Source organism: Homo sapiens, chromosome 9, assembly GCF_000001405.40.
Source record: "Homo sapiens chromosome 9, GRCh38.p14 Primary Assembly".
NCBI classification, from domain to species: Eukaryota; Metazoa; Chordata; class Mammalia; order Primates; family Hominidae; genus Homo; species Homo sapiens.
The window spans coordinates 26,823,493-27,076,491 of record NC_000009.12 but is presented as its reverse complement, the minus strand read 5'-3'; the positions used below and the strand labels follow the sequence as shown (position 1 = coordinate 27,076,491).

At 38.1% G+C, this 252,999-nt stretch overlaps 4 protein-coding genes, 1 long non-coding RNA gene and 2 pseudogenes across 15 annotated transcripts, besides 18 other annotated features; 5 read left to right on the top strand and 2 right to left on the bottom strand.

The window, feature by feature from the left end:
• Positions 10,358-129,382, bottom strand: IFT74 (intraflagellar transport 74). 5 transcript variants are annotated; one of them, NM_001099223.3, is made up of 20 exons: positions 129,346-129,382; positions 114,405-114,543; positions 98,229-98,364; positions 95,873-95,921; positions 92,137-92,235; positions 91,933-91,993; positions 87,764-87,823; positions 86,297-86,358; positions 67,334-67,472; positions 64,524-64,586; positions 59,442-59,585; positions 57,805-57,845; positions 47,388-47,467; positions 31,697-31,750; positions 29,121-29,218; positions 28,218-28,344; positions 20,720-20,883; positions 20,033-20,158; positions 15,841-15,901; positions 10,358-13,874 (listed from the first exon to the last, which is right to left on the bottom strand). In NM_001099223.3, exons 2-20 carry the CDS (start codon positions 114,522-114,524, stop codon positions 13,756-13,758), a joined length of 1,803 nt encoding a protein of 600 aa, NP_001092693.1. In that variant the 5' UTR covers positions 114,525-114,543; positions 129,346-129,382; the 3' UTR covers positions 10,358-13,755. The 5 variants fall into 5 exon arrangements, with proteins under 5 accessions (NP_001092693.1, NP_001092692.1, NP_001336857.1 ...); NM_001099222.3 differs by lacking the exon at positions 129,346-129,382 and adding an exon at positions 129,029-129,192; NM_001349928.2 differs by lacking the exon at positions 129,346-129,382 and adding an exon at positions 119,976-120,080 and having other exon boundaries at positions 10,358-14,496.
• Positions 10,947-11,241: a silencer, noted in NCBI's record as "tiled region #6395; HepG2 Repressive DNase unmatched - State 9:DNaseU". NCBI's record gives its function as "represses a minimal TATA promoter and a strong SV40 promoter by Sharpr-MPRA in HepG2 cells {active_cell/tissue: HepG2}" and the evidence as "EXISTENCE:reporter gene assay evidence [ECO:0000049][PMID:27701403]".
• Positions 70,820-83,356, top strand: LRRC19 (leucine rich repeat containing 19). Its single transcript, NM_022901.3, has 5 exons — positions 70,820-70,900; positions 76,789-76,878; positions 78,251-78,764; positions 79,993-80,181; positions 80,643-83,356. The coding sequence occupies exons 2-5, from the start codon at positions 76,798-76,800 to the stop codon at positions 80,969-80,971; spliced, it is 1,113 nt and encodes a 370-aa protein (NP_075052.1). The 5' UTR covers positions 70,820-70,900; positions 76,789-76,797; the 3' UTR covers positions 80,972-83,356.
• Positions 100,294-100,864: an enhancer, noted in NCBI's record as "H3K27ac hESC enhancer chr9:26975626-26976196 (GRCh37/hg19 assembly coordinates)". NCBI's record gives its function as "activates a minimal SCP1, AML or CMV promoter by ChIP-STARR-seq in primed H9 embryonic stem cells {active_cell/tissue: H9 hESC(primed)}" and the evidence as "EXISTENCE:reporter gene assay evidence [ECO:0000049][PMID:30033119]".
• Positions 118,507-118,801: a silencer, noted in NCBI's record as "tiled region #4046; HepG2 Repressive non-DNase unmatched - State 3:PromF". NCBI's record gives its function as "represses a minimal TATA promoter and a strong SV40 promoter by Sharpr-MPRA in HepG2 cells {active_cell/tissue: HepG2}" and the evidence as "EXISTENCE:reporter gene assay evidence [ECO:0000049][PMID:27701403]".
• Positions 119,398-120,132: an enhancer, noted in NCBI's record as "NANOG-H3K27ac hESC enhancer chr9:26956358-26957092 (GRCh37/hg19 assembly coordinates)". NCBI's record gives its function as "activates a minimal SCP1, AML or CMV promoter by ChIP-STARR-seq in primed H9 embryonic stem cells {active_cell/tissue: H9 hESC(primed)}" and the evidence as "EXISTENCE:reporter gene assay evidence [ECO:0000049][PMID:30033119]".
• Positions 120,133-120,868: an enhancer, noted in NCBI's record as "NANOG-H3K27ac hESC enhancer chr9:26955622-26956357 (GRCh37/hg19 assembly coordinates)". NCBI's record gives its function as "activates a minimal SCP1, AML or CMV promoter by ChIP-STARR-seq in primed H9 embryonic stem cells {active_cell/tissue: H9 hESC(primed)}" and the evidence as "EXISTENCE:reporter gene assay evidence [ECO:0000049][PMID:30033119]".
• IFT74-AS1 (IFT74 antisense RNA 1) lies at positions 120,185-120,712 on the top strand. The gene is made up of 2 exons (NR_121605.1): positions 120,185-120,365; positions 120,477-120,712. It is a non-coding gene; the product is annotated as an IFT74 antisense RNA 1 (long non-coding RNA).
• Positions 128,826-129,499: an enhancer, noted in NCBI's record as "NANOG-H3K27ac-H3K4me1 hESC enhancer chr9:26946991-26947664 (GRCh37/hg19 assembly coordinates)". NCBI's record gives its function as "activates a minimal SCP1, AML or CMV promoter by ChIP-STARR-seq in naive H9 embryonic stem cells {active_cell/tissue: H9 hESC(naive)}" and the evidence as "EXISTENCE:reporter gene assay evidence [ECO:0000049][PMID:30033119]".
• Positions 128,927-129,236: an enhancer, noted in NCBI's record as "active region_28252". NCBI's record gives its function as "activates an Ori minimal core promoter by ATAC-STARR-seq in GM12878 lymphoblastoid cells {active_cell/tissue: GM12878}" and the evidence as "EXISTENCE:reporter gene assay evidence [ECO:0000049][PMID:35858748]".
• Positions 129,250-173,120, top strand: PLAA (phospholipase A2 activating protein). Of its 5 annotated transcripts, NM_001031689.3 has the most exons (14): positions 129,250-129,595; positions 141,286-141,479; positions 148,084-148,184; positions 148,272-148,392; positions 149,932-150,099; positions 150,532-150,667; positions 153,145-153,314; positions 156,108-156,265; positions 156,963-157,182; positions 159,327-159,395; positions 162,545-162,613; positions 166,053-166,154; positions 168,494-168,658; positions 170,416-173,120. In NM_001031689.3, the coding sequence occupies exons 1-14, from the start codon at positions 129,447-129,449 to the stop codon at positions 170,979-170,981; spliced, it is 2,388 nt and encodes a 795-aa protein (NP_001026859.1). In that variant the 5' UTR covers positions 129,250-129,446; the 3' UTR covers positions 170,982-173,120. The 5 variants fall into 5 exon arrangements, with proteins under 5 accessions (NP_001026859.1, NP_001308475.1, XP_047280039.1 ...); NM_001321546.2 differs by lacking the exon at positions 159,327-159,395; XM_047424083.1 differs by lacking the exons at positions 168,494-168,658; positions 170,416-173,120 and having other exon boundaries at positions 159,244-159,395.
• Positions 129,497-129,756: an enhancer, noted in NCBI's record as "active region_28251". NCBI's record gives its function as "activates an Ori minimal core promoter by ATAC-STARR-seq in GM12878 lymphoblastoid cells {active_cell/tissue: GM12878}" and the evidence as "EXISTENCE:reporter gene assay evidence [ECO:0000049][PMID:35858748]".
• Positions 129,497-130,175: a biological region, named in NCBI's record as "NANOG-H3K27ac-H3K4me1 hESC enhancer GRCh37_chr9:26946315-26946990".
• Positions 129,500-130,175: an enhancer, noted in NCBI's record as "NANOG-H3K27ac-H3K4me1 hESC enhancer chr9:26946315-26946990 (GRCh37/hg19 assembly coordinates)". NCBI's record gives its function as "activates a minimal SCP1, AML or CMV promoter by ChIP-STARR-seq in naive H9 embryonic stem cells {active_cell/tissue: H9 hESC(naive)}" and the evidence as "EXISTENCE:reporter gene assay evidence [ECO:0000049][PMID:30033119]".
• Positions 139,111-139,791: an enhancer, noted in NCBI's record as "OCT4-NANOG-H3K27ac-H3K4me1 hESC enhancer chr9:26936699-26937379 (GRCh37/hg19 assembly coordinates)". NCBI's record gives its function as "activates a minimal SCP1, AML or CMV promoter by ChIP-STARR-seq in primed H9 embryonic stem cells {active_cell/tissue: H9 hESC(primed)}" and the evidence as "EXISTENCE:reporter gene assay evidence [ECO:0000049][PMID:30033119]".
• Positions 140,354-140,554: a silencer, noted in NCBI's record as "peak7213 fragment used in MPRA reporter construct". NCBI's record gives its function as "represses an SCP1 promoter by STARR-seq MPRAs in K562 erythroleukemia cells {active_cell/tissue: K562}" and the evidence as "EXISTENCE:reporter gene assay evidence [ECO:0000049][PMID:32103011]".
• Positions 180,522-180,814, bottom strand: RN7SL100P (RNA, 7SL, cytoplasmic 100, pseudogene; annotated as a pseudogene).
• Positions 183,132-183,711: an enhancer, noted in NCBI's record as "NANOG-H3K27ac hESC enhancer chr9:26892779-26893358 (GRCh37/hg19 assembly coordinates)". NCBI's record gives its function as "activates a minimal SCP1, AML or CMV promoter by ChIP-STARR-seq in naive H9 embryonic stem cells {active_cell/tissue: H9 hESC(naive)}" and the evidence as "EXISTENCE:reporter gene assay evidence [ECO:0000049][PMID:30033119]".
• Positions 183,461-183,530: an enhancer, noted in NCBI's record as "active region_28250". NCBI's record gives its function as "activates an Ori minimal core promoter by ATAC-STARR-seq in GM12878 lymphoblastoid cells {active_cell/tissue: GM12878}" and the evidence as "EXISTENCE:reporter gene assay evidence [ECO:0000049][PMID:35858748]".
• Positions 183,661-183,880: an enhancer, noted in NCBI's record as "active region_28249". NCBI's record gives its function as "activates an Ori minimal core promoter by ATAC-STARR-seq in GM12878 lymphoblastoid cells {active_cell/tissue: GM12878}" and the evidence as "EXISTENCE:reporter gene assay evidence [ECO:0000049][PMID:35858748]".
• Positions 183,661-184,291: a biological region, named in NCBI's record as "H3K27ac hESC enhancer GRCh37_chr9:26892199-26892778".
• Positions 183,690-235,807, top strand: CAAP1 (caspase activity and apoptosis inhibitor 1). 3 transcript variants are annotated; one of them, NM_024828.4, is made up of 6 exons: positions 183,690-184,079; positions 188,979-189,179; positions 190,304-190,388; positions 191,607-191,682; positions 215,353-215,426; positions 233,845-235,807. In NM_024828.4, the coding sequence occupies exons 1-6, from the start codon at positions 183,777-183,779 to the stop codon at positions 234,189-234,191; spliced, it is 1,086 nt and encodes a 361-aa protein (NP_079104.3). In that variant the 5' UTR covers positions 183,690-183,776; the 3' UTR covers positions 234,192-235,807. The 3 variants fall into 3 exon arrangements, with proteins under 3 accessions (NP_079104.3, NP_001161047.1, XP_047279852.1); NM_001167575.2 differs by having other exon boundaries at positions 183,690-184,233; XM_047423896.1 differs by lacking the exon at positions 233,845-235,807 and adding an exon at positions 206,515-206,566 and having other exon boundaries at positions 215,353-215,427.
• Positions 183,712-184,291: an enhancer, noted in NCBI's record as "H3K27ac hESC enhancer chr9:26892199-26892778 (GRCh37/hg19 assembly coordinates)". NCBI's record gives its function as "activates a minimal SCP1, AML or CMV promoter by ChIP-STARR-seq in naive H9 embryonic stem cells {active_cell/tissue: H9 hESC(naive)}" and the evidence as "EXISTENCE:reporter gene assay evidence [ECO:0000049][PMID:30033119]".
• Positions 183,961-184,140: an enhancer, noted in NCBI's record as "active region_28248". NCBI's record gives its function as "activates an Ori minimal core promoter by ATAC-STARR-seq in GM12878 lymphoblastoid cells {active_cell/tissue: GM12878}" and the evidence as "EXISTENCE:reporter gene assay evidence [ECO:0000049][PMID:35858748]".
• On the top strand, positions 195,943-196,314 carry H3P31 (H3 histone pseudogene 31; annotated as a pseudogene).
• Positions 235,808-252,999: the final 17,192 nt, after the last annotated feature.

The window sequence follows — 252,999 nt, the reverse complement described above, 5'->3', positions numbered from 1 at the left end:
GAACAGAAAGGGCTAGTAAATACAACACCTTCAACTGAAACATCCAGGTACTCGTATTGGCATTAATCAGGGGAACAACTCAACCCACAGAGAATGAAGAAAAGCAAGACAGGATAATGGCCACCTGGGAGCAACATGAAGACAGGGTATCCTCTGTCCAGGGAAGTGGTAAGTGAATGAGCAACCCTGGGAGACCATGCTTCTCCCACAGATCTTTGCAACCCTTGGGTCAGTCAGATCTCCTTGTGAACCCACTCCACCAGGGCCTTCTGTCTTCAGTCTGACAGACAGAGCTACATGGAACCTTGGCAGAGCAGCCACTAAGGCACGTGTGGAGACCCTGGAGGCTTAGATACTTGAGCTTTCTGGCAAAAGTAGCTGCAGCTCTGGCAAAGAGGGAGGTTAGACTATTGTACATACCCCTAGGAAAGAGGCTGAATCCAGGGGGCTGAGCAGCGGCAGGCCGCAGGCCTCATTTTCATGGCACCTCACAAGATAAGACCTGTTGGCTTGGAATTGCAGCCAGCTGCCACTAGCAGCATTGCACCCCCCTAAGAAGGAGTTTCCAGGGGGAGGGGTGGGCCACCATCTTTGCTGTTCAGGCACTTTAGCTGTTCTAGCCTTCAGGCTTTGGAGTGTCTGAGCCAACCCGGGGCAGAAGGGGATCCCCCAGCACAGCACAGCTGCTCTACCAAAATACGGACAGACTGCTGCTTTAACTGGGTGGCCAATCCCGTTCCTCCCCGCTGGGCAGGACCTCCCAGCAGGGGCCTCTAGCTACCCCCGACCCAAGCTTTCTAGCTGACAGAGATCTGAATCCCCCTGGCACAGCACTCCCAGAGGGTGGGGCAAGTGTATTAGTCCATTTTCACACTGCTGATAAAGACATACCCAAGACTGAGCAATTTACAAAAGAAAGAGGTTAAATTGGACTTACAGTTCCATGTGGCTGGGGAAGCCTCACAGTCATGGTGGAAGGCAAGGAAGAGCAAGTCACATCTTACGTGGATAGCAGAAGGCAAAAAATGAGAGAGCTTGTGCAGGAGAAAGCCTCTTTTTAAAACCATCAGATCTTGTGAGACTTATTCACTATGACAAGAAAAGCACAGGAAAGATTTGCTCCTGTGATTCAATTACCTCCCACCAGGTCCTTCCCACAACACATGGGAATTCAAGATGAGATGTGGGTGGGGACACAACCAAACCACATCAGCAAGCCACCATCTTTGCTGTTTGGGCAACTTAGCCATTCCAGCCTTTGGGCTTTGAAGTGTCTGAGGTGACTGGGGGCTGCAATGAACCCCCAGGACAGCATGACTGCTCTACCAAAATGTGGCCAGACTGCTTTTTTAAGCAGGTCCTGATCCTGTTCCTCCTCCCTGGACAAGACCTCCCAATCAGGGTCTCCAGCCACTTCCTACAGGTGCCTTTGGGCTGACAGGAGGTCTGTATCTATCTGGGACAAAGCTCCCAGAGAGGACAGGCTGCCATCTTTGCTGTTTTGCAGGCTTCGCTGGTGAGACCCACAGGTTCTGGAAAATCTGAGGTGACTAGGGACTGGAGTAGGCCCCAAGCATACTGCAGAAGCCCTACAGAAAGTGGCCGGACTGTTATGTAGGTGCCCATTCCCATACGTCCTCATCAGGCAGGTCCACCAGGCCTGGGCCTCCAGCCATCCCCTGCCACAGCTATCAAACCAGTACCAACTCAGCAACTCCATGGACAGAGCCTCCAGGGCAACTGAAAGCCTCTCTGCCACTGCCTCTGCAGTGGAACTGCCCTTGCCACCGTTGGACTAATGAAGGAACAAAGACCCTAAGTGCCTTATCCACACCTCCAACAAGCTGCAGTTGACCCAAGGAGCAGAGACTAGTCTGCTCCCATGGGTCCCACACATGCCCCACAGCTCATCACCAGACAGGGAACACCTGGCTTGGGCCCTGTACAAACCCTCCATGTTGGGCTGATTGCACTGAATGATTGCTGACCTATATCCCTCTGGGGTGGAGCCCCCATGAGTCAAGCAAATGACCCCTGGCACAACCACTACTAAAATCTCTTCCTCTTCTGCCTCTAAGCTGGGGAAGGAACATAAACACTGAGATCACCCCAGACTGGCAGTGGGCAGCCCAGGAGTGCCAAGTTGTGAACTACAGCCAGCATTCAAGGGGGAGTGGAACTCACACTTTCAGAGCATTGAAAGGGAACACAGCTGCAACTGTGAGGAAACACAGGGAATCCACACAATTGGGCAAGCGTCAACCAACTGACCAATAAGCCTAAGTGTCACCTACTGGATCACACCCCAAAGTTTCAATACCAAAAATACCTTATTAACATATTTCCCTCTGAAACCAAAGATAAGAAGTCAGCTTCAAATAAAAAGCATAGCTACACAAAGCCTCAGCCCTGTGAAAACATCCAGAAAAGAAGTCTATTGGTTATACTCTATCTACACTGCAGTTAAAGTAACACCCACGCACAGAGGTGAGAAAGAACCAATACAAGAACTCCAGTGACTCAAATGGCCAGGGTGTCACATATTCTACTAATGACCAAACCAGTTCTCCAAGAGTTCTTAACCAGGCCGAACTGGCTGAAATGACAGAAATAGAATTCAGAATATGGACAGGAACAAAGATCACTGAGATTCAGGAGGATGGCAAAACCCAATCCAAGGAAAATAAGCATCACAATAAAGTGATACAGGAGCTGAAGGACAAAATAGTTGGTACAAAAAAGAACATAATGGGTCTGACAGAGCTTAATAACACAAGAATTTTGCAATGCAATCACAACTACAAACAGCAGAATACACCAAGCTAAGGAAAGAATCTCCAAACTTGAAGATCGGTTCTCTGAAATAAGACAGTCGGACAAAAACAAGGAAAAAAAAGAAAGAACAAAACCCCTGAGAGGTATGGGATTATGTAAATAGGCCAAATCTATGAATCACTGGCATCCCTGAAAGGCAGGGGGAGAAAGCAAACAACTTGGAAAATATATTTCAGGATATCATCCATGAAAACTTCCTCAACGTTGCTACAGAGGCCAACAGTCAAATTCAGGAAATACAGAGAACTCCTGCAAGATTCTACACAAGAAAATCATCCCCCAGGAAAATCTGACATAATTGTCAGATTTTCCATGGTCGAAATGAAAGAAAAAATATTAAAGGCAACTGGAGAGAAAGGGCCGGTCACCTACAAACTGATTCCCATCAGGCTAACAGCAGACCTCTCAGCTGAAACCCTACAAGCCAGAAGAGACAGGGAGACTATTTTCAACATTCTTAAAGAAAAAAAATTTCAACCAAGAATTTCATATCCAGCTGTACTAGTCCATTTTCATGCTGCTAATAAAGACATACCCGAGACTGAGCAATTTACAAAAAAAGAGGTTTAGGCCAGGCGTGGTGGCTCACGCCTGTAATCCCAGCACTTTGGGAGGCCAAGGTGGGCGGATCACGAGGTCAGGAGATCAAGACCATCCTGGCTAACATGGTGAAACCCCGTTTCTACTAAAAATACAAAAAATTAGCCAGGCGCAGTGGCAGGCGCCTGTAGTCCCAGCTACTCGGGAGACTGAGGCAGGAGAATGGCGCGAACCCAGGAGGCGGAGCTTGCAGTGAGCCGAGATAGAGCCACTCCAGTCCAGCCTGGGCGAAACAGCGAGACTCCGTCTCAAAAAAAAAAAAAAAAAAAAAAAAAAAAGAGGTGTAATGGACTCACAGTTCCACATGTCTGGGGAGGCCTCACAATCATGGTGGAAGGTGAAAGGCATCTCACATGGTGGCAGTCAAGAGAGAGGAAGAAGTGAAAGCAAAAACCCCTTAGAAAACCATCAGATCTGGTGAGACTTACTTACTACCATGAGAACAGTATGCGGGAAACTACCCCCACGATTCAATTTTACCTCCCACTGGGTCCCTCCCATAACTCATGGGAATTATGGGAGTATAATTCAAGACAAGATTTCGGTGGGGACACAGAGCCAAACCATATCATTCTGCCCCGGCCCCTCCCAAATCTCATGTCCTTATATTTCAAAACTAATCATGCCTTCGCAACAGTCCCCCAGAGTCTTAACTCATTTCAGCATTAACTGAAAAGTCCACAGTCCAAAGTTTAAAGTTTAAAATTTACAGATTTGGGCTGGACATGGTGGCTCACTCCTGTAATCCCAGCACTTTGGGAAGGCAAGGTGGGCAGATCACTTGAGGTCAGGAGCTCAAGTCTGGCCAACATGGCAAAACTCCATCTCTACTAAAAATACAAAAAATTACCTGGGCGTGGTGGCACTCACCTGTAATCCCAGCTACATGAGAGGCTGAGGCAGGAGAATCACTTGAACCTGGGAGGTGGAGGTTGCAGTGAGCCAAGATCGTGCCATTGCACTCCAGCCTGGGTGACAGAGTGAGACTCCATCTCGAAAAATAAAAATTACATATTTGGCTCACATTTGTAGCTCATATTGCACGCACTGTTCTAAATCATAAGGGCAATATTTTTTCCCGTACAATCAGATAGCTTCACTACCAAGTAGATTTGTTTAAATGAGTTGCAGTATACTTACACATTAAAATATCTTTAATTCAAAATATTTTAAAAGCATTATCTATTTAATCAGCATCTTATTCTATAAGAGTAGATCATTATGTCCCCCATGTTCCAAAGGCAGCACACAGAGATTTAAATGACTGACAACTATAGAAGTTGTACAGGTGCTCTAAGTCTATAGCTAGATTAAATTACAATGCCTTCAATTTTACTTTTTTTTTCTTTTTTGAGATGCAGTCTCGCTCTGTTGCCAGGCTGGAGTGCGGTGGCATGATCTCGGCTCAATGCAACCTCCGCCTCCCGGGTTCAAGCGATTGTCCTGCCTCAGGCTCCAGAGTAGCTGAGACTACAGGTGTGCACCACGACGCCCAGCTAATTTTTTTAATTTTTAGTAGAGATGGCGTTTCACCATGTTGGCCAGGATGGTTTTGATCTCTTGACCTCGTGATCCACCTGCCTTGGCCTCCCAAAGTGTTGGGATTACAGGCGCGAGCCACCGCACCCAGCCTCATTTTACTTTTCTTTGCATACTTCCTTTAGAGAAGCAATGGTCATTTTATCTAAAAAACAAAACAAAACAAAACGTTTGTCTAGAAAAAAGCAAATCATTGATCCTGGGAAAGAGGCTTAACATATGGGAGCTTAAATGATGAATCTCAACAGATTTTCCCTCGATGACAGTAAAAGACGAGAAAAACCTGAATCAATTGCTGCAGTTGGCAAAAGCGTTATAACAGAAAAGCTATCGAAATTCTCACCAATTCCGGTACTCCACAAATAACTCTTGCTGAATTATGTTTACAGAAGGGCAAGTTGGTTGGTTTTCACCAATAAATGTGGTCATCTCCCTCTTTTTCTCTCTCTCTCCATATATATATATATATGATATATATGATATATATATCATATATAGCCATCCATATATTCATATATATGTGTCTATATTTTATATATATCCATCCAACCATCCATCGCCAGAGAACCGAAACCTGGACTGTTTTTTAATAAGCTTCAAAAAGCTCCCTTTTCCCACAGCTAACGTTAAACTCAATGGTGAAAAGCTTTTCCTCTAAGAGATCAGGAACAAAACAAGGATGCTCACTCTCATCACTTCTGTTCAACACAGTACTGGAAGTCCTAGCCAGAGTAATTAGGCAAAATAAAAATAAAAATAAAAAGGCATCCATATAGAAAAAGAAGAAATTCAAGAAGTGTCTCTGTTTACTGATGACATGATTTATATATAGAAAACCCTAATTCTCTACAGCTAGTGACAAAATAGAAGCCTATGGAAAATAAGTAGTCTGATCAAATTTTCATTACATAGTTATCCCAATCACAAAGTCACTATCACAATTTGAGATTAGCCTGAGAAATAGGGATCTTTGAGATGATTCCAATAGCCATGGGGTCCCATCATAACCCTGGAAATAGACTCAGGGAAACTGAATGACTTGCTCAAAGTCCTCCAGCTAGCAGGCAAAAGAGGTGCTTCAGATTCAAACTCCTGTGCCCTTTCATATGCTACATTTCCTTGACAACAGTAGTCTCCCCTTAGCTTCGGTTTTGCTTTCCATGGTTTCAGTTACCCAAGGTCAACTGCAGTCCAAAAACATTACATGGAAAATCTCAGAAATAAATAATTCACAGGTTTTACTTTGTGCACCGTTCTGAGTAGTATAATGAAATCTCGCACCATCCTACTCCTTCCCACCCAGGACATGAATCATCCCTTTGTCCAGTGTACCCATGCTGTAGACCTGACCCTCTTGTTAGACACTTCAGTAGCCTCCTCAATTATCCAATTCACTGTCTTATGACAGTGCCTGTGTTCAAACTGCCTTTGTTTTACTTAATAATGGCCCCCAAACACAAGAGTAGTGATGCTGGCAATTCAGATATGTCAAAGAAAAGCCACAAAGTGTTTCCTTTAAGTGAAAAGGTGAAAGTTCTCAAAAAAAAAATTGTATGCTCACATCTACTGTAAGAATGAATCTTCTATGCATGAAATTGTGAAAAAGAAAAGAAATTCATGATAGTTTTGCTGTCACGCCTCATACTGCAAAAGTTATGGCCAGTGTGTAGTAAGTGCTTAGTTACGATGAAAGAGGCCGAAAATATCTAATAATCTGATTTTAAAATGGGCAAAAGATCTGAATAGACATTTTCTCAAAAGAAGACATACAAATAGCCGGCGAGTATATGAAAAAATGCTCAACATCAGAGAAATGCAAATCAAAGCTACAATGAGATACCATCTCACCCTAGTTAAAATTTATCCAAAATACAGGCAATAACAAATGCTGGAGAGGATGTGGAGAAAAGTGAACCCTCATGCACTGTTGGTGCGAATGTAAATTAGTACAGCCACTATGGAGAACAGTATGGAGGTCCCACAAAAAAACTAAAAATAGAAGTACCATATGATACAGCAATCCCATTGCTAGGTAATACCCCCCAAAAATGAAATCAGTGTTTCAAAGAGGTATCTGCATACCCATGTTTATTGCAGCACTATTAACAATAGCCAAGATTTGAAAGAAACCTAAGTGTCCATTAACAGATGAATGGATAAAGAAAATGTGGTACCTATATGCAATGGAGTACTATTCAGCCATAAAACAGAATGAAATCCTGTCATTTGAAACAACATGGATGGAACCAGAGGTCATTATATTAAGTGAAATAAGCAAGGCACAGAAAGATAAACTTTGCATATTCTCACTCATTTGTGGTAGCTAAAAATTAAAACAACTGAACTCATGAAAATAGAGTAGAATGATGGTTACCATAAGTTGGGAAGGGTAGTGAGGGGAGCACGGGTGGGAAATGGGGAGGGTTGATGGATACAAAATATGGTTAGAAAGAATGAATAAGACCTACTATTTGATAGCACAACAGGGTGACTATAGTCAATAATAACTTAATTTTACATTTATTTTTATTATTTATTTTTATTTTTGAGACAGAGTCTTGCTCTGTTGCTTGGGCTGGAGGGCAGTGGCGTGATCTTGGCTCACTGCAACCTCCTCCTCCCAGTTTCAAGCAATTCTCCTGCTTCAGCCTCCCAAGTAGCTGGGATTACAGGCGCCCGCCACCACACCTGGTTAATTTTTTCGTACTTTTAGTAGAGACAGGGTTTCACCGTGTTGGCCAGGCTGGTCTGCATCTCCTGACCTCGTGATCCGCCCACCTTGGCCTCCCAAAGTGCTGGGATTACAGGCGTGAGCCACTGCGCCCAGCCCTGATAAACTCTTTTTAACAATTCTTTTCATCAACAAGCTTAGCAGGTACTGATGCCGCCTGTCTTAATTCCTAAGACAATTAAGAGCTATGGCATCAATGCCTGCTATGCTTGTGATTATTGGAGATGTGGATGGCAGTGCACAGTGAGGTCATGAAGTATTGTTGGAATTAAATATTTGACAAATCAAAGTGTGTGGTTAGGCAAACCCATATTAGACATTCAACCTATGTTCAATGAAAAGGTTCCGGACAGAATTTTAAGGTAAATTTCTTAGAGCCTTTTTTGGTTTGGTTTCTGCTCAAGTGGAGCCCTTTAGACATAATACAGTGGCAAGTGATTTTGTAAGAGGCTTGCTTACCTTATTACCTGACACTCTTCAATTAACTGTTTCTTGAGGTCTTTTTATGAACACCTGTTACCTAACTGGCTACCTCAACTGTGCCATAGGAAAAGGAAACAAGGCAGCTGGACTTTTACAGCTTTTATCCCCTTCTCTGACTTTGATATTTCTGGCAGAAGAAGGAAGTGAGCCAAGGAATGACTTTAAGGGGAGAGGCTCCCAGGAAGATAGGACCAGTTTATAGTAAATGTGCATTTGGCCTTCCGATAAAGGCCATTATAAGGGTAAGAGCTCCAGTACACTGCAGGGATGCAGGCTTCATACATCTATCTATTGTTGGCACTTTTGTTATTTCCTCCCAAAGGGATTCTTGCTTTTCTCTATAGGCTACATAGGAAGTTGAAAAAGCTGGAAAAGCAATTTTCTTTTCCTCTCCTTCTTAACCATTTCCCCTGATCCTCAGACACAAGGTCCCTGCTTTGTCCTTGGCGGGGAGGGACAGGGTTGGGGCTGGCCAAACTCTAAGGCAGCCCTCTCCCCACCCAGTAAACTAAAGTGAGTTCATTTTAACAAGAAGCTAATTAAAGACCTAGAAATGCTTTTAACAATGAAGTATATTTTCCTTTGGTTTAAAAAAAAAATCAGATTGAGCTTATGGATTTTAACAAATATTTTCACCTTCATGTCAATCTGGACTTCCTCTATTAGAGGGAGTTTATCTACTGAAAATGATAACACAGAGAATGAGATAATATTTCAGTTTGGTTAGTTGGCTCAGCTATTGTCTTCTAATCTTAAATGGCCAATTTAATAATAGTTCTTTCTCCACCCTCTGCCAAAAGTAATTTTAATTGATTAAGTCTGCCTTTCTTACATGGTATTACCATATTGTTATCATGTTAAGAATATTGTTTTACAAAATATTTTGAAAGAAAACAGAATTTTGAAAACCTCATTTTATGTTTTTTTTTTTTTTCTCTTGTAGAAAGCTTTCTGTAGTGTGCCTGAGCCTTTTTTTAGGTAGTAGACAACTCAACTTCTGACTCATGCTTTCTCCAAACCCTCTTGTATACTGGACTCCCCAATAAATAAATGGGTATTTCTTTTCCATCCTGTGACATACTTTTTTTTTTAGACGGAGTCTCGCTCTGTCACCCAGGCTGGAGTGCAGTGGCATGATCGCAGCTCACTGCAAGCTCCGCCTCCTGGGTTCTCGCCATTCTCCTGCCTCAGCCTCCCGAGTAGCTGGGACTACAAGCGCCCACCACCACGCCCGGCTAATTTTTTGTATTTTTAGTAGAGACGGGGTTTCACCGTGTTAGTCAGGATGGTCTCGATCTCCTGACCTTGTGATCTGCCCGCCTCGGCCTCCCAAAGTGCTGGGATTACAGGCGTGAGCCACTGCACCCGGCCGACATACTTGTTCTTTATGTGCAACCACTTGACTTGCAGGAGGCTAGAGACAATGAACAAACAATACAGCCTTGGTTACTGAGTAGATTATTCTTACACAGGTTATTCCTATTTCTCTTAAAGTTATGCAGTCAGGTTTTCAGAGCAGCAATTCATTACGATACATTATGAGGAAAAATATTGAGGCAGTAAAGTATGATCTAATATATTCTAAAAATTTGCTTTCGATGTATATGACAAAGCTATAATGAATATTTTTAAAGAGATTTTTAAGAATCAGACTTTGTAATTTTTGATATGAAAACATCTTGCAAATTAAAATATAGCTTCTAATTGCAGTAATGCGGCAGTTTTTTTTAAGTAAAACAAATGAGGTAGTGCACTGTCAGCCTGGTTAACACCAGTGTTGGTGAGAGTGCAGGGAAACAATCAGTTTTGCATACTGCTAATAATGACACCTTTCCCAGGACGATTTGTGTCACACGTCTTGGGTTCTGCATACTCTTTGAACCAATCTTATGAGTTAAGCATTATTATTCCATTTGTAGACGAAGAAACTGAAATTGTGAGACCAGCTTTCCAAGGTCATATAACAAATCAGTGGTGAAGCTGGGATTCACATTTCCAGCTATCTGATCTAAAGCTTACATGTAACCTCTATATCATAAATCTCATTCGATAATGTAGGATTTGTTTTTGAAAGTTTTGCACAATGAAATAATATGCAACAATTTAACATGTTGTACAACAGTATATAATGACATACAAAAATGTGTGCTAAATTACAAATAGCAAATGTAAAATTAAAAACAATATAATTTTAATTTAATTAAAGGTGCATAAATACATAAATAAAACAGATATGTGTGACATAAATATAGATGCGTATCTAAAAAGACTGGTGAGATCACAAGTAACTTACTTTCTTCATTTTATTTATCTGTCTTCCTAAATTATCTACCTTTGTATTAAAAATTGCCTTTTTAAAAATGTTTTTCAGTTATCAAACTGTAAACTTACAATTTTAAGACATAATCTACTTTTATTTCAAAAGTTATACAAAAATGAGACACAATATCAATTTAAAAATAGATTACTACAATTCTCTAGTGGTCCATCTTTATTTCTTCTTACTTTGAGTCTAAACATTATAATTTCCCTAAGGTTGTTTACACTGCAATTGTATAGCAAAAGGAAAGAAGTCTAGAGAAACTGAGCAAGGGAACAGCAAAAACCCCTGGAACTACTACTAACTGGCCTTTCATCTCTGGTGTGAATATGATTACTCCATGCTGTAATCCTCTAAGCAGGCACTGAATTTTGTACCTTAAAATGAGACTATAGTATTGTCCAAACGAGGGGCTCCACAGGAAAAAGAATATCAAGAACTCATGTTTATTTACTGATAAAAGATAAGGATGGGAAAAACAAAGACTTGCTAACTTTCCCATGTTGATCTTCACTAGTAAAACTGCTCAGCATGTTTGTTCAGTCTGCAGCTTCTTTCCATGTGACTTACAAGGTGTTATTTTAGCATGAATGGAACCCCCTGAGTAATGTGACTGACTCAGGAAGAGCCAGTTCATGCAGCTATTAGCCTCCAGTTCTATCCCAGTAAAGAGAATATTCTTGTTGGATTTGTGGAAAGGCTCTCAGAGGAAGGAAGAGAGACATTAGTGAGAATTTCCCTCAGATAAAACATGTTTTAATTTAAAGAAATCCTGCTCAATTATTTGCCCCCCACCAATATTACATATGAATAAATTAGGATGGAAATTGAAAGCCTTGCTTTTTGTCAAGAAATTTTTTTCCTGCCAAATTTCCCATTGTTATAATGCAAACACATATATTTAATGGACAGGCCAATCTTCCTCCTACTTTCTTTCTGCGTAAAGATTGGTTCAGTTCTAGAGTCAAGGACTTAAGAGTTTTTACTACATCCTTTCTGTCAGTTAAAGTAGTAACTGCATATAGTACTTTATTTGAATTTTATTGCATTTCTAAGTATTAAATGTACATCACAGACAATTTTGAAAATACCAAAAAGCCCAAGGAAGATTACAATCACCCATAATCCCACCACTCAGAAAAAAACCCTTATTACTAATAGTAAAAATTACTAAGTTGGTTATTTAAAAGGGTGCAGTAAAATGTCAAGAACACTTAAGTAGAAATCATAAAAAAAAACCTAAGGAAAAAGTAAAGGCATTTAAATTTGCTTTCAAATGAGGAAAACAAAGATTACCTATCCACAAACATGTTTTCCAGATTCCCTTCCTCCTTGGAAGTATCCACGAAATAGAATCAATGTGATTAAGAGACCATAGTAGTCAGTTCTCTTGCCTAAACTCTATGCTCAATCATACCTCTGTTTGTTACTGTATAAAAGATGAATGTTTTTCAGCAGTCGGGTATATCCATAAAGGCTCCTAATCACCAAATTACAGTAATACTTTATGAATGAACGAAGGGCTGCAAACTGTCATCAAAATCTATTACCTGTTTTATCTACTGAATTTCAGATTTCATTCTCTTTAACTGCTAAAAGAGTTTTTTTCCCTTGTGAAATTTTATAAGCACTTTCTGCTACCAATTTCCAATAGAAAACCCCATACAATCACAGCATAAAACAGCTGAGGGTGGCTAAAAAGAGACATACTCAGGAGTCATCTGAAAAAGGCCATAGAGCCACCCAGAGGACTTGAGTAGATGAAATTATTTTAGTGTATGAAGTCTATTTGGTGTACAAAGTCTATTTCTTGGAATGACACATCTCATGTGACCTAGGCTCTGTGAAAGTTAGGGTTTTGTGGACAACTATCTCTGGGAAATGCTTTACAGTATATATTCTTCTTGAGCTTATTATACATTAGCATATTAAGGGTTATGAGCAGTCAAGAAAAAATAAAATAATTCACCTTTGTTTCAGACAACGTTTCCCAAACTTCTTTGACCATGAATCCTTTGGAGGCATAACACTATTAATAACTCAAGATGCTCAGGATTTATGGAACACATTTTATGAATGCTACCTTAATGAATGTCCAGGATCTTCAGCCATATTAGTAATCCAGAGTTCAGCAAACTCAACAATGCTCACTCCTTTATTTAAATGTATATAGACTGAATTTGAATAATTTACCATTATAAATATTTATTTTTAAAAATCAACATATATGAGTAAATTTTAAAGTATGTAAATAATATCTCAATAAAGCTATTTTGGTTTAAGAAATCAATGTGTTGTTTCAGAAATACTGAAAAGTAGAGTTACTTAGTGAACATGATATCAGAGCAAAAACAGGATAGTTTTAAGTAATATTTTATGCTGGCCAAGGTGACTCATTCCTGCACGATAAGAGAAGATACATCTACAGTTAATATAATGTCTTCCAGACTCTATGCCTCTCTCCCAATCCTACCTCTTCTAGCTTTTTTCCCCAAATATTCTGGCTAATGTTTATAAATTAATCTACTTAAGTTCTCCTAATAGTACAAGAGAGTAAATGCATACTGCAGGGTGGCAATGAACAGCAGTAGCCATAGTCCAAAACAGCCCACTATAAATGTAGTCTTTTACCTAATGTTCTTCCAGGTATATATATGTGAAAAAATATTTTAAGAATTGCAAAGATTAAAAGTTTCTAATTCCAAATCTTTAGGTATAACTGCTATATAAAGAATATATGTTATATATTTACCTGTGACATTATATGGTCTAATACACATCAAATATAACCTATTTGAGAAGTAACATTCAAAGCTAAAAATCTCCCTTCTAATCTTACTAATTTTTTCTAGAAGTAAAAATTGACAAGGTTGATCTAAGTGCTAAATCAGAATCATACTCCATGCATCCGTCCTAGAGTTGATACAAGAAAAGCTTATCTCATTTGTTGCCATAGATGGATTATACCAGCTAAATAAATTTCAACGGTCACTTTTAGTTTCTTTATCTCTTGGTTCAAATACAAGTAGCATAAAAAGAAAAGAAGATGGTACTTTTTAATATGCAAACCATTTATTGAACTATTTACTATTTTAAAATATCATTCTTAAAAGAGGCCACAAAAATTATAACATTCAGAAATTTTAGGTAAACTCCAAAAGTAAGCTTTTTTTTTTTTTGGTAGTCAACTTGTACCAAGTTTAGCAGCAAGAGGATACTTCCTTAGAGACTTTCAGTGGACTTAAACTCAGTTTCCGCTGGTGCTATGTAAAGCATCCACGATGGTTTTATTGTACTCTGCAATCTGCTTGGTCACATTTTTCTTAATTGGCTGGTAATCACTCTCTTGACTCTTGGTTGCTATGACTAATTACATGAGTTAAGGGGGAAAACAATGTCAATAAAAATCTAATTGTGCCTGAGAAAGGAACTAAATACTGACATTTTTCATACTGAAGATGGTACAAAAAAGCACAATTAGAATACTTTAAAATACAGTACATCATTTTAACAGATTAAGCATCAATTAAAACCTAAAATGCCAAGCTAAACTTACCGCAAAAAATTCATATACAATATAAACACTTTTTAATACTTAATATGTTATGCATTTTTAATCTAATTCTGGTCTTAGAACAATCTAACGTTCAATGAACTAGTTCCTATATTCAAACACACATACACACATACACATACCACGTTCTCTAGAGTACCACAAATAATTTAAGGCAAATTTCTAGACTTCGCTCTGCTCCAAAATCACCTACTTTATGTTGCACAAAACTCCAGTGTGAGACTTAGAGCATACTGTGAACAAGTCCTCTATTTTTAAACTAAGTTGCACTAACACTGGCAACAGAGTACCTAAAACACCTTATCTGGAGGTAAGATGGGGTCCAGGCTGCTTCTGAGCTGAAGTTCAGCACCACCCTGGGGGAGAACCTATGCTGCCACTGAGTCAGGATCTAGTTCTCCAGGCAGAGACATCCTTGAATGGGTCAAAGAAGGGAATAGGAAACAACTTTTAAGGAAATATCTGTTACAACTTCACAACACATGTTCTCAACAGCTGCTTGCTGCCTCCTGTAATCAAACTAAAAGTAAACAATAAGATGAGACATAAGTATCATCTTTGTAGACATATAATGGAGTTGAAATGGCTAAAACATGGATGAGCTTGGAAGTCAAACTTCTCAGGATCTTACTTAGTTTACCTCCCTTTGCTGCCCAGATATTCAAGGTAGAACCATATAAACAACAAACAACTATATATTATATATTATGTACATATATATATATATATATACTTGTGGATATATATAACTATATGGTTATATATAATTCTCCCAACACTATGAGAAGGTAATATTAACTATATTTTAGAGATTTTAGAGATGATACAATTCTGGGGCCGAGAGCAGTGGCTCATGTCTCTAATCCCAGCACTTGAGCAGGCCGAGGTGGGATTGAGCCTAGGAGTTTGAGACCAGCCTGGCTAAGTTGGCGAGACCCCTGTCTCTAAACAAAAGAGAAATTCTTGCCATGTTTATCAGAAGATTTACTGATAATGTTTAACTTTACCCAAGCCCTGTGATCCCGGAAAACTGAATCTTAAGAGATGATACAGTTCTAGCTTGAACAGATTAAATTGTCCAGTTTGTAACTTACAAGCAGTAGAGTTGACATTTAAAATTGGATCGCCCAACTCCAAAATCTGGGCACTTAATCACTATGCCACATTAAGTCTTTGTACTCCTTTTTTGGCAACTCCCAAAATCTGCTTTCTATTAGTTACTTGAGGGCACGTGCGTGCGCACACACACACACACACACACACACCTCTTAACTACTGTAGAATTGAAACAGTCATATTCATTTAATTTGGCCCAGGGTTTTGTACATATCTGGTATTTAATAAGTAGGTGTTGAACTAAATTTGAGTCTTTAAAAAAATTCCTAGAAAAAAATAACTCAGTCAATTTCATTTTCAGCTTTTTTTTTTTTTTTTTTTTTTTTTTTTTTGAGATGGAGTCTTGCTCTGTCGCCCAGGCTGGAGTGCAGTGGTGCCATCTCGGCTCACTGAGAGCTCCACCTCCCGGTTTCACGCCATTCTCCTGCCTCAGCCTCCCAAGTAGGTGGGATTGCAGGCACCCGCCACCACGCCCGGCTATGTTTTTTTTGTATTTTTTAGTAGAGATGGGGTTTCACCGTGTTAGCCAGGGTGGTCTCAATCTCCTGACCTTGTGGCCCACCTGCCTCGGCCTCCCAAAGTGTTGGGACTATAGGCATGAGCCACCGCACCCGGCCCCATTTTCAGCTTTTTAAAGGATACATTCTTTCATCGCAAAATTATTTTGCTCAAGGTGTTGCCACTTTCTCTCCAAATTTGTAAGCTAAAAACATAAAAGAAAAATATTAATTAGGACCCATATTTAAAACAATTAAATGCCTTTCTAAGAGGATAAGACAAAAAAAATCTCTCCAACTTTAAATCTTATCAACTTACATTTTATTGAGATAAAGCCACGGTAGAAAAAAAAAGATTAAATAATAGTAAATATATTAATACAGTGATGAATCCTATAACATGTTTTACTCTATATATTTATTTTAATTATATTTTAAATGTTTATTATACCAATGAACATGCCAACTGAAAGACAATTTATGATTTTCCTTTCCCTAAAAAAACTTTTAAAAGAAAAATGGGACATGATGGGAATCTCTTCTTAAAATCTGGAAGTCTAATGCCACAAATATAATACATATTCAAACACTGTCAAAGGTTCAGCCATATAGGAGAAACTTCCTTATTTCCAGGGCTAAATTTCCTGTGTAATTCCACAAGCTGTGATAAGAGCAGAGCTGCAGTGTGAAGATTATAAGAGAGCTGGTAAAAAGCTGGCACTGTTACAATAATTTCTGCATCAACAGGAAGCTAATGTGGATATTATATTGATGGTTGCTTCCTCAGAAGACAATTTTACTGTTATAGAATTATATTGTTTTTCTGATTTAATTAACCTTGTAACTCTGGTTATGGTCTTTCTTTTTTAAGATGCACATAGTTTTTTCCAAAGCAAAGGACCATTTGAAAATTGAAATGCTAAAATTATGTTCCACCTGGACATTTCAAAGAAGTAATGATTATTTTTAAAAATACAATAATTGAAGCAACAGTGGAAATGTTTCTATCCTCATGTTAAAATAATTTTCAGGGCGTAAATTCAGGCTTGATGTAGATCCATCTCATTGTTTCCTCCAAAGAGATAAATCTAGATATTAGAATGAATCATAGCTAATTAATTATGTGAACTGTATGTGCTGTGAGCTGGTATTACTAATCACATCAATCTCCCCCAGACAGGACCTTGAAGTTAAGATGGACTTAAGGAAGCAGTCAGCAGTTTCTGGCAGTAAATTTCTAATAACCTTCAGCAAAGTCAAGTACCAGACTTTTTTGTCATTGTTTCATACAAACAGGTGGCCTTCTTATAATGCATCAGACCTGTTAAGTGCTACAGGAATGGTATAAAAGCAATGCTGTGTCAGATGGTCAAATTCCTTTTACATTATACCTCTATATTATTGACTCCTTTAAACCTCCAAGGACATCATGAAGCAAAAATTCATTTTGAAAATCTGTTTTTCCCTAACTAGTTTAAATAATCTGTTACATAAAATTCTTTAGAGATGCCAAAAGCCAGTTTTCAAGAAGATAATTGTGAAAGATAGGAAGACCAGGATTTGACTTAATCAGTTGGGATTCACAAAAGATGACAAATAACACAGAGAAGGATTCGAAATTGTGGCTTATGTTATGATTTCCAGTTATCAATACATGGAGTTAAAATTAGCAATTAATGTGGGGATAAACAAGTTAACCACTCACTGGCTCTAAGAAATGGTGTTTTTCAAGTGCTTTCCACCTTAAATCATCTATTCAGTGAATGAGGAGGGCTAATATTCCATAAGAAGTATCAGTATTTTTTTCCAAGAATTGCTGAAGACAATGACCTCCCAAACTTTGTCTTGTTTCTTCCCCAGCACTCATCCTCACTCTAAACAACCTAAGAAAATTGTGTCAATTATAAGTCTATATCTAGGTTTCCATATGAAGTAGAACAGAATAACTGGTAAATTTGAATTATGTAAATTAGTGATTTCTAAGCTTTTAGTAGTTGTAGCAAGCTTTCATGAGATTCTACCCTTTTCAAAAAGAATGTAAGGTGTATGTTGTTTTCAAATGGTACATCCATACAATGAAATAGCTAATGCTATAGAAATGTCACCAAAGGCCGAGTGTGGTGGCTCACACCTGCAATCCCAGCACTTTGGGAGGCCGAGGCAGGTGGATGACCTAAGGTCAGGAGTTCGAGACCAGCCTGGCCAACAAGGTGAAACCCTGTCTCTACTAAAAACACAAAAAAATTAGACAGGCGTGGTGGCTGGCGCCTACAATCCCAGCTACTTGGGAGGCTGAGGCAGGAGAATTGCTTGAACCCAGGAGGTGGAGGTTGCAGTAAGCCAAGATCACACCACTGCACTCCAGCCTGGGTGACAAGAGCAAAACTTCGTCTCAAAAAGAAAAAAAAGGCTAAGCACAGTGGCTCATGCCTGTGATCCCAGCACTTTGGGAGGCTGAGGCAGGAGGACAGTTTGAGGCCAGGAGTTCAAGACTAGCCAGGGCAATACAGCAAGACCCTGTCTCTATAAAAAATAATAAAAATTGGCTGAGCATGGTGGTCTGTGCCTGTAGTCCTAGCTACTCAGTGGCTGAGGCAGGAGGATCGGTTGAGTCCAGGAGCTCCAGGTTGCAGTGAGCTACAATTATGTCACTACACTCTACCCTGGGCAACACAGTGAGACTCTGTTTGAAAAAAAAAAAAAGAAGGCTGAAAAAAGTTAAGAAAATGTTGAAAGACTGTATGAATAGCATGGTTTTATTTTTTGTAAAAACAATATGGATGTATGATTGCAAAGGATGAAAATACTACAAGGATATGGCACCAAAATGTTAACAACGGTTGTACCTATGTAGTGGAAAATCAAATGACATCATTTTTATTTTGCTCTATCATGATCACATAACCATATGAAGAAAAAGAGAGTTTTGTTTTTTTTTTGAGACAGAGTCTCGCTCTGTCACCCAGGCTGGAGTGCAGTGGCGCGATCTCAGCTTACTGCAAGCTCCGCCTCTCAGGTTCAAGCCATTCTCCTGCCTCAGCCTCCCGAGTAGCTGGGACTACAGGCACCCGCCACCACTCCTGGCTAATTTTTTGTATTTTTAGTAGAGACGGGGTTTCACCGTTGTTAGCCAGGATGGTCTTGATCTCCTGACCTCGTGATCCGCCCACCTCAGCCTCCCAAAGTGCTGGGATTACAGGCGTGAACCACCGTGCCTGGCCAAAAGAGGGAATTTTTAATGCATTTAGGGTTTTAAACCATGTGTGCAAATTTCTAATATAGACTAATTAGATATAAGAATGATCAATTTTTTTCAGACCGTAGTTATTGACTTTGTACATGACACATAATGCTTCATTCAATCATTCAACAAATAATTGCTGAGTACCTACTATGTGCCAACCAATACCACAGGGCAAGGAATAAAGTAAACGAGACAGACATTGTCTCTGTCCCGTCAGAGCTCTCAATCTAGACCTCACACACTGTTCAAGTAATTATCAGCAAGATGAGTGATATGAAAAGGGGGCTGCAGGTATATATATCTACGCATCCTATGTAAATAATTGGAGATATGAATTAAGAAGTTCAAGGATACCTGGATTGCTCTTTATAGCATTATTTCAATGGTTTTAAAACTAGAAATTACCTAAATATCCAACGAAAGGGAATTGGTTCAATATATTATGCGACATCCATGCACTAGAATATCATTAAGCTATTAATATTTTTTAAAAGTCAATATATATATTGACAAGGGAAAGTACTTATGATGTATAGTTAATCATGAAAAACAAGCTCCTAAATGATATGTACAATATGGCACAATTTCTATAAATGCATAGAAATAAATGTGTACCTAAGTATATGCATAAATATGTGTATACACATATCTATCTATCTATCTATCTATCTATCTATCTATCTATCTATCTATCCATTGACTAAAAGAACCCACACTAAAGCAACAATAAGCATTCTCTCTTCTGGGTGGTGGGGTACTAATCATTAGAATTTATTTTATTTGTGATTTTATGGATTTTTAGTTTCTGTATTAGTAATGTTTCACTTCCAAAATTTTTAAAATATACTACCCCATATATCTTAACAGTTGTGCCCAAGACAGTATCTAACAGAGTTGGCTTTCAATATAGGTTTATGGAAGGTAAGAAAGCAGGAGTCCATTCATTCTGAATGAAGACTGTACAGAATCTGGCTGTCTTAAAAGTCAGAAAATCTAGAAGGTATATAAAGCAAATTTTAAAATAAAAAATTGATTGTTTTGGGGTGAAAATATAGACTAAGACAATTTCAAAGTCATTTAAAACATTTTTTACCTGAGAATGTGTCTCATTTTCTTGCAATTGTGTTTTTAGTGCCTCATACTCTATGTTTTGCTTCTCCATTATTTTCTTAAAGGCATTTCTGTGGGTTGATAATATCATTCTCTCCTGATGTAATTTCTAGAAAGATCCAAATAGAAGTGACAGGTTATAGAAAATATGTAGTAAGCCAATATAAATCATATTTAACTTAATTTCAATAACTATATTCTGGTAAAATTATATCAAGGCTATAACTACTCTAAAACCCGTTTGTAAAAATATCCTTTGAACTATAAGCTATGTTAACATTATCTGTATTAATAACTCTATTAATGCTGCCATATCTCTCCCGACCCTACCAAATTAAGTCTAAATTAATGTAAATGGCAATGGAAAGCCACTGACAAGTTTCAGGTAGGATAGAGTCATAATCTAAACTGCATTTAACAAAGCTCACATCTGCTGAAATGCTCTGTATTAAGTAGCAGCTTATACCTTGCTTTTCAATTTTTGCTTTTCTTTAAAACTTTAAGTCACTCTAAATTCCAACTACATATGTAAACATTTTTATTTTTTCTCACTTATATATATAAAATAATCAACTTAAAATAATAAATCCTATAAACCACAAATATATTACATTTGATCAAGAAAAAAACAATCTGAATTGTAATTCTGTAAGACTTGGTTAACATTTACCTTTATCTTTTCTTCACCTGATGATTTTAAAGCTGGCAAATCATTATATATCTCCAGATCAGTTGTCATTTGCTTAATTTTGCTTTTTAGAGAATGCTGTTCTTCAGTCATCTTACTTTCTAGAAGCTCCATTTTCTGCAGATCCAACTGCAGACGTTGAATGTCTGAAACATAAGAATTTAAGGTGATAATTAATCAAAATTTTATTCCTTTCACATAAGGAAATGTAATGCAACTATTAAAAATCATGTTTTTTAAGAATATCTGTAAAAGAAATATATGTTCACTGTAACCAGTGAGATAATATAAACTAAGAAAAAAAAATACTCATCCCCTCAATAACCAATTTCAGGTAACCAATATATTAGGGAATCAAGGTAACCTGATGTCTATTAGCCACAGCTGTCTCCATGCTAACAAACATTTAAGTTTTTTTCTTGCTTAGTAATATAATCTATATTATGAGATAAAGACACATTATTTTTAACAGAAGCATGACACAGTTATGTAGGGAAAAAACCAAGTTATAAAACATTATATATATATTTGAGCACAATTTTATAATTGCACACATAATCAACTCTTACTATCTGTGGTAGTTATGTCCTATGAAGTTATTGTGAACAATGAGTTAGCAAATATTGAACTATTGCTCCCAAAGGAAATACAGAGTTAAGTTCCTGTGAGCCTTTAGTCACATTTTAGTCAATTAGCCAATACATAATCTTGCTTTATGTTTGTTTAAAGACATTTTATTTACTATAGGTTGTAGATTCACTAACATTGAACTCACAGCCAACAGCACTGTAACTTATGCCTGAATTAAGTTTACCTATCACACATTTTCTCCATAAGGCTATGATGTGCCTTAGGAACACTTAGCACATCAGCACTTTGCTTGGGGCCATTTTAAATGGCATGATCACCAACAGAAAGCACAAAAATGCAAAAAACATGCCACTAAATATACTGCAAAAAGGAAACCTCTTTATAGTATGAGAACTGACATAAGAAGGCAGAGTGTTGCCTTTTTCAACTTCTGTTGGCAATGTGCATGTCAGGCTGTTGAAATTTTTCACGAGTCTGCACATGCCCACAAATGATCATGAAAATGCTGCAAGGATTGATTTGGGGGGTACAAAGTAACTTTAGTGAGAGGGCAAATTCACAATATGAAATATATGAATAATGAGGATACCTGTGTGTGTCTCATTCTTCCATTCAAAAATATCAAGCATCTACTATGTGCCAGGTGCTGAGGATATAATAGCAATCAACAGAGACATGGTTTTCACTCAGGGAGCTGTATTTTAGAGGTAGAAGCAGGCAATTAAATAAGTATTTACAATAAACTGGATAAATATGAAAAGAGTAGCACAGGGTGCCATAAAAGCATGTAGCAGGGATGAAGAGAGCTCTCTAAAGATATGCCTTTCAATTAAAGGCTTAAGGTTTATGAATATCACACAAAGAGGAAGGTAAAAGTGTTCCAGCAAAAACAATCAGCATGTGCAAAGTCTAGAGGTAAGAAAGTCTAGTACCTTTGAGCCAGTAACAAGTTCAGCATACTGAATAGTAAATGAATATGAATGAATTTGAAGAGTAAAAAACAATGCTTCGAAAGTCACTGATTTGAGAAAACAGGCTGTTATCCAACCAAAATTTTTAAAGTTAGTATAATTAAGCCAGTATTTCTTGAATGTTTCCTTTTATCCCTTTAAGAGTTTTAAAAGTCAACCACAGCGACATACACTATTTAAAAATATATATGTGTATGTACACGTAAATACAAATATGTATATAGCAAAACTTAAATGTTGTTGCAAAGAGTTTTGTTTTGTTGGATTCTTATCTCTACCACGGTTAGAAATAGTTATGAGAATCAAAGAGCTGAACAAGTGACTAAGGCTTATGCTATTTTAATGCTCGAAATAGGAACTGTTTTTAGCCTGTAGATATTTTGACTATTTGGAGTAAACACTGATATAAATCTAACTGCAAGTTTAATTTGAATATATACTAGGGAAATACATTTAAGAACCATACAAATTGATTTTTCTTGATAAAAGGAGAAAATGGCTGGTATAGGGTAAAGTTTATCTTCCTTTAACAACAGGTCCGCAATGAAAAGCTAAATGCTACTCCAAGGGAAGAGACAGGAAGAGGATGCAGTCTAGTTCCTTCTGATATGCCGTGAAGTTGCAAAGTTTACCAAGCAGTGTGTACATAGGAGCAAAATCTCAGAAGGAACCACTTTGACCCGGGGAAGTGTTTCTAAGATAGTCTGTCATCAGCACATTTGTTTACTCTCTGGAGTTTCCTTTCCAAAAATATAAATAAAAAATATTGCTCATAAATCCCTTGCCTCTTTGCCCATGCAGTACACCAGTGTTTCTCAACCTTTTTCTTACATTATTGATTCCCTAAGAAGTCGATTACAGACTCTTTTTCCCCAATCACCTCCCTCCCCTGAAATTTTTACATCACCCATGTGGTGTGTAGCCATTTAGGTATGGTGACCTCTGGAGGGCCATTATAATATCTAAGTTTTCTTCACCCTTCCCCCAAGAAGTGATTGCTCCATTAAAAAAAAAAAAAAAAAAAAAAAAAAGGCCAGGCGCGGTGCTCACGCCTGTAATCCCAGCATTTTGGGAGGCCGAGGCGGGCGGATCACGAGGTCAGGAGATCGAGGCCATCCTGGCTAACACGGTGAAACCCCGTCTCTACTAAAAATACAAAAAATTAGCCGGGCGAGGTGGTGGGTGCCTGTAGTCCCAGCTACTCGGGAGGCTGAGGCAGGAGAATGGCGTGAACCCCTGGGGGCGGAGCCTGCAGTGAGCCAAAATCGCGCCACTGCACTCCAGCCTGGGCGACAGTGAGACTCCGTCTCAAACAACAACAACAACAACAACAACATGGAGTACACTAAATCCATTCTATCTGAAAGGCGAACAAGAATATTATAAACCTCTCATGGTGTTTTGAAGATACAAAAAAATTTCTTGAGGTGGGGGATGGTGTTAGGGAAGGAAAGAAAGAATAAATTATATGGTTGGTTGAAGTTAAAATGAAAACAATGTAGTAAATGAAATTAATTATAAGCATCAAAGAATTTAACCCTTACAAAGAAAAATTTCCAGCAAAATCCTTATCATACTATTAAACTGGATTTTTATCTCCATTGAAGCCAGTTTTCAATTTTTTTTCAAACTGTACATCTCAGGAGAACACATAATGACTACTTTTTTTTTTTTTTTTTTTTTTTGAGATAGATTTTCACTCTGTTGCCCAGGCTGGAGTGCAATGGCGCGATCTCGGCTCACTGCAACCTCCACCTCCCGGGTCCAAGTGATTCTTCGGCCTCAGCCTCCTGAGTAGCTAGGATTACAGGCTTGCACCACCACACAGGCTAATTTTGTATTTTTAGTAGAGATGGGGTTTTACCATGTTGGTCAGGCAGCTCTTGAACTCGTGACCTCAGATGATCCGCCCGCCTTGGCCTCCCAAAGTGGTGGGATTACAGGCGTGAGCCACCTCCCCTGGCCCATAATGACTAGTTGTTAAAAGGAATTATAAACACAAAGTATAAAGTACGGAATGAATACAAAGTCTTGATTATTGAATTTGTTTCCTGGTATTGATTTTTGCCTTTTAAAAAATGTACATTTCTTGACAGCTGTTACAGAAAGATAGCTTAAAGGGGGAAAAACTTGTTGAATTTACATTGACTTTAGATAAATGAAAAACTTAGGCATGAAGGTCTAAAATACGAAACAGAGGTTTTCTAAATGAAATAAAACTATAAAATTATTTAGTTTATAGAAAAGAGAAAATATTCTTAAATATTCATATATGTCCAAAAGAAATGAAAATAGGATCCTGAAGAAATACTTACACACCCATGTTCACTGCAGCATTATTCACAATAGCTAAAAGGTGGAAGCAATCTGTCTGTCTACAGATAGACTTTAAAATATGATATATACATGCAATAGAATGTTTCAACCTTAAAAAAGAAAATCCTTCTTTGCTACAACATGGATGAACCTTAAGGACATTACGCTAAGTGAACTAAGTCAGTCCCAAAAGGACAAATACTGTATGACTTCATTTATATGAGGTAATTTAAAGTAGTCAGACTCATAGAAACAGAAGTAGAACGGTGGTCTCCAGGGGTCAGGGGATAGGGAAATATGGAGTTGTTATTCAGGAGGTAAAGTGTTTTTGTTCTGCAAGATGAAAAAGTTCTAGAGATTCGTGGCACAACAATGTGCATATAGTTAACACTACTGTACTGTATACTTCAAAATGGTTAAGATGATAAATTTTGTTATGTGTTTTTTTACCACAATAAAAATATACTCACAGTCAAACCAACAGTAGTTATATATCAAGAATGTAACTCCTCCAGTTACTTGGCATATAGACATACAAAAAAAAACTACGGCAAACAAACTCTCAACAAATCTGGATATAAAATAGGCTTAAATATAGCAATTATATACCTATATCACCACTACTAATGCAATTAATAGCATTCAGTATGCATTTATAGGTCCATAATCCCTTATCTAAAACCCTTGGGCAGTTCTATTTCAGAATGCAGAATTCTTTGGATTTTAGAAAAGTAATACAGCACATATACTTATGATTACATAACTCCCATGGCAAAGTCTGAGGGAATACCTTGTCATCAAGTACACGAATATTTCTATAGCAAAAAGCATAAATAGTCACACTAGGTAGGATAATTAAAAACTATAAATAGCCTCACGTCAGTTCAGGTCAGGTCAGGTTTTGCTGCCAATATCTTTTTAGATTTTGGGAATCCAGATAAAGGTATTATGGATCATTATTTCATTTCAAAAATCTTTTATATATATATATTATTATACTTTAAGTTCTAGGGTACATGTGCACAACGTGCAGGTTTGTTACATATGTATACATGTGCCATGCTGGTGTGCTGCACCCATTAACTCGTCATTTACATTAGGTATACCTCCTAATGCTATCCCTCCTCCCTCCCCCCACCCCAAAACAGGCCCCGGTGTGTGATGTCCCCCTTCCTGTGTCCAAGTGTTCTCATTGTTCAATTCCCACCCAAAAATCTTTCAACATTCTTAAGTTAGCAAATATTAATTAGGTCTTCATTTCTCACTATCTCACTAACTGTAGTAATTCCAGGTAGACAAAAACATAGCTAATTCAAAGCTGCAACACACCAGCATAAAGAACACCCACAGAAGCCATTAGTTCATAAACCAAAGATCCCATACAAATTTTTACATGACCTTATCCTAGTCTCTTTAACCTCAACTTTGTTTATTTGTATCTAATCTCCACCTGCACCATCCCAATGGCAGCCATTAGCCACATGTGATTTTTGAGCCCTTTTAAGTATGTCTAGTCCAGGCCAGGTGCAGTGGCTTACGCCTGTATTCCCAACACTTTGGGAGGCCGAGGTGGGCAGATGGCTTTAGCCCAGGAGTTTGAGACAAGCCTGGAAAACATGGTGAAACCCCATCTCTATTAAAAATACGAAATATTAGCTAGGCGTGCTGGTGTGTGCCTGTAGTCCCAGCTAGTTGGGAGGCTGAGGTGAGAGAATCACCTGAGCCCAGGAAGTAAATGCTGCAGTGAGCTGTGATCACGCCACTGCACTCCAGCCTGGGCAATGAGAGTGAGACCCTGTCTCATAAATAAATAAATAAATAAATAAATAAGGCTAGTCCTAATTGAAATGTCGTGAAGATAAAATATCTCTTTGATCATTTTTATATAGCTTACATGTTGAAATAATAACTTGGCTATATCAGTTTAAATACAATATATTATTAAAATTAATCTGTCTCTTTTTACTTTGTCAACATGGCTACTCGAAAACTTTATATAAATATAATATATACTGTCATTAAATTTCTCTTGGACAGTGCTGCTCTAGTCTCATGATAGCAAGCATGACTGAAACTAATTAAAGTGAAACATCATCTCTTCTTAACTATCCAAGACTAGGCTGGATATGTGCCCTATGTACTTCCGTTGCTCCTTATGCTTACTTCTATCATAGCATTATTTCATTGTATCATAACTGTCACTCCACCAAGTTGAAAGTTTCTTGAGGAAACAGATTAGATTTTTTTAAGCCTCTTATACTGACAAAGATTCAATCCTTGACCAAACTAGCTAGGCTCCTCTGAGCTCTCTTCTCAACTAGGCCTCAACCTCTGCCTATAAAAATTCCACTCTCAGCACAAATGATTTCATGCACCACCTTCTACCCACATTAGAAGATTTAAACAAACAGTTTCTAACAGCTCAAGTCTGCATCCCTGGGATGACCCTATCCCCACTTAAAGTGCCTGCCAGACAAAGCTCAAGGCCGCCGAAAGAATGTACTATTTATTCTAGCCCGTACTGGTCAACAGGCCCCTGACTACCCTTTCTTAGGGTATCCAGTTGTGAATCTTTCCTCTGTACCTTTAAGATGTATATGTGTACTAGTCTATTTGCATTGCTATAAAGGCATACCTGAGACTGGGTAATTTATTTTTAAAAAATAAGTTTATTTGGCTAATGGTTCTACAGGCTGTACATGAAACATGGTGCCAGCAACTGCTTCTGGTGAGGGCCTCAGGAAGCTTACAATCATGACAGAAGGCAAAGGGGAGCCTGCATGTTACAAGGCAAGAGAGAGAAGGAGGAGGTACCAGGCTCTTTTAAACAACCAGATCTTGCGTGAACTCACAGAGAACATACTAATTACTGCAAGGATGACACTGAGCCATTCACGAGAGATCCGCCCCCATGACCCAAACATTTCCCACTAGGCCCACCTCCCACACTAGAGGTCACATTTCAACATAAAATTTGGAGGGGACAAAAAATCCAAACCATATCTGTATGTACCTCCCACAACTCAGGAGTATTTTCCTCAAGGACCTAAAAGCCATTCCATTAAAACGTGATTATCAGGAAAGTTAGGGCCTCTGTCTGCTAGTCTGTGTATAAACATAGACTCCTAACTTGATAATTGCCAGCTAACAGACACAGCTGGCCTAACCAGCATGTACATTGATGAACCCTGTAATTTTTCATTTCCCTTACTACTCCCTCATTCTCCCTTTAAAACACTCAATCACCTCTGTACAAATCAAAGTTGATTTCAATTCATGCTGGACCCTCCTGCCTTACTGCCACGCTGTATTACTGACTAAAATCTATCCTTAGCACTTTAACATGCATCCAGCTTTGTTTATCTTTAACAATATCCAGAATTATATAGCACAGGCTTGAAATAAGTATTCAATAAATGTTGTTAAATCAGTGACAATATACAACATAATACTAGCCAGCTGATGAAAAAAGCCACACATAATTCTGGGGCAATAGGCAATCATAAATTATAGCCTCTGTCAATGAGGCTTTAAAATAATCAGAGAATAACATTGATATATTTTAAAAAAAAAGAATATTAAAATCTAGGTTGTTTTCTCACCTGAAGTCAAATTCTGAGCTGTACTTTGTGATTTCTGCACTTCAGTAGATTTAAAATTGAGGTCATCCTGCATCATCTTTAGCTCTTGATTGGTGATAGAGGATATCTGTTCTATACGATTTATATTCTGCATTTGCAGAGAAATAAAAATAGAAAAAAATCCACTGATTTAGTTAGTTCTCAATAAAACTCTTGGAAAACACTGTCAAAGGATGAGATGTTTGGATCAGGTATTTTTTTTGAAATACACCATTCAAGTTATATATTGTATAGAAAATGAGATTCCAAATTGGGTTTTCTCAATAAAGACAGACTATAAATTCAAAATTGTGGGTTTTTTTTCATTTCCTTTATTTCACTGCAGAAAAAATTCAACTACACTATTTTAGAAACTGGTTGGAGTCTTAAAACACTAGAATATTGAAAGGGGGGCATGCATTTCATAATAGATGCCCAATAAACATTTTTTGATAATTTGAGATACTCATTACATATACATACAAGAATCTTTTTATTTACAATAAATTTACAGTATAAAAATACATTAACATTTTCTAACATGTCTAGATTTTGAAATTATCTGTGCAAATGTTACTTTCAAAAGTTCAGATAGATTAACAATGGAAGAAGATCATAATAATTACTCTGAATTAGTGCTTCATTTACTGCTGAATATTGATATTATACATGTCATCCTTTTTCTCTATTGCCCTAATTACCTGACATTTTGCTAGAGTGATAAAAAAGTTAATAGCTGAAATAAATAGTAACAAGTAAGGGAATTGAAAGGAAGCAGTTAAATGAGAAGATACAATAGTGAGCCGTTCTATTTTTTGAGTTGTATTTGGAAAGTTAATCACGGCAAAAATAAAGAGGACACCAAGACAGGCACATGGTACTCACTCGACTGCAGTGCTCCAAGAGTGCAACAATGTTGGCTTCTATCTGTGCCTTTCGTTTCAGTTCCTGATTCTTTGTTTCCTCAAAAGTCTCAATAAAAGCTGACAATTGGAAAACATAAGAGAGATTACTGCTGATAGAGTTAACACTATATAAACTCTGATTTGCAGTTCTTAAGAGTGCTTTTTAGAATTTTCTTTTTTTGAGACAGAGTCTCACTCTGTTGCCAGGCTGGAGTGCAGTGGCACGATCTCGGCTCACTGCAACCTCCACCTCTGGGTTCAAGGGATTCTCCTGCCTCAGCCTCCTGAGTAGCTGGGACTACAGGCATGCACCATCACGCCCAGCTAATTTTTGTATTTTTACCAGAGACAGGGTTTCACCATGTTGGCCAGGATGGTCTCGATCTCTTAACCACGTGATCCACCCGCCTCGGCCTCCCAAAGTGCTGGGATTATAAGCTTGAGCCACGGCACCTGGCCCAATTTTTAGAAATTTTAAGCTGCCACTGTTTAATTTGTTATTAACCCAAAGGTAATTATTATTCAATAAGAACTTTATATACTTTCAAACTGCCTAAATCCTGTGACCTTGATATAAGTAAATCAGAAAGTTATAAATATAAGCTCAAAAGAAATAGCTGATAAAATGACAATCAGAAGAAATTTGCTTTTATAAAGATCTCCTTTGATACATCAATAATTATTAACACCCTGACTACTAACTTTATTTCTATAATTTCCAATGCTGAATACCCATTTTATCTGAAAATAAGTATTTTATTTACAATGCTGGATTCATTTCAACTAAATGAATTTAATAATGTATTCAGATTGTAAATAAATATTCTAGGAAATTATCTTTTTACTTGTTTAATATAGAAACAGCTCTTATTTACATTTTCGAGTATTTCTATGGAGCATCTAAAAAATAGAAACTTTCAGTCAAAAATAATTTTACTGTTAGCATGAATAACATCAATAGCTTGCCTTCTGTAATGGATTCCCATTATACTTTTTTCTTATATTTAGCATATTTTTTAAAGTAAAACAGTCTTCAACAAAACATTTTTTATTTGAATATGGTGGTAGAGGACCACAATCAACATTTTTTATAAAACTGAATTTTCTTTAATGTCCTGCTTCAGCATTCACACAGGTCTTATGTGTGAATATCCTGCTTCTATAATCTGTTGATCACACATTAAGTGGACATATGAGATTTTTACATATACAAAGGCATAAATGAACATTGTCTTTCAGGGGTTATTTTTTAAGGAAAACAAACCATAATTAATATGTGGAAAGAAATCTGAGCTAGGTGACCTTCTATTTTAAGATTCTGTAGTATAGGAATTCTTTCCATTCATTCAGTAAACATTCATTAAATGAACACTTATTGACACCTAAGTGCCAGATACCACACTAGGTAGTATCTAGTAATTTCCAATACTGTGGTGTCATGACACATTGTTCCTTGATTTTACACCTTTCTCCTTTACCAAAAGACTTAAAAAAATATTTTTGAGATAATTTTTGGTATTTACTGACATTTTAAAGAAAACTTGGTACATTGTAAAATAAGAGGTGACAATTACTCTTTTATTGCATGCCTCCATGAAGGTAACTATTGACATCAGACCTAGATGAAATTCTAGCACTTCGCTAGAATTCAGATTCCAGCAAAATGATAACTTAAAAGGAAACCAGTAATTGAGAATACATGCCAATTTTTTAAAAAAATTATAAATGTATAGGTTTAAGTGAAAACCAATTTATAAAATCAGGCTGAGATTTTTTTTAAGTGAATCAAAACTAACAAAAGGCAACTAAAATTATAGCTGGTGATAGAAAAAAGTGACAATATCTGATGTGAGGGCTAATAAACAATGAGATAAGTATTATGGAAAGCTAAATATAAAAGTGAAAGATACTAAAGGTGAATATAGTGAAGCATGTAAAAGAGAACATTCAATCAATAAATGATCTATAGCAGCAGTCCCCAACCATTTTGGCACCAGGGACCATGGAAGACAATTTTTCTATGGACCAGGGCTGGGGGCAGATGCGGGTGATGGTTTTGGGATGAAACTGTTCTACCTGAGATCATCAGGGGTTAGATTCTCATAACAAGAGTACAACCTAGATCCCTCATACGCGATAGGGTTCACACTCATATGAGAATCTAATGCTGCTGCTGATCTAACAGGAGGCAGAGCTCAGACGGTAATGCTCGCTTGCCAGTGGCTCACCTCCTGGTGTGCGGCCTGGTTCCTACCGGTCTGCAGCCTGGGGATTGGGGACCCCTGGTCTATAGGTTTCCTCTGTACAGACTACGAATGTAAGTACTAGCTTTAGAATCTAGCCCCAACGTATAGACACTCATCACATATCTTTTTAGAATTTTCTACCCATCTCTAAATTATGCTAGAAACTATTCTTCAAGGCAAAATGCTTTGAATGTCCACACTTCTGCATTTATTAGCCATTATATCTGCCCAAAATGAGGTCTCTGATTTGGTATAAATGAACAGCAATCTGAAAATATTATATTTTTATATCTACAAGAATATCACTTACTGTCCATATGTTCCTCCCTTTTCTTTAGCTCCTTGTATTTCTGGTTCATTTCACCTATGAGAGATATAAAATACAACATGAATTTCAAAAATTGCACATACAGGGCTCTAAATTAAAAATCTCTCTTTGGTTCTCTCTATGCCATTAGTCATTGACTATTCGACGTGTTCGATTAGGTGAAATTCTTTTACAATGACTTATAGAGACTTTTCAAGTAGACATATGCATGTAACTTGAATATGTGGAACAAACAATATGATTGGAAAGGACTTAAAGGCTTTCCATTCCCAACCTGGGGCTATTCAACCTATACATGAACACTATGGGTGCTGAGAAACATAAGTTCCCAAGAAAGTCCATTCCATCTTTGAAAGATCACCAGCAAGACAGCAGAGTAACTTCACTCACAGAGTTTATACTCTAAAGATTGAACAATTAATTAAAATTAAAAGGTACTAACTGCTATCATAGGAAAAATAAAAGATGCTATAGGAGCACACAGCAAGGGCAACTAATCTAGGTTAGGGTTACAGAGAAAGTTTCCCTAAACAAGTAATATTTAAGTTGTATTATAAAGAATAGTAGGAGTTACCTGGTCAAAATACAGAAACTGCAAATGTCAAAGCATTACCAGTAAAAAGTTTCAAACTGAGGATGAATATGGTAGCATAAAGAACTGAGGGAGTGGTATGGCCGAGGCAGAGAATGAAGTGAAAAAGTAGCACAAAGATGAGGCAGCTTACGAAGCACCTTATAAGATCCATGTTAAAGAGTTTGGACTTTCTCCTAAGGACAATTACTAAAGAATTTTAACCAGGGAGATGAAATAATCCGTTTGCAATTTTGAAAAATATTTCCAGTCTGGAGAATAAAAGAGAAGTAAGATTGGAGGCAATAAAACCAGTTAGAAAGTTGTCAGGATAATCTGGGTGAAAGATGAAAGCTGCCTTGAGTAGAGCGGTGGTAATTGGGATGGAAAGTAGTGAATTATTATTTGTGACATTTAAGAGCCAGAGTGATTGGCTTGGTGAGGGTTAAACAGGGAGGAATCAAGTATGATTCCCAGGCTTCTGGCTTGGGCATCTGAGAAGATGGTAGTACAACTAACCTAAATGGGGAAAAAGGTGAGAAAGAGTTGCTTACAGCAGTTTTGGATATGTTGAGTTTAACAAACATGAAAAGCATGTCTAAAGAGACAAAAATCCAAGGCCTAGAAAAATGAATGAATTCTGCCATTTAGGCCTCACAGAGGGACCCATTAGTAGGAGTGGATCATGATTATTTTATGACAATAGGATTTCACTGTAAGAAAAACTGAGCTTTGAAGGAACATGGCAGCTGCCTTCTGTAGAGAAAGCAGACAGAGACATGAACCTCCATCTGTGCATATACTTGCTTGGCATTAAGTGAATTATGAGAACACAAGGGTGATGGCAAAGTCAGAGACGTGGATTAGCAAACAGCTTTTCTGCCTTCTGGTCTGAAGAGTTTTCTGAAATTCATTGACGACAACCCTGATGCTGAGAAAATCTTATGTTAAGGCTTCCAAAATATTACTGGTAGTAAAAAGCTGCAAGTGAAAGCTAATGTTTAAGGACAGTAAATACCTAATGGTCACAAATTCCTAGCCAGGCTACACCCAGCACCAATAGGAAACCCTGGATCCACTCAGATAAGGCTCTAGATGGATTAGCAACTTTACTCAACTACTACTCAGTTCAAATGATCAACCATGGTCTCAAAATACACTGACGCCCCCTGATTAACTGTGAAGAGGAGGCCAGAGGTACTCTGTTATTAAACAAACTTTGTCTGTATATGTGTGTGTGTTTATATATATACACACATTTGTAAAATATACTACAGACAGGTTTTTGAGTGGGAAACAGAAAGAGTTGGAGTTTGCAGCACACATGATCTGGGATACCCTTATAGGAGGAAGATGTGCATATAAATATCATTGCCCATGTGAAGTGGCAGAAAAGCTACTATCTCCTGAACCTGCCATGGCCCATGTTTCCAAGAAAGTCCTAGTTTCTTGTTCTGGCTATTTAAGTTCCACTCTTGGGAGACTGGTCAGGCATTAAGGGATTAGGAGGGAGGCCTGGATCCTAGACTTTACAAGGATTTAACTATCATCTTATCTTTTTTCTTTTAATCTTAAGAGAATTCCTACACATGATGTTTCCAGTTTCTCATCTTGCTTTTAAACCCCAAGACACTGCAATGAGGCTTTTCCTCCTCCTGTTCCAATGAAATTGTTCTCAGTGAGATTATACAACTGCTTAATGATCAAATTCAAACGGCAGTCAGTTATCTTACTCTGTAATATTTGACACTATTGGTACAACTTTTCAATTTTCTTTGTTTTCCTCTATGTTTTATTTTTGCTTTTTGCGGGGATGGGAGGGCTTCTCTGGCGTTTCTTACTCTCAGATCATTATTTTTCTGTCTTCTCTTCATGGGTCTGCTTCCTTCTTCATTTATATTCTAGAGTTCTGTTCTTAATGAACTTCTAACGCTATATCCATGGCAATTTCATACATTCTTGTGGTTTAAGAACTGTCAAATTTAATATATTCTCTGAGTTTTAGATTCTTTAATCTAAATGCTTACTATATATATTGATTTGGAAGCCCTTTCAGGACATCCTAACTCAGTATACTCATAATTAAACTCATAGTCTTCCCTCTCTTTATTCCCTATTACATTTGGCTGTCCTTACCATCCATTCATCATTCAAGTCAGAAACCTGAGAGGAGACTCCTCCCTCCTTCTCTCCTAAAAGTCATCCTCCTAGTTGCCAACAGATTGAGCTGGAAGATGTAACTGGTTAACATTTACAGCTGTACAGCTGGCCAGCTGGATTAGATGGGACAGAGCTCCTACACATCTCAGCAGATTCCCAAGCTTCATAAAACTTCCTCCAATATCACTATTGCTAAGAAGGAGAGTGGTCAGAGCATTAGTGAACTTCTCTATTTGGTGATTTCTCAGTGGAGGATTAGTATCTGAGTTGCTCATAAAGGCAGTGTAAATGTAGGCAGTCCTAAGGTAGGGTAAAACATAATGGTTTTTAGCAAATATATCCTTAGATTCAATATCACAGGACAGGATGAGATTGTAGATAGACGGAAGCAAATCAGTGTATCACAATGGAGGTACCAGCAAGTAAGCAGAAGGGTCTAATGTAGTAGAATCAACAATGAGGAGACCAAGGGAGAGGGAAAGGGACACAACGGTAAAAGGAAGGTAATTTTGGAGATATCCTTTAATTCGGAGCATTTGATGTGCGCATACTTCTATACTCATTTATTTATTTCCGATAAATTTACTGATTATCAGATACTAAGTGCCAGATACTGTAATAGGTTTTGGGATATCAAACTGAGTAAGACAGTTTCCACCCTATTCTCAAAGGGCTTACACTCCATTAGGTGTACAAAACCAAAAATTTATAATGCAACATAAGTGCTCTGACAGGAATGTATGAAGTGCTGTGGTAACCAGATGCGTGAAAAGACTTCAGGAGGATTTTACACAGGAATTATACCAGCAAGGTACTTTATCGGGTAACATGGGGATTAAAGAAAAAAGTAAAATATTTTCCTCTGAAGAATTTATACTCTAATAAGACAAGTATACAAAAATGTATACTATAAATTCAGGCTTTTTCATCCCTCAAGTAGGAAAGAAGAAATGCGTATGTGCTGTTAACAAAAGACTGGGGCTACTGTAGAAAGGACACCATTGCTTTTTTATAGTCTCTGCTATAGCCAGCAGTGCAGTAAGGGAGATATGCTCTTCTTGCACTGCCAATAGTCTGAGCACCACCAAAACTACCTCTGTCCTCACTGCAAGGGAAGTTCACCCCATACTTTTACTTCTCTGGCATCAAATGACGTTCTCCTGACTCAGGCTTTATAGGCTTTTATACTCTGAGAAGTAGTTCTGCCCCTAAGAAGGTCTGATTACCATTTTCCAAATAGGTGGCTATCCCAATCTTCTCTCCTGATCAATACACAACAAGGCATGTACTAGTAACTCTCCTGAACTCAAGGTCCCCAACTCAGCAAAGCCTACTGATTTTGGAGTTGAAAGGTCAACAGAAAACAAAATCAGGGAGACGGGGCAAGAAAAAACTCCACAGGACTTTTGCACAGCCAGACTGTTTCTTAGCACTTGGAATACTTCTGAAGCACGCAAAGTCTCCCAGTACCTTTCCTTCTTTTTTTTTTTTTTTTTTTTTTTGAGACAGTGTCTCGTTCTGTTGCCCAGGCTGGAGTGCAATGGTGCAATCTCAGCTGCAACCTCCGCCTCCCAGGTTCAAGCGATTCTCCTACCTCAGCCTCCCAGCTAGCTGAGGCTACAGGCACACGCCACCATGCCCAGCTAATTTTTGTTTTTAGCAGAGACAGGGTTTCACTATGTTGGCCAGGATGGTCTTGAACTTCTGACCTCAAGTGATCCCCCCACTTCAGCCTCCCAGAGTGCTGGGATTACAGGCGTGAGCCACTGCACCTGGCCTCAATATCTTCTATATGGCATGGTTTCTATCCCTATTACCATTCTGGTCACTCTGCTATGAACGAGCTCTAGTTTTTCTCTAACCCTTTTAACATATTATGCCAAGAAACTTAAGATTCCAAGAAGATGTCACTCTCCATAGTCTACATAACCATTTTTTGTTATGCAATCTAGGATTTCAGCCGTTTTCAAGGCTGTATCACATTAATTCATATTGAGTTATCTAAACCCCTTCTAACATTTTCACATATTTTAGTGAGCCAGAACACTTTCTCCTCCCTGACTCCTATTTCAATTTTAATTAGTTGTGGGGGCCTATAAAATTCCATCTTTTTGCATTCAGTCTATCTCTCCCATCTACTTTTCACATACCATTATTACAGTAAGCAGCAAGTTAGTATATAAAATAGTCATTCCTTGGTATCTGATGGGGACTGGTTTCAGTACCCCCACCCCTCTGTAGATAACAAAACCTGAGGATGTTCAAGTCTTTTACATAAAATGGCACAGTATTTGCATATAACCTACATATACCCTCCTGCTACATACTTTAAATCATCCCTAGATTACTTATGATACCTAATATATTGTAAATGGTTGTTACACTGTGTTGTCTAGGGAATAATGACAAGGAAAATAAGACTGTACATGTTCAGTACAGATGCAACCACTGTAGGGCAAACTACACAGTATACATCAGCAACAATGTAACACTTTTTGTTTTATTTTTATTTTAAAAATAGAAATGGGGTCTATGTTGTCCAGGCTGATTTCAAGCTCCTGACCTCAAGAAATCCTCCTGCCTCAGCCTCCCACAGTGTTGGAATTACAGGCATGAGCCACCACGCCCAGCCACATTTTCTATCAACACTTGCAGATGACTTTCATTTAATGACCTGAAAGAGTACATTAAGACGCATCAAAACTCTGGCTCTTCTGGCTGAGCACAGTGGCTCACACCTATGATCCCAATACTTTGGGAGGCCAAGATAAGAGGACTGCTTGAGGCTGCGAGTTCGAGACGAGCCTGGGCAAAATAGTGAATCCTGTCTTTACAAAAAATTTAAAAATTAAAAAAAAAGAAGCATAAACTGTCGCTTTTCTCTCTTGATAACCCTCATTTGACGATGATGACGATTATAATTTCTATTTGGTGCCCATGGTGCCCATATGGTGAGGTGGTGAGATGCGCAGCACTGTAGGTAAGTGGTGAAACACAAGGCTAACTTGAACCTTCTAACAGGACATCGGAAAGATCATTTATGCTGGAAGAATCTTCAAGCGTTTAAGGTCGAGGCTTCATAATACAGACGGCTTTAGTTGGGAACATTGTTCTAGGAAGCTGTTTCTCCTTTTTTCTTGAAGCATCAAACAACTCTTGCAGTGCTTGTAGGCATGTTGCTATCCCTCAGGTGACACGGAGGCTTTGTTCCACTGAAGGATCATACCCTTTAACACTTGCACCTGTTGAAAAACTGCTGCAAATTTTTCAAGTATCCAAATTGAGGACTCTGTTTCTGCTAAATCTGTTATCACTGTCATCATCTCCTGTAGAGAATTTCAGCAGAACCTTGAGTTCCTTGTTGGTAAGGGTTTCTCTATGCTCTTCTATGTGTTCCTCGAAGTCACCCTTGATCATGTCAGAGAAGCATTCCTCATCAACTTCCTTTGCAACATTCAAGATATTCCTGGGCCGGGCGCGGTGGGCTCACGCCTGTAATCCCAGCACTTTGGGAGGCCAAGACAGGCGGACCACGAGGTCAGGAGTTTGAGACCAGCCTGGCCAAGAGAGCAGCCTGGGCAATATGGTGAAACCCATCTCTACTAAAAATACAAAAATTAGCCAGGCGTGGTGGCATGTGCCTGTAATTCCAGCTACTCAGGAGGCTGAGGCGTGAGAACTGCTTGAACCCAGGAGGCAGAGGTTGCAGTGAGCTAAAATCGCGCCATTGCACTCCAGCCTGGGTGACAGAGTGAGACTCTAACTCAAAAAAAACAAAAACAAAAACAAAACCATATTCCTGACTTCTGCACCAATAATGGGGAAGCTCCTGAAATCACTGACTACCTCATTCCATAATGGCTTCCAACATGCACTGACTGTCTTGGGCTTTGGGGCATCTACAGCCTCTGTAAAAAGCACAACTACATTTGCAATTGTAAAGCTCTTCCATAAATCCATGACACTGTAGTCAAGGTTAGCATCAAGGACAGCACAAATCCTCCCAAAGGTGAGGTGGGTGTAAGTCATTTAATGCACTTGCTGATGCCTCGATCAAATGGCTAAAACAGTGAGGTAGTACTTGCCTTAGGCAAGAACATCACTGCAACATTGTCATTAGTGAAGTAGAGAGATCAGGGATGGCTGTGAGTAATGTCAATTATGAGGATGACCTTGAATGGCACCCTGTTCTCTTCCAGGTATTTCTTCATTTTAGGAATAAAACTGAATTCCAGGAACAAGATGGCCATCACCCAAGCCTTCCTATTGTGTTGCCAGAACACAGGTAGGCAATTTTTGATTTTGTTCTTAAGGACCCAGGGACTGTTTGCTTGGTACACAAGACCTGGCTTGACCATGTAACCTGCTGTGTTGCCACATAGCACCAGAGTAAAACGATCTTTCCAGGCTTTGAACCCCAAAGCCTGCTTGACACTCTTACGGATGTAGGTATTAGGCCTCTTCTTCTATAACAAGTTTCTTTCAACACAACTGAAGACTTGCTATGAAAGGTATCCTTTGTCTTCTGAGTTTCTTGAGCTCTTCTGGGAATGCTGATACTGCCTGGTCATCAGCTAATGCTGATTCTCCTGTGATCTTTAAGTTCGTGTGGCTGTACTACTTTCCACAGCTAGCTAGTCATCCCTTACTATCCTTAAATTCCTTCCTCTCACTCTCTTCAACTTCCTCATAGGAATGCTCACAAAGGCTAAATGCTTTTTCATACATAATTTTGCCATCAACAGGGACATGCTTCTGTGATATTTTGTCTACTCATACATTTGATGTTTTCTTAGTCTCTGCAAGCTTTTTTTTTTTTTTTTTTTGAGATGGGATTTCACTCTTGCTGCCCAGGCTGGAGTGCAATGGCACGATCTTGGCTCACTGCAACCTCTGCCTCCCAGGTTCAATCAATTCTCCTGTCTCAGCCTCCCTAGTAGCTGGGATTACAGGTGCCCACCACCACTACCGGCTAAGTTTTTGTATTTTTTAGTAGAGACGGGGTTTCACCATTTGGGCCAGGCTGGTCCTGAATCCTGACCTCAGGTAATTCACCCGCCTCAGCCTCCCAAAGTGCTGGGATTACAGGCGTGAGCCACTGTGCCCGACCAGTCTCTGCAAGCATTTTATCATGAATCACAGCAATAATTTTTTTTGCCATTGTAGGGGCAGCACTAAAACTTCCACAAATGTCAGCTTCAGCTTCCTTCTGTTTTATTGTGTCACTTTGGTAAATCACACGCCACTTTTCAAAAGATCTAAGAATTTTATTTTCTTGTTGAGAGACAGCACTTTACGCTCTCTCTTAGTCTGTAAGGGATTTCTTTCACCATATAATTGATTTTTAGGAGTCTTTTTTTTTTCACAGAAGCAAAGAGTGAACACAAGTAGCCAATGAATAAAATGCCAGATGAACACTGCTCAAACAGTGGGTGCTAGAGAGAGACTGAAGATCTGTGAAACAATGGGAGGCTATAGCAGGGTATTCTTCAGTTCAAATGGATTCAGCATAGTGCTTAGCACATGGCAGGTTCAAACTTGCTTTTTGAAACTTCCTGTATTTTTTTCAAGTATTTTCCATCCATAGTTGGTAGGATCTGCAGATGAAGAACCCGTGGGTACAAAGAATTGACTATATTACAAAATTGCTGTGGTAAAAAGAGTACATATAAGCTTAATGTTTTAAACTAACTTTGGCATTAGGTTTCACCCAATTTTCTAAATATACATTCTCTGGGAAATACAGTTGACCCTTGAAAAACAGAGGTTTGAACTTGGTGGGTCTACTTACATGCAGATTTTCTTCTGCCTCTGCTACCCCTGAGATAGCAAGACCAAACTCTTCCTCCTCTTCCTCAGTCTACTCAATGTGAAGACAATGAGGATGAAGACCTTTATAATGACCTACTTCCATTTCATTAGTAAGTGGAAAATAATAAAAATCTTTATAGTTCTCTTAATAACATTTTCTTTTCTCTAGCTTACTTTATTGTAAGAATACAGTATATAATACATACAAAATAGTGTTAACTGTTTATGTTATTGGTAAGGCTTCCAGCCAACAGTAGACCTTTGATAATTAAGTTTTTATGGAGTCAAAAGTTATACATGGATTTTTGACTGCATGGCACACTCAGTGCCCCTAATCCCAATGCTGTCTTGAAGGGTCAACTACATTTTAAATTTTAAATTACAGGTATGCAAACAAGATCAGATAATTCTATTTCTAAAGACAGGAGGCACTTTAAAAACTGTAATTATAATTTTTACATATTGTATAAATTGTATAATTTTTATTATCTAATTATGTAAAACAAAAGGACTATGTAGAAGTTTGTTCCAACAGAGTACTGTATATAAAATCATACAGTATAATTGGTAGTAAGCAGCATATACTAAACATATGGTCCTTAATCATTTTCGAAAGTAGTGGTTATAAAACTTTAACATGAATCAGAATCACCAGGAGGACTTACTGAAACACAAATTGCTGAGCCCTCTCCTTAGGGTTTCAAATTCAATAGGTCTGGGGTAGAGCCCAAGAATTTGCATTTCTAACAAGTTTCAGATGGTGGTGATGATCCTGGTGTAGATGTAATACCACCATTTTAATGAAAGATTCAATGTATAGTTTAAACAATTTCTAGATTGAACAATAATAATTCATTCTTCTTCAGCAGATATATGTTGGAAAACCACAGAATAGTAATGGATAGATGCCATTTGAAATCTCAGATACCAGAAGATAAACCACTTTGAAACTAAATAGGTTATTTTGTACATCCTGAAGGAAATACTGACGGGAAAATACTTTCTAATGTATGCTTTGGGAAAATAACTGCAGTAAAGTTATTCAATTTTGCTTTTATAAAGTAACAGCATTAACAATAAGTCACTAATTAATATTTATGAGCATATTTTAAATTGACTGCTATTATGAATGTGTTTTGTGTTTATATATGTTTACCATTTATGTTATTGGTAAGGCTTCCAGCCAACATTAGACTATTAATAATTAAGTTTATTTAATTATCTAATCTAATTCTCACAATAACCCTAAGAGGTAGGTACTGTAATTACCTCCATTTTAAAGAAAAAAAACTAAGATAAAGTAAGATTAAATAGCATAAATAGCATGTCCAAGATCAAACAGCACAGCCTGGATTTGAATCCAGGCATTCTAGTAACAGGACATGTGCTTAAAATAAAATGATTCTGGCCAGGCGTGGTGGCTCACGCCTGTAATCCCAACACTTTGGGAGGCCAAGGCAGGCAGATCACCTGAGGTCAGGAGTTTGAGACCAGCCTGACCAACATGGAGAAACCCCATCTCTACTAAAAATACAAAAAATTAGCCAGGTGTGGTGGCGCATGCCTGTAATCCCAGCTACTTGGGAGGCTGAGGTAGGAGAATTGTTTGAACCTGAGAGGTGGAGGTTGCGGTAAGTCAAGATCACACCATTTTACTCCAGCCTGGGCCACAAGAGAAAAACTCCGTCTCAAAATACATAAATAAATAAACAAATAAATAATAAATAAAAGTATTCTGTCTTTAACATTGTTTATTTTACCCTCCATAATTAAAGAAACAATGGTCCTAACCAAGGCTTTAGAACTCTGAGTATGAAAAAGTATACTATAGACAAACCAAAGTATTATATTTTGTTATTTTACTACTTTGAATGACACATATATATTATGCAGAAAGTTACAATGAATTCATTCAGAATTTAAGACAGTAATTCAATATTCCTATAGCACTTTGCATATATTTCTATTATGACATATTTACCACATTGTAGCAACTAGTTATTTATATGTATTATGGTATTTTAATAATCATATATTTGGTTTTACAATCAACTCCACATTTGGGAAAATACTTGAATCTGGAAAGTAATCATTTTTGGTGAGTAATAATGCCCAATAATCCCTCCTGGAGAGACATATGACAGTGACCGTACAACATTTGTTAACTCTATTTGTCAATCCTACTGTGTATATATTAATAGATGCTCAGAAAATTAGCCCCATCTTGTGGATCGCGGTGGTACTACAAATTCAGGCCTAACAGTCAAAACTTCGGAACTGTCAGTGATGTGTACCTTATCTTGACTGACAAAAACTAAAAAACTTATGGCTAGCATTGGTAAGGAACCACCTTCACATACTGCTTTTGGTTGTATAACATAATACAACCTTTTCTGGGAAGAAATTTGCAAACCAGTTGTAAATATAAATAATATTCCATTCAAAATTTCACTTCTAGAAATTTATTCTGTGGAAATAAACAGACAAGTTATAAACATGAATGTACTAGTGCAGCACTGTTCTTGGGAGTAAAAAATTAGAAACAGCCTAAATATCAATGTGGATACAATGAATCCTATGTAACAACAATCATAGGGGTAGCTAATGGTTGTCAGAAGCGCTTAATGTGCACCAGGCACCATTTTTTTTTTTTTTTTTTTTTGAGACAGGGTCTCACTTTGTTATCCAGGCTGAAGTGCAGTGGCATGATTTTGGTTGGAGTGATTTCGGCTTACTGCAGCCTCGACTTCCGAGGTTCAAGTAATCATCCTACCTTAGCAAATAGCTGGGACTACAAGTCAAACACACATCACCATGCCTGGCTAATTTTTGTATTTTTTTGTAGAGACAGGTTTTCGCCCTGTTGCCCAGGCTGGTCTCGAACTTCTGAGCTCAAGCAATCCACCCCCCTCAGCCTCCCAAAGTGCTAGGATTATAGGCATGAGCCACCACACCTGTACCAGGCACCATTCTTAAGTCTGACTTTAGAGCCCTAACATTGACCACTATGCTATACCATTTCTCAGAATGAAGTATACATCCTCATAGGGAAGAATGTATATTATACAGTTAAATGAAAAGACTCAAGCTCAGAAGAACTGTATATTAGTATTACTCCATTTAAAAATATGTTTATCAATGTATTAAAAGTCTAAAAGCCTAAACATTAAACTGTAAACCATGATTACCTCTGAAGACTTGGATGAGGAGAAAGGAGATGACATTTTACTTTATATACTTTTCTGCTTGCATTTTTCATGTTAAATACATGCCAGATTCATATTTAAAATTACAATTTTAAAAAATTAATCTGAATCTTTAAAATAATTTTAAGTAGTTTAAAAGACTTTTTTTTTTCTTTTTTTTCTTGAGATGGAGTCTTGCTCTGTCGCCCAAGGCTGGAGTGCAGTGGCGCGATCTTGGCTTACTGCAACCTCTGCCTCCCGAGTTCAAGCGATTCTCCTACTTCAGCCTCCTGAGTAGCTGGGATTACAGGTACACACCACCATGCCTAGCTAATTTTTGTATTTTTAATAGAGATGGGGTTTCACCATGTTGGTCAGGCTGGTCTCGAACTCCTGACCTCATGATCCGCCTGCCTCAGCCTCCCAAAGTGCTGGGATTACAGGCGTGAGCCACTGCACCCGGCCAGGACACTTTTTTTTTAAGCTGAAAAGGATGACCTCCTATAAGCTGAGGCTAATTGCCCAGTTAATGAAAGCATGAGGATGGTCATTTAAGGCAAAACACACAAAAAAAATCTTTTTAAAAATAAGTAAAATGATCTACCTTCAAGGTGCTTAAAGTTTCAGAAATTCTAGGTAATTAAGGCTTATAATTGTCATTTCCTGGTATGAATGGCACGTTGAACATGCACATCTAATTTTGATCCTCCCGCAAACCCCACTAAAACTATAGCAAAAAGAATTTTTAAAGGTAGAAACCCCCAGCATATAGAAATAGGAGACAACAGCAATAACATTTTGGAAGCTGAAAGGAGATGGAGAACTGGTAACTGACCTAGCAGACTTGAGAAAGTTGAAATCTAAGCCAGCATTGGGTGAAGCTGAGAACTACCCTGATTTCAAAAGGCTCAGTATTTTTGCATAGAAAACTGATCACTTTTTTTGTGATTTGTGTAAGGCTTTGACATGTCTTATAATAGTAATGCTGTTCTTTATAGAATTTATTCAATGTAAGGGAATACACTAGTAAAGAGTAAAACACCAGGCACAGTGGCTCACACCTGTAATCCCCACACTTTAGGAGGCCAAGGCAGAAAGACTGCTAGAGCCAAGCACGTTGAGATCAGCCTGGGCAACAGAGCAAAACCCTGTCCCTACAAAAAAAGTTTTCAACAATTAGCTGGGCATGGTGGTGTGCACCTGTAGTCCTAGCTACTCAGGAGTTTATTTTACATTTTATTTTATTTTATTTTACATTTTATTTTATTTATTTTATTTTATTTTATTTTATTTTATTTTATTTTATTTTATTTTATTTATTATTTTATTTAGCTAAGGCAAGAGGATCACTTGAGCCCAGGAGTTTGAGGCTGCAGTGAGCTATGTTGTCACACCACTGTACTCCAGCCTGGGTGACAGAAAGACCCTATCTCATTAAAAAAAAAAAAAAAAATGAGTAAAGTTAAGGGCCTGATTTCAGCTAAGTGGTCGAAGAAACTATTTACTCTGAAGGACTTCAATATAAGATATAAACTCTCAAGTATTAATCTGTAGTAAGAATAAAAGAATTTCTTTTTTTTTTTTAAGACGGAGTCTCGCTCTGTCACCCAGGCTGGAGCATAGAGGCGCGATCTTGGCTCACTGCAAGTTCCGCCTCCTGGGTTCACACCATTCTCCTGCCTCAGCCTCCTGAGTAGCTGGGACTACAGGCGCCCACCACCAGGCCCGGCTAATTTTTTGTATTTTTTAGTAGAGACAGGGTTTCACCGTGGTCTCGATCTCCTGACCTGGTGATCCGCCCACCTCGGCATCCCAAAGTGCTGGGACTACAGGCGTGAGCCACCGCACACGACCTAAAAGAATTTCTTAACAGATTCCTTAACAAAAACAAGCTGGGCACAGTAACATGGACCTGTAGTCCCGGCTACTTGGAAGGCTGAGGCAGTAGGACTGCTTGAGCCCAGGAGTTCAAGGCCACAGTAAGCTATGATCATGCCTGTAAATAGTCACTGCACTCTAGCCTGGCCAACACAGCAAGATTCATCTCCATTTAAAAACAAAAAAGTCACTTGGCTATATGTTAGAAGTAAGCCTTGAGGATAAAAACATCCTTATTAAAAATAGTATCCCATGTTGAGTGAAAATATAAGCTGCTATTGTCCACTTGGTGTGTTCTGCTTTACTTGGAAGAACAATACTTTTTCTATTACTTTCCCTTGCTTATACAGAGCCAATATTTTAAAAAGCAATAATTAAGCAAATATGCAATTGTTGGCATTTCAACTAAGAAAGGAGAAATCAGGATGGGTTCAGGCTTTTTGGAAAGTAGCATGACATCTGCCAATAATACTCCGCTTTACTAATGATGCAGAGCTTGTAGCCAAATTCTGACCATATAACTTTCATTAGAGCTATTTCTCATTGTTTCTAGTTAGCACACACATACACAAATTCCTTCCCTGCTAAAATATAGAACAGTGTACCCTTTTTTTTTTTTTTTTTTGAGACGGAGTCTTGCTCTGTCACCCAGGCTGGAGTGCAGTGGTGTGATCTTGGCTCACTGCAACCTCCGCCTCCTGGGTTCAAGCCATTCTCCTGCCTCAGCCTCCCAAGTAGCTGAGATTACAGGCATGCGCCACTACTAAAAATTTAAAACTTAGCTGGATGTAGTGGCAGACGTTATATATTCCCAGCTACTCAGGAGGCTGAGACAGGAGGATCACTTGAACCCAAGAGTCTGAGGTTGCAGTGAGCTGTGATTGAGCCACTGCACCGCTATGAATGTTTCCTTAGCCATAACAAGAATACATGTACATGTGCACACTGTTTATACCATACCTAACTCATAAGAATATACAATCAATTCTTGATAATCCAAGAGCATAGTAACTGGTTTGCAGTTAAACTATGATTAAAATGCTATGGAGAATCTACTTTTATCTTTCTTATTAGGGAGAAGCTTGTTAGGAAACTGATGCTCAACCTCCTCCTTTAACCATAAATAACAATGTAGCCCCCACACCCAAACCCCCACCACAGTATTTCTACATAGTCAAACCCCAAGCTCCCTCAGGTGTTCTGGTACCTGCATTAGTTCTTCAAATTCCACTCCTGGGGAAAGTTGGGGAGGATAAGGTTAATCAGTCTTTGCTACTTCATTACTAGACCTGGGTGGGGAATTAATTCTGTCTGGATTATTTGTGTGGTATTTGTGATTTGATTTTCATCCCCTCTAACGCTACCAGTTACTGCCATTAGTAGTTGACTATATTATTATTATTTAATTAATTTATTTATTTATTGAGACCGAGTTTCACTCTTGTGGCCCAGGATGGAGTGCAGTGGTGCGATCTTGACTCACCGCAACCTCTGCCTCCGAGTTCAAGTGATTCTCCTGCCTCAGCCTTTCCGAATAGCTGGGATTACAGGCCTGTGCCACCACGCCCGGCTAATTTTTGTATTTTTAGTAGAGATGTGGTTTCTCCATGTTGGTCAGGCTGGTCTCGAACTCCCGACCTCCGATGATCTGCCCGCCTCAGCTTCCCAAAATGCTGGGATTACAGGCGTGAGCCACCACACCCGGCCGACTATATTGTTTATAGTAAACTATTGACTATTACTAGGAAGGAAGTGTAACTTAGGAGGAAGTATAACTTAGGAATCTCTAACAACTTTAAACATTTTACTTCTGTTTTTGTAAAAAAAAAAACAAACTGCTTGGCAAAGCTAAATAAATTTTATGCAATCATTTTAACTCATAAGTGGTCAGTTTAAATCATTGCTTTAATATTACTCATACAGTATATATTTTAGTAAAGTTAGTAATATCATAGAGAATTAAATAATAAATCCCAGGTAGTTGAACAGTCTCTGAGACACCAGTTAACACTATATTAATACTGCTAAACATCTGTTAATCTACATTATAAAAATACCAGAAGCATACCTTGGTGTTCCTCTAAATCCATGTCAAGTTGTCTAATTTCTTCAATAAACTGATTTATCTTTTCTTTTGTATCTGTTAACCTGTTGAAAATATTTTTAATGAATTTATGAAGGAAATATAGACATTCAATAAAAACAATTGATGGGGAGGTTAGATATCTTTTCCAAGTTGCATAAACAATATCTAAAAATAATATGTCTTATTCTAAGGACAATACTATAACTGACGATGACATTAGGATATCTTTTACAAATTGCATAAATATCGAAAAATAGCATATCCTATTATGAGGACAATACTATAAATTTAGAGAGGAAGAATCTTGTCTAGATCTTTTTTTTTTTTTCTTTGAGACGGGGTCTCGCTCTGCCACCAGGCTGAAGTTCAGTGGTGCGATCTCGGCTCACTGCAATCTCTGCCTCCCGGGAAAAAGCGATTCTCCTGCCTCAGCCTCCCGAATAGCTGGGACTAGAGGCACGCGCCTCCATGCCCAGCTAATTTTTGTATTTTTAGTAGAGACGGGGTTTCACCATGTTGGCCATGATGGTCTCGATCTCTTGACCTCGAGATCCACCTGCCTCAGCCTCCCAAAGTGCTGGGATTACAGGCGCGAGCCACTGCGCCAAGCATAGATCTTTTTTACTGATTCATATTTGGAGCCCAGGTATATTCTGAGAACACTAGTTGCCTGAGTTAAACAGCACACCCCCTCCCAACTTTCCTTTGAGTTTGATTTGCAGTATTAAGAAAATGAAAAATATTTAACAATACTTTTTGTAGGTTTCTATAAGCCAAATTAAGTTGGAAAATTAGTCTCAAAAATGAGAAAATAAGGGAAAACCTACCACTGGCAGAAGATTATATAGGTTAATATTTTAACATAAAGCAGTTATACTTACTCTAAAGCTACCATAACAAAACAATGTAGTATAGGCATAGGGATAGACATATATATCAATGGACTAAAATTGTGAGTCCAGAAATATGACCATATATCTATAGCTAACCGATTTTTGATAAGGGTGCTAAGGTAATTAAATGGGGAAAGAAGAGTATTTTCAATAAATGGTGCTGGGAAAAGTGCATATGCAGAAGCTAAGGGACTCCTACCTCACATCATACACAGAATTAACTTGAAATGGATCAAAGATCTCAATGTAAGAACTAAATTACCAAACTCTTAGAAGAAAACATAGACATAGTCTTTATGACCTTGGATTAGGCATTGGTTTCTTAGATATGACACTAAAAGCAAGAGCAACAAAAGAAAAATAGAAAAACTGGACAAAATCAAAATTGGAAACTTTTATGCTTCCAAAGACACCAAGAAAATGAAAAGATAATTCATAGAATTCATAGAACAAGGGAAAATTTTTACAAATCATGTATCTGATGACACCTCTATCTAGCATATATAAGGAAATGTTACAACTCAGTAATCAAAAACAATCTAGTTTAAAAAATGAGCAAATGAACTAAGTAAACATTTCCCCCAAAGAATATGGCCAATAAGCATATGAAAGGAACCTCAACATCATTAGCCATCAAACAAATACAAATCAAAACCATAGTGAGACACCGCTTCATACCCATTAGGAATGGCTATAATAGAAAAAGAGATAATAACAAGTGAGGATGTGAAAAACTGGAACCCTCACATGCTGCTCATATGCTGCTCTTATTATATTACATAGAAATGTAAAACAGTACCAATTCTTTGAAAGTCTGATAGAATTCAGCTGTGGCTCCATCTGGTCCTGGACTTTTTGTTGGCAATTTTTTTTTTTTAACCATTTCAATCTCACTGCTCGTTAATGGTCTGTTCAGAGTTTCTATTTCTTCCTACTTTAATCTAGGATTGTATATTTCCAGGAATCTATCCGTCTCCTCTAAGTTTTCTAGTTTGTGCGTGTAAAGGTGCTCACTGTAAGCTTGGTCTTTTGTATTTCTGTGGTATTGGTTGTAGTATCTCCCATTTTGTTTCTAATTGAGCTTATTTGGATCTTTTCTCTTCTTTTCTTGATTAATCTTGCTATTGGTCTATCAATTTTGTTTATCTTTTCAAAGAACCAGCTTTTTGCTTCATTTATCTTTCAATTTTTTGTTTCAATTTAATTTAGTTCTGCTCTGATGTTTGTAATTTCCTTTTCTTTTGGTGGGTTTGGGTTTTGTTTGTGCTTGTTGCTCTAGTTCCTTGAGGTGTAACGTTAGATTGTCTATTTGTGTTCTTTCAGACTTTTTGATGTAGGCACTTAATGCTCTGAATGTTCCTCTAGGCACTGCTTTTGCTGTATCCCAGAGGTTTTAATAGGTTGTGTCATTATTATTGTTCAGTTCAAAGAATTTTTAAATTTCCATCTTGATTTCATTGTTGACCTAAAGATCATTCAGGAGCAAATTATTTAATTTCCATGTATCTGCATGGTTTTTAAGGTTCCTTTTGGAGTTGATTTCCAGTTTTATTCCACTGTGGTCTGAGAATACTTGATATAATTTTGATTTTCTTAAATTTATTGAGACTTGTTTTGTGGCCTATCATATGGTCTGTCTTGCAGGACGTCCCATGTGCTGATGAACAGAATGTATATTCTGCAGTTGTTGGGTAGAATGTTCTATAAATATCTGTTGAGTCCATTTGTTCTAGGGTATAATTTAAATCCATTGTTTCTTTGTTGACTTTCTGACCCGTCTAGTGCTGTCAATGGAGTATTGAAGTCCCCCACTATTAATTGTATTGCTGTCTATCTCATTTGTTAGGTCTAGTGGTAATTGTTTTTTACATTTGGGAGCTCTAGTGTTAGGTGCATATAGATTTAGTACTGTGATATTTTCCTGTTTGATTAGTCCTTTTATCATTACATAATGTCCTTCTTTGTCTTTTTCAATTGTTGTTAAAGTCTGTTTTGTCTAATATAAGAATAGCTACTCCTACTTGCTTTTGGGACCATTTGCATGGAATAACTTTTTCCACCCTTTTACCTTAAGTTTATGTGAGACCTTATGCATTAGGTGAGTCACTTGAAGATGGGAGATACTTGGTTGGTGAATTCTTATCCATTCCGTTATTCTGTATATTTAAGTGGAGCATTTGGGCTGTTTATATTCAATGTTAGTATTGAGATATGTGGTATTGTTCTATTCATTGTGCTAGTTATTGCCTGAATACCTTAGTTTTTCATTTCCATTGTGTTGTTTTATAGGCCCTGTGAGATTTATGATTTAAGGAGTTTCTACTTTGGTGTATTTTGAGGTTTTGTTTCAAGATTTAGAACTCCCTTTAACTGCTCTTGTAGTGCTGCCTTGGTAGTGGTGAATTCTCTCAGCATTTCTCTGAAAATGACTTTATCTTTGCTTCATTTATGAAGCTTAGTTTCAATGGATACAAAATTCTTGGCTGATAATTATTTTAAGGAGTCTAAAGGTAGGACTCCAATTCCTTCTAGCTTGTAGGGTTTCTGCTAAGAAATCTGCTATTGATCTGATAGGTTTTCCTTTATAGGTTACCTGATGCTTTTGCCTCATAGCTCTTAAGATTCTTTCCTCTGTCTTGACTTTAGATAATCTTATGACTATGCCTAAGTGATGATCTTTTTGTGATGCATTTCCCAGTTGTAATCTTTGACATTCTTTCTTTTCTTTTCTTTTTTTTTTTTTTTTTTTTGGAGATGGAGTCTCACTCTGTCACCCAGGATGGAATGCAGTGGCATGATCTTAGCTCACTGCAACCTCCACCTCCCAGGTTCAAGTGATTTTTCTGCCTTAGCCTCCCAAGTTGCTGGGACTACAGGTGCGTGCCACCATGCCCAGCGGATTTTTGTATTTTTAGTAGAGACAAGGTTTTACCTTATTGGCCAGGCTGCTCTTGAACTCCTGACCTCATGTTCCGCCCACCTCGGCCTCCCAAAGTGCTGGGATTACAGGTGTGAGCCACCGTGCTCAGCCATGACATTCTTATATTTGGATGTCTACATCTCTAGCAAGGCCAGGGAAGTTTTCCTTGATTATTCCCTCAAATACATTTTCCAAACTTACAGGTTTGTCTTCTTCCTCAGGAACACCCATTATTCTTAGGTTTGGCCATTTAACAGAATCTCAAACTGTTTGGAGCCTTTGTGCTTTTTTTTTTTTTTAATTCTTTTTTGGTCTTTGTTGGATTGGGTTATTCTGAAAGCCTTGTCTTAGAGCTCTGAAGTTCTTTCTTCTGCTTGTTTGATTCTATCGTTGAAACTTTCCAATGTATTTTGCATTTCTCAAAGTGTGTCTTTCATTTCCAGAAGTTGTGACTGTTTTTTTATTTATGCTACATATTTCTCTGGAGATTTTTTTCATCCATATCCTGTATTTTAAATTTCTTTAAGTTGGTTTTCACCTTTCTCTGCTGGCTCCTTCAGTAACTTAATAACTGACCTTCTGAATTCTTTTTCTGTCAATTCAGAGATTTCTTCTTGGTTTGGATCCACTGCTGGTACTAGTGTGATCTTCTGGGGATGTTACAGAACCTTGTCTTCTCATATTACCAGAATTGTTTTACTGGTTCCTTCTCATTTGGGTAGACTATGACAGAAGAAAGATCTGAGACTCAAGGACTGCTGTTCAGATTCGTTTGTCCCATGAGGTGATCCCTTGATGTGGTGCTCTCTCCCTTTCCCTAGAGATGGGGCTTCCTGAGAGCCAGACTGCAGTGATTGTTATTGCTGTTCTGGGTCTAGCCACCCACCAGAGCTACCGGGCTCTGGGCTTGTACTTGGGAGGGTCTGCGAAGAGTCCTGCGAAGTGATCTGTCTTTAGGGTCTCAGCTGTGGATACCAGCACCTGCTCTGGTGGAGGTAGCTGAAGAGTGAAGTGGATTCTGTGAGAGTTCTTGGTTGTAGTTTTGTTTCGTGCACTGGTTTTCTTGAATGCTGGTTATGCTGGCAGTGAAGCTGTCATGTGAACAGAGTCAGGGCCTCTGGTTAGTGTGGATGTTACAGGCAGTGGAATTAGCTGTTGTTTTCTCCTTCCCTTGGAGCAGGATTGTTCTGTTATGAATTGCTGTAATGGTTTGTGTTGGTTGGCCTCCAGCTAGGAGGTGGCACTTTCAAGAGGGCATCAGCTGCAGTAGTATGGGGGGATACAAGCTTGCCCTAAGGTCACCTGAATAAATATTTGGGTTTCTCAGGTGATTGGTGAGGCCATAGGCCTGCCACAAGTTTATGTCTTTTGTCTTTGGCTACGAGGCGGGTAGAGAAAGACCATCAGGTCGGGGCAGGGTTAGGCGTGTCTCAGCTCAGACTCCTCTTGTATGGGGCTGGCTATGGCCAATGTGGGTGATGGAAGGGGTGGTTTCAGGCCAAAGAAGTTATGTTCAATGGGGGAGATGGCAGCCTCTGCTGCTGATCTTACTGAAACTATTCCAAAAGATAGAGAAAGAGGGAATCTTCCTTAAATCATTCTATGAAGCCAGTATCACCCTAATACCAAAACCAGGAATGAACATAACAAAAAAAAGAAAACTATGGACCAACATCCCTAATGAACTTAGAGGCAAAAATCCTCAAAAAAAAATTAGCCAACCAAATCCAGCAGCATATCAAAAAGATCCTCCATGATCAAGTGGGTTTTATAGCAGAGATGCAGGGATGAGTGAACATACACAAGTCAATAAACGTGATACACCACATAAACGGAATTAAAAACAAAACTCATATGATCATCTCAATAGATGCAGAAAAAGCATTTGACAAAATCCAGCATCCTTTTATGATTAAAACCCTCAGCAAAATCAGCACAGAAGAGACATATCTTAAGGTAATAAAAGCTATCTATGACAAACCCACAGCCAACATTATACTGAACAGGGGAAAGTTGAAAGCATTCCCCCTAAGAACTGGAACAAGACAAGGATGCCCACTCTCACCACTTCTATTCAACACAGCACTAGAAGTCCTAGCTAGAGCAATCAGAAAAAAGAAATGAATAAAGGGCATCTACATCAGTAAAGAGGAAGTCAAACTGTCACTGTCTGCTCTTGATATGATCATATAACTAGGAAACCCTGAAGACTCAACCAGAAAACTCCTAGATCTTATAAATAAATTCAGTAGTTTCAGGACACAAAATCAATGTACACAAATCAGTAGCACCGCTATATACCAACAGCAACCAAGCTGAAAAGAAATCAAGAACTCGGTCGGGCGCGGTGGCTCATGCCTGTAATCCCAGCACTTTGGGAGGCCGAGGTAGGCAGATCACAAGGTCAGGTCAAGACCATCCTGGCTAACACAGTGAAACCCCGTCTCTACTAAAAATACAAAAAAGTAGCCGGTGTGGTGGCACGTGCCTTTAGTCCCAGCTACTCGGGAGGCTGAGGCAGAAGAATTGCTTGAACCCGGGAGGCGGAGGTTGCAGTGAGCCAAGATTGCGCCACTACACACCAGCCTGGGCGACAGAGCAAGACGCTGTCTCAAAAAAAAAAAAAAGAAATCAAGAACTCAACTCCTTTCACAACAGCTGTGAAAATAAAATAAAATAAAACAAAATATAATACAATACAATACTTGGGAATATGCCTAACCCAAAAGGTGAAAGACCTCTACAAGGAAAACTACAAAACACTGCCGAAAGAAATCATAGATGACAAAAACAAATGGAAACATATTCCATGCTCATGGATGGCTAGAATCAATATTGTGAAAATGACCATACTGCCAAAAGCAATCTACAAGTTCAATGCAATTCCCATTTCACCATCATCATTCTTCACAGAACTAGAAAAAAAAATCCAAAATTCATATGGAACCCAAAGCGAGCCTGCATAGCCAAAGCAAGACTAAGCAAAAAGAACAAAGCTGGAGACATCACATTAACCAACTTCAAACTACACTATAAGGACTATGAGGTCACCAAAACAGTATTGTATTGGCATAAAAACATGTACATGGACCAATGGCACAGAATAGAGAACCCAGAAATAAAACCAAATACTGACAGTCAGCTGATCTTCGAAAAAGCAAAAAAAACATAAGGTGGGGAAAGGACACCCTATTCAACAAATGGTGCTGGGATAATTGGCAAGCCACAAGTAGGAGAATGAAACTGGATCCTCATCTCTCATCTTATACAAAAATCAATTCAAGGTGAATCAGAGACTTAAATCTAAGACCTAAACCCATACAAATTCTAGAAGATAACATCAGAAAAACTCTTCTAGACATCGGCATAAGCAAAGACTTCATGAACTGAAAGAACCTAAAAGCAAATGCAACAAAAACAAAGATAAATAGATGGGACTTAATTAAACTAAAAAACTTCTGCACCACAAAAGAATCAGCAGAGTTAATAGACAACCCACAGAGTTGGAGAAAACTTTCCTAAACTGTGCATCTGACAAAGGGCTAATATCTAGAATCTACAACAAGTTCAAACAAATCAGCAAGAAAAAAAAATCCCATAAAAAAGTGAAAAGTGGGCTAAGGACATGAATAGATGACTCTCAAAAGAAGATATACAAATGGTCAACAATCATAGGAAATGATGCTCAACATCATTATCAGGGAAATGCAAATCAAAACCACAATGCAATACCACCTTACTCCTGCAAGAATGGCCATAATTAAAAAATTTTTAAAAATAGATGTTGGTGTGGATGTGGTGAAAAGGGAACACTTTTACACTGCTTGTGGAAATATAAAGTAGTACAACCACTATGGAAAACAGTATGGAGATTCCTTAAAGAACTAAAAGTAGGTCTACCATTTGATCTAGCGATCCCACTACGAGGTATCTATCCAGAGGAAATAGAAGTCATTATATGAAAAGACACTTGCACACGCATGTTGACAGCAGTACAATTTGCAACTGGAAAAATATGGAAACAGCCAAAAAGCCAACAATCAACAAGTGAATAAAGAAAATGTGGTATGTATGTGTGTGTGCGTATATATTTATACATATACATACATATATATTTATACATATACATACATATATATATGTTTATTCTACTCAGCCATAAAAAGGAACAAAATAATGGCATTCACAGCAACCTAGACAGAGTTGGAGACAGTTATTCTAAGTGAAGAAACTCAGGAATGGAAAACCAAACATTGTATGTTCTCATTTATAAGTGGGAGCTAAGCTATGAGGACGTAAAGGCATAAGAATGATACAATGGACTCCGGGGACTTGGTGGGAAGAGTGAGAGGTGGGTGAGGGATAAAACACTACACAGTGGGTAGAGTGGACACTGCTTGGTTGATGGATGCATCAAAATCTCAGAAATCACCACTCAAGAAATTATCCATGTAACCAAATACCACCTGTTCCCCAAAAACTACTGAAGTAAAAAAGATAGGCCAGGCGCGGTAGGTCACGCCTGTAAACCCAGCACTTTGGGAGGCCGAGGCGGGCAGATCACGAGGTCAGGAGATCGAGACCATCCTGGCTAACACAGTGAAACCCCGTCTCTACTAAAAATACAAAAAATTAGCCAGGCGCAGTGGCGGGCGCCTGTAGTCCCAGCTACTGGGGAGGCTGAGGCAGGAGAATGGCATGAACCTGGGAGGAGGAGCTTGCAGTGAGCCGAGATTGGGCTGCTGCACCCCAGCCTGGGCAACAGAGGGAGACTCTGTCTCAAAAAAAAAGAAAAAAAAAAAAAAGAAATAAAAAAGATAAAATAAAGCTGCTTTAAATGTTCCTAAAAGAAAAAAATATTCTCTTAGCCATAAGAATATAGAAATTTGCTTACAGTTACAAAAAACAGAAAAAAAAAATTAGTTTCTTAGTACCTTAGCCAGTATTGCAAAACACTTGACACGGGCTGCAATTCAGCTGATACTAGAGACTGTGATTCCAAAATTTAATTTCATAAGTTGTAATCAGCAACAAAAACATTACAATAGAATATGAGAGACATTAAAAGGCAATTTCGTCATTGTTGACTACTTATTAATTTACAACTTAGTTGATTAAAATTAAAACAATCTTAGCCGGGTATGGTGCTGTGTGCCTGTAGTCCCAGCTACTCGGGAGGCTGAGGCATGAGAATCCCTTGAACCCAGGATGTGGAGGTTGCAGTGAGCCAAGATTGCACCACTGCATTCCAGCCTGGGCGACAAACTGGGACTCTGTATCAGAAAAAAAAAAAAAAATTAAATTAAAACAATTGGTATGCTTTCTGGTGACTGGTAGTAAAATGATTGTTTTACAAATTTCAAATAAATGTATTCAAATACAAATAAATGAAATGTAAAATGGTAAAGCTGTTTTGGAAAACAGTCTGGTAGTTCTTCAAAAAGTTAAACATAGTCATGAGTCAGCAATTCCACTCCTAGGTATATATACAAGAGAAGTGAAAACATATGCCCACACAAAAACTTGTACATGGATGTTTATAGGAGCATGACTCATGATAATAAAAAAATGGTAACAGCCCATACATCCATTAATTGATAAATAAATAAAATATGGTATATCCATACAATGGAATACTATTTGGAAATAAAAATTAATAAAATACTAAGCATGTATTAGTATTAATAAAAACTAATACATGCTTAGTATTTTATTAATTTTTATTTCCAAATAATATTCCATTTGTCTTAGTTTTCAAGGCTCACCTATGAGCCTTGGAACAGAACAGAGAACCCAGAAATAAAGCCAAATACCAATAGTCAGCTGATCTTCGAGAAAGCAAGGCTCACTGTGCTAAGTGAAAGCATCCTGACACACAGAAGCACATATTGAATGATTCCATATATATGAAATGTCCAGAATGGGCATGGCTAGAGCTGGGAGAGGGATAAGGGAGGTGATGGTTAAAGGGTGCAGGGTTTTATTGGGCTGACTGAATAGTTCTAAAATTGACTGGGGGCATGGCATACTGGCTCACATCTTTAATCCCAGCTCTTTGGGAAGCTGAGATGGGAGGATCACTTGAGGCTAGGAGCTGGAGACTAGCCTGGGCCACATAGCAAGATCTCGACTCTACTAAAAATAAAAATAAATTAGCCAGATATGGTGGTGTGTGCCTGTAGTCCTGGCTACTTGGGAGGTTTGAGCCCAGGAGTTTGAGGTTACAGTGAGCTATATCATGCCACTTGCACTCCAGTCTGGGCAGCAGAATGAGACCTGGTCTCAAAAAGATAAAAATAAATAAAAATTGAAAAATAAAGGTGATCTAGGTGATGGCTGCACACTTCTGTGAATATACTAAAATGTTTTAAATTGTTTACATTAAATATGTCTATTATATGGTATAAAGTATATCTTAATAAAGATACTTATAAAAAAATTATACTATGCAATGGCTCTTAAACACTCAAAGAAATATTTAAAGCTATAAGTAAAATTGAAAGAATGAAAGCCACTCCTGTACCTTTAGAATGTAATTTTTAAAGTGAGAAATGGATGTAAAATGTCCTAGTATAAAGATACTTACTGTCTTTCCATGCTGGCTATTTCCTGATTATCATCTTTAATCTACAAAGGCATAAAAAGAAAGTAGTATTTAAAAAAATAACTCATTGTAAGGCTATCTTAAAGATAATTTCCTTCTAGAGTACAATTGTACTAAAGTGTCAAATCTACTCTCTTTCTTGAAATCTATTTTTTAGATTTCAACCTTTGAAGTTAAAGGGAACAGCACCAAGGAACCATTCACAGATTCCATCCTTTTTCCTCAAAGTAAGGGTAGTAACTGATATACTCACAGCTACCCTCCAGGCACCATGAGGATAGCTCATCTTCAGGCCTGGATAAGTTGATATAAACATCTAGGATTTCTGAGATTCCCCTCAGTTTCCCACAAGGTAGGGTTGCTAGATTGAGCAAGCCCAGTTAAATCTGAATTTCAGATAAATAGTGAATACCTTTGAGAGGATATATGTACCATGTAATATTTGGAATATCCATATCATTGACAAGCAATAAATAATTTTTCCATATACATATATATATCTGAAAGATTATTTATTGCTTATCTGAAATTCAAATTTAAGCAGCCATTCTATATTTTATGTGGTAGGCGTACCTCAAGATCACTCCTCCCCATCTTTCAATGATTTCTCTCCAAGGAACTACACAGGTTCTAGATTTAATACCTTTTTGAAATGATTCTAATAATTAAATAGTCCCTGAATTGATACCTACATTTCTTCTAAATGCACTGGGCTTGATCTAAGTCTAAGGGCAAAGGAGTCCCTGACTGGAGCTGTGCCCATATACATATGAAGTTCTCCTAAGGCCCTTATAGTTAGGATGTGTCAGGATAAACAACATGCTAATTATAATTTGGAGCTAAACTAAATCCACCCCTGGGGTAGTAAGAAAGCTACTAAATACATGTTACATGTGTCATGACTTTAGGACATACGATAATTTCACAGGACATTTTAATTCCATTCTCTTCATGGAGGCACTGATAATAACAACCACAAAAAGTCATTAGCCTTGGGATACTCCATTTTCTAAATACAAGGCCCAAAACAATAATGAAACATATCTTCAAAAAGATTATCTAAATATTTAATGACCAATAAAGAAGAGTTTCAAGTATTCCTAATAAGGAAAAGTTAGCTTCACCTAAGTTACTATGAAATACTTGATTAAGAAAATCTAGGCTGGGTGCCTATAGTCCCAACACTTGGAGAGGCTGAAATGGGAGGACTGCTTGAGGCCAGGAGCTGGAGACCAGCCCAGGCAACACAGTAAAACCCTATCTCTACAAAAAATAAAAATAAAAAATTGGTGTGTTGGCACATGCCTGCAGTCCCAGCTACTCGGGAGGCTGAGGTGGAGGATCACTTGAGGCCAGCAGCTCAGGGCTACAGTGAGCTATGATTGCACCACTGTGCTCCAGCCTGGGTTACAGAGCAAGATCCTACATCAAAAATAATAATAATAATAATAATAAAAGAGGAAGAAAATCTAGATTAAAAAGTCATTTCTTCACATAAACTATTTTTAGACAATACACTTACTAGCTTTACTACTTGCATTAATATCCCTTTAAAAAAAACAAATCAATACATGTACCAAAACCAGACATCTTAAAATAAGTATGTTTGTTTTGCCCACCTGCTTAAGTAATTTCTCTCTCTCTTCCATTGGAGATCCTATGCTTTTGTCTTCTGCAATCATTTGATCTCGATGGGACTCCAACTCATAAAGTTTTTCATGCAGCAATACCGCCTCCTGTTTCACCTGGGAGTGAGCTATTTCCTAAAGGAAAATAAGAAGGGAAAGTTTTAATTAGTATTTTATCAATAATTATTCTAAAATAGGTTTCAGTTTATAAGAATGGGGGTAAATTTAAACTACTAGCATCTTTAAATACAGACAGCAAATATCATTAGTACTCAATAATGCTACAAAGCACATTCCTAAATTGGAAGAATAAAAATAAATCCTGCTATTTTCAGTCTAAGATTCACAAGAAGTTGATAGCCTTAGTTTATTTTATTTTCTACATATAAGACCTGAATAAGTATAGGACAACTCTACCAATGGGAGGATAAAGACAATGTCAAAACATATGTACAACTTTAAACACAATGTCTGATTCAAAGTCCATAGAAGTGATCTTTGGAGAGAAGATATTTTTCCCTAAATAGGTCATAACATATATTTTCCCACAATTTTGTGGGTTGAATTGTGTCTGCTCAAAAAGGTAAGCTGGAGTCTTAACATCATAAACCTGTCAATTTGACCTTTATTTGGAAATAAGCTCTTTGCATATTTAGTCAAGTTAAGATATGGTCATTAGGGGTGGGCCCTAATCCAATATGATGGTGCCCTTTATAAGAAGAGTACAGACACAACAGAGACACACAGGGAGAATACCATGTTATGACTCAGGCAAAGACTGGAGTGATGCAGCTGCAAGTCAAGCAATATCAAGAGCTAATGGATACCACTAGAAGCTAGGAAGAAGCAGAGCAAGATTCTGTCTAGAGTCTCAGAGGAAGCATGGCTCTGCTGACACCGTGATTTCAGACTTCCAGGCTCTGGAACTGTGAGAAAATTTGTGTTTCTTTTAAGCCACCCAGTTTGTGATATTCTATTATAGCAGCACTAGGAAATGAACACATGAAATAACAGTTACTGTGTACTCACCACTATCCCACCTTTCACAAAGAAAAAAATAAGGATGTGACAAAAATGTTATTAGCTAACAACACCAAAAAAAAGGTAGGAATGGTGTTGGTGATGATTAAAATGACATTTGAGACTCTTGTTTACTGAGCATCTGTTCTGTGCCAGGCACTATACTACATGTTATTTATATGCTATCTCTACTATCCAAAGTGATACTCTACAAGATAGTACTATCATCTCTATTTTACAGATGAGAAAACTAAGGATCTGACATGTAAATAACTTTTCAAAGTTAACAAAGACATAAGAGTTAACAGTGACATTTGAAACCGGACCTACAACTTGAACAAAATAAAATTCTTAGAAGGGAAGACCTCATTTTTTTTTCTTTTTTGAGATGGAATTTCGCTCTTTCACCCAGGCTGGAGTGCAGTGGTGCGATCTTGGCTCACTGCAAACTCCGCCTCCCAGGTTCAAGCGATTCTCCTGCCTCAGCCTCCCAAGTAGCTGGGATTATAGGCGCCTGCCACCACGCCCAGCTAATTTTTGTATTTTTAGTAGAGATGGGGTTTCACCATGTTGGCCATGCTGGTCTCAAAACTCCTGACCTCGTGATCCGCCCATCTCAGCCTCCCAAAGTGCTGGGATTACAGGTGTGAGCCACTGTGCCTGGCCAACCTCTTCTCTTCTAAAAGTATGAAAGAAGGAACCTCCAAAAAAGGAACGAGTAGACGAGATAATTTTTCAAAGTCCATAAGCAATGGATTATATATACAGTTCAAGTAACAGATTAGGCATCAGATAAGATTAAAAAAAGCCATGCTAAAAAGACATAGAAGAAATGCAGATATTTTATGCTATCCTTTTTCATAGTATCGTCTCCTTTTTGCCTAACAATCCTATAGATTTGTTTGAATTTCATCTTGATAAAATTGTTCTGGAAGACTTAAGCTCATGTTAATCCTTCACCTGATTTTTTCCACTCTTGTGAACTGAATAAGCATGACCTAATACGTTGTACAGCAGTGAACATAAAGTATTCAAAAAATACTAGTTGATTGACCACTATCTGACAGGTATTTTCTTGAAGAACAAGTCCTAAACAAATAAATAAAAGAAATCTGGGCTGGGCGTGATAGCTCACGCCTGTAATCTCAGCACTTTGGGAGGCCAAGGCGGGTGGATCACAAGGTCAGGAGTTCAAGACCAGCCTGGCCAACACAGTGAAACCCTGTCTCTACTAAAAATACAAAAATTAGCCGGGCATGGTGATGCACGCTTGTAATCCCACTACTCGGGAGGCTGAGGCAGGAGAATTGCTTGAACTCAGAAGGCGGAGGTTGCAGTGAGCCAAGACTGTGCCACTGCACTTTAGCCTGGGCAACAGAGCAAGACTCTGTCTCAAAAAAATTTTTTTTTTTAAAAAGAAAGAAATCTGGCAAAAGTTAAATAGAATTAGTGACATGTTATCTTAATTTGCACATATTGTGTATTTTTAAAACTCTTGTTATTTTAGGCATAAATGTACTGACATCAGAGAAGAACGGCATCAGTACAAAAAGTAAATCTAAGGTTATAGCTTATGATTTTTCCTATGGAAACCAAATTCACCAAGTGAAGTAAGACTTGACTCTCTCAAACCCACTCCAAAAAAGAACCATGAGGAATTCTGCAAGCTGGTTGTATTAATACTAAATGTGGTCCTTCTTTCTTTAAGCGTATTTCCATCACCAGAGATCCAAGGAAATAAAAATTAAGTGTCTTTATAGATGGACAACCAGACACAGAAAACTACCTGCTTTTTTTTTACTTTTTTTAGACAGAATCTTGCTCCGTCGCCCAGGCTGGAGTGCAGTGGCGTGATCTTGGCTCACTGCAAGCTCTGCCTCCTGGGTTCATGCCATTCTTCTGCCTCAGCCTCCCGAGCAGCTGGGACTACAGGTGCTTGCCACCATGCCCGACTAATTTTTTGTATTTTTAGTAAAGACGGGTTTTCACCACGTTAGCAAGGATGGTCTCGATCTCCTGACCTTGTGATCTGCCTGCCTTGGCCTCCCAAAGTGCTGGGATTACAGGCGTGAGCCACCACGCCCAGCCAACTACCTTACTATTTTTAATTAAATAACTTTTTCAATAGCAAATTCTCAAAAGAATTAATTACAAAATACTCATTTCTTTTGCAAGCTAGGGTGTCAGCAATCTATCAGTCTACAACAGTTCCTAATACTGTCATCATGATGTCTACCTGAATCCACAGGAAATCAGGAAAGGGAGGCAAGATTTGAGATACAGACAGTATACTGAAACGCCAAAAATATGAAAAAGGAGTTCAAAGAAAAAGAAATTCATTGGCCAAAAATGATATAAATAGATACTCAACTTTATTCATAAATAAATGAAAATTCAAATAAGGTAGTAATTTTTACCTATCAAAATAGCTAAAACTGGAAAAGTCAGATAATATTTGCTGTCAGTGAATGCAGGGGAAATAAGCATTCACATACATTACATCTAGAAGTAAAAGTTGGAACAACCTTTTTGAAGGCAATTTGGCAATCTGACAACATTTTTAAACTGTATACCTTTTGACCCATTGTGAGAATTCAATCTTATGATATAACTTCGCATAAAATGTATGCTTTCACAGGAGTATTGTTTATAATCCCGGAAAACTATAAACAACCTGTTCATTTACAAGGCTGTGTTATAATTATACAACATAATACATTGTAGCAATTTAAAATAATGAGGAGGTTCTCTAGGAACTGATATAAATAGACACTGTAGATACAATGTTAGGGTGAAAAAAGAAAGCTGCAGCTAGCATAGCACGTAGGAACCCCACTTGAGGTTTTCCACAACTGTAAAACCAAGATGGGATTTAGGACTCTTGTGGGGATTACATGAAGATGATGCTGATATGTGTTTACAGCTCAAAAAAGCATACAGTAAGCACTTGATAAATGTCTTTCCAGTAGTTCTATCTGGAAAGAAGGACACAAAACAGACATTTTGGCTGGGCGCAGTGGCTCACGCCTATAATCCCAGCACTTTGGGAGGCCGAGGTGGGCGGATCACAAGGTCAGGAGATCGAGACCATCCTGGCTAATACAGTGAAATCCCATCTCTACTAAAAATACAAAAAAATTAGCTGGGTGTGGTGGCGGGTGCCTGTAGTCCCAGCTACTCTGGAGGCTGAGGCAGGAGAATGGCGTGAACCTGGGAGGCGGAGCTTGCAGTGAGCCGAGATCGCACCACTGCACTCCAGCCTGGGCAACAGAGCGATACTCTGTCTAAAAAAAAAAAAAAAAAAAAAAAAAAACAGACATTTTTACTTTCCTCTTGTTCAACTATTTTTAAACCATATGCACATTTTGTTTTGTGAAATAAAGCGTTTTAAATAAATGAATAAAAAAAGTAAGTTTTTACATCCTTAAAGAGATGAACTCATGTCTCTCCCTCTTTCTTTGTTTTTATAATCTCTTGTGTATGTGTCTTTAAATTGCCATTAGAGGCTGAGCACAATGCCTCATGCCTGTAATCCCAGCACATTGGGAAGCCAAGGCAGGAGCATTGCTTGAGGCCAGGAGCTGTACATCAGCCATAACGAGACCCTGTCTTTACAAAAAGTAAAAAAAAAATTAGCCAGGTGTGGTGGTTCCTGCCTGAAGTCCTAGCTACTTGGGAACCTGAGGAGGGAGGATCGCTTGAGCCCAGGAGCTTGAATTTACAGTGAGCTACGATCATGTCACCGCACTCTAGCCTGAGTGACAAAGAAAGACTCTGTCTCTAAAAAAATAATTTTTTTAATTGCTATTGGATTTTGCATGTCCTAGGTAGGGCGGAATGATTTGTTTTATACATAGTAGGTACTCAATAACTGAATCTAATTTCTTACCATACTAGGATCTTTGTGGGTCCAGAATAGGAAGAAAAAGTATTAAACTCCTATTAGTAAGCTGCCAGATCAATATGTAGTTGAATTAGTTATATTAATATACTTGGCTGAATTAACTTTTTTAGCTGAGTAGTATGAGAACCCTTATTTGATTTTATACTTACTGCTTCCAGGCTCTCTTTTTTCATGTTCTGTGAATCCAATTGTTGTTGAAGTGTATCTAATTCCTAAGTGGAAAAAAAAAAGCAAACATAAATCCAAATTACATTAAGAATAATTTGTTGTAGTGGGGGGAGGGAGCTGGGAAAAAAAATTTATTTCTCTGTTTCTCAACATTTCAAAGTGACTAAGTAAATTTTCTAAATATCTTCACTGGCATCTTACATTTTGACTAGAATTTATTAACACTTCATTATTTCTATTTTTCCCAACTTCTTTCATTATTCTTAAAAACTTGCTGTGTGCCTTCAAAAAAAAAAAAAAAAAACTTCATGAGTTTCTCAAAAGTAGCTAGACCTTAGACCTTTTCACACTGAATCATCACTATGTTCTGAGACATCAAATATCAGAAGCTTTCAAATTATGTCATTGTTTAAGATTATTATTTAAAATTTTGATTTGTAACCGTGTTTTCACATCTTTTGCCTAATTTCTCTATACTGTGTACACACACATATAACACATGCACACATACATACACATATATGTAAATATAAATATGGTTCACATGTACACATACATACACGTATATGTAAATATAAATATGGTTCACTCCTAAGATAAGATCCTTAAACTGTTTACTCATTCATTATCCCATACAAGATTAACTATATTTTGGTACTATTTTGGCATTTCTATCATACTCTTTCTTTTTTCTTTTTGAGACAGAGTCTCGCTCTGTTGCCCAGGCTGGAGTGCAGTGGCATGATCTCGGCTCACTGCAACCTCCGCCTCCCGGGATCAACCAAGTACCTGCCTCAGCCTCCCGAGTAGCTGGGATTACAGGGGCCTGCTACCATGCCTGGCTAATTTTTGTGTTTTTAGTAGAGACAGGGTTTCACCATCTTGGCCAGGCCATACTTTTTCTTCAACGCTTCACAGTATCTTAGAAATCTTCTCTAAAATAAAAAGGTTACTAAATTGTCAGCAAAGGAATGTCTAAGAAACTAAAACTATAATCATTATTGGCATTTATGGGGCCTAATTCTTTGCTTAATCTTTAGTTAAGGGCCATCTGGGCATGAAAGGGAACCACCATGACTGAGTATTGAGAGGATTCTCAATATGCCCTCAACAGGGACTTAAATTGCTTATTTAATATTGCATGTTCTCACTCATCTGTAGGAGCCTAAAAAAGTGGATCTCGGCCGGGCACAGTGGCTCACGCCTGTAATACCAGCACTTTGGGAAGCCGAGGGGGGCGGATCACCTGGCTAACACGGTGAAACACTGTCTCTACTAAAAACACATAAAAAATTGGCCAGGCGTGGTGGCGGGCACCTGTGGTCCCAGCTACTCAGGAGGCTGAGGCAGGAGCATGGCATGAACCTGGGAGGCGGAGCTTCCAGTGAGCCGAGATCGCGCCACTGCACTCCAGCCCGGGCGACAGAGCGAAACTCCGTCTCAAAAAAAACAAAAAAAAAAAAACAAAAAAAAGGGGGTAGTAGAATGATGGTTACCAGAGGCTGAGAAGGTGGTGCCCAGTTGGGGGCATGGGGTGGTGTGGGGGAGAGAAGGAATAAATTCTCATGTTTGATAGAACACTAGGGTGGCTATAGTTATCAGTAATTAATTGTATGTTTCAAAATAGCCAGAAAAGGAGATTCAAAATGTTTCTAGCATAAGGCCGGGCGCGGTGGCTCATGCCTGTAATACCAGCACTTTGGGAGGCCGAGGCAGGCGGATCACGAGGTCAGGCGATCAAGACCATCCTGACTAACACGGTGAAACCCCGTCCCTACTAAAAAAATACAAAAAATCAGCCGGGCGTGGTGGCGGGCGCCTGTAGTGCCAACTACTTGGGAGGCTGAGGCAGGAGAATGGCATGAACCCGGGAGGCGTAGCTTGCAGTGAGCCGAGATGGGCACTGCACTCCAGCCTGGGCGACAGAGCGAGACTCCGTCTCAAAAAAAAAATTTTTTTTAAATTAAAAAAAAAAAAATGTTTCCAGCACAAAAAAAATGCCAAATGTTTGAGGTGATGAATATCCTAATTATCCCGATTTGATCATTATACATTGCATACGTGCATGGAAATATCACATGTACCCCATAAATATGTACAATTGTGTATCAATAAAAAAATTAATTTTTAAAAATGGAAATTTAGGCAATATAATTACAGGACAATAGCCATTCAAATCATAATGCTAACAGGTAAAAAGGTTAGCTGTTTATTAAGCAGGAAGGAAAAGGAAAGTAAATATATATATGGATCTGGTCTATGAGGCCTTTTTTTTTTTGAGACAGAGTCTCGCTCTGTTGCCCAGGCTGGAATGCAGTGGTGCAATCTCAGCTCACTACTGCAACCTCCACCTATGAGGCCTTTTAATGTTTGCATTAAAAGTCTGTAACTGCAAGTATTTACAGACTTTTTAATTTACAGACAAGTATTTTTATCAATGCAAACATTTATAGAAAAGTACTTTTATAAATGCAAATATTTATAGACAAGTATTTTTATAAATGCGAGTATTTTCATGTCTTTATGAAATGCAAAATGAATAAATAGAAGTAAACCAAAAATAATAAGAGTAAAAGCTAGGTCATCAAACAGCAGATGAAAATGAAGTTTTCTAAATAAATTCTTCTGAAATGTGAATATACGTATGAATCAGATGGGGACCTTGTTAAAATGAAAACTGATCTCAAAGTATAGTCAAGTTCTCAGGGGATGCTGATGCTGCTGATATTCAAACTATACTTTTAGTAGCAAGAATGATACATGCTTGGCACACAGCAGTAATTTGTATTACCTGTAACAGTTTCTCATTTGTGGTTTTCATCTCTAGGTACTTGACTTGGTTTTCAAAAGACATATTTTTGATAATGTCATCTGTTGCTTGTTTTTCCTGTTCAATTTCTTCTTCGACACTTCTGATTTGTTTTTCTTTCCTAAAATCAGAAGCACGTAATATTCCTGATACTATATTGAGGAAAAAATATCCAATTATTTTATACAAGTCATGGTCCTAATTTAATAGGATACTTAAAGACATTCAACCACAGTGTGTGACTGAAAAGTCTTTATATTTGTACTAAAAAATGCTATTTGACCTATATAAAATTTGGCCCCATTAGCACAAACTTATTTTTACATCTTTCTCTTCTCCATCCCTAAATTCCTCTATTTCCTTACTCTCCATTTTATTTTACTAAGAAATCACAAAGATTACCAAAAAATCCTTAATGACTTATATATATGAGGATGCATTTATACTTTTTTAAAGTTATACCTTCAAAAGACAAATAAGAGGCTGCGCTCGGTGGCTCACGTCTGTAATCCCAGCACTTTGGAAGGCTGAGGCAGGTGGATCACCTGAGGTCTGGAGGTCGAGACCAGCCTGGGCAACACGACAAAACACCCATCTCTACTAAAAGTACAAAAATTAGCCACACGTGGTGGCGGGCACCTGTAATCCCAGCTACTTGGGAGGCTGAGGCAGGAGAATCGCTTGAACCCAGTGGGGAAGAGGTTGCAGTGGGCTGAGATCGCGCCACTTCACTCTAGCCTGGGCAAAAGAGCAAAACTCCATCTCAAAAAAAAAAAAGACAAATAAGTTTTAGAATTGTGGTTTTAAAGCATCCTTTAGCCATAAGTTTTTCTGACTAAATTAAATACTGTATAGAAGTTTCCCGTGTAAATCATCCAGTGTGGCTCTGACAGAACTAGGGAGTAGAGAGGCCTGCAGTGCAATTTGATTTTTTAGTTATGGCTTTAGATTAATAATATGCTTTGCTTAAGTTCTCTTTTACTTACTGCTTTAGTTAACATTGCTATTTCACAAATTTTTGCTATTTTTTAGCATTGTAAAATATTAAGCTCATTTCTCTAAAAACACAATAAACATTACAAACATAATCCTATAAAAGTAGTAATAGTGAAATTAATTAGAAGCAATAACCATTTTTATCACGTAATCAAAAGAAATACCAATGACATGTCACTTGTTGCCTAGGCAAGGTCAATTATTGATAGGGTAGAGAAAAACTCTGAAAAAAGAATAGGTAAGATGCCACTTATCTAAATACTTTCAAGATTTACATTTTATAAAAAGCTGGATTGAACACACATTTTCACTCCCAAGATCATTAATTTCTATTTTGAGTTTCAAAATCTGATTAACCTATCACTATTTACTCTCTTTCGCTCATAGATACCAACTTCTATAGTTTTCACAATCACCAGCTAAGCTTGTGGATCCACATATCCCCTACACACCTTCTACACATTCATATCCTACTACTAGAATAAACAACCTAAACTCAGAAATTTCCCTACCAAAAAAAATCTCAAAATAACCAAATAAAAGATGAACATAGTAAAGCAACCTGGAATTTCAATTTATTTTTGTTTCACTGTTGGAGAAGAAGTGGTATCTTCACTTGGAGCTTCAATTACAACAGTAAAACAAATGTGTTTCCTGCTGCTACAATTTGTATAGGTATATGAGCTCAAAGAAATTGAAAGGAAAGTATCTATTTTCATAAATTAAGGATACTGAAGCCCAGTGGAATTAATCTTTTGGAAGGAATTCATTCTAAATTTGATTACTGACTACCAACAGTGTTTCTTCTTTCAATGTAGGAAGATGAGAACTAATGTTATAAAGTATTCCATTTTACAGAGGAGAAATTACAGCATAAGAAAAGTAACTGACTTTCTAAAGGCCATATGATGTCCAGGTGTAAGGTCTTTTTGATGCTTTGAGTACTTTGCTCCTGTTATAACTTGGCAGTAAAACCACTGATGATGGTGTCATAAAAGTAAGTAAACAGGCTGGGCATGGTGGCTCATGCCTGTAATCCCAGCACTTTAGGAGGCCGAGGCGGGCAGATCACGAGGTCAGGAGATCGAGACCATCCTTGCTAACATGGTGAAACCCCGTCTCTACTAAAAATACAAAAAAATTAGCTGGGCGTGATGGTGGGCGCCTGTAGTCCCAGCTACTTGGGAGGCTGAGGCAGGAGAATGGCGTCAACCCGGGAGGCAGAGCTTGCAGTGAGCCGAGACTGCGCCACTACACTCCAGCCTGGGTGACAGAGCGAGACTCCATCTCAAAAAAAAAAAAAAAAAAAAAAACACACAATAATAAGTAAACAAAAACGTTGAAACTCAATAGAATACAAAACTTGGTGGTATCTTTACAATTTGAATCCCTCCCTACCTCCTTTCTTTTCTCTCTCTCTCCTTTCCTTCCTTCCTTTTCCTCCCTCCCTGCCTCCTTCCCTTCCTCCTCCTCCTCCTTCCCCTCCCCCTCCTCTCTCTTCTCTTCTCTCTCTCTCTCTCTTTCCCTCTCCCTCTTTCTGTCTTTCTTTCTTGACAGGTACCACTTGTCACCCAGACTAGACTGTGGTAGCACAATCATGGCTCACTGCATGCTCAAACTCAAGCCATCCCCCCACCTCAGCCACCCAGGTAACTGGGACTAAAGGCACACAACACCATGCCCTGCTAATGTTTTTACTTTTTATTTTGAGTAGAGACAAGGTCTTGCTAAGTTGGCCGGGCTGGTCTCAAATTCCTGAGTTCAAATTATTCTCTCATCTTAGCTTCTCAAAGTGCTGGGATTACAGGTGTCAGACTCTGCACCTGACCTCAGTTTGAATGCTTCTAAGCACAAAATACCATCAGGACAAACATAAATTAATTTAGCAACAGTATATCTTTCAAAAGTATGCATTTTCAATATTGTAAACTCTAAATCAGTAAGTAAAATTGTTAATACTTTAATAAAATTTTCAAAGAGTAATTAAGAAACACAAAGGTAGGCTGGGTGCAGTGGCTCACACTTGTAATCCCAGCACTTTGGGAGGCTGAGGCAGGGGTATCACCTGAGGTCAGGAGTTTGAGACCAGCCTGGCCAACATGGTGAAACCGCATCTCTACTAAAAATACAAAAATTAGCCAGGTGCAGTGCCGGGAGCCTGTAATCCCAGCTACTCAGGAGGCTGAGGCAGGGAGGAGAACTGCTTGAACCCAGGAGGTGGAGGTTGCATTGAGCCGAGATCATGCCACTGCACTCCAGCCTGAATGACAGAGCGAGACTTCATCTCAAAAAAAGAAAAAAAAGAAAGAAACACAAAGGTTAGGCAAACAGCCTTACTTGTTATACTAAAAAAGGAAAAGATGACTTTAAGAAATTATTCTTCTAGTCAATCTTTTGCTAAGGAAGTCTAGTTTTTTTTTTTAAATCACCTGTTCACTGGGTACAAAGGTTAAAACAAAGTGAAATGTAATCATACGATGTACTTTTTTTAATGCCGTTGAAACAGAGTTAATTTCCTTTAGCACACAAGTCTTAGAGACAAAAGAAAAAAAGGTAAGATATGTATATTTATAGCTTTGGTTATTGTTGTATTTTTTTTAATCATATTTAAGTTTGTTAAGTCTGTACAACCATCTTTGCCTTTAAGAAGTGATGAAAAATAAGAAAATATGATTATATTTTCACATGGTCTACCTCAAAAATACTATATACCTGAGACATGGCCAAAGGGTCTTTCCTAAATAAAGTTAGAATACAATACTAAGTAATTGTTTTGCGGGGGGCGGGGGGGGAAATGGTTTCATCTAGCCAATCAAATTTATAAGAATTTTTATTTTAAAATATGTTAATCACAGAGCATTCTGAAGTGACACTAATCTAAAAGCCAATTGGCAAGATAAAAAAAAGACTGGCCATGAGTTGATGATTATTGAAGCAGGCTGATAACTATTCTTCTTACTTAGGTTTTTTCCTTGAAATTTTCCATTACAAAAAGGTTTTAAATCTGAAAAAAATCTACACAATAGTTAAATAAGGAAACAAAGTTAATTGTGTATTATTAACATCATTCTCTAAATACATTGAATTCTGGCATAAATATCTAAAATACTTAATGGAAAAACTACATTTAGATTTTAACAAAACCAAAATAATTACAGCATCTCTTTATTTCATAGCATATAATAATCATATAAAGTAAATAACTTAAGAAACATGTACTTGAAACTTTATTAAGAACAATGCTTCTTTTTCAGTATCTACCATTTCCTTTGAGTAAAGCTCTTTTTTTTTCAGTAACGTAGATCATATGCTAGGTAAAAATGCACGTAATTTTGTGAAATAACAAAAGAAACTGATATTCCATCTTCTATTCCAGTTTTCTATTTTATATTAGCTCCTAAGTAATCACTATATGAAACTCAACTATCATTTCAAAAAAAATCCAAATTAGAAAATATTCCAAAAGGAGAAAGAAAGCAACAATGACTGACTTCCTTTTAAACCAACTGTTGAAACAGGCTAAACTGACTGATGGATAATTTCTGCATAATCTACTTGGCCAGCTATTCTGCGTATCTGATTTTCTTTTTTTAAAGACACCCAATAATGCTAGCAAATGCTTTGTCTGGGGACTTACTCAGTGTCATGATAATCGACATCACCCCCTCTTTCAATCTTTCTCCTCTGAAAAGGCACACAAATATGTGAAAACTCTCACAGATAGTATGGATCAATCAATGTATTTCACAGCTTCAGACCTAACGATGCTTTAGATTTGTTGAATGCTTTCTTGTACAGAATCTACCTTGAGCTGAGTATACACTGCTTCCAAGATCTATCCAATGGAAAGGAAAAAAAATCCTTTTCTAATCCTTATGATTTTTTTCTTTTAGCGCACTTGAGAAAACAATTATTAGCATTAAATAGCAGATACAGATAATAAATATAAAACCATACTCCGTCTCCATTTCCACATAAGCTCACAGTCCTGTCTTGCCTCCATTACTTTTTTCACCTGCTTCTATTTCATATCAACTTTTAACTTAAATCTAGTTCATTTTCTTTGTAGCCTATTTGCTTTCTTTCACTATCCCCATCCTATTTGTTTCTGGAAAAAAAACAGCACTTCCCTTACCCACCTCTCCTCAGTCACCTCTGCAGCCTACTAGAGACATCAGTAAGAATTTCACCACATCATTGAGAAATACTGAAACAAGCCATTGAAGGAGCTGAACACCTATTCCTATAAATCATTAAACATAGGTAAACTACCTTTTGTAAATGATTTAGGCATCCCTCTTCTATGGGCAATCATCTTGAATAAGTGATAGTTTAAATGCACTTCTGGCTCTAAAAGGGATTCTATTATGATCTACATCCAAATTTTATAAAATATAGGAGGCAGAGTAGCTTTTCCTAACAAATTTCATTTAACTATGGAAAGAGAAAAGGTAGAAGGGGAATGTGCATAAATGGATCAACAAATCAAAGGCAATGAGGAAGTTGACTAGAACAGACTAGCACTAAAATAGCAGTAAATTCCTTATTGCTAACGAGGCGAGAGACTTTAGTATGCTGCATGGATTCTTGCCTACTCTGATTAGTTTTTCTTTTTTTTTTCTGAGACAGAGTCTCACTCTGTCACCCAGGCTGGAGCACAGTGGCATGATCACGGCTCACTGCAACTTCTGCCTCCCAGGTTCAAACAATTCTGCTGCCTCAGCCTCCCAAGTAGCTGGGATTACAGGTGCCTGCCACTGCACCCGGCTAATTTTTGTAATTGTAGTAGAGATGAGGTTTCGCCATGTTGGCCAGGCTGGTCTCAAACTCCTGACCTCAGGTGATCTGCCCGCCTCGGCCTCCCAAAGTGCTGGGATTACAGGCGTGAGCCACTGCACCTGGCAGACATGATCTTACACTTAAAAAATTAAAAAAAAAACAAACCCTAAATACTCCACAAAAAATCTGTAAAAACTGACAACTGAATTCAGTAAAGTTGCAAGATATAAAATCATCATATAAAAATTGGTAGAATTTAGATATGCCAACAGTGAAGAATCTGAAAAAGAAATCAAGAAAGCAAGCCTGTTTACGATAGCTACAAAGAATATAAAATACCTTGGAATCAATTTAACCAATGAAGTGAAATATCTATATAACAAAAACTGTAAAACACTGATGAAAGAAACTGAAGAGGATACAAAAAAAAATGGAAATATAATCCATGTTCATGGAGTGGAAGAACATTGCTAAAATATCAATACTAACCAAAGCAATTTACTGATTCAATGCAATTCCTATCAAAATACAGTGACGCTCTTCATAGAAGTAGAAAAAAAAATCCTAAAATTCATATGGAACCATAAAAGATCCCAAATAGCTAAAACAACCCTCAGCAAAAAGGAACAAAGCTGGAGGCATCACACTACCTGACTTCAAAATTTTCTACAAAGCTATAGTAACCAAATCAGCATGGTACTGGCATCAAGACAGATCCATAGACCAATGGAATGGAATAGAGAACTCAGATATAAATACACACATTTACATCAACTCATCTTCAACAAAGGTGCCAAGAACATAAAATGGAGAAATAATAGTTGTTTCAATAAATGGTGCTAGAAAAACTGCATAACTATATATGGAAAAATGAAACCAGACCCCTATCTCTTGCCATATCCAGGAATAAAAATGGATTAAAGACTTTAATAAGACCTCAAACTATAAAACTGTTTCAAGAAAACACTGGAGGGCTGACTCTCTTTTCGGACTCAGCCCACCTTCACCCAGGTGAAATAAACAGCCATGTTGCTCACACAAAGCCTGTTTGGTGGTCTCTTCACATGGACCCGCATGAAAGTGGCACATGCCTGTAGTCCCAGCTACTCAGGAGGCTGAGGCATGAGAATCACTTGAACCCAGGAGGCAGAGGTTGCAGTGAGCCAAAATGGCATCACTGCACTCCAGCCTGGGCAACAGAGCCAGACTCTGTCTCAAAAGAAAAAAAGATCTGGTTGTTTAAAAGTGTGTAGCTCCTCCCTCTGCTCTTTCTTCCTCCTTCTCTAGCCATGTAAGACATGCCTGCTTCCCCTTCACCTTCCACCATGATTGTAAGTTTCCTGAGGACCCCCCAGACGTGCATCCTGTACAGCCTGTGGAACTGAGTCAATTAAACCTCTTTTCTTTATTTAAAAAAAAAAAAGAGAAAAAAAGAAAACGTTGGAGAATTGCTCTAGAACACTGGCCTGGACAAAGATTTTTTTGTGTCTCTAAGACCTCAAAAGCACAGGAAACCAAAGCAAAAATGTACAAATGGGGTTTCGCCAAGCAAAAAAGCTTGTGCACAGCAAAGAAAATGATCAAAAAAGTGAAGAGACAACCCACGGAATGAGAAAATATTTGCAAACTACCCATCTAAAAAGGGGTTAATAATCAGAAGATATAAAGAGCTCAAACAGCTCACTAGCCAAAAACAAACCGATAAAAAACAAATAATCCAAGTAAACATGGCAAAAGAACTGAATAGATATTTCTCAAAAAACACACAAAAGACAAACAAGTATGTGGAAAAAATGCTCAACATCAGTAATCACTCAGGGAAATGCAAATCAAAACTACAATGATATATAATCTCACCCCCATTAAAGTAGCTTCTATCAATATGACAGGCAATAACGGATGCTGGTGACGATGTGGAGAAAGGGGAACCCTCATACACTCTTGGGAATGTAAATTAGTATAGCCACTCTGGAGAGCAGTATGAAGGTTCCTTAAAAAACTAAAAATATAACACTTACATTTACATTTGATCCAGTAATTCCACTGGGTATACATTTAAAAAAAAGAGATGAATATATTAAAGAGATAGCTGCACTCCCATGTGTATTGGAGGACTATTCACAAGAGCAAAACTATGGAATCAACCTAAGTGCCCATCAACAGATGAATGGATTAAAAAAAAGTAGCATATATATACAATGGAATATTATTCAGCCATAAAAACAAATGAAATCCTGTCATTTGCGGCAACAAAAACGGAACCGGAGGTCATTATGTCAAGTGAAATAAGCCAAGCACAGAAAGACAAATATCACACATTCTCACCGGCATGTGGGAGCTAAAAAAGTGGACCTCATATAGATTAAGAGTAGACTAGTGGTTACCAGAGGCTGGAAAGGGTGGTAGGGAGGGAGGAATGCAGAAAAGTTTATTAATGCATACAAACATACAGTTTGCTTAAAAAAAGAAGGCCTAGTGTTAGATCAGTAGGGTAATTATAGTTTACAGTAATTTTTTTCCTTCAACTTTTATTTTTAAGTTCCGGGGTACATGTGCAGGTTATGCAGGTTTGTTACATAGGTAAACATGTGCCACGGTGGTTTGCTGCACAGATCAACCCGTCACCTAGGTATTAAGCCCAGCATCCATTAGCTATTTTCTGATGCTCTCCCTCTCGTCTAATTTACTGTACATTTAAAAACAGCTAGAAGAGAATTTGAATGTTTCCATTATAAAGAAAAGACAAATATTTAACGTGTTGGATATCCCAAGTACATTAATTTGATCTTTAAAAATTATATGAATGCACTACTTTATCACATGTACCCCAAAACTATGTATATCTACCACGCCTCAATAAAATTTTTAAAAGTTACCATGGGGGGAAAAAGAGTGCTAAAGATTCTCATCTCCCACAGTTTTAAGTCAAGAATAATAGATAGATAATGCCAATAGATAATGCCTAAAATTGAAAAAATCAAGACCATCAATATAAGCATATACTTAAACATGCATAAATATACGTTTTCCTGAATTTCTTTTGTGCACTTCTATATTAAATTTTTAAAATTTACAACCACTTAAATTGCTTTAAAGCTCCTTTCATGAGATCTAGAAACTAATGAGACACACTTAAAAATATTAATTTTCTCTAAAAAGAAAAAATAGAAATCAGTCTCATTCTTCAAAGGGGCTTTCTAGTTTATTAAGATCAGAGTGCAAGGATGGTGAATGGCCATGCACTTGTTTCACATTTTATGTATTTCAAGAAAAAGTAGATTTGAAAGGCCAGGGTAAGTGGCTCATATCTATAATCCCAGCACTTTTCAAGGCCACGCCAGTGGCTGGGGGGAAATGGCTCGCACCCAGGAGTTTGATACCAGGCTGAGTAACACATGGTGACCCCATCTCTACAAAAATTTTTAAAATTAGCCAGGCATGGTAGTGCATGCTTGTGTTTCAGCTACTTAGGAAGCTGAGTTGGGAGGACTGCTTAAGCCTGGGAGATCAAGGCTGCAGTGAGCTGTGACCATGCCACCAGGTCTGTGTGACAGAGTGAGACCCTGTCTCAGCCAAAAAAAAAAAAAAAAAAAAAGAATAAACAGATTCAAAAGAGGGAAAAATAAAAATGTCCTTAATGAAAATACTCTCTTTTCTATCAGGTCTGCAACATGAAAGTCACAGGCATCACAATCCTCTTTTGGCCCCTCTCCATGATATTATTATCAGACAAAATCCAGTCTTCTAAAAGAGTAAGTTTTTACAATCAAAATAGTAAAAATATTTTCAAAGGTACATTTTCTGTATATTTAGTAAAATATAAAAGGGCAATAAGAAAGCAAAGAAAATCTGACCTACTAAAATTAAGAGTTTATTTAGCTCTGTATATCCAAATTCCAATTTGACAAAAGCAGCCTTCATTTATAAAAACTGAGTTCTTTAAAAGTTGATTAAAGGGAGAGATCTGAAAATTTTCACTATAAAATCAGAAATTAGTTTTAAGAGTAAAATCTTGTTTAAAATGTAGGAAACTTTTTTTTAAAAAGCACATATTTATGAGAGAAACTGCTATTGAATTATTATTGGTGAAAAAATCTAACTGCAAAAACAGTAATAAACCAGAACTATTCTTAGTTCTATTTATTCTTAGTTTACTGTTCAGTAAAAACAAGAACTATTTCTTTCTTTCCATCTATATCCACATAAAGAATTTCAGATTGTGTGGCTCTTTAAATTCAATACCTGGCTCCATTTCTGATAAAAGATAAATATTTCCTTTTAAAACACCAAACTTTGAGCTGTTAAACCCAGAGAGTTTAAGAGAGTTAAACCAGAGAGTTTATTCAGACTGATTGATTGATTGCTTGCTTTTGAGACGGAATCTCGCTCTGTCGCCCAGGCTGGAGTGTAATGGCATGATCTCAGCTCACTGCAACCTCCGCCTCCTGGGTTGAAGCGATTATCCTGCCTCAGCCTCCCAAGTAGCTGGGATTACAGGTGCTTGCCACCATGCCCGGCTGACTTTTTTTTTTTTTTGTATTTTCAGTAGAGACAGGGTTTCACTGTGTTGGACAGGCTGGTCTTGAACTCCTGACCTCAGGTAACCCGCCTGCCTCAGCCTCCCAAAGTGCTGGGATTACAGGCGTGAGCCACCATGCCCAGCCCATTTATTAATTATTGAACAGCCCTAGGTATAATGTTGTTAGCTCTGCTGATTTTAAAAACACATATAGTTTAAAATAATTTCCTCACTATAAAGCAATTGTGCACACTGGAATATTAAATGTTAACAGAATTATTATTTACCATACATTTCCACATATATAAATGGGAATATTCCAGTAGCATTACTTTCTGTAATGATCATGTAATAACAGTTGGAAAATACCCGTATGACAAATTGGAATCTCTTTGTTCAATTGTATGTATCAGAATATCCTTAATTTTTAGTATTTCATCCCAATAAAGAAAAAGATTTGCTCTACTGTAACACCAAAATATTAGATAGTAGGTTTTTTTCCCAAAATAACGTCCTTCTAATGTCTAAGTGCTTAAATATGAAATTTGGTGAAATTCTATTAATTTTTTTTCTGATTAATGCCTTTCTTTTTTTTGTTTTTCTAGGAAGTCCAATGTAATTTTACTGAAAAAAATTATACCTTGATTCCAGCAGATATCAAGAAAGATGTTACTATACTTGATCTCAGTTATAACCAAATTACTCTTAATGGTACAGACACAAGAGTTCTACAGACATACTTTTTACTCACAGAGCTCTATTTGATTGAGAACAAGGTTACTATCTTACATAATAACGGTTTTGGTAACCTCTCCAGTCTAGAAATTTTAAATATCTGTAGAAACTCCATCTATGTAATTCAACAGGGTGCATTTTTAGGCTTAAATAAACTAAAACAGTTATATCTCTGCCAAAACAAAATAGAACAACTGAATGCTGATGTATTTGTGCCTCTAAGAAGCCTAAAACTTCTGAATCTGCAAGGCAATTTGATTAGCTATTTGGATGTACCACCACTATTTCATCTGGAATTAATAACTTTATATGGAAACCTATGGAACTGCTCTTGCAGTCTATTTAATTTGCAGAACTGGTTGAACACATCAAATGTGACATTAGGTAAGCTATCATAATTAAGCAAAACCAAAATGTGATTAACTCAATGTTCCACCACAGAAAAATCTCTCATATCACGTTTTAAAGAAAAGGAAGCAGCCAGGCGCAGTGGCTCATGCCTGTAATCCCATCACTATGGGAGGCCAAGGCAGGGGGATCACCTGAGGTCAGGAGTTTGAGACCAGCCTGGCCAACATGGTGAAACCCCATCTCTGCTAAAAATACAAAAATTAGCTGGGTATGGTGGCGCATGCCTGTAGTACCAGGTACTCAGGAGGCTGAGGTGGGAGAATTGCTTGAACCTGGGAGGCAGATGTTACAGTGAGCCGAGATCGTGCCACTGCACTCCAGCCTGGGCAACAGAGTGAGACTCTGTCTCAAAAAAAAAAAAAAAAAAAAAGGAAAGGAAACAATTTCTGTTTAAGCAAAACAGGAAGAAACACTAAAAAGTAACAGCTGCATAGATGCTCTCCTTCCCCATTACCAGGGGGAAAAATTAAGAAATTTTTTTTTTTTTTGAGACAGAGTTTTGTTATTATTACCCAGGCTGGAATGCATTGGCGTGATCTCAGCTCACCACAACCTCCGCCTCCCAGGTTCAAGTGATTCTCCTGCCTCAGCCTCCCCAGTAGCTGGGATTACAGTCATGAGCCACCACGCCTGGCTAATTTTTTGTATTTTTAGTAGAGATGGGCTTCCTCCATGTTTGTCAGGCTGGTCTCAAACTCCCGACCTCAGGTGATCCACCCGCCTCGGCCTCCCAAAGTGCTGGGATTACAGGCATGAGCCTCTGCGCCCGGCCAGAAATGTAAATGTTCTATACATGTGAGATGATAATGTCATTTCATGTATTGTTAGCAAAGTCAATATGTCAGACTAATTTTTTAAAAGTGCTTCCTAGACTAAGTGAAAACAAGTGACGTATTTTAACTGCAAACCATACTGTGCCTGAGATCCAGATTGTAACCATGTAACCACAATATTAATAATAAAATCTACACTAATACAGATAAACTAAATAACAAAGATACTGCATTTAAGCCATATTTATAAAATAATAAACAGAAATGTGCATCATTCTTTCATTATGTTGCTAGACAAATACAACAGGAATTTCTTATAATGCCTTTAAGAATGACAAATATGTCAAAAATTCTAGATAAAACAATTATAAAATGTTGTTAACTATTATTTTTCTCTATACTAAATCTTATTCTTTCTGATTTACTAGAAAATGAGAACATCACCATGTGTAGCTACCCCAACAGCCTGCAGAGCTACAATATCAAAACAGTACCTCATAAGGCTGAATGCCACTCAAAATTTCCTTCATCAGTAACTGAAGATCTTTATATTCATTTTCAGCCCATCAGCAATTCAATATTTAATAGCTCTTCGAACAACTTAACAAGAAATTCAGGTAATATACTGGTTCTATATATTAACACTGCTGAATGTATCATACTAAATAAACTGAGGTAGTTATCTTTATTTTAAATTTGTATAAAAAATGTAAAAGAAAGATTCCTCATCTCAACTAAAGATTTACAAAATATTGCTCTTCCAAACTAGGCTCTGCTAGTTACAAGCCAAATGCCATCGTGCAAATTATTTAACTTCTCTGAGCCTTTGTTTTAACTAGTCTAGTCACAAATCTTAACGAGTATAAATCAATAATGGTCTTAGGTAAAAGGGTAACAAAATTGCAAACACAGCTATTTTGAACAAAGAGAATTCATCCACCAAACAAAATCTAAAGAAAACTACAATGTATGTTTATTTTTAATACCAATATTGAGGAGAATTAGGATATATAATTATGATTATTTTGCCAACTTAACAAATTTTCTTTCTCTCTCCTCTCTTGGTATTCCATTAAAGAACATGAACCTCTTGGAAAAAGTTGGGCTTTTCTTGTTGGTGTTGTTGTCACTGTACTGACGACTTCACTTCTCATTTTTATTGCTATCAAATGCCCAATATGGTACAATATTCTGCTTAGTTATAATCATCATCGCCTGGAAGAGCATGAAGCAGAAACCTATGAAGATGGTTTTACTGGAAATCCAAGCTCTCTTTCACAGATACCAGAAACAAACTCTGAAGAAACTACAGTAATATTTGAACAATTACATTCATTTGTGGTAGATGATGATGGATTTATTGAAGACAAATATATAGATATCCATGAATTATGTGAAGAAAATTAATTTCTTTCAAAGTTTGCTTTTTAAAGCAAAGTTATCAGCTCACTCAGTTTAGATATGGAGATTTTGCTATGTGACATAACAAAATACAGCTGGCAGGCATTCATATTAATGACAACATACATGAATATCATAAAATTATGTTCTTTGCATTATATTGAGCAAGCAGGTTCAAATACAGTAACTGACACTCCTCGGTAGTTGACAGTTACATAGTCTACAATACTAGCACTACTATTCTTAGCAGTGCTTGGGTGACCATACGAACTAGTAAAAAGGTCTAAATTATTCATGAATTAAAATGAATGGATTCTCATATTAACACAGGTATTTGACATAATATGTATTAAGTTATACTAATGTTTCAATCAGTAAAGAAATAAAAGTTTAGGATTTATTAATATATGGAAGTCAAAGTGAGGAACAGAGATAGCTTAAATAATACACTAAGATTGATTTTATGCTCCCAGAATAAAATCATAGAGTTGGAAAATATTTTTTTGAAATGCTTCCTGAAATAGCACAATAAATTTCCTTAAAATTTCATAGCAATTTAAAGCACAAGCACAATGTTCAGGCATAATCCCTAATAAGTCACTATTGATTCTGGTTATAAAGAAAGGCTGTCACCATAATGCAGGATCACTACAGTTTAATGTCATACTGGCTTCCAAAGTGGGCATCACAATTATCTATAAATCTTGTTTTAAAAATACATATTTCCACCTCTCTCTGGGAGATTTTTATTCAAATTGGTCTGTGCTGACACTAAGGAATCTTCATGTGGTCCATGGACAGCTATTTCTATCTATTCAGTAGATAGAGCAATGTTTCCCAAATTGTTTTTCTAGAATACTAATTTCCAGAGAGACATTCACAAGTATTTACAGAAGAAGAAGGAGGTACATGGTCAAATTACTACAGGAAAAACTAGTAGTTTAAACAAGGTGAAACAAGATTCTTTTTCTTTTTTTTTTTTTTTTTTTTGAGACAAAGTCTCGCACTGTCTCCCAGGCTGGACTGCAGCAGCGCAGTCTCAGATCACTGCAACCTCCGCCTCCTGGGTTCAAGCAATTCTTCTGACTCAGCCTCCCGAGTAGCTGGGAGTACAGGTGCACACCACCATGCCTGGCTAATTTCTGTATTTTTAGTAGAGACAGGGTTTCACCATGTTGGCCAGGCTGGTCTCGAACGCCTGACCTCATGATCTACCCGCCTCGGCCTCCCAAAGTGCTGGGATTACAGGCATGGAGCACCGTGCCTGGCCAAGATTCTTTACAATAGGATTTATGTAAAACTTTACTAAGCTAAACTGCTCTCTGATTATTCAAGAGCAAAGTATTAAAAATTTCTCAAACTTACTTGACAACAAAACCCATTCTTTCAGTTACATCTACTAAGAGCTCGTAGTTCAATAACATTCCAAAGAACGTAGTTTGGAAAACACTGGCCTATCGGCTGTAATAGGAAGGGTCTAAAGAAAATTATTTGCTGAGTCCTCATAATCAATTGGCTATAATCACAATTTAATAATTTATCAATGCAAACAGTACATTAAAAACTGTAGCACAATCTATAATTTTTACCTTCATATGCAGAGAAATTAAGAATTTACATCTTTTACAAATATGTATATCTCTGAAATAATGAAATATATTGATGGGTGAAATAATATTTCTGGTATTTTCTTCATTATAACACGTGGAATGGAACAGTGGCTAGAGGTATGGATGGAGCAAGGTCAAATATGAGCTGATGGAGCTGGGAGCTAAATAAGGGTATAATATGCTACTTCTGTGTATGTTGTGTATGGTATAGTATGCTATTTCTGTGTATGTTCAAATTGTTTATGTATATAATAAAGTTTTAAAAATTTGTATGTACTTGACAATTCCTTAGAAAAAAGAGGCTAAAATAAAATAGATCTATGTCATAATCTATAGAATAGTCATTTTAAAAGTTACATAATTAGTAAATTCAATACAAATGTCTACTGAGAGAAAATAAAAACTAGGATGATATACCTGTAAAATAGAAGAACTTACTAATTTATAATACATATTTGCTTGTGTTTACAGACACATGTTTTCAACAAAGGATATAAGTATATTATGGCTAATGTTTCTTTATATATCAATTATACTTTGTTTTAAACCTTAATTATAAGAATGAGATGATTATAGGAACATAAAATATCTTTTTCTAAACAATGTATCATTCTGCTAAATTATTTCCTAATTATAAGATGCAAATATTAATATTTGAGAAATGTAGCAAAATGAAATATAATTGCAAATGAGCAAAGACTACACTTAAGCTTTTATATTCAAGGGCCTCTGTTGAATATGGGGTATTCAATAAATATCTGACTACACAAAGAAAAATAAATGGGTATAAAATTATAATTACATATATTTTTACAGGACAACTGATCTTGACTAATATTAACTAGAAAGTGCAGGATTAGAAGAGAATCATTAGTTCAAGCAAGACTGTGAAACTGAATTAATGCCAGGTGTCTTACATATTGTTGTTGTAATATATTGAGGCTGTTTATTATAACCAACTTTTTATAGATGAGTTTTCCATAATAAACCAGATGGTCAGACCACACTAAATGGTTGTATTGAAAGAGAAGAGAATGAAAACAGAAGCTTTTTACACCTGCCTTCTCGAGGTATGGCATTTCTTGGTCACTCTGTGTAGAGTCAAGATAGATCTTTGTGTTATTGAGACGTTGGCCATCTGGTTAACACAAGAAATAAATCTATTCTACTGCTGTATAGAAAAGTAACCTTCGTAACAATACTTTTTGTTATTTTTTTTTTTTTGAGACAAAGTCTCGCCCTGTCACCCAGGCTGGAGTGTAGTGGCGCAATCTCGGCTTACTGAACCCTCCGCCTCCTGGGTTCAAGTGATTCGCGTGCCTCAGCCTCCTGAGTAGCTGGGATTACAGGCACCTGCCACCTCACCCAGCTAATTTTTATATTTTTAGTAGAGACAGAGTTTCGCCACATTGCCCAGGCTGGTCTTGAACTCCTGACCTCAGGTGATCCACCCACTTCAGCCTCCAAAAGTGCTGGGATTACAGGCATGAGCCACTGCACCTGGCCAATTGTTGTTCTTAATTTCAATTTCTGCCTAAAACAGACAAGAGAACCAATTTCACTCAGCCTCAATTACAAATTACAGACAGAGTTTTTAAATGGTTTGGATGTATCTTCAGGACAAATTACCATATTTGAAGATTTTCCTAAATAAAAAAAACCAAATAGATGTAAAAATCTATGACATTCTTTAACTTTTATTCTTGAAATTATGTTTTCAGATGAAATATCTGTAAAATATGTAAATATAATATTTAAAACCTGACCTAGGTATTATATAACTTTGAGATAAATGATGAAATAAATGAGAACTTAAATGTTCTAAACTCTTTAAGGCCTTCAGGGGATTATAGCTTATATATTTCTCTATTTTTTTTTTTTGAGACGGAGTCTCGCTCTGTCACCAGGCTGGAGTGCAGTGGCACGATGGCGCGACCTCAGCTAACTGCAACCTCTGCCTCCCAGGTTCAAGTGATTCTCCTGCTTCAGTCTCCCGAGTAGCTGGGACTACAAGCCCGTGCCACCATGCCCAGCTAATTTTTGTATTTTTAGTAGAGATATGGTTTTACCGTGTTGGCCAGGATGGTCTTGATCTCCTGACCTCATGATCCACCCGCCTCGGCCTCCCAAAGTGCTGGGATTACATGTGTGAACCACCACACTGGCCTATAGCTTATATATTTCTTATTCTTTGAAGTACCTAAGAGAGTATCTTATATATAGTAAATGATAAATATTTGCTAAATGGATTAAAACCAGGATAACAAAAAAAAAAGGAACGTTTTCAAGTAAGAGCGTGGTTACCATGAACAAAATTTTCCTTGTAAAAGGAAAAAGACTGCTAGTATTTTGAGTTTATAAGATACCACTTTACAGCAGCAGCAAATGATAGATGGTGGCCGGGTATAATGGTTCACTCCTGTAATCCCAACACTTGAGGAGGCCAAGGTAGGAGGACTGCTTGAGACCAGGAGTTTGAGACTAGCCTGAGCAACGTAATAAGACCCTGTCTCCCCAAGAAACAAAAAATTAGCTGGGCATAGTGGCATGCACCTGTAGTCTCAGCTACTTGGAGGGCTGAGGCAACATCGCTTGAACCCAGGTGTTCAAGGCTGCAGTGAGCCATGAGCATGTCACTTCAATTCAGCAAGGGCAACAGAGCAAAACTCTACTTAAAGGCAGGGGAAAAGAGATTCTTGTTTTTAATCAATAGAAGAATTACATTTATCTTTCAAATGTTTTATCAGTATATTTTAACATCTATCCATCATCAAATATTTACTGTTTTATGCAGAGGTAACAAGAGAGTGTATTTGCTGTTACTGAATTTTGGTAATTGAATATGGTAATTTGGGTTTATTATTGTCTTTGCTCTCAAAGAGACTAATATTAACAAATTTCTGGGAGAGAATGTGCTTGTATGTGTGTTTACACAACATAGCTCATTGTGTTTGTGTTGCCTTAGAATAAATAATTCAGGAATAAAATTTGTGTTGGTTCTAAATTAATTATTCTTCATCAACTTTTTGACCTTAGAACCAACACAAGTTTTATTCTTGAATCATTCAGGATTTTATCTGAGTATCCCTAGTTAACTCAACCTGTGCATACCCAGCCTAGAATATGGACCCATCCCAAACAACTGACAAAACACAAATAAGTTAACTACATCACATCTATTATTATCTTTGTAGGCATTACTCCCACTGCCACAATTACGTTATTTCCAGCGTTAGTTGGTATTTAGTCTTTAGATAGGTTATATATAAAGACACACATACAATCTATATATGACGTAGATTGCTAATATAACTATTAAATATCAATGCTAATGAAATAATGTAAATAGCTTCCTAATGAATAATGTGTCTTTCACTAGATTGGGGATGAAACACCAAAATTCAAATTAGTTAAAAGCCCAGGTTAAAACCAAAAATAGTAGATATAAAGATGTTCTTATCCATCATAAGTGTTCAGCTGCTAGCAGCATAAATCCTATTTATATAAGCTATGTAGCAATAGTCTTTATACAGAATTTAGGTATTTAATGGTAAATGAAGATAACAAGTATAAGCAACAAAATTTGTGTTGTAAATATTTTTAAATGAAAAAGGCAATGGGGAAATTGTTAAGAAAATTTACAAGGAAATAACTGGATCACAACTTAAACTACCTAATAAAGCTTACTTATGAATCTAATTTTTAAATTAGCTATACTTACGCTTGTCTTTCAGTAAATATGACATCCAAACTTTGTGTTTCTCGATCATTTTGAGCTTTAAGCTGAATAAAGTTAACACATAAGTTAGTAAGAAATAAATATTAAACCAAATTTTTTCTTTGTAGGTTATTTTGGCTAGGAACTAAATGAGAAATTACTATAATTATCCTAGTGCCACATACAAAGTTTAAGAAGAAAAATAAAGTAATTGCCTCATTTAACAAACAATATCAGATTTTTAAAAAGTCTTTTTAAGAAGCATTGTAATCTTATACCAAAAATATTCATTGTTCTTCAGTGATCTGTCAAATAATTCAATGTAAATTCAATTTATGTAAACAGCATTCAAAGAATATATTGAGTGTTCAATAAATATTTGATTAGTAATATGTTAAATTTAGAACCACCACAAGTTTTATTCCTGAACCATTCAGGATATTATCTGAGTACACCTAATTAACTCTACCTGTGCACACCCAGCCTAGAAAACAGACCCCCCATCCCAAACAACTGACAAAACACATAAGGTTTTTACTTTTTATATCTGGCATTGAAATAAGATTCTTAATTAGTGAATTCTCTTGTGTTCTAAAGCTAAAAGTAACTAAATTATCATGGTTTGAGAACCCCAAATTTAGAAGAGTCATTTTATCAATCCTATGTCTTCATAGAACAGTCTTTACTCATGTAAATAAATTATAAACTATATAAATTATAAATTGTATGTTATTTTCATCCAAATGCTTATAATCAAAATAAGCTAGCTATTAACATATTTTATTGTTTTCTACCAAACAATTAATCTAAGAACATTGAATACAAATTTGTTTTTATTTTAGAATCAGAGGTACATGTGCAGGTTTGTTGCATGGATATATTGTATAACGGTAAGGTTTGGGCTTCTAGTGAACCCATCACCCAAATAATGAACACTGTACCTGCTAGGTAATTTTTCCACCCTTATTGCCCTCCTACCATCCCCCTTTTTGGAGTCCCCAGTGTTATGTCCATGTTAAACACAGATTCTCATTTACCAATCAAAAATTAATATTTTATGTCTGGAGTCATATCTATTCATTTTTCTCCACTGGTGACAAAAACTATGTAAAGTTATCATTTGTCACATTGAGTATTCATCAACATTTGTGCTTAAACTAAGCCAGAAATACTGTAAACTAATATATATAAGGAAATGGAGATGGCACTCCCTAACTAATGTTGCACGTGACACCAGTTCAAACACAGTAGACAGTCACTAAACACCCACTTAGGAAAGCCAATCAACAGGAAGAAAATTTAAAAGAGCAACTAAGGGAGCTCAAGGAATACCTAATAGTGGTATTTACAATCAGAGTAATATTCACCTCTATAGCACTTAAGGTTTTATCAAACTATTTCTAGATATAAATGCTTTGTTTTGTAGGATATGACTTACATAGATCAATTTGCTTTTATAAATTTTCTTACCATATTGTAATCATTCATTACTTCTTCCATTTCAGTGTTGGTATTAAGTTTATCTACCAACTAAAAACAAAAATACAAACAAACAAACACCATTTTGTTAGTCTTTACACATGTTCTCTATAATTAATAATATAGGTATTCAGTCTTACAAATAATGAGTAGTAACTTAAGTATTAATACTTTTGAATATTTTCTATTTTAAGATAAAAACAAATATTGAGCTACCTAAGTAAGCATATATTATGCACCTGGCCAATAAACAAATCACATTTTTAACATGGATAAATGAGCAGTAATAAACAACTCTTCCTGAATATTATATCTTGTGGAGCTTTGCCTGCTCTGAAAAGATGGCTGAGCTTATAAATAAGGGTTTGGAACAGACGAGAGTTTTGGAAAGATCTATCACCCTCTCTTCCCCTGCCAACATCCCCAAGGAGAGAGGAATGTTAGTAGATTTACAAATTTACACTAGTAAGCCGGGCTCGGTGGCTCAGGCCTGTAATCCCAGCACTTTGGGAGGCTGACGCGGGCGGATCACCTGAGGTCAGGAGTTCAAGAACAGCCTGACCAACATGGAGAAACCCTGTCTCTACTAAAAATACAAAATTAGCCGGGTGTGGTGGCACATGCCTGTAATCCCAGCTACTAGAGAGACTGAGGCAGGAGAATCGCTTGAACCCGGGAAGCAGAGGTTGCGGTGAGCCGAGATGGCACCACTGCACTCCAGCCTGGGCAACAAAAGTGAAATTCCGTCTCAAAAAACAACAACAACAACAACAACAAAAAACAAATTTACACTAGTAAAAACATAAAAAGATATTCTTTATCTTCTAATAATTAAAAAAAAATCAACAGGGCTTGCACAGATGGAACAGTAGTAAGTCTACTTCAAAAAGTTAGGCAAGGATATCAGTTGTCAACATAGGATATTTACCTAGTGTCAAACACTATTACATATGTGTTAACTCAATTTTTACAATTACTGTATGAAGTAGATATGATTGTACACATTTTACAGAAAAAGAAATTTAGCAAGCGATAGAGCCAGAATGTGAACAGAAGGTCTACTAAAAGCAAACTATTTGGGTGTAAGGTATATCACATTTTTCATTTATGATATAAATAATAAGTGCTAATAAGGCCTAACATTTATTGAGTGCTAACTATATGTCAGATACACAGCTAACTGCTCTGTATCAGATATTAGCTCATTAAATCTATAAATAGCATATTTTATATGGTAGTATTTTTATATGAATATGCCTAATTTGTTCCAGCATAACTAAAACTCCCTTTCATCTCATGTCATTTCATACCTTTAAAAACTACTTTTCTCGGCCGGGCGCGGTGGCTCATGCCTGCAATCCCCACACTTTGGGAGGCTGAGGCGGGTGGATCACGAGGTCAGGAGTTTGAGATCAGCCTGGCCAACATGGTGAAACCCCTTCTCTACTAAAAATACAAATATTACCCAGGCACCTGTAATCCCAGCTACTCAGGACCGCACCTGTAATCCCAGCTGGTGGCAAGCGCCTGTAATCCCAGCTACTCAGGAGGCTGAAGCAGGATAATCACTTGAACCCAAGAGGCGGAGGTTACAGTGAGCCAAGATCACGCCACTGCACTCCGGCCTGGATGACAGAGCGAGACTCCATCTCAAGAAGAACAAAAAAACAAAAAAAAACTATTTTGCTCACATTTAAAACAGAACATCATTTACTAAAGAAAATCCCAGTGAATAATGGGCTCTACAAAATGTTTGTGATGAATTGTGTAGTCCAGGAAATTTAAGAATTATAAGAGGGCTGGGTGCAATGGCTCATGCTTATAATCCCAGCACTTTGGGAAGCTGAAGCAGGAGGATCACTTGAGCCCAGGAGTTCAAGACCATTGTGGGCAACACAGCAAGTCCCCATCTCTCCAAAAAATTTAAAAATTAGCCAGGCATGCTGGCATGCACCTGTAGTCCCAGCTACTTGGGAGGCTGATGCAGGAAGACCACTTGTGCCCAGGAGTTTGAGGCTGCAGTGAACTACAATCATGCTACTGCACTTCAGCCAGAGCAACAGAGCAAGACCCTATCTCTAAAAAAATTAAAAAATAAAAATAGTCCAGGCACAATGACTCAAGCCTGTAATCCCAGCACTTTGGGAGACCAAGGTGGGCAGATCACTTGAGCCCATGAGTTTGAGACCAGTATGGGCAACAAGGCCAAATCTCATCTCAACAAAAAATACAAAAAATTAGCCTGGTGTGATGGCATGTGCCTGTAGTCCCAGCTGCTTGGGAGGCTTAGGTGGGAGGATCAATTGAGCTCAGAAAGTCTAGGCTGCAGCGAGCCATGATTGAGCCACTGCATTCCAGCTTGGGCAACAGAGCAAGACTGTCTTGAAAAAAAAAAACAACAAAAAAACAAAAAACAAAACCCACCACCACCACCAGTAACAACAACAAAAACAAAAATAAAAAGTTATACTATAATTAGCAAAATTTTTGATAAGCACAAGGTAACACTATCAAGTAGGTATATCATAACTTATCTTATCCTAACCATTATGATAGAATGTTTATTTCTTGTAACACTATTTCTTAATAAGGGTAGTGAGATAAAAATTTGACTTTTTCATTAAATCCAGACATCACTGCTCCTAAAGCAACTAAAGAGTTAGAAAAAAGAAAATTCTGACACTAGAAATTTTCATGGGGCCAATATCACCCAAGGACTGAGCAGTTATCAATATTGCCAGGGGGACTGTTTCTTCTGAAAGTCCACAGGTAGAAGCATCTTTAGTGGAACTATATCATGTTATATACTCTATTTTGACAATGTACACAATATTTCGAGTAAAACATCAAGATGGTGGAAATCTGTATGTTTAATAATTAAATTTCAAAATTTTCAAGATGACAACACTTGATAAAAAATGTGTTTTTAAAGCAATGATCACTGATAGGACCAATACATTTTAGCCACTTTTAAAATTATTTAAATTATTATTTTAACATATTTTAGGGAGAAAAGCATGTGTGCATTTGTGTATGTGTCAGTAAACGTATTTTACAAAAAACAATGGAAGAATATATATTAATCTGTTAAGCCAAGTTATTTCTGGGGAGGGAAATGAAGCAGAAAGTAAAGGGATACTTTATTTGTTGTAATTTTTATGGTTTCATCTTTCCCAATAAGTATGTATTCATGTACTATTTGGTATTTTAAATAATAAATTAATAAATATATTTTTTCATCAAATGTTTTATTGTTTTTGAAATTTTTGAAATTTTTATTTTAGGTTCAGGGGTACATGTGCAGGTTTGTTTTACAGATAAACTGTCATGGGGGTTTGTTGTGCAGATTATTTAATCACCTAGGTAACTAAGCTAATACCCATTAGTTATTTTTTCTGATCCTTTCCCTCCTTCCAGCCTCCAAACTCAAGTAGATCCCATTATCTGTTGTTCCCATCTATGTGTTATCATTTAGCTCCCACTGGTAAGAGAGAACATGCAGTATTTGGTTTTCTTTTCCTGTGTTAGTTTGCTAAGGATAATGACCTCCAGCTCCATCCATGTTCCTGCAAGGGACATGATCTTTTTCTTTTTTATGACTGCATAGTATTTCATGGTATAGGTACCACATTTTCTTTAACCAATCTGCCACTGATGGGCATTTAGGTTGATTCCATGTCTTTGCTACTGTAAACCGTGCTCCAATGAACACACATGTGCATGTGTCTTTATGGTAAAATGATTTATATTCCTTTGGGTATACATCCAGTAATGGGATTGACGGGCTGAATGGTAGTTCTGTTTTCAGCTTTTTGAGGAATCGCCACACTGCTTTCACAGTGGTTGAACTAATTTACACTCTCACCAACAGTGTATAAGCATTCCCTTTTCTCTGCAATTTCACCAGCATCTGTTATTTTTGACTTCTTAGTAACAGCCATTCTAACTGGTGTGAGATGGTATCTCATTATTCTTTTGATTTGCATTTCCCTAATCATCATCAGTGATGATGAGCTTCTTTTCATATGCTTGTTGGCTGCATGTTTGTCTTCTTTTGAAAAGTATCTGTGCATGTCCTTTGCCTACTAATGTATTTTTAAAGCAGTAGTAAAAACTAATGAAAATATTAACAGTAAATTCTCTTAGAAAAGATAAAATACCATGTTGTAGTCTGCTAGTTGTCCTTGAAGCTCTTTTATCTCAACAGCTAAAGTCTCAGCCCTGAAAGCATAAAATAAATACATTCATAAATATGTACATAAAAATATACATAAGAAAATGAACATTACAAACAATATGGATAGCTACAAAGTTAGTATTATAAGCACAAAATACTGAATGAATACTGAATACTTATTACTCACCTCTTTTCATATGACAAATATACTGAATTCTCTTGATTGTACATTTCTATTCCCTTCTGAAGTTTATTAACTTCAGTTGTAAGTTCACTTATTTTACTTCTATTAGAAAAGAAATAAGAATGTCAGCAATACTTTTAATCCAGAAAACTCTAGTTAAGCAAAATTTAAACTTTCCATTAATACGTAATAATAATATAAATAGTTTTGTGAAATTCACTAAAAGAATGCAGAAAGTTTAGGTGGCTTATTTCATTAAGAATGAGGTATATTCTGGCTGGGTGCGGTGGGTCAAGCCTGTAATCCCAACACTTTGGGAGGCCGAGGCAGGCGCATCACGTGAGGTCAGGAGCTCAAGACAAGCCTGGCCAACATGGTGAAACCCCATCTCTATTCAAAATACAAAAATTAGCTGGGCATGGTGGCACACGCCTGTAGTCCCAGCTACTAGGGAGGCTGAGGCAGGAGAATAGCTTAAATCTGGGAGGTGGAGACTGTAGTGAGCCAAGATCGTGCCACTACACTCCAGCCTGGGAGACAGAGGGAGACACCATCTCAGAAAAAAAAAAAAAAAAAAAAAAAGAATGAGGTATATCCCATCCTATTCTACTCAACTGATGAGAAACTGAGGAGAAACTGACATAGATTCATGAAGAAAGATGAAATAGAACCAGAATGAAAGCCTGGTCAAACTAGTACAAGCCACAGGCAGATGTAGGTGCTTAACTGTCATCATCACAGCTGCTACTACCCTCTAGAGCACAGTTTCTCAACAGTAGCACTAATGACATTTTGGGTCAGTGATTAGCACCTCGTGTTGAGCACTATCTTGTACACTGCAGGATGTTTACCAGCATCCTGGATCTGAGTATCAGTAGCACTTCCTCCAACCTCACTTGTGACAACCAGAAACATGTATAGAAATTGCCAAATGTTCCCTGGGGGCAAAATCACCACCAGTTGAGAACCACTGCTCTAGAGCCAGACAATTACACAAATAGCTAGAACTATTCTTTGATGTGGAAGCACAAATCCTGGGGGAGAAAGGCAATGCAATCATTAGGAATAACTATATTTCCTTTCCTTCTTTTGATTAAAAAGTGGCTGAATGTCAGAGATACTAAACAACTGATGGCCTTACTATCTTTCTTACTACTCTTAGCTTTGAGAACAGATGGGGGGAAACCATACTTTTCTTTATTGCCTTCTAGGAGTTTGAGACTCAATAGGATCCAGGTAACTGAGAAATAAAAGAAAACAGGGCTTTCAGGGCATGATGGGAGGGTGGATTAAACAAAAGCGAAATAAAAGAGAAAGAAGATACAAATAATGTGCCAAAAAGAAAATGAAGTAAAATGGGAAGATGGAGATAGGACAGTAGAACAAGTAAGTGGGAAAATAGTAAGAATAAGAAAAAGTCATTGATTTAGAGATGCATCCCCAGAGACATATAACAAAAGTTTATGAGGCCGAGTGCGGCAGCTCACGCCTGTAATCCCAGCACTTTGAAAGGCATAGGCAGGTGCATTACCTGAGGTCAGGAGTTCAAGACTAGCCTGGCCAAAATGGTGAAACCCCCATCTCTACTAAAAATACAAAAATTAGGCCAGGTGCAGTGGCTCACACCTGTAATCCCAGCACTCTAAGAGGCCAAGGTGGGCAGATCACCTGAGGTTGGGAGTTCGAGACCAGCCTGACCAACATTGAGAAACCTCGTCTGAACTAAAAATACAAAATTAGCTGGGCATGGTGGTGCACACCTGTAATCCCAGCTACTCGGGAGGCTGAGGCAGGAGAATCACTTGAACCCGGGAGGCGGAGGTTGCGGTGCCAGAGATCAGGCCATTGCACTCCAGCCTGGGCAACAAGAGCAAAACTCTGTCTCAAAAAAAAAAAAAAAAAAAAAATACAAAAATTAGCCAAGTGTGGTGGCAGGCACCCGTAATCCCAGCTACTTGCAGATTACAGGCACGAGGCTGAGGCAAGAGAATCACTTGAATCCAGGCGGTGGAAGTTGCAGTGACGTGAGATCCCATCATTGCACTCCAGCTTGGGTGACAAGCAAAACTCCGTCTCAAAAAAAAAAGAAAAAAAGCTTATGAATTAATTAAAATTAGGCCACATTGGTAGCAACTGACCAAATACATACTTATGTAAAACTTACTGATTAATATAACATAAATAAGTATACATATTTTCCCTTTCTTATTAGATGTAGCTGGTAACATTTTAATGATATGAGTAACACGTTTCAGATTAATTACTGAAAAAAAACATAGAAGATTATTCTTGGCCAGGTGCGGTGGCTCAGCCTATAATTTCAGCACTTTGGGAGGCTGAGGCAGGTGCATCACCTGAGGTCAGGAGTTTAAGACCAGCCTGGCCAATATGGTGAAAGCCCACCTCTACTAAAAAATACAAAAATTAGCCAGGCATGGTGGCGCATACCTGCAGTCCCAGCTACTCACGAGGCTGAGGCAGGAGAATAGCTTAAACCCGGAAGGCAGGGGTTGCAGTGAGCTGAGATCACACCACTGCACTCCAGCCTGGGCGACAGAGTGAGACTCTATCTCAAAAAAAAAAAAAAAAATTATTCTTATCATTAGATGAAAAAAGTGAACTTTTAAAATGCTACAAGGGGTTGGGCGCGGTGGCTCATGCCTGTAATCCCAGCACTTTGGAAGGCCGAGATGGGCAGATCATTTGAGGTCAGGAGTTCGAGACAAGCCTGGCTGACATGGTGAAATGCCACCTCTACTAAAAACACACACACAAAATTAGGTGGGTGTGGTGGCAAACGCCTGTAATCCCAGCTACTTGGGAAGCTGATGCAGGAGAATTGCTTAAACCTGGGAGACAGAGGTTGCAGTCAACCGAGATCATGCCACTGCACTCCAGCCTGAGCCACAGAACAAGACTCTGTCTCAAAAAAAAAATGCTATGAGGCCAGGTGTGGTGGTAGCTTATGCCTATAATCCCAGCACTTTGGGAAGCTGAGGCAGGAGGATCACTTCAACCCAGGAGTTCAAGGTTGCAGTGAGCTGTGATCATGCCACTGCACTCCAGCCTGGGCAACAGAGTGAGACTCTGTCTCTAAAATATAAATAAAATAAAATAAGTTTGCTATGGTTTGAATGTTTGAGTCCCTCTGAAATTCATATCAAAACTTAATCTCTAATGCAATAGTATTAAGAGGTAGGGACTTTAAGAAGTAATCAGGACATGACGACTCTGCCCTCATGGATGGGATTAGTGCCTTAGAAAAGGGTTGAAGGAAACTAGCTCAGCACCTTTTGCCCTTCCACTCTTCTGCCATGAGGACACCTTGACGGCACTATCTGTGAGAAACAGGTGCCCACCAGACACTGAAGCTGCTGGCACCTTGATCTTGGACTTCTGCGTCTCCGGAACAGTAAGAAATAAATTCCTATAAGTTACCCAATCTCAGGTATTTTATTATAGCAGCACAAACAAACTGAGGGAAAATATAGCTCATGTACATGCAAATTCATAAAACTATAAATCTCAGACTAATTATACTATCACATTTATTTTACAGCATAGCCAAATTAACCAGAAATTGTTAGAATACAAAATAATTTTTAGAAATCAATAGATACCTAATTATCCTAATAAGTGCCTAGCTAAAACTTCATATTAAAGTTATATACTCTATTTTGACAGAAGGTACACAATATTTCGAGTAAAACATACGGATGAAAAGATATGTTTAACATACCTAAGAAGCCCAAGATAGTAAGATTTGTCTAAAATTTGCCTCTGGGGACCTAAAAAAAAATGTTTTAAGTGTTAGTGTTCAGTTCGAAATGCCACCAGAATAGCAAATCCAAAGCACAATCAGAATTACACTCCACAATTCTCAAGACAGTCTTCATGAATGCCCCAATGAATCAAGAAGAATCACTGAAACTGAAAAGAGAACTAATACCTTAGAATCACAACATAAGGGAAGCTTCAATTAAAACTACGAAGATGGGACTAGAGGTGGGGCTGTTAAAAGACAGTAGACTCTACAGAACAGGACGATGGAATGAAAATTGAGTCTAAGGGAATCTGGAACAGAGCTGTCCAGAGTAACTTTCTGCAGTGACAGAAATATTCTAAATTAACACTGTCCAATAAAGTGGACAGAGGGACTACAGAAGCACTTAAAATTTGGCTGGTGCTACTGGGGAACTAATTTAAATTTCTGACTACTGGCTGTCATACTGGACACTGCAGACATTACTCAATGTGAGAAAGTGACTATGATTTTTTATCATTTGTCTCAGAGACTTTTTAAGAAATGGTCTTACATTTCAGTAGAACTAAGAAAGTATTCCTGGCCGGGCACGGTGGCTCACACCTGTAATCCCAGCACTTTGGGAGGCTGAGGTGGGAGGATCCCTTGAGGTCAGAAGTTCAAGACCAGCCTGGCCAATATGGTGAAACCCCATCTCTACTAAAAATACAAAAAAATTAGCTGGGCATTGTGGCATGTGCCTGTAAGCCCAGCTACTCAGGAGGCTGAGGCAGGAGAATTGCTTGAATCTGGGATGCGGAGGTTGCAGTGAGCCAAGATCACATCACTGCACTCCAGCCTGGGCGACAGAGAAAGACCCCATCTCAAAAAAAAAAAAAAAAAAAAAAAAAAAGAAAGTGTTCCTAGGTTAAATGTCTCAAACCTTGTAAGAGATGAAGTGCCCTGCAAAGTATGAGAGGTAAAACTAGGTGTATTAACTATAAGGTCTATGCTGAGAAGTAGAGGTAGTATCTTATTATACTGGGAAATGGGGCACTAGAGAAGGTAAGAATGAAAGTCACAGTAGACAGTTCTGTGTAGTGGTAATGTTCCGAATTCTCTCTTAAAAGGCTTTGAAGTATACTTGTAGAGACTAACAATCTTAAATTATATTGGTTCTGTTTTGAAGGATAAATTAATACAGAAATAAACATTTGATAAATTTACTATAGAATTTTAATATGTTTTTACCCTCGATGTTTTAAAATACTATTAAACATATAAATATTTCTGTGCATCCACTTTCAAAAGGCTAGTTAAATGACTATGTAATTTTGAAATATTTTTTCATGGTACTGATAATCATTAAGCAAACATTTCTAAATAATCAATTCATTTTTAATATTTAGTGATTTAGATGTTATTAGAATGTAGATGAAAAAATTTAAGTCTCAAAAAAAAAAAATTTAAGTCTCTTGAAAGGGATGATATACTGTATTATAGAAAGTAGCATGTATGATATAATTAATTTTGTACTAGCAGTATATCTTCATTCCTGATAGATCATCTGTCAAAAATACAGAAAACGAAAAACTCTGAAACAGCTCACCACAGGCTACTGACCACTGCCTATGATAAAAAGAAAAGAAAAAGGAGTTTACCATAGTTTGGTTTATATATACCACAGATCTAAATTTTAAACTCTAATATATAGTATATTCTTATGCTTCTCTAAATACATATGCAGAAGCATAATGAGAGATTTAATATAAATCTAGGAAATTAGATTAATATAAATGAGGAAATTAGCCTCATTTCCTTACATAAGTATTAGAACAGATGCTAATTATCAGAAAAAAAGTAACATTTCTTGACTCACTTCTCATAAATACACAAGTATTTTAAGTGTCATTTTAATATAGGAACTATCTAAACTATTTCAGAGTATTTCTATATAGTACCAAAAATCTAATTTTCAATCTTGAACTTTTCTCCAAGACTATTTCAAAGTTCTTCAAGTTGTACTACAGCTCCATGTCAGAAAAATGAAGACTGAAATAGCTCATATCTGTATATAGCTTTCTAATTCAAACTGTATTTTCATATTCACTCTGTTGTTTAACCATCACAATAATTTTGTGAATCAAAGAATAACGATTAGATGCCATAATTCTGATTACATGCCATAATTACATGTAATAATTCTTACATGCTATAATCCTGATTTAAAAAAATGGTACTGTAATACTTATTGTTCAAAATATACTCAACTTTTACTTTTTTAAATTGTTCACAGTTATTTATTTCTTACAAAACACAGGCCCAAGTGTCATACTTATCTTAAAATAGGTACCTTTCGTCCCAGTTTTCATTCCAGTCAAACCTTGTTGTGTTACAGGGCGATGGGCAACTTTGATTTGAGAAGACAGAACTCCACCAGTCCCTATGGGACAACCACGAGAACCTGGTCTTGCTGTCCCAGGTGGCATCTAAATGACAAACAAGATTTCATTTTTAGTAAACCAGAAAAAACACTGTACATCTTTTATTGTAAAACTGCAAAGACAATTTTTTAAAAAAACAAAATTCTACTTGATTTGTAAAAATTTCCTTATTTTTTAAATGTCTGAATTATTAAATACTGTTGTTCAATTTATTAACATATTTCTTTAACATTTAATGTTCTATGACTATTTAAAAATACATTTCAGGAAAATTTTAAATTCTATATGTAGACATTATTTATAATACCTCAAAACTGGAAAGGAGTTAAATGTCCACAGCAGAAAATGGTTAAATAAGCTGCAGTATATAAAAAGGGCAGTTTAAGTTGGGTGTGGTGGCTCACGCCTGTAATCCCAGCACTTTGTGAGGCCAAGGCAGGTGGATCATGTGAGGTCAGGAGTTCAAAACCAGCCTGGACAACATGGCAAAACCCCATCACTACTAAAAATACAAAAGTTATCCAGGCGTGGTGGCACACGTCTGTAATCCCGGCTACTTGAGAGGCTAAGCCATGAGAGTCGCTTGAATCTGGGAGGTCAAGGCCGCAGTGAGCCGAGATCATGCCACTGCACTCTAGCTTGGGCGATAGAGTGAGACTCAGTCTCAAAATAAGTAAATAAAATAAAAATTAAAAGGCAGTTTACAAGATGGTATTTATAATTCCGTTTTTGTTTGTTTTAGAGACAAGGGCTCACTATGTTATTCAGGCTGGTCTTGAACTACTGGCCTGAAGAGATCCTTCTGCCTCAGCTATCCAAGTAGCTGGGATTACAGGTGAGAATCACTGTGCCTGGTTCAAAACTCTACTTTTTTAAAACAAAAAAAGGCTGGAAGTTTGGGCATGGTGGCATGCACCAACAGGCCCAGCTACTTGGCAGTCTGAGATGAGAAGATTATTTAAAACCCAGGAGTTCGAGGCCAGCCTGGAGAACATAGAGAGACCGTCTTTTAAAAAAACAAAAAATATAGACAAAAATAAAAATTTTAAAAACTATGTGAAAAAATAGTAATGATGATCGATAATGATATTATAGTTGATTTTTATTTTCTCCTTTATACAATTTGGTATTTTCCGCCTTATTGCAATGAGTATCTATTACCCTTAAAAATCAGGAAAAAATAAGAAAACTTTAATCTTGTAAAAACAAATGGATATAAATCCATCCTAAGATGACCATGTAAGTACTAAAGGGCTTACATTGTTAAACAAGCATTCATATTATTACTCAACAAGATTCTCTACTTCAGGTATGCAAAATCCAACATAACACTATACGACCTCAGGAAAGGCCAAAAGACTCCCTTTATGTCAGTTCATATAATACATACAGGCATGAGAAGATATAAAAGATGTGAGATATGGCAAGGTTTCTCTTCAAATAGCCTGCTCAGCTACTTATTCTCTAATTCCAGGTACCCCCTGCCTTTCTTCTCCTTTTTTCTTCTTTCTGATTTTACTACATGCCCAGGCATGCCACAGCCCCAGCTCACATTCCTTTCCTTATTTAGGAAAAGACTGGCTCTCTAGTCCTCTGTAGATGACCCCTTCCTCCTCTCCCCTCTCTCCCATCATGCGCCCACCTTATCTAAGAAAGTTTAAATGTTTAGCCAATTGGGTCTAGTTTAGATTGTGCAGTCCGACCCCAGCCAATGGGGAAAGGGCACGAGGGCAGGAGTCACATTAGGAATAAAAGCTTCTACTCTACTTTCTTCAGTGTGCTCTCATGACAAGCAGCCCTGTAAGAAGCACCCTACTGCGCAAAAGTAAATTTGCTTTGCTGAGAAATCCTTTGTTTGAGTACTCGTCTTTCTTTACGACTTCAAGCTTTCTTTCTAACAATTCTGGGGGCTTGTCGGGGATTCCCATTCTCCTTCAAGAAGAGGTCTTCAGTCACCCCACCCAGGGGGAGACGTGTCCCACTGTCGCATTGCAGTGGCCTCAGGGATGGGAGACTGAGACCCACCCATTGTGACAAACAAATCCAAGCTCTCAGCAATGGGGAAAGGAGAGGCTTACAACACCGCGGCGACCAAGTAACTCTGTGCACAGACCAAGGTGAAAAACGGTACAAGAACAACAAAGTATTTCCTAGGTGGTCAGGGTATCTTGGAGGATAAAAGTGTATGTAGATGATGTTAACACTACTGCTGTGTGGATTGAGTGGGTCCTATCTGCACGGTCCCGTGGTCACCTCATGTGGCAGATCCTGCCATTTCCCACAAGGGAAGCAGCCAGAGTGGAAAAAGCGAAAGAAGGATGCAAGGAGCCTCCAACAGGTGGGGCTAAAGGATAGGCAAGAAATCTCTAATACGAGGGACTGAGCCTTAACAATGCCTATGGAAATCGATAGGCAAGAAATCTCTAATATGAGGGATTGAGCCTCAGAGCCTCAGTGAGCTTCTGAAAGGACGGAGGGCGAGAAATCTCTAGTAGGAGAGGTTGAGAAGCTCCAGGGAAAGGCCTATTTCAGTTAGACACCATCCCAAACCTCCAAGATGGGAAATGTTTCACGTAAGACAGGAAAAATAAACAGCCAAGCGCGTGATGAAATTCCTCCTGATAGTCCCTTGGGACTTATGTTAAAATATTGGAAAGATAATGAAAGAACTAAACATAAAAGAAAAGAGCAAATGATACAATATTGTTGTTTTATTTGGACTGAAGGCCCATCCTCAAACCCTCAGTTTTCCGGCCAAAATTTGGTTCCAATGAAGAGTGGATTTGTCAGCTCTTAATCGAACATGTTAATGACAAAAGCCCTGTCTCCCAAAAGGAAACAGACTATGCTCTTTTTTGGAGGCAAGAACCTGTCCTCCTTTACCCTTTAAAAACCAGAGGGAACAAGCCAGAAACCAACTCCTCTAAAAGAGAAAGAGTCCCTGTTCCTAAACAACCCACACCCACCAACACATGGGATCCTCTGGATCATCTTCCTCTGCTCAGTGCCCCTGACCCTCCCCCTCAGGCAGCTGCTGCCGCCTCAGGTCTCATTCCAGATCCTTTCCCTGCTCACGTTATTCCTCCTCCTTATAACCCTGACTTTGGGAATTATCATCCCATGAGCCTGTCCCCTCCCAGCCTATTAAGTACCCCTCCCTGAAAGGACTTCAACGTGAGATAGAACAATGTAAAAAGGATATCCAAAATTTCCCATTTCCCTCCACACCTAAGGAGTCAGCCCCGACTCTCTTCCCCTTAAAAGAGGTTCCACAAGGAGGGGGAGCCATTGGCTTTGTAAATATTCCCTTGACCAGTTCAGAGGTGCAAAGTTTGAAAAAAGAGCTTCAGCTCCTGTTGGATGACCCTTATGGGGTGGCTGATTAAGTTGATCAATTCTTAGGACCTCAATTATATACCTGGGTCGAGTTAATATCCATCCCAGGCATCCTCTTTTCGGAGGAGAAAAAAAGCATAACCGTAGGGCTGCTATGGCAATTTGGAAACGTGAATACTCTCCTGGTCAGAATGTCCCTACCGCGGACCAAAAATTTCCCGCTTAAGACCTCAGGTGGGACAATAATAATGCAGCTCACCAGGAAAACATGGAAGATCTAAGGGAAATGATAATAAAAGGAATTAAGGAATCAATACCCCAAACTCAAAACCTCTCTAAAGCATTTGATATACAACAACAAAAAAAGATGAGGGGCCTATAAAATTCTTAGACAGGCTAAAGGAGCAAATGAAACAGTATGCAGGCCTAAATTTGGAAGATCCCCTTGGGCCGGGTATGTTTAAGCTCCATTTTGTCACTAAGAATTGACTAGATATTTCAAAAAAGTTACAAAAATTGGAAAATTGGGAAGACCGACCGCTAAGTAAACTTCTCAGGAAAGCTCAAAAAGTGTATGTAAGGAGAGACGCAGAAAAGCAAAAACAAAGAGCAAAACTTATGCTATCCACCTTTCAACAGGTGGCTCCAAACCCATATGCTTCTCAACAAGACTTCCAGGGAGCCAAGAACTATAAAGGATCCAAAAAACCCCCGTTCAAAGGAACCAAGCCTCCAATTAGAGGATCTGGGCCTTCATTTCCTAGGCCCTCTAAAGAGTGTGGGGGAGCAAAGTCAAAGAATCCCAGAATTGAAAGGGAGGAAGGACAAGATAAATGTTACAAATGTGGAACAGGCCACTTCAAGAGACAATGTCCCAAATTAAAAAGGGAAAAAGAAGTCCTTCCACTCATGACTTTCAAGGAAGAATAGGGGAGTCAGGGTCTCTGTCTCTTTTAATTTGAGTCCCACCAGGAGCTCTTGATAAATTTGGAGGTGGGACCTAAATGTGAACTTATCACCTTTTTAATTGATTCAGGAGTGTCTCACTCCTCTGTTTGTCTCACTCCATCTAATCTTGCTGGCTCTTCAGAAGAACTGGGGTAAAAGGAGAAGGAGAAGGATTTAAGGCAAAAATCTTGGAAAATACAAAAGTCAAACATCAAGATCTATTAACTCACATTCAATTTTTGTTGATCCCTGAGGTGGGAACTAATCTATTAGAAAAAGACTTAATGCTAAAATTAGGAATAGGCCTTCAAGCTGGCCCTAAGGGATTCCTCACCTCATTAAATCTACTCACCACTGTGGACGAAAAATACATTCATCCTGATGTCTGGTCAAGAGAAGGGAATCGAGAAAAACTTCAAGTTCCCCCAATAGACATCAAACTAAAAACTCCTGGGGACATAGTAAGGAGAAAGCAATACCCCATTCCCTTCGAAGGCAGGATAGGGTTAAAGCCTGTAATTGAGAGTCTCATTAAAGATGGACTCCTTAAACCCTGTATGTCTCCCTATAATACCCCAATCCTGCCTGTCAAGAAATCAGATGGGTCATACTGATTAGTACAAGACTTCAGAGCTATTAACCAGATAGTCCAGACCACTCAACCTGTTGTCCCCAACCGTTACACCATTCTCAGCCAAATTCCTTATGATCATCAGTGGTTCACAGTAATAGATTTGAAGGATGCTTTCTGCGCATGCCCCTTGGCTGAGGATAGCCGAGACATATTTGTCTTTGAGTGAGAAGATCCCCATTCTGGGCAAAAACAACAATATTGATGGACAGTCTTACCCCAAGGGTTTACAGACTCCCCTAACGTCTTTGGTCAAATTCTAGAACGAGTATCAGAAAAAGTTCTTGTCCCAAAGCAAATATGCCTGCTTCAGTATGTGGATGATATTCTCATATCTGGTGAAGATATAAAAAAAGTGGGTGACTTCTCTATACATATTCTTAACCACCAACAGTTTGAGGGGTTATGGGTCTCAAAAGGAAAGCTTCAATATACAGAGCCCGAAGTTAAATATTTAAGCCACCTAATAAGTGCAGGCAAGCAAAGAATAAGGCCCGAATGGATTGAGTGAATTGTGTCCTTACCCCTGCCTCAAACTAAGCAAGAACCAAAAAAATTTTTAGGATTAATTGGATATTGCTGTGTATGGATTGACTCATACTCACTAAAAAGTAAATTTTTGTATGAAAAACTTACCCAGTGGAAGCCTGACCGTCTCTTGTGGACTTCGATAAAATTCATCAGATTGAAGAGCTGAAACAGATGTTCATAACTGCCCCTGTTCTAGCCCTATCTTCCCTAGAAAAGCCATTTCACGTTTTTGTTAATGTGAATGACAGGGTAGCTTTAGGAGTGCTTACCCAAAAGCATGGAGGCAACCGGCAGCCCGTGGCCTTCCTGTCAAAAGTTTTAGACCCAGTCACCTGTGGATGGCCTCAATGCATCCAGTCCATTGCAGCTAGAGCAGTGTTGGTTGAAGAAAGTAAAAAGTTAAACTTCGGAGGAAAATAGACAGTAAGCACGCCCCACCAAGTTAGAACTATCTTAAACCAAAAAATAGAGAGGTGAATCACTGACTCAAGAATTTTAAAGTATAAGACCATTCTGTTAAAAAAAAAGATGATTTAACATTAACTACTGATAATTCACTCAAACTAGCTAGTTTCTTAACAGGGGATCTAAACCTAAAAAGGGAGCACACATGTTTAGATCTAATTGATTACCATACAAAGGTCTGGCCAGACTTAAGAGAAACTCCCTTCAAGACAGGGTGACACTTATTTATAGATGGGTCCTCCTGGGTAATTGAAGAGAAAAGACATAATGGGTATTCAGTAACTGATGGAAAAACTCTTGAAGAAGTAGAGTCAGAAAGATTGCCCAATAATTGGTCTGCCCAAACTTGTAAACTGTTTGCACTCAGCCAAGCTTTGAAACATTTGCAGAACCAAGAAGGAACTATCTATACTGATTCTAAGTACACCTTTGGAGTGGCTCATACATTGAAAAAAAACTGGACGGAGAATGGTCATAATAGTAAAGGCCAAGACTTGGTCCAAAAAGAACTAATTGTCCATGTCTTAAACAATCTCCAGCTGCCAGAAGAGATAGCTATTGTACATGTCCCAGGGCATCAAAATGACTTTTCCTTCCCAAGTCAAGGAAATAACCTTGCAGATCAAATAGCCAAACAAGCCGCCATTTCTTCTGAAACACCTGTCTTTCACTTAACTCCTTGCCTTCCTTCCCCTACCACAGTCCCCATTTTCTCTTCCACTGAAAAAGAAAAATTAATAAAAATAGGAGCTAAAGAAAACACAGAAGGAAAATGGATATTACCAGATCAAAGAGAGATGTTATCCAAACCTCTCATGAGGGAGGTCTTGTCTCAAGTACATCAAGGAGCCCACTGGAGACCCCAAGCTATGTGCGATGTGGTTTTCAGAGTTTATGGGTGTATCAGAATTTACACCCTAGCCAAACAGGTCACAGAGAGTTGCTTAATATATAAAAAAAACTAATAAGCAAGCTCTAAGAAAATCACTCCTCAGGGGAAGAGATCCAGGGCTAAGACCATTCCAAAGTGTTAAAATTAACTACACTAAAATGCCCCCCATCGGTTGCCTGAAGTATTTATTGATAATAGTGAATCACTTTACTCACTGTGTAGAGACTATCTCCTTCTCAAGCGCAACTGCTAGTAATGCAGTTATAAAGGCATTAATTGAAAACATCATACCCAGGTTTAGACTAATAGAAAACATTGATTCAGACAATGAAACCCATTTCATGGCACATGTCATTAGAGAGTTAGCACAGGTGCTAGACATAAAATGGGAATACCATATCCCTTGGCATCCACCCTCTTCAGGAAGAGTAGAAAGAATGAACCAAACCCTAAAAAGTCAACTGACCAAATCAGTCCTAGAAACCCGGTTACCCTGGATTAAATGTCTCCCCATTGCCTTGTTAAGAATCACAACCACCCCTTGAAAAGATGTCAGTTTATCCCCTAATGAATTACTTGGGAATTATTTTGAGCATAGGGGCCAGGAATAGTACTAATTCTAGAGAATGTGTTGGACACAGGAAGACTGTCAACTACAAATTCAAATAAAATGAGTTAAGGGTTAACCCGAGTGATCTTTAGAAGACAATGTTATATCTCTTCCTGGTAAATGTTCTGAATAATTTCTTCTTTGGCTTTATGCAAGCATAACTGTGAGACCTACTCAACTAATTATGCTACTTTTTGTTTTCCATTCACCAGGTCAAAGTATAGAGAAGAACATATAAATTAAAACTGTACACATTAAAAATAATGAAGTGGATGTATATGTATTCACTTGGCCACATATTCATAATATATTGCTGAAAGAAATAGATGAGAAAAATAACAATGTATACAGTACTATCTTGATTTTGGAACAGTCCAAAGTCATACAAACTGTGTATGTATGTGTGTGTGTTTATAAATACATTAAAAAGTCTAGAAGATACAGTTGATAGTGGTTATACCTACAATAGGAAGGAACTCTGATACTTCTCCATTGTTTGTATGTTTTACTACAAGCACTACTATTTTCAAAAATGCAAATATTAAATAGGTGAAGTCACTGCAAAGAAAAAGTCATTTTTGCAATGCCCTCACCACAGCATATTATCAGAATGTCTGAAGTCAATGCGAAGGAAAGAATTTTAAAATTAATAAGAGAAAAGTATCTAGTCACCTACAAAGACAATCCTATCAGAATAAAAGCAGACCTTTCAGTGGAAATTAAAAAAAACAACAACAAATAAAAAAGAGAATAGGAAGTCATTTTCGAAGTGCTAAGGAAAAAACCAAAAAACAAAACAAAACAAAAAAATTGTCAGCCACGAATTTTATACCCTGACAGGATAAGATTCATAAATGAAGGAGAAATAAAGTATTTCCAGGACAAGCAAATGCTGAGGGAATGTGTCACCACTAGGCCATTCCTAAAGTAAATGTTCAAAGGGGTCTTCAACATAGAAATTAAAGGTGGATATACAGTATCACAAAAACGCATAAAAATATTAAACTCACAGTTCTTATAGAACAATCACAAAGGAAGAGGACAAAATAATCAAATACCAACATGAAAGAATTTCATCAAAACATAAAGATAAAAAGACAGAGAAAAAGAAAGAAACATAATTTATACAACTTAAAAACAACTAACAAAATGACAGGAACAAAGCTTCACATATCATTATTAACTGTGAATGTAATGTAAATGAATTGAAATATTCACTTAAAAGATACATATTAGCAGAAGATTTTAAAAAAACAACAACAACATAATCCAACTATATCCTGACTATGAGAAACGTATCAAGCCCTAAAAGACACACATAGGCTAAAAACAAAAGAGTGGGAAAAGGTATTCCACACTACCAAAAGCAAGCAGGAGTAGCTATACATACATCTTCAAATCAAAAACAGTTTAAAAAAAAAGACAAGAAGATAATTACATAATAATAAAGGAATCAATTAAGCAAGAGATACAACAATCCTAAATATATATGTATCTTCTCTGACCATAATGGAATAAAACCACAAATTGATAACAAGAGGAATTTTGGAAACTATACCAACAAATAGAAATATGTTCCTGAATGACCAGTGGGTCTAAGAAGAGATTAAAAAGGAAATTTTTTAAAACTCTTGAAACAAATTACAATGGAAACACAACATATCCAAAACCTATGTGATACAGCAAAAGGAGCACTAAGAGGAAAGTTTATACCTGTAAGTGCCTACATTAAAAAAGTAGAAAAACAAAATAAACAACCTAATAATGCATATGAAAGAATCAGATAAGCATGAGCAAACCAAACACAAAATTCATATTAGAAATTCATAAAGATCACAGTAGAAATAAATGAAACTGAAACAAAAAAAATATAAAAGATTAATGAAACACAAAGTTGGTGTTTTGAAAAGATAAACAAAATCAACAAACTTTTAGCCAGACTAACTAATGAAAAAAAGAGGGAAGACTCAAATAAATATAATCAGAAATGAAAAAAAGAAGATACTACAACTGATAACAGAAACTCAAAGGATCATTAGAGGCCACTATGAGCAACTCTATGCCAATAAGTTGGAAAATCTGGAAGAAATGAACAAATGACTAAACACATACAACCAACGGAGACTGAACCATAAAGAAATCCAAAACCTGAACAGACCAATAACAATAACGAGATCCAAGCCATAATAAAAAGTGTCCCGGCTGGGCGAGGTGGCTCACGCCTGTAATCCCAACACTTTGGGAGGCTGAGGTGGGCGGATCACGAGGTCAGGAGTTCAAGACTAGCCTGACCAACATGGTGAAACCCAGTCTCTACTAAAAATATAAAAATTAGCCAGACGTGGTAGCACATGCCTATAATCCCAGCTACTTGGGAGGCTGAGAAAGGAGAATCGCTTGAACCCGGGAGGCAGAGGTTGTAGTGAGCAGAGATTGCGTCACTGCACTCCAGCCTGGGCAACAGAGCGAGATTACATCTCAAAAAAAAAAAAAATTTTTTTTTAATTTAAAAAACGTCTCCCAGCAAAGAAAAGCTCAGGACCTGATGACTTCACTGCTGAGTTCCACCAAACATTTAAAAAAGAACTAATACTGATCCTACTAAAACTATTCTGAGAAATAGAAGAGGAGAAAATGCTTTCAAACTCATTCTACAAGACCAGTATTATCCTGATTAAAAAAAAAAAAAAAAAGACAAGACATATGAAGAAAACAGAAAACTATAGGCCAATATCCCTGATGAACATTGGTGCAAAAATCCTCAACAAAGTACCAGCAAACTGAATTAAACAACACATTAAAAAGATCATTTGTCATGACTCACTGGTATTTACCCCAGGTAACTAAAGATAGTTCAACATGTGCAAATCAATCAATGTGATAAATCATACCATCAGACTGAAGGACAAAAGCCTTCCGTTGATATTGTAAAAGCATTTGATGACATTTAACATCTCCTGATGATCAAAATCCTCAAAAAACCAGGTATAGAAGGAACATATCTAAATACAATAAAAGCTATATATGACAGATCCACAGCTAGTATCCTATGGAATGAGGAAAAACTGAAAGCCTTTCCTCTAAGATCTAGAACACAACAAGGATGCCCACTTTCACCACTGTTATTCAACACAGTACTGGAATTCCTGGCTAGAGCAATCAGACAACAAAAAGAAATAAAGGGCATCCAAACTGGAAAGGAAGAAGTCAAATTAACTCTGTTTGCAGATGATATGATCTTATATTTGGAAAAACCTAAAGACTCCACCAAAAAAACTATCTGAACTGATAAATAGTAAATTCAGTAAAACTCAGAAAAATTGCAGGATACAAAAATCAATAGCATTTCTATATGCTAACAGGGAACAACATGAAAAAAATCAAGAAAGTTATCCCATTTACAATAGCTACAAATAAAATAAAATACCTAGGAATTAACCCAAGAAGTGAAAGATCTCTACAATGAAAACTATAAAACACTGATGCAATGAACTGAAGAGAACAACAAAAAATAGAAAGATATTCCATGTTCATGGATTGGAAGAATCAACATTGTCAAAATATCCAGAATATCCAAATTAATCTACAAATTCAATGCAATCCTTGTCAAAATATCAATGACATTCTTCTCAAAAATAGAAAAAAAAATCCTAAAATTTATATAGAACCATAAAAGATCTAGGATAGCCAAACCCATCCTGAATTAAAAAAAAAAGGAAAAGAAAAAGAAAAGCATACTGGCATAAAAACAGAATAGAGAACCCAGAAATAAATCCATATATCTAGAGTGAACACATTTTTGACAAAGATGCAAGGAACATACACTGAGGAAATGCCAGTTTCTTCAATAAATGGTACTGGGAGAACTGGATATCCATAGACAAAAGAATGAAACTAGACCCATATCTCTCACCATATACAAGAATCAAATCAAAATGGATTAAAGACTTAAGACCTCAAACTATGAAACTACTAAAAGAAAACACAGGGGAAATTATCCAGAACATTGGTCTAAGCAAAGATTTCTTGAGTAATATCCCACAAGCAAAGGAAACCAAAGCAAAAATGAACAAATAGAATCACATCAAGTTAAAAAGCACCTGCACAGCAAACAATCAACAAAGTGAAGGGACAACCAACATAATAGGAGAAAATATATGAAAACTATTCATCTGACAAGAAATTAATAAACAGAATATATAAGGTGCTCCAACAACTCACTAGCAAAAAAATCTAATAATACAATAAAAAACGGGCAAAAGGTCTGAATAGACAACTTCTCAAAAGAAGATATACAAACGTCAAACAGGTATACGAAAAGGTGCTCAACATCACTGATCATCAGAGAAATGCAAATCAAAACTACAGTGAGATATCATCTCACTCCAGTTAAAACGACTTTTATCCAAAAGAAAGGCAATAGCAAATGCTGACAAATATATAAAGAAAAGGGAACCTTTGTACAGTGTTGGGGGGAATGTAAGTTAGTATAACTACTATGGAGAACAGTATGGAAGTTCCTCAAAAAACTAAAAATAGAACTATCATATGATCCAGCAATCCCACTGCAAAAGGAAAGAAATCATTATTTCAAAAAGATACCTGCATTCCTATGTTTATCACACTACTTGCCACAATAGCGAATATATGAAAAAAAAACCTGACTGTCCATCAATGGAGATGGAGGGCTACGTAAAGAAAATGTGGTATACATGTATATACATATATATACACACACACATATACACATATATATATATACACATACTATGAAACACTACTCTGCCATAATAAAGAAATCATGTCTTTTGCAGCAATATGGTTGGAACCAGAGGCCATGATCCTAAGTGAAACAATTCAGAAAGAGAAAGTCAAATACCGCATGTTCTCACTTATAAGTGGGAGCTAAACAATGGGTACATACGGACATACAGAGTGAGATAACAGACACTAAAGATTACAAAAGATGAGTGGGAGGAAGGTGAGGGTTGCTAAATTACATATTGGGTACAGTGTTCACTATTCAGGTGATGGGTACACTAAAAGCCCACACTTCATCATTACATAATATATGCATGTAAGACAACTGACCTACCCCATGAATACATACAAATTTTAAAATTTTACAAATAAACAGATAACGTGCCTGGCAAATAGTAGGTGGCCAATAAATGTCAGATTCTTTTTATAAATATTTAATTATCAATTTTTACTGGAATAAAAGAAAAAGATACCCTTACTATCCTATGTATGAAGACTTCAGAAAAATTATTTCAGTCTAAGTTGATGACGATGTCCTAATATTATTACCTGAAACTCTAGAAAAAAAATCTGAAAACTTTAGGAAAATCTGACTTTAACAAAATTATTCCCTCCAAAAAATGCTGCTCTTCTTATGAGTTAACCATAGGACCCAACATTATCTGTAGTTTGCACTTAGCCTACTGTAGGAGGTTGAGTATTGGCCCTCTGCACCTTCTCAGTTGAAATCACCTGTGTGAAAATCAGATAAATTTATGGACATTTTTGTCTATTCATTTATTTCCATTTCAATTCTATGTATTTATAAATTTATGTTTTCTATGTTAAATTGATATCACTTTTAAACTTTTGTTAAAGTATATTATTTTCTGAAATATCTTGAAAGTAGTTTGTAATGACTATCTAACAGCCTTTATAGGGATATACATATCATTATTTAAGATTCACCTGTTGTAAGTCTTCTAGGTTGTTTCCCAATTTTTACATTATAATGATAACGAAAATGTAATAATTATCTTTACAGGATATCCTTCTGCTTAGAATATCAACTCATAAACTTCATCTAACTTTTCCTCATATGATGTGTTTCTCTTATTCACTATTTATGACACACTCTCTTATATTAAGCTCTTTAACATTTACTAGAGTTTACCTCCAGGTGCCGTGGCAATCAGAATATTGTTTCACTCATTGTCTATAACATATTTTACATTAGAGTACTGTACTTTTTCTTATTTTTGTGGTATTGTTCTAGATGAGTTTTAGAATAGTTTTATAATATTACCCCTAGCATCAAAAGAAATGTCATGAAATTTTGATTGGACATAAGGCTTGTGGTCTTAATACAGAAAGAGCACTTAAAAATTAGTAAAGTTTACAACAAATGGAAGAACATTCCATGCTCACGGGTAGGAAGAATCAATATCATGAAAATGGCCATACTGCCCAAGGTAATTTATAGATTCAATGCCATCCCCATCAAGCTACCAATGACTTTCTTCACAGAATTGGAAAAAACTACTTTAAAGTTCATATGGAACCAAAAAAGAGCCCGCATCGCCAAGTCAATACTAAGCCAAAAGAACAAAGCTGGAGGCATCACACTACCTGACTTCAAACTATACTACAAGGCTACAGTAACCAAAACAGCATGGTACTGGTACCAAAACAGAGATATAGATCAATGGAACAGAACAGAGCCCTCAGAAATAACGCCGTATATCTACAACTATCTGATCTTTGACAAACCTGAGAAAAACAAGCAATGGGGAAAGGATTCCCTATTTAATAAATGGTGCTGGGAAAACTGGCTAGCCATATGTAGAAAGCTGAAACTGGATCCCTTCCTTACACCTTATACAAAAATCAATTCAAGATGGATTAAAGACTTAAACGTTAGACCTAAAACCATAAAAACCCTAGAAGAAAACCTAGGCATTACCATTCAGGACATAGGCATGGGCAAGGACTTCATGTCTAAAACACCAAAAGCAATGGCAACAAAAGCCAAAATTGACAAATGGGATCTCATTAAACTAAAGAGCTTCTGCACAGCAAAAGAAACTACCATCAGAGTGAACACGCAACCTACAAAATGGGAGAACATTTTCGCAACCTACTCATCTGACAAAGGGCTAATATCCAGAATCTATCTACAATGAACTCCAACAAATTTACAAGAAAAAAACAAACAACCCCATCAAAAAGTGGGCGAAAGACATCAACCGACACTTCCCAAAAGAAGACATTTATGCAGCCAAAAAACACATGAAACAATGCTCATCATCACTGGCCATCAGAGAAATGCAAGTCAAAACCACAATGAGACACCATCTCACACCAGTTAGAATGGCGATCATTAAAAAGTCAGGAAACAACAGGTGCTGGAGAGGATGTGGAGAAATAGGAACACTTTTACACTGTTGGTGGGACTGTAAACTAGTTCAACCATTGTGGAAGTCAGTGTGGCGATTCCTCAGGGATCTAGAACTGGAAATACCATTTGACCCAGCCATCCCATTACTGGGTATATACCCAAAGGACTATAAATCATGCTGCTATAAAGACACATGCACACGTATGTTTATTGCGGCATTATTCACAATAGCAAAGACTTGGAACCAACCCAAATGTCCAACAATGATAGACTGGATTAAGAAAATGTGGCACATATACACCATGGAATACCATGCAATCATAAAAAATGATGAGTTCATGTCCTTTGTAGGGACATGGATGAAATTGGAAATCATCATTCTCAGTAAACTACCGCAAGAACAAAAAACCAAACACCGCATATTCTCACTCATAGGTGGGAATTGAACAATGAGATCACATGGACACAGGAAGGGGAATATCACACTCTGGGGACTGTTGTGGGGTGCGGGGAGAGAGGAGGGATAGCATCGGGAGATACACCTAATGCTAGATGACGAGTTAGTGGGTGCAGCACACCAGCATGGCACATGTATACATATGTAACTAACCTGCACAATGTGCACATGTACCCTAAAACTTAAAGTATAACAAAAAAATAAAAATAAAAAAAAGAAAAAAAGAAAAAAAAAAAAATTAGTAAAGTTTACCTTTTAATTTTAAGATTCTGATCCTATATATGGTATATATATTATAAATGTTTTTACCAGTTGTCATTTCTAATTTTTTATGGTGTTTTATTTTTTGTAAATTCAGATATATAATAAAAATATTTTCCTTTTCAGTACTTGTTATTTCTGTCATGTTTAGAAAGCCTAGCCCATATCAAGTTTATACAGAATACTTGCCAACATTTTCCTCTACTACATTTATGGTTTCATTTTTGAAATACCAAGTTTCTAAGCTATGTAGAATTCTGATAAAAGGTATAAGAGAGGATTAAAAATACTTTTAAACAAATGGTTTAACAATTATTGGAATGTTCTATTGAATGCTCCATGTTTTGCCAACTAATTTGAAACACACATTAATCATTAACTAAATTCTTATATGCTTGATTCTATTTGAGGTCTATTCCATTTCATTTTATTCTGGCCCCAATACACTATTCAACTAAAATTATTGCAGCTTTAAATTGAGTATCTGCAGGAGCAGGCATCTTCTTCCCAGAGTGTCTTTCAAACACTCTTCCACATTTACATTTCCAGATGCTTTCCAAAAAACAAAACAAACATGTTTAATAATATGCTTATGAAATAAAGAAACAACAAAGTAGAATCTCTTATTACAGAGGGGATTTCCAACTTCTACCACAATATATGCACAAGCATTCAACAGATTTTTGAGACAGTCTCAAAAACTCAAAAACTGGGGTGCAGTGGCATGATCAGAGTTCACTGAAGCCCCAGTCTCCTGGACTCAAGTGGTCCTCCCACCTTGGCCTCCCAAAGTAAATAGATTTGTTTCAAACTTACTGCAGTTGCCACTCGAATATTTCCTGATAGGGGTCGTATCCCAGAAGGAGGCCTTCCTGTTAACCCAACTCCACCTCTTGAAACAGGGCGAGCTGCTGAAGATTTGTGATTGCTGGCCATTGTTTCTTCACTTTAATCGCTGTTTGGAAACAATAAATAGTTCAATCCTTTGATGTCTTCTCTAGCAAGACAATAATGACCCATCATACCCTTACATTTAATTCACAACAATTGTTCTTGCAAACTGCCGTTCTGTGTACCACTACAAGGCTAATTTTGTTCAAATATGACATCGTGCTCCATTTACAACTATGAGATTGTTTCTTGCAACATTCCTTCCTCATCTTTCTATTATCTTACCAAAATGCAAGCCCCTCTATTATCTATTTCTTTAGTATTCTCATCCCATACTCTGGTAAATTTTCTCTCCCATCATAGCCAACATCTTTCTTTGCCCCTAATCCTTTCTCTGCACTTTCTGGTCCATGATTAACTCTTATATTCTGAATCTTGTTACAAATACTTTCTATTTTCTTAACTTTAACAGAATCTTGATTTCCCCTGAGAGTAACACTTTCGGTAGTCCAAGTGTTTTAGCTTCCTGTCCCACAATTTTAAAGAAAAGGAGGTGGCACTTTTCTTGCTCCTCAGGGTCACTTTCAAAACATTCTTCCACACCTTTAAAAAAATTAACAAGAGGCCAGGCGCAGTGGCAAACGCGTGTAACCCCAGCACTTTGGGAGGCCAAGGCAGGTGGATCATGAGGTCAGCAGATGGAGACCATCCTGGCTAACACAGGGAAACCCCGTCTCTACTAAAAATACAAAAAATTAGCTGGGCGTGGTGGCGGGTGCCTGTAGTACCAGCTACTCAGGAGGCCGAGGCAGGAGAACGGCATGAACCTGGGAAGCAGAGTTTGCAGTGAGCCGAGATTGCGCTACTGCACTCCAGCCTGGGCGACACAGCGAGACTCCATCCCCCCACCCAAAAAAAAAAAAAAAAAACAAGATTCACTTCTTCTGAGGATCTGGGAATGCAACAATATTGCCTTGATCTTTCCTGGTTGCTGGTAATTAGTGACTTCCTAATCTCTCCTCTATCTTTACTAAAGTCTTTTGTACCTAGTTCACAGCTTCTCTATTCCAATCTCACCATCACCCTGGATGACTTCCATCTAGATACTAGATCCAATACCTAACACTCCAGCTTCACAGTTCCCTGACCTCAACTTTAGCAATGATCTTAACTCCATTTCAGTAATTTATAGCCATGGCGAGACATGGAGCTTGTCATCATCTGGAATTGCTTCACCTCAAACATCTTAATTGAAATACTCTATTCTCTGGTCTTCTCCTCTCCTACCCTTTTCTCATCTTCATTCTGCTACACCTGCCTTTAAACCATTTCCTTAATTCACTCATTCTCTCCCAGTTTATCAGCCCTCTCCTTTATTCATCAGAATATAACATTATTTAAAATTCTGTCTCATAATTTAGAGTAGTAGTTTTCAAATTGTTGGTCACATCCGTTAGTAAGTTCTGAAAACAATTTTGTAGGTTATGACCAAGATACTTAAACGTGAAATAAAATTTAAACAAAAAGAGCTCACTGAAAATATGAAGGGTAAACATTGTTTCAGTAAATTTTTGTTTCAGCTATATTTACATAAATTTACACATATGTGTTTACTGGGCTACAATATAAAAATGTATGTCCTATTGTAGGTCATATAAAATAGTTATGAAGATACTTATCTAGACAAAGAATATGGAGAAAAAGAGAATAGTGCCCAAGATTCTGTCCTGAGGAACATCAATACATACAGATTACACACAAGAGGAAAATCTAGTATGAGAGACTGAAAATTAAGGCCCAGAAAGCAAAGAAAAAAACCAGGAGTGTGTGTCAGAGACGCCAAGAGAAGGCAGGAATCTGAGCCATGCCATTTACGTTGGAAATTCAAGTAAGATGAAAACTGAAATGTCCAATGGAGTCCCCATTCAAGAAGTCACTAGTGATACCTTGACAAGGGTGTTTAAGAACTCTCCTCCTTCTCTCAAGAAATTAGTGTCTCATGAGCACTATCAACTAATTTGTATCCTTGAACTATTCTCCAGCCCATCTGGCAAAATCAGAAACCCTTCTCTACATCCAATCTGAAGTGCTGAACATTGCTGATGGAAATCATACAACTGTACAGACTGGGGTACTGCAAAGTGATAGTCACAAATCTTAGCTGGACCCTCATTTCAGAAATGATTTATCCTTGTTAAGATACTTCTCTACTTGATGATTCTCACCCTTAACTACTTTTCTATTTAACCTCTGTTCCTGCCACTCTCAGCAGATGACTCATTTAAAAAAATTACAACTTGAACTCCATCACCTTTGGGGCACATAAACTTCTCTACATCCATCCTGCCCTCCAGTCTCAACAGCCATTCCTTCTCTCATTCAAGATCAATCTTACTCTGATTTACCCTTGATCCCATCTTTTTTGTGGCATTAACCTCACTGCTACCAATTATCTTTAAACTTTCTCCTTTCCTTCAGTCTGTTACCATGTTCAATTCTTTCCTACCTTCAAAAACTTATTTCTTGATCCTGCAACCACCTCTATCTAACTGTCCCATACATCCTTCCCTTATGCAGCCAAATTCCTAAGAATAGCTTATATCCAGCCGGGCGCGGTGGCTCATGCCTGCAATCCCAGCACTTTGGGAGGCCGAGGCGGGCGGATCACGAAGTCAGGAGATCGAGACCATCCTGGCTAACACGGTGAAACCCTGTCTCTACTAAAAAATACAAAAAATTAGCCGGGTGTGGTGGCGAGTGTCTGTAGTCCCAGCCAATCGGGAGGCTGAGGCAGGAGAATGGCGTGAACCCGGAAGGCAGAGCTTGCAGTGAGCTGAGATCGTGCCACTGCACTCCAGCCTGGGCGACAGAGCGAGACTCCGTCTCAAAACAACAACAACAACAACAACAACAACAACAACAAAAAGAATAGCTTATATCCACTATTTTCTACTGCTTCATTTCCCAGTATCTCCTGGATTGCTACCGTTTGATTCAAATGACCCCTGCCAATATTGCCAGTGCTGTAAATGTCATCCTACTTTACTGGTGTCCACATTTATATGAAACATCTCCATGACACTTCCCTCTCTTCTGGTTCTTTTTTCTGTCTCCTTGATCTGTCCTTATATAGAGCATTTTCTAAGATACCATCCACCATCTTTTTCTTTTCTCTCTCTAAACTCCCCTTGGGCCCCCTTATCCACACTCAGGGTTTTAACAATTAATAAACTGATTCCACACAACTTCCTTATTTTAGCACTCAGCTTGCGGTGTTTATATCCAAATAATAACATCTCCACTTAGATGTCTAAATATTTCAAAATAAACATATGTAATCCAAACTCATTATCATCTGCTCAAAATTTGTCCTTCCTCTTGGTGTCACCTCCTAGTCACACAAGTAAGAAATTTAGTCCTTGACATCTTCCTCTCCCTTACTCCCATGGCTGGTCACATAGTTCTACTGAGTTTGTTTTGTTTAGTTCTACTGATTTTGTTCCTAAGTGTTTAACAGGTACTTTACTCTCTATTCCTACAGCACTGGCCAATTCAGGGCATCACTGACTCAGGTGGACTATTATACCAGCCTCTTAAGTGGTCCCCTTGCCTAACACACATTTTGCCTATTACTTTCTCTGGGAATCCTTCCATGACCAGTCCATAACTGGTCTTGGAATCTTCGTCTTCTTCAATTTCAGTGTATAGGCCTGTTCTACATGCTACCATGCATCCTGTGTATTACTTTATTCCAGAACCTATCACACCACTTGAAATGATCTGCTTAAGTATTTCTCACCCTTTATGGCAAGAGCTGAATCTTAATCATCTTTATATCCCCAAAATCTGTCTCAGTGATAAGCAAAAACTTTGTTCTCTCTTGTATCTTTTAAATTTCCTCGTACATAAAGGTATTGCCAATTACAAAAATTTACTAAATTGTTAAAAAGCAAACAAAGCGACCGGGAGCGGTGGCTCACGCCTGTAATCCCAGAACTTTGGGAGGCCGAGGCGGGTGGATCACGAGATCAGGAGATGGAGACCATCCTGGCTAACATAGTGAAACCCTATCTCTACTAAAAATACAAAAAAAAAATTATCCGGGCGTGGTGGCGGGCGTAGTCCCAGGAGGCGGAGCTTGCAGTGAGCCGAGATCGCGCCACTGCACTCCAGCCTGGGCGACTGAGCAAGACTCCGTCTCAAAAAAAAAAAAGGCAAACAAAGCGTGTGTTGGACTAAAATGATTTCTCTGTTTCTACACTCTATGTCCAGTACTACTTTTCTGACTTTTCTTAGCATTACTCGTAATCAGTCCTTGGACTGCTTCTATCCTTTCTACAGTCATGCATCTTTATAACTCCAACTATGTGTACGGCTCACTAATCAATGTCTACAGTTCTGCCCTTTCAACTGGGCACCAATTTTGAGTTTTCAATTGTTTATCTGAAATTTCCATTCAGATATCTCATTTGAATATGTTCACATCAATCTTCCTGACCCCACTAGCTCCCTGATTCTAATTCCTTGCCATTTTGAACTCTATGTACAAAGCAAAAGAATTTCAAATGGAAAAAGGAATTTCATGAAATGACTCTTTGAAAAGGAAGACGGTGTATGATCAAAATGGTTTTTCCAGAAGAAAACGAGTACAATAAACATCTCTTTCCAGTGGAAAAGATATTACTCTAGGTTTCCTGCTAACTTTGAGAAAATGTACAACATAAAAAATTTCACCCAATTTTCTTTGCCACCGTTTTACTGTGGTGAAAAAAAGCTTACCATTATATTATTACCAGTGGGATTAAGAGGCGGGCATTAGCAACAAATATACCACTAACTTCGGGGTTATTCAATCAAAGAGTCACACAATTTCCAATTATTCACACAGAGAGGCAGCCTGGCCTTTGGATCCAGAATGATTAGCGATACAAACTAGTGCTGACAAAGTTAGCGGCTGCATAATCTTGCCACCTTAATTAACCCCTCAGGATTTCATCTTCTGTAAAACAGAAGGGTGACATCTACCTTGCAGGGCTGTTGTGAAGACGATAAGTATTACATTTAAAACATCTGCTTCTAATTATTATTACTATCGTTATCCTCCCTAAGCCAACCATTCTCACACAGGTGAATAAGTGGAAAGTTGCTAACTGCCCGCACTGTGATCAACAGACAGAAATAAGTCCCTTCCACTGTAAGAGGCAGAAATGTATTGCTTTGACTAAAATCCTTCAGCCCATCGCGGTCCTTCCCTCTGCTCTGTGCTTGGCGGGTCTCCTGCGGGGGGTCGGGGAGGGGTCGGGCTGTTGGAGGAGGTCTGTTCGCAACCTTCGCTCGACTAGAATTGGTACATGCCTGGCCTGGCTACAGGCCCGACGGTAACAGTTAGCTAAGACCGAGTTTGAATTTGTTTTGTTTGGAGCGGATCAGCATCTCCAAGGCAAGAGAACAGACGTGGGAGGGAGGGAGGAAGAGATGGGACCCGGGGATTCTCACCTCCGCCGGCGCGGAAGGAGGGCAGTTGCCCGGCTCGCGGGTGCCTTAACTTCTTTCTGAGGCCCACGCTCAGTTTTCCTCGGCTCTCAGGCCTACCCACTAACTGCCGTGCGCCGCGGCGTATCCCGGCAACGGGGGCGGGATAGCGGAGGCTCCTCATCCTGAGTGACCAATCCTCCGCCTCAGCCCTTGGTTACACACGGAGCTCTCGCGAGAATTGAGGATATGTTTGTTTCTTCACCACGCTTCAGTGCTTTTTGGAAAAAGTGGAAAACAGCGGGGCGGCTGGAAGACAAACATTTTATGTGAACGTTTGGTTTTCTTGATAATCAGAGCAACCTCCGTGTGCCTTACTTGAAGTAACTCTAGCGAGTTTTGCTATGTCCCTAGGTAACCTCACGTCGGCTAACGTTGTTAACAGGTTACATTTGAAGTTAAGTGGTAGGCAGCATTGTGCAATTTTCTAAACTCCTAATTTGTGGTAGTTTTCCTTCCTATTAGGACGGCATAGCGTACACAACGCATCATGAAGTATGGATGCGATTCTGGCACCAACTGTTCCGTTCCTGCTTTCACCAGAAGCTTTGCGTCTTTAAGCTTCCTTTCATTAGAATTTGGATCCAAGTTTGTGGGGAAGACTGTGAATTCAATGGAAAGTGTCCTTTTTTTTTTTTTTTTTAATTTAAGAACTACTTCACCTTAAATCCCACTTCTCTAATAAAATAACTTTTACTGTATGTTTCCTTCCAATCTTCATTGATAACAGCTTAAATGTGATTGCATATGTATTGGGATTTTAACATTATTTTACACATTATTTCCAACTTGCCTGCCTTCGAGGAGTTAAAAATCAATACAACACAAAATGAGATAATGTTATGTGGCTGAATTCTCCCTTAGTTTGTGAAACATTTTCATGTAATTATCTCATTTGAGCTCACCCTATTTGCAGTGGCCATTTGTCATCCTTTTGGCAGAGTTTCTCCCTTACCCTGCCCCCCAACACCCTTACAGGAACTGAAAGTGACAGATACTGGCTTTCCTAGTCTTCCTTATTACTGGGACATGAGTATTATTGCTTGCTAGACTCTCCAATCTAATTTGGTGGACTCAACTCAAACTTGAATGACAACCAGAAGCAGGACTTCAGAGAGTCTGTTGAAGTAAGGGTGACAGCCGCAGTAACTACATCGTTTCCGAGACTGCAATGTTCTATCACCAGCAACCAGTGTCCAGCATCAGTGTGTTGTTGCAAGCTGCAGTGTTAGGTACTCAGAGGCTTTATTGGGAGGAGAACCTCTAGCTTGTTTCTTCAGCTTCTGGGAGAGTCTGTGAGCTGCTTAATGTCCTTTAATAAATTCATTTTCAGCTTTTATATCATTTATAGATGATTTCTGTTCCTTGCACTTAAGGACCCTGACAGATATTAACAGTTGAAATTGGCAGGACAGATACTATTATCCAAGTTTTAAAGAGATTAAATAATTTGCTTAAGCTCATTTAGGTAGTAAGTATTGATCCCTGTCCCCATTTCTTTTTCATGATGAAAAAGGAATAGAGAATAGGAATACATCTCACTTATTTGCCTCTGAGCTTCCTTAGAGTAGGCACCATATCTTATTTGACTTTGGATCATTATGTATTAGGTTCTGTTGCTTTTAAGGTTATATCAAATTGGAATTAGGTTATATCAAGTTGTAATTTGGTTAGTAATTAGGTTATGTCAAATTTTAAGTTTATTGTAAGACTACTTGTGTTTCAAGTTCCTTTCTGTCTCTAGTCCTTTTCACTGCAATTCTCTCTTCCTGGAATCTTTGTCCCTCTGCTTTTCACTGTCCAAAGTCCTGTTCATCATTCAGGTCTTAACCCAAATGTCTTTTATTAGAGAGGTCTTCTCTGCCAGTCCATACTAGATTAGTGCTCCAACTCCTTCTGGCCCCCCACCTCATTATATGTCCTCAGTGCACCCTGTACTATTCCTATCTGTTAAAAGGTAAACTTTGGCACATTAAAATTTTAAAGAGCTTATTTGAACAGACAGCAATTCATGAATTAGGCAGCTCCAAATCATAAGTGGTTTGGGGCTCCCCCAGAGGTAGTTGAAAGCTTTCAGAGAGTAAATGCAGAGCACAGCAAAGAAATTATTTGACTGGTTAAAGTTTGAGCAGTTGCCTTATTTGGACTGTTCTTGTGGGAAGTTCAAGACGATATAACTGATGACTAGTTGGCCACTTGTGATTCCGTTTTAAGTTTCAGTTTCCTCATGTAGGAACTCAGTGCATTAGAGCGACTTCAGTCTAATGGCCTCCAATTTAATTATTTTAACACTACATATCACTCATTATAACTTGCAGTTATATGTTTATTTTTGTTGTCAAAGATAACAAACCCTGACAGTAGGGACACATTTTTATCCATAATTTACTACTGCAATAGGGAAAATAGTCCAATGTGAAAGGAATTCAACCTTGATTTGTACAGCAGTGATTGGATGTTTTAAAGGGAGAATGAGGGAGTAGGGAAGGGAGCAAGTGGGTACTCAGTAGAGTCAAGGGCAATAAGGCCCAATGAAGAGGATACCACTTGGTACTGAATATGGCCAGTTACGCTTATGTAGCCCAGGGTGCACAGAAGAAAAATGTTAACAAAATAACTCAAAAATGTCTTTGTAGGATGTTTGTAGGTTTTTTAAGAAAATAAATTTTTTGGCCAGGTGTGGTGGCTCATGCCTCTAATCCCAACATTTTGGGAGGCCAAGGCAGGAGGGTCACTAAGGCCAGGAGTTCAAGACTGGCCTGGGCAACATAGTGAGACCCCCCCCCTACAAAAAATGAAAACAAAAATGAATCTTAAAAAAGAAAAGACACTTTGAGGAGTGACATCATTAAGGTATTCTACTGTAAAATAGAGAAAAGTTAGTGAACTTACTAGTGAATATGTACATCAACTGAAATAAGATTTTTGGATACACTGGTAGGAGTGTCTATTGAAAGAAGATGGCTATAGAAATCCAAATGCACATGTCCTTTGACCCAGTAACTCCACTTCTAGGAAGTGAGCATATATTCACACTGAATTTATACATATAAATGACATATGCTGATGTCCAAGGTTATTTATTTGAGCAGTGTTTGTTACAGAGAAAGATTAGGAAAAAAATCAAACAACACTGAATTAATAATGCTATAGTCATAAAATCACATAAAATTTGGCCATCTATAAAAAAGAATGCTCCTTGTATACTGATATTGCAGAGGCTGACTAGGAACCCCAGAGCTAGTATAAAAATATTATTTTAACCTGAAGGCATTTGATGAAGGGGGAAAAAAACCTTCTCAGAGAGTTCCTTATCTCACTGAAAGCAAAATTTCTGGGGAATGATGCTACCATAAATACCCTAACTTATGGCCCGGAAGAACACCACTCCTAACTGTATAGATGAACGTGAACACAAACTTTCTTATTTGTTCTCCTAAAAGTCAATGTTTCTATTTTTTTCCCTGTAAAAGCTGTTTCTCCCCCACCATTTTCCCTACTAAGTTAGTTATATAAGCCTTTAACTTTAATCATTTGACTAGTCAGCTGCTGCTTTTGTTGGCTGTTTTATGCATAAGAAATTGATATTTTTCTCCTGTTAGTCTGTCTTTTTTCAGTTTAACTCATAGGCCCTTGAATAGTGAACATGACAGGGTAGAGGAAAAGCTTTCTTCTTCCCATACAATATGGAGAGTTTTCCAAGATATATAAAGTAAGGTGAGTAAGTATTCAATGTTAACATTTTCTTGCATCTGTATAAACAATCTTTGGGAAGAACACAAGAAACTGATAAGCCTCCAGAGAGGAAAACTGGGTGGTTAGGGTTTGAAAATGTGCATCCTTTACGTCTTTTGAATTTTAAACCAAGGAATGCATTATTATTACTTTTTAAAAATAAACTTTCGGCAAGGCACAGTGGCTCACGCCTGTAATCCCAGCACTTTGGGAGGCCTAGGCAGGCGGATCACCTGAGGTCAAGAGTTCGAGACCAGCCTGGCCAACATGGTGAAACCCCGTCTCTACTAAACATACAAAAATTAGCCGGGCATGGTGACAGACGCCTGTAATCCCAGCTACTCGGGAGGCTGAAGCAGGAGAATTGCTTGAACCCTAGAGGCAGAGGCTGCAGTGAGCCAAGATCGCGCCATTGCACTCCAGCTTGGGGACAAGAGTAAGACTTCGTCTCAAAAAAAAAAAAAAGGTTAAAAAAAATTAAATAAACTTTCAATGAGGGGACGATAAAAATCATAATGAATATTCACATTAGCCAGCTTTTAATGAATTATGCAATTATCTAGATAATATTTCAAAGCATATGAAAACAAAGGAAAAAGTGTCCTTAAATGTTTAACAAAAAAACTCACTAAAAGCCAAGAAAAACGCTTACTAAATGTATTGGCACTAGAAGAATGTTTTTCTCCTCTTTGGGCACCAAAAGCTTGAAAACAATTATCTTTTGGGAAATTGAAATGTATTAGCTTTGAAACATTTTCTGTCATGTTCCACAGTACTGGCAAGACGAATGTGATTTAGAAGCTGATAACCATCCTTAAAGATGAAGTTCATATTTCACTTGTTTTTTTTTGAGAGAGTCTTGCTGTTTCACCCAGGCTGGAGTGGAGTGGAGCTATCTCGGCTCACTGCAACCTCTGCCTCCCAGGTTCAAGTGATTCTTTGCCTCAGGCTCCCGAGTAGCTGGGACTACAGGCGCATACCACCACACCCGGCTAATTTTTTGTATTTTAGTAGAGACGGGGTTTCACTGTGTTGCCCAGGGTGGTTGTGAACTCCTGAGTTCAGGCAATCTACCTGCCTCAGTCTCCCAAAGTGGTAGTATTACAGGCGTGAGCCATTGCGCCCAGCCCATATTTCACATTTTATGGGTTTTTTTCTTATATATATGGACTTTGTTTTTTCAACATTCCCCTTATGGGGGACATATTTGTAGCCTCAATTTTCTAAGATCTGTACATGTAAAATTTCTATCATTTTCCAATGCATTTTAATATTTTATTTCATGTATGTATTGTGCTATACCAGCCCAAAGTTTTGGCACCAGAGTCTATGTGGCGAATTTTAGTTAAAAAAAAAATGCTAAACAATATTCTGTCACCATCACTTTCACACACAAGCCAAATACCATCCCTGTTACAATTCCTTTCTTTAGTTTGCCTGGGTTTTCCTACTAAGTTGCCAGCCCTGAACCATATTGACCCCAACTTCATTCCTGTATAATCTGCATTAATGCTGTTCTCAGTGCATTGAGGGCTTTTAAAATTAAATTTTAATGAAAACATCATATTGAGAACATAAACTGTGATGTTTACCTCAATTTACACAAACTGTGATGTTTAGTCCAGCTACCCAACTATTCCATGCATTTTCTCTGAGAGAACTACTGTCATTACGGACATTTTTCCTTCATGCCTTCAGGCATATGGGAGGGGGATCCAGAATTGTTATTTGTATGCAGACAGACAGTTGACATAAATGATTTGTTTTAAACCTTTGAACTGCTGAACACATAAAAACATTAAAATTATTTTTAAAGTATCAAGAACCCAATTTAGTGTTCATAGAATTTTAGTCCCAGCTGCACTATGTTCTAGTTATGTGACATTAAAATAGTTATTTCAGTTATTCATTAATTCATTAAGGTAACCAATAACATCTACTGAGCATTAACCTCCTATCAAGCTGTTAAAAGACAACACACATTAAAGTATTAAACAGTTCAGTTGAGCAGACAGTGATTCATGAATTGGGCAGCACCAAACCACAAGTGGTGAAACTCCATCTAGGGGCACTTAAACTACCTTTGCAGAATTATAACTAATGAGAGAAATCTAACATGACTGACTCCATTTTGCTCAAAACCTCACAGGCTAAACTAGTTTTTTGTTGTTGTCGTTTTATTGTTAGTTTGTTTTTTGCTTATTCTAGTGTGGAGGCTAAAATAACTATGCCAGGAATTTGGTTTATAGTTAAACTTTGAGGCAAGGAAAAGTGACCCCCCACCCCAACTCCTTGTATGGAGATTGAAGCTACATTCATAAGACAAGATTAGAATTATGGTAGAGGCTTGAACTTTGCTAAAGAATAGACATGCTCAAACAATAACTTGGCATTGTTTGATTAGCTTGCTTTTCTTTCTTTCTTTTTTTTTTTTTGAGACAGAGTCTCGCTCTGTTGCCAGGCTGGAGTGCAGTGGCGCAATCTCAGCTCACTGCAACCTCCCCCTCCCGGGTTCAAGTGATTCTCCTGCCTCAGCCTCCTGAGTAGCTGGGACTACAGGCGCGTGCCACCACACCCGGCTAACTTTTTGTATTTTTAGTAGAGACAAGGTTTCACCATGTTAGCCAGGATGGTCTCGATCTCCTGACCTTGTGATCCACCTGCCTTGGCCTCCCAAAGTGCTGGGATTACAGGCGTGAGCCACCTCACCCAGCCTAATTAGCTTGCTTTTCTATAGAGCCTCCTGCCCTGGAGTCACGTAACCAGAGGTCACAAGATTTGTAACTTCGCCAAGTACTCCTACAGATAACATCACTATTGTGAAACCTAATTAACTGGTCTTTGAGATATTTTTCAAATTTAGCATTTTGGCAGACCAACAGACACAACCTGGACCTGTGAACCCCACTCCTCAGAAATGACTCAGGTTCACGAAGATAGTTCTGACACACCTGTGATTCATCCCTGACCCAACCAATTAGCATTTCCCATTTCCTAGCCTCCTGCCCACCAACCGATCCTTTAAAAACCTAGTCTCTACATTCTTGGAGGTGGATTTGAGAAATATCTCCCATCCTCCTCGTTGGCTGGCCCTGTGATTATTCATCTTTCCCTGCTGCAACATTTGTAGTTCTCAGTGCATTGGTTTTTTGGAAGGCAGCAGGCAATTACACAGGGAAATGTGAAATTACACATTTCCCTGTGTAAAAGAACACAGGGGCAATTACAGCACGAGGGGAAAACTTTTATAAGGGGTTGGTGGAAGCAAGACTAAGAAAATATACTTACTTGATTGGTTAAAGTGGAAAGTCCTTAGTTAGAGGTTTGTCTGTTTCTGTTAGTTAAGCTTAAGTTTCATTTTACTGTTTACATTGAGTTGGGCTCCAGAGCTGGAACTATCTCAACCTAATGGCCTCCAAATTAACATTTTTTAAACAAGGCAAATTCTTCATGTGTGAAATGGGAATAATACTATCTACCTTGCAGGGTTATTGTGAGAACTAAATGAGAGACTGTGAAAATTGGTAAACTGAATACTATACCAAGTTGAAAAACATTTCCTATTATATAGGAGGCAGTAAATTAGATGGTTAAGATTCATGTAAAATAAAGGTCTTGATAATAATAAAATGTAGTCCGGTAGAAAAGACAGACATAAAAGAACATATTAGAATGCAGTAAATACTATATTGACAACAGACAAAACTGCATTGGTTCCCCAGAGGAACTAGAAAAAAACAGAAGATAAACTGGTGTTGAACTATGACAGATGGAGAAAGTGGAATTCTAAGTTTAAAAAAAAAATGCATGTACAAAGAGCATAGAGACATGGAGAGCATACAGCATAATGTGTTCAGGGAATTGTGACAAATTCGAAATGTCTAGAGTAAGAGAGATAACAGAGGGAGATGAATCTAGTAAAACAGATTAGGGAGATTGTGTGAAAGGCCCTATGTAATGCTGTACTATAAGAATGGAAAGCCGGCCAGGCGTGGTGGCTCACGCTTATAATCCAGCACTTTGGAAGGCAGAGGAGGGCAGATTATGAGGTCAAGAGATTGAGACTATCCTGGCCAACATGGTGAAACTCGTTTCTACTAAAAACACAAAATTTAGCTGGGCATGGTGGCGCGCTCCTGTAGTCCCAGCTACTCGGGAGGCTGAGGCAGGAATCGCTTGAACCCGGGAGGCGAGGGTTGCAGTGAGCCGAGATCGCGCCACTGCACTCAGCCTGGCAGCAGAGCGACACTCCGTCTCAAAAAAAAAAAAAAAAAAAAAAAAAAAAAAAAAAAAAAAATAATGGAAAGCCATCACAGGTTGTCAAACAGAGAAAAAACAATTAAGTGTATATTTCAGAAAGATAATTATATTTTAATGTGTAGGATTGGCTGGAGAGAAGGGGTAGAAAGGCCAGAGAAATGTTGAAATAATTTAAGTAGGACTAATTGGTACAGATTTCTAACAGATAGCTAGAAATACAGATCTAGAGTTTGGAGAAGACAATATGGGAATACAGCTCTAGAAATAAGCCAAGTAGTAAATAATCCACCCAGGGAGGGGATATGATAGCAAAGAAGTATCAAAAGTCAGCATTTCAAGAATGATCTCCCAAACCAGGGGAAAAGTGATTCCAAACCTAGAGTAGGAGTTTTAGGAAGGGAGAAGTCAGAAAAGTGTGAATTGGGCTTAGCAATTTAGAAAGGTTTGTGGAAAAGTGTAGTTGGATGCGAGAGAATAGCGGATGGGAAGAAAACAAAGTAAGGAGACAGGTCATGTTTACCCTGGCACTCAATAAGGTCTGATAATGACTAGCAAGTAGCACCACGGGTGGGTGGGCGGCGGGGTTGTTAAAAATACGTATCTCAGCTCTAACTCAGACCTACTGAATCAGAATCTACATTTTAACAAGCCGCCAGAGAAAAGTAGTTATACCTTTAAAAAATTGACTTGGACCACCGTATTTGCTAAATTTGACAACAGAGAGTAGGAGATTCAGATAACTTGAAACGGAGGAATAGTTCAATGATTAATAGTTCCCAATTTGGCCTCAAGCTTTCTCGTTTTAATTGAAAAACAAGGTTAACTTGCAAAAACCTCGAGATTCTCAGGGAAAAGCAGTGAGGATGACCTAACAGTAGACACCAAACAACCTCACTCAGCCATTCCGCCATGCCCAGCGCGAAAGACTCAGGTTTAAAATATCCGGATTCGGCGCGCCGGATGTCCACGCCAGCTGGCGCGGCATTATGGGAATTGTAGTCCCGGCCCGCTTCCCGATTTACCACAAACTGTTGGGCCCGGAGTCGGAAGAGACCCGGGTTTGGGAAGGACCCCAGGGTCAGGCGTCCTGGTGGAAGGGCGGGCCTCTTTCTCTCTTGCTCAGCAGGGAGTCCAGAGCCCTGGAGGAAAGCCAGCTCAGCTCCGCATCGGCGTCGGCGGTTGGGACGCACACACTCTGCGTCATGGAGGGCTGAGGCCGATGATGAATTCCGGAGTGCCTGTCAGGCTTGCTGTGTCACTCGGCCCGCTCGGCGCGCCCCTTCCCAGCCGCCCTTCCGTACCGGCTCTCGGGCTCTTCCGGTCTCCGGCCGCCCCTTACCTGCAGGCTCTTCTCCCGCCGCGGCCCGGCGCTCTCCGAGTCGCCCCTGCGGACTGGTCTCGCACAGTGCCTGGGCACCGGGCGCCAGACAGACACTGGCCATGACGAGCGGCGCAACCAGGTACCGGCTGAGCTGCTCGCTCCGGGGCCACGAGCTGGACGTACGGGGCCTGGTGTGCTGCGCCTATCCGCCGGGAGCCTTTGTGTCCGTGTCCCGAGACCGCACCACCCGCCTCTGGGCCCCAGACAGGTGAGCGCTGGGAGTCGGGTTGCCCCGGCTGTGTTGCACGCTTCCCGGAGAGTGGAAGGAGAGTGACCCTTCCCTGTCAGTCCTGCCGTCTCTCTCTCCCCCCAGCCTTCCCTCTGCTCTCCGCTCCCTTCCAATTCTCAGACTATTAGAACTCTGTAAGAAACCATCGGGATTTAAGTGGAAAGAGCACAGGGTTGGGGGACCAAAGACCTGCCTTGTTGTGCTAACTTGACCACAGACGAGTCTCCTACCTTTTGGGCCTTCAGTTTTTGGACGATGATCTCCCAAGTTTCTTTTAGACTTGAAAATTTACTGATTGCAGTTGCACCCTCCGAAGTGAGGTAGTTTGAAGGCATCTGAAATGTCCTCTTTTTTTTTTTTTTTCGAAGAAGATGCTCTGTAGTCTTCTGTAAAATTTAATTTTTGAAGACTTTAGTTCTCAAAAATTGCACTGGTGAATCCTCTTTTCGTCCAGGTTAGAATTTTAGTCTGTGGTCTGTGCTGGTCCTGAGGGAGTGAAACCTCTCGGATGTTTTGTTTCTGTGCATGTGCTGTTTCTTGAGGAGAAGCAGCATCCATTGCCTTCAAAGGATTTATCAGAAGGGTTCACGAACCAAAAAAAAAAAGAAGAAAAAGGTTAGGAATCAGTCCTGATCGAGTTCACGGGTTCAGCCCTGATTTGGCTGGTTGTAACAGGATATTTAAGACCTAGAAGACAGATTGCAGTTCAGAGAAAGAAAAATTGAGGTTAGTTATTTTGTTATTTAGTAGGTCTCCCACTGCTAGAGATTTTAGAATTTGAGTCACCATCCATAAATTCAGTTGATAACTGTTGAGTGCCTCCTCTTTGTTTGGGATACTGGAGAGGAATAAAGACAGACAAGTTGCCAGTGTTTCTGGAGCTTTCTTACAGTCTGATGGGGAAGATAGATTAAAAAACAAGCCAATAAATAATTAAAAACTGGCATGTGAAGAAAACATACAGTTAATTAGGTGGAGAGATATATTAAAGGAAGCCTCTCTGAGGAGTTGTTTGTTTAAAGTTGACATTTGAAGCATGAGATGGATGGAGCTGGTCGTGGAAGAGCAAATAGGGAGGATTGAATTGGAAGAGCATTCCAGGCAGCTGGAGGAGCAAACAGGAGGGAATTAGCTGTGAGGTGAGGGCAGGTTTTGAGGCTGGCAAGAGCCAGGTTATGGAGTTTGCAGATGGAAGCCTTCAAATAGTTTCAAGCAGGGAGCAACATGATCTGATTTCCGTGTTGAGAAGTTTCTGCTAGCTGATGGTAGAGAATAGATTGAGAAGGGATAAGTGTAGAAGTGGGTTTGCTTGGAGGCTTTTGAAGTAGTATAATCAACACAAGATGGTCCACTAGGCTAGGGATAGTATAGAGCAAATTCCTGTATTGAATTGAATGAGATGATCTCTAAAGATCTAACTCTAAAATTCTATAATATCCAAAACTACTTAGTAATACTAATATGGAACTTTTTGTTTGAGTACAGTTATTAAGTTTTTGCCTTTAAAATTGAATCCAGTAGAAGCATAAGCCCAGTAGAATATAACCATTGCAGTAAGGAGTATAATCAAGGATGCCTGTTTTAATAATGGAATCCTGTCATTAAACTTTTGGGACTGTACTAGTTTGACAAGGGTTTAATCACTGGAGTGGTTGTGCTTACCAGGAACTTGAAGAACTTTGGGCTGAACTGATTCTCTATTTGAAAAGTGATTTTGTTGTTCATTGAACTATTGATTTTTTTTTTTTGAGACAGAGTTTTGCTCTTGTTGCCCAGGCTGGAGTGCAATGGCACAATCTTGGCTCACTGCAACCTCCGCCTCCGGGGTTCAAGCGATTCTCTTGCCTCAGCCTCCCAAGAAGCTGTGATTACAGGCATGTGCCACCATGCCCGGCTAATTTTGTATTTTTAGTAGAGATGGGGTTTCTCCATGTTGGTCAGGCTGGTCTTGAACTCCTGACCTCAGGTGATCTGCCCACCTTGGCCTCCCAGTGTTGGGATTACAGGCGTGAGCCACCACGCCTGGCCGAACTCATGATTTTTTTGTTTTTGTTTTTCAAAATTCATTCCTGTATGTATTTATCTAACACTGATGAAGAACTTGCATTTTGCCACAGTGTGTGTTAGTGCGTAGTGAGATAAGATTATTTAGTCTCTCATATCCTGCTGGTTAGGTTAGCAAGCTTGTCCATCCTGTGGCCCATGGGTGGCTGTAAGAGTGGCCCAACACAAATTTCATAAACTTTCTTAAAACATTATGAGGCTTTTTTTGTGATTTTTTTAAAAATGCTCATCAGCTATTGTAATTATTAGTGTATTTTATGCGTGGCCAAAGACAATTTTTCTTCCAATGTGGCCCAGGAAAGTCAAAAGATTGGATACCCCAGGGTTAGAGTGTTTCATAGTCATTAGGTGATTAAGCTCTTATTGATGCCAACTGAAGTGTCTCAACCATACCTTTAATGTTGTAAAAGTGTCCTCAAATCTGACATATTGACAATTTTTATTTCATGATACATGTCTTCTCTTTTGTGTTGCTGTAGCAGAATACCACAGACTGGGTAATTTGTAAAGAAAAGAAATGTATTTTTCATAGTTCTGGATGCTGGGAAGTCCATTATCAAGGTATCGGCATCTTGAGAGGGCCTCTTTGCTGCTGTATCATCCTATGGTGGAAGGGTAGGAGAGCACACAGCAAGAGGCGCAGAGGGGCCAAACTTGCTTTTGTAACAAAGCCACTCTCTAACCCAGTCCCGCAATAATGACATTAATCTATTCATGGCGGCAGAACCCTCTTGATCTAATCACCTCTTAAAGGTTCTACTTCTCAACATGGTTGCATTGAAGGTTAAGTTTCCAGCACATGAACTTTGGGGGACACGTTCAGGCCATAATAGAATATTTGTGTGATTTTGTTTTTTTGACACAGGGTCTTGCTTTGTTGCCCAGGCTGGAATGCAATGGCATGATCACTGCCTTATTGCAGCCTCGACCTTCTGGGCTCAAACAATCCTCCCACCTCAGCCTCTTAAGTAACTGGGACTACAGGCAAGAACCACTATGCCCAGCTAATTTTTATTTATTTATTTTTGTAGAGATGAGCGTCTTACTAGATTGCCCAGGCTGGTCTCAAACTCCTGGGCTTAAGCAATCCTCCTGCCTCAGCCTTCCAAAGTGTTGGGATTAAAGGTGTGAACCACCACTCCCAGCTCATAACAGCATATTAATAGAGTTAATGAAATGCTATAAATGTTTGGAGTGAAGTCGTAAATGAAATTTGCTTTCCCATGTAGCCAAGTGGTAAATGAAATTTACCACTGTAAATTTGAATCAGTACCACTGATTCAACTTCAAATTCTTTGTTCATTACTGAATTGCCTCTTACTGAATCTGACCTGGTCTGTCTACCTCTGATGCAAATGAATTTACCACTGCTTTCCATGTATGTTGTTGCTAAGGTTCTAGATCAGGGTAGTAAATGTAGGGATGGACTGGGAATAATGGGGAAAGTTAGTTCTAGGGAGGCAGAAATAGTTCTGTTTTAGAGTAGACTAAACCAGGTACCTAGTCTTTCACAAAAGCCCTTTGAAAACCCAGAAAGTCTTTGGACCTTCAGAGTGGAGACATATCTGTTGGTTGGGCATTGAACTGAGCCAGCAACATGCCATTGTTTCAGACTACTTCAGGTCTCTATAAGCTAGCTTCAAGCTAAATTACATTTCCCAAGTCTGTCGTTGACTTCTGGGTGGGGAGAGATGAGTGAGATAGGACTTCAGCAGCTTTGCCTTTATATTGCCTTGCCTTTTGAAAAACGACCCATGCTTGAAGACACATCTTCAGATATAGGATCTGATTATATTAATCTATATTAATAGATTTTTTAGTTGTAATCTATTAGTTCCTACTGTAGAATATGAGAATTTAGCTCTCTTTCTGCCTTCCACTCACCCCATCACGTATGCATCTTTTTCTGTGCCTTTTTTTTTTTTTTTTTTTTTGAGACGAGTCTCGCTCTGTCGCCCAGGCCGGAGTGCAGTGGCGCTGTCTCGGCTCACTGCAAGCCCCGCCTCCCGGGTTGACGCCATTCTGCCTTAGCCTCCCGAGTAGCTGGGACTTTAGGCGCCCGCCACGGCGCCCGGCTAATTTTTTGTATTTTTAGTAGAGACGGGGTTTCACAGTGTTAGCCAGGATGGTCTGGATCTCCTGACCTCGTGATCCGCCCGCCTTGGCCTCCCAAAGTGCTCGGATTACAGGCGTGAGCCACCATGCCCGGCCTCCGTGCTCTGACTCTTATAATTTAAGCTGTGGAATAATCTATGATAACTCTTCCTCAACAATTTTATGATCTGCATGTGGCTAATAATTGTTTTATTTTGGTTTTCATTTGCTTAGCTTACTATGTATTTATCACTGAGTCAATTTCAAAGTCTTTGTTCGTTACCGAATCACCTCTTAAGGCCTTTAGATACATTGGATATTTTACAATTTCCTCTCCTGACAATGCAAACTTTCTGACCTGGTCTGTCTACCTCTGATGCACAACTAATCCTAGGATTTCCCTTCATTGTTGTTTCCAAAACAACTTTTTTGAACCTCATATGTTGGATTTTTATTGTCAGTATCCTTTAGCTTTCTCTTGGTTGGTTTTCTTCCTTGTTGCCTTATTGGAACATAACCTCTAAGAGCTTCCTGAAATGTAGTGCATCAGTAATAAATGTTTTAAGACCTTGCAAGTCTGAAAGTTATTTTATTTTGCCTTGTTACTGGCATGATAATTTGAATGGTTGTAGCATTCTAATTTTAAAATAATTTTCTTTCAGAATTGTGATGGAATCCATTGTATTTCATCTTCTAGTGTTACTGTTGAGAAGTCTGAAGCCATTCTGATTTTTGAACTATTTTTTTTTTCTTTCTGGAAGGCAGTCTACTTCTATCCATTGTTCCAGGCCATTGGCGGGCCCTTTTAATATGAAAACTCATGTCCATAAATTCTGGGAAATGTTCTTCAATTAATTCTTTGGCTGCTTTCTCTTTATTTTTTCTGTCTTCTTTTTTCTGGAACTGTTTTTATTCAGATATTGAACTTGCTTTCTAAATTTCTCTCTTTTTTTTTTTTCTTGGCTGTAATCTCTAGCAGGTTGCCTTGACTTTGTGAAATTATGTCCTTGTTTCATGGTTGCAATATCTTATACCTCTAAGGATGATAATGACAATTTAAAAAAATGTTTTAAGGTATTTCCTCCTTAATGGTCTGTTTTCCTCCATATTGGTTTTTTTCTCATCTCTATTTGTTTTGATCACTGTATTTCATGCTGGAGGCTTTCCCCAGATGTCTGGTAATCTTTATTGTGTGCTCAGTGTTATGGGTAGAGAATTAAGAAGCTCCTGGGAGATCTGTGCTCCTGGATGGGGCTTGCTGGTTGTGAGTTTTACTGTTGAGTTATCTGGTAGGGCCATTATATTGGGCTGATCTGCTGCCTAGAGGATGAGGGTATGGTTTCCAGGGTTTTCTTTTGGTGGTCTTGGGCTCCAGTAGGAATATACACATTCTTCACACTCCCAAGACTCAACTATCCTTATGTCCCCCCATTCAAAGATTTTCTTTTTAAAGAAAAAGCTTCAGACTTTTGCTGAGTACTAGCAGGACAGTTGTCTGGCTGGGTTGTCTAGCTGCACATCCCTCCCCCACCCCCCGTGTTTTGTTTTTGTTTTTTTTTTTGTCTTAATACCTTAAGTATTTTTTAAAATCAGTTTAAGAAATACTTAATGCTAACCATTTAAAACATTGTGCTAGGGACTTGGGAAGACACAAAGAACCTAATCTGGATTCTGCCATTAAGAACTTCACAGACCACTACCGAAGATGCACACAAACATCTATGCTTTGAAGTGTTAAGGGTTACACATAGTGGGTAGATTTAGTGGTTTACATAATACAGATTTTAAAACATGTTCTATCTTTTGACTTCCTCTGGGCTTATTGATAAAATGGTTTCAAAAGCATTAAAAAACAAAAACAACACCCCCTAAAATGAAGTGAACAAGTTGAAATTGGTTACTACCAGGTATCTTTCTTTGAAGACTTTTTCATAATGCTTCAGATTCTGAAGACTTTCGATTAGTCTTTCTTATCTTAGTTCCTGCCTCTTTGTCCTCACCTCTGGAGGTATATAGTGCTGTTAATTCTTTTCCTCCAGTTTTTTTATTGTGATACAATACACAAAACATAAAATTTGCCATCTTAACCATTTTAAACTGTACAGTTCAATGGTATTAAGTATATTCATAATGTGTAACCATCACCACCATCCATCTTTTAACTCTTTTTATCTCTTTACACTGAAACTGTACCTGTTTAAGCAATAACTCATTGTCTCCACCCCCAGACCCTGGCAACCACGATTCTACTTTATGTCTGTATGATTTTGACAGCTCTAAGTTCCACATATAAGTGGGATCATACAGTATTTGTGTTTTTATAACTGGCTTATTTCGTTTAGCACAATGTCCTCAAGGTTCTTCCATGTTGTAGCATATGTCAGAATTTCCCTCCTTTTTAAGGCTGAATAAAATTTCATGTTTATACCACATTTTGTTTATTCATCCATTGATGGACACTTAGGTTGATGCCACATTTGAGCTATTGTGAATAATGCTACTATGAATATGGTTATACACATATCTCTTTAAGATCCTGCTTTCATTTCCATTGGGAATATATCCAGAAATGGAATTGCTGAGTCATATGGTAATTTTATTTTTAATTTTTCTAGGAATTTCCATACTTTTTTCTGTAGCAGGTGTCTTTGCTTTCACGTAGTATATTCTGTATGTCTGTTAGTTCTAGTTGATTTATTTTGTTAAGTCCTCTTTTTCCTTACATGTTTTCTGTCTGATTATTCTATCCATTATTGAGATTGAGATATTGAAGTCTTCAACTATTATTGTAGAACTATCTATATATCACTTCAATTATGTCAGTTTTTGTTTTATATATTATGTGCATAAATGTTTATAATTGTTATATCTTCTTCCTGTACCGAACTTTTTATTAATATATAATATCCTTCTTTGTCTCTTGTTTTCTTTTTTTGATTTAAGGTCAATTTTGTCTAATGTTAATATAGCTGCTCCTGCTTTCTTTTGTTTGCTGTTTTCATGGAATATCCTGTTTCATCCTATCACTTTCAGTATATTTGTGTCTTTGGATCTAAAGTGAGTCTCATAAACAGCACCGAGCTGGATTATGTTTTTTAAAATGGTTTCTGCCAATCTTTGTCTTTTGATTGGAGAATTTAATTCATTTACATTGAAAGTAATCACCGATGCCATTTTGCTGTCTGTTTTCTATATGCCTTAAAGTTTGTTTGGTTTTTTTTTTTTTTTTTTTTGGTCTCTCATCTCCTGCATTACTGTCTTCTTTTGTGTTTAGTTGATTTATTTATTTATATGTTTGTTTATTTATTTATTTTATTTTTATCTTTTTTTGAGACGGAGTTTCAGTCTGTGGCCCAGGCTGGAGTGCAGTGGCGCAATCTCGGCTCACTGCAAGCTCCACCTCTTGGGTTCACGCCATTCTCCTGCCTCAGCCTCCCGAGTAGCTGGGACTACAGGCCCCTGCCACCACACCTGGCTAATTTTTTGTATTTTTAGTAGAGATGGGGTTTCACCGTGTTAGCCAGGATAGTCCCGATCTCCTGACCTTGTGATCCGCCGGCCTCAGCCTCCCAAAGTGCTGGGATTACAGGCGTGAGCCACGGCGCCCGGCCTAGTTTATTTATGTTTAAATTCCTTCCCCATTTCCTTAGTGTATATTCTATTTTTGTGTGTGTTTACCATGAGGATTATATTTAATATCCTAAAGTTGTAATCCTCTAATTTGAATGTATACATTTAACTTCAATAACAAACAAAAATTCTTCTTTATAGCTCCATCTTCACCCCTTTTGGTTGTTGGTGTCACAGAATTACATCTGTATGTACTCTGTGTCCTAAAAACATAAAGTAATAATTACTTTAAATGCCTTAATTTCTGAAATTATGTAGGAAAAATTTGGAGTTACAAACCAAAGTTACAATATCATTAGCTTTTAGGCTAATTTTTTTAATGTAATGTTTCTTAAATGACATAGAAATCAAAAGGTAGAGTTATAAACCACTATCGTATTTACCATTATTGAGATCTTTATTTCTTCATATTGCTTCAAGTCTGTCTAGTGTGTTTTCATTTCACTGTGCGAGAAGGCTCCTTTAAGCATTTCTTACAGGGAGGTCTCATGGCAGCAAACTCCCTCACCATTTTTTTTTTTTTTTTTTTTTTTAAGAAATGGTGTCTTACTCTTTTGGCCCAGGCGGGCATACAGTGGTACAGTCATAGCTCACTTAAGTCTCAAACTCCCAGGCTCAAGGGATCCTCTCGCCTTAGCCTCCCAAGTAACTGGGACTACAGGTGTGTACTATCACACCTAGCTAATGCTCCAAAAAAATTTTTCAAGATGGGGTTTCGCTATGTTGACCAGGCTGGAATGCAGTGGCTGTTCTTGAGTGTGGTCGCAGCACTCTGCAGCCTCCAACTTCTGGGCTCAAGCGGTTCTCCTATCTCAGTCTCCTGAGGTGCTGGGACTACAGGTGTGTGCTACTGCACTCAGTTTGACCTCCAAAGTTTTTGATGAGAAATCTACTAATTATATTATTGAGGATCCCTTGTATGTGATAAGTTACTTCTTTCTTACTGCTTTCAAGATTCTTTGTATCTCCCTTTCTTAAGTTTGAATATAATGTGACTTGGTGTGGGTCTCTTTGAATTTATCTTCTTGGAGTTTGTTGAGTTTCTTTGGATGTTTATATTCATGTCTTTCATCAAATTTGGGATGTTTCCAGCCATTATTTCTTCAGATATTCTCTCTGCTCCCTTTCCCCTCTCTCTAGGACTGCCACAATCTGTATGCTGGCCTACCTCATGTTGTTCCACAAGTCCCTTAGGCTCTGTTCATTTTTTTTTTTTTCAGTCTTTTTTTGTGTTCTTCAAACCTGATAATTTCTACTGTCCTATGTTCAAGTTTGCTAATTATTTCTTCTTGCTTGAATCTGTCTTCAAGTTGTCTAGTGAATAATTTCATTTCAGTTATCATACCTTTCATCTTCATAATTTCTTTTTGGTTTCTTTATAGGTTTTCTGCCTCTTTACTGATACTTCAGTTTTCTTCATGCATAATTTTCTTGACTTTCTCCATCTTCCTTTAGTTCTTTGAGCATGTTTAAAACAGTTGTTTTAAAGTCTCTGTCTAGTAGATCTGCTGCCAGGTCTTTTTCAGGGACAGTGTCTATTGACTTAATTTTTCCTTTGAATGGGCCATACTTTTCTGTTTATTTGTATGCGTGTGATTTTTTTGTTGTGGTTGAAAGTGAACATTTAATCTAATAATATAACTCTAGAAATCATATTCTTCCCCTTTTCCAGGGTTTGCTGTTTTTTGTTATGTTTTTGTGTATTATCTTTTTGTTGTTGTTGTTGTTGAAGGGTGTCTTTGTTTCAAATATCGGGCTAAGATGTAAACTTAGTCTTCTCAGTCTTTTCTGAGCCTGTGCTTTTCCCTGGGCATGCACTTTCACTTTCTAATTTTTTCCATATATGTAGTTCCTTTTGAATATCTTAGTCTTTATTATCTTGCTCCCAGAAGAGGAAAATGAAGGTGTTAGGGGAATGGACATCAGCCTTTTTTTTTCTTTTTTTGAGAGAAAGTCTTGCTGTTGTCCCCCCAGGCTGGAGTGCGATGGCGCAATCTTGGCTCACTGCAACCTTCTCCTCCCGGGTTCAAGCGATTCTCTTGCCTCGGCCTCCCAAGTAGCTGGAATTACAGGCACCTGCCACTACGCCCAGCTAATTTTTGTATTTTTAGTAGAGACGGGGTTTCACCATGTTGGCAAGGCTGGTCTCCAACTCCTGACCTCAGGTGATCTACCCACCTCGGCCTCCCAAAGTGCTAGGATTACACGCATGAGCCACTGTGCCCGGCCGGGCATCAGCCTTTTAAATCCTCTTGGAAGTCACTTCAGCTCAAGTGGTAGAGGCTTGCATCAACCGGGGGAGGTGCAACAACAATGGCTGCCTGCCTCTTTGTTGTTGCTCTGTGATCAAAGCAGCAATCAGTGATCAGAGAACAGATCTCTGATATTTGGAGGACAGGATCCTTTTTGCCAACCCTAGTTCCTACAGCTGTGAGCAAGGTTCTCTGGGAACAGATGCATGACTGCCTGCCATGGGGCTAGAAGGGTGAGGTGTGGGTAACTGCTACTGTGCCAAGAGCAGGCATTGATCAAAATTAACCTCAATTTACAATCCAAGCCTTCCCCTAGAAGTTGCAAGCTTTCAAATGACTGCAAAGTTTCATAATAGTTACATCAGACAGATTCTGCCAGTGCCATCGTTGTCTAGGTGGGAAAACAGATGCCTGGTGCTTCCGACTCTGCCGACTTCCCAGAATATTCTCTAGTTCTTAAGCCCTTTGTTGGTAAATTGGTTCTTCGGTTGTCCTGCTGCCTGCTAGGACTCAGGTCTCCTAAGGCCCTTACTACTTTTCTGTAAGCTTTAAATATTCAAAGTTGTATTCATGTATTTTTTTTTTCATTCTCCTTGGCCTTGTGGGTTTAATTAAGCCTTTATTAAAAAACATAAGTATTTATTGTTTTTAGTGGAATTTGGGAAGGAAGTGAAAATAGATGAGTTTGTTTAGTCTTTATCTGGGAGTCTTACCTCTTTATGTACACTTATCTTCTTCAACTAGACTGCAAACTCTTTGATTTAGCTGAGTCAGGGATATAATTCTTTTTATCCCTCTCAGCAGGTAATTTATTGCTTTCCACATAGTAAATCATAATCTGCTGGTTGAACTTGTTAAGTAAGGCAGTGATGCTAAGTGATTGATACATGTCACAAACTGGTAATCATTTTAATCCCAGTGCAATTATTAATGTACTGTGTTCATTGATATATATAATTATATATAACATTATATATTATATAATATTACTCTAGCCATTTATATATTTCTGTATTAGGTGGGGTTTTTTTGTTTATTTGTTTTAGCTTATCAGTTATCATTAGTGTTAGTATATTTTATGCGTGGCTCAAGACAATTCTTCTTCTTCAGTGTGGCCCAGGGAAGGCAAAAGATTTGACACCCCTGTTCTAGCTATGTAGAAACACATGCTGTACTATACTACTGGGCTCTAAGTCAATGCTTCATAATGTGAAAAAGTCCTCAGTATATTTAGGTCTTCTTAATAATAAATTTCATTATCTTAATTGCATGTATGTTTCGTTTAACCAGGGATTTCTTAGGGTAACAGTCACTAATGTGTAGAAGTGAAGATGGAGATTGAGAAAAAACCCAGTCATGATTATTTATTGCCCTTTCTTTTTTCCTTGTTCTCTATGTTAACGTATTCTTATCAAAGAAACACTAAACAAACTTCTCTTTATCTCATGTAATTCTCTATAGTAGTTCATATGAATTATGTAAGGTTCAATTTTAAAACAATAGATTCTTAAGATAGTATATACTCTAAAGTTTGTCTAGACACTAAATGAAAATGAGTGCTTTGACAGTTTATGTCCTAGGCTAAGTCAGGGTACGAATATGTATCTATTAATTATCTTGTCTTTCCAGTCCAAACAGGAGCTTTACAGAAATGCACTGTATGAGTGGCCATTCCAATTTTGTATCTTGTGTATGCATCATACCCTCAAGTGACATCTACCCTCATGGCCTAATTGCCACCGGTGGAAATGACCACAATATATGCATTTTCTCACTGGACAGTCCAATGCCACTTTATATTCTAAAAGGCCACAAAAATACTGGTGAGTATAATAATGCTTTGGTGTTTTTCTATTTGAAGTTTTATCCCTTTGAAAGTAAAATTTACATATCCATTTTCTCAAGTTTTTATTATATTTTGTTTTACCTATATCTGTGGTTTGGTAATGGAAACGCTTTTGGGCTATCTTAGTTCCGTAAAAATTCTGTTACAAATTTGTTGTGATCAGTAAAGGTTGATATGCTTATATATGTAAAAAGTAATCTGTTCAGTTATTGGCCGGGAGCGGTGGCTCACACCTGTAATCCCAGCACTTTGGGAGGGTGAGACAGGCAGATCACTTGAGGCCAGGAGTTCGGACCAGCCTGGAAAACATTGCAAAACCCCGCCTCTACTAAAAATACAAAAATTATCCAGGTGTGGTGATGCCCACCAGTAATCCCAGCTACTCAGGAGGCTGAAGCACGAGAATGGCTAGAACCTGGCAGGCAGAGGTTACAATGAGCCGAGATCCTGCCACTGCACTCCAGCCTGGGTGACAGAGTGGAGACTGTCTCAAAAAAAAAAAAAAAAAAAAAAAGTAAAGTGTTCAGTAATAAAAGAGGCTATATAATTTGAATATACTTCATGAGTCTGGTTTTTAACTATTTCATGCAATGAATGCATTTATTCAGAAAACTAAAAGTATTTAATTGAAGACCCAGAGCAGTGTGTTTAGGGCTCTGGTATTATTGAGGAGTATTTAATATATTTGAATATTATTTTCTGTGATTTGTGTATATTCCTGATTCTGTGATAATTCTGGATTTCTGTGTGGCTTAACAGTTCTTTATTGTAGAATGACATGCTTAATCGGTGCAGTAAGTGTACTTTTTTAAAAATATAAATGAAATAGTTTGGAACATGTTTCATAAACACTTAAATTCCTTTAAACAATTTGTATAATGTGCCAGGCACCATGGCTCATATGTGTAATCCCAACACTTTGGGAGGCTAAGACGGGAGGATTGCTAGAGGCAAGGAGTTTGAGACCAGCCTGAGCAACATAGGAAGACTCCATCTCTACAAAAAATTAAAAAATTAGCTGGACATGGTGGTGCATGCTTGTAGTCCCAGCTACTCAGTAAGTTGAGGTGAGAAAATTGCTTTAGCCCAGGAGTTGGAGGCTGCAGTGAGCTGTGATCACACCACCACACTCCAGCCTGGGTGATAGAGTGAGACCCTGTCTCTAAAAACAAAAAATTTTTTTTTTTTTTTTTTTTTTTTTGAGGCAGAGTCTCGCTCTGTCGCCCAGGCTGGAATGCAGTGGCGTGATCTCGGCTCACTGCAAGCTCTGCCTCCCGGGCTCACGCCATTCTCCTGCCTCAGCCTGCCGAGTAGCTGGGACTACAGGCGCCTGCTACCACGCCCGGCTAATTTTTTTGTATTTTTAGTAGAGACAGGGTTTTACCATGTTAGCCAGGATGATCTCGATCTCCTGACCTTGTGATTTGCCCCCCTCGGCCTTCCATATTGCTGGGATTACAGGCGTGAGCCACTGCGCCTGGCCAACAAAAATAATTTTTTATTTTAAATTATTTTTTAATTTTAATTTTAATTTATTTTGAGACGGAGTCTCGGTCTGTCACCAGGCTGGAGTGCAGTGGTGTGATCTTGTGATCTCGGCTCACTATAGCCTCTGCCAGGACTGCCTCCCGGGTTGAAGCGATTCTCCTGCCTCAGCCTCCAGAGTAGCTGGGATTACAGGTGCCCACCACCATGCGCAGCTTTTTTATGGTTTTTTTTTTTTTAGACAGAGTCTTGCTCTTTCACCAGGCTGGAGTGCAGTGGCGTGATCTTGGCTCACTGCAACGTCTGCCTCCCGGGTTCAAGCAGTTCTCCTGCCTCAGCCTTCTGAGTATCTGGGACTACAGGCGCGCGCCACCACACCCAGCTAATTTTTGTATTTTTAGTAGAGACAGGGTTTTACCATGTTGGCCAGGATGGTGTCGATCTCTTGACCTTGTGATCTGCCCAACTTGACTTCCCAAAGTGCTGGGATTACAGGCCTGAGCCACCGTGCCTGGCCCATTTTTGTGTTTTTAGTAGGGATGGGATTTCACCATGTTGGCCAGGCTGGTCTCGAACTCTTGACCTCAGGTGATCCACCCGCCTCAGTCTCCCAAAGTTCTGGGTTTATAGGCATGAGCCACTGTGCCCGACCAAAAACAGAAAGAATTTTTTAAATGTTTGTGTGCCTGTATGTGTGTTTGTGTGAGAAGTCTTCAATACAGAGGGATACAGATTTTTAAAATTTTATATAGAAATCAAATGTACACAGAAGTAGAGATATCTTATTTTTGTTTCATCTTCCCCCCTCCTTCCACTACATCATTTTAAAATTTCTGATATTCTGCTGTTTCATTTATAAATACATCCTTCATTATGTGGCTCTAAAACAGGGGTTGGCAAACTTTTTCTGTAAAGGATCAGATAGTAAATAAATTTTCTGCTTTTCAGGCCATATGGTTGCTCTCATAACTGCTCAACTCTGCAGTTGTAGTGCACAGCAGCTATAGACAGTAAATAAATGAATGAGCATGTCTGTGTTTCAATAAATCTTCATTTGTGAACACTGAAATTTGAATTTCATATAATTTTCACGTTAGAAGATTGCCTTTGATTGTTTTTCTCTCAATTACTTCAATACGTAAAAAACATTCTTAGTTTGTTAGGTATACAAATACAGGTGGCTCACCAGCATTAGTTTGTTGACCCTTCTAAAAGATAAGGACACTCACGTCCTCAAAAGAATAACCACAATATTGTTATCACACCTAAAACAAAACAAAACAAAACAAAAACATCCAGTGAATGTTCAAATTTACCCAGTTGTCTCATAAATCTTTTTTTACAGTTCATTTGAATTCTGACCCAAATAAGGTCCACATCTGTTTTGTTTGTTTGTTTGTTTTGTTTGTTTGTTTTGGAGATGGAGTCTCACTCTTTTGCCCAGCCTGGAGTGCAGTGGTGCAATCTTCAGCTCACTGTAACCTCTGCCTCCTGGATTCAAGTGATTCTCCTGCCTCTGCCTCCCAAGTAGCTGGGATTACAGGTGCCCACCACCACGCCCAGCTAAGTTTTTTGTAGTTTTAGTAGAGATGGGGTTTCACCATGTTGTCCAGGCTGGTCTCAAACTCCTGACCTCTGGTGATCCATGTTGTCCAGGCTGGTCTATAACTCCTAAACTCTGGTGATCTGCCTGCCTCGGCCTTCCAAAGTGGTGGGATTACAGGCATGAGCCACCGTGCCCAGCCCTACATCTTTCAATCTGTCAGTTTCTTTCTTTTTTTCTTGTTGCTTAAAACCAGATTATTTTAGCTGTAGAATTTCCCACAATCTCAGTTTTACTGGTTAAAGCCTTGTTTCCTTTAATGTGTTCTTCAGTCACCTATATTTCTTGTAAGCTGTTAAATAGATCTAGTAGCTTTATCAGGTTCAGATTCAAGTTTTTGGCAACAGTATAGGTGGTATTCTGTATTTTCTATTGTATCACATCAGGAAGCACACAATATCTTTTTGTGATATTAAGATTGATCAGTGGGTTCAAGTGTTGTATCTTTCTTTCATTATAAAGTTCCCATCAGCCTTTCACATAATGGTAATTTTTAGCAGCTACTGATAATCATTGCCTAGATTCAATATTTTATTAAGGTTTACAAAATGATTGTACTGTAATTCTAATATTATTTCTGCATTTGATCGCCAAGACTTTTCTGTATAGATCTTTCCACATCAACTGGTTACCATGTGGGACTTCTATACAGAAAAGACAGAATAAATGCTTTCCTTGACCCTTCTCCCAATTTATTTACTGGTTTGCAGAAGGAGTTGTTTCCTGAATTTTTTTTTTTTTTTTCAGTTCTCAAATTGTTCCATATCTGGCCATTGGAAACCTCTTTAAATTGGCTCCTGTCACCTTTTTATAAGACCTTCAGTAGTCTTCCTTGCTTTATTACAGAATGTTCTAGGTTCAGTTTGTACACTTCTTGCTCTAGACCTCAAACCAGCACTTTTGCCAAGAAGTCCTGTTTTTTTTTTTCTTTTACTGGGAAATGGTATTTTATCCAATTATATCATACTGATTTGTGGAAGAATGTAAAGAGCACCCAAGTTACAACTATTAAGATCTCAGACTGGGCATGGTGGTGCATGCCTGTAATCCCAGCACTTTGGGAGGCCGAGGTGGGTGGATCACTTGAAGTCAGGAGTTCACGACCAGCCTGACTGACATGGTGAAACCCTGTCTCTACTAAATACAAAAAAATTAGCCGGGCATGGTGGCGCATGCATGTAATCCAAGCTACGTGGGAGGTTGAGGCAGGAGAATCACTTGTGCCTCGGAAGCGGAGGTTGCAGTGAGCCAAGATTGCACCATTGCACTCCAGCCTGGGCAACAAGAGCAAAACTCCCATCTCAAAAAAAAAAAAAAAAATCTCAGTGATGTAACATATGAGTATTTCTCATTAACCCTACATGTTCAACATGGATTAATAAAGGGACTCTGTTCATCAGATTTTCTCAGGGACCCAGGCTAATGGGGCTTTCTCTCCACACATGCTTCAGTAGTTGTTGGAGCAGTCAAAGGGCAACATGGTTAATAAGGCACTGGTTGGCTGGGCGAAGTGGCTCATGCCTGTAATCCCAGCACTTGGGAGGCCAAGGCGGGCGGATCATAAGGTCAGGAGATCGAGACCATCCTAGCTAACACGGTGAAACCCCATCTCTACTAAAATACAAAAAAATTAGCTGGGCGTGGTGGCGGGCGCCTGTGGTCCCAGCCACTCGGGAGGCTGAGGCAGGAGAATGGCGTGAACCCGGGAGGCAGAGCTTGCGGTGAGCCGAGATCACACAGCTGCACTCCAGCCTGGGCGACAGAGCGAGACTCTGTCTCAAAAAAAAAAAAAAAATAATAATAATAATAAGGCACTGGCTTTTAAAAGCATGTGCCTTCCTTGAATGTCACAGTAGTAGAGAATTAAAAAAATCAATTTTAAAAAAACACCAAAAACATGTGTGTGACTGAAAGTGTCAGCTACCGTTTTGTCTGGTGACTAATGCAAGTATCATGGCTATGCCTAACTTCAAATGGAGGAGGAAAGTACCATTCTCCCATGTGTCCAAAAAGGGAGAGTTACCACAGCATGCTTTCTGGTCATCAACGATTCAGCTTCATCAAACAATCCAAAAGTCTCCTCTGAGTGATGCTAAGTATTCTAAACATCAGAGAGGTGATGCTTATAAGTAAGCTGTCAACCATACCCAATATACAATTATGGAAAAGGAATAGGATAATCAGAGCAAACACTCATTCAGAAGAGGAAGCAGTGCAAGACAACAGTTTTTGATCTAGAGCCATTCTGAAATCCAAATAAGTAGCTGTCTCAAGGATCCTCAGCTCAGGGTAGAGAGACTTTTGTGATTGCTTCCTTCTGGTCTAGGAAAAAGGTTTCCCAATCCAAGGTTCTTTATGGCTGTGCTTCGACCGCCAATGATACTCTTCTTTCCTAAGATAATTTTTCTTTTTTTTTCTTTTATCTTTTGAGAGAGGGTCTCACTTTCTTGGTCATACCAGAATGCAGTGCTGCTCTCACAGCTCACTGCAGCCTTGGCCTCCCATGCTCAAGCAATTCTCTTACTGGGACGACAGGCGCGTGACACCATGTCTGACTAATTTAAAATTTTTGTTTTAGAGCTGGAGTCTCACTATATTGCCCCAGGCTGGTCTCAAACTCCTGAGCTCAGTTCAAAATGCTAGGATTACAGGCATGAGCCACTCCACCTGGCTAATTTTTCTTTTCTTTCTTTTTTTTTAAAGACAGAATCTTGCTGTGTCACCCAGGCGTGAAGTGCAGTGGTATATGATCACAGCTCACTGCAACCTCTGTGCCCTGGGCTCAAGCAATCCTCCCACCTCAGCCTTCCAAGTAGCTGGGAACACAGGCGCATACCGCCACACCCAGCTATTTTTTTGTATTTTTAGTAGAGATGAGGTCTCTCCACATTGCCCAGGCCGGTCTCTAACTCCTGAGCTCAAGCAATCCGCCTGCCTTGGCCTCCCAAAGTGCAGGGATTACAGGTGTGAGCCACTGTGCCTGGCATAATTTTTCATATTTGTAATTTTTAGCCTGCATAATTTCACATCAAGAAAGTAAGACATTTAATTAACCACTTCATTACTTTTGGACATTGAGCTTGGCTGCAGGTTTTATGGTCACTGTCATGAAAGCAGCCTTAAATATTTATATAAACAGTGTTTCAAAATCATTTACATTATCTCCCTATTATGATTTGTTAAAGCTGGAAGGATTGTGTAGCTCACTTAAGTTCCGCTCCCTCGTTTCACAGACAAGGAATCTGATTTTGAGTAATATTTCTGCAGTTACGTGGCTTGTAAGTGGCACAGCTAGGCCTTGCGCCCAGGCAGTCTGGCACCAGAGTCTGCTCTTGACCACTGTACTCTTATGCGTCTCTGCTGAATTGAGCCTTAGTTAGCTAAGATACTGCCACTTCAAAGAGTGTTTTTAAAATTGGAATGCTTTAGTAACTTTCAATGTTGAGCATTTTTCTGTATGAAAATGTGTTATCCAATGATGTTTTTTCCTTAGTTTGTAGTCTATCATCTGGAAAATTTGGGACATTACTTAGTGGTTCATGGGACACCACTGCTAAAGTCTGGCTGAATGACAAGTGCATGATGACCTTGCAGGTACAGTAGTTCTGTGTAAATATTCTAAAGAATAATTAAGTTGAATGATTCTGTGGCAACTTAAATTGATACTCATTTTACTCACAGGGTCATACAGCTGCAGTGTGGGCGGTAAAGATCTTACCTGAACAGGGCTTAATGTTGACTGGATCAGCAGACAAGACTGTTAAACTGTGGAAGGCTGGAAGATGTGAGAGGACTTTTTCAGGTAAGATCAGGGTAGACAAGTTTTATAATATCATTGCTTTTTATTTGCTCAGATTTTTTTTCTCAGAAGTTTACAAGCATGAAAATATTTGAAAAACATTAGTATATTTAAGCTATTAATTTGAGTTAATGTAATTTTTCTGATGAGTTAATATCTAATACATTTAAAAAGATAATGAAACCTCTCATAAAACAGCCAAATGTAGACTGATAAATAGCTGTCTGATAAGCTATATATAATATGCATATGTGCTTCTGCATATATGTATGTAATTTTTGGTATATAGTTATATTTTTGGTTGTCATTTTAATACTTTTAGCCTGAAACTTCTAAACATAAGCCTTACTGATGGTCAGTCAGCAGTGTTATCTTCATATATGGAAGAAATCATTATTAGTGTCTTTATATTGAAGCACATTGTTTATAACGAATTTCAAGCTTTGTTTATGTTGTGGTTTATGGTGAGTATTCTTTTTAAACCCCAGCTATTAAATAATGCCAATACTGATGCATCTGCTATCTAATAGTAATATCATTGATTTATTTGTAGGGTACTTAAGTATTTACTGTTAATTTTAATTGGTGTTGTTTTTCCTTTTTGAATTTTTTCCTTAAAAGTTGGTAACTACCCTAGATAATATGCAAGAAGTCCCTTTGTACAGATAAAAGTATCTTTTGGCTGGGTGCAGTGACTCACAACTGTAATCCCAGCCTTTCGGGAGGCTGAGGTGGGTGGATCACTTGGGGCCATGAGTTCGAGATCAGCCTGGCCAACATGGTGAAACCCTGTCTCTATTAGAAATACAAAAAAATTCGCCAGGAGTGGTGATGCACACCTGTAATCCCAGCTATTCGGGAGGCTGAGGCACAAGAATCTCTTGAACCCTGGAGGCACAGGTTGCAGTGAGCAGAGGTAGTGCCAGTGCACTCCAGCTTGGGCCACAAAGTGAGACTCCATCTCAAAAAAAAAAAGAAAAACAAAAAAAGTATCTTTTGATGGAAAGTGGATGATGACTAAACATCCTTCTGTTTCTGCTTCAGTATATAGTCTATATATATGTATCAAGTCATTATTAATCTGTGATAGCTACTCTTAAGTCAACAGATACTGAACATAGGAAATCTGACTTCACAAGCTTCAGAGAATGTTTTGTTCTTAAATTTATGGGCTACTCTTTGTTATATATTTCTTTTATATTTGAATATTATATATTTTATAAATTACTCTTGTTGGGGAAGAAAAATTAAAAATGAATTTTCAGGTGAAAACAAATTATTGGGGTCAAAATACTATTTCTGGAGGTTTTTGGAGAAGGTAGGATGAATGTAAAATAACTTCTGAAGACTGGTGATAAAAAAATATTGCTAAACCTTAAATACAAATTTTGGTTATCAGGCTTTCAACAAAAAAAAAGATTTCTCTAACTTGAAAATTAATTTTTACTACTCACTGATATGTTTTATAATGTTAGTAAAATGTATAGAGCCATCAGCCAAATTATCAGTTTTATTGATTTGCATTATTGTTTTTTAATGCAGGGCATGAAGACTGTGTAAGAGGTTTGGCAATTTTGAGTGAAACAGAATTTCTTTCCTGTGCAAATGATGCTAGTATTAGAAGGTGGCAAATCACTGGCGAGTGTCTTGAAGTATATTATGGACATACAAATTATATTTATAGCATATCCGTTTTTCCAAATTGTAGAGGTAAGATTATTTTATGCTATTTATTTAATGTTTTGTATTGAGCATTATTCCATCCCATTTGTGAGATGGAGGGAGGAGAGCTGATTACTTAATTTACTATCTATGACTTGAATAATTTAGTAAATTTATTTCATTAAGTATCTTTCTCCTGTTTACAAAGAAGAAAATTGTATGGCCATCTTTATATTAATTCAGATTTATGTTGTGCTGTAAAAAGTTCTTGGGTATCTGAAGAAACACTTTGTAAGATGTGACATGAATAAAAAATGTGATTTTGAAGTTGTATATGTTGTAAGTGACAAACATATGAAATTTAAAACTGTAATTTTGAAAGTCTCTGGGTTTCAAAAAGTCAGTGTATCTAGAAAGATGGTATGTATAAATGTACTTAATTTTATTCAAACTAATACTTCCTATATTCATTAATTTTAGACTTTGTGACAACAGCAGAGGACAGATCTCTGAGAATCTGGAAACATGGGGAATGTGCTCAAACTATCCGACTTCCAGCTCAGTCTATATGGTGCTGCTGTGTGCTCGACAATGGTGACATTGTGGTTGGTGCGAGGTATTTATATTCTAGTCAATCATTAAATGTTATATGTCTAGGCCTTCAGTAGGAACTAGAGTGTACAGAGATAAGCCATAAGGAATTTCACGTGACTTGAGGAGACTATATGGACACTTCAATTACTAAACAAAACAGTAGTAGATATTATAGCTTTCATACTAAGGGATGCATGATATACCAGTATTGTACTGCAATTGTGCAGTCAATGATGCATGATATACCAGTATTGTACTGCAATTGTGCAGTCAAGATATTGACTACAAAAGAAGTTAGAGAAGGTAGAGATTGGTGTGGGAAAACTTTCTGTAGAAGAAGAAATTTGAACTGGATTTTGAAAGATTATGAGTGAGAAAAGATACGCAAATTTTTGTCAAAGCTAAGAGTATAAGTTTCCTTCATGAGAATGAATGCAGCATGCATAGGAAGTGAAGGAAAATGGTGGAGTACTAATGCTGAGATAATAGGTACAATGGGGCTTAACTGTGGAGAACCTTTAGTGCTTTCATGCCAGGCATTTTTTAGATTCATTGCCTGGGGTTGAAGGGTTGTAGTTCTTGAGCAAGAAATAGGATTGAAGCAGAACTTATGAATTACTAAATATGTAGATTGGATTTAACTGCTGGTGACAATGGACAGGAAAGTAAATTAGAAAGCAAGTACAGAAGGAGTGTGAAGTTATAAGACATTGGCCCCACAATGCTAATGGGTAGGAAATAAGTAAATGAGATAATCCAGAAGGAAAACAATCAGAAAAAGTATGAAAGAAAAGGATAAAGCTTCAAACTGTTAGTGATTGGAAATCTTCATTAATAAAAATGGAGAAGTGGGAGAATTGGTTGGGTACAGAAGGTGATGACCGTGGCCTTAGACTTCCTGAGGTCTGCAGTGGTGGTGAGCCACACTCATGCCAGTGGATCATGGTCATTTGAACTGGAGCTTAGTATAAGAACTGAGGCTAAGATAAAGATTTCGCAAAGCTTCCAAAAGCAAAGCATAGAACACCATTCTCTGAGGGAAGAAATACAGGGGAGGAACAGAAGACTAAGAACTAAGTTTTATGATATACCATTAGTAGAGAAAAAGAAGTTAGTAGGTTAAACAGAACAAAGGAATTCAAATGTTGAAATTTCTGGGAGACAGAAAAGGAGAGATTTTGGAGGGAGATTGTCATCAGTGTCAAAAGTGTTTGAGGAGTCAAAGAATGGAAAGTTTGAAAAGCATTTGGATTTGGTTTGAAAGATGTTATTAGTGACTTTTGGCATCAATCACATTTTGAATAGAAAATGATAGAAAAAAAGGCAAATAAGAGGAAATAAAGGGTTGGAGGAGATGGACGAAGGATCATAGACTACTCTATAATGCTACTCTAGCATTGAAAGCAATAAGAAGGCCAGCTGCTGTGGCTCACACTTGTAATCCCAGCACTTTGGTAGGTCCAGGTGGGAGGATCGCTTGAGCTCAGGAGTTCGAGACTATCCTGGGTGAGCTACCGAGACCCTGTCTCCATACAAAAAAAATATTTAATTAGCTGGGCATGGTGGCATGCATTTGTAGTCCCAGCTGCTCAGGAGACTGAGGTGGGAGGATTGCTTGGGCCCGGGAATTTGAGGTTGCAGTGAGCTGTGATTGCCGCCCCTGCACTCCAGCCTAGGTGACAGAGTTGGACCCTGTCTCAAAGAAAAAGAGAAGAAAAAGAAGGTGACAGCTATAAGGGATAGAGGGTCTAATAAAGTGGGTGTTTTATTTTTTGGCTGGGACAGAGGCTGATTTATAGGCTTAGTTTTTTTCCCTCCTAAGCATATGAAGAAAAACCAATAGAACGAGTGATGTACATGTTTGTGGACGAATAAGTTAGAAACAGGTTTCCTGTAGAATGGGCCAGGATTAATACAGTTGGAAGTGTCTAATTTGCTTCTCCTATCTCAGAATTTCGAATTAAGAAATCATGGAGATAAAGTAATTTTTCTGAGAAAAGAGGTTAAGGACGGCCATCTAATCCAAACATTAGGCCATTTTTTTTCCTTGATTGAAGTTACATTGCTAGTTACTGGCATAGTAAAGGATGACCATATTTGTCTACTGAACATCTGCTAATTTTAAGCCCTACATTGGGTCTTTGAGCCCTTTATAAACTAAACTAGCCCACTACCCTTCTCTATATGGTAATAACTAAAAAATATTGACTTTAAAAGTACATACTATAGCTCTAGATTCTTATGATGGTAAATATTTAACTTGGAAATTGTATAAAATACATGTTTCTCTGTTCTTTGTCAATAACTTCTCTATTAAATAGTTGACATAATAGAGTAGCATGTGCTGAAGTCAGCACAGTGCTGTAATCAGCAATTAATAACATGCTAATATTTCTCATATTCACAAACACAGATTATTTTTACTATGGATCATTCAGGTGTGATAATGTTAATGTATTATGGCAATGACTTCTAAAATCAGTTTATTTTTCCTTACAGTGATGGCATTATTAGAGTGTTTACAGAATCAGAAGATCGAACAGCAAGTGCTGAAGAAATCAAGGCTTTTGAAAAAGAACTGTCTCACGCAACCATTGATTCTAAAACTGGCGATTTAGGGGACATCAATGCTGAGCAGCTTCCTGGGAGGGAACATCTTAATGAACCTGGTAAGTATTTTATTGTACCTAGTAGAAAAAATTCACCATATTTGGCTTTTGGAACAATTAGAAGAAAAATAAATGTTGTTTTGCTTGTGTTTTTCATTGCTAGATGCTGATTTTTGAGGATTTTTACTATTACATATAATCACTATGAGAAACCATGTTCTTGCCTCTGTCTCACAGAAGACTTTGAATTAAGCTTCTCATAAACAGGAATTAAAAAATAAATCTCCCAACACTTAGATCATTTACAGTAGACACTCAAAAGGCACTCATTTAATACTTTTTGGTTGATTGGATTCTCTGAGAGGGGTTACAAACTGAATATTAAAATGAGTTTAAATACGAAATTAGCCAGGTGTGATGGCATGCGCTTGTAGTCCCAGCTACTCAGGAGGCTGAGGTGGGAGGATGGTTTGAGCCCAGAAGGTTGAGGCTGCGGTGAGCCGACACCACACCATTGCATTCCAGCCTGGGTGACAGAGTGTGACTCTGTCTCAAAAAAAAAAAAAAATGAGTTAAAATCAAGCATTGTCTGTGTAATGAGTTGGGAATCATTCGAGTTTGAAATCAGAAGACCGTAGTCATCTCAAATGAAATCTTGGGTTGGATGTATCTCTTGATTGCATTATTATACCAGTGCTTCTCAAAGCTTGATTCATGGACCTCTGGGGATTCTGAGATCCTTTCAGGATGTCCATGAGGTCAAAACTAATTTTTGTAATACTAGATATTATTTGAATGTTGTACATTGTATTAATGTTTGCACTTATGGTGCAAAAACAATGGTGGGTAAAACCACTGGTTCACTAGTATGTAAATCAAGCCAGGGGCTTTAAACCATTCTGGTAAGTTACTATGTTCTACTTGCATGCAGTTGTAGTTTAAAAAAAAAAAACAATAAAAACAAAAAAAAACAGTTTGCCATTAAGCATGTCCTTGATGAGGTATTAATATTAAGAATTATCAGTTTTATTACATTTTGACACATCTTTTTAAATATTCCGGGTGAGAAAACCTAAAGTAGACATAAAGTAAGTCAAAATACTGTGGTGTCTCAAAGAAAAGAACATGCGCAGTCATTTGAGTTGCAGGCTAAACTACCAGTTTTTTCATGGAGTGCTATTTTTATTTGAAAGAATGACTACGGTTATTCAGGCTTTGGTATTTGGCAGACGTTTTTTGAAAATGAACAAATTGAGCATGTTCCGTCAAGGAAAATAACTGATAATATATGTTGCCAAAGATAAAATTCAAGTGTTTGAGTGAAAATTGAAATGTAGGAAAAATGTATCTCCACCAGGAACTTAGTAGCTTCCCATTTGTATTGATACTAGTGGTAATAACATTAACAAATGCCATTTTTTAATATTGAATAATAAACTGTATGAATATGCAGAAGATCTGCGTAAGTTATTGAACCATTATTTTCCATATGACTAGTATCTGATACCATCTCAGACATGGGTAAAAGATCCATTCAAAGTACAAGATAGACCAGTGGATTTTAGTATAATAGAGCATGAAAAATTCATTGATGTGGTTTCAGATTGTACACTGTAGCGTTTAAAAAACTAGTATTTCTGGCCTATCCACATTTTCTGAAAAGACTTGTCTTCTCTTTTTCAACTACCTACGTGTGTTAGGCTGGATTTTCTTTTTGTAGTCAACCAAAATAACAAATTGAAACAGATTAAGATGGGGTAAGAGGGGAGATTAAAGTATGATGGACTAGGCCAGAACTGGCATATATCACATCCACCCAGATTCCACTGACCATTACTCAGTAATGTGACATCATGTGACTGCCCAATGCAAGGGGACTAGATAATGTAGTCTCTGGCTAGACAACTACAGCTGTATCTAATGGAAGAAGAGCATGATTCTTCGGAGGATGGATAGCTGTCTCCGCCACTGAAGGCCTTGTTGAGAACATGACATTTGTGTAAAGTTGTTAAAGAGGGAAAGGAGCAAATACTGCCAATATCTGTGTGAAGAGCATCATAGGCAGAATAAACAGCTAATACAAAGGCTCTGTGGCTGAAGTTGGGAGATGAGGGGACAGGGGGAATAGTAGAAAGTAAGGTCATGTAGGATAGTGTGGACAATTTATATTTGGTCTTGTACACTACTCAAGAGTTTAGGCTTTTACCAAGTGAGATGAAAAGCATTGATGGGTTTCAAGCAGAAGAGTGTCAGGACCTACTTAAACTTTTGAAAAAATTCCTGAAGTTGCTGGGTGGAATATACACTGTCGGGGGCCAAGAGTACAGGAAAGAGGCCGTTGAATCAACCCAACTGAGAAATGATGGTGGCTTGGACCAAGGGATGATGATGGAGATATTAAGGAGACAGTTTTCTAGATATATTTTAAAGAATGAGCTGATAGCAGTAGCTGAAGGGGGTGCTGAGAAGTAGCCGAAGGAGCGATGGGGTTGAGAGAAAGGTATCAGGCTTTTCTACTTTTCAGTTTGAGCCACTGGATTAATGGAGAGCCATTTACGGAATGAAATGTGTTAGGAAGATATATTCACTAATAAAACTTGTTTTATTTTTGATGGGCCAGTTGCTTCCTAGTAGAATCACGTTTTGTTAACCTTCCTTTGATTAATAATATTTCCTTTTAACTGTTATTTTCTTTTGGCCACATTTTTAAATCTTTTATTTGATACAATTTTATTTTGAAACAAAATCCATATTCTCTTATGTGTAAATTTTAATGTTAAGAATTTTCTATTTAAATGTTTTTCAATTTTACATTGCCATTCTACCTTTGATTCTTAAAATTTTTATTTTAAGGTACTAGAGAAGGACAGACTCGTCTAATCAGAGATGGGGAGAAAGTCGAAGCCTATCAGTGGAGTGTTAGTGAAGGGAGGTGGATAAAAATTGGTGATGTTGTTGGCTCATCTGGTGCTAATCAGCAAACATCTGGAAAAGTTTTATATGAAGGGAAAGTATGTCGACTTCTACTTTCTAATTACTATTGTCTTAAATATTAGGCAAATTAAAGGTTTCCTTTGCCCCATAGTGATAAAATTTCCTTTGTTTTGACATTTAAAAATCCATTACTGTGGGAAACTAATCTTTTTTTTCCCTGTCTTGAAATAGATATTTTAAAAGTATCTTTCCATGTAGTGAGAGCTGCATTTGAGAGACAAATTAGCAATTGTCTGTCATGTAGTAGTTTCTATACAAAAGCTGTTCCCAGCCATTTTGGATTGGGAGCTTCTGTGCCACCTTTCATCAAATGCCTCATGCCTGGCTATATTTAACTTGACAAGACATGAGAGACCCTGCAGGGCAGTGCTTAAAATGCCAGCACGTTTTGGTGAGTAGGGCACAGTAACAGCTGATAATTTTGATCTTGATATCAAACCAGTTGGAAACTCTGCTTTGGCTCTAGAGTTAATATGTAGTTGTAATCCATCCTTCATCCTCACCCCCATCCCCTAATGAAATACTAATTTTGCATCACATGCAGATGGGGGCTGTTAATCTTTATCTGCCAAAAACGAAGATTTTAGCACTGCACTTTGGAGAAAGTTTAAGTACTGTAATTATTAAAGAACACATCTGTGTTATGTTGTATATGTCATTAATATATGTGAACAGATAATAAGCATGTATCTCCTTTTTATATTCCTACTTTAGGAATTTGATTATGTTTTCTCAATTGATGTCAATGAAGGTGGACCATCATATAAATTGCCATATAATACCAGTGATGACCCTTGGTTAACTGCATACAACTTCTTACAGAAGAATGATTTGAATCCTATGTTTCTGGATCAAGTAGCTAAATTTATTATTGATAACACAAAAGGTCAAATGTTGGGACTTGGGAATCCCAGCTTTTCAGATCCATTTACAGGTAAGTTAGTGTTTATATTGAGTCTTATGTAGTTCCATTAGTGTTGATTGATTTTTTTGATGTTTTCAAATAGTCATGTGATTAGCTTTTTCAATAAATACCAATATCTACAGCAGGGTTTTACTTCACATTCATATGTTTAAGCCTCAAATGATGAAGTAATTCTGTATTTTACAGAAATAATAGTAAATTGTTGTCTTTCAAAAATACAATCATACTATAATGGAATTTCAGTTATTTGAAACAAAAATAAACTTGTAAGTTCTTTTATATAGTGTTTCTTTTAAAAAATTATATTTTGGCAAAATTTAGTAAATCTTTTTTTCACATGAGGCTAAATTGGTCAGTCATGCATCAAATCTAAAAGTGAACCCTATGGGTAGTTTTAGTTTATATGTGATGTGTATTCTACACGTTCATTTTAAGTTAATTGTTTGTAACATCGTATACATCGTATCTCATGTTATAAATGCAGTTAGGTGCTCATACCAGTCTGTAAATTGTAATCCTAATGGTACTAGTCCAAATTCTGGCCCCTAGGAAGTGGAATCTAATCCTAGTAATATTAACGTGAGTTCTGGAGACTGGTGTAGGAGGAAATAAAATGCCTCCTCTAAATAACATTTTGAGATAGGCACTTTACTGTTAATGTTTTCCTCTCATCATTTCTGACTCAACATTTTTCAGGTGCTAGTGCTCTTCCTTGTTTTACGAGGACTTTGTATTATATTCCTGTCTCAAATCCTTATGTAGATCCACCTTTTCTTCCCTGACAGCTACTCCACATTCCCAAATTATCTCCTCATTCTACTTCAAAATTTCATTGCCCATTCATAAAATAAAACTAATGTTACCTGCATGTTGATTTAAATAGAATTATCAGGCCAGGTGTGGTGGCTGACGCCTGTAATCCCAGCACTTTGGGAGGCCAAGGCAGGCAGATCACAAGGTCAGGAGTTCAAGACCAGTCTGGCCAACATAGCGAAACCCTGTCTCTACTAAAAAAAAAAAAAAAAAAAAATACAAAAAATTAGCCAGGTGTGATGGATGTGCGCCTGTAATCCCAGCTCCTTGGAAAACTGAGGCAGGAGAATCACGTGAACCTGGGAGGCAGAGGTGGCAGCGAGCCAAGATCGCACCATTGCACTCCAACCTGGGCGATAGTGCAAGATTCCGTCTGAAAAAAATCAAAAAATTTTAAAAAAAATTATCAAAGTAACTTACTACTGAATTACAGATGATCTGATCCTCCAAATACTTGCACTTAAAAAGAAAATAATTGTTTAGTATGTGGATATTTTTGTTGTTGGAATTTCAGACTGTAGTTCAAGAGTGAACACAGATTGTAGTACTGTGTAAGCTATTTTGCATGTGGGATACAGGAAAGGAATTAAAGCAGCTGACTTTGTCTGGAAATCTAGGAAGCACTTGGCTTGTTTTGCCCTTCTGAGACTCTTAACTTTTTCAGCATCCTTACTGTTTTTTGTTTTTTGTTTTTTGTTTTTTTTGTGGACAACCTGATTATTTCCCTAGAGGTACTAACAAAACATAGGCACATACGCCACACATTCGTAAATGTATAAATGGAAGTCTCTTTCCTTTGTAGTTTTCATCCCTTTTCTAATTCTCTTCTCCAGTAGGTTGTAAGCTTCAGTGGATATAAGCAATTTTGTTCCCTTCTGGATCCCCAGCCCTGAGTCCATTGTTTGACACATGAATTAATGAACCTAGAGCTCTAAATGATTAACATTTAGTGCCTGTGGTTTTGATAACAATAACAACAGCAGGAACTCTTGTGAATTTGTATAGGAACAGGGACAGGAATTGATTGTATGTTTATATATTTAGGTCAGATATTACCTGCAATTCTCTTTTGATATTTGAATTAAGTTTTAATATTTAAGTGCTGGGGCTAAGGTATAATAAAGCATTAAAGTTAAGAAAACAAAACTTGGAGAATCATTAAAATTTCAGTTTTTTCCCAGTTATAAGACTTCTGACTATAGTTTCTGTCATTCTATCATGTGAAAGTTTTGCTCTTCTGTTTTTCTCCAAATGTAGGTTCTTCTAAAACAAGCATTGTGCTGTTTGAAAAATTCAGAACTTTGGTGCACTTCTGCCTTTTCTTTATTTTGCATGCACAGGTGGTGGTCGGTATGTTCCGGGCTCTTCGGGATCTTCTAACACACTACCCACAGCAGATCCTTTTACAGGTGGGATGTAGTTTTGATTCATGTATCTTTCTTCACTAAATGTATAGCATCTTGCATCACATGGCTTTACATCTTGGAGATGTCATCCAGTAATTGGTAATTCCCTTATCTGCATTTCCAATTTTGATGGATTTCCTTTTCTTTAACTTCTGATTTTTGCTTTTTCCTGGAGTGGTTGTGTAGATTCCCTCGTGACTTTTAAATAGCATATTATTAGAATTCATTGTTTTCTCCAGGGGTCCTTCCCACCAGGAGAGCAGTATAGTTAAGAATATAGGTTTTAGAGTCAGACAAACCTTGGTTCAAAATTGGGCTCTACCACTTACTTGCTATGAGAAGTTGGCAAGTTACCTAACCTGTCTGAGCCTATTTTTTTTATCTGTGAAATTAGATAATAGGGGAACCCACCAACCAAGACACAGCATGAGTGCTATCACTGGCGAGATGCTACCAATCACGAGCAGAGAAGGAGCCATGTGAGCCCTGATATTGGATGGAGCAGTACAATCAAGAAGTCTCCCCAGGCATATTTTGACTTAACATGGAAGGAGACATTCCACCCAACTACCCAGGAGTAGTCTTCCTAATCTAAGTTATTAATGTCCTTCTTGAAGCCCTTGAAGTGTTGGTGTATCTCTTCAAAATGAATTTATTTACCAAGGTATGCATGCCTCAGCATCAACACTACTGGAAAAAGTGCCAGAGTTGGACTTTAAGGCAGCTGAAGAAGTCTCTATTTTCAGAATGGCTTTTGATATCTTGTATAATGCTGTTGTTGGATCTTCAGACAGAGTTCCTCGACAGTATACTCAGTTTGGGAAGAGATCATAGCGTTTAGGTATCCACTGGCCTTGCAGACTGGTACTGTGAGCTATAAAAATGACAACCTACAGTCCTCTCTAAGTCATAGAGATTGGACAAACATACAACGTTAGGTCAGCATCATGAAGTTGTGGATTGCTGTCCGTGAGCTTCCTTTTTCCTGTGAATTTATTGATGGCCCAGATGGAAATGGTTGTACCATGTGCATTGATAACAAGTAAATGAAAATAATTAACTATCACACTAAATGCTGTTATGGCACAGTGGCTGTTAAGGAAGTCTTTGATAACATAATGTGATTTCAAATGGTAGTAAGGATCTGAAGAGTAGATAAGATGGCTTTCTCTCTATCAGCAGTTCAGAAACAGTGATGCCCTGAAACTTAATACCAAGTGAGAATCCAAATCACTTTGGCGGCTTTTTTTCTGGAACAGAAAGAACATATCAAGCTTCAACTAATACCAGCAAAATCAAGAAAACTCCTGGGGCCATTATAACCAGAGCATATCTCACTGTTCCATAATGTCAGTAACTCAGAAGATGCAGTAATTATGTAGATATGCAAGATAGCATACACAATGTCCAAGAGAATTAGGGTATCAGGATAATTGAATACACTTTTGTATAAATATATAACAGCATCTACCATATTGAGGTATGAAAATAAAATAGCATAATATGTGTAAGTGTTAAGCAAAATGCCTGGAGTATATTTAAGCCACGGTATGTATTAGTTGTTGTTGATGATGATGTTTTCCCAACTTTGTCAGTGGCACTGGGGCCAAAAGATTTCCCTATCTGGCTACAACTTAAAGTCAGTCTTAATTCTTCTTTCTTTTCCTTATTAATTTATGCAGTCCTTAAACTGCTAATGTTTATTAGAATGATCTGGGAAGCTTGTTTAAATTACTTATCCCAGGGTTCTATGGCCAAGAGATTCTGATTCACTAGATTAATGAGGAGGTTAAAACTAAAATTATTCATGCTCTGATCTCTCACCCAAGGATTCTAATTAAATAAATGATCTTGGTGGTAGTTTGATCTTAGATTTTTTTTTTTTTCGAGTCAGAGTTTTGTTCTTCTTGCCCAGGCTGGAGTGCAATGGTGCGATCTCAGCTCACCACAAACTCTGCCTCCCATGCTCAAGCAATTCTCCTGCCTCAGCCTCCCGAGTAGCCAGGATTACAGGCATGTGCCACCATGCCCAGCTAATTTTGTATTTTTAGTAGAGACAGGGTTTATCCATGTTGGTCAGGCTGGTCTCGAACTCCTGACCTCAGGTGATCCACCCGCCTCAGCCTCCCAAAGTGCTGGGTTTACAGGCGTGAGCCACCATGCCCAGCGATCTTATTTTTTAAAGTTCCCCAAGTGTTTCTAAAGTGGAGCCAGTTTGGAGTAACCCTGGGTTATGGGTGGACTCTGGGAATCTGTGTATTGAATCTGTGATTCATTCAGGTGGTCAGAAAACCATATTTAGAAAAGTGTGAGAGTGTACTTTACCTTTTAACAGCTTAATGCCTTGGGCAAGTTATTCAACCTTCTGCTTCTAAAATATTGTGAATTATAATGGTATCTATATAATACTTTAATGAATATATGCATAGAAGATGATTAACTGGCATATGGTTAAATTTCAACAAATCCATTTATTCTGTGTTTCTCATTATTTTAATTAATCTTACTTTTTTTTTTTTGGTTTTGCTTTTTTAATTTTCTTTGGCATTTCTGTATGTTTTGCGCCGGTTGTAACAACTCCTAGAGTATAAATTGAGAGAGGCTAGAACAGTAGCTCATTTTTCTTCTTCCCATAAAGGCTGATCCATTATTCTGAATATCTCCAAATCCTGCTGATTCTCTCTCTATACTTACTCTTTAAGTTTCCTTCTTTCTATTTTCAATAGGACAGCCACAAGTATTATCTATAATAAAATGTGACTGGGCTGTTGTCATAGTATCTCTAACTCTTACCTGAGTCTTTTCCAATTGTCTTATGTGCTAGTTAGTCCCACCCCTTTACTTCAATAGAATAGTGTTCACATTTTATTCTGGAAACTTTTATTTCTCTCCAATCCACTTACATTTTTGTAGTTTACTAAACTTCTACAATTATAATATATAAGGCATGTAATGTTTACTTTGTAGCTAACACTTATGATATGCTCAGGCACTGTTCTAAGCACTTTTCTGTATTAAATTTGTGGCATATTTATTATGTATATAATGACGCCATTGTGAAGTGTGCTTAATACTGGAAATAAGCGAAGGAGCAGTTTGAACTTTATAATTTACAGTCACCTTTGCTTACTAGGAGTATTATTGTATTGTAGGTGCTGGTCGTTATGTACCAGGTTCTGCAAGTATGGGAACTACCATGGCCGGAGTTGATCCATTTACAGGTACATACTTTTTATTTCTTTTTCTTTTTTTTAGATTTTAAAAATTCGTTGGAACTTTAATAAAAAGAGTAAGAAAATTTGTGTCATTTTCTTGCTTGAGAACTTTTTATATAGTAAATCGAGACCAAACTTGTCTGGCTTTTTGAGTTTTCTCAGAATTGTCTGATTACTACATTTTAGAATCATCTGGGGAGCTTTGCAAACGTACTTCAGCCTTATCCCCAGAGATGCTTACTTGGTCTAATTCTGCTCTGAGATGGGGGCTTGGCAAAGGGTAGTTTTATAATCTTCCAATGTGATTCTAATATGCATCTAGGATCGGAAACTACTGTTTTACTGTCGTAAATCTGCTTTCCTCACTACTCTTACAAAGTCTGTGTTTATTCTCATCTCTTCATTCTTAATGTGTTGAGAATGTTATTCACTGGATTATACATTGTTCTCTTTAAGAAGACTCAGGAAAGAATTTGCTTCTGTGATTTATGCCTGGAATAGCTATAGTTCTTCTGAGCAACTAATTTTTTTTTAATCCTTAGTTACCTAGTCTACAGTCTGACATACCTCACTTGTTCATTGAATATGTGCTGGCATGTTTTCCTCTGTATTGGCTGCCAGTAAAACACAGAGCTAAATTTGTGGTTCATCTCTTTCAGGTTTGACAGATATCTTGGCATATATTTTTTTCTAGTTAATTTTTATGTTCTTTGTAATTTATATGAGAGAAATTGAGTAACATATATGTTATTCAGCATTAAAATAAACACCCATAAACCTACCACTCAATAACTAACCTAGCATGTGTTTTTATTTTTTATTACTTTTGAGATGGGATCTTGTTTTGTTGCCTGGGCTGGGCTCAAACTCCTGGGCTCACATGATCCTCCCACCTCAGCCTCCTGAGTAGTTGGGTTTACATGCGCACACTACCATGTCCATCACTTGGCATGTGATTTTGTAAGCTATTTTTTAATTGCAAAAGTAACATTGGTTAGCAATACTGAAGTATAACATAGTACCTGTAATTAAGATTATGGATTCTGGAGTGAGAATCTAAATTCAAATCTCAGCTCTACTACTTTTTATCTGCTTGACCTTGAACAATTTATTTGATGTGTCTGTGCTTTTGTTTTTCTCATTTGCAAAGTTGAGGTCATATCTACTTCCTAGAATTAAGAACTTAAAATTATAAAATTTATGTAAATAACTTTTTACCAAATTAATGCTTAGTAATTGTTAGCTGTACTTGTTAACAAAGGTTAACAGTGCTCCCTCCCATTTTCCAGAAGTTAGTTTTTAACAGCATGGTGTGTATATTGAAGCTTTATATACCTTAGTACAAGCTAATGTCACCTCTCGCCTGGAATAATGAAATAACTTCCAAATTGGTCTCTCGATGATCCATATTGCAGACAGTGATCTTTTTATTGTTTACTCTGTTTATGCACCTCCCTTGATTAAAAAACTCTTCAGTGGCTTCCCAGTGAATATTTTTCTTTTGCCTTGCCCCACATTCCTCATTGCCTTTCTTCTGTCCAGCCATACTGGCTGGTGTCAGTTTCTTGAGCATGTAATAGTATTTTCTACCTCCAGAGCTTTGAACTCACTGTTTTCTTTTGGCATACTTATGCATTGCCCTTTGCCTTGTCATTTAGACCACAAATTATTGGCTGTTTTTCTCCCTTTTCTTTTTTATTTAATTTTGTAATACAGTATTTATTAGATAAGCTCAGTGAAACTTTTCTGAACACCCACATGTGTCCTTGCTAGATCGCCTACTCTTATCTTTCATTGCATCCTGTACTTTTCCATCAGGGAACTTTTCATTATACTTATTTGGATGATATTTGATTAATATTTGCATTCTTAACACAGCTCCTAGACTGTAATGACCAAGAATGCAGGCAATGTGTGTATGGCTCATTTTTATGTCAAGAAAAATTTATTGTTTATAAACAATTAATTTTGTACACCAATCTCACTAAGTGTTTCGTCTTTATCTACCTTCATCCCTTTCTATTCCTAATGTAATCAGAATATTAAGATAAATCTTTTATTCATATTTTTGCACAATATCTTAACTGTACATTTGAACAAAATAGGGTTTAAATTGATTAAGATTTGAAATGTGAGATGTAAATTAGATTTAAATTATACTTTAGTTGAAGGTCACTTTATTTATTGAATATTGCTGAATTTTCATCATTTGCCAGTTTGTTCATGATCAGATACTGAGTTTCTGTTAATATAATAGAGACTTAAGATGTAAAAAAAAGTATAAAAGACTAGGACTCAGACGGGCCTGGTGGCTCACGCCTGTAATCTCAGCACTTTGAGAGGCTGAGGTGAGCGGATCACCTGAGTCAGGAGTTCGAGACCAGCCCAACCAACATGGTGAAACCCCTTCTGTACTAAAACAATGCAAAAATTAGGCTGGGCATGGTGGCTTATGCCTGTAATCCCAGCACTTTGGGAGGCCAAGGCAGGTGGATGACGAGGTCAGGAGTTCGAGACCAGCCTGGCCAATGTGGTGAAACCCTGTCTCTACTAAAAATACAAAAATTAGCCGGGCGTGGTAGCTCATGCCTGTAATCCCAACTATTCTGGAGGCTGAGGCAGGAGAATTGCTTGAACTCAGGAGGTGGAGATTGCAGTGAGCCGAGATTACGCCACTGTACTCCAGCCTGGGCAACAGAGCGTGACTCTGTCTCAAAAAAACAAAAGGGCTAGGACTCCTCAGCAAACCACCATGGCATCCATTTACCTATGTAACAAACTTGCACATCCTGCACATGTACCCTGGAACTTAATAAAATACTTAAAAAAAAAAGAAAGACTAGGACTCCTGTCCTTCAGGGATTTACAACTTGGGGATTTATAAAGATGATGCAGAAAAAGATTAGAGAAAATGATAATACCTACTACATCCTTTGGAATAAGCAGTAAAAGACATAAAAGGAGAGATCAGCATGCCTTAGAGAAGATGAAAATGGAAAGTTTCATATAATCATATGGTATTCTTTGACTTTTTTAAAATTTATAATTTAGATTTAATCTTAGACCAGGCTCGGTGGCTCACACCTGTAATCCCAGCACTTTCGGAGGCTGAGGTGGGAGGATTGCTTGAGCCCAGGAGGTCGAGGCTGTAGTGAGCTGTGATTGCACCACTGCACCCTGTCTCAGAAAGAAAAAAAAGAAGTAAAAAGTGTGAGATGATCTTGTTCTACATTTAAGCTTCCATTCCCAAAACCAAAAAATATTATATCAATAAATATAAATTATACAAAATATTTTGGATATTTTTCCCCTTGAGGTTCCTTGTTTATTGCACGCACTGAATAGTTGCATATCTCAATAATTGTGAAAACTAAGTCATATAGTTAGAAAAATCTCATTTTTGATCACTCCTTGTGATTATCATCATCTTCTATTCTTTAAATAGGGAATAGTGCCTACCGATCAGCTGCATCTAAAACAATGAATATTTATTTCCCTAAAAAAGAGGCTGTCACATTTGACCAAGCAAACCCTACACAAATATTAGGTAAGTTTCTTTAATTAATTTATTCACATATTCACAGACTGTTTGAGATGTCATCAAGGTTGTTTCTCTTGCCAACATGTGTCAGGAATTGGGTACTTAATATGAATAGATATTTCTATTGCAGTATTAAACAACTGTGTCCACCACAAATATACAGTCTGGTAAAGGATCCATAATACTTTCTAAGAAGTCTTACACAAACATAAAGTAAGTAATTTATGATGACTGTAATAAAAAAAATTAAAGGTGGAAAATGTAAATTCTACCCACCCAGGCTCTTAATGTTTTCAAAAAAAATTAATGAATATGAATGAGTAAAGCATTTGAAAAATTAAGATCTTATCTTTAAAAGATTAGTGGCCCTCAGAAATAATACAAGTTCATTTTAAATTGCCCATTAGAAATGAATCTGCTGGCCTGGTACAGTGACTCATGCCTGTAATCCCAGCACTTTGGGAGGCCAAGGCGGGCGGACTGCCTAAGGTCAGGAGTTCGAGACTAGCCTGGCTAACATGGTGAAACCCCGTTTCTACTAAAAATACAAAAATTAGCCGGGCGTGGTGGTGGGCGCCTGTAATCCCAGCTACTCTGGAGGCTGAGGCACGAGAATCACTTGAACCTGGGAGGTGGAGGAGTTGCAGTGAGCCCGAGATCGCGCCACTGCACTCCAGCCTGGGCAACAGAGCAAGACTCCATCTCAAGGAGAAAAAAAAAAAAAAAGAAATTAATCTGCTTTAGTGACTTTGATTGCTTTTTCTGTTTGTGTTCCTCAAAACAAAATACAGTGTTTTGTTGTTGTTGTTGTCTTGGACTAAGAGTACTTATTAGCTTTGTTTGCCACAAAGATTATGATGAGAATTAATTGGGTTAACATAACGTAACATACTTACCAGAGTATAAGGCAGAGTCAGTATTGTAAAAATTTATAAAAATCACTCATTAATATTTTCTTAATTGCTTTATTTTGAATAATGTAGTATATGCACACTTTTAGATTTTTTTTAAAAAAACTTGTGAAAATCTAACAGGTATTTAGACTTTTGCATTCCTTAATGAACTTGATTTTTATTTATTAGAGTTAAAGCTGTTAATACCTGAGATTAGTGAAACAGGCCCTAGTTTCCATTTATAATTGATTTCAATGGTGTAAATTTGGATAATTTTCCTTATTATCGGAATTTGGACTTTTTTATTCTTGAGATAAAGATTTTTAAAGAAACACAGTAACTCAAAGTCATGATACAAAGGATACTGATACTAAAGATACATGCGAAGGATTTGAAGGAAATTGTTTCATGAAATGAGAACATGGGAAGAAAGGGCAGTATGTCCATTAAATAAATTTTTAAAATAATGTGACATCAAATATGCATATGGAACTAAGTCATAAATTAAATGTTATCAGTAGGCATTTAACTCTTTGACTATTTCATTGACAGCTGTAGAATTTGACATAAATTGGCTAAAAAGTTGTTATAAATTTTCTCATGGAGAAACTAGGTTATTGACTTACACTTGAATATATATTACACATGATACTGCTTTGAAAGTCATCCAAAATGGAGGCCGGACGTGGTGGCTCATGCCTGTAATGCCAGCACTTTGGGAGTTCAAGGCAGGTGGGTCACTTGAGGTCAGGAGTTTTTCACCATGTTGGTCAGCCTGGCCAACATGGTGAAACCCCATCTCTACTAAAAATACAAAAATTAGCTGGTGTGGTGGTGCATGCTGGTAGTTCCAGCTACTCGGGAGGCTGAGGCAGGAGAATCGCTTGAAAATCCTGATGGCGGAGGTTGCAGTGAGCCGAGATCATGCCACTGCACTCCAGCCTGGGCAACAGAGTGAGACTCCATCTCAAAATAATAATAATAAGGCCAGGCGTGGTGGCTCACACCTGTAATCACAGCACTTCGGGAGGCTAAGGAGGGTGGACCACGAGGTCAGGAGATTGAGACCATCCTGGCTAATGTGGTGAAACCCCGTCTCTACTAAAAACACAAAAAATTAGCCAGGCATGGTGGCAGGCGCCTATAGTCCCAGCTACTCAGGAGGCTGAGGCAGGAGAATTGCTTGAACCTGGGGGGCGAGCTTGCAGTGAGCCAAGATGGCGCCACTGCACTCCAGCCTGGGCGACTGAGCAGGACTCCATCTCAAAAAAAAAAAAAAAAAAGACAAAGCTCATAAGCCTTATCCTTACTTTATGGTGTTTGATAATTGCTGAGTAAAGTCTTAACTCCCCATGGTGTACACTAGAGTACTTTTATTGAAAGTCTTGGCATTTATATATTATCTGGCCAATTACAGTTAGAGAATTTTGAAAGTTTGGTTTTGGGTTCTAGGTAAACTGAAGGAACTTAATGGAACTGCACCTGAAGAGAAGAAGTTAACTGAGGATGACTTGATACTTCTTGAGAAGATACTGTCTCTAATATGTAATAGTTCTTCAGAAAAACCCACAGTCCAGCAACTTCAGATTTTGTGGAAAGCTATTAACTGTCCTGAAGGTAAATAAACACTCTTCAAAAATGTAACCAGAAAGCAAGAAGTTTTATCTTCATTTCTATCAATATTACTGGTATTTGTGGATTAAATGAAAGTTAACTTCGGTAGTTCTAAATCACTATGGAAAATCTTCACGAAAAGGGTTCACTACACTACTGGAATTGATGATCTTGTTTCCGTTACATGCCTTTTGAGAATCTGAAGGTAATATATGATCCCCATATATGCACCAGTTTGTTTTTTTGTTGTTGTTGTTTGTTTTCTTTGTTTTTTTGTTTTGTTTTGTTTTTGTTTTTGAAATGGAGTCTTGCTCTGTCGCCCAGGCTGGAGTGCAGTGGCGTGATCTCGGCTCACTGCAAGCTCACTGCAAGCTCCGCCTCCCGGGTTCACGCCGTTCTCCTGCCTCAGCCTCCTTAGTAGCTGGGACTATAGGCACCCGCCACCATGCCCGGCTAATTTTTTGTATTTTTAGTAGAGACGGGGTTTCACCACGTTAGCCAGGATGGTCTCAATCTCCTGACCTCGTGATCCTCCCGCCTCAGCCTGGGATTACAGGCGTGAGCCACCGCGCCCGGGCATGCACCTGTTTGTTTACTGTTTCAGAGCATTTGTGGATTCCTGGCCAGGCATCCAAGATACTCTTAGTGACCTGTTAACCCTAGGCTACAAATATTTACTGTAAGTTTTTTTTTTTCCAATTATGTCAGTTAAGTCTTTTTTAATTCTCAAAGAGTCCTTGCCTGTTATTTTTTTTTATGCCACTGATTTATTGGAGAAAAAGTCTTTTTTTTTTTTTTTTCAATAAAATGTCCCATATTATGGATTTTGCTGATGTGTTCCTCCATCTCTGTATTTATTGCTAGTGGCAAAATTAGATTCTGGTTCAGTAGGTGTTTTTTTTTTAGGTGAAATCCTTTATAAATGATGATGCATACTACTTTTACATTACGGAGCACATAATGTTGGATTTCCTCACCTTTAGTGATGCTAAGATTATTTTGTGCATTCATTCAGATGGCATCTACCCAGGCCCTTGATTATAAAGCTCCCACCAACCTATAAGCATCCTATCACTTGTTAACTGGAATTCTTCTCTTAAGAACTTTCCGGCTGGGCACGGTGGCTCATGCCTGTAATCCCAGCACTTTGGGAGACCAACTTGGGTAGATCACCTGAAGTCAGGAGTTTGAGACCAGCCTGACCAATATGATGAAACCTCGTCTCTACTAACAATACAAAAATTAGCTGGGCGTGGTGACGTGCACCTGTAATTCCAGCTACTTGGGAGGCTGAGACAGGAGAATTGCTTGAACCCGGGAGGTGGAGGTTGCAGTGAGCCGAGATCATGCCATTGCAATCCAGCCTGGGCAACAGGAGTGAAACTGTCTCAAAAAAAAAAAAAAAAAAAAAAAGAACTTTCCCTGTTTAATTGTTCGGTCTTACAGAATTTTTTAAAAGCAAAGTCTGCACCCCATTCTTTCCATTCATTTTTGAATACTCACAGTGTGTAGGCTGTTTGAGAGAGTTACCTTATTTTTAAAGCGAATATGATCTTACAGCAATAAATCTAGTTTATATAAATATGAAAAATTAACAAAAGTTTCAGAAATATATGCATTTTTTTTAAAGCAGACACATGATTTTTCACATTTTCTAAAATGGTTAGTTTTGCAGTGGGAAAATAAAATCCTTCAAAGTCGATAGTCAAAAGAAATTTTCTTTATTTTCATAAGCATTAATGACTTTTTTTTTTTAATAGATATTGTCTTTCCTGCACTTGACATTCTTCGGTTGTCAATTAAACACCCCAGTGTGAATGAGAACTTCTGCAATGAAAAGGAAGGGGCTCAGTTCAGCAGTCATCTTATCAATCTTCTGAACCCTAAAGGAAAGCCAGCAAACCAGCTGCTTGCTCTCAGGACTTTTTGCAATTGTTTTGTTGGCCAGGCAGGACAAAAACTCATGATGTCCCAGAGGGAATCACTGATGTCCCATGCAATAGAACTGAAATCAGGGAGCAATAAGAACATTCACATTGCTCTGGCTACATTGGCCCTGAACTATTCTGTTTGTTTTCATAAAGACCATAACATTGAAGGGAAAGCCCAATGTTTGTCACTAATTAGCACAATCTTGGAAGTAGTACAAGACCTAGAAGCCACTTTTAGACTTCTTGTGGCTCTTGGAACACTTATCAGTGATGATTCAAATGCTGTACAATTAGCCAAGTCTTTAGGTGTTGATTCTCAAATAAAAAAGTATTCCTCAGTATCAGAACCAGCTAAAGTAAGTGAATGCTGTAGATTTATCCTAAATTTGCTGTAGCAGTGGGGAAGAGGGACGGATATTTTTAATTGATTAGTGTTTTTTTCCTCACATTTGACATGACTGATAACAGATAATTAAAAAAAGAGAATACGGTGGATTAAGTAAAATTTTACATCTTGTAAAGTGGTGGGGAGGGGAAACAGAAATAAAATTTTTGCACTGCTGAACTGTGAGATTTTCCTGTGTAATTTGGGTAGATTTTCAAGAGTGTGAACACAAATTTAAAATAAGCTATAATCAGCAACAACACAATGACAATGACATCTTCCCCTTACCTTAGCCACTAAGAAGACAAGGGCTGTTACTCATATAACTTGCTTTTATTACTTAATGTACACCAAACTGTTGTTGTCAATTATCTTTTATTTAACTTCTCCACCTTCATTGCTAGATCCTTCGAACAGCACTGATACATTTCAAGGTCTTGTTTTAGGATAACTACTTTAAAATTTTTTAAATTATATTAAATTTATAAAATAATTTATAAATTCATATATTAAAACAATATAAGATAATTTCTTGATTTGTCATTTATAAATCCTAAAGTATATTTGTTTAATGGCCTATTTTTAGATGAAGAAAAAGCCAGTTGGTAAGCTGTGTTAGTCATGTATCAGTTCAGACAGACGAGGTCTCAATTTAACTCCAGGCTTAGATCCAGTTTCTTTTGCCCTTCACTATTTGAGGTAACTTCATTTTTCATTCTAGTTTTGATATTTGGCTGTTTATTTTTGTCATTTTCCATTATTTCAAAGGGAATTTGGAACATGTTGAATTTTATCAGGTGGTTACATAAGCAAGAGTACATCAAACTGTATTATTTGAAAGTCTAGAACCTGTCATGTGAAATTACTATTTTTGAGCCCTCTATGTGGTCCAGGCAGAATAGTAGACACACTGATATTTAATCCTTAAAACCCCTTTAAATGAGGGCCAGTATTATCTCTGCTTTCAGAAGTAGACATAATAGGATGAATCATATAACAGAAAAAAAAAAGTGAAGCCAAGAGGGAGTTAACTACTTAAAGTACATGCTATGCTATACTTTCTAGAGAGATCACAGATGTGTGTGAACATCCTAGCAATTAACACAAAGAAGGAACCATCACATTAATTACACAATTTATTGTGTCTGAGGTAACCCAGTTTCTTGAGAGAAGCGTAACTATTTTCAAAAGTGGGAAAGATCTTTTCATAAAGACGTTGCCAGAAATAGCAACATTCTCAATACTCGTGGTGTAAAAACCATGAATCCCCTGGCTTAATGCCAAATTATAGCCTTAGAAGAATAATTGTTCCCCAAATGGGCAAGAAAGGTTCTAATTGTCAAGAGTAACCCAAGTAAGAACTTTTGGAATATCAAAAGGAAATGAGCAAAATGTAAATAGAGGGGATATGTACTTTGCTGAGTATTAAATTGGAACTACCTGGTGTGTACCTGGACTAAATATTCTGTTCACTGGCTCAGTTGAGTACCTATACTTTTCGTTTTTTGATTGGGTTTAGGTGGTTATGTCAAAGTTAAATGGCAAAATTAGGAATTTAACCCAGGTCTGGCTGGTTCCTTTACAATACACTGCTTTCTTAAGTACAAATAATTTAATTGCAATATTTAGGAAAAGTAGGTACCTTTGAATAATGATAAGAAACAGTCTTGGTTAAGAATATGAGTTCCCTCTTCAAAATGTAAGGGGTGGCAAAATGTAAACACTGCTTCCTATTACTGTGCAAGTTTTTTTATGTCAACTTTACTATTTCATGTTTGTTGTGGAGATTACAAAATATAGCTTAGCAAAAGGAAACAATCTCACTTGAAGGATATGTTAAATAATTTAATGATATTTTAAAGATTTTCTTTTTTAGTTAAACTTTCCTATGATTCTCTTAATGTTTTTTCTGAATACAAAAGTAATAAATATTTATTGAGTAAAACACACACACCCCAAATAAAAATTGCCTGTAAGGCCACTATCTAGAGAAAACTATTCTTAACATCTTGTGGCATAGTGACTATGTATGTAAATGTATTTTATTTTATTAAAAAAGCGTTGTATCATACATACTCTTTGATAACCTGATTTTTAAACTTATATTTGGTACAAAGAGCTCCACATTAATAAATACAATATTCTATCATATGGATATACCCATTTCTTATTAACTGGCACTGTTTCCAATTTTCAGCTATCAAGCAATGGTAATGACAAATCTCACAAGAGTCTTACTAGTTCCCTAGGAACATTTTATACATGGAATTGGTAGATGAAGATAGTGTACATTGTTTAGACTGTTTACATTGCCATCGCACCTCTAGTGGTACAACTCTTGGAATTAATGTACTTCATATTGCATTTGAAACCCCATTGCCTACAAAAGAGTTAAGTTATTATTGTCTCCATTTCATAACTATTATCTTCTCTCTGGCATTAGGTTCCTTTAGATGAGTATGTTACTGTTTATATGACTAGCTGAATTTATAACTAAATAGCAATGCAATGAAATTTATTATCTACCTCATAATCTTAAGTGATGGAAGAAGCATAGGTAAAAATGGATTCTTTACATAGATAATTCTGGGGATAAGAGTAGGAGGTAGGTTCCTCAGCAGTTATCACTTTGTATGTTATGGTTATTTTTTTTTTTTTTTTTTGAGACGGAGTCTGGCTCTGTCGCCCAGTCTGGAGTGCAGTGGTGTGATCTCTGCTCACTGCAAGCTCCGCCTCCCGGGTTCACGCCATTCTCCTGCCTCAGCCTCCCGAGTAGCTGGGACTACAGGCGCCCGCCACTACGCCCGGCTATTTTTTTGTATGGTTATTTTATGAGGAAATGATAAAATGCATAAAAGGCCATTTGTGATATGTCATCCTTCCTGGAAGTCTTAGATAAATTCCAGGCCTTTAAAGTGTTATTCAATCCTTTTTAAAAAAAACTATTCTAATTTCTAATGCATTATTTTCTGTAGAAATTATATGCCGTATACTTGTGATTATAAATAGTTTTGAAGACTTTAATAGCATTTTTTCATGAGTTTTCCTTCAACTTTTTAATAAAAATATTCATACATAAAAATTTTAAAAGGCTGGGTGCAGTGGCTCACACCTGTAATCCCAGCATTTTGGGAGGCTGAGGCGAGAGCATCGTTTAAGCCCAGAGATCAAGACCAGCCTGGTCAACATAGAGAGATCGCATCTCTACCAAAAATTTAAAAATTAGCCAGACATGATATTGCGTGCCTGCAATTCCAGCTACTCAGAAGGCTGAGGCGGGAGGATCACTTGAGCCTGGGAGATCAGGATTGCAGTGAGCCATGATTGTGCCACTGCACTGCAGCCTGGGTGTTGACAGAGCAAGACTTTGTCTCAAAAAAAAAAAAAAGAAAACTGAAAGAAAAGTACAGTGAACATTCATGGACTTGTTAACTAGATTCCACAGTTATTAACATTTTGCCAGATTTGCTTTATCTCCATAGTATGTACTTTTTTTTGAAATTACTTAAATGCTTATCAACTGGATACTTCCATATGCATCTTATAAGAATGAGGGCATTTTTAAGAACATAACTTGCCACTGATAATATCACACTTAAGGAAATTAGTAATTTCATAATATCTAATATCTAGTCCATATTTCAAATTTCCTCATTGCTCTAAGAATGCCTTTTATAACTTGCTTTAAAAAGATCTAAATAATCAAGGTTTGTGTACTGTATCTATGAATAGTTTAGATATATGCTTCTTTGACTTCTTAATCTAGAATAGTCTTTCATATTTTAAAACTATCAGTGACTTTTTGAAATGTTTAGGGCACTCCAGCATGTGAAGCACCTCACATTTTGTGTTTGTAAAATATTTTTCTACAACCCTTTAGTATTGGTTATCTATTGCTGCTTAATAAATGACCCCAGAACTTTGTGGATTAAAATAGCACATATTATCTCAAATGTTCTGTGGTTCAGGAATCCTAACACAGCTTAGGTGGATCCTCTTGAGGCTGTAAAGTATCAGCCAAGGCTGGTGTCTCATCTAAAGGCTCTACTGAGGAAGGTTTCATTTTCAAGCTCACATCGTTGTTGTTTAGATCTTTTGGGGTTGGACTGAGGACCTCAATTCCTAGCTAGCTGTTGGCCAAAGACTGCCCTCTCTGAGTTTTGCTATATGGGCCTCCCCAGTGTGGCAAGTTGCTTCATCAAAGCCAGCAAGGGAGAGACTGCTGGCAGGACCAAAGTTGGAATCTTTATAATCTAATCACAGAAGTGACATCTCAACATCAAGGTATTGTATTGGTTGGAAGTTAATCAAGGGGAGTAGATTATGCAAGGCAGTGAATACCAGTAGGGGAGGGATCACTGGGGGCTATCTTGGAGTCGGCCTGCAACATCTATTTCCTATAAACTGAAAGCTTGTTTCCACTGAGATTAAACTATTTGTAGGAATACTTTACAGGTGATATGTACTTGTTATTTTGTCTTGATTATATCATATATGAGCTTCCTTAAGGGGTAAAATAGTCTTCAGAATAAGGTGGGTAATGGAAGCTGTAAAGAGGAGAAAGTTGCCTAAAGTCCTTTTGTAAAGTAGATAGTCTAATATTGGTCCTAGGCCTAAAATGAGATGTTGGGGCTTAAAACCTGACCTTGGAATTCCTGGACACTTGATAAATCAGAAAAATAAAATGTCCGAATGGCTGTGATCATCACATTTCAAGTTATGTAGCAACATTTACCACAACAGTTTGCAACTTGATTTAAATCAAACCAAATAACAATGCAAAGAACAACTAGGCAGCCTGCATTAAGCACTTATTCTTTTCTAGTTGTATATGCATAGTTTATCCTCATTATCTCTATGAGGTAGGTATTACACAGGTGTAGAAACTGAAAGAAGTCAAATCTGTATGACAAGTCAGTAGTAACCAAACAATGGAGAAGATAACAGTATTTAATCAATGATGTTGCCAAAACTGGATATCAATATGAAGAAAAATACCAGTTTGTAGTAGCCACTTTAATAGCAACTACAGTGGCTGCTAGTGCCATATAAGAATGACATGGATCAAAAGAAAGTGGTTTTAAGCCATTAAATGACATTTCTTTCATTCCTGTGTCCTCAAAGGAACTAATAAATTCAATAAATGTTCACTTATTTCTATATTATTCAAAATTTTCAGTAGTAATAGCAACCAAAGCTGCAGTATAATATAGTGAAGGAGCACTGGCTTTGGAGTTCAAAAGGCATATATTCCAATAGCCTTACCATCACTTAGTAATGAATTAAGGCAAGTTGCTTAACCTCAGCCTCAGTCAGTCATCTGTTCAGTGGGACTTCATATGACAGATGAATAATTTAAGATTCATGTAAAAGCCTAGCAAAATGATGGCCACATAAATGCTCAGCAAGCATTTCTTCCAAAGACAATACAAGGCTACCATGTTCTTTAATAATAAGAATAATTGCCTTTACAAAAACAAACAAAAGGGGGAAAAAAGTAATTTGGTTTTATTTCTACTGTGGAAGAAATGCCCTTGGGGCAGGGGGTAATCCTGAAGGACATTTATAAAGTTGTTTAGAACTCAAAATCCTTACCCTTCTTTTAAACTTCGTATAGTGCCCCAGGACCCAGCAAGAAAGTGTTTCTGTTGGACTGTAAAAATCACATATATGCATACTACAGCCCTAGCAGTGGTCTCATGATTTCTTGTAAGACTTCTGTGTATCGAATAGTGACAATATCAAACCAGTTTTGAAGACTTCTTACTGCTAACAGAGAAATACAGGGAAAGGGTCTCTTTTAGACAGAGTGCACATTGGTTAACTATAGCCACAGTAATACTGTGCAACAACCAACAACAAAAATAATAGTTTTTATTTAGCTCAGGAGTTTCAAGCTTGGGGTAGGATGGTCCTGGCTGGGCTCATTCATGTTTCTACAGGTTGTCTGAGGACTCAGCTCTAGGCTAGGCTCGTCTGAGTAGCTTAGTTGAGGCAGCTCTGCTCTACTTGTTGCTCATCTTTCTTCTAGGACCAGTGGGCCACTTTGGGTATATAATTTTTATGATAATGGTGGAAGCACAAGTCAACCATCCTAATTGCACAAGCTTTTTTTGAGACTCCACTTGCTGCACATCTGCTAACATCCATTTGGCCAAAGTAAGTTAGATGGCGTAGCAGAAGGGTAGGGAATTAGGTCTCACCTGTAGCAGGAGGGCACTGCCAAATTACATGGCAAGCTGTGGATATAGGGAGAGGTGAAGAACTGGGGTCATTAATGCAATTTGCCACAAGGGTGATAGAGAAAGAAGCTCTGTGTGGGTCCTGAAATTATCAGTTTAGAATTTTAACAAATATTTGCATCCCTAGCTTCTTCCAGGTAATGTATCAGGTGTTGAGACTACAAAAATATATATGCATAGTTCCTGGGAACTAACAGTATATTGGAGAAGATACTGAGCAAGTGCCTGCAGTAAAGAGTTCTGGACACTCTGTAGGGAGAATAGTGGGTTGCAAAAAAAGAAGTGGTTAATTTTAGGAGGATTGAGAATGGAAGTGATGTGGAAATGTTTTAAATAAGTTATACTTAAAATGAATCTTAGATACAATAAGTGTAGGTAGGGTTGTTGAATAGGCCTGAAGAGTGTATTTCTAGGAAAGGCTGAAGAGAAAAATGCTGTTCAGAGCATGGAAGGTCTTATGTTGTACTATGCTGTACTATGCTGTACTTATGCTGTACTATGTTGTATTAATTAGGACTTCAGGTTGCAAGTGACAGAAATCAACTCAGATCAGACAGGGCACTGTGGCTCATGCCTGTAATCCCAGCAATTTGGGAGGCCGAGGCGGGGGATCATTTGAGGTCAGGAGTTCAAGACCAGCCTGACTGATACGGTGAAACCCTCTAAATTAGCCAGGCATGGTGGTGCATGCCTGTAGTCTCAGCTACTCAGGAGCCTGAGACAGAATCGCTTGAACCCAGGGGGCGGAGGTTGCAGTGAGCCGAGATCGCACCATTGCACTCCAGCCTGGGTAACAGCGAGGCTGTCTCAAAAGAAAAAAAAAAAAAAAATCAACTCAGATCAGCTTAATTGGGGGAGAAAAAAGAATTACACTGGCTCACTGATGGAAAATGATAGTATCAGGATTTTTTGTTACTTGTTTCAGCAAGTGCTTTTGTTGGCCTAATTTTCTTAGAATTGTCACAAGACAGAGAACATGACAACAAGCAGCTAGGAGACAATTTACTTCCAGTTGACTGTAATGAAGTTAAGTGATGACTTAGTGTGAAAGAGCAAATTTCTCACCAAATATCTCTTTATAAAATCCCAGAGAAGAACTGATTGACCCCAGCATTAATGCATGCCTATCCCTGGCAATCACTGTGATCAATGCTCAATGCATTGCTGAAATTGGTGTATAAGAACCAATCTCTGTCCACCCTCCCTTATATACTTGTTCTAGGCAGAAAAGCAGTCTGCATTTGTTTGCAGAGCTTTAAGTCCATAGCAATGTTTAGTGCTGGGCCTCTTAAGCATATTAAGGTGAACCATATGAAATTGTCAATATTCAACTACTTTTTCCTTTTTTTTCTCTCTGCTGCTTGAATCAACATTCAACCATTTTCAACCTGTAAAAAGCCAGTTTCATATGGGTTCAACCTAAAAAGACATCTCTCTGACTGTAAGTCAGGCTTGTGATGTCTCTATGGCATGTTCTTAGCATAAATCAAAGTCCTTTCCCCATCTTCCATTCAGCAGAACCCCATGTAGAAAGCAGTTTGTACCTGTGGTTCCAAAGCCCACTTGACTGTCAACTTCACAGTAGCAGCTAACTCCCTATGGCTATATCTCTCCACCATGCGACGTAAGAGCGCCGCAAACCTCCTCCCAACCTCATTTATTAAAGACTAGTTTCTAGCCATTAATTTTACTCACTCTGTCCCCCATACTGGAGTGCAGTGGTGCAATCACAGCTCACAGCAGCCTCGATCTCCCCAGGCTCAGGTAATCCTTCCACCTCAGCCTCCTGAGTAGCTGGGACCACCATGCCAGGCTAATTTTTTTTTTTTTTTTTGTATTTTTTGTAATGATGGTGTTTTGCCATGTTGCTCAGGCTGTTCTTGAACTCCTGGGTTCAAGGGATCTGCCCACCTCAGCCTCCTAAAGTGCTGGTATTACAGATTGGGCCACTGTGCCTGGCCTGTGCCAAATTTTTATTCAGGACAGTGGGATATTGGGAATAAAAAAGCAAATAAAGCCAGGAGCGGTGGCTCACGCCTGTAATCCCAGCACTTTGGGAGGCTGAGGCAGGCGGATCACAAAGTCAGGAGTTCTAGACCAGCTTGGCCAACATGGTAAAACCCCATCTCTACTAAAACTACAAAAATTAGCTGGGCGTGGTGGTGGGTGCCTGTAATCCCAGCTACTCAGGAGGCTGAGCAGGAGAATTGCTTGAACCCGGAAGGCAGAGGCTGCAGTGAGCTGAGATCGTGCCATTGCACTCCAGCCTGAGCAACAGGGTGAGACTCTGTCTCAAAGGAAAAAAAAAAAAAGCAAATAAAACAAAGTCCTTGCTTTCAAGGAGCTTACATTCAAGTGGAAGGACACAGATAAATATATGTGTGGTGGTGTTTAAGGGTGCTGAAGAAAAACAGGGTAAGAAGAATGCAGAGTGCCATAGTGAGTGAAGATAGAAGCACTTCCTATTGTGTATTTTCTTATTGTTTCCCCTCACTAGAAAATTGCTTATGAAGACATGCATTTTGTTCTATTTTCTCCCCTTCTCTATCACCAGTGGTAGAACAATGCCTTTGTGTCCTAGAACAAGTGTGTGAGAGGGCAGACAAAGACTGTGATTCATCTGCCAAGTTCATAAATACTGTACAGCAATCTAGTGAGGAGTGCTTTGCCTCCTTGGTCCACCTGAAGAAATATGAACACCGTTTGTCAGGTTGCTGTAGAACAAAGTGGAAACCTAGAAGCTTCTCAATTGATTTTATAAGAGAGTAATTTGCAGCCAGGTAGCTCTATCCAGGCACACATAACATTTTAGGTCTGTATTAGCTAGCTCGGGCTGCCATAACAAAGTGCCACAAACTGGGTGGCTTAAACAGAAATTTATTTTCTCAGTTCTGGAGGCTAAAGGTCCAAGATCAGCATATCATCAAGGTTGGTTTCTGGTGAGGCTTCTCTTCCTGGCTTGTGGATGGCTACCTTCTCACTGTGTCTTCACATGGCCTCTCCTCTGTATGTGGTGAGAAGACAGGGCAGTCTGTTCTTTTCTTTAGAGGCATGGTCTTACTATGTTGTTCAGGGTGGAGTACAGTGGCTATTCACAGCTGTGACCTCATTACTAATCAGCATGGGAGTTTTTGTTTTGTTTTTTGAGATGGAGTCTTACTCTGTTGCTCAGGCTGGAGTGCAGTGGCACCATCTCGGCTCACTGCAACCTCCGCCTCCAGGGTTCAAGCAATTTCTGGCTAATTTTTGTATTTTTAGTAGAGACGGGACTTCACCATGTTGGCCAGGCTGGTCTTGAACTCTTGACCTCAAGTGATCCGCCTGCCTCGGCCTCCCGAAGTGCTAGAATTATAGGTGTGAGCCACCACGCCCAGCCTAGCGTGGGAGTTTTTACCTGTTCCATTTTGGACCTCGGCCAGTTCACCCCCCTTAGACAACCTGGTGGCTTCCACTCCCAAAAGGTCACCATATTAGTGCTGAACTAAGTGCAGACAACTGATCAGTACAGCGCACTACAGCCCAGAATTTCTGGCCTCAAGCAATCCTCCCCAGTTTGCCTCTTGAGTAGCTTGCACTGCAGGCATGCACCACTGTACCAGGCTTTTTTTTTTTTTTTGAGACGGAGTCTTGCTCTGTCGCCCAGGCTGGAGTGCAGTGGTGCGATCTTGGCTCACTGCAAGCTCCACCTCCTGGGTTCACGCCATTCTCTTGCCTCAGCCTCCTGAGTAGCTGGGACTACAGGCGCCTGCCACCACGCCCAGCTAATTTTGTTTTTGTATTTTTAGTAGAGACGGGGTTTCACCGTGTTAGCCAGGATGGTTTCCATCTTCCTCATGATCCACCCGCCTCGGCCTCCTAAAGCACTGGGATTACAGGCGTGAGCCACCATGCCTGGCCCAGACTCTTCTTTTAATAAGGACACCAGTTATATTAGATTAGGGACCCACCCTTATGACTTCATTTAACCTTAATTACCTCCTTAATGACCCTATCTCCAAATTCAGTCACATTGGGGTTAGGGATTCAACATATGAATTCTGTGGGTGATGTTATAGGACCATCAGGTTCTATTAACCACTACATGGTACCAGACCAATACATGGAAACAGCAGGAGTTGCAGCAGAGAAAGAGTTTAATAATGGTATGCCAGCCAAGGGAGAAGATGGGAGGGAACCTCAAATCACCTCCCCAGTAAGTTTTTGGACAGGGGTTTTTAAGGGAATTTTGGTGGGTAGGGGGCTGAGGAGCTAGGGGTTGCTGATTGGTTAGGGCATGGGGGATGTAATCATAAGGAGGTAGAAAGTGCATTCTTGTGCTGAGTTCGTTTCTCAGAAGGGGTCTTCAGACTGAGTAGCATCAGTGACCCCACTGATATGGTTCCAATGACTGGAGGAACACCACAGTCTTTTGTCTCGTGCTGGTTTAAATAAAACGATACAGACACAAGTGGAATTGTTTTAAGGAGCGGAGAATTTAATAGGCAAGAAAGAAGAGGCTCCCTCATACAGAACCAGAGGGAAGAGGGCTCCCAGATGAAAGAGGGAACCTTGGGTGCAGCAGACAAGAGCCAGTTATATTATGAGGCTGGAGGAGGTGGTGACTAATTTGCATATGACCCAGGGAATTGGTTTGACCAGGTATGTCATTCACGTAGCCTGCAAAAAAAGTGGCCCTCCCACCCTAGCCTTTTAATATGCGAATGTAGGGTGCCACAATGTTCTACACATGTGGGGATATGTGGGGATGGCCATGTTGCTAGGCACATGTGGGGACAAGAAGAAGAGGGGAATCGCCATACTGAGTAAACCCAGTTTCTAACGGCCTGCATTTGCATATCATAGCTTGCCAGCCCAGCTTTTTTGCTAGACAAGAAACATTTCTGGAGCTGCTTTAAAAGAAAAAAAACTTCCCAAAGACCCCTTTACCTCTCTATCTGCCTAAAATAATTTCTTAACTTCTGTAACACCATTGGAGTACAGAATCTGGTAAATATCTCAAAATGGAAAACTTGAGATTTCTTAACCGAGTCAAAGATATCTATAAAGCAATAAGCAGCTATAAGGAAGTGGGCTATAGGAAAAGTTGGTTAACGTTTAGCTATGCTTCTACTAAAAGCTTATCTTTTGTCACAAATCCAGCAATTTGGCAGGGCACGATGGCTCACGCCTGTAATCCCAGCACTTTGGGAGGCTGAGGCGGGTGGATCACCTGAGGTCGGGAGTTCGAGACCAGCCTGACCAACATGGAGAAACCCCTTGTCTACTAAAAATACAAAATTAGCCCTGCATGGTGGCGCATGCCTGTAGTCCCAGCTACTCAGGAGGCTGAGGCAGGAGAAATGCTTGAACCCGGGAGGCGGAGGTTGCAGTGAGCCGAGATTGTGCCATTGCACTCCAGCCTGGGCAACGAGAGTGAAACTCCGTCTCAAAAAAAAAAAAAAGAAAAAAGAAAAAATCTAGCAATTTAGTTTTATTAAAATTATGATGGTTTCAGGGACACAATTCATAACAGGTTTATAAATGTAACATGTTATTAATTTTATGTGTTTTTCCTATCTGTGAACACAACACTCTCAATCCTTTCAGGTATGACTCCAATGAGTGTGATACTTAACGGAACTCCTGGGAACACAGTGGGCTCAGCCCCAGGATTTACCTTACAAGGCCAATTTAAGAGTGGGGCCTGGGGGAAGACAGTTTTCCTAGGGCTGGAAGTGTCCCTATTTATTAACCCTAGGCTGGTTTTAGGCATTTAAGTAGTTGTTGAATGACTGAGACAAATAGGAGACAAAGAGAAGGGAAGCTTCTTTAATTGCTTCTTACCCCAGGGAAAGGCACAGAATTACTACCACCCAGCTAGCTTTGCCCCAGGCTCTACCTTTTTCCCTCAGTGGCTAAAGGCCCCTGCTGAAACGACAAAGACCTTGGTTCACGTTTTAAGTGTTCTAGCTCCCTTGTCTTAAAATCTGCCTTCTATTTAGATTACATCCACCCATAAAATCTCATAAAGCTTTGACCCATTCTCAATTTTCAAAAACGAACTCAAGCTCTACTTGTCCATGTCAGACTCTACGCAAGAAATACCTAATTTGCCCAGGTGATGAGGAAAATGAGATGGAACAACTTTTCCCTATTCTCTTTATTGTCATAGCGTTGTTAATATCTTAAGATTTGGAGGTAAACGGAAATGGAGAATCAGCAACTATACTTCAACCTTATTGTAAACAGACAAAACACTAACAATAAAAAGTTTTGAAGTTAAAAGGACGTAAGTTCCACCTTCTATCCTTTGTAGAGATATAAAAACAAAACAAAACAAACTCTGACTAGACAGGCTACCCGCTACACACTCAAATCGACCTCCGCGACCGGAGGGGGAAGCGCAACTGGTTATGGCAACCCCCCTGCCACCCCGGCCCATAACGCTTCACCACGTTCTGTGCCACGGCCGGAAGTGACGCATAACCTGCGACGCCAGTGCCTGCCGCCCACGGCCGCAGGAGTCGGGCTTCGGTCGCACCAGAGACAGCGGACTTTCCTCCGATGGTTGCAGCAGAGGGATCATGACGGGGAAAAAGTCCTCCCGGGAGAAACGGCGCAAACGTAGCAGTCAGGAGGCGGCCGCAGCGCTCGCGGCCCCGGACATCGTACCCGCGTTGGCCAGCGGCAGCAGTGGAAGCACTAGCGGCTGCGGGAGCGCCGGGGGCTGCGGGAGCGTCAGCTGCTGTGGGAACGCCAATTTTAGTGGAAGTGTCACCGGCGGTGGGAGCGGCGGCAGCTGTTGGGGCGGGAGCAGCGTGGAGCGCAGCGAGCGCCGGAAGCGGAGGAGTACCGACTCTTCCAGCGTCTCGGGCTCCTTGCAGCAGGTGCGTGCGCGCCCCTCTGGCCGCTTCCTGGAGCTGCTGCTTTTTCGGAAGAAGTCGGGCTTCCAGAGGGATGGGGCGCAGGCTGGAGCTCACTGCTAGCGCGGCAATCTCAAGGTCGTCCGTCCTTGAGGTTCATGTTCCTACCTAAGTCCTGGTGAGCCCCACACTCCCATCCGTGTCTTGAATCTTGAACTTCAAGTTTCTGGATTTCCTGATCACTTTTTTTTTAATTTATTTTTTAAACTCTTGGCTCCTTCCACTCCTATGGTTTCACTCTGCCGGAAGAATACGAGTTGGAAGCTAGCCTTCATTTCCCTTGCGAGCCAAACACTTCTCCCTTCGTCTTCACCTTTTCGTAGATATGGTTAACTCCGCATTAGAGATAAGAAAATTGAGGCCCAAAGAAGTTAAACTTTACCCACGGTCACAGAGTTTGTTAATAGCTCCTAGGTTTGAATCCAAATATCTGACTACAAAAGCCATGTTCTTTATACGCCACCAGTCTGCCAAGAGAACGCCGTTTTAAAAAAGTTCATAATTTGTTTGAAAACAAATGAATGAATAGGTACTTTAAATTCATTCAATGAGGAAATAAAGGGAAAGCGTCAAGTCCCTTTTCTTGCCCCTCCATTAGTATTTTGATACGCGGCCTCTTTTAATCACTCCTCGTGAGATACGTGTTTTTAAGTTCCTACACTTAAGCTGTATTGTGTTATTCCCGCTGTTGAATACCTGCATTGTTGTGATAGGCTTCTTTATATACGTGGTTTGTTATTTTTACTGACTGCCTGGTATTGTATTATATTTTTCTGATATTTGGGTGTGCAGGTTTTTTTGTATTGTTGTGACTACAATACAAACACCTTTATGTATATATCTCCTACAAGAGTTATGTTGGGAGAGAGTGTGAGAACTGAAATTCCTGGGTCAAAGTTTATGCTATTAAAAACTTATGAATGCCACCAAATGCTTTCCAAATGAGACTTTACAGATTTATAGTCCAAACAGTATATATATAAGAATACCTATTTCTGAGATTCTTAACTAGCTTTTGATGACATTTTGATGGCATTTTTTAAAAAAATTGCCAGACTAGTGGGTCAAATTAATAGTTTGTTTTAATTTTTATTTTCCTTATTAGTGAGATTGAACATTTTAATATTTTTATTTGCCATTTGATTTCTTCTTATGTAATTTTCTGTACATATCCTCTGCTCATTATTCTCTTTGGTAGAGTAGAAACAGTTTATGTAGAGATTTTATCAGGTGGTTTTCTGGCATTCTGTTGAGATGATCACATACTTTTTCTCCTTTAGTCAGATAATGTAATTTGTTGATAAGTTAGTTGATGTTGAACAGTCTTTGGAGTCTTGGGACAAGTGCTGTTTGGTTTGTTGAGTTTGTTGTACTTGGCTGGAATTCAGTATTTTTACTTTCATGTATGTGTTTCTTTTTTTTTGTTTTTTTTGAGACGGAGTCTCGCTCTGTTGCCCAGGCCGGAGTGCAGTGGCGTGATCCCGGCTCACTGCAAGCTCCGCCTCCCGGGTTCAGGCCATTCCCCTGCCTCAGCCTCCCGAGTAGCTGGGACTGCAGGCGCCCGCCACGACGCCCAGCTAATTTTTTGTATTTTCAGTAGAGACGGGGTTTCACCGTGTTAGCCAGGATGGTCTTGATCTCCTGACCTCGTGATCCACCCGTCTCGGCCTCCCAAAGTGCTGGGATTACAGGCGTGAGCCACCGTGCCCGGCCAACTTTTATGTATATGTTTCTAAATTAGATCAGACTGTAGTTTTTATTTTTGTAATGGATTGAATTAGGAAGCTTTGTGTTTTTTTGGTGTGTTCTAGAATGGTTTATATTTTCTTCTCAAATATTTGTCAGAAGTATCTGGGTCTAGTGGAGTTTTTTAGAGTGATTTTTTAAGACACTCTTTAAAAAAATTATTTAATATAGATCTATTCAGTTTTCCCACCCCTTCTAGATTCAGTTTTGGATATTACCATTCTTATTTTAAATAGTTTCCTTTTTTTTTTTCTTTTTTTGAGATAGGCTCTCACTGTGTCGCCCAGGCTGGAGTGCAGTGGCACCATCTCAGCCCACTGCAACCTCCGCCTGCCAGGTTCAAGTAATTGTCCTGGCTCAGTCTCCTGAGTAGCTGGGATTACAGGTGCCCGCCACCATGGCCAGCTAATTTTTGTATTTTTAATAGAGGTAAGGTTTTCACCATGTTGGTCAGGCTGGTTTCCAACTCCTGACCTCAGGTGATCCACTCGTCTCAGCCTCCCAAAGTGCTGGGATTACAGGCGTGAGCCACCGCGCCTGACCAGTTTCCCACTCCGTTATGATGGGGAGACCAACAACACTGGTCAATTGAATATTGAAAACATTTTGCGTACAGAACTAAACCCATCTTCTAATGAAAAATTAGTGTATTTGTGAAGAAAAGGTCATTGCATATTAGGCATGTAGATAACATTTCAAACTTTAGAGAGTGCCATTATATCTGTTGTGTATTGAGGTTCCTTTTTTTTTTTTTTTTTTTTTTGAGACAGAGTCTCGCTCTGTCGCCCAGGCTGGAGTGCAGTGGCGTGATCTCGGCTCACTGCAAGCGCCGCCTCCTGGGTTCACGCCATTCTCCTGCCTCAGCCTCCAGAGTAGCTGGGGCAACAGGCCTCTGCCACAACGCCCAGTTAATGCTTTTGTATTTTTAGTAGAGACAGGGTTTCACCGTGTTAGCTAGGATAGTCTAGATCTCCTGACCTTGTTATCTGCCCCCCTCAGCCTCCCACCTCGGCCTCCCAAAGTGCTGGGATTACAGCTGTGAGCCACTCTGCCCGGCCGAGTTCCCTATTTTCTTGGGAAGAACTTTATTGAAATGTAGTTGACATACTGTGCAATTCACCCATTTCACATGTACAGTTAAGTGATTTTGTATATATTCAGAGTTGTACAACCGTCACTACAGTCAGTTTTTGTTTTTGTTTTTGTTTTTTTGAGATAGAGTTTCCCTCTTGTTGCCCAGACTGGAGTGCAATGGCGCCATCTCGGCTCACTGCAACCTCCGCCTCCTGGGTTCAAGCAATTCTTCTGCCTCAGCCTCCCGAGTAGTTGGGATTACAGGCACCCGCCTCCACACCCAGCTAATTTTTCTGTTTTTTATTAGACACGGGGTTTCACCATGTTGGCCAGGCTGGTCTCGAACAGCTGACCTCAGGTGATCCGTTCGCCTCAGCCTCCCAAATTGCTGGGATTACAGGCGTGAGCCACCGCGCCGGCCTAGTCAGTTTTAAAATATTTTCATCACTCCAGAAAGCAACCTTATGTGTAACGTTTAGTTTATATAATATGTGGTGTTTTGTGTCTGGCATCTTTTACTTAACATAATGTTTTTAAGATTCATCCATGTTGTAGCACATAGGGTTCATTCCTTTGTATCACAGAGATTCATGCCTTTTTATGGTTACTATACCACATTTTGTTTTGTTTTTGTATAGCTGTACATATGTACCACATACGTATAGATAACGCTATACAGCATTTCATTTTTCCATTTATCACTTGATGGGCATTTGTGTTGTTTCTGCCTTTTGGCTATATGAATAATGCTGTTAAGAACAAGTACAAGTTTTTGTGTAGACATATCGTTACATTTCTCTTGGGTATATATCTAGCAATGGAATTGCTGGGTCATATGGTAACTTTTTGAGGAACTGCCAAATTAGCTTCCAAAGTAGCTGCACAATTTTATATTCCTGCTAACAGTGTATGAGGATTCCAGTTTCTCTACATTATTACATTGTAAACTGTTAGAACAAGTGCTGATTCTTTTACTTTTTCAGTCTAATTATCATAGTGTTCATTAAAACTGACCCATTTTAAAACTGCTTTGTAAACAACTATCTGACCTCTGTGGTCAGGGAAGATTTTCCAGAGGAAATGACTGTTGAATTGTCTGAAGTATCTGAATTTGTTAATCTTGTGAATATAGTGTGATAGATAAAGGAGGGAGGAAAGACTGTCATAGGAAAATGGTATGCAAAAGCCCTGCTTCTATGAGCTGAAGGAAGGAGAATAGGTTACAGTCGAGTAATTCAAAGAAGATTGTGTCCTAAACACAAAGAATGAGCATGAAGGCCAGGTAGGCCATATTACCTTAGGAGCAATGGGAATTCATTGAAGAGTTTTAAACAAGAAGGATGAGTACGTATACATTTTATAAAATCCATTCTGCTAACAGTGTACAAAACAAAGAGACCTCAGATTAGATGCAGGGAGTCCCATTAAATGGCTATTGGTGTAACCCAGGCAAAAAATTGTGGTAGTTTGGAACAGAATTATGGCAGTAGATTTGGAGAGACTGGATAGAGTTGGGAGACAGAAAGTAAAATGGACAGAAATATCTTAAATTACTGAAATTACTTGGTTACTTTGATTATGATTATAAAGTTTTAAAAATGATGATAGCTCCTGGTACGTATGTTACTTTTCTGTATAATATTTGTGATTTGTAACATCTTTACTTCAATTTATTTATATGAATTTAAGTACAGTGATAATGCATACATAGAGCTTTTGGGTGAATGGCCTTTTAGGGGAAAATCCTAATTCTTCAAAAGTCTAAAATTTTAAGAAATTATTCAATATTTACTATACTTTTGTTTGTGTATCCTAAATATCTCTTCCCTTATAGCTACTCCTTGAGTTAATTGCAGTGTGGAGAGAAAAATCAAGTAATATTAAACAGATATTCTCTCCTATGGTTTTGATAAATAATTATGCAAAGAATTTGGGAATTTTTGATGAAGAAGAATTTATTAAATGAAAACGTATGATGTCATGTACGTATTCTTTATATTTTAAGTAGTATTGTTTAATGGTTCTTTATTCTTTTAACTTTAGGAAACTAAATATATTTTGCCAACTTTGGAAAAAGAATTATTCTTGGCAGAGCACAGTGACCTTGAAGAAGGTGGACTGGACCTGACTGTGTCATTGAAACCAGTTAGTTTCTATATATCAGACAAAAAAGAAATGCTTCAGCAGTGCTTCTGTATTATAGGAGAGAAAAAGTTACAGAAGATGCTTCCTGATGTGTTAAAGGTACTTCATTACACATCAGACTAGATACATATGTAGAAATACAGCCTTCTTTGTAGCAATTTTTTGTTTTACTTAATGCGGTTTTGTTTGTTTGTTTTTTTGAGACGGAGTCTTGCTCTGTCGCCCAGGCTGGAGTGTGGTGGCGTGATCTTGGCTCACTGCAACCTCCGCCTCCCGGGTTCAAGCAATTCTCTTGCCTCAGCCTCCTGAGTAGCTGGGACTACAGGCATGAACCACCATGCCCGGCTAATTTTTGGATTTTTAAGAGACGGGGTTTCACCGTGTTGGCCAGGCTGGTCTCGAACTCCTGACCTCGTGATCTGCCCACCTTGGCCTCCCAAGGTGTTGGAATTACAGGTGTGAGCCACCGTGCCTGGCGTTAATGCAGTTTTTAATTGGATGTTTACATCTAAAATAAGCTACTTGAAAAGATTTTGTAAAATAGAGAACCATAATATATTTGGTTCTTGGAGCCTTGTATATTTAAAAATTTGCCACGAAGAAATGTTTAGGCAAGAAATGTGTTGACTCTGTGGAGATAATTCTGTTAAATGCAGGGAATGATAGTAACTAAATTGGACATACAATCTTTATGGTGCTTTAAGAAATAATGTCACAATATGCTGCTGTGTAACAACAAACAGCAATGGTTAATAATAGCTTATATTTCATTAGATTCACAAGTATTTTTATTTATTTTTGAAAATTATTTAGGGAAATATTTGTTGTTTTAATTTTACAGTTGTAGAAATTGGCCTTGGTCACTAAAGTTAAGCCTGAGATCATATATCTAAAGATACAAGACTTGAATATTTAAACCTTTAGAATAATTACTTAACATAAATAGACTGCTTAAGAATAGCTGGGAAACTGACTCACTCTTTAGTTTTTTTCTTTGATAGTAAATACAAGTTTATGCATTCCCTTCAAATATGCAGTGTTCACATATTAACTGGCAGTTTTTCAGATTTCATCCCAGGAAAAGATGTATGTGAATCTACTTGAGGCTTTAATTTATTTTATTGTAAGATTTTGCTAACTTAAATTTTTATGATTGAAATTTTCCAGTTTACATTGGGGCTGTGTTACATAAATGCATTTTTTTAAAATGTCATTTCCTTTAGAACTGTTCAATAGAAGAAATTAAAAAACTATGCCAGGAACAGTTAGAGCTCCTGTCTGAAAAAAAAATTTTGAAGATTCTTGAGGGTAAGAATACATATTTTTACATTCTGGCAACTTCTTAGTTAATACTATATTCAGCATAAATCCTGAGGTATTCTTTCTCCTACTTGGATATTTAATTTCATTATTGGGTTGTTGTTGAAGAGTATTTTTACTTCTATTTGCACTAAAAAATATAGTTTACATATCAGAAAAGCGTTTCAAGAATAGACAATATATTGTTTTTCCAGGTCAAGTGTATATAGGTAAGAGTATAACTAATAAAATGAAATAAAAAATGTTTACCAAAAATCTGTAAAAAAATTAATTATTGGAAAGGCAAAGATTTCCCTTAAAATCTTTTTAATTTTCTGCTTTAGATTTTTTATAGTGTTTAGTCACCTATTGCATATTGTTTACTCTCTAATAAGACCCAGATATAGAGTTAGAATACTTCCATGCAATTTACCAATATTTGTTTGTCTGCCTGTAGTGTGACTACTCTTGGTGATACTCACACCTCTAGAATTTTGGATTATCAGGCATTTTTTTTTTCTTTTGGGACTTTGCAAGGATTTTAGCTTTAACATGACAGAAGAAGAAACAAAAATTGGAGCCTTTCAGTTTCCAGTGATAGCTTCATTTTTAAATGTAAAATTGATGGCATTTTGTAACTCTGGAAATAGATATATACATATGTACATAGTGTGTAAGTGTATATACACACATTGTTGTCTGTATACATTTATATAATAGAGAAAAAGAAGTCAATGAGGCCGGGCGCGATGGCTCACGCCTGTAATCCCAGCACTTTGGGAGGCTGAGGCGGGCGGATCACAAGGTCAGGAGTTCGAGACCAGCTTGGCCAACATAGTGAAACCCCGTCTCTACTAAAAATACAAAAATTAGCCGGGCGTGGTGGCGGGCGCCTGTAGTCCCAGCTGCTCGGGAGGCTGAGGCAGGAGAATTGCTAGAACCCGGGAGGTGGAGGTTGCAGTGAGCCGAGGTCATGCCACTGCACACCAGCCGGGGTGACAGTGTGACACTCCGTCTAAAAAAAAAAAAAAAAAAAAAGCAATGAGAAATACCTAATAAGGCATTGAAAAAATTATTTTAAATACAAGCAATTAAAAATTTAAGTTTTGACCCAGTATAAAGTTCTTTAATCTGCATCACTTTTAAAGATTATACTTTTTAATGTCATGATTGCATCATTTTAATGTTTTTATAAGTGTGCTTTCAATAGTTTCTTTCATTTATAAGGTGACAATGGAATGGACTCTGATATGGAAGAGGAAGCAGATGATGGTTCTAAGATGGGATCTGATTTAGTCAGTCAGTAAGTTTAAAAACTTTCATTTTTATTTCAAAATTTCTTTGTTATTCCTTTGGTGATTTCTTATGTCAAAGATATGATTGTTTTTCTGTGTTTTATTTATAAAATCATTCAGTGGTATAGAAAGATTTATTTGTCTACTTGTAATGATTGGTCCTTTTGGTATATGTGAGGATGGAGTTAACTACTTTCAGGATTAAGATGATTTTTTAAAACTACTCCACATAGATACAGAACAATAGCAGTGCCAACCTGAAGCAGAATCACTCCCATTTGGATTTTGAATACACTATTCACGATCCTCACTATTTATTTATTAAGCACTTACTCTACCAGGTACTACATTAAACAGCATAGAACACTTGATCTCATTACAATAATCTATGTATTTATTAATATTAGGCAATAATAGCCTCATTTCACAGAAGAGATAGTTATGTTCATGTAAGTCTGCATATTTTACCTATAAATGTATATTATTTGACTGTCGGGATGATAAAAAAAATACCTGAAGTTTTGGGATGCTGACTAATCAAGAAGCTACATGCTAATTATTAGTTTTTTCTTCATTAGTGCACTTCAAAGTTTCACCTTTTAATTTGAGCATCTATTGATGCTATTTGCTTAAAACAATTAACTATTTTGGTAGTTTCCAAATAATGACTTGTTCTTTGCAAAGCTTAGCATTTTTCCTGAAGAATATAAGAGATTTGTGCTAGATCTGAAAAAGATAAAGTATAAAAGAAAAATAAATACTTGTGTCACAGGCAGTAGTACACGTAAGAAGAGGTTACCAGGGGCAGTAGCATAGAGAAGTACATAGTTAACCAGAAATACAGAATTTTTTCATAAATGCTATTGGGTAGGAGTGTTATAGGGTAATTTATATGAAAACATAGAGTAGAAAATGTACACATTTTTAATGTCTTACTATTGGCGTTCCTGCAACATACTTAGCTTTAGATCATTTATGTAGTATACTAATTTAGTTCCACTAGTTTAAGCATTTACAAGGCCTGTTAACTTTTTAATATTTTAAAGTTTCTTAAATTATCTAAATTAATCACTTTGTTTCTTTTTTAAAAAATTTCTTTGCCCCATTCCCCACGTTGATCAACATTTTGTTTCTTGATGCTACTTACAGAGAATCCTGAATTGAGCTTTTGCTTGATTATATTTGTTATCCCTTTTTAAAAATCTATTATTTTTTTCCAGTTTTTGAGGTGCCATTAGGCTTAAGTGCTTTGCTTCTTCATACTTGAGCATTAGTGTTACCTTTTCAACTGTTAGAAGCCATTTAATGATGTATTAGTCTGTTTTCATGTTGCTGATAAAGACATACCCAAGACTGGGTAATTTATAAGGAAAAAGAGATTTAATGGATTCATAATTCCACATGACTGGGGATGCCTCACAATCATGGTGGAAGGTGAAAGGTGCTTCATACATGGCGGCAGCAAGAGAGAATGAGGGAACCAAGTGAAAGATCTGATGGATCTAAAACCACCCCCATGATTCAGTTATCTCCCACTGGTTCCCTTCCACAACATGTAAGAATTATGGGAGCTGTAATTCCAGATGAGATTTGGGTGGAGACACAGCCAAACCGTATCATTCTGCCCCGGCCCCTTCCAAATCTCATGTCCTCACATTTGAAAAACGAATCATGCCTTTCCAACAGTCCCCCAAAGTCTTAACTCATTTCAGCATTAACTCAAAAGTCTACAGTCCAAAGGCTCATCTGAGACAAGGCAAGTCCCTTCCGCCTATGAGCCTGTAAAATCAAAAGCAAGTTAGTTACTTCCTAGATATAATGGGGATACAGGCATTGGATAAATACACCCCTTCCAAATGGGAGAAATTGGCCAAAATGAAGGAGCTACAGGCCCCATGCAAGTCTGAAATCCAGCGAGGCAGTCAAATTTTAAAGCTCCAAAATGATCTCTTTTGACTCCATGTCTCACATCCAGGTCACACTGATGCAAATGGTAGGTTTCCATGGTCTTGGAAAGCCCCGCGCCTGTTTCTTTGTAGGGTACAGCCTCCCTCCTAGCTGCTTTCACATGCTGGTGTTGAGTGTCTGAGGCTTTTCCAGGTGCACGGTGCAAGTTGTCAGTGAATATACCCTTCTGGGGTCTGGGGGACGGTGGCCCTCTTCTCACAGCTCCACTAGGGCAGTGCGCCAATGAAGACTGTGTGTGGAGGCTTCAACCCCACATTTCCCTTCTGCACTGCCCTAGCAGAGATTCTCTATGAGAGCCCCGCCCCTGCAGCTAACTTCTGCCTGGACATGTAGGTGTTTCCATACATCCTCTGAAATCTAGGTGGAGATTCCCAAACCTCCTGCAGGTGCACAGTTCTTGACTTCTATGCAACTGCAGGCTCAACCCCACATGGAAGCTGCCAAGGCTTGGGTCTTGTGCCCTCTGAAGCACCAAGTCCCTAGGGTACACATAGCAGGGGAGCCCTGAGCCTGGCCCATGAAACCATTTTTCCCTCCTAGGCCTCCAGGCCTGTGATGGGAGGGACTGCCATGAAGACCTCTGACATTTTCCCCATTGTCTTGGCGATTAACATTGGGCTGCTCGTTACTTATGCAAATTTTTGCAGCCTGCTTGATTTTTCTCCTCAGAAAATGGGTTTTTCTTTTCTGTAGCATTGGCAGGCTGCAAATTTTCTGAACTTTTACGCTCTGTTTCCCTTTTAAAACTGAATGCTTTTAATAATACCCACATACCTCTTGAATGCTTTGCTGCTTAGAAATTTCTTCCACCAGATACCCTAAATCATCTCCCTCAAGTTCAAAGTTCCACAAATCTCTAGCTCAAGGGCAAAATGCTGCCAGTCTCTGCTAAAATATAGCAAGAGTCACCTTTACTCCAGTTCCCAACAAGTTTCTCATCTCCGTCTGGAACCACCACACCCTGGATTTCCTTGTCCATATCATTATCAGCATTTGGTCAAAGCCATTTAACAAGTTTCTAGGAAGTTCCAGACTTTCCCACATTTTCCTGTCTTCTGGGCCCTCCAAATTGTTCTAACCTCTGCCTGTTATCCAGTTCCAAAGTTACTTTCACATTTTCGTGTATTTGTACAGCAGTGCCCCACTCTACTGGTACCAATTTACTGTATTAGTCTGTTTTCACACTGCTAATAGAGACATAACTGAGACTGGGTAATTTATAAGGAAAAAGAGGTTTACTGGACTCACAGTTCCATATGGCTGAGGAGGCCTCACAGTCATGGTGGAAGGCAAAAGGCGCTTCTTATATGGCGGCAGCAAGAGAGAATGAGGGAACCAAGCAAAAGGGGTTTCCCCTTATAAAACCATCAGATCTTGTGAAACTTACTTCCACCAGAAGAGTATGGGAGAAACTGCCCCCATGATTCAGTGATCTCCCACCAGGTTGCTCCTACAATATGTGGGAATTATGGGAACTACAATTCAAGTTGAAACTTGGGTGGGGACACAGCAAAAGTATATCAAATGGATAGCCAATTATAGTAGCTATTTAACTTTTTATAACGATTACAACAACGACTGTGCATGGTGGTTCACACCTGTAATACCAGCACTTTGTGAGTACAGGTTGAGAGGATCACCTGAGGCTGGGAGTTTGAGACCAGCCTGGGCAACATAGTGAGACCCTGTCTCTACAAAAAATTAAATTAGATGGGGTCTTGCTGTGTTACCCAGGTTGATGTTGAATTTGTGGCCTCAAACTGTCCTCCCACCTCAGCATCCCAAAGCATGGGTGACTCAATTTTGATTTTTAGTTAATGTTTTTTCTAAAGTTATGGAATAGGATTTAAGGTTTAAAGATGAAAGAAAGAGAGGGCTTGGCACACTTGCTTATGCCTGTAATCACAGCACTTTGGAAGACTAAGGTGGTTGGATCACTTGAGGTCAGGAGTTTGAGACCAGCGTGGCCAACATGATGAAACCCGGTCTCCACTAAAAATACAAAAATTAGCCAGGCATGGTGATGTGTGCCTGTAATCCCAGCTACTTGGGAGGCTGAGGCAGGAGAGTCACTTGAACCCAGGAAATGGAGGTTGCAGTGAGCCAAAATCCCACAACTGCACTCCTGGGTGACAGAGCAAAACTCCATCTCAAAAAATAAATAAAGAAAGAAAGATGACAGGTTTTCACAACTTCTGCTGTACTGCTGACCCACTGTGACTCTCCAAGGCTGGTGCCATCTCTAGCTCACTGAACTCTAGGTGAAGGAAAAGGGGACTAAGTAAGGAGGTTGCTATATGGTGGCTCCTACAAAGCAGACTGCTTGCACATTAACTGGTGGTAAAGCATCCAGGAAGCAACTGACTACAAAGGCTGCTTACAAGAGTGCACCCTCTCCTGGAGTGGTGAAGAAACCTCATTGTTACAGGCCTGGTACTGTGGCACTCCATGAAATCAGTTGTTTCTGGAAGTCCACTGAACTTCTGAATCACACACTTCCCTTCCACGGTCTGGCTTGAGAAATTGCTCAGGACTTCAAATCAGACCAGTGCGTCCAGAGCGCAGCTATTGGTGCTTTGCGGGAGGCAAGTGAGGCCTATCTGGTTGTCCTTTTTGAAGACACCAGCCTGTGTGCTGTCCATGCCAAATGTATAACAATTATGCCAAAAGACACCCCGTGAGTGTGGAGAACATCCTTTTAAGAAACCACTGTGATGGGAAACATTACATTCTCTAAAAGAGACCCCCCCCCCCCGGATTTTTTTCCTATTATTGGTAGTTTTGAGCTTATTTTTTTGCCATAGAGTCAAAAGATACCTGTATTAGTCGGGGTTCTCTAGAGGGACAGAACTAATAGGATATATGTATATGTGAAAGGGAGTTTATTAAGGAGAATTGAGTCACACGATCACAAGGTAAAGTCCCACAATAGGCTGTCTGCAGGTTGAGAAGCACGGAAGCCAATGGTGGATCAGTCCAAGTCCCAAAACCTCAGAAGTAGGGAAGCCGACAGTGCAGTCCTCAGTCTGGGGCCAAAGGCCGAGAGCCCCTGGCAAACACTGGCATAAGTCCAAGAGTCTAAAAACTGAAGAACCTGGAGTCTGATGTTCAAGGGCATCCAGCATGGGAGAAAGATGAAGCCTGGAAGACTCAGCAAGTCTACTCTTACATCTTTTCCTGCCTGCTTTATTCTAGCTGTGCTGGCAGCTGATTAGATGGTGCCCACCGATTGAGGATGGGTCTGCCTCTCCCAGTCCACTGACTCAAATGTTAATCTCCTTTGGCAACACCCTCACAGACATACCCAGGAACAATACTTTGCATCCTTCAATCCAATCAAGTTGACACTTAATAACCATCACAGTACCTAAGTATATGATTGTTAGTGAAAAAATAGGGGATAGAAATCAATTATTTCCAGTTTTTCCATTTTTATTCATGTGTGAATTTTTAACGTAAATTCAGGGACGTAAAGCATTAATGCAAGTCAGAATATTTCAGTGAACAAGTTTCAGTGGTTCAACTTTATAATTATAAATAAATCTGTTAAAATGTTCTGGAAAAAAATGACATCATAAACAGCAGTTTTGCCCTTCTTAGAATTTACTACAAAGCAACAACAAAAATAAACAGAAATAGAAATTATCTTGGATGAAATTAGGAGATATCCTTAACTTCAAATCACTTTGAGGAGCTATTCTTAAATGCAGTGATTTTCAAGTAATGTCATGGAAAGATACCTGTGGAAAACTTCCATGTATACAAATCTCAAAGAATCAGTGTACATTTCTCCAAAGTCAGAGGAAGAGATTCAGGGAAGAAGGAAACTTGAATGTTGCTCCTTTTTTCTTTGACTAATAAGCATGTAGTGTATCTGTTTCTCCAAAGTAAGATGGATGTTGGTTGCAGGTAAGATTTTGGCTTCTTGGGAATCTTGGCAAAGATAATAACTACAAAGTGTTTACTTTGGGCTGGATAGGTACTTATTGATTTGCATTGAAGATCCTAGAGGAAAGCGTTGGATTTTTTTTTTTTTAGACACTGTCTCACTCTGTCCCCCAAGCTGGAGTACGGTGTGCAGTCTTGGCTCACTGAAGCCTCTGTCTCCCATGCTCAAGCGATCCTCCCACCTTGGCTTCCCAAACTGCTGGGACTAGAGGCTTAAGCCACCATGCCTGGCCAAAGTGGTGGAACTTGGTTTACTGAGGTCTGAGAACTGTGTGGAAGTGGAGGAAGATGGAGAATGGGAAGGGGAAAGTTAACATGTATCTTGTGTGAATATGCCTGGTTTCTTTCATTTTATAAGTTGAAGATAGAATTGAATGGGCCAGCTGTTTCCTGTCTCTGAGTCTGGGAGAACCTGAAAAAACTGGGGAGTAGATATCTCAAAGTATAGTGGTTTACTTCTTCATTGTGGATCTGTGGAGGGAGAGACTGCTTTGCTTTCTGCCAGTTTTGGAGTAGCTACTAAACCTGAGCGCCAAGGAATTGACCATAATGACCATATACATAAACACATGCATGAATACATATATAACATCTTTAAAGGATCTTGATATCTAGAGAGAAGATTACTTGAAAGAAACAAAGCACATGCCAAGCTAAATTAAGCTGTTAGAGGAATGAACAATTGCAGGGAATAAAATGAGCTCTTATAAAAAATCAAGTGCAGCATGAAGAATTATTCTTGGGCTGGAAAATATGATTTTTTAAACTAAATTCTGTAAGTTAATCAGAATAGGGGATTGTTACCATTAAGTCCCAAATTAGATCCCTGAAAGAATGGATTCACAAAGCAAAAATATGAAAGATGGAAATCATAAGAGAAAATAGTCGAGTAAGTTAGAAGGCTTTATCATCCTCATGTATAATAAGTAGGAATCCTAGAAAGAGAAAATGAAACATAGAAAGGAGAGGTAAAATACTAAAACATTAAGAAATTATTAAATAATAATTTAATAATATAGGAAATTTTTCCTGTGTAATAAATATAGGAAAATATAACAAATATAGGAAATATATGTAATAAATACAGGAAAATTTTTCTGACCTGAAAAACAAATTTAAGTCTTCAAATTGAAAGTGCTCACTGAGTTCTAGGCAGGATTGCAGGGAAAAAATAACATGGAAGCAGATTTTTTTTTATTAAGTGAAAAATTTAGCAGCCTTCCAGTCAACAGAACACATCAAAGAAGGAAAAGGATCAGATTTTTCATCCACAACACCAGAAACTGTAATAAGATAATGGAGTAACATGTTCATACAACTGAAATTGAACCCTTGCTCCTATACTTGGTCAAGATACCATTCATTTGTTGGGTGAAAGAAGGATGCAGATAGGCAGGAATGTAGAGATGATATACGCATGTACTCATCTGAGGAAAATACAGTCATGTGACACTTAATAATGAGGAATTGCACTGAGAGATGTATAGTTAGGTGATTTGTTGTGCAAACGTCATAGAGTACACTTATACAAACCTAGATGTTACAGGTTCAGTATCCTTTATTGGAAATGCTTGGGGCCAGAAATGTTTTGGATTTCAGATTTTTTTTTCAGATTTTGGAATATTTGCATATACATACTGATATCTTGGGGATGGACCCAAGTCTAAACATTAAATTCATTTATGTTTCATATACATCTTGATACATGTAGTCCGAAGGTAATTTTATACAATATTTATTTATTAAACAAATTTTTTTAGAGGCAGGTCTCGCTCTTTTGCCCATGCCGGAGTGCAGGTACATAGCTCACTGTAGCCTCAAACTCCTGGGCTCAAGTGATCCGCCTCAGCTTCCCAAGCAGCTGGGACTATAGGCCTGTGTTACCATCCCTGGCTTACTTTTAAATTTTTTGTAGAGACAGGGTCTCACTATGTTGTCCAGGCTGGTCTTGAACTCCCAGCCTCAAGTGATCTTCCCACCTTGGACTCCCAAAGTGCTAGGATTACAGACATGAGCCACTGCACCCAGCCAATTGTATAAAATTAAAGTATTAAACTTCTATGCACCTGCCACAAGAGGTCAGGTGTGGAATTTCCCACTTGTGGCATTATGTTGGTGCTCAAAAAATTTCATATTTTGGAGCATTTTGGATTTCGGATCAGATTAGGGATGCTTAAACTATAGCCTGCTACATACCTAGGCCATATGATATAGCCTCTTATTCCTAGGCTCCAAACCTGTACAGCATGTTATTGTAGTGAATACTGTAGACAATTGTGGTACAGTGGTAAGTATTTATGTATCCAAATATTATCTAAACATAGAAAAGGTACAATAAATGATACACCTGTACAGGGCACTTACCAATACAGAAGCATGACCATTTATATAGAAAGTTTTAAGGAATCTCAAAAAAAAAAAAAAAAAAACCTTCTAGAATGCATATATGATAGAATAATGACCTCCCCCTCACCCAAGACATATCCAGATTTTAATTCCCAGAATCTGTGAATATGTACTTTCAAAAGACAAAAGAGACTTTGCTGATGTGATTGATTAAGTTAAGGATCTTGAGATGGGAAGACTTCTGGATTATCAAGGTGAGACCAGTATAATCATGAGGATCCTTATAAGAGGGAGATAAGACAGTCGAAGTCAAGAGATGCTGGAAGCAGAGATTAAAATGATGTGCTTGGAAGATGGAGGAAGGATCCACAAGCCAGGGAATATAGGCTACCTTTTAGAAGCTGGAAAAGACAGGATGGAAGTAGATTTTTCCCTGGATCCTCTGCAAGAAATGCAGTATTACCTACAACTTCATTCTAGTTCTTAAGACTTATTTTGGACTTAACAACCTTCAGAACTGTATGAGGATAAATATATGTTCTTTTAAGCCACTAAACTTGTGATAATATATTAGAGTGGCAATAGAAAACTAATAAAATGTGCTTGATTAAAACCTGGACAATAAGCCAAAGTTATAGATTGGTTGCCTAGAGCAATAGGGTTATTTTCTATGACCTAAGCGATGTTTTAAAATTTTTGAAATTGTTTCCAACATTCCAAAGGAGATCACACCACAATCTGGATTTCTTAGTTGCTTGAAAAAAAATCAGATCAAGCAACTTTCCTGGGCATGCAAAAAATTAGAGCTGACTGCTGCCGTTCTTTATATGACATTGTATTTCAGTGCACTACCTAGTACTTCATTTGCCTGAATGTTTAATATACAAAATGTTTATAAAATGAGACTCTGATTGAAGGGGAAAATACATAAAGGACAAAGGCTGGCTTTAGAAACAATTATATCAGTTTGTCAGCTTCTTATCAACTGAGACATACAGCTTTTTTAAAGAAGAAAAATAATTTCAAATATGTCTAGATTAAAGCAATCTGTGTTATTAAAATACATGAAAAAATTTGATGTTTTCTTTTAGTAGGCGACCTATGCTCTTTTATTATAGTGCTTTTTGTTTTTGTTTTTTGAGACAGGGTCTCACTCTGTTGCCCAATTTTGAGACAGGGTCTCACTCTGTTGCCCAGTCTGGAGTGCAGTGGTGTGATCTCAGCTCATTGCAGCCTCCACCTCCCAGATTCAAGCAATTCTCCCACCTTAGCCTTCCAAGTATCTGGGATTACAGGTGCATGCCACCACGCCTGGCTAATTTTTGTATTTTTTAGTAGAGTTGGGGTTTCACCATGTTGCCTAGGCTGGTCTTGAACCCCTGACCTCGAGTGATCCACCTGCCTTGGCCTCCCAAAATGTCTTTTATTATAGTTTTAATTAGAAAGAGACATAACATCAGTAAAATTGTCTAAGAAGCTGTAAAGTGACATCTTTCAGTATGAGGTGTACATATACGTGTGTGTGTATGGTATTTAACATACCCTGTGTATGTTAGTTTTCTTACATTAAATATTTTAAGATACAGAATTATGCACAAGTGTTTATGAACAAGCTTTAAAGATTATAAATTTATCTTTGCAGTTTATCTTCTTATATTGCCAGCTTTATATATTCAAATTCTATTTCTCCTCTAAGCTCAGCTTACAAATGTATTGTTTTTTTCCAGATTTCTCTTTCTGTTGCTGTTTTAAAGATTATTTCCCTACTCTTACCATACCTTAAGATAGCTCCTTTTTACTACCAATAGTAACAAGAAAGCAGTAGTCATAAGAAATTTTTGTTAGTGTGCCAGTTTGAAACTTGAAATTAATGAGAGTGACAAAAATTTTAATGGGGATGAAGATTAGGAACTGTGAAGATACAACATCCATCATTTCTAAATACCTTCATTTTTTAAGTGAGAAAATTGATTTCATGGAGGTAATTAATAGAAAGGTGGTTACCAGAGGTTGGGGTGGGTACAGGGAGCGTTTGGGTAAAGAAAGTTAGTTCAGTAGATACAAAAGTATAGTTAGATAAGAAGGAATAAGTTCTAGTGTTCAGTAGCACAATAGGGGTACTGTAGTTAACAATAATTTATTGTTTATTTCAAAATAGGTAGAAGAGAAGATTTAGAATGTTCCTAGCACAAAGAAATGTTGAGTTTGAGATGATGGATATTCCAGTTATGCAGATTTCATCATTATTCATTGTATGCTTGTATTTGAAATATCACATATACTCCATAAATAAGTACAACCAGTAGGTATCTGTAAAAAAAATTTTTTTTTTTTTTTTTTTTTTTTTTTGAGACAGAGTCTCACTTTGTTGCCCAGGCTTGAGTGCAGTGGTGTGATCTAGGCTCACTGCAAGTTCCACCTCCCGGGTTCACGCCATTCTCCTGCCTCAGCCTCCCGAGCAGCTGGGACCACAGGTGCCTGCCACCACATCCGGCTAATTTTTTGTATTTTTAGTAGAGATGGGGTTTCACCATGTTAGCCAGGATGGTCTCAGTCTCCTGACCTCGTGATCTGCCCGCCTCGGCCTCCCAAAGTTCTGGGATTACAGGCGTGAGCCACCGTACCCGGTGCAGGTATCTGTAAAATTTTTTAAAGAGTGAAAAAAGGCGAGGAATGGTATTGTCACCTTAGGGAAAAGAAAATGAGCAAATTTATATTTTATTTCGGGTTGTCTAAAAACTTTAGCATGTATAGTTTTATAGTGTTTTAAAACTATTAGGAATTGTGACAACATTTGTAAAAGTTACAGATTAAGATAAAACCGCTTAACAACGCAACAATTTTAAGTAAGTAGGTAATATGAAGTCTTGGAATTAGAGTGTTGTCTTTGATCGGAGATGGGCTGGGAAAAAAGCTTTATTCCAGTTAAAATAGCACTGAAAATGAGAACAGGTATTAGTTTGGCCTGTAATGTTAGATGATTATGTTCCAAAGAATGTGCTTATAATGAAATTTAAGTCTTGAATAGCACAATAAAATAATCAGGATTGAGATTTCATATATAAGGAATAAAAGTATACTGTAGGGAAATCTTAGCAGTTTTAAAATTGCTTTCTCTAAATATCTTTATGAATTTTAAATGAATGTGCTTTTATTGAGTGATTTTGAGGGAGATACCAGTGAAAATGGTGCTGCATTTTCCTACAGATAATAAACAGTGTTGAGATAGTATCATGGTTGTAGAAGATAAAGAAATTTTAAAAATCTCAAGTTCTCAAAATAAGTTAAAACACAAAGTAGGTACTTTTTCTTTTTGAGGCAGCTGCTCACTTGTCACCCTGGCTGGAGTGCATTGGCTCAATCACGGGTCACTGCTGAAGTGATAAGTGATCCTCCCACCTCAGCCTCCTGAGGAGTTGGGACCACAGGCATGAGCCATGACAACCAGCTAATTTTTAAATTTTTTGTAGAGACCATGTGTTGCCCAGGCTTGTCTCAAACTCCTTGGCTCAAGAGATCCTTCTGCCTCAGCCACCCAAAGTGCTAGGATTATAGGCATGAGCCACTGCACCCAATCAAAGTAGCTTCTATATGAGTGTTTTGGAGCTGTTGTTTCTAGCCACTACTGCTTCTTAGTAGAGGATGGGTGTGTTCTAAATTAGTTACCAAATTTTAATTTCAAATTATTAACTTAAAAAAGATATTCCTAAATAGGCCTTACATTTAGGCAATATGTATAAATGGAACCATTTTATTTCCATGAGAATATTTAAATATCTAGTATATTCTTTAGGGAATTGTTTGTAATATGAGTAAATCTTTGATAAGAATTATTTTAGGGGATGGTGGCTTATGCCTGTAATCTGAGCACTTTGGGAGGCTGAGAGGGGAGGATTGCCTGAGCCCAGGACATTGAGGCTACAGTGAGCTTTGATTGTGCCACTGCACTCCAGCCTGGGCAACAGATTGACACTCTGTCTAAATATATATATATATATATATTATATGTATATCTATCTGTCTATTTAAAATCTCCATTTAAGTTGCCTGTTTTATAAATCTGAAATATGAGTGCTTTTGTTTGCAATAGAATACATATGTATTCTTAAAATATAAATTGGTTAAAAAGCAAGTTGGTGTCATGTAGTTATTAGTTACTACTGAAAGTGTACTGGTTACTAGTTATACTAGATTTTAGTACATTGTTTAACAGTTAGGTTTCTTATGTAGTCTGCAACTTATTCCACCCTTCAAAACAGGAGTTTCCTGCAGACTGCTATTTATGCTCAGGGTAGGCATTTAGAGAAGATAGAATGAAAGAACACAGTGCATAAATGTAGGAGGTTTAATGACTGCTTTTGCAGTAAGATATTTATTCTTGAAAAATACTGGCTATTCCTTTGGCTCAATCAGTTGTCTTATTGAGAGCAGTAACTAGAGTTACCTGTATAACCACTCTTTATATTGCTGAACCCTAGCAGTGATATGTGGTAGAACTCTTGCTGTTTGTTAGTTTAATAAATTTTCATGAGTGTATAGAGTTACATAGCCCATCCACTTACAAAGCCCAATTGAAAGCCAGAGATTAGCAGCTGCATTAGATTTTTTATTTTATTTATTTATTTATTTATTTATTTATTTTGAGATGAAGTCTGGCTCTGTCGCCCAGGCTGGAGTGCAGTGGCATGATCTTGGCTCACTGCAACCTCCGCCTCCCAAGTTCAAGTGATTCTTCTGCCTCAGCCTCCTAAGTAGTTGGCACCCGCCGCCCTGCCCAGCTAGTTTTTGTCTTGTAGTAGAGATGGGGTTTCACCATGTTGGCCAGGCTGGTCTCGAACTCCTGACCTCAGGTGACCCACCCACCTCGGCTTCCCAAAGTGCTGGGATTATAGGCGTGAGCAACCATGCCTGGACTGCATTACTTTTTCTGCTGAGCTATTATAACACAGCTACTCACCATCTTTTTTTTTTTTTTTTTAAAGACAGAGTTTTGCCGTGTCACCAAGGCTGGAGTGCAGTGGCACGATCTTGGCTCACTGCAGCCTCTGCCTAGCACGTTCAAGTGATTATCCTGCCTCAGCCTCCTGAGTAGCTGGGATTACAGGCGAGTACCACTGTGCCTGGCTAATCTTTGTATTTTAGTAGAGACAGGGTTTCACCATGCTGGCCAGGCTCGTCTCTAACTCCTGAACTCAGGTGGTCTGCCCTCCTCTGCCTCCCAAAGTGTTAGGATTACAGGCATGAGCCACTGCGCCTGGTCTCTTTTATTTTTAATAAGGGAAAAACATCCATGTCCTTTTTGATGAGTTGGAGCCATCCAGTAGGTTTAGCTCATGTCATTAGAATACTAAGAATTTGAATTGTTTCAATTTAGGTGACATATATTCCCTGAATATGTATGTATAAATAACTTTCAGAGGGTCAATGGTGTTCAGCCAAATGATAACCTCTCTCAGTAAGTGTCAGCAAAACTGAACTTGTTGGGAATAAAAGAGTCCTCCTTAAACCACTATTAATAAACTTGAATGCAATAAAGTATTTGAGTAAAATTTACTGTGCTCTATAGAACTGCATTGATGGGCAGCATAAATCTGCAGTACATACCTAAGGAAATATTTTTATCAAAAATATAGACCTGCGGCTGGGCGCGGTGGCTCACGCCTGTAATCCCAGCTCTTTAGGGGGCCGAAGCGGGTGGATCGCTTGAGGTCAGGAGTTTGAGACCACCCCAGCTAACATGGTGAAACCCCATCTCTTCTAAAAATAGAAAAATTAGCTGGGTGTGATGGCGCATGCCTATATTCCCGTCTACTTGGGAGACTGAGGCAGGGGGATCACCTGAACCGGGGAGGCAGAGGTTGCAGTGAGCCGAGATCGCGCCATTGCATTACTCCAGCCTGGGCAACAGAGCAAGACTCCTTCTCAGAAAAAAAAATATATGTATACACACACACACACACACACACACGTATATATGTGTGTATTTATACGTGTGTGTGTGTGTGTGTATGTGTCTATATACACACCCCTGAGATCTAGGCGTCTTGGGAATTACCCACTTAGGAAATTGACCTGTGATTCAGACAACTTAGATAACCACTCTGGAATGCATCGATTGTTATGTACCAGTTACTTATTTGCTTAACTCTACGTAGAGAAATTTTAACCTACAAAAAAGACAGCAGTAGGATGAACCCTTGCATATTTATCACTCACTGTGTCCCTTCCATATTATTTTAAACAACCTCCTCCCAGTTTTTCTAATCTGATTACTTTGAAGCAAATCTTGGTATAGTTACTTTTAAATAGGAAGCAGATAGGCACCTTTCCAGAATCTATAGAACTTTTCCTTAGAATGGCAGGGCATGAGTTTGTCAGAAGCCCCAGATGGGGTCTTCATTTCAATCAGGTGTTATGCTTGGCAACGGTTTCCCTGTGGGGAACTTTGAGGGACTTGGGAAGCATTGTTATCTGTTTTTGTAGCTGCATCTGCGTTAAAAAAAAAAAAAAAAAAAAGTTATTCTTTCTATTACAGAAACCTAACTTTTAAACTGTATCTATTGTCATTTTTCCATCAGTCAATTTACTGCCTCATCCTGCTGCTCAAGCACTGGGTTAGATGATTAGCAGGTATTTTTCCTTTTTTCTACTCTTTCTCTATCACCTTTTTAAAAAATTGAAGTTTCTCTTAATCACTTAACTGATTTGTTTTATTAATTGTTCATTTCATTTGAAAAATAAATTCACTAATGTTCACAGTGTCCTAAATTGGTTGTTAATAACTTCTCTCTAATAATGCCCATGTACCTCTCCCACCATTTAAACTGTTGGCTTACCAAGAGTTACTCATCTGTGTTTCCAAGGCAATTTATAATTGTGTAATTTAAATATGTAAACACGTTAACTATTAATAAGAAAAGATTAATTGATTAGATTGTTTTGAGTTTGGGAAAGCTCGGGTTGCTGAAAAGTTGTACTCAATTAGCTGTAGGGAAACAGAATATCTGGAGGGGCATTGTATAAATATAAATGGTTTTTTTTTCCACATTCAGATTTTTTCATTTTAACTAAGCCAAAACTAGAAATGTCAACAATGGTTTATGTGAGTAGAATGATATGGAACTCTATTCCATGAATTTGTATTAAAGGTAAGGCCATGGCCCCATATCCAAAGATTGGTGAATTAAAGATGTGTTTTTAATTTTAAGTTAATAAAAAATGCTCAGATTTACATATTTTACTTTAAAAAAGTGTTTCCTGTGGTAATAAGTTTCTTTTTTACGGAAGTGACATTTTCTATCTGAGTTAAATAAAAGGAATTTCACCGTATTAGGTTTTATTTTGGTTTATTTATTTTTTTTTACTTTTTATTATGAAAATTATCAAGCATATAGAAAAGTAGAAACAATAGTGTATCAACTCCCATATACCTGTCATCTAGATCTAACAATTATTATAGTTTTCCACATTTGCTTCATCTATTTTCTTATAGTATTTTCAGTATATTAGACATTTTAAATCTAATTTTTTAATTTTAATATTTGTCTCTGCAGTCATATCTTTATAACACTTAACGTAATTAGCAATAATTCTCTAATATGTGATATTCATTTCATATTCAGATTTTCCCGGATGTTCCGTAAAGGTCTTTTACATGTGGTTTCTCTGAAGCAGAGTACAAGCAAGAGTACACATTGCATTTAGTTGTTCTCTCTCTTAAGTCTTTTTTAATGTAAAACTGCGTCCACCTTCCTATTGTCTCTTGTTTGCTTTTTTATTAATAAATGAACGTGTTGAAGAAAGTAGGTAAGTTGTCCTGTACACCTGTTGGCTTTATCTGATTGTATCTTCATGGTGTTATTTGACTTGTTCCTATATCCTCTGAGTTTTCTTGTAAGCTGGGATTTATTAACTTTTTAAAATTATAAGTGTGTTAGTTTCCTATTGCTGCTATAACAAATTACCACAAACTTAGTGGTTTAAAGCAACACATATTTATTTTCTTATAGTTCTGGAGGTCAGAAGTGAAAATCAGTTTTTCTGGGCTGAGGTCAAGGTGTCAGCAGGGCTGGTTATTTCTGGAAGCTCTGAGGGGAGAATTCATTTTCTTGCCCTTTTCAGCTTCCAGTTACTGCTTATATTCTCTGTCTTGTGGCCCTTTCCTTCATCTTCAGAGCATATCACATCATTCTCTGCTTCCAGGGTGATATTGCCATTTCTTCTAACTCTGACTTCTCTTACATCCTTATAAAATGATTACTGTGACCACATTGGGCTCATCAGAATAATGCAAGATAATCTCCCCATTTCAAGATCCTTAATCACAATCACAAAGTTTTTTGCCGTATGAGGTAACATTCACTAGTTCTGGGGAATTAGAATGTGGGCATATTTGGGGGGCTGTTATTCAGCCTAGCATAATAAGGAAGGAATAGTACGAAACTGAAGATAACTCTTATTGACTTTCAAATAAAAGCAGAGTTGTATGTACATAAATAGTAGATAGATAAATTCAAATAGTACACAAGTTTAAAATAAAGATAAAAACCTTTCTGTTTCACCTTCTGATCTCACCCCATCCTCCTCCCATACTTGTTCTTTCTCCAAAGCAGTACCATACTTCTAAAACTTTTTTGTGTCAAGGACCCTTGGAAGTCTAGTGAAGCCTATGGATTCTTTCTCAAAATGATGTTTGCTCTTTTTTTATTTTAAATTCATGGATTAAAACAGAATTAGAAAGGAAATTAATAATAAAATAGTTAATATTAAAATATTTTGCAATATGGTAATATACTTATGGACATATTAATAAGATCTAGCAGCAGTTCTAATAACTTTAATAATTTTAAAGTATAGGTTAAGTATAAACAGTATTTTGGATGTGTGCAACAACTATATTATGTGAAAATATGTTGATTTCTAATGATGACAGAATCACAGATAATGCTAATACCTAAAAAAAATGGATTCTAGTGAAAATACAGATGTAATTTTTCCCCATCTGTGGTAGGCTAAAGAAAATCCCCCCACATAGCCACATCTTAATCCCTAGAATCTGTGAATGTTAGTTTTTATAGCAAAAGGGACTACAGATATGAATAGGTGGGATGGTGAGTTGGGAAGATTTTCCTGTATTGTTTTTGTGGGCTCTAAATGCAATCACTTGCATGTATCTTTATATCCAGTGTCCTTATATGAGGGAAACAGGAGGAGATTTGACGGTCTTTGAGAAGACTATATGATAGAAGCATAAGGAAGCAGAGTCAGAGATGTTGGCTTTGGAGATAGAAGAAAGGGCCTTAAGGCTTGTGAAACAGTGTCTTCTATAGAGCAGCGATCCCCAAGCTTTTTGGCACCAGGAACTGGTTTCATGGAAGAAGATTTTTCCATCAGGGAATATGTGGGGAGGATGATACCAGGCTGAAACTGTTCCACCTCAGATTATCAGGCATTAGATTCTCATAAGGAGCATGCAACCGAGATCCCTTGCATGTGCAGTTCACAATAGGGTTCACATTCCTATGAGAATCTAATGTGGGGTGGAGCTCAGGCCGTAATGCTTGCTTGCCCACCACCGCTCACCTCCTACTGTGCGGCTCAGTTCCTAACAGGCCACAGATTGGTACCGATCTGTGGCCCAGGCGTTGGGGACCCCTGCTGTAGAGCATCTGGAGGGATTGTGGCCCTGCCAGTATATTGATTTTGGGTAATTTGTAGTGATTTTGGGCTTCTGGCCTCCAGAATTGAGAGATAATAGATTTTTATTGTTTTTCAGTCACCAAGCTGTGGTAGTTTATTACAAAATTCATAGGAAACAAATACACTAGGCAAATTCACAAATCTCCTGAATTCAATCCGTATACCTGGCAGTAAAGAGGTGGAGATGGTCCAAGAATCCATGTTAAGGTCCCAAGCTTCAAAGGTAACCACTGTTAACCTTTTCTTGTGTATGCTCTTATTCAGAAATGTTATACCAGAGTGTTTGTCTTCATGTATTGTCTGTTTTTTAACAACTTACTTATTTGAATTATAAACACATACACATAATACAAAGATTTTAAAAGGATATAGTGAGAGTAAGTCTGTCCTTTTGCCATTCCTTATTCTTTCTTCCTATAGGCAACCACAGTAAACCAGTTCTTGTGTCTCCTCCCACAGATATTCTATACATTTACATATATATGTACATATTTTCTTCTCACACAAATGGTAGCATATTGTGCAAACTATTCTGTACCTTTTCCCATTTATTTCTTCCATATAATAATGTCTTTTTCTTTGACTTTGTCCTACCCAGTACATATACTTATGCCTATTTACTATACCATTTTTTGGTATACCAGAACATAAACAGTCTCTTATTAGACATTTAAACATTTTATTAGTGTCCATTTAAAGTTATTTACTGGCCATGTGTGTGGTGGCTCACGCTTGTAATCCCAGCACTTTGGGAGGCCAAGGTGGGCAGATCACTTGAGGTCAGGAGTTTGAGACTAGCCTGGCCAACATGGTGAAACCCCGTCTCTACTGAAAATACAAAAATTAACCGGGTATAGTGGTATGTGTCTGTAATCCCAGCTACTCGGGTGGCTGAGGCAGGAGAATCCCTGGAACCTGGGAGGTGGAGGTTGCAATGAGCTGAGATCGTGCCACTACACTCCAGCTTGGGCAACAGAGCAAGCCTCCATCTCAAAATAAATAATAAATAAATAAAGTTATTTACTGTCTTTAGTTACTACTACGAAACCTTCCTAGGCCTCAGTTTTTCTCATCTGGAAAATAGAATCCTACCTCATAGGATTGTTATGATGATTAAATGAGAAAATGATTTAAAGTCTTTAGAATTAGTACTTGCCATATGGTAAGCATTGGAAAAAAATGTTACAAAATTTGTTTTGGAATTTTTACTTGGAATCTGTAACAGTGACTGTTCCTAAAATTCTACTTTATACTGATGAGTATTGGGGATTTCCCCCTCCATTCCTTTTATGCTACACAAACCTAAAGAAACCAATAATTTTTTTTTTTTTTGAGACATAGTTTCTCTCTTGTTGCCCAGGCTGGAGTGCAATGGCATGATCTTGGCTCACCACAACCTCCACCTCCCGGGTTCCAGTGATTCTACTGCCTCAATTCTCCCGAGTAGCTGGGATTACAGGCGTGTGCCACCACACCTGGCTAATTTTGTATTTTTAGTAGAGATGGGGTTTCTCCATGTTGGTCAGGCTGGTCTCAAACTCTGACCTCAGGTGATCTGCCTACCTTGGCCTCCCAAAGTGCTGGGATTACAGGCATGAGCCACTGCCCCTCGCCAAATTTCTTGTGATTTTTAATCTTTACTTTTGCTTAAAAAATTCATTGGTATGTGTCTATTTTTTTCATTTATTACAAAAATCATTTAGGAGAAAACATATATATTTGAATGTATAAAAGGATTTTTCTCACAGTTGAGATCAATCTGTTATATTGACATTATTTTCTATAAATTCAATTCTCTTAGACACATATAAAGAGCAGACTGTGCTTTTGGGTTGGTAAAGGATCATAAATTGGTTATCTGGACACCACTTAATGTTCTCATATCCTTTGTAAATTGCTATTAGGTTATATAATATGTAGAATGTTCTGCATAACATAATAAGTTTATTCAAAATAACAGTTTTTCAGAAAATCTTTACAGAAAGTATTACTAATCACTGGCAATATTGTGACCTAAAATGGTAGATAGCATTCCACATTTTGAAACCTGCATGTTTGCACCTTTAAATGTCCATACAAAGTGATCTAACGCTGATTTTTGAAGTTGGAAAGGACATTAAAACAGTAATATGGGGATAGAGCAAAGAAGAGATACTATACTCACCTCTGTGATTCCCTTTAGTCACTTTAAAATAAAACAGAGCCCCCTATTTAGGAAAATGCCTATTCACAAAATCTTGGAGTCGCAGGGTGGGGGACAGTTTATATACAATGAAGCCTTAGAGAATCACAGGTCAGAAAAAGCACCGGGGTGTGGTAACTGATCGTTTGATTTATATTATTTGAGCAGAGGAAACAGAGATAAGTTTCCTTCAGCAGGTGTAGGATTAAATTTTGCTGTCTGAGGAAGGGGCTTGATGAGGGACACAATAGAGATGTGAGTTGATTTATTTGCCATTATTTTACATTTGGACAAGAAATTTACCCCCACCCCCCATATTTAGAAATATATTTTTAACTTTTAGGGGTTCATATATGTGGTTCTTTATTAAGTTCCACAGATCTCCCCAGTGTATTACTCTGATTTTAAAAAAATCATTGAACTATAAGAAAGGATGGACAGTGGATAGCTTGTGGAGGTAAAATAAAGTAAGTTGGACTGATGTTGGTTTCAGAACTTAAATCTCAGTCATAAGTATAGGGCTCTCTTGTGATTCAATGCCAAGCTTGTAAATTAAGCTGCTTTAAAGGAGTGTTGGAGATAGGAGAAGTGAGTTAGAAATATAAAAACAGAGCTGGGTGAGGTGGCTCATACCTGTAATCTCAGCACTTTGGGAGGCCAAGGAGTTCAAGAACAACTTGGGCAACAGGGCAAAATACCACCTTTACTTAAAAAAATTAGCCGGGCATGATGGTGTACATCTGTAGCCCTAGCTACTTGGGAGGCTGAGGTAGGAAGATTACTTGAGCACAGGAAGTCGAGGCTACAATGAGCTGTGATCACTGCACTCCAGCCTCCTGGAAGACGGGACAACAACCTGTCTCAAAAAAGAAAAACAGGCTTTTTTTTTTTTTTTTTTTTTTAATTTAAACGGAAGGGAGCACAAAGATAATTGCAAAATTCTTAACCCAAACTGGCTTTGGCAGTGTGTTCCCACCCTCTCCCCATTCCTCTCTTTACAGTTGTTTATAAAATTCTTCCTTAAAGTGTTTGATAGAAATATTTGAATGTCATTTAAATATATATCCTGATTCTGGCACTTAGTATGTCTTACCACCTGAGAGTGGACAAAATTTTTATTTTCATAAAACTAGAAATAAAAAGACCTGTACACATAATTTTCTTACAATTTAAGATATTTCCTTTTTGTAAATATCTTGCCTTTTATGCCATTTATTGGAGATCTTTAAATTGTATTAGAGAACTTTATATTTTAGTCATAAAGTACATCTTGTAAAAATTAGCTAGTATAGATTTTAAATTTTCAAACTATTGAAGACTTTCTGGGATTTTTTTTCCCCATTTACTTCAGGTAATACTGACAGCATCTAACTTCACTTTTCTGCCACAGGGTGGTGTAAAATACTTACTGTCTGAAATTCTGTTTGGCGACTTCAACAGCCTAATAGAACCCAACTTAAAATAGAATGTTGTAGAAGTTCACTTTGGGCACTAAACTAAATTGTTTATGAGAGAAGATAGTCCTTATAGAGGGGTCCAATTTTTATTTAAAGGGGCTCTAAGAGGCTTTCATAGGGAAGGCAGTTACATTGCATTATTATTAAAACATTTGGAAATACTTTCAGACTTATTACAATGTTGCAAGAATAAGAATAGTACAAGAAACATCCATATACCCTTTATCAAGATTTACTTATTATTGACCTTCTATCCCATTTGCATACTTCCTTCTTACATACATGTTTTTTTTAATGAAACATTTGAGGCTAAGTTATATACACCATGACACTTTTCACTATATGTTACATTGTGTTTTTCCAAGAGATAGAGATACTCTATTATGTAACCATAACAGAGTATCAACTTGAGTAAATTTAACATTGATAAAATACTTTTATCCAGTTCCCCATCAGTATTTCAGTTTGTCTTTTGACTCAGTAATGTCCTTCATAACGTTTTCCCTACCAGTTCAGCAGTCTCAGGTCAGTTATAACATTTAATTGTCTTGGCTCTTTAGCAACCCTTTAACCTGGAGTAGATCCACAGCCTTTGTATTTTATAACAATGACATTCAACTTTCCTTAACAGAACATTACTCATTTCCATTTTGAGTTTGTCTGGTGATTCTTCATAATACAGGTTATATATTCTCAGCTAGAATATTATATAAATGATGTTGTGTCTTCCTTAGAGTATTACATATATCCATCCTCCTCTTATTGGTGATGTTACATTATATTTTGAAGTCTTTTTTTTTTTGTAAATTTAGATGTGTATGTTTAGAAGAATAATTAAATGCAATTCTAGGATGTGTGAAAGCAAACGTTTTCTCTAAAGGAAGATACTTAAGACTAATGCTCCCAGTAGGTAAAATCTAATTTGACTGGAAGGTTTGAGGTAGCACATTTTAACTTTAAACCTTGCAAAGCTCTTAATGTAGTATACTGGCATTTAATCTTTCCCTGGATTGCCAAGGAGAATTGTTGATATCCTCCTTGGGACCTGCCAGTCATTCTGGTGAACGAATAAAATCTGAGTAGGTGACTTTGGACAGAAGTATAAAACACTGAGATCTCAATTATAAATTTCTGATGTCATAATTAACAGCAAAGCCAAATAATTTTGTATTCTCTGAGTTTGGGCTTGTATTAGTGCAGTTTTAATACAAAACACATTTAAGTGCCAGAGGTGCTGACTGGAAAGAATATTGTAAACTTCTCAAAGAAATGATCACAAGTCTTTTTTAATCCTTCGGTTATTTGACAGATTTGTTACTGTTAATGAACAGACACAACTTTCTGAGTAGGAAGATTTCCTAAATATTTCTAGTATGTTAGCTTTAGGATATGTATAAGAATTCTCAGAAGGCAACAGAGATACCTATTTTGAAGAAAATTGTCACATAGCTCATTTGAACATTTATAATTTCTTGACCTTTTTGCTGAAAAGTATATTAATATTAAGATGGTATAATGCTAAGAAAGCACATTATTTTGCAGCTGTATTCCAGAACATAGTGAATTGAAAGTTTTTTGCATGATCTTACATTTAATCCTTTTACTTTGATTACATATGTATATTACATATAAAATATGTATTTTCCACATACTGTAGACATTAAAGCATTTGAGGTATGAAATTAAATGAATATAAAGTAATTTGAGTGCCAAAATGCTCATTAAATTTAACAGTTGAACTTGAAAAATTATTGGATACTGCTGTGAGTTGTGATTTCTCCTATCAGCTACCCTGCAGAGTATTGTAAGGGAGAAAAAATTACTTCCATGTTCCTTTCAGGTTTGCCCCTTGATTTTACAAAGAAGTATACTGCTTAAATTGCTAGTAGTTTGTAGCTGCTGCTTCTGACACTTGAATACTTGTTTCTGAGCTTCCAGAGTACACTGAATGATACCCTGGGAGCTTAGAAGAATGTAGCCTGTCTTCCCTAGTGCCTAACTTAATTCTGGGAACCTGGGTAGTAAATATTATGTGATTAAATATAGTTTTAAAGGTTGATCTTATTTTCATTTCCCAGGCAAGACATCTGTATAGATTCTGCTTCATCCGTGAGAGAGAATAAGCAACCTGAAGGTTTGGAATTAAAACAAGGTATGAACCAAGTACTTGATTATTGTATAAAATTTACCTGAAGAATAGAAGCATTTTACCAAAAATAAATTTTCAGTGTCTAACTCACCCCATTTTACAGATAGAGGAAGAGAGCAATTTATTTGGTCAAAAATCAGTCACTTCATGATTCTTTTAGCTACTGAAATGATTATATTTTATGATGTTTAGTTAGTTACAGAAGCCACCAGAATTATCATCTTGAATAGTTTTATTTCAGTAATTTATTAAATTAAATTTATTTATTTATTTATTTTGAGACAGAGTCTTGCCCTGTCGCCCAGGCTGGAGTGCAGTGGCGCGATCTTGGCTCACTGCAAGCTCAGCCTCCCGGTTCACGCCATTCTCCTGCCTCAGCCTCCCAAGTAGCTGAGACTATAGGTGCCAACCTCCACGCCCAGCTAATGTTTTGTATTTTTAGTAGAGACAGGGTTTCACCGTGTTAGCCAGGATGGTCTAGATCTCCTGACCTTGTGATCCACCCGCCTCGGCCACCCAAAGTGCTGGGATTACAGGGGTGAGCCACCACGCCCGGCCTATTTTAGTAATTTATATATCATCAGCTGCAAGACATTGGAGATATGTTAACTGGGTAGCTTTGGGTTGTATGTGGGAAAAAACCAGTAAGTTTTATAGCATAACTTTTTTCCCCCTGAGGTATTTTGTCCTTGTTTACTTACTTTCTTCATCATTTATTGCTTTCTTTAAATCAGTAGTTTTTGACATTACCAGCTAGCAGAAATAAAGTGGTAATTTTAATTTATTCAAGCCAAGTACATTTGTAGGGCTAATCTTTTAAATGCCTTTTTTACTTCTTTTTATCTTTAGTAGGAAGAATTGAAAGTAAAATAAGTTTTTATTAGTTACTCAAATGCCAGCTCACATTTGTTTCTGATAAAATTAATTCAGAACAGTAAAAATTTGTTGCATCCAAGAAGATTAAGTTATCTATCATGTAATCACCTAATCTTTGATGGCTTAGAATAGTTTCTCTTAAATATGAGTCATATGAACTTATTTGGTAGAGAGAAACAAGTCATTATTTAGGCAGAATTTGTTTAAAAACTGGTCTTTTATTACTGCTTAATTTAAAAAGTGGAAAAAAAGGTTAGACAGCGAATTTAGTGATTTGTTCAATTTATATGTAGAGAGAGCAAAATCTAGATTTTCTGTAATTCTGATTTATTTACTGTAGGATTTATGAATATTTCTGATTGTTTCAAAAATTCCCATTGCTTTTCAAAAGTCCTGTTGTGATAACCTCATATAAAGCCAGACAAAATTACGTCTTTGTACTCTGACTTCTTCTGAGCACCGCCATAAACTCAGATTCATAGTTTAATTGACATTTATTTGTCACATATAAATACATGCTAAACACATATTATTTTTATATAATATAATCATAATCATATTACCTTACACCTCATGTATAATTAGATTACACCTCATGTATAATTAGACTACACTGCTACTGTTTCTTCTTTGTTTCTGCTCTTTGTATCAAATGAACAGGCAGTATGGAGGATATGCTATTACATCATCTGAGGAGAAGAGAATGTTCTATAAAGGATAAGAAAAGCTAGAATGGGCAGGTTGATTTCCAGTTCCTAGGAAAAAGGAATGGAGACCACAAATTAGCCAATGTTACCTTGTAAGAGAAGATGTTTTTCTGTTCCCATGTTCACACACTCAGAATTGTTTAGAACTCCCTTCCTAGTGTCAACAGGCTGTTGTACTGTGATTTCTTTATGAGAACTTCAGTCATGTGAAAAACCAGTCATGAAGGTGCAGAGAGGGAGAGAAGAAGACCTCCAATGAGCCAGATGTCAAAAGTCCAGGCCTTTTATGCTTAGGAGCCTGTAACCACACTCAGGTTCTCAAGGAGGTATGAGACATTAGGAACACACTGATGGCATCAAGCAGAGTTGAGAAGACATAAGATCAAAGTGTAGCAGTACCATTGTACAATACAGTTCATGCTCATGTTGTGACTAAATGATTAGCAAATAGTTAAATTAAGTTTTAACCTTTTTTTTTTTTTTTTTTTTGAGACAGTCTCTCGCTCTATTGCCCAGGCTGGAGTGCATGGCGCAATATCGGCTCACTGCCAGCTCCGCCTCCCAGGTTCACACCATTCTCCTGCCTCAGCCTCCTGAGTAGCTGGGACTACAGGCACCTGCCACCATTCCTAGCTAATTTCTTTTTCTTTTTTTTTTTTTTTTGAGATGGAGCCTCCCTCTGTCGCCCAGGCTGGAGTGCAGTGGTGCAATATCAGCTCACTGCAAGCTCCACCTCCCAGGTTCACACCATTCCCCTGCCTCAGCCTCCCAAGTAGCTGGGACTACAGGCGCTCCCCACCACGCCCGGCTAATTTTTTGTATTTTTTAGTAGAGACGGGGTTTCACCGTGTTAACCAGGATGGTCTTGATCTCCTGACCTCGTGATCTGCCTGCCTTAGCCTCCCAAAGTGCTGGGATTACAGGCGTGAGCCACCGCACCCAGCCAGTTTTAACCTTTTTTTAAAAAGCAGGGAATTAAAGTCTTTTAGAAGAATATCTACTAAATGATTAAAATATAAAATGTTTTATTGCATAATGGATAAGTTACTTAGAATATTTATTTATGGAAAACATCTTCCAGATAAATATTAATATAGCTGAAATCTGACTAGATAGTAACTTGCTTGAAGTTACCAAACAAGCTGAGGTATATCAAGAAATAGAAATCCTGATAGGCTCAATAAAGATTATTCCCTGTTTTCTAAGTGCACTAATATTGTCTATTTGTAATGTGCATAACCTGCAAAATCTAATATCTCTAACTTTTCTTGCATAACTAGCTATTTTTGTTCACAGTGAGCTCAATAAAAGCAGAATATAAGCTCCTTGTGAATGCATTGTCATTTTAATGGCTTGACCAATTGAGACAATTCACTGAAGCTTATTTAGTACGAAAGTAACCTTTTGTTCAGTAGACCAAAATATAAAGCAGCATTGAATTTTCTTTTTGCTCTTTCAGAATAAAATAAATCATATCATGTGACCTATTAATGGTATATAAGTTATTTAAATTACATTATCAGTATTTAGAGCATTTAAAATACTGAAGTATTGCTTGAATAATACACAAGTATTAATTATGAATTAAGTTGAAATTGGCATTTTTTTGTCTAGTACTGGTTTCATTCATCTTTGTTGCTAGAAAATATTTTTGAAACCGGCAGTACTGAAGATGAGTATCAGATTTTACACTAACTTCCACTGCACTTTAATAATGAGCTAATAAAAGGAACTACCTTTACAGTGAAAATGTTATTTAAATGTAAATATAATCTATTGGTTCAATGATTGGTACTGTAGTAAAACAGAAACTCTTCTGTTAGAAATTCTTCCTTTCTTTCTTTTTTGTTTTTGTTTTTGTTTTTTTGCTCTGTCACCTAGGCTGGAGTGCAGTGGTGTGATTTCAGCTCACTGTAACCTCCATCTCTTGGGTTAAAGCAATTCTCCTGCCTCAGCCTGCCGAGTAGCTGGCATTACAGATGCCCACTACCACACCCGGCTAATTTTTGTATTTTTAGTAGAGATGGGGTTTTACCATGTTGGTCAGGCTAGTCCCGAACTCCCTACCTCAGGTGATCCACCCACCTTGGCCTTCCAAAGTGTTGGGATTACAGGCGTGAGCCACCATACCCGGCCAGAAATTATTTCTTAAATCATTCATTTCACTCAGAATGTAGTTGTATAAGAAACATCAGTTATAGTTTTTACTCATTAGCACAGCTGTAGCACATGTGTAGGTGTATGTGTGCATGCGCATACCTGTGCAAGCTCACATGTACAAGTTTCAGATCTTATGTTAATTTCCTTGAGGATTTCAGAGATTGCTGCTTTTCATATAATGGTGGCTTATATAAATTTTCTGAATTGGTCAGTTGTGCTCTAGTTAAAAATAAAAACTGTTGAAGGTATTTCATTTGTAGACAATATTTTTAAAATATCAAGTATCTGCTAATGTTAAGTTTACTCAAGACATTCAGCAATAGTAAAATATTGGTCTGTATTTAAATTGTTGCTTTAAAGTTTACAGTTGGAGAAGTATGTCATTTTGTGAACTATTTTCCTTTGTAAATTCAAAAATTAAGTTCTTATGGTTTTTGTATTTTTTCTTGGAAGTTTTCATGAGAGAAATTTTAAAACTATACATGAGAAATAGCTTTGTTAAGTTAGATTGAGGAGTTGAGGTTTATAGTTGCTGTAAAATATTTGAAGGACTATTAAATGGAAGCGTGATTAGATTTTTTTCTGTATGGCCTTGGAGAAAAAAAATAGAACCAATAGATAGCATTATCATTAGACAAAATTTTTTGGTCTAACACAGTGGACTGCCTTCTAAGACATGTTTCTGATGCTGAAGGTGTTTGGACACAGGCCACATAAATAGCCACTTGGTGGTGCTGTTGTAGAGGATTCAAGCAATGGTTGGCTGTTTGGCCTTGATCTTCTAGTTCCTTTCTAGCTGTCAGGTTTTAAGACCAGTGCCTAGTGCATTGTTTGTACTTAGGAAGAATGGTTAATAACTGTTTTCCTAAATTGTTTAATGGAAGCAATGTGAAATATACACTCTTTTTTGCTATCTCTACATTTTTTATTCTATTGGAAGAAAAGAAAATATGTTTGATTTAGTCTTTGATCTGTTTAATGGTTCCTTAAAATATATTCATTTGAATACAGTCATTAAAATAAATAATATAATTAAATGGTATATAAAATGACCAAAATCAATGAAGATATTTACATCTTATTTTGAATATTTGTACATTAACTGTCGCATGTGAGAATCTTTTCCCTAAAGACATGCAAGCACAAAATATGCACACAGAGTTTTGCTTTAAATAGGCTCAAATTCTACCCCCCCCCTTTTAAAAAAAATTACTGGCCAGGCTCATGCCCACACCCACAATCCCAGAGTTTTAGGAGGCCGAGGAGGGAGGATCGCTTCAACCCAGGAAGGAGGTCGAAGCTGCAGTGAGCCATGATTGCACCACAAAGATTTCAGTATTTTGAGAGAAATGTTTATTTTTATGTGTCCTTAAGTACTCATTTTAAACATTCTATCCTGTGATGTGTATCATAGGATCTTAGACACACTCTTAAGGCATCTACTTTGGAGGTCACATAGTGTAAACCTTCAGTCATTATTGGGACACTGAGTTCTTTTTAGTCATTACGCTCTTACCCAGTTCATTAGGGAAAGCAGCTCTTTACCAAAGTGCTCCTACCAAAGGAAAGACAGTAAATACTAGGCTTGAATCCAGATTTGGTTACCAGTTTCAGAACTCTTTACACACAGCACATCATAGTCTATGATTTAATTTGCAGTTTTGGCTGCTACATCGTATAGTTGATACACGATGAACTTACATTTTATTTTTTATTAAAGGCTTTTTTTTTGGTAGCAGCTTTAGGTTTACAGAAAAAGTGAGCAGGAAGTACAGAGAGTTCCCATATACCTGCTTACCAACTCTTCCCCAAGTGAACCAATTTGTACATTATTATTAACCAAGTCCATAATTTATGATTAGGGCTTAACCTTTGTGTTGTACATTCTGTGGGTTTTGATAATTTTATAATGACATCAATCCACTATTACAATATATAGAATATTTTCACTGCCTTAAAAGTCTTCTGTGTTCTACCTATTTATCCTGCCCACTCTCTCCCCCCCAACTCCTGACAACCACTGATCGTTTTATAGTCCCTATAGTTATGCTTGTCCTGGAATCTCTGTAGTTTTGAATCATACAGTGTGTAGCCTTTTCAGATTGTTTTCTGTCACTCAGTATTTGAAGTTCCTCTATGTCTTTGTGTGGCTTGATAACACATTTTGTTTTATTGCTGAATATTTTCCATTGCATGGATGTACAGCAGTTTGTTCATCCATTCACCCATAACATCTTGGATGCTTCCAAGTTTTGGCAATTATGGATAAAATAGTGTGCAGGTTTTTGTGTGGACATAACTTTGCAACCCATTTGGATAAATACCAAGTTTAGTTTTGTAAGAAATTGCTTAATTGTATTCCAAAGTGTACCATTTTGCATTCCCACTGACAATGAATGAGAGTTCCCATTGCTCCACATTCCTATCAGCATTTGGTAGTGTCAGTGTTTTGGATTTTGGTCATTCTAATAGGCATATAAGTAATCTCTTGTTTCTTATGCAATTCCCTAATGATATGTGATGTTGAACATCTTTCATACACTTATTTGCCATTTCTATATTTTTGGTGAGTTGTCTTCTCAGATCATTTGTGCATTTTAAAAACTGGGTTGTTTTCGTATTGTTGCTTTAAGAGGTCTCTATATATTTTGGATACCAGTGCTTTGTCACATATGTTTTGCAGATGTTTTCTGTGAATCTGTAACTTGTCTTTTTGTTCTCTTACTATTTATTCATATTTAATACACAGACTCTAGGTGTATGTTTGGTACATACTATGTTTATTCAGGTGAGACTTTGTAAATATATCATTTAAGGGACCCACAAGAAGAAGATACATTCAGCTGAACCCAGCATCCTAATTTGTGAAGCTTCTGTGGTTATTTTGAATCTGTTAAGTTCTGGGAAATAGTATAGAATGTTTTAAGTGCATAGGTTTTGGAAACTTACTTGGGTTTGAATTTTGTTTCTGCTACTTTAGCTATGTGAACCTAGGGCAAGTTACTTAAACTCTCTGTTCCTCAGCTTCCTCATTTATAAAATGAGGATAGTAAATATGAATGCCTATTTCATTATGTAGGTGTAAGGATTGAATGAATTAATACATGCAAAATGCTTTAGAGCAGTGCTTAGTAGATATTAAATGCTCAAAAGTATCAGCCCTTGTAATTATTTCTGTTATCATTGTTGTTTTCTGTCTCATCACCTCAGTATCAACCTGGCAGTTTCTAATTGGTAAAAGGGTCTCTATATATTGAATCATAATATGCCTTTACGTAACTTGTACTCATTGGTTTCTCTGTGCCCTTTGGTTTGAAGAAAAAGAGTTTAATACATCTTCTAAATAATAGCTCTTCAAATTTTGAAGTTCACCCCTTCATCCAGCAAACCTACTGTTTTGTTCTAGGCACTAGGGATAGAAAGATAAATATGTCTGGATCTGGAAAGAACTTGTCTAATAAAGGAAAACAGATATGTAAATAAATTTTTTCATATCTATCTGTATCTGAACCTGTATACTCCCCTTATCTCCTGTTAAAATGGATGAACTCTTTGTGCTGCCGAGACCAGACCCTCTGTTTGAGTACTGATCCTGCTACCTTTTGGTACCTGCGAATACTTCATTTCTCCACCTAATTAATGTTCCCCTCTCTAGTGAATTATTGCCAGCAGCCATTTCACTCGTCATTGCTCAGTGCTCATCTTGACCCATCAGCGGCATTTGACAGCATTGGTTATTTTCTCTTTCTTGACACTGGCTTTCCTGGCTTTTTATGACTTCTAAAGGATGAGTGCCCCAGGACTGACTTTTTTCTACACTGTCTAACTGATGATCTTATGTAGTTTTAAGACTGGCAACTACTAACTTATTTCTACAATTCAGACTTCTAACACTTGTGTATCCAGTTTACTTATTAAATGTCCAATAAGCATTTTAAGTTAGCATGTGCCTGAATAAATTCTAGATCCCTCTGTGACTCCCCACCCACCCTAAAAACAAGAAACATAAAAACAGCAATACCTTGCTGCTTCTACCATCCATCTCGTCTTAATAAATAGCAGTTACATTCTTCTCAGTGTCCAGGCCAAGAACCTTGGAATCATTCCTTAGTCCTTTCCTTCATCTCCATCCTGATCCCACTGTTTCTATCCATGCTCCCGGGAGTCTCTTTCACACAGCAGTCTGATTATTTTGTACTGTATGAATGGTCATGTCACTGTTCTTTATCAAAGCCTTCTAATAGCTTCCCATCTCTACACAAAATCCATAGTCCATCTTTCCTTTGGCCAGTATACAGCCTTAACATGATGTGACTTGTTACTCTCCACCTTGCTCTCTCTGCTCCTGCCTCCTTGCTTTCTTCTAGCACTCCAAACACTCCTGTGTCAGAGGCTTTGCTTTTGCTGTTCCTTCTGCCTGCCCGCTTCCTCCTCAGATAACCATATGGGTCTTCCATGCATCATTTAGATTCCTGATCAAATGTTACCTGATCTGTCTAAACTAGTTGATACTAATTTTTTTTTTTCCAGAGCTCGTAAACCTTCTAATAAACCTAGAATTTCACTGGGAATTGATGTCAGATTTACTGTACTGTAGTCTTATAGAAGTCACCTTTTGAAAAGCAGGACTGTGTTGATCTATCACATGTCTACTTCACAGCCTATCAGTTGTGACTGCAGGTTTTAATACATGTGTTCCAATATGTCAAATCTGAAATCTAAACTTATTTACACCAGTAGTGTACTCTTATTTACATCAAACTACTGTTTTTAAGATTATCTCCATTATCTATGAAGCCTTCCCTTCCCTAACCTACTTCTGTTCACCTCCCCTCTTCTCTCAATACCCTTTTTTTTTGTTGTTGGTTTTTGAGACAGAGCCTCTCTCTGTCACCCAGGCTGGAGTGCAGTGGCGTGATCTCAGCTCACTGCAGCCTCCGCCTCCCGGGTTCAAGCAATTCTCCTGCCTCAGCCTCCTGAGTAGTTGGGATTATAGGTGCACACCACCACGCCCAGCTAATTTTTTGTATTTTTAATAGAGACGGCGTTTCACCACGTTGGTCAGGCTGGTCTTGAACTCCTGACCTCAAGTGATCCACCTCCCTTGGCCTCCCAAAGTGCTGGATTACAGGCATGAGCCCTGGGAGACTGAGGTGGGAGGATTGCTTCAGCCAGGAGGCAGAGGTTGCAGTGAGCCATGATTGGGCCACTGCACTCCAGCCTGGGTGACAAAGTGAGACCCTGTCTCCAGAAAAATTAAATTTAATTTAAAAATAAATAAATAATTTTACATTATCTAAAATTAGAATCAAGTCTCTAGTATCTCTTTCTGAGCTTATATTTATATTTAAACAAGCAAAAGCAGTGCCACAGGAAACATGGTAGTTTATGAAGTAGATAATGAGTTTGAGCACACTTTCCTAGGATGGGTAGATTATGGAGCACTGAGATGTTACTAACAGAAAGTATTTGAGTGTGATGCCCTTTTGAATGAGTGTAAGTTCCAAGAAATCTTGAGGGGGAAAAGTTGCTTGCTTCCAAACTCCGATGCTTGGAAATTGAGACAGCTGTTCTGCCTTCATTTTTCCCTTTTGGGTATTTTCATTTTTGATATCAAACTTTTATTCTACCAGAACCCTGTTTAATCAGTGGTAGGAGAAATGATAAATGCTATTTTAAACAGTTTTTTATTTACTTTCAGATTACTCAACAAAAGATTATAGTCAGGAATTGCTTATGTCAGCCTGTTATTGTGCCCCAATGCAAGACCAAAAATATCCACTTATCTGATCCATTGTAAAAGACTAGCAGGGAGTCCCTATTGTGCTTTTTATCCTAGAATGGTGATGTCTTCAGAGACAATAATTTTGGATACTGCCTTTTTTTATATATTCTCACCTGTGCATTTTATTCTGTCAGGCTCACATACCTCTGTACTGAGCTTTACATGTAGCATTTTGCTTGTGCCCATTCTGTCCCTCACACTTGCAGTTTCCTCTTCTGTTAATATCACCTATTAGATTGTACCCATTCTTAAAGGCCCGTCTCATATCATATATCTATGAATATCTCCCTGATTTTTGCCTGTTGCCTTGTATATTCTGAAATTCTGTTATATTTTGTATTGCGTAATTTGGTATGTTAAAGTATAATGCCATACATTAAGCATACTGTGAAGGCAAAACCTGTGTCTTAATCATGTCACAAATATTTTGTCACCTACTTCTAAGGCCTTTGCAGCACCATCATGACATGTGTAAAAGATACTTAGTGAATATTTATTTGATTCTTGGAATAATCTCTGAAGGGGATAGTTAATGGATTTGTGAGTCTTAAAAGTCAAGTTTACAGGCTGGTGGATATTCATGTTATTTGGAAGTTCAATAATGGTTCAGTAGAATACTAGACAGGTTTTCTTTACTGAATCATTTGCATTTTTTCTTTATCTTTAGAAATCAGTCATGCCACAATTAAATTTTATAAATGATGGTCAACCTAATGCACTTAAATCTAAATTAGTAGCTTAATACACTACACATAAGAAAAAAAAAGCCAAGTTCTCTATAACACAGTATTGCTGAATGCCTTCATAGGTTTCACCTGTCCATTATAACTGCATCATAGATGCCAAAGCTTTTTATACATCTGAAATAATTTAGTATACGTTAAGTGACTTGTACAATAGAACATGGCAAATTATTGGAAGAGCTTCATGCTTCAAGTCTTTTCAGTATTTCTTAATTTTCATCATTCCAGTAGAATCAGTCAGTAACTCATTTTTAAAAGCATCATCTGCAAACTTATTAATGTATTTCCAAAGATAATTTACTCTTGTTTTTGGTATTGGGGAATTATGGGGTTTTCCCTATCAATCATGATCCTCAAACAGAAGAGGTAAAACTTGTACATTCTTTCTAAAGAAGTAACTTCATCCTCAAATAACTCATTCAAAGATCTCGACATTTTTGGGGTAGTCATGTTCTGTCTCTCCAACCCCCACTCTGCCCACGTACTTGTGTGTTTGTGTGTGTGTGAGAGAGAGAGTTTTCAGGAAGAAGTGAGGTAAATTATTTCTACTCCTTCAAATAAAGTCTAGTCAGTAGCAAGAAATATAACAGGTAATGTGATACCTATTTTGATAAAGCATTAAAATAAGTCTTCATAAAGTTTTGTTAAAAAATTGTTTTACTAGCCGGGCGTGGTGGCTGACGCCTGTAATCCCAACACTTTGGGAGGCCAAGGGGGCGGATCACGAGGTCACAGATCAAGACCATCCTGGATGACACGGTGAAACCCTGTCTCTACTAAAAATACAAAAAATAAGCTGGGTTTGGTGGCGGGTGTCTGTAGTCCCAGCTACTCGCGAGGCTGAGGCAGGAGAATGGTGTGAACCTGGGAGGCGGAGCTTGCAGTGAGCCGAGATCATGCCACTGCACTCCAGCCTGGGCGACAGAGTGAGACTCCATCTCAAAAAAAAAAAAAAATTGTTTTACTATTAGAAGTAATCATATAACATGGTTTATGGTAAAATGTCAAAAATCTGTTTATGAACTAAAGAGGTGTTTGGGTTCTACAAAGGCACTGCTAGTACTTTAAGCCCACTTAATTTAAGCTTTTTAAAAAATACCTAAAGAAAAAAAGGAAATAAAAACAGTTTTGATGTATGCATGATGTTAAACTAATGTTATTGAAATCCACCAAGAAAAATAAAAGACAGTTGGGCCTGAGGTAAAATATAAAAAATGCAATTAACAATAATAAGAATAAAAATTCAGACTGTTAACTAGAGACATAATAATCAAAGTGGCACAGGAAAGATAGCAAGTAAAAACTTAGATCTAAGTTACTGATGTTACAGAGCAGCGAAAGAACTAAAGTTAACTTTAAACAATACACAAAGAAACAAGAAGATACGATATATTCCTTACATTAACTGTGCTCCTTCACTAAGATGGGGTTTGAAATACTACATACCATTTAGGGCACTTGAGAGAAAAACAATACAAATGAAGAAATGGAGCAAATAGCTTATGAGAAAGGAGTAAAGTAGTTTAAGAGCTTGACTAGGCAATAGTTATAGGAAGACAAAGATGTAAAAGATTTCTCAGGGAAAAAAAGGGCTTTATCATGCATTCATCCCTTATAGTTGATCCTCTGGCTAGCTACTCACCAATGTACCTTTGTTGTATTACACTGTCGTCTAGCCTGTATACTTTCACTATTTCTCTTGTTTTCCTGCTATCTTCAGTCCTACCGACTTGATTCATATCTCAAACTCCGCACCCAAGTACTGAAGATTTTTTAAATAAACGAATCCATCTAGGCTTAGTGTCTAGACAGCAGAATGAACCAGTCACTGCTCAGATTCATCACTGACATATAAATAAATGGAATAATTTTTCAGAACAAAACAAAAAAAATTTATATGTTTATGTTATTCAGTGAGCCATAGTTGTGAATATGGGATAAAACCATAAAGGCAAAATATTTGGCAGCTAAATAGAACAGCCAACACTCTAAACATTTTATTAGCCAGGAGAAAAAATAAACAACATAAGACCCAATCTCTCTAAAAGTAATATACTCCTAATATAAATAAAAAGGAGTGTGCCACATAATAGAAAAAACTAAAATGTAATACCACTGTTTTTATTATCATCTATAACAAACCTCAGTGCGTGAGAGCTGTGGGATTCTCTAAATTAGATAAAAGTAAACACTTGTGGCATAGGTTTGCTTTCTGTTGAAAGTTTTAAATAGAATATCCAATGAAAGTAAACAAACATATAAGAACTATTTTTTCTTTTTTTGAGATGGAGTCTCGCTCTGTCGCGCAGGCTGGAGTGCAGTGGTGTAATCTTGGCTCACTGCAAGCTCCGCCTCCCGGGTTCACGCCATTCTCCTGCCTCAGCCTCCTGAGTATCTGGGACTACAGGTGCCTGCCACCAGGCCCGGCTAATTTTTTTTGTATTTTTTGGTAGAGACGGGGCTTCACTGTGTTAGCCAGAATGGTCTCCATCTCTTGACCTCATGATCCGCCCATCTTGGCCTCCCAAAGTGCTGGGTTACAGGCATGAACCACCACGCCTGGCCACATATAAGAACTGTTAATCACATCACAAACATTCTGAGTTATAAAAATAAAAGGAACTTTTAAGTTATGCTAAAGTATTTAAACCTTGATAGGACTTATAAATATTCGAGTTGATAATAATTCAGCTTATCAGAAACAGTTCTTATGCATAAGATTAAAGTATATCTAGTGTTTTCAGTGATATGCTTGTGAAACCTCTTGATAGTGAATTATTAAATTAAGCCAAGACAAACTCTAGAACATGGATTATTTAGATACTGGTGTGAATTTCCTCTAAAGACAGCAAATTGAACATACGTATCTACTTCCCCTCCCTACCAAGAACCCACTGAAGTGACAGAAGAGGGATACTTAAAATAATAACATAAGTTGTAAATTAACTGATGACAAAACTAATAAACAGCAGTCCTTCCAAAGTAAACCACAAAATAGGGAATAAACAAAGGGAAAAAAAATCAACAGATTTAGCTAAATGTTAATATTTCTGAGAAAAAAAAACACCATAAATAAAATTATAAGACAGGAAAACTACAAAAAAAGGACAAATATAAGAATATATAGAATGTAGGTATTATTAAGAAACAAAAACATGGGCAAAGGGTAGAAACAAGTCAGATATTTCACAAAACTGGAAATACAGAAGGCAATACACACGTGGAAAAGAATGCTCAACCTAATTTCTAATCAGATAAATGTAAATTAAAAAAATAGTGCTTTTGGCCGGGCACGGTGGCTCACTCCTGTAATCCCAGCACTTTGGGAGGCCGAGACGGGCGGATCACGAGGTCAGGAGATCGAGACCATCCTGGCTAACACGGTGAAACCCCGTCTCTACCAAAAGTACAAAAAATTAGCTGGGCGTGGTGGCGGGCGCCTGTAGTCCCAGCTACTTGGGAGGCTGAGGCGGGAGAATGGCGTGAACCCGGGAGGTGGAGCTTGCAGTGAGCCGAGATCGCGCCACTGCACTCCAGCCTGGGTGACAGAGCAAGACTCCGTGTCAAAAAAAAAAAAAAAAAAAAAAAAAAAAAAAAAATATTGCTTTTTACTTACTAGTAAAAACGAGGATTTTTATCTGTCTATAAAAGAAGCTAGTACATTGCTAAGATGAAAAAAAATGACCAAGATATATTTTTAAGTCAAAAAAGTAAGCCAAAGAGTGATAATTATGTTTTTGTTAAAAATAAAATAAATAAGTTATTAACAGTGATTACTTCTGGGAAGGGGAGTAAAAGAAGAAGAAAAATTGGCCGGGCGCAGTGGCTCATGTCTGTAATCCCAGCACTTTGGGAGGCTGAGGCAGGCAGATCACCTGAGGTTGGGAGTTCGAGGCCAGCCTGACCAACATGGAGAAACCCCGTCTCTACTAAAAATACGAAATTAGCCAGGCATGGTGGCGCATGCCTGTAATCCCAGCTACTTGGGAGGCTGAGGCAGGAGAATTGCTTGAACCTGGGAGGTGGAGGTTGTGGTGAGCTGAAATCGCATCATTGCACTCCAGCCTGGGCAGCAAGAGTGCAACTCTGTCTCAAAAAAAAAAGAAGAAAAATTAATTTTCCCATTTTGCTCTGTGAACATGTATTTCTTCAACCTTTTACAAGAATGAACTGTAAAAAGCGTTAAAAGAAAAAATGAATTTACAGTATAACAAAAAAGATATAATGTAAAGATTAGAAATTTTATGGTTTTCACAAAATATAAGTAGACAGGATCAAATTGACAAAAGAAAGGAAAATCATAGCCAAAGACACCATAGATAAGTGTAAGTCTTTCTTTTTTCTTTTTTTTCTTCTTCTTTTTTTTTTTTTTTTTTTTTTTTGAGACAGAGTCTCGCTCTGTCACCCAGGCTGCAGTGCAGTGGCGCAATCTCGGCTCACTGCACCCTCTGCCTCCTGGGTTCAAGCAGTTCTCTGCCTCAGCCTCCATAGTAGCTGGGATTACAGGCACCCGCCACCACGCTCGGCTAATTTTTGTATTTTTAGTAGAGGTGGGGTTTCACCATCTTGGCCAGGCTAGTCTTGAACTCCTGACCTTGTGATCCACCTGCCTTGGCCTCTCAAAGTGCTGGGATTCCAGGCGTGAGCCACCGTGCCCAGCTGGTAAGTGTAACTCTTTCTTGAGTCTTGGAAAGAAGGAAGAATTGGCTGTGGAACAAACAACATGGCAATTAAAATTAAATTCATTTTGAATAATTAAGCCAACTGAACTCCTCCTCCTTTCCCTCCTTTTCACGGCCATATATCCAAGCACTCTACTCTGAGAGGCCTACCCCTCATCCATTTTATATCAAAGAAAAAGATCTGTTAGAGAAATAAACAACTGCTCAAAAAAACCAAACCAGCTACCAGAAAAACATAGCTAAAACAAATGAAGGACCAAGATAAACAAAAGAAGAAATAAAATTCAGGGATCAGAAGATAATCTTTTGGAGAAAAGGGAAGAAGAGAGTCCATTTAATATCCTTATGAGAGAGACTAATGTGGACACTGCAGCCATAAAACAGGGTGCAATGATAAAAAGCCAGAGACCAAGAATTGTTAGAATTTAAAATTACAGATATCGGCCAGGCGTGGTGGCTCATACCTGTAATCCTAGCACTTTGGGAGGCTGAGGTGGGTGGATCACGAGGTCAGGAGTTCCAGACCAGCCTGACCAACATGGTGAAACCCCGTCTCCATTAAAAATACAAAAATTAGCCGGGTGTGGTGGCACGTGCTTGTAATCCCAGCTACTCAGAAGGCTGACGCAGGAGAATCGCTTGAACCCTGGAGGTGGAGGTTGCAGTGAGCAGAGATTGTGCCACTGCATTCCAGCCTGGGTGACAGAAAAAGCAAATATTCAGCAGTGCTGGGAGATCATGTTAAGGAAATATCTCAAAATCCAGAAAAGAAAAATATTTTTAAATGTGCAATAAAAGTTAAGAGATGAAGATGAACAACTCATGAAGTCCAACATGAACTGAGTATAATTCAACAAATATTACTGAGCACCTGCTGTGTACAAGACACTGTTTTAAGCACCAAGGAAACAGCAGGGAACAACAACAAAAATCTCTGCCCTACATTTAAGTAGTAGAGAGAGAGTAAAAATACATAAAAATGTCAGGTGCAATGAAGAAAAATAAAACAGGATAAGAAGACAGTAGCAGGATGACACTTTCACAGAGAGTGATCACTATGATCTGATAAGGTACCATTTGAGCAGGGACTTGATAAAGTGACAGAATAAGTCAGAAAGCAAGAAAGTAGATAGTGAAAAGGGAAAATAAAGAAATAATCTGGATAAAACTGTTAGGAGGTGAAGAAGGCCGTCACCCTGAAAGGGCTTGCCACGTGTAGAACATCAAACCTAAGACACATCCTGTGAAATAGAATTCAAGAATAAAAAAAGTTCCTGAAAGTTGCCACAGAAAAAAACTAGATTACAGACAAAAGCATTACAATGGTTAGGTTCAGGGAATCAAGAGTATTCTCATCAGCCACTGTAGACAATACCCAATCTCAATGGATACTGACATGATCACAAAAAGAAAAGCAATTATATATTATGTGCTGGAAGTACACAACGTCACTTCTAAATATTCTTACCAGAAAATTGAACCTGAGTCTGATCAAGCCTCTGAATCAACTACCGTTTACCTCTTCTCCACCCCCTCATTATATTATTCAGCTCTTCATTCATTATCTCGCAACAACCCCTAGTCTGAAAAACAAGTCACATTTTTCAAAAATTTGTATTTTAAAATATTTTATACAGCCTGTAGTTTCTTATTCAGAATCAGTGACTATACACTTTAAATTTTAGGTAAAGCCTCGGAGACACTAAAGTTAATTTTTTGAGGCTGTGAACAACTTAGCACTTATTTTCTTTTTTTTTTGAGACGGAGTTTCACCCTTATTGCCCAGGCTGGAGTGCAATGGCACGATCTTGGCTCACCACAACCTCCGCCTCCCAGGTTCAAGTGATTCTCTTGCCTCAGCCTCCCGAGTAGCTGGGATTACAGGCATGTGCCCCTACGCCTGGCCAATTTTGTATTTTTAGTAGAGATGGGATTTCTCCATGTTGGTCAGGCTGGTCTCAAACTCCTGACCCCAGGTGATCTGCCCACCTCAGCCTCCCAAAGTGCTGGGATTACAGGCATGAGCCACTGCACCTGGCCTTATTTTCTTAAATCTATTTTAGTCTCAAGTTAGAATACTTGTATAAAATATTGTTTCTTGAAAGGTTTTATTCAATTTTCTGTAGTTTTTTATGCTATTTGGAAATATTTGTTGCTTTGCGGACATATATAAAATGTTCTTTGCCATCAAATAAAATGATAATCTTATTTTTACAAGTTCTATTTATGGACACAAAAATAATTTTTTGTTTTATTTTCCACTTTAATTTTGGAATGGGGGTGGTTTTTCAATTATAAGCATGTAGGAGGATCACTGAAGGTCAGTAAATCATCATTGATTATAAAACCAATGGAGTATAATTGTTTATGTCCTTCCTGTACAGTCTGTTATCAGAATTTACCATCTGTCAATCTATGTTTTGTAAAGAAGCTTTCCCTACTGTAAGGAAAGCGCTATCAAAGCTTTCTTATATTAGGGAAAGCTAACATTTTGGGGATCATGACTTTTTAAAAAAAAAAACATATTCATGGGTGCAGCACACCAGCATGGCACATGTATACATATGTAACTAACCTGCACATTGTGCACATGTACCCTAAAACTTAAAGTATAATAATAAAATAAAAAGAAAAAAAAGAAAATGCAAGAAAAACACACAAAAAACATATTCAATATTTAAAAGATAAATTAATTAGGAATATAAGTGAGTATTCAAAGTTGCAAATGATGCCTGGAATTGAGTAGTATTCAATGCCAAGAACAAGGTGGTCGAGAACCATAATCTGTGTTTATTTATGTTGTTAGCATCAGTTATAGAAGTTTTATAACAAATGCATTTTTTAAAATTATGGTGAACTAACTTTGTTAATTAAAATCCTCGTCATTAAAACAAATTTTACCTTAGAAAATGGCCTTAGGCATTCTTCTTTAATTTATTGATTTGGAACAAAGTGTTTGAAAAAGCGTATGAAAAGATTGGGATAATTGCAATGCATATGTTGTCCTGCTTGCTGATGATACTTTTTCTTTTTTGTAGTTTATAAAGCAAAGTATTTAAACACCTTCTAGAATGAAATTTTACTGCTTGAATAGTAAGCCATACTGTATCCAGAGGATTTCCAATGTCAGCTTTCATTTTGTAGTGCAGAAGCTTTACTGTGATAAAAATGTTATGACATTTTAATTAGGAAAATAGATCATGGGTACTGCATATGATGGAAGAAATTTCTTAATGTTCCCATGTTCTACTAAATCAGAATGAAAAATACATTTGAATTTACATTACATTAGATCTGCTTTGAAGGTTGAGGAGTCAGGGGAAAAGAGGGTGGCATGGGGATTATGGAATGTGTTTGGGACTCCATAGTGGGAGGTGGGATCAAAGCAGTTTTTAAATTATAAACAGTAAGGAAATTGTGACCCATGGTATTTAGGTTACATGGATCTTTCTCCTTTTTTGGTTACAGGAAAAGGGGAAGATAGTGATGTACTCAGTATAAATGCAGATGCTTATGACAGCGACATAGAAGGCCCATGCAACGAAGAAGCAGCTGCTCCCGAGGCACCAGAAAATACAGTCCAAAGTGAAGCTGGTCAGATAGATGACCTGGAGAAAGACATTGAGAAAAGTGTGAATGAGATTCTAGGACTGGCAGAGTCTAGCCCAAACGAACCCAAAGCAGCCACCCTGGCTGTTCCTCCACCAGAAGATGTTCAACCTTCTGCACAGCAACTGGAGCTGCTAGAACTTGAGATGAGGGCAAGAGCGATTAAAGCCCTAATGAAAGCTGGTGATATAAAAAAGCCAGCCTAGGTATTTAACTTGATTTTGAATTTTAGGTATGTTTGAACAAAGCCACATCATTTAATTTTGTATCTAAAATTTATTTGGGGTCTTATATGTTATTTCTCATGTAACCCTTATTAGGACTCATTTTAGCCCTAAATTACCTGTGGCTGTTTCTTTTTATTTTTTTGACTACTTTTATATTATAAATGTGTGTTACTGTCTTATGAATTCATGGCAATATAGTTGGATAGCCTGGATACTTTGTTAGATGAGTATTTAGCTGTGTCTGCAAATCTTAAAAGCCATTAGCAAAGAGTCGTGGTATTTTTTTCTTTATTTTTAAATGTTTGGGCACCAAACCTAAAAGCAAAAGATTGACGAAGCATGTTTCTCTTAAGGCTACTTGTATTTTACAATACAATATTAAATTATTTAATTTGAGAAATTTAGTTTTGCTTATATGCACTTTTTAAATATATACTATTTTGAAGATTCCTTATGTAAATGCAAATTTCCTAGTTAAAACCGAATAACAGAGATCTGAAATGACTGAGAAAAACTTTTTTATTAAAGGAAGGAATTAATTTAAGGCAATTTTTAACTATGTAGAACTAATTGCCCATGTTTAATTATAGCAGACACGCCATTCTAACAGGTATTTGATACCATTGGATGCATTATTCTAGGTTTTTTCTTTAATAAAAATGGAACAAGTTTTCATTTACATTCCAAGCTGTCAGGAAATGAAGAATATTTTATTATCTAGGATTTTATCTGATGTAGTTGCTTAAAGATCTGATGTGCTATAATTCCATGAATCAGAAATAATAAAATGCTATCATTCTGGATCTGAAGACTTTTGATACTTTTTCAAAAGCAAAATTAATTTCAGGAACCTTTGATAAGTTGTTGTTATAATTAATCTAATTTTGTATAGTTTTTGTAAATAAATTACCATCCTTCCACAATTAGGGATGCTTTTATCCCCCCATCACTAATTGCAGTTGTTTGATACCAAAATAAATTTACGTAGAGATCCTTAACTTAAAATAAATTAATTTTTTCAAAAAACATAAATCTGGAACTGTTGTTTCTATATTTGATAACAAATACAGTATATTTTATTTATAAGCCATGGTCTACTGATACTGTATGAGGACTTTCCTTATATATAAAAGTTGCAGGGATTGTGTTTTATTAGCTGCTTTAATTATGTTAATTTTAGAGAGTTTTTAAATGGAAATAGAGGACATTTATGAAACGCTGGAATTGCAGTTACAAATTCTTTTTGTTGTTGTTGTTCCTGAACATGCCTTGGAATAATTCTACCATTTTTTCCCCCTCCATAAATCTTTCTAATAAAGCATAGAAAAAGCCTATATGATTTTAAATGCTTCTCTTAAGCTGGTAAACAGATTTGAGTTATGAGTTCATTGTTATTGCTTCAAGATGAAAAGACAGTGATATAATTTTTCTATTTCAACTTAAAAGTAATAGTTAATATGCTAAAGTAGTACAGAATAAACTTTATTGCTGCTTACTAACTACAAAATACTGTAGATGGCATCTGTATGATTAAACATATAAAGTAAAACAGGTCTGAGGGCTTTGTAGATGATTAAAGTCTCCACCTTCATGAAGCATTGTGTGTCTGTTCTACTCTATGCAGAATGGTTTACAGGACATTTGACTGGAGTGTATATGTGTGAGGTAGAATGAACAGAATAAATTAGAGGCTACTTAATTCCCTACCTTGGAAAATCAAATTTTTATCTTCTTTTAAAATGTTGAAAGACTTGAGAGCTTTTTGAAAATGAATGGCGTTAGAGAATGGGAATATTTGCTTTAGAAATGCCTAAGTAATGGGAAAATACCATGTATCGATCTGATGCTGCCATTTAAATAATCAGCCCAGAGGTATTTATTGAAGGCCTATAAGGTTCTCAGTCTTGTTCAAATCTTAAACCTAGAGGCCAGGTGCGGTGGCTCACGCCTGTAATCCCAGCACTGGAAGGCCGAGGCGGGTGGATCATGAGGTCAGGAGACAGACCATCCTGGCTAACATGGTGAAACCCCGTCTCTACTAAAAATACAAACAACTAATTAGCCAGGTGTGTTGGAGGGCACCTGTAGTCCCACCTACGCGGGAGGCTGAGGCAGGAGAATGGCGCGAACCTGGGAGACGGAGCTTGCAGTGAGCCGAGATCACGCCACTGCTCTCCAGCCTGGGCGACAGAGTGAGACTCCATCTCAAAAAAAAAAAAAGTCTTAAACCTAGAGATCTTACAATATAGATTTTATCATGGAGTAGACTGGTTAATAAAGACATGGGTGGGTGCTGCTGGTTTTTATGCCCGATTCCTTCCTTTTGTTAAGGTGAGCAACATTTCTAGGCAATATTTAATTAGTAATTAAAACAAAAAAAATTGGCGGCTGAATTTTTTATTCAATGTCAAGCAATCCTGATATTTGATGAAGAACTTGACTTAAATCCTTTTTATTTTTATTTTTTTAGAGATGAGGTTTTTGCTATGTTGCCCAGGCTGGTCTCAAGCTCCTGTGCTCAGGCTGTCTCTCCCACCTTAGCCTCCTGAGTAGCTGGGACTACAGGCACACGCCACAGAGTCTGGCCCCTCAAATCTTGAATGCTGGGTGGCAACTGATAATAAGTCTTCTGTGTTAATGAGCAGATACCTCAAACTAAGCCTTGGTTCACATTTAGATGTTCCTACTAATCCACACAGATACATCCTAAAAATCTATCACCAGGGTACCAGTAACATTTCAGTTATGAAAAATCACTCAAAATCCACACATCTTTTTGTTGAACACTATTAATTCCTCAAGTTAATCAGGCAATATATTCTTTCCTTATATCTTTTGGCCAAAACTTACTTTCAGCAAAATGTTAGATCTTAGGATTTGTTATCTGATTAAAGGTATTCTGAACTATTTGGACAGTAATACAAACTGTAATACAATCACCATTTTTCAATGCCATTTTCAAGGTAGATAAAGCAGAGGTGAACCTGTAATTTGGGCCGAATATTTGGGCTTTAAAAATTCTCAGTTCTAGCCCATCATAAAAAGCAAGAAGAGGTCAGTTATGGATACTTTTCTTTGATTGTATCTTCTTAATTCTTTAAAAAGGCCAATATGTTTTAACTTAAAACTTCATCTTTAGATGTGTTTACATTTTCTTTATATTCTTCAAATAAAACAATGAAGTATATCAATAGGAACTCATGTAGTCAACATACTGACATATTTGATATTTGATAATTATTTTTAAGTGCTTTGTGATACAAGAAAAAGAATGTGAGAGTTAAGAGCAGAAGGGTCTGATTCTGCCTAACCAGCTGTGTTACCTTAGCAAGTAACTGTAAAATGAGGGAAATAAATTGTAGCCACTATGTAAGATTTCTTTCAGCTATAATAGTCTGTGATTCCAATACAGAATGCTGTAAACTTTGCCAAACTTACAGAACTCTTTTGAGTTCAAGTATTTCTCATCTCTCTCTCTCTTCCTTTCCCTACCCAATTCAAAATGAAGCCATTTGTTTAGTCTCTCTTGTCCCTCACTGTTGCTGGATGTGAACAATCTAGTATTCTTTCTTTCTTTTACCTGTTGCAGTCTTCAATGTCAAGATTGCTTGGTAAGTATTAATATATATTGTGTAGAGTTATTCGCTGTGGTCCATAAATGTAGCTATTTAGCTGTTACCTGTAATGTTTATCTCTGTATTTTTAAATAACATGATTGTTATCCCTTTTTTAAATATTTCAGTTTTAGATTTTATCAGTTGGTCTATTTTGGGATTTGAAGATTAAGCTGTAATTCCTCTACCTCTCCTCTAAGCGCATACCTTCCTCTCTGATTTTCACAGTAGAGTGCAGTTACATCACACTTTCTGGTTAAGTTAGCATTCAATATTTATACTATTTTGACTCTGTAAATACTATTCACAACTGGAATGTGTGGTATCTGTAATTATATTTCCTTTTTTGGTCCAATTTTTGGCTTGAGTTTTTTGGAATTAATAATACTGCCTTATTATTTTATTTGTTGAGTGGTCTATATAGCAGAAGACTGCTATATAGTAGTATTTTAAAACTTCCCAGAACAGAATGACATGAATTTACACTCAGGCTGTCCTCCAGAAGTGTAAATCTCTTCTCAGTAGGTTCAAACACATCATATAATCCATCACTTTTTTCTTCAAAGATATTCCTTCTGGAGCTCTCTGTACTATTCTAATCTGGATTGGTTGCTCTTCACCTCTGTTATGTTGGATCCCCCATTTCCTGAATTCTCTTTCTCTTTTGGTGGCATACCTCTTCCGACAGCTTCCTGTGAAAGACTGCACGCACAGTAAGTTATTTTGATTCATTGGTGTGACCCCACATGGCTGAGTTCTGCCTACATACTTGATTGAAACTTTCTGTGAATAATAATGTTTACATGCCAGAAATCAATGTCCTGAATTTTACAGTATTGCACCAGTGCCTTCCAACTTCCATTAAATTTGTTGAAAATTCATTGGTCATTCTGATTCTTTTTTTTATTATTATTATACCTTAAGTTCTAGGGTACATGAGCACAACGTGCAGGTTTGTTACATATGTATACATGTGCTATGTTGGCGTGCTGCACCCATGAACTCGTCATTTACATTAGGTATATCTCCTAATGCTATCCCTCCCCTCTTCCCGCCACTCCCCGACAGGCCCCGGTGTGTGATGTTCCCCTTCCTGTGTCCAAGTGTTCTCATTGTTCAATTCCCACCTATGAGTGAGAACATGCAGTGTTTGGTTTTCTGTCCTTGCGATAGTTTGCTGAGAATGATGGTTTCCAGCTTCATCCATGTCCCTACAAAGGACATGAACTCATCCTTTTTTATGGCTGCATAGTATTCCATGGTGTAAATGTGCCACATTTTCTTAATCCAGTGTATCATTGATGGACATTTGGGTTGGTTCCAAGTCTTTGCTGCCCACTTTTTGATGGGGTTGTTTTTGTCTTGGAAATTTGTTTGAGTTCTTTGTAGATTCTGGATATTAGCCCTTTGTCAGATGAGTAGTAGATTGCAAAAATTTTCTCCCATTCTGTAGGTTGCCTGCTCACTCTGATGATAGTTTCTTTTGCTGTGCAGAAGCTCTTTAGTTTAATTAGATCCCATTTGTCAATTTTGGCTTTTGTTGCCGTTGCTTTTGGTGTTTTAGATATGAAGTGCTTGCCCATGCCTATGTCCCGAATGGTATTGCCTAGGTTTTCTTCTAGGGTTTTTATGGTTTTAGGTCTAACATTTAAGTCTTTAATCCATCTTGAATTAATTTTTGTATAAGGTGTAAGGAAGGGATCCAGTTTCAGCTTTCTACATATGGCTAGCCAGTTTTCCCAGCACCATTTATTAAGTAGGGAATCCTTTCCCCATTTCTTGTTTTTGTCAGATTTGTCAAAGATCAGGTGGTTGTAGATGTGTGGTATTATTTTTGAGGGCTCTGTTCTGTTCCGTTGGTCTATATCTCTGTTTTGGTACCAGTACCATGCTGTTTTGGTTACTGTAGCCTTATAGTACAGTTTGAAGTCAGGTAGTGTGATGCCTCCAGCTTTGTTCTTTTGGCTTAGGATTGTCTTGGCAATGCAGGCTCTTTTTTGGTTCCATATGAACTTTAAAGTAGTTTTTTCCAATTCTGTGAAGAAAGTCATTGGTAGCTTGATGGGGATGGCATTAAATCTATAAATTACCTGGGGCAGTATGGCCATTTTCACGATATTGATTCTTCCTACCCATGAGCATGGAATGTTCTCCATTTGTTTCTGTCCTCTTTTTCATTGAGCAGTGGTTTGTAATTCTCTTTGAAGAGGTCCTTCACATCCCTTGTAAGTTGGATTCCTAGGTATCTTTGAAGCAATTGTGAATGGGAGTTCACTCATGATTTGGCTCTCTGTTTGTCTGTTATTGGTGCATAGGAATGCTTGTGATTTTTGCACATTGATTTTGTATCCTGAGACTTTGCTGAAGTTGCTTATCAGCTTAAGGAGATTTTGGGCTGAGACAATGGGGTTTTCTAAATATACAATCATGTCATCTGCAAACAGGGACAATTTGACTTCCTGTTTTCCTAACTAAATACCCTTTATTTCTTTCTCCTGCCTGATTGCCCTGGCCAGAACTTCCAACACTATGTTGAATAGGAGTGGTGAGAGAGGGCATCCCTGTCTTGTGCCAGTTTTCAAAGGGAATGCTTCCAATTTTTGCCCATTCAGTATGATATTGGCTGTGGGTTTGTCATAAATAGCTCTTATTGTTTTGAGATACGTCCCATCAATACCTAATTTATTGAGAGTTTTTAGCATGAAGGTTGTTGAATTTTGTCAAAGGCCTTTTCTGCATCTATTGAGATAATCATGTGGTTTTTGTCTTTGGTTCTGTTTATATGCTGGATTACATTTATTGATTTGCATACGTTGAACCAGCCTTGCATCCAGGGATGAAGCCCACTTGATCATGGTGAATAAGCTTTTTGATGTGCTGCTGGATTTGGTTTGCCAGTATTTTATTGAGGATTTTTGCATCGATGTTCATCAGGGATATTGGTCTAAAATTCTCTTTTTTTTTGTTGTGTCTCTGCCAGGCTTTGGTATCAGGATGATGCTGGCCTCATCAAATGAGTTAGGGAGGATTCCCTCTTTTTCTATTGATTGGAATAGTTTCAGAAGGAATGGTACCAGCTCCTCCTTGTACCTCTGGTAGAATTCAGCTGTGAATCCATCTGGTCCTGGAATTTTTTTGGTTGGTAGGCTATTAATTATTGCCTCAATTTCAGAGCCTGTTTTTGATCTATTCAGGGATTCAGCTTCTTCGTGGTTTAGTCTTGGGAGGGTGTATGTGTCGAGGAATTTATCCATTTCTTCTAGATTTTCTAGTTTATTTGCATAGAGGTGTTTATAGTATTCTCTGATGGTAGTTTGTATTTCTGTGGGATTGGTGGTGATATCCCCTTTATCATTTTTTATTGCATCTATTTGATTCTTCTCTCTTCTTTATTAGTCTTGCTAGCGGTCTATCAATTTCATTGATCTTTTCAAAAAACCAGCTCCTGGATTCATTGATTTTTTGAAGGGTTTTTTTTATCTCTGTCTCCTTCAGTTCTGCTCTGATATTAGTTATTTCTTGCCTTCTGCTAGCTTTTGAATGTGTTTGCTCTTGCTTCTCTAGTTCTTTTAATTGTGATGTTAGGTTGTCAATTTTAGATCTTTCCTGCTTTCTTTTGTGGGCATTTAGTGCTATAAATTTCCCTCTACACACTGCTTTAAATGTGTCCCAGAGATTCTGGTATGTTGTGTCTTTGTTCCTTATTTCTGCCTTCATTTCATTATGTACCCAGTGGTCATTCAGGAGCAGGTTGTTCAGTTTCCATGTAGTTGAGCGGTTTTGAGTGAGTTTCTTAATCCTGAGTTCTAGTTTGATTGCACTGTGGTCTGATTTCTTGATACTTAATGTGTGTCCTGTTTCTCTTTGGAAGCTGTCAGAATCTAACCTCTATCCCCAATATTCTGAAAGTTTTTGACTATATGTCAGGATATGGATTTTTTTATCCATTTAGTTACTCATTTAATGTTAATGAGTTAATCATGAGCCTTTGCATGATCTTTTTCTCATTTGCCGTTCTTTCATCGGGGAGGCTCCCTGTCTTGCAGGAGGATGTCTTCTTCAGTGGAGAAATTCATGTCATTCAGTTCTGGAAGTTTTAAAATACTGCTTGAAAAGTTCCTTCCCTCTGTTTTTTCTAGTGTTTATTCTAGAACTCTTTTTATTCAGATATTGATATCTAGGCCTGATTCTTTTTTCTTATTGTTTCTATTTTTCATCTTTTCTACTTTCCTTTATATTTTCTCAATTTTCTCTTCTGGTTCTTCCAATGATTTTTTTTTAAAACTTCAAACATATGTTTAATATCCCAAAGATCTTGTTATTTTTTATTCTCTGAATATTCCTTCTTTAAAATAGCACTAAAATTTTGCGTCTGTAGGGCAGTGGCTCCTGCTTGGCATCCTGGTGACCCTGCATGTATCTTGATAGGCCATGCAGGTGGAGCCTGAACCTCAAACTGAACTAAGTCTTGGTAGAACACACCCTGTGATCCTCCCAGGAGCATAGCCAGACAGTTTTGTGAGGAGCCTTTGCATGGTCTTTTTCTCATTTGCCGTGCTTTCATCTGGGAGGCTCCCTATGTTGCAGGAGGATGCCTTCAGGCAATTTTCTCGTCTCCCTCACTGTTTCCTTTGAGACACGGGACTTTCTACTCCCACTTGCCTCACCTCCTCCCCACCCGGGGCACAGCTGCAGGCTATAAAATTGCTTAGCGGCAGCATGGCATTAGCTCTACAGCAACAGGAAGTCCCTCACTCCTGTTGTGTTGTCTGGTCCCTTTTGTGTTGATGTCCCCGCACAAGGTCAGGACCTTGGAGGTTTGGCACCTTTGACTATGATTTTTCACTGTCTATGTAAATAATAAGCTGTCTGAATCTAAAACGAACTCATTGTTTTTATTGTTGTTGTTTTGTTTTGTTTTCTGGCTAAATCTGTCAGGACATGCTTGGCCCCTTGCGCTTGGCCTTGTGCTTGATGATTTCATGGATATAATATTTACTTCTCTGAGGATGTTAATTTTAGTCGTTGTTTTCAAGTTTTCATCTGCTTCTTGCTTGCTGTTTCTTTCAAGTTAATTTTTTCTTGTTTTGCTGTCTCTGATGTTTTTTCAAATTTCCTTAAATCTTTGATTATGTGCTGCTTTTTTATTTTATTTTATTTTTTATTGAGACAGGGTCTCACTCTGTCATCCATGCTGGAGTGCAGTGGTTGATTCATGGCTCACTGGAACCTTGACTTCCCCTGCTCAGGTGATCCGCCCACCTCAGCCTCCCAAGTAGCTGGAACTACAGGCATGTGCATCCATGCCTGGCCAATTTTTGTTTGTTTGTTTTATAGAGACGGAGTTTCGCCATGTTGCCCAGGCTGGTCTGGAACTCCTGGCCTCAAGCAATCCACCTACCTCAGCTTCCCCAGGTGTTGGGATTATAGGCATGAGCCACTGCACCCGGCCATGGCTGCTTTTATATGTAAGAGTTAAGACACTAAAAAGCTGATTGGAAGTTCTGTGTTTATGGATGAAGGTTCTTAATTGGAGGAATTCTGTCTTTTCTCTTGGGCTGGCTGAAGATACCCACAGATCACTATGTAGACTTTTACTTAATCCCCCTGTTTTCAATTGGCTAACCCTCCAATTAACTCTCCTTGGTACACCTGAGTTTAGAATCTCTTACTTTTTTGAGTCTTCTGTGAAGATGGTGAATGGTTGCCTGTTTGTGAGGAGACCGACTTTCATGTTTTGCTCCTTGCACTCTGTCTTAGAAGAACCTAGGATCAGTACTGAGCCTTACTTTTGTTTGTGTTTAGAACCAAGTTCTTAGGTTTGAAACTGCCTTTGCAAAAACATTAACAAGTGAGAAAATTATGACAGTGAAATAAGTCTGACCTAACTAACCTCGTCTTGCTTCTAACCTCCAAGCTGTCCTTGTTCATTCCTGAGCTGTAGGCTGAACTAACTTTTGGAGGAACTTAGTTTATAATTTACCTTTGAAACAAAGATAAATGATAACAGCCATTTCCTGAAACGAAGCTTGCCTGGGGACCAGACTGCCTTTGTAGGACTAACAAATTATCCACAAGATTAGAAATTATGGTTTAGGAGTCATGCATGCAACTAGAGGCCATCAGATTCTAAACCTTCCCAATTGCTCCTAGGGATAACATCACTATTGCAAAACCTAAGATTGGTGCTCAAGATATTTTTCAGACCCTGCACTCAATAGATCAGCTGGTGCCACCCAGATTGATAAACTAGCTCATCTGGCCCAGAAACTGACTCAACGCAAAAGGACAGCTTTGACTCCCTATGATTTTTGTCTGACCCGACCAATCAACTCTCCCCACTTCCTGGCTCCCTACCTGCCAATTATCCTTAAAAATCCTGTCTCCAAATTTTCGGGGGTATCTCCTGCTTGGCGTGGCCAGCCTCATGTCAATTGTACTGTAATGTTGTGGATTGGTTTTTGTTTGTGCAGTGGACAGAAAGAACCCATCAGGTGGTTACAGTTTCATCTTTTCACAGGCCCCTAGGTTGAAACCTTCTTCATCTGCTAAATCGTTTCCATTCACTTATTTGTCTCCAGCTTCCAAAATTTTCTTGACTCACCTCTGTCATTTCTTCCACTATCTAAATAGGATAATTCTTTTAATCTCTTGAACTTTTAGTGGACTTTCATGAGGGAGCCATGGTAAATGTGATGTTCAGTATACCATGTTTAAGCAGCTGTTACTTTTTAAAAATCTATTTTTGCTTTTGTCAATCCTAATTTTTATTTTTTGCTGAATCCAAGTTTAGTGAAATTAATGTAGAATCTTAATAGATTACAAGCGGAAAGGATGTGAGAAAAACAGACAAGAATGGCAGCAAATAAAATCAGTGATACATGAGGCTGGCAATGACACTCTTCCTTATAGGTGGCCATGTTTCTTCTTTCTTTGGCTTCAGTAAGTTTTACTAGAATATGTCTTGGTATTGATTGTTTAGTATTGACATAATCAGATATGCAATGTGCTCTTTCATTATGTAATTTCACATTCTTTGAAAAAAATTTCAAGTACATTTCCTTGAATTATTGTTGTAGTATTTGTTCTTGGTTCGATTTTTCTCTTGGATTTCCCATTGTTGGCATTTTATCTTCTTTGCCTCGCTTCAACATATGTCACTTTCTTAAATCATTTGGTTTTCTTCTTTTTGAGTTTAAAATTTTTCCCTTTTCCCTTGCTTCTTTTCAGGCTTTATCTATTGTGTTTGTTCACTCCTATGTTCCTTCTAGTTTAATGTTCATTTCTGAAATTTTTTTCTTTCATTTCTAATTCTCTGAATTCCATCATTTCATATCTAATGCTGATTTTTGTTGCTATGCCTTTTATCATTTTCACAAGTTTTATCTCACTTTAAAATACAAGTAATAATTTTAATATGTGTACCTTTGTCTGTAGCTATGTTACTCTGCTCATTTTCTCTTTATTTTTAACAACATTGCCTGGGATTTGACCTTAATATTTTTGTTTCTCATTTTTATGTGAAGCTTGTTTTCCTGAACTTGTAGAGGGAACTTGGCACAGGTTAGCTTTTCTACCTTTATGCTCCTTTGTCTGTTTTTGTTCTCTAATGTTCAAAAATATGGTGGCTTGCTTTCTGAGATTAATCAGCTCTGTTCCCTTCCCCCATTTTTAACTGGGCTTCATTCCATCCTGATGATTATCACTATAAGGCTCAGCTCAGATATTGTGTCTGGAATTTATTCCTTCTGGTGGGTTCTTGGTCTCGCTGACTTCAAGAATGAAGCTGCGGACCCTCACGGTGAGTGTTACAGTTCTTAAAGATGGTGTGTCCAGAGTTTGTTCCTTCCAGTGGGTTCGTGGTGTCACTGACTTCAGGAGTGAAGCCACAGACCTTCACAGTGAGTGTTACAGCTCTTAAAGGTGGCACGTCTGGAGTTGTTTGTTCCTCCCGGTGGGTTGGTGGTCTTGCTGACTTCAGGAGTAAAGCCACAGACCGTGGTGGTGAGTGTTATAGCTCATAAAGGTAGTGTGGACCCAAAGAGTGAGCAGCAGCAAGATTTATTGCAAAGAGCAAAAGAACAAAGCTTTCACGGTGTGGAAGGGGACCCGAATGGGTTGCCACTGCTGGCTTGGGTGGCCAGCTTTTTTGGCCACTTCCACATCCTGCTGATTGGTCCGTTTTACAGAGCGCTGATTGGTCCATTTTACAGAGTGCCGATTGGTCTGTTTACAAACCTTTAGCTAGATACAGAGCGCTGATTGGTGCATTTTTACAGAGTGCTGATTGGTGCATTTACAAACCTTTAGCTAGACACAGAGCGCTGATTGGTGCGTTTTTACAGAGTATGGATTGGTGCGTTTACAAACCTTTCAGCTAGACACAGAGCACTGACTGGTGCGTTTCCAAACCTTTAGCTAGACAGAAAAGTTCTCCAAGTCCCCGCTCGACCCAGAAAACCAGCTGGTTTCACCTCTCAATCCCCCCTCTAAACAGGACACCCCAACTGCTGTTGGGAATTGGGCAATGACTGTTCTAGCTAATTCCTGCTGGATAGGGGCAAAGAACGGGCCCTGCCGTTGTAGTGTCCTCCAGAGGGGAACTCTTTAGGGTTCCATTTGTAAGACCATCTGTAGCTTGATGGCCTCGATTCTAGAGGAAACAAATTTAACAAGGAGGTTAAAAATACAGGGTCTGAAGGCAAGTAATAGCAAGATGGCTGCCATGGGACGTAGAAAGGGGAGAAGCCATGTTGCCCAACTCCAGAGGTTGGTATAAGAGTCTGAAAGCCATTGTCTGATTTCAGAAGCCTTTTCCTGTAAATGCCGGTTGGCATCTCATACTATCCCTGACTGGTTAGTGTAAAAACAACACTCTTCCCCTAAGAAGGTGCAGAGTCCTCCTTTCTCAGCAATGAGGAGGTCTAGGCCTCAGCAGTTTTGGAGAGTCACTGCAGCCAAAGAGTCTATTTGGGATTGTAATTACTATCCTTACTGGATAGATTTCGTTATTTCTTGCAAACTGTCTGAGAAATCCTTTGAGAGTGTGTGGTAGTAGGATAATGCATATTACCCTGTTAACTTAGCAAAATTTACTTTAGTTGAAAACCTTGTAAGTTGGGGATTTTAATTTTTCTTTGCTATTAATAAAACCTCATTCAGTCCTATTAACTTAGAATTGGTATAGATGGCTCCTTCCTGATTCTGTAAGTACTTTAAGATTTGGCTGAGTGCAAACAGTTTGAGCAGACCGGTTATTAGGCAATTTTCCTAACTGCTTATCACTTACGGAATACCCATTGTGTCTTTTTCCCTTAATCGCCTGGAGGAACTATCTATCCTCCTGTCCTGAAGAGAGTTCCTCCTAGATCTGGTTGGACCTTTGTGTGGTAATTAATTAAGATTTAGATCCCATGTTAGGAAACCTGCTGGGTTAAGGATTTTTGATAAGAAGACTATGGGTTGTCAGTGGCCTCAGTGCTTTCAGGCTACGCCCTTGTTTACACTGACAACAAAGTGGTATTGGAGTGTTATAGGGTTACAGAGAAGACCTTTAATTATCAATTATAGGTTTTAAATTTACCCTGGCTTTTAAAGGAATGGGGTACACTGTTTTTTCTTTACTACTTCTATATCTCTCATTCTCTCACTTTGACTTCTTCTTTGTATCTCTCTTTCTCTCTGACTCCCTTTTTGTCTCTTCCTCTCTCTGTCTCTCTCTTTGACTCCTTCTTTGTCTCTGTCTCTTCCTCTCTCTCTTTGACTTTCTGTCTCTCTCTCTGACTCCTTCTTTGTCTCTTCCTCTCTCTCTCTTGTTCTGACTTTCTGTCTCTTTCTCTCTTTCCTTTGTGCTGGCCTTTTCCTGCCTCTGCCAGCCACTTATGCAGCTGTTCTCCCCTCTCCTTCCCCTTTTTGATGGCTTCGGCAGTGTAAGACTGCCACCTCCTTGGGTTTTTGCACTGCATGCAATAACTCCATGATTTCCTTGTGGTATTTAATGGGGGTTCCCCCAAAGTTTAGGAACTCCCTTTCTTTCTGTATTGCAGCATGGGCATGTAGGATTATATAAGCATACTTGCTATCTGTATACCCATTTATTCTTCTTCCCTTTCTCAGTTCTAAGCCTTGGGTAAGTGCCACTATTTCTGCTAACTGGGCGCTGGTTCCTGGGGGAAGAGGCTTACTTTCAAGTACGGTTACATCACTAACTATGGAATAACCTGCCCTTTGCATCACACTCTCCACAAACAAACCTCCATCGGCATATAGGTTAAGGTCAGGATTAGCCAAGGGGACTTCCAAGAGATCATCTCGGGCGGCATAAGTCTGGACTACAACCTGTTGGCAGCCATGCTTGACCGGCTCCCCATCCTCTGGGAGAAAAGTAGCAGGGTTGAGGGCAGCACACGTACGCACTTGAAGCACCAGTCCCTCAAGGAGTAGTGCCTGGTATCTAAGCAGGCGGTTGTCTGACAGCCATAAACTTCCTTTGGCACTTAGTATGCCATTTACATCATGAGTAGTCCAGACAGTGAGATCCTTTCCTTGTATTATTTTGATTGCTTTTAACACTAAGACAGCCACCGCCACAACTACCCATAAACAGTGAGGCCAGCCTTTTGCTACTGTATCAGTTTCCTTACTTAGATATGCCACTGGTTGTGGGGTTGTCCCATGAGTCTGAGTAAGGACTCCAAGAGCTATCCCTGCTCTCTCTGTGACGTATAAAGAGAAGTTTTGTCCTGTGGGAAGGCTTAAAGCTGGAGCTTGTACTAGGGCCTGCTTTAAGGTTTCGAAGGCTGTTTCTGCCTCTGGTTCCCATTCTACTAGATGAGTATTTGCCCTCTGGGTCTCCTTGATTAGAGTAGAGAGGGACCTGGCTATCTCACTGTATCTGGGGATCCATAGTCATAGGCAAAAGCTGGTGATTCCAAGGAACCTCCGCAACTGTTTTAATGTCTTAGGGCAAGGATAAGCCAGTATAGGCTGTATTGGTTCCTTGCTGAGGGCCCTGGTCCCTCTGGCTAAGATTAGGCCTAGATATTTGACCAGCTGTAGGCAAAGCTGGGCCTTCGACCTAGACGCCTTGTACCCTTGATTAGCTAGAAAGTTGAAGAGATCTAGAGTAGCCTGCTGGCATGAGGCTTCCAAACTGGTAGCCAAAAGTAAATCATCCACATACTGAAGGACCAGAGTGCCTGGACTTGAGAAGTGGCCTAGATATTGGGCCAGTGCCTGACCAAACAGGTGAGGGCTATCCCAATACCCTTGGGGCAAGACCGTCCATGTAAGTTGGGAGGTGTGGTCTGTGGGATCCTCAAAGGCAAAGAAAAACTGGGAGTCAGAGTGCAGGGGAATACAGAAGAAGGCCTCCTTGAGGTCCAGAACAGTGAACCATTCTGCGTCCTCTGGTATTTGAGAGAGCAGGGTATAGGGGTTGGGTACAACTGGATATAGAGGAATTACTGCCTCATTGAGGAGTCTAAGATCTTGCACTAGTCTCCACTGACCATTTGGTTTTTGTACTCCTAGAATTGGGGTGTTGCAAGGACTGCTGCATTTCCTTACTAAGACTTGAGCTTTTACATGTTTAATAATATCCTATAATCCTTTATGAGCTTCAGGCCTTAAGGGATATTGCCTTTGATAAAGAAAAGTGGTGGGATCTTTTAGCCTGATTTGGACTGGGTGGGCAATTGTTGGCCTTCCAAATTGTCCTTCCAATGCCCAGACTTCAGGGTTTATTCCCTCCTCAAGTAGGGGACAACAAATGGGTAACTTGTTTCCCATATTCATGTACATAATAGCTCCAGCTTTGGCTAATATATCCCTCCCTAATAAGGGTGTGGGACTTTCAGGCATAACGACAAAGGCATGTGAAAAGAGCAAAGTCTCGCAATTACAACTGAGGAGGTGGGAGAAACACCTGGTTACAGGCTGTCCCAGGATTCCTCAGATGGTAATGGACCTTGAGGACAGTCATCCAGGACAGGAGATTAACACTGAGAAGGCCATGCCAGTGTCCAGGAGGAAGTCAATTTCCTGGCCCTCAATGGTTAAACGTACCTGGGGCTCAGTGAGGGTGATGACATGAGCTGGCCCTTGCCCCGGGCACCCTCAGTCCTGTTGTTGGATCATCTGGTTGGGGGCTTCTGGCCCAGAGAACCTTTGCCCTCTGGGGCAGTGTGCCTTCCATTGATTGCCTCAGCACAGGGGACATGGATGACGGGGTGGCTTGTTTCTTGTTGGACCATCTTTTTTAAAGTGTCCTTGTAAACCACACTGATAACAAGCCCTACCAGGTGATTGGCCTGCTCCATTTTCTGTCCTCTCTGAACCACCAAGGTTTGTTTGTCTGAGGGCCATGACTAAGGCTGTGGCCTTTCTCTGATCTTGCTTTTCCTTTTGGGCCTGTTCCTCTTGGTCCCTATTATAGAACACCAAGGTTGCCAGGTTTAATAATGCCTCCAGATTTTGTTCAGGGCCCAGGGCTTGTTTTTGGAGCTTTCTCCTGATATCTGCGGTTGATTGGGTAATAAACTTATCTTTTAGGATCAATTGACCCTCGAGGGAGTCGGGTCACAGGGGAGTATATTTCCTTAAGTCCTCCCGTAGCCGCTCGAGGAAGGCGGAACGATTTTCTATATCACAACTAGCTCTTTCTCCTTAGTGTGGAATTCTGTCCTAGAAGGGAGTCCTGGCTGGTCAGTTTCTGGAGTTCTTAGGGGTTACACTGTTCCGGCTCTGTTCAGACCTTATTATTTCTTGCATTCTTATTAGAGACAAAACCTATCCTAATTGGCTTTCCTTTGCTTTCTTCCACAGAAATGCTGATATTATGAAGGTTTTATGACTTGTTAGTGGCCTGCTCTAATAATAAATAATAATTTATATTATGGAGTTCATGAGAATATCATAGGAATGTAGTCTTAACTTATGATGGTTCAACTTAGAATTTTTTGATTTTATATTGGTGCAAAAGCAACACATTCAGTAGAAACTGTACTTTGAATACCCATACAACTATTCTAGTTTTTACTTTCAGTACAGAATTTAGTAAATTACATGAGATATTCAACACTTTTATTATAAAATAGGCTTTGTGTTAGATTATTATGCCCAATTGCAGGATAACGTAAGTGTTCTGAGCATGTTTAAGGTAGGCAGGGCTAAGCTATGATGTTTGGTAGGTTAGATGTATTAAATGCATTTTTGGCTGGGTGCAGTGGCTCACACCTGTAATCCCAGCACTTTGGGAGGCTAAGGCGGGCAGATCATCTGAGGTTAGGAGTTCTTCTTGACCAGCCTGGCCAACATGGTGAAACCCCGTCTCTACTAAAACATATACAAAAATTAGCTGGTCGCGGTGATGGGCACCTGTAATCCCAGCTACTCAGGAGGCTGAGGCAGGAGAATCGCTTGAACCCGGGAGGCAGAGGTTGCAGTGAGCCAAGATCACACCACTGCACTCCAGCCTGGGCAACAAGAGTGAAACTCTGTCTCAAAAAAAAAAAAAAAAAAAAGTATTAAATGCATTTTTGACTTATGCTATTTCAACTTATGATGGGTTTTATAGGACATACTTATAATATGTCCTTATAATAACATCTATACTTAGCTTGAAATGTTTTGGTTTTTCTTTCTATTGCTTTGCCTGTTTTATGTGGGGATTTAAAGAGATTGAAAAACTCTACTTTTGCTTCCCAAGATACAACTATGTTTTCATTTTAAAATATGCATTCAATTTTCTTTGTATACAAATTATAATCCAGTATTTTATATCACGGAGAACTAATTTATGTAAAATATATTACTGAATATTTACAAAGTCAAAATTATTTTGTTAATTTTGATGTTATTCAAGCTTTTTTTTTTTAATTTTAAAATCAAAGCTTGTTTGTTATTTGACAGAAGCAACTGTTAGCCTGAAGGTAAAACAAGTTAGCACTGCTTCTTAATAGCAAAGGAATTTAGTTGTATTAGGTGTATTGTTATAATAGATAGTTATTGTCAGTTGAAAAACCTGTTTTATCATAAAATTGAGTCATTTATATAAAAATAAAATGGTACAACTATAGATTTAAAAAGATCAAAAATTTAATAGTTTTAATTTTTTAAAGGAGAAGAATAGAATTTAATGTGTTACTTTTGAAAGATAACTTGCTTCCTTTGAACAATTCATATTTGTTCATTACTCTTCTATTTTAGCATTATCCTTTCTGCTTGGGACTTTTTTTTTTCAAATTCCAGGGAAGAACTAGAAGTTTTGGTAACTGATTTGTTTTCCCCTCTAAATACATTTGACCATAGCATTTTTGTTTTTTAAGAGATAGGGTCTCACTCTGTTGCCCAAGCTGCACTGCTCTCTGTGATATGGACAGGAAGCAGGGAAATACTGGGTAGAAGAGGGTGGTCCCAGCGAGGGCCACACCCTTAAGCCTGTGGCCCATAGTGAGAACATAAATTCCTGTCTTCCAGCTTGAATGTTGCTTTTTGGCCTGCCCCACACCCCATCCTGTACCCATAAAAACCCTAGGCTCCACTGGCAGAGGGACAGGGTGGCAGAGTGGAGAGGCAGAGGAAGAGAGAAGAGAAGAAGCAGCCAGATGTCAGAGAGAAGCAGCTTGACTTCAGCAGGACAGCTTGACAGTGGGACTTCAAAAGAGTTTGGCCAGGGAGAGCTGAACTCTAGGGGAAGACTACATTCCCACTCCATCCCTGTTCCAGCTCCCCACCTCACTGAGAGCCACTTCCACTGCTCACTAAAATCCTCCACATTCACCAACCCTCAGATCATTTGTGTAACCTGATTCTTCCTAGATGCCAGACGAGAACTTGGGTACAAGAGGGTGGGTGCAAAAGGCTGTCACCCTGACCCTTCACTGAGTTGTTTAACACTTAAGCTGTCCATGGAAGGCAAAACTAAAAGAGCACACTCTTTTAGTAATACATACCCTCTGGAGGTCCAGGGGCATCACAGGTACCCCCCTAGACACTGCCATGGGGCCACACAGAGTTCTACTCCTGCCGGTGTCCAGAAGCACTTGTACGGGCCCCCGCACCCACTCAGCTGCGTGCTTCCCCTCCTATGAGGGGTTGAGAGCCGTGGGCTGAGTAAACTAGCCAACCCCAAAGGGGTTAAGGGAACTATCCCATTTCAACTGCAGCCTCGA

Bases quoted from the DNA above. Each gene is read 5' to 3' on its own strand.
- LRRC19 (NM_022901.3), top strand. From the start codon at position 76,798: ATGAAAGTCACAGGCATCACAATCCTCTTTTGGCCCCTCTCCATGATA. The intron at 76,879-78,250 runs GTAAGTTTTTAC...TTGTTTTTCTAG, and splicing joins AAATCCAGTCTTCTAAAAGA to GAAGTCCAATGTAATTTTAC. The intron at 80,182-80,642 runs GTAATATACTGG...ATTCCATTAAAG, and splicing joins CAACTTAACAAGAAATTCAG to AACATGAACCTCTTGGAAAA.
- IFT74 (NM_001099223.3), bottom strand. From the start codon at position 114,524: ATGGCCAGCAATCACAAATCTTCAGCAGCTCGCCCTGTTTCAAGAGGT. The intron at 86,359-87,763 runs GTAAGAAAATTT...AACTTTATTCAG, and splicing joins TAATGAATGATTACAATATG to CTTAAAGCTCAAAATGATCG. The intron at 15,902-20,032 runs GTAAAAAATGTT...TTATGTTTTTAG, and splicing joins AAAATGAGACACATTCTCAG to CTTACAAATTTGGAGAGAAA.
- PLAA (NM_001031689.3), top strand. From the start codon at position 129,447: ATGACGAGCGGCGCAACCAGGTACCGGCTGAGCTGCTCGCTCCGGGGC. The intron at 148,185-148,271 runs GTACAGTAGTTC...TTTTACTCACAG, and splicing joins AGTGCATGATGACCTTGCAG to GGTCATACAGCTGCAGTGTG. The intron at 162,614-166,052 runs GTACATACTTTT...TTCTTTAAATAG, and splicing joins CGGAGTTGATCCATTTACAG to GGAATAGTGCCTACCGATCA.
- CAAP1 (NM_024828.4), top strand. From the start codon at position 183,777: ATGACGGGGAAAAAGTCCTCCCGGGAGAAACGGCGCAAACGTAGCAGT. The intron at 191,683-215,352 runs GTAAGTTTAAAA...TTCATTTCCCAG, and splicing joins GGATCTGATTTAGTCAGTCA to GCAAGACATCTGTATAGATT. The intron at 215,427-233,844 runs GTATGAACCAAG...TTTTGGTTACAG, and splicing joins AGGTTTGGAATTAAAACAAG to GAAAAGGGGAAGATAGTGAT.